The 268,463-nt window shown below is 39.0% G+C and overlaps 7 protein-coding genes across 8 annotated transcripts; 2 read left to right on the forward strand and 5 right to left on the reverse strand.

Annotated features, from left to right (window-relative positions):
• Positions 1-30,226: 30,226 nt before the first annotated feature.
• nol10 (nucleolar protein 10) lies at positions 30,227-83,939 on the reverse strand. The gene is made up of 21 exons (XM_079832915.1): positions 83,749-83,939; positions 83,026-83,071; positions 79,930-80,028; positions 79,754-79,831; positions 79,435-79,472; positions 77,331-77,467; positions 73,374-73,439; positions 72,988-73,048; positions 72,833-72,918; positions 64,950-65,028; positions 64,021-64,170; positions 63,852-63,918; positions 62,251-62,303; positions 59,380-59,506; positions 49,787-49,866; positions 49,589-49,687; positions 47,647-47,733; positions 47,344-47,508; positions 44,737-45,050; positions 39,102-39,204; positions 30,227-30,665 (listed from the first exon to the last, which is right to left on the reverse strand). The coding sequence occupies exons 1-21, from the start codon at positions 83,812-83,814 to the stop codon at positions 30,483-30,485; spliced, it is 2,184 nt and encodes a 727-aa protein (XP_079689041.1). The 5' UTR covers positions 83,815-83,939; the 3' UTR covers positions 30,227-30,482.
• Positions 83,940-103,605: 19,666 nt separating this feature from the next.
• Positions 103,606-109,083, reverse strand: LOC307136624 (uncharacterized protein). Its single transcript, XM_079833814.1, has 3 exons — positions 109,029-109,083; positions 107,349-107,494; positions 103,606-105,510 (listed from the first exon to the last, which is right to left on the reverse strand). The coding sequence occupies exons 2-3, from the start codon at positions 107,431-107,433 to the stop codon at positions 104,231-104,233; spliced, it is 1,365 nt and encodes a 454-aa protein (XP_079689940.1). The 5' UTR covers positions 107,434-107,494; positions 109,029-109,083; the 3' UTR covers positions 103,606-104,230.
• A 17,480-nt stretch (positions 109,084-126,563) lies between these two features.
• On the forward strand, positions 126,564-147,716 carry LOC307135817 (uncharacterized protein). The gene is made up of 5 exons (XM_079832495.1): positions 126,564-126,643; positions 134,849-135,068; positions 142,302-143,923; positions 144,038-144,190; positions 146,065-147,716. The coding sequence occupies exons 2-3, from the start codon at positions 134,912-134,914 to the stop codon at positions 143,573-143,575; spliced, it is 1,431 nt and encodes a 476-aa protein (XP_079688621.1). The 5' UTR covers positions 126,564-126,643; positions 134,849-134,911; the 3' UTR covers positions 143,576-143,923; positions 144,038-144,190; positions 146,065-147,716.
• A 13,494-nt stretch (positions 147,717-161,210) lies between these two features.
• On the forward strand, positions 161,211-162,755 carry LOC307136034 (E3 SUMO-protein ligase ZBED1-like; the record flags this gene model as incomplete). The annotated part of the gene is made up of 1 exon (XM_079832780.1): positions 161,211-162,755. The coding sequence occupies one exon, from the start codon at positions 161,211-161,213 to the stop codon at positions 162,753-162,755; it is 1,545 nt and encodes a 514-aa protein (XP_079688906.1).
• Positions 162,756-177,246: 14,491 nt separating this feature from the next.
• Positions 177,247-178,748, reverse strand: LOC307136035 (putative nuclease HARBI1; the record flags this gene model as incomplete). Its single annotated transcript, XM_079832781.1, has 3 exons — positions 177,247-177,416; positions 177,709-177,911; positions 178,015-178,748. The coding sequence occupies 3 exons, from the start codon at positions 178,746-178,748 to the stop codon at positions 177,247-177,249; spliced, it is 1,107 nt and encodes a 368-aa protein (XP_079688907.1).
• A 2,453-nt stretch (positions 178,749-181,201) lies between these two features.
• Positions 181,202-189,486, reverse strand: LOC307136152 (uncharacterized protein). Its single transcript, XM_079832935.1, has 3 exons — positions 189,421-189,486; positions 187,640-187,788; positions 181,202-182,834 (listed from the first exon to the last, which is right to left on the reverse strand). The coding sequence occupies exons 2-3, from the start codon at positions 187,722-187,724 to the stop codon at positions 181,945-181,947; spliced, it is 975 nt and encodes a 324-aa protein (XP_079689061.1). The 5' UTR covers positions 187,725-187,788; positions 189,421-189,486; the 3' UTR covers positions 181,202-181,944.
• Positions 189,487-238,653: 49,167 nt separating this feature from the next.
• Positions 238,654-252,249, reverse strand: LOC307136629 (uncharacterized protein). Of its 2 annotated transcripts, XM_079833823.1 has the most exons (4): positions 252,133-252,219; positions 245,326-245,359; positions 245,007-245,192; positions 238,708-240,062 (listed from the first exon to the last, which is right to left on the reverse strand). In XM_079833823.1, exons 3-4 carry the CDS (start codon positions 245,125-245,127, stop codon positions 238,810-238,812), a joined length of 1,374 nt encoding a protein of 457 aa, XP_079689949.1. In that variant the 5' UTR covers positions 245,128-245,192; positions 245,326-245,359; positions 252,133-252,219; the 3' UTR covers positions 238,708-238,809. The 2 variants fall into 2 exon arrangements, with proteins under 2 accessions (XP_079689948.1, XP_079689949.1); XM_079833822.1 differs by lacking the exon at positions 245,326-245,359 and having other exon boundaries at positions 238,654-240,062; positions 252,133-252,249.
• Positions 252,250-268,463: the final 16,214 nt, after the last annotated feature.

Genomic DNA, 268,463 nt, shown 5'->3' on the forward strand with positions numbered 1-268,463 from the left:
CGCGTGATGAGAGCAGGGGTGCCGTGTAAAAGTCCTTCAAATATATAATTTTTATTTTTTCAAATTTTTCAAATAATTATCTCTTTGTAAACTTTGTTCAATGCATGCGAGTGCTGCCGTATGTTCGAATATGACCAGTAATTTTCGCCGTCATCACCCGGGTTTAGTGCCAGAAGACGCGAATGAGAAGACTCGCGCGCTGTGAGAAAATGTGTCTCTATGCACTCATCCGAAAGCGCGCACACGTCTCACAGCGCAAAATATTGAGTTCTCTTTCAAGTCTTGTTCTTGAACGGACAAACTCACACAAAAAGTATGTCAACATGTCCATCTTGATGAGTATTCTAGCAGACATAGACAAATGCCTTAAGTAAACTTTATACAGTCGAGAAAAGATGACGCATATCCATGCTTTAGGTCTTAAAGGGGCCGTAGCCTTTACTGCTGTCTGTTTAATGTCAAACAACAAAAGACAAGGACATCACTCACTGCTCTTGATTGAATAGCTTTTGTAAGTTTAATAGGATTCATCTTTAATTTATTCACTCAAATATGCAATGCTGTTTTACATTCGATCAATTTCTGTATCTGAAAACTAATGTTAGACATACCTGAAAAACCTGAAAAGCATAGTTTATTTTATTAGTATCTTAGTATTTATTTGTGCTGCTGCTTGTATTTAAAGTATTTGTTCTTATTAGTTTTTTTATTTTTTATTTGACATTAGTCCCTTTTTTCCCTGAACATAGCAAATACTGAACCGTACCGAAACCGTGAACCTAAAACCGTGATACAAACCAAACCGTGAGCAATCTGTACCGTTACACCCCTAGCGTAACGTATGATAGGGGGTGCCACAAAATGGAGAACATTTTCAAAGGGTGCCATGACCGAAAAAAGGTTGAGAAACACTGGGCTAGACCGTCCCATTTGACAATGATTGCTTCGACCTTTGCGGAGTCCGAAGATGTGACCTTTGACATCCGCGTCCTTCGAAGAATGCAACCTTTTTATTTGGACGCAACTTATGAGCATGGAAATACAACCAGTGTCATGCTATTTTATTATTAATATGTTGAATTAACTTTTATTTTTATATTTTTAGTTTACATGTTCATTTTATGTTAATTTTTAGTAATTTCGTTATGTACTTTTTGTAATTTTATTACTCATTACTCATATTGCTATTTAGGTTTAATTTATTTTTATTTCAGTTAATTTTTTTTTTTTTCTCCAGTTAATAATTGTAGTGCTACAACTTAAACTGCCGTGGCAAAGCTCGATTTCAATTAACAGAGATGTTTTTAATAGTTTTAACAACAAACACAGAATATTTCTCATGAAATGACAAGAGGAAACTCTCTAGGCACCAGAATCACAAGGTTACCCAACAGGCGGATGTGTACAAACAGGTTGTATGACATAATATCGCCTATATGAGTCACTTCTCATTCAATGCTGAAATTACAGGTTAAGATCTCAGTGAATCCTCTTATTTGTACCCTTCCTAAAATCAATAAAAAACCCACATACCGTTCAAAAGCTTGGATGAAAAAAGTCTCTCATGCACACCAGTGCTGCATTTTTTTCAATCAAAAATACAGTAATATTGTGAGATATATGAATATATTACAAAATGTAATTTATTCCTGTGATCAAGAAAATCAGAAATCAGTCTATGCTCAAGAAACATTTATTATTATCAGTGGTGCTGTTTAATACTTTTTGTAGGAAGTTTGATACATTTTTTTAAAGGATTCTTTGTTGAATAGAAAGTCAAGAAAGTACTTATTTGAAACATAAATCTTTTTTAACGATGTAAAAAACAATTCATTAATAATAATAATAATTTCCTGCATTATCACATGCTGCCAGTAAAGTAGAGATGATATAATCAGATGGGAGTTTATTCATTGGAATGAATCGGGACAGTGTTGTTTAGGAAACAAGCACAAACTGCTTCTTACTGGCTGAAGGTTGTTCAGACCTCGGCTGATGACATCATCATCACACATCTTCCTCACAGACTGGGTTCTTTCTTTCTTTCCCTTTCTCTTTCTTTCTTTCTTTCTTTCTTTCTGTATTATTTGGTGCTTCTGTTGGCTGTGGGAATATGAATTTGTAAAATATTTCAAGGTCATGTTAGGACGTGTGAAAGAGGAAGTTGTTAAAAAGTTGCCCTAAAAAGATCAGGGCAAATCATTTTTTTTAATGTAATTAGTTTGTTATTACTCGTATATTAAAGGGGACCTATTATGCAAAATTCACATTTATAAGGTGTTATACTAATGTGTCACACTAATGTGTGTCCACAGTGTGTATGTAAACAACCAGCCTATAATGGTAAAAATCCACCCACTCCTTTTTTTTTTTAACAATAAATCATAAACAGTCTCTTTAAATGAGCGTTTCTAGATTTCCCCCTACTCTTACATTACTCCTCTCTCATGATCTGCCCTATTAGCAAAGATCCGCAGCGAGTGAGCCACAGCCGTCCACCATTACAGCTGTAGAAGCTGGAGATATTTAATGTCTGCATCAAAACATTACAAATGTTCTGTTGTTGGATGTACCGGCATCTGAGCCACTGGGAACACCATGGATGAATTACATTTATGAAGGAAATGCCGAAGAAAGACGTTAAAGTGTTATATATTTGTGCAAATCATTTTACACCGGACTGCTTCACAAACGAGTGTCAGTTCAACACTGGATCTGCACAAAAGTTATTTCTGAAAGATTTTTTGATTAATATGAAGTACATGCTAGTCAATAAGTTGAATCAACTTAACTCCATAACAAATATATAAATGTATCGGCTAACCATTCAGAAATGTCCAGTTGAATTCTAAAAGTTGTAACTTCTTCCCGAGTCTCTCCATCAGTGTTCAACTCTGGTTCGAACACGTAAGGCTGAACACCGCTACTAACAATTTCTGATATTTTATCTGCGTGAGATTGTCCAGTTTTGTTGTTGCCGGAGTATCTGAAGCATGAGCTGTAAAGGCTCTGTCCTCTTCTGGAAACGGGGCGGGGAGCAGCAGCTCATTTGCATTCAAAGGGACACACAAAAACGCATGTTTTTGCCCACACCCAAATAGGGACAAATTTGACAAGCTATAATAAATGAATAGTGGGGTAATTTGAGCTGAAACACACTCTAAGGACACCAGAGATTTATATAACATCTTGTGAAAAGGGGCATTATAGGTAGAAACTGGAATTTCTGACTTCAAAACCCACTCTTTTTAATTATCTATTTGGTGAGGATGAGTACTAAATAATGTACCTAATGTACATATTTGATTAAAAAAAGCTGTTGGACCCACTTTATATTATGTGGCCTTAACTACTATGTACTAACATTTAAATTAATAATTTGTTACAATGCACTTATTGTGTAAGAGATGTTTTTACATTGTACTTACATTTTTAAAATACCTGCATGCAATTACATCTCTAATTCATTTCTGTAGTTACATTTATAATTACACTGTTGACACTACCCTTACACCAAACCCTACCCTTAAACTGACCCATACCACCACACCTGTCCCTAACTTTACTCTTTAACTTACCCATACCACCACACCTGTCCCTAACCCTACCCTTAAACTGACCCATACCACCACACCTGTCCCTAACTTTACTCTTTAACTTACCCATACCACCACACCTGTCCCTAACTTTACCCTTAAACTTACCCATACCACCACACCTGTCCCTAACTTTACCCTTAAACTTACCCATACCACCACACCTGTCCCTAACTTTACCCTTAAACTTACCCATACCACCACACCTGTCCCTAACTTTACCCTTAAACTTACCCATACCACCACACCTGTCCCTAACTTTACCCTTAAGCTTACCCATACCACCCAGAGTTCACCCAAAAATGAAACTTATGTCATCATTTACTCACCCTCACGTTGTTCCAAACCTGTATGAGTTTCTTTGTTCTGCTGATATTTTGAAGAATGTTTGTAACCAAGCAGATAGAGCAACCATTGACTACCATAGTATGGAAAATACTATGGTAGTCAATGGTTGCTCTATTTGCTTTGTTACAAACATTCTTCAAAATATCTTCTTTTGTGTTCAGCAGAACAAAGAAACTCATACAGGTTTGGAACAATGTGAGGGTGAGTAAATGATGACATAAGTTTCATTTTTGGGTGAACTATCCCTTTAAACTTACCCATACCAGCACACCTGTCCCTAACTTTACCCTTAAACTTATCCATACCACCACACCTGTCCCTAACCCTACCCTTAAACTTACCCATACCAGCACACCTGTCCCTAACTTTACCCTTAAACTTATCCATACCACCACACCTCTCCCTAACTTTACCCTTAAACTTACTCATACCAGCACACCTGTACCTAACTTTACCCCCAAATGTACCCATCCCACCACACCTGTCCCTAACTTTACCCTTAGACTTACCCATACCACCACACCTGTCCCTAACTTTACCCTTAAACTTACTCATACCAGCACACCTGTACCTAACTTTACCCCCAAATGTACCCATCCCACCACACCTGTCCCTAACTTTACCCTTAAACTTACCCATACCACACCTGTCCCTAACTTTACCCTTAAACTTATCCATCCCTCCACACCTGTCCCTAACTTTCCCCTTAAACTTACCCATACCACCACACCTGTCCCTAACCATACCCTTAAACTTACCCATACCAGCACACCTGTCCCTAACTTTACCCTTAAACTTACCCATACCAGCACACCTGTCCCTAACTTTACCCTTAAACTTACCCATACCACCACACCTGTCCCTAACTTTACCCTTAAACTTATCCATACCACCACACCTGTCCCTAACTTTACCCTTAAACTTACCCATACCACCACCCCTGCCCTTAACCATACCCTTAAACTTACCCATACCATCACACCTGTCTCTAACTTTACCCCTAAACTTACCCATTATACCACACCTGTCCCTAACTTTACCCTTAAACTTACCCTTTATACCACACCTGTCCCTAACTTTACCCTTAAACTTACCCATTCCACCACACCTGTCCCTAACTTTACCCTTAAACTTACCCATACCACCACACCTGTCCCTAACCCTACTCTTAAACTTACCTATACCACCACACCTGTCCCTAATTTTACCCTTAAACTTACCCATACCACCACACCTGTCCCTAACTTTACCCTTAAACTTACCCATACCACCACACCTGCCCCTAACTTTACCCTTAAACTTACACATACCACCACACCTGTCCCTAACTTTACCCTTAAACGTACCCATACCACACCTGTCCCTAACTTTACCCTTAAACTTACCCATCCCACCACACCTGTCCCTAACTTTACCCTTAAACTTACCCATACCACCACACCTGTCCCTAACTTTACCCTTAAACTTACCCATACCACCACACCTGCCCCTAACTTTACCCTTAAACTTACACATACCACCACACCTGTCCCTAACTTTACCCTTAAACGTACCCATACCACACCTGTCCCTAACTTTACCCTTAAACTTACCCATCCCACCACACCTGTCCCTAACTTTACCCTTAAACTTACCCATACCACCACACCTGTCCCTAACCTTACCCTTAAACTTACACTTACCACCACACCTGTCCCTAACTTTACCCTTAAACTTACCCATACCACCACACCTGTCCCTAACTTTACCCTTAAACTTACACTTACCACCACACCTGTCCCTAACTTTACCCTTAAACTTACCCATACCACCACACCTGTCCCTAACTTTACCCTTAAACTTACCCATACCACCACACCTGTCCCTAACTTTACCCTTAAACTTACACTTACCACCACACCTGTCCCTAACTTTACCCTTAAACGTACCCATACCACACCTATCCCTAACTTTACCCTTAAACTTACCCTTTATACCACACCTGTCCCTAACTTTACCCTTAAACTTACCCATTCCACCACACCTGTCCCTAACTTTACCCTTAAACTTACCCATACCACCACACCTGTCCCTAACTTTACCCTTAAACGTACCCATACCACACCTGTCCCTAACCCTACCCTTAAACTTACCCATACAACCACACCTGTCCCTAATTTTACCCTTAAACTTACCCATACCACCACACCTGTCCCTAACTTTACCCTTAAACGTACCCATACCACACCTGTCCCTAACTTTACCCTTAAACGTACCCATACCACACCTGTCCCTAACCCTACCCTTAAACTTACCCATACCACCACACCTGTCCCTAACTTTACCCTTAAACTTACACATACCACCACACCTGTCCCTAACTTTACCCTTAAACTTACCCATACCATCACACCTGTCCCTAACTTTACCCTTAAACTTACCCATACCACCACACCTGCCCATAACTTTACCCTTAAACTTACACATAACACCACACCGGCCCCTAACTTTACCCTTAAACTTACACATACCACCACACCTGTCCCTAACTTTACCCTTAAACGTACCCATACCACACCTGTCCCTAACTTTACCCTTAAACTTACCCATCCCACCACACCTGTCCCTAACTTTACCCTTAAACTTACCCATACCACCACACCTGTCCCTAACTTTACCCTTAAACTTACACATACCACCACACCTGTCCCTAACTTTACCCTTAAACGTACCCATACCACACCTATCCCTAACTTTACCCTTAAACGTACCTATACCACACCTGTCCCTAACCCTACCCTTAAACTTACCCATACCACCACACCTGTCCCTAATTTTACCCTTAAACTTACCCATACCACCACACCTGTCCCTAACTTTACCCTTAAACGTACCCATACCACACCTGTCCCTAACTTTACCCTTAAACATACCCATACCACACCTGTCCCTAACTTTACCCTTAAACTTACCCATCCCACCACACCTGTCCCTAACTTTACCCTTAAACTTACCCATACCACCACACCTGTCCCTAACTTTACCCTTAAACTTACCCATACCACCACACCTGCCCCTAACGTTACCCTTAAACTTACCCATACCACCACACCTGTCCCTAACTTTACCCTTAAACTTACCCATACCACCACCCCTGCCCTTAACCATGCCCTTAAACTTACCCATACCATCACACCTGTCTCTAACTTTACCCCTAAACTTACCCATTATACCACACCTGTCCCTAACTTTACCCTTAAACTTACCCTTTATACCACACCTGTCCCTAACTTTACCCTTAAACTTACCCATTCCACCACACCTGTCCCTAACTTTACCCTTAAACTTACCCATACCACCACACCTGTCCCTAACCCTACTCTTAAACTTACCCATCCCACCACACCTGTCCCTAACTTTACCCTTAAACTTACCCATACCACCACACCTGTCCCTAACTTTACCCTTAAACTTAACCATACCACCACACCTGTCCCTAACTTTACCCTTAAACTTACCCATACCACCACACCTGTCCCTAACTTTACCCTTAAACTTACCCATACCACCACACCTGTCCCTAACTTTACCCTTAAACTTACACATACCACCACACCTGTCCCTAACTTTACCCTTAAACGTACCCATACCACACCTATCCCTAACTTTACCCTTAAACGTACCCATACCACACCTGTCCCTAACCCTACTCTTAAACTTACCCATACCACCACACCTGTCCCTAATTTTACCCTTAAACTTACCCATACCACCACACCTGTCCCTAACTTTACCCTTAAACGTACCCATACCACACCTGTCCCTAACTTTACCCTTAAACTTACCCATCCCACCACACCTGTCCCTAACTTTACCCTTAAACTTACCCATACCACCACACCTGTCCCTAACTTTACCCTTAAACTTACCCATACCACCACACCTGTCCCTAACTTTACCCTTAAACTTACCCATACCACCACACCTGTCCCTAACTTTACCCTTAAACGTACCCATACCACACCTGTCCCTAACCCTACCCTTAAACTTACCCATACCACCACACCTGTCCCTAACTTTACCCTTAAACTTACACATACCACCACACCTGTCCCTAACTTTACCCTTAAACTTACCCATACCATCACACCTGTCCCTAACTTTACCCTTAAACTTACCCATACCACCACACCTGCCCATAACTTTACCCTTAAACTTACACATAACACCACACCGGCCCCTAACTTTACCCTTAAACTTACACATACCACCACACCTGTCCCTAACTTTACCCTTAAACGTACCCATACCACACCTGTCCCTAACTTTACCCTTAAACTTACCCATCCCACCACACCTGTCCCTAACTTTACCCTTAAACTTACCCATACCACCACACCTGTCCCTAACTTTACCCTTAAACTTACACATACCACCACACCTGTCCCTAACTTTACCCTTAAACGTACCCATACCACACCTATCCCTAACTTTACCCTTAAACGTACCTATACCACACCTGTCCCTAACCCTACCCTTAAACTTACCCATACCACCACACCTGTCCCTAATTTTACCCTTAAACTTACCCATACCACCACACCTGTCCCTAACTTTACCCTTAAACGTACCCATACCACACCTGTCCCTAACTTTACCCTTAAACATACCCATACCACACCTGTCCCTAACTTTACCCTTAAACTTACCCATCCCACCACACCTGTCCCTAACTTTACCCTTAAACTTACCCATACCACCACACCTGTCCCTAACTTTACCCTTAAACTTACCCATACCACCACACCTGCCCCTAACGTTACCCTTAAACTTACCCATACCACCACACCTGTCCCTAACTTTACCCTTAAACTTACCCATACCACCACCCCTGCCCTTAACCATGCCCTTAAACTTACCCATACCATCACACCTGTCTCTAACTTTACCCCTAAACTTACCCATTATACCACACCTGTCCCTAACTTTACCCTTAAACTTACCCTTTATACCACACCTGTCCCTAACTTTACCCTTAAACTTACCCATTCCACCACACCTGTCCCTAACTTTACCCTTAAACTTACCCATACCACCACACCTGTCCCTAACCCTACTCTTAAACTTACCCATCCCACCACACCTGTCCCTAACTTTACCCTTAAACTTACCCATACCACCACACCTGTCCCTAACTTTACCCTTAAACTTAACCATACCACCACACCTGTCCCTAACTTTACCCTTAAACTTACCCATACCACCACACCTGTCCCTAACTTTACCCTTAAACTTACCCATACCACCACACCTGTCCCTAACTTTACCCTTAAACTTACACATACCACCACACCTGTCCCTAACTTTACCCTTAAACGTACCCATACCACACCTATCCCTAACTTTACCCTTAAACGTACCCATACCACACCTGTCCCTAACCCTACTCTTAAACTTACCCATACCACCACACCTGTCCCTAATTTTACCCTTAAACTTACCCATACCACCACACCTGTCCCTAACTTTACCCTTAAACGTACCCATACCACACCTGTCCCTAACTTTACCCTTAAACTTACCCATCCCACCACACCTGTCCCTAACTTTACCCTTAAACTTACCCATACCACCACACCTGTCCCTAACTTTACCCTTAAACTTACCCATACCACCACACCTGTCCCTAACTTTACCCTTAAACTTACCCATACCACCACACCTGTCCCTATCTTTACCCTTAAACTTACCCATACCAGCACATCTGTCCCTAACTTTACCCGTATCCCACCTCAATATCAGCAAAGGTGTTTTGCAATACAATTTGAACACAGTTAGTACATTGTACTTATTTTTTGATGTAAGTACATAGTAGTTAAGGCCACCTAATATAAAGCGGGGCCAAAATGTTTGATATGATTTAAAGCTCTTCTGGAGCTCTGGTGGTGTTTCATTGGGCAGCAGTGGCTCAGTATCTCAGTGGTTCATGTAGGTTGACGGTTCAATCCCCGGTTCCACATGACAAAGTGTTGAGGTGTCCATGAGCAAGACACCGAACCCGAGCTGGATGGCGCCTTGCATGGCTGACTCCGTCGGTGTATGAATGAGTGAGTGAATGGGTGAATGTTAGGCAATATGTAAAGCGCTTTGGATGGCCATGGGTCTGTTGAAAGCGTTATATAAATGCAGTCCATTTACCATTAAACTATTAATTAGTACAATGACGTCTACTGTTTAACTTCTCATTTAAGAAGTAGAAGCAAATCATTTAACACTATTGTAAATGATTCCATCTTTGATGACTAGCCTGCTCTGTTTTGGCAACTTGTTTAATGAGTTAAAAGCGTAATGACTTTAACAATCAGCGTTTTTAGGAGAACAGAAGTGGAAGGATTTGCGTGGCTTTTCTCTCTGTTACATCATGTCTCAAGAGGTTTGTGACCACACTCTTCTGCGGTCGTATTTAAGCCCCACTTCTAGACAAAATGCATTAGATTACATATTTCCCTGCTTTTGATCTATCTGGGCTATGGCTTTAGCAGGTAAGCGTTGACCCCAAAGCAGGCCATTTATTTCAAAAGCTCCCTGCATGCAACAAAGAGATGGCGATGACCTCAATAAATGTCATGTATGACTGTCAGATGCTCCTACACTAGACAGACAGACAGGGCCGATGCCAAGAGCGAGTGTGCTGAGGTCTCGCTCGAGTCAGCACATTTCTCTTTTCAGTTCCTCCCGCAGAAAACGAGGCAGACAAAAGAGGGAGATCAGAAGGAAAGCATAAATGACGGCAGGATGAGGATCAAAAGAGGATAAATGAGGGCAGACAGAGTGCAAAGAAAGAGACGTCAAAGGGAAGTTTGCCATGATTAAGAAAACTTTTTTTACACACATGGATGGACGTTTATAGAGAATGACAAAGTACCAGCAGAGACGGGCCCATGCCCTTGTGAAAAAGAAGTGCACAAAACTGGAATGAATGTGTACTTGAAGTGTACTTCAGATCTGAAAAGTATAATTGCAAAACAGATAATATAATATGAATTAAATAAAAGGCCACTTAAGTGTACTTAAAAAGCACATTCAACTTAAACATTTTACTTTAAAATACATTTGAAATCATTTAATAATCTTTTATTGTGCTTTAAAGAAGTGCACATTGTGTTGACTAACATTAAAGCACATGTAAAGTATTTGATTATAATTTTAACAGTAATGTTATTTGATACTTGAAGTATTTTAAATGTACTAAATTACAACTTTATTATTACAAATGTGTAATTATAAATAATATTTTTCAATAACACTTTTCAATAGTAAAGAGCTCCTAAAGGGACATGGTGAAGAAGAAGAAAATTAAGTGGGAGGAAAAATTATGTCAATGCTTTCGCGTTCCTCCAAGAAATTTTGCGTTTGTTTGTAAAGAACACAATAGTTTTGTGAGCGAACACAAAGTTTCTCGAGGGAACACAAAAGCATTGACATTTTATGTCAGTTCCCTTACAAGGTTATTCAAATGTGTGCTATTAGTATAGTATACTTCTTTTAAACTAAACATAAGAAAGTATACTTTCAGTCAAGTTTTTAAGTATACTGACAGAAAAGTCTAAGTATATTTGGCCTATACTTTTGATTGAGATATGCTTAAAAGTATATCTCAGTATCCTTGGCTTGTAGTTGTGTTTACTCATTTGATCGAGTATAGCCTTTTAAATACTTTTTTTCTAATAAACATACATGACATCAAATACAATAGATTCGATTGAAAATATTGATTTACAAAGAAAATGTTCCTATTTCTTAGTATGTGAATTTTTGTGTACACTAGTCCACTGGTATAGCTTCAAATCTACTTAAAGTACATTTACAAGTATTTCAAGTATAAAATGTAATACCCAAATAGGAACATAGTAGCATACATAAATGACACATATATATACATACATATATATATACTATAAATATTATGTTAAGTTCACTTGCAGTATAAAACAACTAAACTAGTAGTTTACTGAGAGTACTGCAAAGTGTACTTTCATAAACTAAACAAATTCTATTTAACTAAACTATCAGTTCACTTGTTGCAGTACAAACAAAAATGTAGTTGTATACTCAGAGTTTCCTACTGTAACACTTAAAGTATATTTAAAATTATACTTTTATATACTAAAAAGTTTGCCAAATTAGTCCCAAGTAGTATGGAAGTAGTACACTTAAAGTTTACTACTACTACAGTACACTGATATTAGTATACGTACTACATAAAGTATACTTAAAAATATACTTAAACTTTACTTAAGCATATTAACTTGAAGTGTAGTTCTTTTTTGTAAGGGTTTATTAAGAGTGGACGTAATATACCAGAATGGATTCGCCTGGTTGGAGGTGAGGGGATTAGATATAAAAGAGATTTGTAATATACTCTGAAAGAGATTTTGATGAAAGATTGCGAGGTAATGTTTTTTTTTTCCTTTGGAATAACGTGCACTGATGCCTTAGTAGAAGGTAAATGCTTTGAATGCATGTTGACTTTAATAAGTGCTATTGTTCTCTGGCATTGCTTGATCTGTCAGCACACAATCTATACAACAAATGTGAGATAAAAAAGTGTGATGAAGTGGAGAGAAGCGCACCTCCTTGAAATTCCTAACTTCCCTCTGGGCTCTCAGCATTCATGCTGTAAATCCCAGCGCGGCCCTCAGACTGTCCCGGGCTCAGACAGTGACGTGTAGAGGGGCGGCTTTTTGACCTGGTCCGCTGAGGTGGGATTACTCTGAATAAGCACACACTCTTTTATCTGGCTGTGTGAAACCCAACCAAAACTCCTCTCTTCTTCCATCTCATCCATCCGCTGGACACCAAAGATAATTACCTCAAAAATGAAAATTTGCAGATTTACTCACCCTCAGGCCATCCACGATGTAGGTGTCTTTTGTTATCAGTTGAACAGTAAAGATTTTTAGCTGAAATGATGGTCCTTGGTGAGTCATACAACGCAAGTCAACCGCTAATTTTAATTCAATGATATTGGTACAATTTTAAATGTACAACTGTGCATTTTGGATATGCTTTTTGCATGTGGGAAGCAGGCCCGGTTCCAGAATCAAATCACTGAGGGTGCTTCTGAAATCACTGAGGGGGCTCTAGTAAACTGCAGGCTAAACAACGGCTCCACCACAGCAGTGTTCAGTGAGAAATGTATGATTATTTATTTACAAGTCATCACTTTCTTTTACCAATAATTGGAATTTCAAAAATATTTAGCAAAAAATGTTTGTCTATGAATCTATTAATCTGCCTTTACATTGCTTTAATGTGTTATTTATAGGGATGTACCGAATCCAGGTTTCGGGTTCGGATTCGGCCGACTATTGGGCTTTGGTTTCTGCCGAACCTCAGAAATTTTTTCCACCGAACCCGAACCCTAGGCTTGCACTATGCGCGCCCCGCTGGTCGAACGTAATGATGCCGCCATTGAAAGTGAAAATGGAACTCATGAACAGAAAACGTGGCAGTAGCTACTTTAAGTCAAAAGAAGGCGATTCAAGTCGAGCTACATGTTCAGTTTGTAATGCCGTTTTGTCTCGTGATGACAAGGACCCTAAACAACAGCCGCTGTTAAAACATTTGCGTATGAAACATCCGAGAGAATACGAGTTGTGCATGAAGGAATCTACAGACAGCAACCAAAATGTATTTTATTTTACCGTGCAAACAGCCCCATATAGATCAGATCAAATATAAATAAAAATAATAAAATACATAGGCCTACACTAAATATTTTTCAATTAAATAATTACCAAATTAAGATGACAAAACGAAAATACACTGAATCCGTAAGCTTTGAAGAACCGGAATCGTGTTTTTTTTTTTTTTTTTTTTTTAAATAAAAATAGAAGGCCTAGGCTTCCTCAATCCACTGTGATCCATTGTTTACTGTGATAATGGACTGAGGATGGGAGAAGGATTCGGTATTCGGTTTCGGATTCGGCTGAATCTTTACCAGTGGATTCGGTATTCGGCCGAACCCCAAAAATCTGGATTTGGTGCATCCCTAGTTATTTTGGAGCATAAAAAACAAATGGTTTGTTATATGCTATATTCTCTGCTCTGTAGAGGACACCAGAACTATTTATTGAGAACATTAAAAGACATGAATAGACAAAAACAATGGGATTTTTTTTTTAAATTCACCAATCAATTTTTATGCTTCAAACATTTTTTTTTTTATCCAAACTTTGTATAAAGATGATTCTTAATGTTATGAAAGATACTTTATGCAATGTGTGCAAACATGGCTATAAATGCCATTCCCATTCTATGCAATGCATCTATACACTGCATCTAGTTTGCATATTAATGTTTTGGGACAATATGTAATGTAAAAAGACGTGTAATAATATTTTCATAAAAATATCTCATATTTCATAAGAATATCCAGACTTTAAACTGTGTATGTTGTCAGAGAAATTCGCTAAATAATGTCTTCTACAGAGGCAAAACCTCTATTCTGGGTCTCAGGAGGAACGTGCAGAGTGGCATTTATATTTTAGCCTCGCTCCGCCCTCCTACGTACTTCCGCTCAATTTTCATTTTCCTTCAATACTCCGTCTGGGACTGCGGTATATTATTAGGCTTTCTCCGATCAAATTTTAACCGGTCCAATCAGCGAATAGATGGAGTGGCTGAGAAAGATGACGTTGATGTCGTGCGCTAGTTTGAGTTGTAGTTCAGTAATGGCGGTGGAGAAAAATGCGAGCGAAGCCATTCATTCCCGTTGTGGCACCGCTGCCGAATATCCAGATGTTAAAGCCGGAGCAAGAACAATCTTTGCTGAGTTTTGTTGATGGCCATGATGTTGTGGTCCTCCTCCTCACGGGGTTCGGGAAAAGTTCGATTTTTCAGCTCGCTCCGTAAGAGTTGGCTGAAGCCCTATTCGGACAGTAATTGTTTCTCGTGCGGTCGTAAGGCATTGTCATCATTTACAGGGGCTAGTCAGTGATTTTATTGCCGTCCGTCTCCCACCACCCGCGTAAAAATCCCGGCCGAATTACCTACTGTTTAAGACAAATACCAATGTTGTGTGGTAATTTAATTGCTGTCCGAATCCACATCTCTGAGTTTTCAAGAATATATCACTTAAAAATTCACTGTTTATATCCTTTATGACCCCTGCAGAGCACCGTACGGTTGCGCTTCGCTGTAATTTGGATGCATTTCTAGACTTTATAAAAAGAAGAAAAGCACGTAAACATTTGAATTGGGCCGTTATTTACGCAGCATTTATTCTTATCATACCGAGCATATGACATTTTATTTACAGCATACAGCGTTCCCGATCACAAAACTCCCCCTCCACCGTGAATAAATCACAATCCGAATGCACAAGTTTTAGATTTTATCACTGAGGTGGCTGCACATTTATTTTTACGGACGTGTGAGAAACAAAAGGCGAATGGCGCATGACATTGGTTATGGCAGATCTAGAGTGGCTCTTCGCAGATCCAATAGTTTTAAACTTCAACAGAGAACATGCTTTCAAGGAAGTAGACGCTTGTCAATTGAGAGTGGCCAGACTCTCTGTACAAATGAAATGTACGAGAGTCTGGTAAGACCAGGCTATTTATATTTAGATGTCACTTCCGAAACTTTGGCTGTCGGTCCTCTTAACAACAATAGTTTTATTCAATGAATGTTATAGACTGTAGCCTCGAAAGTGAGCCAAGATTGCTATACGATCACTAAATTGCTGTTGCTTTGTCAGTTCATCGCGATCTAAAACGTTCTAAAAATGTCAACAATAAATCTCTTACTTACATCGTGTCTTGACTTTGTTGGATAATGAGAGGTTTCACGAGCCTGCATTAACACAGTACTGAATATAAGCTCACCGGTTTGAGCGGTGAGATTCTGACTAACTTAACAACCCTGATCGTGTTTAAGAGATCAACTGTGATTGGCTAAATTACTCCCCACCGCTGCAAAAACACGCTGTATATAGATGCATTTGACGCTCTCCAGAGCTCGTACACAAATTTGCAAATCTACCAAATCTGTTTCGCCAATATTCTTACAGTATCTACTGAGGGTGCTTTTGCTTGCGTTTGAGGGTGCTTAGCACCCCTGTAGAACCGGGCCTGGTGGGAAGAGTTCTTACTAGGGAGAAAATCCGAGCACATTAGCGTCATTATATCTTTATAAAGGCCATAAAGCTCTATTGATACCCTGGCAGCACAATACCTGAAATGATGGCTTAAGGCCTGCTGCCCTTTGTGTTTATCACTGGATATGAGCCTCTTATCAATTCACAATTACGGTAAAAGCATCTTCTCATGGAAGAGCTCCAGCTGTAAAGTGCTCTGTCTGCAGATAAACAGGAAATGTGTCATAACTTCAACATTAAAGGCCAGTATTTCAGCATTTGCACTTGGTGAGGTCAGTACAACGGATACTCAGCAACTACAGTGTGTGTAACTGCACAGCTCCCATTTACATAATACAAATTATTATGCAAGTGACATATCTTTAGGATTTTAGGTCTTTAGTTTTTCAAAGAAAATGTTTGTTTTATTTCTCATATCTTCTTAGATAATCTCAGACAGGTTTTTTGAGTTTACTAAATCTTATTAGGAAACCCTTTAAAGAGGTTGATCCGCATTATTAAGCAAGTCACAGTTCTCATGCAACATGTGGAGGAAGAAAGATCTTTCTAAAGATGAAAAGCATGAAATGGTGCAATGTCTTGCAAAAGGCAGGAAAACAACTAGTGTGAAAACTGAATAGAGATTATTGAGATTAATAGAGATTTTTACATATTTTGTGTGTATTTAGACGCAATCAGAAAACTACTGTCACTGTGTGAATACTGAATATGAGTTCTGTTTCGTGGCTTATTACACTTTTAATAACTCTTTTTAACATCAAGCATGTCCTGCTCTTTATTACTCTTTCATCCATGTTCTTTATCATTCTAACGTGTCAATAACTCCTGCCCACTAAAATCTGCATGGATATACACCGATCAGGGATAACATTATGACCACTGACAGGTGAAGTGAATAGCACTGATCATCTCTTCATCATGGCACCTGTTAGTGGGTGGGATATATTAGGCAGCAAGTGAACATTTTGTGTTAGAAGCAGGAAAAATGGGCAAGCGAAAGGATTTGAGTGAGTTTGACAAGGGCCAAATTGTCATGGCTAGAGGACTGGGTCAGAGCATCTCCAAAACTGCAGCTCTTGTGGGGTGTTCCTGGTCTGCAGTGGTCAGTCTCTATCAAAAGTGCTCCAAGGAAGGAACAGTGGTGAACCGGAGACAGGGTCATGGGCGGCCAAGGCTCATTGATGCACATGGGGAGCGAAGGCTGGCCTGTGTGGTCCGATCAAACAGACGAGCTACTGGAGCTCAAATTGTTCAAGAAGTTAATGCTGGTTCTGATAGAAAAGTGTCAGAATACACAGTGTATCTCAGTTTGTTGTGTGGACTGGTCTCGCATGCATAGCTGCAGACCAGTCAGGGTGCTCATGCTGACCCCTGTCCACCGCCGAAAGCGCCAACAGTGGGCACGTAAACAGTTACTTTTCATGAAATTACTAAAACTAAAATACAGAAATGAGAGAAGGCATTGGAGGAGATGCATTTCAGATATTTTCGGATGTCGGCAGGTAGATTCGACAATTTGGTTTGGCGCGTGCATACATACCCATACCACTACACCTGTCCCTAACTTTACCCTTAAACTTACCCATACCACCACACCTGTCCCTAACTTTACCCTTAAACTTACCCATACCACCACACCTGTCCCTAACCCAACCCTTTAACTTAGCCATACCACCACACCTGCCCCTAACTCAACCCTTAAACTTACCCATACCACCACACCTGTCCCTAACTCAACCCTTAAACTTAGCCATACCACCACACCTGCCCCTAACTCAACCCTTAAACTTACCAATACCACCACACCTGTCCCTAACCCAACCCTTAAACTTAGCCATACCACCACACCTGTCCCTAACCCAACCCTTAAACTTACCCATACCACCACACCTGTCCCTAACCCAACCCTTAAACTTACCCATACCACTACACCTGTCCCTAACCCAACCCTTAAACTTACCCATACCACTACACCTGTCCCTAACCCAACCCTTAAACTTAGCCATACCACCACACCTGTCCCTAACCCAACCCTTAAACTTACCCATACCACCACACCTGTCCCTAACCCTACCCTTAAACTTACCCATACCACTACACCTGTCCCTAACCCAACCCTTAAACTTACCCATACCACTACACCTGTCCCTAACCCAACCCTTAAACTTAGCCATACCACCACACCTGTCCCTAACCCAACCCTTAAACTTACCCATACCACCACACCTGTCCCTAACTTTACCCTTAAACTTAGCCATACCACCACACCTGTCCCTAACTTTACCCTTAAACTTACCCATACCACCACACCTGTCCCTAACCCAACCCTTAAACTTACCCATACCACTACACCTGTCCCTAACCCAACCCTTAAACTTACCCATACCACTTCACCTGTCCCTAACCCAACCCTTAAACTTAGCCATACCACCACACCTGTCCCTAACCCAACCCTTAAACTTACCCATACCACCACACCTGTCCCTAACCCAACCCTTAAACTTACCCATACCACTACACCTGTCCCTAACCCAACCCTTAAACTTACCCATACCACTACACCTGTCCCTAACCCAACCCTTAAACTTACCCATACCACTACACATGTCCCTAACCCAACCCTTAAACTTACCCATACCACTACACCTGTCCCTAACCCAACCCTTAAACTTAGCCATACCACCACACCTGTCCCTAACCCAACCCTTAAACTTACCCATACCACCACACCTGTCCCTAACTTTACCCTTAGACTTAGCCATACCACCTCACCTGTCCCTAACCCAACCCTTAAACTTAGCCATACCACCACACCTGTCCCTAACCCTACCCTTAAACTTACCCATACCACCACACCTGTCCCTAACCCAACCCTTAAACTTACCCATACCACCACACCTGTCCCTAACCCAACCCTTAAACTTACCCATACCACTACACATGTCCCTAACCCAACCCTTAAACTTACCCATACCACTACACCTGTCCCTAACCCAACCCTTAAACTTAGCCATACCACCACACCTGTCCCTAACCCAACCCTTAAACTTACCCATACCACCACACCTGTCCCTAACTTTACCCTTAAACTTAGCCATACCACCTCACCTGTCCCTAACTTTACCCTTAAACTTACCCATACCACTACACATGTCCCTAACCCAACCCTTAAACTTACCCATACCACCACACCTGTCCCTAACCCAACCCTTAAACTTACCCATACCACCACACCTGTCCCTAACTTTACCCTTAAACTTAGCCATACCACCTCACCTGTCCCTGACTTTACCCTTAAACTTACCCATACCACCACACCTGTCCCTAACCCAACCCTCAAACTTACCCATACCACTACACCTGTCCCTAACCCAACCCTTAAACTTAGCCATACCACCACACCTGTCCCTAACCCAACCCTTAAACTTACCCATACCACCACACCTGTCCCTAACCCTACCCTTAAACTTAGCCATACCAGCACACCTGTCCCTAACTTCGTATCTCACCTCAATATCAGCAAAAGTGTTTTGCAATACAATATGAACACAATAAGTACATTGTTTTTATTTTTTTTATGTAAGTACATAGTAGTTAAGGCCACCCTAATATAAAGTGGGGCCGCGCTATTTCTCTCCTTTGCCAGTGCTCTTTTATTCCTTCATGTTAACTGAAGGCAAACCTGAATGATGTTCCGTTTTAACCTGTCATGGTCATGTCTTAAAACAAGAATCGAACATGACATCCTCATATTATCTTATTCATTATTAATGCAGGAAATTTACAGTCGGACAGCTGCAGCTCACGTGCATGAAAATTGAGATTGGGGGCCTGAACTAGTTGATACTGGAAATCAGCAACCTAATAAAGAGCTTGAGTGGCACAAAGTATTTGGTGTATTTTGAAAATAAAAAAAATACTAAACTATATACCCTATATATATGTATTACTCTCTCACTCTCTCTCTCTCTCTCTCTCTCTCTCTCTCTCTCTCTCTCTCTCTCTCTCTCTCTCTCTCTCTCTCTCTCTATATATATATATATATATATTTTTTTTTTTATTTATTTATTTTTTATTTTTTTTTTTTTTTGGTCAAAGGCTTCAAGATACAAAATAGAATCTCCATTCAGTTTTCAAACAGTATTGCACCATTTCATGCTTATCAGATCTTTCTTCCTCCACATGTTGCATGAGAATTGTGACTTACTTAATTATGCGGATCAACCTCTTTAAAGGGTTTCCTAATAAGACTTAACAAACCTGTCTGACACTGATACCAGTTATCTTAGAAGATTTGGAGAAATAAAACAAGCAAACTGTTTCTTTGAATAGCTAAAGTCTGAATGAAAATAAAACTCGAACACGAATTCGAATTTGGAACACAGATTGTATAGAGGCCTACTATTAACCTTAGTTTGCATGTCACCACTAGATCTTCTACACTGTAAAAATGTAATTATTTTAAGTTGTACATTTTATTTCTGTCTTTCTACTTCAAAATTTCACGTTTGATTCAATGTGTTACTGGCCATTTCTTTGTAATTACTTGCAAGATTTACAATTGTAAATTTCCATTTCGCCCAGAGTAGTTTGATTAATAAGACAAAGAAAACTTTAAAGAACATTTAAAGAAACTTTGTGTCATTATAAGTTAACAGGCACTCAGAGATGGCTTTAACTATGACTACAGTCAGAATGGATATATAAAATGTATATATAGAATGATTTCATGCTAAAATAAGGATATTAAAACAAACTCAGTCAACACATTTGGGAGAGAGTGTTTTGGCTCCTGTAATCATGTGGTTTTTGCAGGGATGATGTCACGCGGCTCCTTAAACAGACATGCTGAAGCATTTTCCTAAGAGAAAGTCGAAGCAGAGCACATTTCTAAAGCTTTGAGGATTAAAGACCCAAAACCAGATAAAACCTCATGTGGCTTGTTTTTAAGGAACTGATGAGGAAAAGATGATCTGAATCTGTTATTTTATCATTGAGATTTTACATAGTTTTTTTTTAGTACATCAAGTTAAACTAAATGAAAATTAAATCTAAAAGTTTTTTTGAAAAAAATATTGCATTTCGCATAATGTTTATTTAATTTCAAGTAACAGTACCCAAAAATTAAAGTATTCCTGCGAGAGCGGCGAGATAGTTCAGGAGGAAGTGACTAACAGCAAATCTCTCATCAGAAGGCCAATCTGGTTCTTTCACTTCTCTATATTACTCTCAATATTCAAATATTAGCAACTGATAGTTTCATATTCCATAAAAGCAGCTGTTATTTGTTTAGAAAACCTTGTGAATTTGTGATCATTTTGAAGTTCTTAAAGGGTTCTTTTGACCAAAAATGAAAATGATCCCATAATTGAATCACCCTCAAGCCATCCTAGGTGTGCATGACTTTCTTCTTTCAGCCAAACACAATCAGAGTTATATTAATAAATATCCTGGCTGTGAATATCCGGAGTGACCTCTGACCCGACACCTGACGGAGGATGTAGGAGAAACGTAAGCTCAGGCGAGAGTTGACGCCTCTCGTGATTCAAACAACAAACTCAAGCTCCTCCCACATTTCTCATTTTAGACTTCTAATTTGTGAGCAGTGTTTTGTTTTGCTCTATCATCCCCGTTTGTCAATACGTCATGCATCGGGTCAGAGGTCACTCTTCCGCCAGAGCTAGACTCACGTACGGCCGTTACCGGAAGCCAGCGATGATAGTTGATAGTTATAAATACGGATATTTTTCTTACTAAAACTCATGACTTTGCATCAGAAGGCCTTTATTAACCCCTGGAGCTGTATGGATTACTTTTATGGTGGATGGATGCACTTTTTTGAGCTTCAAAATCTCAGGAACCATTCACTCCCATAATAAAGCTTGGGGAAGCCAAGATACTTTTGAATATAACTCTGATTGTGTTTGGTTGAAAGAAGAAATTCATACACCCAGGATGGCTTGAGGGTGAGTAAATCATGGGGTAATTTTCCCTTTTGAGTGAACTATCCCTTTAATTCACACAAACTAAAAAGGTTCAGTGAGGGAGAAATATAGTTTTTACTGAGGGTGCTAGTTTATTTAATGTGAGGTTAGTTAATGGAAACATCAGTGGATGGAGCGTCTCTGTTTGGACAGTTACATGTTTGTAAGTCTGTGATGCTCTGTCCCAGCAGGCACAGGATGTAGACTCCAATGTCAGTCAGACGTTGGATTTTGGTTGAAAATGAAAATTGGTTTGACGTGTAAATCCAACATTTGTTTGACGTCAAGCTCCCCCCCTATTACCAGCTTCACTTATTACTAACCAGATTTACTTTATTTCTGTCAGACGTCTACAGAAGTTCTTATTGAGAATTAACAGAGGTTTAGATGTTAATGTTTTGTTGAACATTTTTAGTTTGAAATCACCATTATGGTGATCAGTGTTTGCTTTAGTTGGGCAGTTTGACTTGACCTTTTAACATTAGTTTTTCTCTGGCTGCTAACTGTGTTTGTTTTGGCAAGAACTGCAAGAGAAATTGTGTTCAGATGTTGTCAGTTATTTGATGATGATAAAGATACGATCATCATGTAGTGTTTGACTCACTGATCATATACAGAGTCTATTATTTGTTTAGATATCATGTTATTAATTTCTCATTATTGATTGTAATAGTCCTGTGATTGTCCAGCAGTGTTCTAATCTTGGGCACCAAAAAGTTTTAATGATACACACAGACATTAAAGAATCAGCGTATGAATCTCAATAACGGTGACATGCTTCATGCCGCAATGCATTCTTGGTGCATCATACAAATCTAGTGTATGGCTCCCAGAATGCATTGTGGCATTAAGCACGTCACCATTGCTGAGATTCATATGCAGATTATTGATGTCTGAGTGAGTCTAATAGATGAGCATGTATCAAAAGATTAGATTCTGAATGACACCAGTGAAATATACCACTATATGATGATCATATCTTTATCATCACGTAAGACAATATCATCTGATCACATTTTCTCTTGCTTTTCTTGCCATAACAAACACAGTTACAGCAGCCAGAGAAAAACTTATGTTGAAAAGTCAAGTCAAACTACCCAACTAAAGTAAACACTAATAACCATAATAGTGACTTCAAACTAAACTATTATTTTCAATAAAACATCAACAACAAAAGCTTCTGTAGACGTCTGACAGAAATAAAGTCAATCTGGTTAGTAATGTGTGAAGCTGGTTATGCTGTTTGTGGAGTTGTTTAATCTTCTGCTGAGATCTTCAGAGATTAAATGTGTGTATACATTTAACCCTTTTTATGAATTTTTTTTTTTTTTTTTACAGTGTAATGCTTATTCCAACCAAAATTCAACGTCTGTCTGAGGCTGAGCTTGACTTGACTTGACTTAAAAGCAAACATTGGGTTTAGACATCAACTCGACTTTCATCTTCAACCAAAATATGACGTCTGACTGACGCTGGATTAGTTGGAGTCCAACGTCTTCCTGACGTCACATTGATGTACTGTGCCTGCTGGGGTGTCTTAAATGTTTGTCGCACCATTTCTGATGGATTTTCAAAGTATACATATGCATTTTGTTTGTGCTTATAATGTGCACGACCCCTTGCACACCACAAGAGAAGTTGGAGGTATATGAGTACTACATACTGCGGTATGTCATTCGATTTGAGGCAACAAAAAATAAAACTCAAACCCTCCACAAATGTACAATACTGAGGTATAGTAGCCAACCTAATGTCTAATGCACGTATAACCTAATACTTCCCTGAAAATAGGCTAACTTCCGTCAACATAACCAATGTGACAACCTGCTTGTACAGAGAGCTGCTGGGGACTATTTTCAGGCGCTGCGTAATATCATTGCGCCGCTGTGGGACGGCAGCAAAGTTCCTTGATTATTACGCAGGAATGAGTGTATAGTCCCTAGCCATATCGGTCTAGAAAATTACAACTTTTCATTTACCGTCGGTCTTAGTACAGAATGTACTAAGCCATCACAACATGTAAATAGGAAAATGTTGGCGTTATTTTGTCACGTATTGAGCAGTAGGCTAGCTGGAGCCATTTACCTCCAGTCTTTGTGCTAAGCTAGGCTAGCGATGAGTGCGTCAGACAGAGTTATGGCACGCACAGAGATGAGAATGGTATGCATGGACTTATCTAACTCTGGGGGATACGGTGAATAAGCTAAAGTCCCAAAAAGTCGGCCTGTTCCTTTAACGCTGGGTTATTTGTGAAGGTGAACAAGGTTATCTTTCCCTCACAACCAGAAACACAATTCTTTAGTGACATTGTTGATTTTCGTGGTCTTAAAACAAAATGCCAGCACTGACGACAGCTCAGCCTTATAGGCAATGAATTTGTAGGCAGCGTTTGTGCAAATAAATTTCTGACATACTTCTGAAGCAGCGTAACAGTTTAATAATCTACAACAAAATAGCGTCAGCTTTGATGAGAACTAAGTGAATATTTAATTACTACAGTAGTAATTTCTAATTTCATCTGAAGTGGAAAACATTGGTCAAAAACCGTACATCTACACACAAACTGATCAGCAAACACAACTTTCAGACGCCATCTTAATTTTTTTTTTCTAGCTCAACTATCACAGAAGGAACACACAGGATTGTGGGATATCAAATGATACATTTATGCTGCCTACAAGAATAGATCAGATGAAGGTCTCTCAGGAGACAGGAAGTGAAGCTAACATTGGATTCGGACGTGCCTTGGTGCCTTCCTCCAACATCCTCCACCACTGGCATAGAACTAGTTTGACGGTGGACGTTCGATAGTCGCAAATTTAGGGACCGTCTCTTACGTTACATACGACATTGGTATACACGTTTCAAACTTCAATAGTATTTTTAGAGAGTGTAGAGAACACAACCAACTCTAAAGTGTTCATCAAGGTGTGATGCACATCTTTTAGATTTTTTATATTTATAAAAATTTTTCCCATACATTGACCACCACAAATATATTTCAGTGGTTCCTATTCATTAACTAGACTGCGGTGGTTCGGAAATACACTCTAGTCAAGTCAACTTTATTTATATAGCGCTTTTTACAGATTGTTTCAAAGCAGCTTCACAGTGTTAAACAGGAAAATAATGCAACAGAATTTGATTCGGCTCTACAGCCGCTCTGGAGAATCACGGTGATGTCATCAGCTCATTTCAACTATCATACAGAGACAATGTGGGCAGATCAGTTATAGAGTTGAACATTTATTTGAATATTTAGTTGCAAATATTGTGTCCCCAACTGAGCAAGCCAAGCCAAAGGCAACAGTGGCAAGGAACCAAAACTCAATCAGGGGCATAATGGAGAAGAATAAACCTTGGGAGAAACCAGTCTCAGTCTGGAAAATTTGAAAGATCGGAGTCATCACGCCGGAGAAGGGTTTATTGAGGATGCCGTGTCGATTAAACAATTATTAAATATGAATATACGAACGATCGGAGTCATCACGCCGGAGACGGGTTTATTGAGGATTACATGTCGATTAAACAATTATTAAATATGAATATACGAATGATCGTAGTCATCACGCCGGAGACGGGTTTATTGAGGATTACATGTCGATTAAACAATTATTAAATATGAATATACGAACGATCGGAGTCATCAGGCCGGAGACGGGTTTATTGAGGATTACATGTCGATTAAACAATGATCAAATATGAATATACGAACGATCGGAGTCATCACGCCGGAGACGGGTTTATTGAGGATTACATGTCGATTAAACAATTATCAAATATGAATATTCGAAAGTTCGGAGTCATCACGCCGGAGACGGGTTTATTGAGGATTACATGTCGATTAAACAATTATTAAATATGAATATACGAACGATCGGAGTCATCACGCCAGAGACGGGTTTATTGAGGATGCCGTGTCGATGAGGCAATTTCAGGGGGAGTTTAATTGACAGGGTCTGCAGAAACTTCAGGGTCATGCGTTGGTCATGTCTGGGCGCAGGTCCACCATCTGATCTGGATACGGCCCGGATCCGGCTGACTACAATAAACCTTGGATTAAACAGAGAGACTAACATTAGCGTAGATGCCATTCTTCTGATGATGTAACGAGTACATCAGGTGTTATGGGAAGTGTTTCCGGTTCCGGCTGACCTAGCTAATGCCTAACAATCATTTAACTGATTTGAATTGAATATTTAAACCTCTCACAATAACATAAAAGGTCTTTAATGTCGTGTTTTGCGTCATTACTGTCAAACTAAAATCGAAAGCATGATAACCGACAAGGCTTTGTGTCCTTATCAAAAGACTGTCTCGGTTTGCGCGGAGCAAAGAGAAGTGTTGAATTTGCTCTCATGATCAGTACATGTGTGATTCTATAACTGGAAATACATTTTGCATTTCAAAAAGTTATGGAAAAAAATCTGTTCACTAACAGAAATTCTTCACAGCATTCATATTGAAAACATTCAATTTGTCATAACGCCGTCATTACATTTTTATAAGATATTATATATTTATATTTAAACAATTTAATGTTGTAGAATTAGGAAAATTACTATTTGGGTTTTTTATAAATAAAATAAATGAAATATTACCAAAAGTAAAATTAAATGTTTTTATTACACAATGATACATGATGGAAAAATACACTGACTAATTCGGACAACATTTTTTTTTTTTTTACTTTTTACAGAAAATATTATATTGTTATGGCCTGTAACAAATTGTGATCCATGAAAATGAGTAACAAGCCCACCGACAACTATAGTTTCCGCAGTGTATAGTTGTCATTTTCCTTCTGTAAGTATTTTTTCTAGATATTATCCATGTTTTATATCTACACGCAAGCAAATGACCAAATAAAGGATTGCAAGAAAAAAAAAAAAGGTATTAACCTCCTTCCTGTCACATGAGGCTGCCAACTTCCTACCCCTACTTCCAGGAAGCATAGCGAAGGCACACCCTCCCAAAGAAAGGTTATTTTCATGTCACTAATAAGTATTTTTGTTGACATATATATATATATATATATATCTACATAATCATGAATGTCTCTATAATCATCAAAACAAAACAAATCTTACAACAGATCTATAGTTTTTTGTACACTTAGTCAAAAGTCCAAGCAGCAACTATAGTTGCCGGTGGGCAAATGACTTGTAAGTACATATAATGGGGAAATGGGGTATACTGTGTTAACAGGTTAATAAATCAAGATTTTTGGTCTTGTTTAGTGCTTTTTGCTTTCATAATATCCCACCTAAAACATAACTTAACCCTTTAACTGACATCTCTACTGTACAGTAGACCTTAATTCGATAGGGAAAAATATCATATTTTATGATATTATGTCTTGTAAGGGCCAAAATATTGAGGACCCTTCATCCAGTTTGGAATGGATGCGTTTCATTCTAATCGGTCAAGGACCCTTATTATTTTTATGACTAGTAGCTTACGATTCCATTATAATGTGGAAATTCAGTAGTGAAATTCAAAGTAATGAGTTTACATTTACATTATTATATGAAATCACCTACTACAGTCAGCCATTGAATACTATGGGACTCAATTTTAGTTTTTTTTTGTTATATGTAATTTTTTCGTCAATCTATAATTTTTTTTCATTGAACTTTTTGATACACAATGCCCTGTTGGGGCAACTTAATGGCTGCACTTTATTCTGCACTGTTCCACCACTTTAAGACTTTTATTGTTTTTTTTAAGATATTTTGTTTGTTGTGTTTTTATATTCAAAGGATTATAAGATAGATGCAGCTTTTTTGAGTTTGCATCGAATGTTCTACGACTTTTATACATAATAAATTTGTTTATGAATAAAGATTGATCTGTTGAAAGCAGTTATTTTGAGTTAGATGCCAAATGTTCTCCTCCTATTCAAATTTGACATTGAAGGGGTGCATACAACATATCTGCCCATCGGCAACTATAGTTGCCGCACATTCAAATACGATTTTCAAGAAGAGAAAAAACCTGGGGAAAATAAATGCAGAACATGTTCACATAGGACACTATTAACATGACTATATGCATGAAACTATTCAGAAAAATCTAGGTTTCACAAATCCACAAATGGGTTAAAATTGTTAAAAAATATAACTATTTGAAAAAAGCTATGACTATGACTTTGGACACCAAATGTAAGATTTCAGCTTTCATTTTTATTTCTTTTAATTCCTATTATAACTCTTTTAATTACACTTTTAATTTTTTATTATTATTTTGTTAAGGCTGTCTGGGTGGAAGAGGTTGAGAGATGGGAGCGTGATAAATCGATAGCCCTGGTGGTTCAGACCAGGAAGATTTGTCTGTAAGGGTAATGTTTAAATGCACAGTTACCTGACAAATATTTTTAACGTAAAACTGACTCTCAATTTTCTTCTACTCCAGATACGGGTTATACTATATATATTATTTTATTCACTTACGGATATTTTAACTTCATTTCTGTGTAAAGCACTTTGAATTGCCACTGTGTATGAAATGTGCTATACAAATAAACTTGCCTTGCCTACCTACAATCACTCACATGATCATCTCTGCATCTCAGTTCACACTGAATGAATGCAGTGAACTCCATCTGTGCATGTGCTGAGTTTAGCGTGCACTTGGGAACGTAGCGGTTGTTACGCGTTGAATCCCCTTTAAAGTTAAGGGACAAGTCAATGTACTGACTTTTTCTTTGTTCACTTTGCACACTGAATATAGGGTTGGAGCTCTTAATTTTGAACTCTCAAAGGGCAGCAGATTGATGAATTTAACTTTAAAATGTACCAAATTTTCCTACGGTTGCATGCCCCCAGACCCTCCTAGAGGGACTAGTGGGTCCACCCACCACAGAAAATCCTGTGGGAACCACTGAACTGTCAAATCATATGTAAATATTGCTATGCATTTCACTACCGAATAGTCCGATACTAGCCTGACAAGCCAGAACCACATCAAGATTGAGGGTCTGTGAACTCACTCGCCTGACTAGAGTTTGGTTTTTCCAGCTCGCAAGCCAACGGAGAGTTGCTAGACTACCCTGCCTGCAAATTAGATTTGCTGCCGCTAGGGTGTGTCTAGATTTGTAGACTAGGCCCATAAACGTAAGAATGAAAATCAACAAAGACTCTTGCTCTGATTGGTTAGTTTGAATGTTTCAAATTTCATTCGGCGGCCATCTTTACAACACCTCTCGGGCATGCAAGTGCAGCTCCTATCAGTTTGAACTGGGAAACATCAAATTCGCCAAGCTCATGATTAAATTTCATATTTGAAATCACCAGTGAAACCTGACAACTTCTGTCTCGTCATTTTTTTTAATAAACGTTAGAATTGTGACAAAACCGTGCATTTTTCAGCCTAAACAAAACTAGTCAAAAGCGCTCGTCTCAGAACGCCGCCTGTTTCTATAGCAACTGGAGCTTCTAACGTCAGCTGCAGTGACGCCATGACTTTACTAATCAACGATTGGCTCTTTCATTTAGAAGGCGGGGCTTATTAGCCATATTGAGCGTTGCACTTTCTCCCATTCATAAGTAATCGGAGTGCACAGTCTTCCTATACATAAAGTCCGAAATACTTCTCTACTACAGTATGCGAAAAACAGTATGGTAGTATGTCCGAATTCATAGTATTCGAAAAACTGTAGGTGAAAAGTACCCAGTTGACCTACTAGTTCCGGCGAGATTCTGAAGTGGCAAATGGTGGACACTTTACTATCCCATGAGGCCACGGGAGAGGATTTGGGAATGGAGGTGAAGGGACGCAACTGACACTGGTAGCTCACATGATAAAGATAACATGGCGAATGCGGTACATCCGGATTACATTCAAACACATTGACCGAAGACACCGAAATCGCGTACTATGTGAGAAGGTACTACAATCGCCATGTCATTATCACATGACCTACCAGCGTCAGTTGTGTCCCTTCACCTCCATTTATAAATTCATACATGAAAAACAGCACATTCAGTTTTGGTCTGCCACCATTGGCTAACTAGTTTTGTAGAGTAAAACCATGACAAATATAAAACTAGTATAAAAATTTTAAAGCATTTCAGAAATGATCAGCAGTAAAAGTGAACTGATGCTGTATGGGAATTCATTTGTGTGTGTAAATGTAAGAGAACAGGACAGGCAGATGTTGATAAAAATGTTTTATGGTACTTCACAAAACACAAGGCTCTGTTTAGGCTGTACTGAGAGATGTTGTGGAAAAAGAGAGGTCTGACACAGACACACACACACACGGATATACAGTCTCTTAATGTGAATCAGTGACGGCATCTGTGATGGAACGGTCTCAAACGTGATTCCTGCAGATGTCTGATCAGACACATTATAAGGCAGTATTAAAAGTCCCGTGTCAACATCTAGTGACTACGATCAGTCCTGAGTTTAAAATGGTCTCCTTCCTCTTCCTCTGCCACCGCCTCGTCCTCTTCCACCGCCTCTTCCTCTCCCGCCGCCTCGTCCTCTTCCTCCCCTGTGAGAATGTAAGTGTCCAGCCGCCCGTCTGATCTTCCTCCTCTCCTCATGATGGTCACGTTCAGCCTGCTGTTGATATCTCTGCCTCTCCGTCTGTGTAAGTATAAGACAAGAGTTAGCGGCGAAGCCAAAATGAACCACAACTTGTCAAAAAATAACTGTTTCAAGGTGCAGTCGTGGCCTAATGTTTAGAGAGTCAAACTGGTATCCTGAAGGTCACGGGTTTGTATGCACCTAACCCCCAATCGCTCCCTAGACAAGACAGCAAAATGGCTGCCCACTGTGCTCCGGGTGTGTGTCCACGGCAGTGTTGCCAAGTGTACTTCAACACTGTTGCAGCGGGCTGTTTTTCATGTCCGCGGGTTGAAGCGACCCTAATTATGTGATATTTAGCCCCGGCAGAGCAAATTTAAGCAGGCAACCCTACCAAAAAAACATATTTTACCCCCCAAGTGCGATTTTTACCAGAGAACCCCCTCCCTGAAACGCGATTGGGCTTGTTTTGGGCTAGTTTTGAGTAGCAATTGGGCGGGTTTTGTTTTGAAAACCTGGCAACCCTGGTCCACGGTTTCCTGTGTGTTCACTACTCACTGCTCCTAGGGTGTGTGGACTAACTTGGATGGGTTAAATGCAAAGGACAAATATGGGTTACCATACTTGGCCTTCACGTCACTTCACTTTTTATTTGACTCTTTGCAGCATTGAGTTATGATGAACTAAAAGCAGTGACACAATACACTTCTCCACTGTTCGGTTACACAACAATACCTCAGCTTAAAAAAAAAAAAAAAAAAAAAAGCCTATTTTCCCCTAACAGGCAACCTTTTCAAAAAAGATCAACGCAGCGTGACAAAACTCACTCGGCTGTAATCAGAATGTTTTTTTTTTTTTTCACGCTCTCCCTCCCTCTCAAGAGGCACTGGGACACTTGGTTCATTTCAGTGATTCATCAGCTTTCTTTAGTCATTCTTTGGTTTGTTCAGACAGTTCATGGAAAGAAACGGTTCAAAGAAATGTCCCAGCGTGGCATTTATAGTGAAATACAGTCTTTAAATAAGTGCTGCTGTCCATCAGTATATGTTCACGCTTTTCTAGTTTTGTAAGTAGCATTTAGTTATCAGTTCACGTTTAATGTGGTGAACTGGATAGAAAAACAACTAGTGCTTAAACTTGTCATAGAGTCCTAACAAATCGACCATCACAACAGTCAAGTGTATTAACTCTCCTTTACTGTTGCTTGGTTGAGACGGTCAAGAACAGATTATTTTTATTGACTATTAGGGGTGTAACGGTTCTCACTAAAAATCGAACCATATGGTTCTCCACCCGCGGTTCGGCACACTCTTGCACCGCATTAGGGCTGGGCGATATGGCTGAAAACTATCACGATATAAGTGTTTCATATCGGTCGATATCGATAATTATTTATATGTTTTATGACCCATTTAAAATAAGGACCAGGAGAAAAATCTTTTCCATTTAATCATTTTTATTTTAAACTTAACCTTCCTCTGATTATAATCCCCTCAGTTATAAAGGCAGAAATGTCAACACAACCATGGAAAACACTCAAATAGTTAAAATATAAACGCAAAATCACAATGAACACTTAATTATCTCTTAACATTAAAGTGCAGTGCCTCCGTTATTTCTTTGTAACTGTTACCGTTTAGATGCTTTGTCATAAGGCACTGATGCAGAGTAACATTACCTCTCCATGTAGTTTCAAAGGCTGAATCCGAAATCGCCCCCTATAGGGCATTATTTGAGGGGACAGCCATTTGTAGTGGTGTCCAAGACCATAGTGGACGTTATTGAGTGCACTCATTCTATCCCACTTTGCACCGCAAAAACAAGTGTATGGCCGATGTACACACAGCGACTGTCCGAATTCACTCACTTGTTTTCATTCACTCCTTCAAGTGAACTGTATCAGTGGACTAAAGTAGGGAATAGTGATTGAGGGTTTAGGGAGCGATTTCAGATTCAGTGAAAGAGTAAAGAATAGCACAAACAAACGAGGCGTGCGCGCTGTCAGCGGAGGCACGCACTGACCAGTCTTGGTGGGGACGACGGTCAGACTTATAAAATCCAAAAAACTGCCATACAGGCGAGCTGACTTGTTTTCCCGTTTTATCAACAATTTCCTCACTCGCTGCGGCGCTCATTTTCCACTCCACGCCGGTTCTGTTTACTGAAGAATTAATCCAACACGAGACAACGATATGGCGCAACCAAACATGACAGTTACCTGATTGGCTTGTTAACCAGTCATTCCCTACGTTGCTTGGTTACCACAGAGTGAGTGCCTTTGTTCATGCAACCAAACTTGCTCCGCAACCTCTGGTTTCTTCTGACGAAGAAAAAAAAATTATCGAACGCATTTTTTATTGATATCGATTACATGTCTATCGCGATACATATCGTTATCGTTTTATCGCCCAGCCCTACACCGCACCATCTCAAATCTGATGACGCATACGCAACTACACAAGCATGTATATATTTAAGAAAAAAATATTATTTTATATATAAAACAATTATATTTATTTATATTATAGATTATATAAATGTATATACATTATATACATGCAAATATTTCTTAAATATATACATGAATGTGTGTGTATTTATATATAAATAATAATTAACAGAGTACACACACATATATTATGTAAACACAAACTTTTATTTTGGATGCGATTTATCGCGATTAATCTTTTGACAGCCCTAATATATACATATACATATATACATATACATATACATATACATATACATATACATATACATATACATATACATATACATATATATATATATATATATATATATATATATATATATATATATATATAGGGTTTTTCCTGCATTGAATTTTTTTTGTCCTGCCAAAGCCTAATTTGATGAGCTATTGTGATTTATGAATGATGTAGAATATGCTGCGCTTGTGACTGAGTGACAGAGAGAACGATCAGAAAACTCCTCCCCCGCGCACACTCTCTGGGTCTTCAAAATAATCACTGTGTTAGCCATCTCATATTTCACATATCCAAATCAAAAGGTCGGAAGACCGAATCCATGTTGTACGTGGCACATTCGGACAATTTTTTCCTAGAATTACCGCTGGGTGTGAATTGCGCTCAAAAAACGTTGACTCTTCTCTGACCAGCTGACATAAAGCATACTTTCAATAAACGGGAAACAAATTATATTCAGTTATGAAGTGTTTTCGGTGTTGACATCTTTCGCGATGTTCTAACAGACGGGATTCGCACACAACGCGTCTGCTAATGTCCGATTTGCGACCTATATGACTCCTTTGAACCGAATAATTTTAACGACTGGTTAGAACAGTGTTTACCAACCGCGGTGCCGTCTGACGAGAGCAGGGGTGCCGTGTAAAAGTCCTTCAAATAATTCTCTGTAAACTTTGTTCAATGCATACGAGTGCTACCATATGTTCGAATATGACCAGTAATTTTCGCCGTCATCACCCGGGTTTAGTGCCAGAAGACGCGAATGAGAAGTCGCGCGCGCTGTGAGAAGATTTCTGTGCACTCATCCGAAAGCGCGCACACGTCTCTCAGCGCGCAAATATTGATTTCTCTTTCAAATCTTGCTCTTGAACGGACAAACTCACACAAAACGTATGTCAACATGTCCATCTTGATGAGTATTCTAGCAGACATAGTCTGAATATGCCTTAAGTAAACTTTATACAGTCAGAAAGGCGACGCATATCCATGCATTAGGTCTTAAAGGGGCAGTTTAATGTCTAACAACAAAAGACAAGGACATCACTCACTGCTCTTGATTTAAATGCTTTTGTAAGTTTAATAGGATTAATCTTTAATTTATACACTCAAATATGCAGTGTTCTTATTTTACATTTGCTCAATTTCTGTACCTGGAAACTACAGGGAGTGCAGAATTATTAGGCACGTTGATTTTCTGATTATATTTTTTTTCCAGGCACATTTGACCAATTCCAAACCACAGTAATCCTAATAACTACTATTAATTTAGTATTTAATAATGTATAAGTGATATATAATTGTTCATGAAGGCTGGAAATGAAAATCACCTTATATTCAGGTGTGCAGAATTATTAGGCATGTTTTCTTTTACAGATAAATTGAGCCAAAAAAGAGATTTAACTCAGACTGAAAAGTCAAAAAGTATTAAATGCCCATGAGAAGGATGCAATACTAATGCAATACTAGACATTGCAGTTAAGGCATGACCATTGGACAGTGAAATGCTCGTTGGGTCAGCAGGATCTGACAAAAACAGGTGGTGAAGAAAAGACACCTGTTAACTGCAAAAGAATTAAGAATTAAGGTGAAGAATTAAGGGTGAAACCATCAGGAACCCTTTAGTCTCCAGCGCCACCATTTTCCAAAGCTGCAACCTACCAGGAGTCTCCAGAAGTGCAAGGTGTCAGGATCTCAGAGACTTCAGTTAGGTAAAGAATCCTAAAAAATGACCCCCACTAGATAAGAATCACAAGCTGAAGTGTTGTAAAATACATGAAGAAGGTTTTTTTATAGGCTTTATGGACAGATAGGTTGAGAATGACGCTTGAAGGACCAGCACCACATCCTCTAGTACCACTGTTTGAAGAATTCATCTTCCAGAATCTGGCAGTACGTTTTGGGAGTTCATTTTAGTCCATCCTGAAGTCCGTTTTGCAGAGATGGACTAAAAATGAACTCCCAAAACGTACTGCCAGATTCTGGAAGATGAATTCTTCAAACAGTGGTACTAGAGGATGTGGTGCTGGTCCTTCAAGAGTCACTCTCAACCTATCTGTCCATAAAGCCTATAAAAAAACCTTCTTCATGTATTTTACAACACTTCAGCTTATGATTCTTATCTAGTGGGGGTCATTTTTTAGGATTCTTTACCTAACTGAAGTCTCTGAGATCCTGACACCTTGCACTTCTGGAGACTCCTGGTAGGTTGCAGCTTTGGAAAATGGTGGCGCTGGAGACTAAAGGGTTCCTGATGGTTTCACCCTTAATTCTTCACCTTAATTCTTAATTCTTTTGCAGTTAACAGGTGTCTTTTCTTCACCACCTGTTTTTGTCAGATCCTGCTGACCCAACGAGCATTTCACTGTCCAATGGTCATGCCTTAACTGCAATGTCTAGTATTGCATTAGTATTGCATCCTTCTCATGGGCATTTAATACTTTTTGACTTTTCAGTCTGAGTTAAATCTCTTTTTTGGCTCAATTTATCTGTAAAAGAAAACATGCCTAATAATTCTGCACACCTGAATATAAGGTGATTTTCATTTCCAGCCTTCATGAACAATTATATATCACTTATACATTATTAAATACTAAATCAATAGTAGTTATTAGGATTACTGTGGTTTGGAATTGGTCAAATGTGCCTGGAAAAAAAAATATGATCAGAAAATCAATGTGCCTAATAATTCTGCACTCCCTGTAATGTTAGACCTGGCTGAAAAACCTGAAAAGCATAGTTTATTTTATTAGTATCTTTGCTCAATAGTATTTATTTTTGCTGCTGCTTGTATTTAAATTATTTGTTCTTATTATTTTCTTTATTTTTATTTGACAGTAGTCCTTTTTTCCCTGAACATAGCAAATACTGACCCGTACCGAAACCGTGATACAAACCGAACCATGAGCAATCTGTACCGTTACACCCCTAGCATAAAGTATGCAGACATTTTCAAAGGGTGCCATGACTGAAAAAAGGTTGGGAAACACTGGGATAGAACAACTGATCTGTCCAACACTGAACTAACAAATCAGTTTATTAATTTACTCAGAACGCATGCATCTGAAATGAGAACACAAGTGTGCTTACCCAATTTAACAAGAGTGGATAGTAAGAATTATTTTTAATTATCAATAGCATTTCAGCTTATTTCTGTTGACAATGTGTAGAAAAATAAATAGCCTACAATCATTTAGACTGGAGTGAGGTGAAACCAGAACAAAGTTGTTATTATTAGCTAGCTGATGATATGATTATATACCAAAACAATTATCTGTAAATAGTGTAAAAAATGAGGAACAAAAGAAACCAACATCGATGTATCATATATTATGTATGATCTGTATGTATGTGAGATATCAAAATAAGATGATCAAAAGTACTAGCATTTTTTAAATGTATTGTCAGTAATGCGCTCGCAGATCACGTGTGTGTGTGTGTGTCAACCACCACCGAAGACCATTTTTGACCCAGGAAAAACCCTATTTATATATATATATATATAGGTCTTCGGTGGTGGTTGACAAGTGTGTGTGTGTGTGTGTGTGTGTGTGTATGTATGTATGTGTATATATATGGTGGTTGACAAGTGTGTGTGTGTGTGTGTGTGTGTGTGTGTGTGTGTGTGTGTGTGTGTGTGTGTGTGTGTGTGTGTGTGTGTGTGTGTGTGTGTGTGTGTGTGTGTGTGTGTGTGTGTGTGTGTGTGTGTGTGTGTGTGTATATATATATATATATATATATATATATATATATATATATATATATATATATATATATGTGTGTGTGTGTGTGTGTGTGTGTATATATATATATATATATATATATATATATATATATATATATATATATATATATATATATATGTGTGTGTGTGTATATATATATATACTTTCCTGTAGCTCAAACAGTAGAGCATGGCGCTAGCAACGCCAAGGTCATGGGTTCAATTCCCAGGGAAAGCAAGAACTGACAAAATGTAAAATGTCTACCTTGAATGCAATGTAAGTCGCTTTGGGTAAAAGCGTCTGCCAAATGCATAAATGTAAATATATATATATATATGTGTGTGTGTGTGTGTGTGTGTGTGTGTGTGTGTGTGTGTGTGTGTGTGTGTGTGTGTGTGTGTGTGTATGTATGTATGTATGTATGTATGTATGTATGTATATATATGTATGTGTGTATGTGTATGTGTATGTGTATGTGTATGTGTATGTGTATGTGTATGTGTATGTGTATGTGTATGTGTATGTGTATGTGTATGTGTACACACACACACACACACACACACACACACACACACACACACACACACACACACACACACACACACACACACACACACACACACACACACACACACACACACACACACACACACACACACACACACACACACACACACACACACACACACACACACACACACACACACACACACACACACACACACACACACACACACACACACACACACACACACACACACACACACACACACACACACACACACACACACACACACACACACACACACACACACACACACACACACACACACACACACACACACACACACACACACACACACACACACACACACACACACACACACACACATATATATTCAGCATCATTACTACAGTCTTCAGTGTCACATGATCCGTCAGAAATCATTCTGATATGATGATTTGATGCTCAAGAAACATTTTTGCTGAAACCGTGATATACTTTTCTGAAGATTCTTTGAAGAATAGAAAGTTCAAAACAAATCTCACTGTCATTTTTTATCAATTTAATGCATCCTTGCTGAATAAAAGAATTCATTATTTAAAAAAAAAACAATTGTTCTGACCCCAAACTTTGAACAGTAATGTGTTTTAACTGTGTAATATCACATTGAGAGCTAGAGCAGGTGGTGTAGATAATCACTGAACAATTACAGAAAGCTATTACATGACTTCAGAAGAGCTGGATTATATAGTGCATGAGTCACATGGACTACTTTCTTTTAAATGGTGCTTCACAGTCTGTGCTCACCATCATTCTATGGAAAAGATCTGTGTGAAGATACTTTTTTGATGTTCAATTGGGAAATCTATTAGCATGCGAGCGAACAGTTAAGCATAACTCCTTTATTCATTCCTTTGATGCAAAGAACATTCATGTATACGTTTAGATTTAGGAAGGATAAGATGACCTCAAACTATCCAGTTACTAAAATATTTCCAGGAACGTCCAAAGCAGCAGCTAAGTGACTTGACTGAATGATGTGTACAAGAGGAGTATGGGAATTAAATGGGCGTGCGAGCGGTGAAAGGACAGAAAACAACGGTGAGAATTTCAGGTCATACTGAAGCCATTCTTCAGTCTTTGATGTGAGTCAGCGGAAATATGAGCAGGGAATGAGTCTGACCCAGTTTTAACACACTATCACCTTCATTTAAACAAAGAGGGAGAGGTGAAGATAGAGGAAGAGCGAGAAATAAACATATGACTAGGGCCGGGTTAAGCGAAAAGGTGTTTAGATGGCTTATGTAATAGTTTGAATACATCAGTCATGTGTTTTTACTCAGCTAGAAATTTCTAGGATTACAACATCACACCTGCGAGCTTATTATAGAACAGTCGTGTGTACGATGGCCAACATTAACACACATTCGATGTTCTGAAGCTCGGCTGATCTGGATGAAACATCAGCAGAGTTCGAACGAGTGGAATGAAGATTCAGTCTGCACAGGTGGCAGATGGGATAGGTTGCCATCATCATGCTTACCTTCTTGAGAGTGAAAGTGAGCTGTTTGCTTCCGACTGCTGCGTCGCTGAGGTTTAGCATCCCCGATCTCTCCTCCCGCTGCAGTCGCTCTTCCAGAGATGTCCTGTGGCAAACATAGTGTTCAAGTTTCATCTCACAGTGATTGAGCAAAAGACATAAAAATGACCAACAAATAATGAATAACTCAAGGGCACAACGGGGCTAAAAGCGCTCTGGGTAAGAGGCACATTTGATTTTGTTCTCTAAATCACTAGATGGCACAATATTTAAATGTAGGGCTGTCACTAACGTTTATTTTGGTAATCGTCCAATTAATTTGGCGATAAATCAGATATTTTTTGTGTTAATTAAAATAGACCCAAGCCTTTAAAATGACTTATTATATATGTATTTTAACAATGAGGCAATAATATTTGGTTCAAATAAAGCATCAAATGCAAGTAATCATATGGTTTTATAGAACAACACTATCAAAATGCATAATATACATAATATAAACAATCATCTTGTGTATATTATGTATAATAACAAATGCGTGCAGAGAGCGCCTGGTGATTGTTGTTACACATTAAAGCAGATCAAATCCTGGTTTAAAATTGGCCAAACGATATTTAAATAAAATGTTGACTTGATCTTTAATTATTTGTCAACTTCTTTACGATAAAAATGCCATTGTAATTTCTTGAACAAGAATACACGGACATTAGAGATTGAACGTTATGGGTTTTCTATAACCGATGCCGATATTTAGAGTTCAGGGTCATATGTGCTGCCGATTTTTAGGGCTGATATCTTGAAGTTTTCCCCTTCATTTGCATGCTAAAATGTCACAATAATAATAATGTGTATGCACAACATTTCTAAACTTGACTTCATTTATTGAACACTGACTTGAACCATCTCTCAAATCTTAATTTTGTGCACTTCACAGTATTAAAATAAAATATTTATCCAAAAGTTAACCAAACAAATTAATAAACTGACGAAGTATTAATTCCCATTCTATGAAATGCATCTATACACTTTATCTCATTTGCATAGCAATGTGTTTTTGGGACAATATGTAACGTAAAAAGATGTGTAAAATGGGAATAATAAAAAAATAAATATTTTCATAAGAATATCCAGACTTAAAACTGTGTATGTTGTCAGAGAAATTCACTAAAATAAATGCCCTCTACAGAGGTAACACCTCTATTCTGGGTCTCAGGAGGATATTTCTGTCTCGTGCAGAGTGAATCCAGCATTTATATTTAGATGTCACTTCCGAAGAAGCAGTTGGGCGTCGGTCTTCTTAGCAGCATGAAAATCAATAGTTTTATTCAATGGATTTTCTAGACTGTATAGCCTCGAGTGTCGCGAGCCTGCATTAACTCAGCACTGAATAAAAACTCTGATCGCGTTGAAGAGATCTGGCTACATTACTCACTGCCAGAGGTGTAAAAAGTACTCAAAAATGTTACTCAAGTGAAAGTACAAGTACTGAGTGAAAACTTTACTCAATTAAAAGTATCTGGCCAGAATCATACTTGAGTAAAAGTAAAAAGTACCATACTAAAATTGTACTTGAATACTAAAAAAGTAAAAGTAACAGCAAGAATGAAAACTACAGAGATTCTTGTTTAAGCTTTTAATCTCTAAAAACATGAAGTGAATGAACCACATACAAGGTTTTACCCTGCTTTAGAACCGTTTTTATTTAATTGTATTTAATTATCAAACTATAAGACTACTACCTATGCCAGTATGCAACATCCTACTCAAAGATGTAAAACCTCAGATTTAACTTAAAGGAACACTCCACTTTTTTTGAAAATAGGCTCATTCCTAGAGATAAACAGTTGAGTTTTACAGTTTTCAAATCCATTCAGCCGATCTCCGGGTCTGGCGTTAGCACTTTTAGCATAGCTTATATATATATTTTTCCTGTTTAAAACTTAACTCTTCTGTAGTTACATTGTGTACTAAGTGAAAAAAATTGAATTATGATTTTCGAGGCCGATATGGCTAGGAACTATAATCTGCGTAATAATCTGTACCATGGGTGCAGCGGCGCAACGAGAATACACAGTGCCTGATAATAGTCTAACTTCCGTCAACATAACCAATGTGACAACCTGCTTGCACAGAGAGCGTGCTGGTGACTATTTTCCCCACGCTGTGTAATATCATTGCGCTGCTGCACCCATAGTGCGGCACAAAGCTCCTTGATTATTACGCAGGAATGAGAGTATAGTTCTTAGCCATATCGGCCTAGAAAATCTCAACTTTTCATTTTCCGTCAGTGTAACTACAGAAGAGTCAAGTTTTAAATAGGAAAAATAATCGAAACTCTTTGATAAATTTTGAGCGAGATGCTAACGGTCTAATCAGATTCAATGATCTATGCTAAGCTATGCTAAAAGTGCCCCAGACCCGGAGATCGGCTGTTGGATTCAAAAACGGCAAAACTCAACTGTTTCACTTTAGGGGAGTTGGAAAATGAGCCTATTTACAAAAATAGTGGAGTGTTCCTTTAAGCAGAAGCTGATCTCATTGGCAGAATAAACAACATTTAAATTAAACTGCTCAATTCAATTGGTTTGGTAATAGCAAGGGAAAATAGAACGATGTGATCTCCAAAAAAGAAGTACTTTTTGACTGTAAATAAAATTGTAAGGAGTAAAAAGTACTTTTTTTTCTTAAAAAAAATGTAATTAAGTAAAAGTAAAAGTATTGATTTTTAATTGTACTCAAGTAAAGAAAAAATAATACTTAAGTACAGTAATCAAGTAAAATTACTCAAGTACTTTACACCTCTGCTCACCGCTGCAAAAACACGTTGTAAATAGATGGCGCTCACATTTGGTGCTCTCCAGAGCGCCAACACGAATGTGCAAATCTGCGCAATCTGTTTCGCCAGTATATTATTACAGTATCAAATGAGGGTGCTTTTGCTTGCGTTTGAGGGTGCTTAGCCTTGTTTATACTTTCGCCTGTCTCCGCAGCGCGAGCCTCCGCTGACTGCGCGCGCTCCTCCCCAAACGGACGAGGCGTTTATACTTGACGCGCTCGCCGTTGTGCTATTCTTTGAAACGACAGAGGGCGACTCGGTGTAATTGTTCTATAAACCATCAGGAAAAAGCGTCAAGAAGAAGTGAGCTAATGTACACAGGTGATGATATTTATTTTAGTACACTTCACCGAAAACCACACTACAAAAGAATTGTGTAAAACTCAGTAAACCTTGATATTACTTGTGACATGAGAACAAAATATATGCACACATGTACAACTAAATTAACGATCTCTTAAATATTTCTTAAATTTCACTAACATTTTAATTTAGTTTAGTGAATTTTTTTTTTTAAACATGGATCGTTATTTAAAAGGGCTTATTTCTGCTTTTGTAGGCTCATTTTGTAAATATAAGCACATAGTTCGTATGTGCAAACTGGGTGCCGGTGTGATGAGACGTCATGCTCGGCTGGATTCACCTAGAATTCGTTCATCTTCGGATGCGGAATCGCACGCGCTGTTACAAAAAATGCGCTGCACACCGCCAGGCGAAATGGGGTCTTGCGCAACCGCCAACTCCGCGTTGATGTCATTCCGGACGCTTCCACCGCACCAATAACACGGGGCTGCCCGCAGATGTGCCTGACTTTAAATCGGCGCTACTAAACATGGATATCGCCCGATGCCGATAAATTACAAATATCGGTCGACCTCTAGTGGACATCATAACATGCAAACTCAGAGCAAGGGTTTAGACTTATTTTGAAATTGGAATGAACAGTTTGCATATTTAGAAACATACTGATGTATTCTGCTGTGTTGGTGTAGGTTTATTAATGATTTCTAATGAAATGGCGCACATTGCGTTCCCAGATGAATGTAATAAGCAACTATTTTATTTAATGTTGACTTTAATGTCAAAACCCTGCTAGGATAAATGTAAATGGTTAACTATGTAAAACCAAGCCCGGGGAGCATTAGACGATTGTCTAACACTTTAAAAATCATTAGGAGTTTCAGAAGGACATGCTCTATGTGTGGCATGCTCATTTATATGTGGCCCTCAGTCAACATGTGTTACCTGTCAATAAACCACCCACTGAGTGTCAAACAAGGTTAGGACAGGCTGACATTACTGACGGAGTGCTAGTATAGTTGTTTTAATAGTTTCATTACAGCATGTACACATTTATCTTTGTTTGTCTTAGAAGTAGTAACTAAAAATGTACCATTTTAACTCTATTTAACTTTATTTTGGCTTTGTTTATTGTGAGAGTCTCGTTTTGCGAGATCAGTATTGTGAATCTAACTCAATCGTGACATTAGCGTATTGATACACCCCTTATAAATCAAAGTGTTTCCAATCGATATATATATATATATAAAAAAAAAGATATTTTTGACAACACTAGTCCCTTCTACTTGTGCAACCCATCTTTACAGATTAACTATTTTGCCCTTTTACAAAGTCTTGGTTTTGTTTTTGGGATCTACTAGAATAGGTTTTCATGCCTGAATGTTCAAAAACACATTATTTCCCCCATATTCTCCATTGTATTCTACCCATATTATCCAACAATAATAATTTTTTACATTTATATAGCGCTTTTTTAGACACTCAAAGAGCTTTACATATAGAAGGGGTGAATCTCCTCAACCAGGACCACCTGGATGATGCGACGGCAGCCATATTGCGCCAGAACGCCCACCACACACCAGCTGATTGGTGGAGAGGAGATGAAGCCAATCGTATATATACATGGGGATGATTAGGAGGCCATGATGGACAAGCCAATGGGCAAATTTGGCCATGATGCCGGGGTTACACCCCTACTCTTTATCGAAAGGACATCCCATGGGATTTTCAATGACCACAGAGAGTCAGGACCTCGGTTTAACGTCTCATCTGAAGGATGGTAACGCTCTGTTTAGTTCCTGTCTCTATGAAGCCCCTCCTTCTGAAAAGTACACTGTGCTCTGGTTGGTCGGCTGAAGCAGTGTGTTGAGATTGGTTAAGAGCTTTGAGCGTGTTTGGGAAATGTCCCGTCCCTTACCATAACCACCAGTTTCAACACACTACTAACTCACTTAACAGACCCCTTTATTCTGCATATGAATTATTTAAATGAGGAATATTGTGATGTGTTTGAAAACTCAAGCCTACAATGGAGGCGTTTCAGGAGTTCAGAAACACTGACACTGATATAGAGAAGAACTCCCGCTGGAGGGACTCAAACAGCATCATTACACAGTAAAGAAAGATGAACCTGTGAAAAAGCATGATAGGTGCTTTTTAAGTCCAAGGTTCACGTCATTTTCTAAAGTTTGGTGCTATAAATTTGGGGACACTAAATTTTTCAACTAAACATCGAAATACATCTAAATAATAAACTAAATTAACCATTTAAACTAAATTACTGATCAAATTATTGATCTAAAGCCCACACTGTCACTGTATGATACTTGAAATTTTTCCAGAATGGCTATACAGCTGAATAAAATTATGCTGCATTATTTTCCTGTTTAACACTGTAAAGCTGCTTTGAAACAATCTACATTGTTAAAAGCGCTATATAAATAAAGTTGACTTGACTTGATAAATGGCTTTAAAATGCATCTATGAGAACAGGAAACTTACTTCAGCATCTTCTGCTTGTGGGAAACGTCACTGAAGCTGCGAAACTCCTCTCCTGCTTTGATCTGGTAGAATCGGGGCCGGCTCTGAGGCTCCTGCTGGAGCTTCCCGACTGGATCAGAGCTCTGTAAGCTGGTCTCGCGGTCCTGTTGCCTCCTCTCTTTCCTCTGGATGAAGCTGCGCTCTCGCTCCTCCGCCCGCATAAGACGCCGCTGCTCCCTCACTTCCTCCACCCAACCCTTATCGTCATCATCAGAGCTCTCCTCTTCCTCTGAGCTGCCACGGCCTTCCACCTCCTTCTCCTCCTCGTCCCCATCCTAAAAAGTGAGACAGTGAGTTTGAGAGAATGTCAATGAGCAAACTAGATGTTGCACTACTTGTTATATTATTATTTTCCACAAATCAGAAGACTAAAGCTCTGTTCCTCAACTACACCAGTGTTGTTTTACGATCCCTGAGAAACTACTGCAGTTTTATTAATATTTTGTATTTGCCTTTTCATTTTAGTCGACTTTTTATTTTGAACAACACAACTTTAGAAATGCTGTTGTGTGTTTCAGGGTTATTATCACTTAATAAACCAAAACTCAAAATATAAAAGGGTGTGGTACGGGGGCTGGGGTTGGGGGGGTATAATGCCATTTCATGCACTCTGACTTATTTACACTGTTAAAGAGTCGATTCTCATAATAAACTAGGGCTGGTCCGAATACCATTTTTTGAGCTTTGAAGCTTTGGTAGAAATCAACACAGAATATTCGAAGCTTTGGAGGGAGGAGGCTGAACATATTCTTCTCTCTAATAAAGGCAGGAATCTCGAGAAGTGGCGCGCGTAGTGATACAAAACACACAGGTCTAGTGTTCATTTTGTCACCTATTTTTAATTTAGTCTTAGCCAAATGTCCTTGTTAGTTTTAATCATATTTAGTCATTCAGATATCTTTTTTTGTTAGTCAAGTTTTAGTCGACTAAAAGTCACGTAATTTTAGTCTAGTTTTAGTCAAAGGAAAACTCAATATATTTTGTGGCAAAATAAGTTACATAAAATACATATAACCTGCATAATGTATGTGCCACAACACCACAGCTAACTGGATGATTTACAGCGTAGATGCCTAAAATCAGCATTAGCTTATGAGACGATGGGCACAAATATTGATTTCGATCTTGATTCAGAATGAATTCATATGTATATAGCCTACTGTACATAAGGAAAAATAAGTTTGCCTTTTAGCACTATTTTAAACTTTTTTGGGGTTATATTATATTTGCTTGCATTCTTTACGATTCACTATTATTAACATTTTAAAATTTCACAAATAAGTAAGCAGTTATGATCTGCAATACTTTTTTGAGCATCTAGACTACATGTATATTTATTAAAGAGCCATACAGGCACCAGTAATGGCATTACAAGAGAAACTTTTTATTGTTTCTGCCACAAAATGGCTCTAATTTGCCTCTTTGCATTGGAATTCTCTATTTTAACCTTGATTAATACACTAATTGTAATAAAATATTTTTCTTAATATTTGTATTATTTATAAGTGGTCATTAATGGACCATAAGTATTACACAAATAGTAGTATTTAGTACCAAAAGACCTCCTCCAAATATTCAATAAATATTATTGAACTAAAATATAGGCTATTTATTTAAAAAAATTGTTAAGATGTATGGTCACATTTGACCACCAATGAGTATAAGTGTGATTTCATTAGTGAGGAATACCTGAGGGCTAAATACAAGAAAAACATTAACATTAATGTTAACAATGTTGCATCTCCACCACCACTCTCCATAATAAAATGATACTGTAAATGTGGCTGACGTAATTAATGCACACTATGCTGTAGGCTACTCTGTTTACAAAAAAAAACAAAAATTGATGCAAACACCTGTGTAGTGAAGCTGTTGTGTAACTTACGCGGCTTAAGCCATTCAAATGTATTGACACAGCGCTAGAAGTATTGAGAGCTCCGTGAACCACGTGACCAACCGCACCGCCGCGAGATGACAGGAGGAGAATGAGAGAGACCTGTAGCCTACTCGAGCAGCAGCGCAAACTCTTTCAGAATATTTTGAACAGCTGAATATTCATCTCATGATGAAAAAGTAGAGACGGTTGTAGACAAGGAAGAAGAGAGATTTTATCTTAGTTTTTATTTTATGCAAAACATTTTAGTCTCGTCCTTTTTCGTCAACAATAATGCATGTTAATTTAGTCTTAGTCAGTGTTTTTGGACATTGGTGCAGTCTCGTCATCGTCTCGTCTTCGTCATGGAAAAAATGGTCGTTGACGAACATATTTAGTCTTGTCTCGTCTGACGAAATTAACACTACACAGGTCTGAATGTCATTGACACCTAGGATGACTTGAGGGTGAGTAAATCATGGGCTAATTTTAATTTTTTGGGTGAACTAACCCTTTAAAATACTATTCATGTATTTTTTTTTCCCACTGTGATTGTCTTCTCTACGCTGGATAATGATCTTATATCTTATAAGGCAGCATTATGACGCCTACCTTTTAAAACACATTATTTGGGAGTCATTATGTTTTGGAAAAGAGCTGTTGAAAGTGCTGAATAAAGTCATGATGTTGTGTACCTGTTCCTCTTGAACAAGCTGGCTGAGTTTCTTCCTCCTCTTTTCTCCCACTTGAGACACGATGGGGTTCAGCAGCCGGAACTCCTCGCTCTGCTCATCCACCTGATAATCAGGATTCTCGAACATCACCTTGAAACGGTCGTCCATCAGGAGACTTTCTACAGCCTTGGAAAGACAAAAAGATGATAGGAAATTTAGAAACAGAGTGTGTGCGTGTGTGAGAGAGACAAAAGATTTAAAAGACTTGACTAAAATGTCTGGAATATTTCTAAAGTCCATCAGTGTGAAAGAAACGTTGCTCACATTGCTCTTTTTCTTCTTCTTCTTGGCTGGAAGCTCACTTTCCTCCATGAGTTTCATGGCCAGGTTCTTATTGACCTTTGGCAGCTTCTGTTTAGAGATAAGACAAAGAATGACAGTCAAAGCATTGCCGATAACAGACTCGGAGGAATTAGAAACGTTACATTCACTCAAACTAGGGCTCTATGATTTCAAGGATGAGGATTCCAATCATAAAAAAATTGAATTTACAGTATAGCACGGAATGTCACGTAATTTGGCTCATTTTGGATGAATAAATCAAAAGTAGGGCTGTACAACTTAATGAAATTGTAATATGAAAGTGTCTGTTAATATTAAAACGCAAAAAGACTATTGCTGTTGAAAAATGAAATCTGCACGTCTGTGTGCGAGCGAGCGGCACAGTCTCGTCTACTTCATATACATACATATAACTTACAAGGAATTGTTACATTTTGATTACATAAAATAATTAAATTGTTAATATTTTATGCCTAAATTTGATTACAACCATTTTAGCTAATATATTTTTATTCATTCATAAATCCAAAACAACAGATAACACATAACTCCTGAAAATGTAAACATTACATAGAGCCCTATTATTTAAAAAAAGAAAAAGAAAAGATTTTCTTTTTTGTGAAATCTTAAATTGTAAAAGTTCTATGAATTGATTAGATGTTCTTCATGATTATTATCGGTTTTGGATTCGGCCGAATATGGGGCTTTTTGACGGGGGTTCGGTTTCTGCCGAACCTTCACATTTTTTTCCACCGAACCGTAGGCTTGCACTACGTGCTGGTCGACGTAATGACGCCGCCGTGGATTATGGGAAGGTGCCTACTATGGACCGTTCGAATGTGAAAATGGAACTCGTGAACAGAGAACGTGTTGTTTGGCATCACTTTCAGTCAAAAGAAGGCAATTCAAGTCGAGCTACATGTTCAATTTGCAATAACGATTTGTTTTGTGGTGGCAAGGACCCTAAACAATAGCCGCTGTTAAAACATTTGCATATGAAACATCCGAAATACGAGTTGTGCATGAGAGAATCTACAGACAGCAGCCAAAATGCAGCAACTTCAGGTACAACAAAGGACGGACAGTCATCCTGGCATAATGTTGCCTATTCTTATTTCTTTTTTTACAGTTAAAATAAAATAAAATAAAAAATACACTGCTGTGGACGTTGTTTACTTCATTAATGGGTTTACTGTGATAATGGAAAGAGGATGGAGTAGGATTCGGTATTCGGATAAACCCCAAAAATATGTATTCAGTGCATCCCTAGTTAAAACACAGAATTTAGAAAAAAAAATACAACATATTTCATAGAGTCCTAAATGCTAAATAAGTTGATACATTTTTGTTAAATTGTACAAGTTTTATGATTTCAATTAATTAGACAAGCTTTTTGATTACTAAAATAATTTTAACCATTCAAATGTAATCCAGAAAACTTAAAAATGTTAAAAGAAATACAGAAAAAATACAGAAATTGAAAAAAATGTAATACATTTCATAACCCCAGCTAACTATTTCTGAAAATTTGTATTTTTTTCTAAAGAAAAAAAGTGTTTAGTGAGTTTCTGGATTACACTTTATTTTAAGGTGTCCTTTTTCATAGTTCCTAGAACTAATGGCGGAAGTACTCGGTTTTTGGCGTGTTCGCACCGCAGGATCTAGGAACGATTTTAGTTACATTTAAGAACTGAGTAATATTAATAAACATGTATTTACTATAGGGTCAGGAATAGGTTTGTTTTAGGGTTAGATGCATGTAGTTATGCATAATTTATTAACTACGTGTTACAAGGACACTGTAAATTAAAGTCTTCCCTTTTCTGTAACAAGCTTTCTTTCAGCCAATCCTTTCATCTGCCACGTTCACTCATAGCTCAGAAAAGCACACAGTCAAACATGCAGACAGGGCAACAAGCGTTACCTTGAGCTGGACTCTCTGAGTTCTCGACTCCTCGATCTTCTGTCGGATTTTGTCCTTACGGTACTCTTCATAGGCAAACGGGTTCGCCATGGTCTTTACCTACAGAAGTGCACAGCAATCAAACACGTATCATCATTTAACCATTTTAAAGACGTCTTTTAAAGAACCTGCAAAAAACAATCTGACAAAAATCTGCACCTTGTGGTAGAGCCTGATGTCCATGAAGAAGCCGTGCATGTAGGCCCGGAGAAGAGCCGAACCAATCAGATGCGTCAGACCTTCGAGGGGGGGAAAACAAGCACAGTGTCAAGAACTCATCCAATTACAAAGAACACTTTACACATATATCATAAGCTGCTCAGTTGGTCCCAATCAACTATTTTTCTTGGCTTGGATACTTAAGCCAGATGTAATGCACAAATATCAAAGTAATATAAACTACCAGAAGTGGACAAAAGATATTGATCAAAATGAAGACGTATTAAGCCACTTTGCGTTGGTTTGTGGTTAGTGGAACATTAGTTAATGTGATGATCTACAGTTGTGGTTCCTCTGCTTTCTGTGTAAAGTTCAGTTGTGGTCAGAATTATTGCCCCCCTGGTAAATATGATCAAAGATGGCTGTAAAAATAAATCTGCATTGTTTATCCTTTTGATCTTTCATTCAAAACATTCGGGGGGGAAAAAAACATTATGAAAAATGTTTTTCTCCAAATCACGTTGGCCATAATTATTGGCACCCTTTTATTAAATACTTTTTTCAACCTCTATTTCCTAAGATAACAGCTCTGAGTCTTCTCCTATCATGCCAGATGAGTTTAGAGACCAGAGATCATTCCTACATACAGAATCTCTCCAGATCCTTCAAATTCCCAGCTCTTCTCTTCAGGTCATCACTCATTCTCTATAGGGTTCAGGTCAGGGGACTGGGATGGCCGTGGCAGAAGCTTTTTGTGCTCAGGGACAGATTTTTGTGTTGATTTTGATGTTTGTTTTGGATCATTGTCCTGATGGAAGATCCAACCACATCCCATTATAAGATTTCTAGCAGAGGCCGTCAGATTTTGATTTTTTTTTCTGTTGGTATTTGCTAGAATCCATGATGCCATGAATCTGAACAAGATGTCCAGGACCTCCAGCAACAATAAAGAGCCAGCCGTATATTTAACCGTGACTTTTTATCCCTGTTTGCATCAAACCCATCTGGTGTCTTTTTATAGTTTCATCTGACCACAGAACCAGGTCCCATCTGAAGGTCCAGTCATGTCTGACAGCTGAATATACTGGAGTTTTTTTCTGGATGAACGAGGACGATTTTTGGGAACCCCTCCTAAACAAAATGTGGTGATGTAGGGGTTGTTTGATCATTTTTTTGTGTCTTTCTGACCCCCGATACTCAACCAATCTCTGCGATTCTCCATCTGTGATCTTGGAGAGTCTTTGTCCACTCAAAATCTCCTCCTTTCATGCATTAGGATGATATAGACACGTCCTCTTCCAGGCAGATTCATAACATCTTTAGTTGATTGGAACTTCTTAGTTATTGCCCTGATGGTGGGAATGGGGATTTTCAATGCTTTAACTGTTTTCCTACAGCCACTTTCCATTTTGTGAATCTCACCAATCTTTTGCTGAACATCAGAACTATATTCTGTGGTTTTACTCATTGATGAGGGAATTTGGCCTTTGTGTTTCCTCATATTTATACTGCTGTGGAACAGGAGGTCATGACTGGACTGGAATTTTCATGTTCTTCAGAGATACTTTACTCATAAAAGATTCTAGGGGTGCCAATAATTGTGGCCATGTTTTGGAGAAAACCTTTATTTCATTTGATTTACCCCCCACTTTCAACTATTTTGCTTCAATGAAAGGTTCGATTTTTGCCAATTTTTTCAATGAAAGAAAGATCAAAAGGATAAACAATGCAGATTTATTTTTTACAGCCATGTTTGATTTAATTGATAATATTACTGAATGTTAAGTATCTTTTAAACGCTGATTGAGCAAAGCAAGAGGCGACAATGGCAAGGAACCCAAACTCATCAGGTAACAGAAGGAGAGGAAAAAAGGTATACTTATACAGAGTGCAAAAACATTTTGGAGCTGTAAGCATGCACAAGTTTATGTGCAGTATAATCTCCTACACCACGATCACCCCCTAAACCCCTCAGAGACGCTCGTGAGCTTTGAGCACCCTGAAACCACTGCCATATACAACAGCTTGTTTCTCCTGCTTATACTGCATTTTCATTGTTTTCATTGATTTAAAATGGCAAGGTTCAAAGAAGACATTCTAAAACATTTCAAGAATTCAGCTGAGCTTTATCTGTATTGAGCAGGGTCGAGCTATTCTATAGATTATGATATCAGCAAAGAGGCTGATGCTCAACAATTACACTACTACTGATAAAACACATCAGTGAAAACTAAAAACATGCAGTGTCTGACCAGATTCCTGACCCACAGCACCTCTGCAGCAAACATGTCTCTCTGACGCAGTGCAAAATTTCCATGATGGTCTATTTTTATTTCCATTTCATGTCAAAACATGAAACCTCTTGATTTTACTTCTATGCAGCTCAAAGGTAAACCTTTAGCAGATCAGCTGAGCTATTTTTCCCTATTCAAAATAGATTGGCTAACCTCGGCGTTAAGGACAAAAAGTACCAATAATAATAATAATAATATGCTTTCCAAACATTAACGGAAGTCTTAAGTGTTTGGAACGACATGAGGGTGAGAAAATGATGACAGAATTTAGTAACACTTTAAAAAGCTCCATTAAGCCACCTTGGAATTATAAGGTTCTATCTGCATTCTGAGCGGGTTTGAGAAATTGAGCCTCAAAATGTTTGCATTCCATATAGCAAAAATTATATGGGGAACAAAGACCCTAAATGACAGAGACCCTAAATGTATTCGTAATTGCATAATATCAAAATCCTCTCAAATTTGAAAATGGGGATTTTTGGAACAGGTCAAAAGCAGAACCTTCTAGTTAAAAAAATAAAAAATTCCACATGGAATCTATCTTGCAAAACACAAACAGTTTACTTATAATTTGCTGTATAACATAAAATACGTTTTAACAATGTTAATTTTATGCTTTCTTGACATCTATATTACATTTTAGGACGAATAATTATTTTCAATTATTGTTCAAGATAAGCATAAAAGGCAGTGCTAAATATTTTGTCTCCTGTAATACATCTGACCAGGACTTTATTCCACAGAAAGTGGAATCGTATGGATCTAAAAGTTTGTAGACAAACTTTGATGTTGGCTTGAGAAAGCCTAGAAAGAAAGTTAAGTATTTGATAGATTAGATGATGATAGATAGATAGATAGATAGATAGATAGATAGATAGATAGATAGATAGATAGATAGATAGATAGATAGATAGATAGATAGATAGATAGATAGATAGATAGATAGATAGATAGATAGATAGATAGATAGATAGATAGATAGATAGATAGATAGATAGATAGATAGATAGATAGATAGATAGATAGATAGATAGATAGATAGATAGATAGATAGATAGATAGATAGATAGATAGATAGATAGATAGATAGATAGATAGATAGATAGATAGATAGATAGATAGATAGATAGATAGATAGATAGATAGATAGATAGATAGATAGATAGATAGATAGATAGATAGATAGATAGATAGATAGATAGATAGATAGATAGATAGATAGATAGATAGATAGATAGATAGATAGATAGATAGATAGATAGATAGATAGATAGATAGATAGATAGATAGATAGATAGATAGATAGATAGATAGATAGATAGATAGATAGATAGATAGATAGATAGATAGATAGATAGATAGATAGATAGATAGATAGATAGATAGATAGATAGATAGATAGATAGATAGATAGATAGATAGATAGATAGATAGATAGATAGATAGATAGATAGATAGATAGATAGATAGATAGATAGATAGATAGATAGACTAGATCATAATAGAAGGACAGATAGATAGATAGATAGATAGATAGATAGATAGATAGATAGATAGATAGATAGATAGATAGATAGATAGATAGATAGATAGATAGATAGATAGATAGATAGATAGATAGATAGATAGATAGAAAGCAAGGCTGGACATTAACACTTGTCCGCTTGTCTGGGACAAGTAGTTTTATTTATAGTTTATTCTGTTAAAATTTTTCTGAACTGTTTTAATGGTTAAGTTCAATTTGACTGATTTTCATTCATCTTCAGAACACAAATGAAGATATTTTTAATGAAATGGAAAGGAATTTCTGTCCCTCCATTGACAGTCTAAGCAACACCGACTTTGACGCTTCAGAAAGTTCATAAAGAGATCGCCAAACGAATCCATACGAATCAAGCGGTTTATGCCAAATCGTCAGAAGAGACCCGATCGCTTTATATGATGAAGGAAAATCTTACGGGCATTAGGGTGAGAATTTTCATTTTTGTGTGAATGATACCTCTAAGTGTTCTGACCTAATTTCGATTTATTCATTCAAAATTTGACAAATTCCATGACATTCCGCATTATACAGAAAATTAAATTTTTATGAATGGATTCGGCAATTCCGTCCATGTTTTCAGCATTGCAGAAATCATAGGGCCCTGATTTAATTCCATGATACTGAATTTAAGACTTTCTGATCAAATTTAAGACATTTTTAAGGCCTTAAAGGAACACGCCAACTTTCAGACACTTAATCTTATTCACCGTATCCCCCAGGGTTAGAAAAGTCCATACTAGGAATGCCACAATTCTCAATATAACATTGAACCATTCGGTACGGCATTCATGGTTCAATACGCGCTTGTGAATTGCGTTTTTTTCGGTTTTGCATTTAATTAACTATTTTTTTTACAAATTCTATAATTTGCCTCCATCCCAATATACTGAACAACGCGACATACATTCACATCATCACAGGTCAGTGGTAGAGTTATACTCACCGAACACTATAGTTATTCACAATCACGAAAGTTCATTATTTGCATGTTTTTTAGCCTTCATTCGAGTGCATATGCACTGTTTTAACATGCGCTTCTCCGAGCGCGCACACTAAACGCAGGTCAAACACGTGATTACTGGACTAAGTAGTCGTCTTACTGCGCTAATACCGTCAAATACACACAAGGTTAACAAACACTGTCGGTTATGTCTAAAGTGAAAGTAAAATTGGCGTGTCTCTGTATATTAGACGCTTGCAAGTCTTAAAATGACAGCAGCACCGCCTATAGTGAACACGCTGTCCTTAAAGGGACAGTTCACCTCTAAAATGATGTCCTTATTTACTCACTCTAATGTTGTTCCAAACCTGTATTCATTTCTCGATGACAGAATTTTCATTTTTGAGTGAAATATCCCTTTAATGTTAATACAACAACAAAAAGACAAAGAGAAAATCACTCACTGCTCTTGACTAAAGAACTTTAATACAGTAGTTTTAATAAGAATCAATGTATATTTTATAGTGAAGTTGATTTTGATTTTATAATGTAGTGTTTTACTTTTACATTTATTCATTAAATTTCATACTTAAATGCTGCTGTACAGCTCTGAGCTGCCAGTATAAATCTTTATATATATTTATTTTATATTATACAATACACTAGGAATGTGTACAAGGGTTTTTTTTTAAAGTAAAGTTTTAAGTTTAAGTATGGTTTTTCAATTCTTTTAAGTAAAATAAAGAAAGAGTATTGTAATAAAAAATAGTGTTTTCTCCTTAACCTCTTGCTGTTCCTGTCGCCTAAGAATAGAATAGCAAAAAACTGATGTGACAAGCCATCAGAACCAAACCGAACTGAAAACCGTGGTTAAAAACCGAGGTATGTATTGAACCGTGGACTAACTGTATTGTTGCATTCCTAGTCCATACATAACATTCTCATCTCCGTGCCTGCCATAACTCTGTCTGACGCACCCACCGCTAGCCTAGCTTAGCACAAAGACTTGAGGTAAACGGCTCCAGCTAGCCTACTGCTCAATACGTGACAAAATAACGCCAACATTTTCCTATTTACATGTGATATGTATGGATTATCTAACTCTGGGGGATACGGTGAATAAGCTAAAGTCCCAAAAAGTCAGCATGTTCCTTTAAATTGTGGAAGGTCAATTTAAGACCAGCAGAAACCCTGCACTCTCAGAAAAAAAGGTACAAAAGTTGTCACTGGGACAGCACCATTTCAAAAGGTACACTTTTATTCCTTAATATGTGCACTTTAGGTACTAATATGTACCTTTAATGGCTTAGTTCATCCAAATTGTTTTTTAAATTTGGTCATCTTTTACTCACTTTCAAGTTGTTCCAAACCTGTATGAGTTTCTTTCTTCCGGTGAACACAAAATATGATATTTTGAAGAATATGGATAACCAAATAGTCGACAAGGCCCCATTAACTTCCATAATATGGAAGAAAAAAAAAATACTACGGAAGTCAGTGAGGACAGAATTTTCAGGTGAACTATCTATATTATCTTAAAGGTACCAATATCCACCCTTTAGGTACAAAAGTGTACCTTTTGAAAAGGGTCAGCCCCAGTGACAGCTTTTGTACCTGTTTTCTGAGAGTGTGAATGTTAACTAACATATTTTATTGTGAACTAAACCTTTAACATGATTAATAAATGCAGCTCATACTTTACTTTAACTAATGCTAATGTATGCAAACTTATTGAGTAACATCTTATTTGTTCAGGAGGAGGAGGCGTAACGCAACTATCGGATCTCATGTGCATCGAGATGTGTTAGATTCTTGCATTTTATCTGTCAAAATGATAAACAGCATTTGAACTGCTTTATCAATGTTTTCAAAATTTGGCAAATGAGGGGAAAGTTTCAGTTCATACAACTTTTTCCTGTGACGCTGCACAAGATAGTGGTGTCACGGCCAAAAAAAACGCTAACTAGACTTTCTCCCCTGTTATATAATCCTGACATTCTGCAAGCCTGCTGAAGCGCCTGGCCCTCCACATCACAACCCCCGACCACATCATATGATCCGCTTTCTGCTGACGGCAGCATTCCTGAGCTGTTTCCCATCATCGACCCACTGAACTGGCTCTTATAACCGCGGTAGGCCTGACTCCATCCAGTGAAGCAACTAACGTATCTGACATTTGTCTGAGACGGACTTTCGCAACTTCTGGAATGTTCTCATAGTAAATACTTTTGCAGACGCACCCCACGCTTTGCTCTATTCAAATGTATTATGACACGCTATATCGTGTCATAACTTGCTCTTCAGTGATAAAACTATAACTAGGTCTGGACTGAATCTGAAGCTGCATAATTCCAGATTTCCTCTTCATCTGAACACACACAGCCAGTGTAGCTTCAGATGAAGAGGAAATCTGGAATTATGGAAATCTGGAAACCACTCACTTGCATGAAATGGTGTACTGCGATTACAATTGAATAAATAATGCTATGAGATTAATATTTTAAAAATAATACTTTGAATTTTTAAATATGAAATTATTTTAAGAAAATAAATTATACTCTAAATATGAAACTAAAACCACCAGTAAGTGGTGGCAAGTCGCTGTCTTAAGTCGTTGAATCATTCACTAGAAATCTAGGCGCACCCTAGCGGCAGCAACTGTAATTTCCAGCCAGGGCGTCTAGCAACTCTCCGTTGGCTTGCGAGCTGGAAAAACCAAACTCTGGTGAGGCCAATCACATCGTGTATAGAGTCGGTGGGCGGGCTTAACATAATGACGGCAGAGTTGCAGCGGTTCCGTGTGCTACTTGAAAACAAAGAAGCTGGCGAACAGCTGTCTTTCAAATCGGCTTTGACCGCGACTCTGGAAGACTTGGAGTTAAGCTTTTCTTTGAGAAAAGAACAAAGAACGGCACTGAAGTCATTCTTATGGCACACTAATCTGGAAACACTTCAGGAGTTTCGCAGTCATCATCTGATTGGTTGAATTCTACAGGATGTCCGCGAGACGTGTGTGTGGCACGCGCAACGTTCTTAAATGCATAATTTAAAGATGCATGCCTGTCTGTTATTGCAGGGACATCGACTTTAAATTAACTTGCCAAAAGTTGTTATGAATAAAAATCTGCAACTGGGATTATTAATCTGCACTAAAGTAGTTTTTTTATTATTCAAGTGGTTTATATTATTATAGATTATTTTATATTTAGATTATTAGATGTTAGAATAGTTTTTGCATGCAAAATTTGTTACCCGTTTGTTTACCTGATCAAAGAATTCATTTTAAAAAGGCTTGTGACTGTGCACTATGTATTTTTTTCAGACTTTATTGATGTAGAAGTGTGTTTTGTATTGTATGCAAGGAGGGAGTTTCAGAAATTACAGTATTTAAAAAGTGTTAAATAACCGTTAACAAAACAGTTTGTTCACTTCAGTGCCGTTATAATGGTCAAAAACAAAAATAAAACTAATAAATATCGGTTCTGTACATCGATTATTAGGCACATAAACATGCAGACAATTGGTGTCGGTAATAAAAAAAAAATCAATACCGGTCAATCTCTATTAAAATATTAAGAGAGAAAAAAAACTGAATTGGGGAATAAAGAATGAAGGCATAGTTACTTTTTGGCCCATTCTTTTTTGAATTTTTGGTCTACATTATCGTCTTCTGTGTGTCAGAATAATCCAGTGATTGGATCAAATGAGTTTTTTTTGTTATAGTTTCAGCCCGACGCAGTTATAATTTTTACATCCAGCGCCACGTTGTTTAAATAGCAATTGCACTCGCGCCCATCTGTTCACCCATGGGCGTGCTGGTCTGAAAACCAGGTGTGTTCAGGCACATTGTTATAGGCAATTAGTTCATATTTTGAGGAACTGAAAACGACAAAACCAAAACCTGGTCTATAGTCAACACTGCGGTATCCTGTGTGTTATTTAAAGGGTGTGTTAGTACTATGCGCCAATAGGCGGGTGCACAATGTGCGTACACTGATTATTACACAGCAGACCACAAATATTTTTAAATATTAAAATAAAATGATTCCTCTCTGGAGAATAATTGCCTCATCGGCACGGCATCCTCAATAAACCCGTCTCCGACTGAGACTGGTTTCTCCCAAGGTTTATTTTTCTCCTCTATGTCCCTGATGGAGTTTTGGTTCCTTGTCACTGTCGCCTTTGGCTTGGCTTGCTCAGTTGGGGACGCAACATTTTCAACTAAATATCCAAATAAATGATCAACTAAATAACTGATCTGCCACATTGTCACTATATAATTATTGAAATGAACTGAATGACATCACTGTTTTCTCCAGAGCAACTGTTGAGCCGAATCAAATTCTGTTGCATTATTTTCCTGTTTAACACTGTGAAGCTGCTTTGAAACAATCTGCCAAACGCTATATAAATAAAGGTGACTTTACTAGTCTTTTCACTCGCAAATTCCTCCATGTAAATAGCGACTCCGCCATGGTGCAAGCACAACTGACTTTTAAAGGGAATGGGAGATGATTGGTTTATTGCACATTATGCACAAAACACACCTATGGCTCATTAAGAGACTAGGGACAACCATTTTGGACCATGCGTTGGTGCGTCAACCAATTTTTTTCTGTCCTTAAACTAGCAAAAGTGGATTCGGACATGCCCTAAGAGCACATGCGCTTCAGATGGATTAAATAGGGCCTATTGAGTGTTATTGTTTTCATTGATGTGCAACCTGTACATATCTGTTAACATTTCAAAAAATGTGTTTTAGGGTGTCACGGTGATCTTAGGACAGATTCTCCAGGTTCCAGTTTCTCCAACTTACCCAGGCTCTCCAGGTCTTTGCGGGTGACAAACTTGTAGTCGTCATAGATGGTGCTCTCCGGGTTCTCCTCGAGCTCCTCGGTGAGGTTATCCATGAAGGAGCACCAGCGTGGAGCCGGACCGAGAGCCTGAAAGACAGAACCACACAACAGAGAAAATGTCAGTAAATGGCAAACAAGGATCCTTTTCAGGTAGATCATGAATAGCTTCCCAAAAACATGGCAGTTTACAGACTTTATGAAGATGATCTTTAACAGTTAAGGATCATTCTAACAAAAACAGTTATAACTGATAATTGGTCAGATTTCACAGCAAAAAAAAAAAAAAAAAAGAAATTCAAAAGAAGTTGCCAGAATGAAGGCTATTTTATGTGACTGTTTGCATTGCGCTTAATTGTCATGAAGTCACATTTCCTTTAAAAAATTCCCAGTGAAAAAAAGGGTACATAATGACAATATTTGTTTTAACTGCCAATAATTTAAGCTGGATAATAATAATAATAATAATAATAATAATAAATACACAATCCTCTGCTCTTCACTACCAACCACCAGATTAAACAGTGTTTTCTTTTACTATTGTACAGTAAAAATGTAATTCTCAAAGTAATAACAACAATGTATAAAAACATTAGATTGATTTATTACACTGTAATTATAAGTAAGTTATGAACAACATGTTTTTACATTGCTTTAACTCCAAATAAGTTAAGAAATGTTTAACTTGTATTACAAGTTATACAATTATTATAAGTAACTTAAGTTGAAATGACTTAAACATTCAAGTTGATTATATTTAAAAAATAAGGCATAAACATTTTTTTACAGTGTATTCTTATGAATATTATTCAACTAAAATGCTAAAGAATAAAGATGTTTTAACTTATACAGTATATGTTGTGCAGCACCTTATTTGACTAATTGTATTATTGATATTGATTATTAAATGCAGTTATTTAATTTAGGGTTGAAACGATTCATCGAGTTAACTGATTAACTCGATTACAAAAATTCCTTGAGGCAAAAATTCTGCCTCGAAGCCTCGAATCCCTGCACTATACGCGCAGGGATCTGATTCACATGGACTGCTGTTCAATGTTCAGGAAGCGCGTGATACATTTTGAATTTAGTTGGCGCGCTGGCGGAGAGTAAAGATGTCCATAAACGGCAAAGAATGTCTAAAGTTTGGGATCATTACATTCAAAAAGAAGAGAACAAGGTGCAATGTGTCTACTGCAAAGTAGACCTGGCATTCCACAGCAGTACGACTGCAATGGTAACGTAGCCTAAGCCTATACATTGATGTTCGCTGATTTTAATCCCATACTGTATTTGCAGCGATGTCTCGATGCGGGTTGACTAGATATGATGTTTTAGCTTTGACGTTTTTAAGAAGTAAACGTATTCACGTTCAATTGCAAGAGAGTATAGCCTAAAAAAAAGAACCCCTTCACACACACACACACACACACACACACACACACACACACACGTCTCTCTCACGCGTCAGTCAGACCAATCGTGGCAATGCATCACATATGCTTAAACTTTTATGTCGCCACGCAACAATAATTTCAGCATGCGTTCACTGTATACACCGGGACGTGATGTTGAGACGCAATTTTTCGAATGGATGCTTCACCTAAAATGCACCGCAATGCAAGTGATGCAAGCCAAATGCAGCGTTCTATTGAAAATTAATGTTATGTATTTCTGCCGTACCAAACTGCAATGAAGCAACTGGTCTGACTGGGGCGTCACTCTTCCTCACGCACGCACGCATTTTCCTCTTCATTTTCGTTATGCATTATATGTTTTGGTTGTTTAAAAACACACCCACATTTTTTTATCCGATTAATCGATTACAAAAAGAACCGATAGCTGCAGCCCTAATTTAATTTATGTTTTATGAATTTATTTTATTCGACACGTTATTTTTATTTCATTACATTTTAAAATTATTAGTTAAATAAAATAAAAAAAGTTAAAACAAATTTTATTAGATACCATTTTTTTAAATAAAATTTGTATTAAATAATGAAACCGAACCAGGGGAAAAAAAACAATAAAATAAAAAGGTCTAACAAACGTGTATTAAATATCAATATTGCATGATATGGCCAAAAATGTTATCACATAGCCCAACCCTGATTGTGTGTTTGGGGGGAAATGTGATGAAAACAGGCTTCATGTTCTTTATGCAAAATATTATTTAATTGGATCGTTTTCTTTTGAGTTTAGTGTGAAATGTGACCCAGACATTTCGTTACAAGATACACTGTTGGAAGTTCTGAGCCATGTTTTGCTTGACAGGAAAGTCATTGCTTTCATGAAGGGCTTATCAACTGATCTGATTTTATTGAGATTTCCAGTGTGTTTGTAGTTTCTATTTCTGTAATTGTGTTTGTGTTTGTGTTTGTGTTTGTTTGTGTTTGTTTGTGTGTGTTTGTGTGTGTGTGTGTGTGTGTGTGTGTGTGTGTGTGTGTGTGTGTGTGTGTGTGTGTGTGTGTGTGTGTGTGTGTGTGTGTGTGTGTGTGTGTGTGTGTGTGTGTGTGTGTGTGTGCTCAATTCAAGCACAGACAGAATAAACGCTGTCTTATTGCCAAACACAAAGCTATATAATGCGCAGGAACAGAGCGCAGTTTCTCAGAAATGTTTCGGTTGCCCTTAACTACCACTGCTCTGTTAACTATAAACACATAAAAGCACTGGGAGGGCTTGCTTTTACTTAGAAATACAGGACAAGGTGTAATTGGTAGAACAAGGCGTTCACGGACATGCCATGATGACTAATCAATGTACGAGGGAAAAATGTGCTCGAAGCATCAGCTCAGTTTCACGTCATACTTCATGTCACGCCATCTGGTACTTACAGGAATGTAGAAGGTGTTCATTTTGGGATCTTCATTTGCAGTGAAGAGCATACCTGTAAATGGAGTCATATAGAAGCAATTAGAAAACATAAAAAAAACACTCATGAGACACAACCCCTATACACACACGAGAAAACTTCAACAGCACGTGACAATGTCGACCATCTCCCGATGTGTGTGTATGCAGGCCTAATCACTCTGGCTGTGTAAATATAATTCACTCCCAATACAGCAAGCACAATGAACCGGTCAAAAGTTTGGGATCAGTTCTGGGATCAGTTCGATTTTGGTCAGCGAGTCTCTAATGAGCACCATATTTTTGATCAAATGCATTGAGAAAAAAAAAGGGGGAAAAAGAGTCACATTGTGAAATATTATAATGAAAGATTTTATCTAGGAGTTACTGTAATGTTTTGAGATGATTATTTGTATATTGTGTTGTATTTTATATGCATTTAAAAAATCTATATTTTAGTTATTTAGCCATGCACTGTCGTTCAAATTGTTTTGATAGGTACGATTTTTTGTTTTCAGAAGTCGTCTCTTTTGCTCACCAAGGCTGCATAAAATGTAAAATTGCTGTTCAGCATCATTACTCAGTAGCCGTCAGTGTCACATGATCCTACACAAATCATTCTAATATGATGATTTGATGGCATTTCCTTTTTTCCGGTCATGAATATGAGGTAACGCAGCTTTGTTTATCATTGTAGATACATCTGAGTGTGTTGAAAATGATGTTATGACGTTACTCTGTGCGTTCACTCGGAGGCTGCTATTGCACACTGCATTAAGAGTAAAGCGTTTCTGAAAAATAAAACAGGAAACCGAGGGGAACGCAGATATGACGCCATTGACAGGCAACTCCCTCACACGTCCCAGTTCCTTGGTTAAAATAGCAATTTTCTCACGATTTACAAATAGTTGAAAACATTTGGGATATTGTAAGGACTCAACTGAACAAAATATATAACACTGGCCTAGTGGTTTTTGGATATTTTACTGACAAAATGTTACATAGTACACCTTTAAGTGTAGGTGTGCTAGTTTTATGCATCACCGTCTCTCTTCTAACATTTTAAAATATTTAATAAAAAAAAAAACGAATTAATACTTCACATATATTTATTCATTTGTCTGCTAAATAAATCCTTCAGGATGACACAAGACCCCCTTTAGGACCAGATCACCCTGCAGTGATGATGACTGGCTGGCTATTATATTTCCTTTTAAAACAGGACACTGGGGTGGGATACATTCAAAGTGTTTATCTAATAGTCTTTCATTTAAGACTAACAGAGACATTCTCATTCTAGAGAGCATCTGATTGGACAAAAACTAAACGTTTGCACACACCCCTGTGAGCAAGTTGAGATCAATCATTTTGCTCTACTTTCCAGTAAGAGAGAAACTATAACTTTTAAATATATATTTCTCCTACAAAGTTTATGTTGGCAGCCTCCAGCAGTGTACAAATGACCTTAGATCTAACACACAAGGACGAAATACCACAAAACTCCAACTTAGGTTTCATGAGGTCAGTTAAAAATGAACTAGTATCTTATTGTGGTTAAACTTCAGTTCTATTTGTGTTAACTAACCAGAGCCGGGGTAGAGACACACATCATTGATGTTGGCCTGCGGTTCGATGGAGGAAAATACTCTTCCCTGAAATCAAGACGAAAAAAAAGTTACACATTTGATGTTTTCCAATAAAAGATCCATGCTGAATGTCTGGATAAAGAAATACACCAGCAAAGCCGGCCTTACCGTGTCCCTGTGCCACATCTTGATGATGTTGGAGTCGGCGGACAGCACCAGGTCCAGCGGGTCATGGAAGTGAAGGGATTTGATGGGCAGACCATAGTAATGATCTTTAACTAGCAGAGGACGTGAAGAACGGAGGTCATAGACGAGAATCTGAAAGCGCATCACAACTCAGAGTCAAAATGAGCAGTGCTAGACATTCAGCAATAGAATATGAGACTTTACTTTTGCTCTATTTTGATTTTCATTTCACAGGACACATTTTGAGGCCCTGTTTACAGCTGGTATTAAGACGCGTTTTGGTTGATTGGATCACAGGTAGACGAGAGAAACACATTCCCGTTTACACATGGTGTTTTAATCCGCCTCTTGTCCACGTTCTACCACTTCTGTCCTGGGAGGGTCTATGGGCAGGTAAACGTTTGTTTTTCTCCCCCAATCTTTTTTCCGATCTTATGGATAAAAATAAGCTCACACAATTTACATATGAATGCAAACTAAGATGACAGTAAAATATACGGAGAGCATCAGCTTTAGTTTCTGCTCCGACAGCCACCAGACCAAACGCTGTGAGTGTGTGTTAGAAATCAGGAATGGAGAGAGAACATTGTGCTTGGTACATTTTTCATTTTCAAACCAAACTTGGGTCTTCAGCCGACAAAGTTTAAATCCCATCCGGCTAGCGCACTTCCCATAATGTTTGGGCCATTAGGTCAGTAGGCGGAGAGTAGACGTTGTTTGAAAGCAATCCGGTCTAATGTGTTTTCCACTACCTCTGGAAGTGGTAGAAAGTGGACAAGCCCAAACCGTTATAGACCTCATTTACACCTGCATTTAGCGTCGTCCACTTGTGATCTGATCGACCAAAACACTACTCATCTTAATACCAGGTGTAAACAGAGCCAATATGTGAGGGTTAAAAGAGTAATGACCTGTCCAGTGCTGGTGCCCACCGCCATGCCCAGAGAGCCATTGAATTTCAGAGCGCTGACGGACGGCAGACCTTCCACCCTTTAAACACAGGAAATAAGAGAATGATTCGGTTATTACTCAGGAATGCAAACGGGTGAGGGGTAAAAAAGGTGAGAACATGGCATGGATAGAGAAAACATTCTGCGAGGTCAGGTGTTATTAAAAATATATTTACTTTTCATGCTCATTTCTAGTCACTATTAAGCATCTTTGCATCAGGTAAGAGGTAAAAAGGTTTTGGACTGAATGAAAGATGCCCGAGCCCAACGTCGATTCTGTTCAGTGTTGTTCGTAATAAATGGCACAATATATAGACTATTTTTAAATAGGCTAGGCCAGGGCCGGCGTTTGCTATAGGCGAGCTAGGCGGTTGCCTAGGGCGACAAATGTGTTGGGGGCGCAGCCAGGCGCCCTCTAGTGGCGCCCTTAAACTTACTTCCCATTAAGCATAGAATTAAAACAAGCGAAATAAAACATACTGTTTATTAAACATGATCATCCTTGGGCGCCCCCTCAGCCGCACGTTTAATTACTTAACCTGATTATTAGATTGAATTGAAAGTGAATATTGTCTAGCACAGGCGTTATGTCAGGCAAGTGCTCAGCACTGGCGCGTTCTTCAAAAATGAAGCGGTCTAAACCCTCGAGTGCACAGGGACGGAAAAAGAGAAAGGCAGACGATCACAAGAAAGCCCTGTATAGAGGTAAGTCTTCTCATCTCAGCCATAAAGGTGTCAAACGAAATAAATTTACTTCGTATTATCGATATTATCAACTAATATTGGACGGCATTGGACGTTTTATTGCTGTCACTAAGCTATCACTAGCTAGCTAGTTATCTACATATTTCTACGCATTTCACTGACAATAAGGAAATCCAGACGAGACAAATTTTAATGCTGCGTCAATTTTGAAGGTGAATAGAAATGCCAGAAACAACTGTTCATCTTTTATTATTTAAGATAGGCATAGAGCTACAAGAACTTATATATTTTAATTTTGTAGTGGTAAGTACAGTGTATCCATAATAGCACTTTTGTTTGTAGAGGGTATAGTTAATCCAGTTTATGGGTCATAATTTGCTTAAGTGTCTTTACAGGTGCTTAAGAGAGTTTTTGCACAGTTTATGGAGTTAATATTTGGTAAATATCCTTGAACATTCTTTCTAGCATTTGTGTATGACCAATTTATTGCAGTTGATCCTTCAAGTCTTAACTTTCTTGATTAAGTGTTGGAGTGACTATAAAAGCATTTTTGTTTGTTCATCCATAGTTTGAGTCATAATTTGTTAAATATCCTCCAACTTTCTTTGTAGCATTTTTGTATGTGCAATTTATTAGAGTGTATCATTTAAGTCATAATTAGCTTTTTAAGTCTTGGAGTAACAATAGGAGCATTTTTGTTTATATAGTTTTTATAAATACTTAACCCATTTGTGCCCAATTTTTTCTGAATGGCATGTTCTGCATTTATTTTCCCCAGGTTTTTGTATTTTTTCTTGAAAATCGTATTTGAATCTGTGGCAACTATAGTTGCCGGCCCGGTGGGCAAATATGTTGTATGCACCCCTTCAATGTCAAATATGAATAAGAGGAGAACATTTAGCATCTAACTCAAAATAACTGCTTTCAACAGATCAATCTTTATTCATAATCAAATTTATTATGTTTGACTAAGTATACTAAAAACTATAGATCTGTTGTAAGATGTGTTTTGTTTGGATGATTCTAGAGACCTTCATGATTATGTTGATATATATATGTCAACAAAAAATACTTATTAGTAACATGAAAATGACCTTTCTTTGGGAGGGTTTGCCTTCGTTGTGCTCCCTGGAAGTAGGGGTAGGAAGTTGGCAGTCTCATGTGACAGGAAGGGGGGGGGGGGGGGGGGGGGGGCAAAACTCAATCTCGCCTAGGGCAACCAAAGAGCTAGAGCCGGCCCTGGGCTAGGCTTATGTATATTTTTATTATATGGCTACTTATATTTTTTCATTCTTGTTGTTTTCTGAATAACATTCATTTAAGGATTTGTCATACAGTGATGGGAAGTAAAATACGCATAGTCTACATATTAATAGTGTTTATAATGTTAATGTTGTATTTTATTTACTGGTGTTTTACACTACTTCTGAATCTAGGCTAATAATAAAATGCAGTTTTTACAACAATGCAACATTCGCATGTTTCTCTCTCAACATGACCCAGTGTCGTGTGAATTACACTCCGTGCGACTTTTCTGGCAAATACGGTCCATAATAAAATGTGCTGTATTATTACAAAATGCATAGAGTAGGCTATAGGCTATATACTGTGTTCATTACCCCCACCCACATTAACTTTGGGGTTAATCACTGTTATAGGCTAGCCTAATTAATGGGGGTCAAGCCATTCGTTAGTCTTGTTGTTTGATGAGAAATATATGAAATGTAGTTGCAATAAACACGTTAAGAATCCGTAGCAGGACTTTTATTCTGCTGTGCGGAAATGAGGAAGAACTGATGGAACAGTTTGATCTTCGGGTGACCAATCAGCAGAAAGGGGCTTATAATTCCCGCCGTCGTGTAGAAATCGAATATTCAAACTGTTTATTCATTTTTATACCTCAAGCCGAAATCTTGTTTTTATGGGAAAAAAAACACCATTTTCTAATTTTTCTACTTTCAATATTAAATTAAAAAACGAATGAACAAATGATACACGGATTCTGAATGAACCCCTCCCCCGAAACACTAGGATCTACGCGAATCTAGTAGGTGACTTATTTTGATCTCAAAAAGGTGAATTCTCACCGAAAGGTGAGGAGTTTCCATCTATGATTACTAAAGTCACTTGACTGATAGTTAGACTGCTGAAAATCTGCTTCGCATTACAGGAATAAATTGCATCTTAATCTATTTCAGTAGAAAACAGTTATTTTAAATTGCAAAAATATTCCATAATATCACTGTTTTTCTGTATTTTTTAACAAATAAATGCAGCCTCAAAAAAAATATATATATAAAAAAAAAAATGCAACGAGAGGGCTCCAGACTGCAACTTTTTTTCCTGCTGGTGCGATTACATTTTGTTAGAGGTTGCACTGGTGCCTCACCACATTGCCCAACTGGCTGCCATTTCTGTTACATATGAGAAACATCAAACCATAGTAAACTTCAAGCACTTTTCAAGGGCTTTCAAGAGCTTCACACTTTTTCCAGAACTTCAAAGCTCTAAATTTGATCCAATTTTAATGTTATTTGTAATGTGATGATTTGTTAAACTAAAAGTTTAAAAGGTTTAGGCCACTTTGTGGCAAAACAAGCACTTTTATTTAAAAAAGACATGAAATTACCACTATAAATAGTAGATGGCGGCAGAGGAGCACTTATTTGACATAGCCATTTCCACTCCTTAAAGGGATAATTCTCCCAAAAATGACAATTCTGTCATCATTTACTCACCCTCAGGTTGTTCAAAACCTGTATAAATGTATTTGTTCTGTTGAACATGAAGATATTTTGAAGAATGTGGAAAATTTAACAGTTCTTGGGGCACCATTGACTTCCATAGTATTTTTGTTCCCCCTTTATGGAAGTCAATGTTGCCCCAAAGTGGCCCGGTTACAAACTTTCTTACAAAATATCTTCTTTTGTGTTCAACAGAAGAAAGAACTTCATAAAGGTTTGGAACAACTTGAGGGTGAGTAAATGATGACAGAATTTCCATTTTTGGGTGAACTATCCGTTTAAAGGAGAAGCGTGTACATTTTAGCGGCATCTAGTGGTGAGGTTGTGACCACTCTGTCCTCCCTTTCGAAGCAGATAGAGAAGCTACGGTGGCCGACAACGGGACAAAGATGTCTTCGTCTGAGTTTGTCCATTTAGGGCAGGGATGTCCAAATTTTTTAAAAGGGGGCCAGATTCGATGTTGTGGAAATACCCGGGGGCCGGTCCCTTTTCTATTATATATATGACATGTTTTGTTTCTTGGAAACATGACAGATTTGACAAAAGCTTGAACTGCTTGAGATAAGACACAGGAAATGTATAGATATTTAACAATATCTGTAAAACTTTCATCAACCAAAAAGTTTTAATGGGTGAAATTTAAATAATAATATTGAGTTAGAACTCCATTCTTAATTAAATTTTATAAGTGCTCTATTTAGATCACCACAGGTAAAACCACACTACAAAAAATACTTTTCTAACTTGGTATTTCTGTCTTTTTTCCAGTCCAAATATCTAAAAATTCTTATATAAAGGAAAATTATATATTTTTTCTTGATTCCTGGGGAAAAAAAAATCTAAATTAATTGCGTTTTTGCTTGAAACAAACTAAATTATTTGCCAATGAATTAGAAAAATAATCTTGTTTCTGTTTGGGACAGAAACAAGATTCCAAACAGAAACATTATTTTTCTTACCCCATTGGCAGATATTAACCAAAAACTCACTTCAATTTCATTTTATTTTCCAGAAAATATATCTAATGTCATTTAACTTAGTAAATGCATCTTGATTTAAGAATTTTTAGATACATGTATACTAGAAACAAGACAAAAATACTAAATGTAGTTTTTTATTTTTACAAGTTTATGACACAAATAGTCTGCAATTTGGCCTGTGTTACTAATTTAATACATGTCTACATTACAAATTAAATAAAATGAGATATTAACCAACATTTCTGACAAATTACCACGTTACAGTTAGTTTTACCACAGTAAATCCATGATAAATGTTGGTGAATTGTTGTTTCAAAAGTATTTTCACTGAATCGGCTCAGCTGATTTGCACGTTAGTGTTGTTGATTAAGTCAGCGCTGTTTAACTGGATTTAAATTCAATCAAATCACAGAGAGATTCAGTACCGGAGACCTCAGCGCTGAACTCGAACACTTCTCACGGGCTTTGGAAGGCTGTTTAGTGGGCGCGTGATTGAGACACTCAGCAGGTAAACACATTTGTTCAGAGTCAAAGCTCGCGAGTTGCGCAGAGAACAAGTAGCGCTGTTTCGTTCCGCTTTTGGCGCGGTTTCCCTGGCTTAAAATCTAGTACTGCCACCTTGCGTTGACATCGTGAAACTGCACGATTTGGAAAGTATACGTGGCGGGCCACATATAATATATTTTAATAGACAAGCTGCGGGCCGTTTGAAATTCATCCGGACTTTGGACACCCCTGGTTTAGGGCTACTGTAGAAACATGACGGCGCAAAATGGTGACTTCACTGTAAGGGGACCCACGGTGTAAGGAGATAGAAATGGCTAATGGTAATAAAAACATAACGGTTCATTATGTAACACATCACTGAAAACATAGCTTCTTCAAATTGTGACTAAATTACACAAGTAAAGAGCGCTCCTTTTTATAATCACTGAAGCTGTTGGGCAGTTCAGTGTGATACTAAAAGAACAATGGTACATTTACAGTAGAACAATAGTAATATATTGACATTTTCCCTATAAAAATTAGGGTTTTGCACATTTCTGTTGTTAATAAAAGTTAATCTTATCTGCATTCAAATTCAAGCTCAGTGCTTCACTGTTAATTCTCCAATAAACAAACATGTAATATTATTAGTAACTGCACTTATTAACAAAACAATGCAAAACAATAGAAATTGTATGATTAAATTAACTTTATTTTTTCCTCCAGCGCCATCAAATCAGGTGCTGGCGCCACCATTTGTAAAACTGAGTGGAACCAGTGCCACAGCTCTCAAATGTTAGTCTGGAGCCCTGAATGATTTACATGTTTAAAATACAGATTCACAAGCCTGGATATTTAATAATACATTATTCTTACAACACTGGTCAAAAGATTGGAACATGGAAGATTTTTTAATGATTTTGAAAGTAGCCTTCTTAAGAAAAATTATTTATTAGTTAACATTAACTACATTAGTTAAAGGTGCTGTAAGCGATGTCAACCGTTTTTTAAGCCAAAACATTTTTTGTCACATACAGCAAACATCAGGCAGCTAGCGGATAGCGAGATGTTTGCTGTATGAGACAAAAAAAATGTTGGCCTAAAAAACACGTGACATCGCTTAGAGCACCTTTAGCGAACTAACAATGCACAATACTTCTACAGCATTTATTAATATTAGTTAATCTCAAAATGTACTAATACATTATTAAAATCAAAAGTTGTATCTGTTAACACTAGTTAATGCACTGTGAACTAACATGAACAACAAAGGTTAATAAATGCTGTGAGAATATTGCACATAGTTCATGTTAGTTAATGCATTAATGTTAACAAATGACACCTTATTGAAAAGAATTACCTATATATTTTATCAAAATTACAATAAAAAAAAGTAATATTGTGAAATACTATTACATATTTAAAATAACTATTGTGAATATATAGTCAAATGTAATTTATTCCTGTGATCAATATATAGAAATCAGTTCATATTATTATAATAATGTTACAGATTTTCTGGTATTATTGATCAAATAAATCCAGCCTAGGTGACCAGATGAGATTTCTTCTTTCAAAAACATAAAAAAAAATAGGTCTTCTGAAGCCGTATGATATACAGACTGAACCTTATTTACAGAAAATATTGTTTAACAGCTTGTTCAACTCATTTTCATTGCACAACACAGGGTTCCTACACAATTTTAATTTCAAAATTCCATACTTTTCCAGACTCAAATTTCCAGACTTCCCTACAGATGTTTCCGACCATATTTAACTTGTTCTGATAAATTGTTTTAAAATTCAACTGCTAACAAGTATGCTACATTCTAAAGATTTCGTATTGGCGTTTTTGCCTTTTATTAGGATAGGAAAGTAGCTAGACAGGAAGTAAGGTGGGAGAGAGAGGGGGGCGGGATTGGGAAAAGTCCATGAGGCAGGACTCGAACTCGGGTCTCCCGAAGAACAACAGCACTACATGGCGACGCACTTACCCACAATGCCATCGGCGCCGACAACTATGTTACACTCGGAGTCAAAACCTCTATGTAGGCTATCATGTTAAATTTGTAAATTTGAAAATTGTAGCTACTGTTGCTTGTAGAAGTCAATTTAACACCAAAATTTAAGTTAATTAAAGGATAACGTTAGACTGACTAGTTAAAATGCTCACCTTTGATCAATCGGTACATTATGGGCTTCGTGACTTGATGTGGTTGGTCTTGGTCCCACCTTGGTCTGGGCCATTAACGTTGTGAGACTGTGTGGTGGATGCTATGATGGGACGACTATGCTTTTGGCCTAGCATATGGCTTACAATTGGCACCTCCCCCATGTTGGAGATGTCAAATGATTTGACACAAAGTTTGCAAATAGCTTTCTTTGTAAATTTTAAATCTTTGGCTAACCAGGCTTTAAATTTAGGATTGGCAAGCCAGCCCTCGGAAAACTTGCATTTTCCCAAATCAAGGACAACGTTCCAGGTGTTTTTAGTCAAGCAGTTTGAGGTAGGGGCGCTGTGATAGCAACTGCCGCCTGTCAACGTAACAACCAATCACTGCAGACCTAAACTCCACCAGATCAAGTGTAAAAACGATTGTATATATTATATATTTATTATATGCATTTAGAAATTCTTAATTTTATATTTAGAAAACAAAATAGGGACAATAGTCTGGAAATATAAATATTTTTCCATACTCTGATTAATTTTTTCCATACTTTTCCAGACCTGGAAATTACTCAAATCAAATTCCATACTTTTCCAAACCCCGTAGGAACCCTGACAACACTTCTTATGAGCCACCAGAAAAACAATCATTCGAGTATTGAAAGACAAGTAAACAATAACAAATGATTAGTTCTTGGGTGAACATTGAACTATTTCTGTTAGACCTTTGTGAGAATAACAGAGATGAATGAAACTTACTCAGTGCCATCAGTGATGCTGCTGAGAGCGCAGTCCAAAACACCCACTCGACCCCTGACCCGAGGATCCCAGCAGTCCACTCTGCCCTTCACAAACACACACGTTCATTGATACACAGCAACACAAACACCAGGCCTACGGATATAAACACATACCTCTAATGTTCCCGCGGCAAATAAATGATGAACGGGGTTGATGTCGCACACATTGATTTCTCTGTGAAGACATGAAATATTCACAATTCATACACAACTAGTGTTTGGCAGTGTATCATTCCCTGTAGTGAAACATCTCAACCTATTATGAACAGCATTTCTATTCCTTTCTTATATCATATTGTAGCAGTCGCTTATTATTTGAGAGACTACATGCGTCATTTTAAATATGTATGTCATACAGCTAGACTATGCATTAAAACTGCAAAGAAATAGTGATCATATACTACAAATATATTATAGAATTGATTCATTCATAACGCAAGTGAAGTTTTGATGTTTACATTCAAAAGTAGAAGAGCGCCCTCTGGTGGTCAGATACTTACGCAGCATCTGTCTGTAAGGAGTTCAGGAATCTGCCCTGTTCAAGATTCAGTCTGAAGATCTCCGAGCTACACGTGCATTTCATTCAGAAAACAAAACAAAAGAGAGGGCACAAAGTTAGGAGTTAAAAGGAATTTGCACAGAGCCCTATGTATGTATATCATTTGGATATTTTTGTAATAGCTCTAAAGGTCGTTTGATAACAAAAATTGCAATGAAAAGTCAAAGTGAATCGCAGATAAAAGGTCCATTCATGCCAAGAGTGAACTGAAAAAGCACTCCGGCCGTTCATGTCAGATGGACAGATTTGTATCTTTAAACAACAGACGTCAATTGTTCTAAAGCAAATCAGCCTACAACTCACCATGCAACAGATAGTTCAACCATTTCATGCAAGTCACCTGATTATAAATATTTCACTTGCTTTAATGCATTTATGTACTATTATTATACAAAAGCATCATAGCTTGAGCATTTATTACACAACTATGTAAATTAATGGATATTAAATATTACACTACTGGTCAAAAGTTTAAAAGTCTCTCTCACCAAGGCTGCATTTATTTGTTAAAGAATACTGTAAAAACTAGGGCTGAACGATATATCGTTATCGTATCTATATCTAGATATGAACTTTCAAGATATTACTACCGAAAAAAGCAACGATATAGACGATATTGATTTCCCCTCTCCGCGCTCGCCCTGCATACAACTCTGGCAGTCACAACAAACATCAGTTTTACGAGTGCCCTTGAATGCACCGCTAAAGCCAGCGCGCACACACTACCAGGGACGTGGGAACTATATTGTGAGAGGGGGGGCGGCATTTCCATGGTGACACGTCATTGCTTGTCACGTGACACACCGCAGCAACAGCGCTGAATGAATGATGATCTGCTTTTATGTCATTTTTTCCTTTTTTATTCAGAATATTCACAAATGTGTTAGCTATGGCATGAAATATCTGATATTCCGATTGTCAAATACATGCAAGTGGAAGTATATTGTTGTTTAAACACCTTTATAACGATGGCGTTAGTTGAGCTGTATGCGCGATGGGCGCCGCTGTGTTAGTTTGTGCCGCAGACGCAGTTCAGAGAATCGGATCTGTTGGATTTACAACCTCTATGTTTACAACACGTGAATGTCATCCACTTCTCCCGAAATACTTAAAAGTGGCTGGTGAATTGGGAATAGAATAGAGTAAACATTGAAGTTACTTACACAATGTGTATCTGATATGAATAAAACGTGTCGAATTATAATGGAAAGGATTATTATTACCTCTTCCATAGACATAAGTGTGTATTTTACAAACTCTAAATGTATTGTTTTTTTAGTACTTATGTGAATTTATATGTTTGAAACCTAAAATAAACAGTATGTGGTTGAAAACACTGAGAAGTTGTGATATATGACAGCTAACTTAACTTATTACATTATATAACATTATTGTGAGCAGCATCAAAATAACAGCTTTTTTTATTATTATTATTATTATAAATGTCTTTACTGTCACTTTTGATCAATTTAATGCCTTGCTCAATAAAAGTGGTCCTAAAAATAAATAAATAATCTTCTAATCCCTTACTATTGAACAGCAGTACATGTTGAAATTATTTTATGTGAAAAAAGAAAAAGTGTGCAGAATGAGAAGTAAAGAAATTAACTTTACAAACTAGCACAGCCATGCAGGAGCAAGTTTAAGAATCATCACACAAATCTCAAGCCTGCAGAATGCCACGTTTGACCAATCATAATTTCCAGGCAACCATATAAGAAAAATAAATATACTCAGCATAATGACAACATTACAGTTGTGGTCAGAATGATTGGCAGCACTGGTAAATATGATCAAATATGGCTATAAAAATAAATCTGCATTGTTTATCCTTTTGATCTTTAAAGCTACACTATGTAACTTTTCCGTCCACTAGAGGTCGCCTGTTCATAACAAAGGCGTAGTTTGATGACGCCACGTTTGAGCGCAGAATCTCGAGACATGTGGTCTTCACCTCACAGCCGGTGGGAAACAGTCAGGATAGGACTCGGGCAGAAATCATGTTCATGGATGTGATTATTAACATTACTGTAGTGAAGCAGAGCAGGACCGAGTGTTGTGGAGCTGAGCAAGGCCGCAGGAGCGATTGAAGAGCGGGACTGTTATTATGGCATAGTCGCCGGCGGGACTTTTATTATGACACAGTTGCCGGCGGCACTTCCTCTTCTCCAGTGCTGAGTGTGAGGTAAGGCAGCTCTGTTTATCGTATTAGATATATCTGAGTGTGTTGAAAAGGAAGTTATGACGTTCGCTCGGCGGCTGCTATGACACTTGTTCACACTGCAGTGAGAGTAAAGTGTTTCACTGAATAAACCCGGAGACCGAGGGTGACGCAGATATGACGCAATCGACAGGCGACTCCCTCACACGCATAGCTCACACGTCCCGGTTCCTTGGTTAAAATAGCAAATTTCTCACGATTTACAAATAGTTGAAAACATTTGGGATATTCTAAGTACTCAACTGAACAAAATATATAACACTGGCCTAGTGATTTCTGGATGTTTTACTGCAAAAATCCTACATAGTTCACCTTTAAGTCAAAAAAAATGTTGCAATATAACCTTTCATTGAAGTAAAAGATTTGAAAATGTGGATTTTTCTCTAAATCACGTTGGCCATAATTATTGGCACCCTTTTATTAAATACTTTTTTCAACCCTCTTTTTCCTAAGATAACAGCTCTGAGTCTTTTCCTATAATGCCTGATGAGTTTAGAGATCAGAGATCATTCCTCCATACAGAATCTCTCCAGATCCTTCAGATTCCCAGCTCTTCTCTTCAGGTCATCACTCATTCTCTATAGGGTTCAGGTCAGGGGACTGGGATGGCCGTGGCAGAAGCTTTTTGTGCTCAGGGACAGATTTTTGTGTTGATTTTGATGTTTGTTTTGGATCATTGTCCTGATGGAAGATCCAACCATGGCCCATTATCAGATTTCTAGCAGAGGCCGTCAGGGATGTTTTATCTGTTGGTATTTGCAAGAATCCATGATGCCATGAATCTGAACAAAATGTCCAGGACCTCCAGCAAAAATAAAGATCCAGCCGTATATTTAACCGTGGATGTGGGGGACTTTTTACCCCTGTTTGCATCAAACCCATCTGGTGGCTTTTTATAGTTTAATTTGACCACAGAACCAGGTCCCATCTGAAGGTGAGGACGAGGACGATTTTTCTTGAACCCCTCCCAAACAAAATGTGGTGATGTAGGGGTTGTTTGATTTTTTGTTGTTGTCTTTCTGACCCTGAGACTCAACTAATCTCTGCGATTCTCCATCTGTGATCTTGGAGAGTCTTTGTCCACTCAAACTCTCCTCCTCTCGTGCATCTGGATGATATAGACACGTCCTCTTCCAGGGAGATTCATAACATCTTTACATGATTGGAACTTCTTAATTATTGCCCTGATGGTGGGAATGGGGATTTTCAATGCTTTAGCTGTTTTCTTTTGGTTTTACTCATTGTGATGAATGATTATGGGAATTTGGGCTTTGCGTTTCCTCATATCTATGACAAAAAGTCATAGCTGGACAATTTCATGCTCCTTGTCACCTTGCTGTGCTAAAAAAATAGGCCTAAATATTAATGGGTATATACTTGAGATAGTTTACTCATAAAAATAAATTGAGGACTGCCAATAATTGTGTCTGTTTTTTGGAGAAAAACATTTATTTCATAATGAGATTCCCCCCCCCCCACACACTTTCAATGCTTTTACTTCAATGAAAGTTTCGATTTTGGCTAATTTTTTTTAACAAAAGATCAAAAGGATAAACAATGCAGATTTATTTTTACTGCCATCTTTGATCATATTTACCAGGGGTGCCCATAATTCTGACCGCAACTGTATATTTGCTCTTGGTGTGAATAGGCTCAGTTTTCATTGGGTCCTCTTACCTGGCACCAACAAAGTAGAGATCACAGGAAGGGTAGTGGTAGGAGAAATCTCGGCCAAACTTCGGGATGCGGGTCTTATAGTAATGACCGTGCTGAGAGTGGAATGCCACATGGCGGTCCATATGCAGAAACACCAGCTATGAGACAAAAAAAATAGACTAAATGGATCCATCTGAAATCACATTACATTTGTTTTTCTATTTAATAAGTCAAAATTTGTCACAACAAACTCTTACACCTCCCGATGACAGTCTCTGCAAGGTTTTTAAAATCCAATTTAAAGTTGGGAAGACGTTGCGCTCGTCTTTTCTTCCCTAATTGTAGATCCAAGTGAAACGCTTTTGGAACAAGAACAAATGTAGGGCGGGGCTTGATTTTTTCTGTGGGGAATTGATTGGATGGTTGTGGTTTGCTATTGGTGGATCTCATGTGAGTGACAGGTTGCCCCGCCCTCGCCATGAGAGATGAGCTGCAAGAGGCACATGAATTTAAAATAAATTATCTGCATAAACCATTTATAAAAAATACTGAAACATTCCATAAAATATAAGAATAGTCAAACTTGATTTCATGGTGACTTTAAGATAATATTTTAAGAAAGAAAGATTTTATGCATAATGTGGGACTTTTAATAAGAAACAAGCATGAAATGCAACAGGACTCTTATTTTGAAAAGTATATGCTTTACTTCCATCTCATTCAAAAAGATGGAGCTCAAATATGCACTTTACAACATAATACAATATAAACACCAAACACTGTCATAACTCAACGGCAGTAAACGTGTGGTATTCATTGATTACATTTACATAATATTTATAATTCAATTATTGCCATTTTAAATTCTTAAAGGTCCCGTTTTTCGTGTTTTTTTGAAGCTTTGATTGTGTTTACAGTGTGCAATATAACATGTGTTCAGGTTTCATGTGTAAAAAAAAACAGTATTTTTCCACACAATTTACTTATCTGTATACCACTGTTTTCACTGTCCTCAAAACGGCTTGAAAGATTTCCCTGTTCTATGAAGTCCCTCCTTCAGAAATACGTAACGAGTTCTGATTGTGCCAGCGGTTCCCGTGTTGTGATTCGACAGCAGCTTAGGGCTCGTTGCCCGGAAAGGTCACGCCTCTCACCATAACGGGGAGATGAACGCGCTCAAACTACAGCCCCTGAAGGCCAAACAAAGGTTATTTGACTCCGGGATGAAAATAACAGCATCTGAACGACATGGCGACAAACGCAACCGAACCGAACGCAACACTTCCTCTTCTCCACGAGGGAGCAACAAGACCACGCCCCCTTTTTCACGTATTCTTGTGGGCGGAGGTTAGTTGACAAACTGTTCTACTGACGTAATTAAAGCAGGATGTACAGGGATGTAGTCCAAACCGGCTGTTCGCTGTAGGCTTTGAAAGGGAACTTCTGTTAAATAAAATATCTCGCTTGGCATTGAACTGAGCTTTATAATTTTACAGGTATTATTTATGCTCTAACAGCAACATTACACACTAACTAAAGTTTGAAAAATGGGATCACGAAGAACGGGACCTTTAAGCTTAGCACATTAAGCCGTAACGCTATATTCCGTCTCTAAATGATAATTAAGACTGGTGTTTTACCATTTTAGATATTTAAGACTTTTCTAAAGTTCAAAGTCACCATGAACATCAAAATTGACAATTCTTATTTATGGAATATTGCAGTTTTTATTACAGATGATTCATCTGTGCACATCACTATTATTTTAATTCATGTTCCTTGTAATCTATCATCAGAATAACTTGCCCTCATCTCTTCTCTGATGACGAGGGCGGGGCAACCTGTCACTCACATGAGATCCACCAATAGCAAACCACAATCATCCAAACAATTCCCCAGAGACAAAATCAAGCCCCGCCCTACATTTGTTCTTGTTCCAGAAGCTGTTTCACTCATAAATTTGGCACAATAGGGATGAAAAGACCAGCGCAACGTCAGTTTCATGCCAACGTTTAAGACAATTTAAAACTTTTAAAGGACATGCTGGTCGCTGGACGAGTGACGTACAACAATCACAAACAGCAGACAAACAGAAACAGACACACAGGCATATCCCAGGTTTTACCTTAGAGTAGTCGTCTGATAGGATGTCAAACGCCACCACTGTGAGGGGAATAAAACCAATGTCAACATCAAGCAGCAGCTTTACCGATCATCTGTTGTGTTATGTAATCAGCGGCACATTAATGAGAGCTCAGGTTGTTTGTGTGTGGACAGTCTTATTAAATATTAATCAGTGTCACTGTGCTTTTATGAAAGAGATCATCACCCAAAACCTTAGACCACTGCAACTAGCAGATAGAAAATAGAGCATTCTGATCCTGGATGCTGATTGGCCAGTGACATCAGATTTGCATGCATTAAACAGTTATTATAGCACTTACCATCGGAGTCCAGGCACCTCTCGAACTTCAGAGACAACTGGTAAGTGTCATAGCATCGGATTCTAGGTTTGTAAGTGCCTGAAAGCATCCAAAAAGATTGCAATGTTCACCGTTTATCAGTTCCCACCATATATACACGTCACATAAAAGCACATATAGGCTGTAAAGATACAGACCTGCAGCTAGAATGAACTGGCCATCTCGTGACACTTTGATGGAGGTGCAGACAGTGGGCATCTCAAAATCCTGGATGAGCTCGATCCTCCTCTGGATGTCTATCAAAGACAAAAATAAAGCCATGTGTCATTTTTTTTATGAGTATAAGAGTGAGGAAAGCTGTGTGAATTTTTAGTAAGAGAAATTAAGGGGACAGAGCTATAGCTAATACATCAACTTATGATTCAGGATGTGTCTTTTCTCCACCTGTTTTTGTCTGACCCTGCTGACCCAATGAGCATTTTACTGTCCAGTGGTCATGCCTTAACTGCAATGTCTAGTACTGCATAAGTACTGTGTCCTTCTCATGGGCATTTAATCATTTAATCAATCATTTAAATCTCTTTTTGCCTCATTTTATCTGTAAAAGAAAACGTGCCTAATAATCCTGCACACCTGAATATAAGGCGTTTTTCATTTCCAGCCTTTATGAACAACTATATATCACTTATAAATTATTAAATACAAAATGAATAGTAGTTATTAAGATTAATGTGGTTTGGAATTGGTAAAATGTGCCTGGAAAAAAAATATGATCAGAATATCAACGCGCCTAATAATTCTGCACGCAATGTATAAACACTTCCACTGCTGCAGAGATGACAAGTAAGCATTGCCGACTGTGGCAAGCTTTACGCGTTTAAAGGTCCCATGGCATGGCATTTTTCTATTATTTTATAATGTTTCCTGAGGTGTACTTATTTTGTTAGTATGACTTTTACATCATAAAATGTCATAATTTAGAAATAAAAGGCATTTTTTCTGTACTGCTGTTTGCCCTGTGGCTGACTGCCCTGTTTCAAGAGGCGTGTCTGCTGTGAGACTTCAGTAAAAACGCCCACTGTTGTGATTGGCTGACATCTTTGCATTTTAAATGAGCGGAGGGGGCGTGGTTTAACGAGGTCTACGAGGCACGAGCTGCTGCCAGAGAGACGGATGGACCTGAGTTCACTTCACATCAGTTCTCAGCATGTCTGAACTGTTGTAGTTACAGCATATACTTCAGGTTATTAGTCTATTTCTAGTCGGAGGGACTGTCACTCATGTCAGAAAGTTAGAAACTTTAGTAAATTATGGATCAGCGCTGACTGGAGACGCGAACCGTTTAGAACGATTCACTCCGATTTGGTGAACTGGTTCGGTTCACTAAAAAGAACTGGTTCAAAAGAAAGATTGTTCGCGAACCGGACATCACTAATGTACCAGAGATGGAGCTCAGCGATTGCTAACAAAGTTATTTATAGTAACTACTGAGTTATGAGAGCACTGTCAGTCAGCGCGAGTTTATTGTGTTTGCATCTGAGAGTTCTGAATAAACACGAGTCCCAGTCACACCGAGTCCGTCTTCATCATTATTACAAACTTTGTAACACATGCAATGTACCATTACAGCTGTCGAGATGAACGAGTTACGAGTAAGTGTTGATAATAGCATTATTTTAAAAATAAAATAAAAGCGTCAGTGACGCGCGTTGAGTACACAGCGCAAACAAAGACACAACAGCAGTAATCGAATGTAATCCAGTTTATTGTGGGGCTAGGCTGGCTAGCCCGGATACCCTCACGCTTACCCCCCTTCTGCTTAATCTCACGCCGCGTTTGGTGCCTCCGCTGTGGGCCAGATGCAGTACTGGGGGTCGGGGATGTTGAAGGCCGAGCTTCGGCGTGTGTGAGCTTTATCTCTAAAGATGTTACTCTGCCGATGTTGAGCAGAAACTCACGACTGTATGCACATTTTAGAACCGATAGACGCGACGAGGACATACAAAAACACTGACTCACAAGATAGAAACCACGAAAACACCATTCTGTCTGGAGAGAGAGAAGCCGCATTGTGTGCACGAATAATAAATAATTAGCTACACATCAGAAATCACTGATCACAGATCAGAAGGAAATGAAAAAGGACTTCTGTTTTCATCTGTACATCCAAACACTGAGAAACTGCCAGCGTTCACTCGTTCACAAGCAATGATCTCTCGAGCGTTTGCATGGGTGTGCCAGATTCTCTGGGCGGAGGAAAGGGAGGTAACCGTTCCTGCTTGGACGTCAAACCAGGAGACTTCAGGATTGGCTCGTCTGGCCTGTCATTTTCTCAAAGGCAGAGAAAGACAGCCAGAACTCGGTTTTACACCGATCAACATTTCCATCCACTTGGGGACAATATTAAGGCTAGGGGAACTCATATTAATGTTGGAAAACCTCATAAAATGAAAATTTCATGCCATGGGACCTTTAAACACTGGTTAGGCCATGTATCATATTTAGGCAATTAATCTCATTATTATGATTTATGGCTTATTAATATAAACATGTGATTAGTCAACTAATGGCTTAAGTGAACGACTACTAGCCGACTAGAAAATATTTAGTCGAGGGCAGCCCTAAACTGTCATATGAAATCAGTGTCACATTTGTAACCATGGTATTCAGGAAAACAGCATGTGAAGTTGCGTAACTGTATGTTTTAAATAAAAAACATATTTTTAATTTTAAACGCAGTATGTTAACTGAGTTTCTTTGTGTGTTGCGCTCATTTGTTTCGATTTCTCCTTGAGAGGCTGAGAGAGTGTCAACAGCACAACCTTGTTACCATCAGTATATTAAACTTACACTGTAATCCACTGTCAATCGACACTTGAATGCAGAATCATTCTTGCATTTTGTGATTCCCTAATTATTTTTTGTTATTGACTTTAATCAGGCTACTTGTCCGGTCGGGCAAGTAAAAATCTCTTTCACTTGCCCTTTCAAACAAATCGATCTGTCCCGGACAAGAGTTAATGTTGAGCCCTGCTACAGAGGCCACAGAAATATGTAAATAATAATAATAATAATAATAAAGGTTATATTGTCAAGGTACAAAACAAGTCACCAGGGAAAACACACACATTACAAATAAAATGTACTAATGCACATCATTCATATATATGCACAAAAAAAATTGCATTTCACTAAATTAAAGGGTGCCATACCTTTTAAATCACATTCAAACCCATTTTAACACATATTACAAAAATGATTATTATTTAACATTAAATGTTAAAGTAGCTCACCAACATCCTTCTTCTGTAAAACTCGCTTCTTTTGATCAGACAGCCACTGAAATAAACATATATAAATTACATACATATATATATATATATATATATACACACACACACAAACAAATATATAAATATATTGATAGATTGAAATTTAAAATGATAAAACAAAACAAAAGCACAGATGTTTAGATGTTTTCTAAATGTTCTACACGTAAACATTACATGAGGTGCGTTCATAATTGTTTGACATTAGAACATTTAACATTAACAATATAACATGAAACATGTATATTAGCACCATCACCACATCATAACAAAACCTGTTAGAGACACCATTGACACACAATAATGTAATATATAACATTCCTGTATTACATAAATCCAAAGCATTGGTATCTCTACACCCATTATTAAGAGTCTGGAATGTAAACTCAGACTAGCTGTGTATATATAAATAACGTGGGGATCAATATAATTATTTTACATGCATTAAAACAGGCGTATTTTGTAGATCATAATTACTAAACACATTTGTTGTATTATTGTTTGATGAGAGGTCATACAACTAACTGAAATTGACTGGTAAAAATGAGTAAAACTACAAAGCTATGCAGGTTAGACGTTTGTTGTCTGAAGTACTGGTAAATGATGAGGTTTTACACTACAATGTTTACTGTCTCTACTGAATTATTACCATGCTAACTAATAACACAAACAGAAGAAGAGTTTTACCTCCGGAAGAGATTTCCCGTGACTCAGGTTATAGATCTTCACGTTATTCACACTAGACACCTGCATCTCTAAAGCGCTCAGACAGAGCTGTCAAACATATCACATAAAAACATGTAAAAGTTAAGGTACTAATGCTAGCCGGCATGAACATCAGCACAAAACCCACGTGGATCCAAAACAGGAAGTGAAGTGAGGAGAAAGTGGATGAAGTCCGTGTGGAAACACATCCCGCAACAATAGTTCCTAGCGTTTGCCGATCGCAGAGTACAGAGGCATTTTATTGTTAATATTAACATTTAATAATAATACAAATACAGCCAAAATTAGCCCCTACGTATTATTCAGTACTCTAATTTGAAATAAATTGACCTGTTATGGCAAAGCCACATTTTTTTTAGATATAGGGATCCAGCAAATAAAGTCCCCATGAAATCAGAATGGACGTTTTTATGTCATTTTAGATATTTTATGTGATATGTAAATTTAAAGGGGGGGAGGGTGAAATTCTGTTTCATGCATACTGAGCTTTTTACACTGTTAAAGACTTGGATTCCCATGCTAAACATGGACAAAGTTTTACAAAAAAAAAGTTGGACGTTTGATGGAGTATTTCTGTGCCAAAAATACTCCTTCCGGTTTCTCATAAGTTTCGGAAAGTTTTTTTCGAGTATGGGCCTATGTGACGTCAGATGGGGCGGAATGTCCTTGTACGGGCCGTACGGGCTCTTCTCCCGGAAGGATGCGCGCGACTAGAGCGAGAGAGCAAGCCGGCTGCGCTGCAGTCACAGGACTTCACGGAATCAACAATGTCACCAAAGCAAGACAACCCTGCACAGCTTCCCAAAGAACCCAGTGTTAATGGGACAGTAGATGGAGTTTGTTTTTCCGGAGCAGGAGTTGTGCAATTGTTTGTTTGTTCCCTGAATTTTGGCGACAATGGTTTATAAACAAGGTACAGTTCAACTCCGGATTTGTAGCTTGTCTAATGCTGAAAGATGGAGCGGTCACAGCGATTAAGGTTCACGGTCGTGTGTTGGAGTAAAACTGCTTCAAATGTTTCAATTGTTTTTCTATGTAAACATGCATAGCTCAACGCAATAGCTGCGCGCACTTGTCATTCTTTAGCTCCGCCCGAACGATACGCCCCCAGCCGCTCGGCTTTTTTCGGAAAGACTTGGAACAGCGCATATTTCTTTTATAAATATAATAAAACTAAAGACTCTTCGAAGATATGAAAGAAGCAATACTACTCTATAGGTACTCAAGATTGACATGAGATTGACTGAAAATGAGTGTTTCACCCCCCCTTTAAATGTAGACTAGTCAAGCTGCGATACCGAACAGAACCACTCTGAGACGCCAAAAAAACTCCTAAATCAAGTAACTGGAGTAACTGGGATGTTGGTATATTTCGAGTCAGAGGAAGAGTCAGACACGTCAAAAAGTGAATAACTCTAGAAATTTGTGGATTAGTTCTTACTAGAGATGCGAACTGTTTGAAACTGTTCAGTCCGATTTGGTGAACTGGTTCGATTGGTTCACTAAAAAGAATTCGGATTTGTTCGCAAACCGGACATCACTAACGTCCACATGACAAATCAAACATGATCCTTCCCGAGTGTGAGTGGAAACAACGCGAATGTACTGAAATGTGTCTACATGAATGCAGTGTGCGATCAGTGATCGAGAATGCGTACATACACGGTTTGTTTATGCATCAATATAACAGACTCTCACACGCTTACTGTGGACACCAACATTGCTCTCTTCAGAAACAATCGCAGAATACAACAGAGCACGTGTTTTAAAGCAGAACCACGCAATGGAATGAACAATTCACTAAAAACGCGATGTGAGTCTCTATTCTCTCTGATATGTCTGATGTAATCAGCCTGGCCTTCTTTTCATTAGCGCTGTTTTGGACAGTTTGAATGAATTCGATTACTGGATGACTGAACACTTTCCCAGAGTTTAACGGCTTAAAATGGCCTGATCACAAACATAGGCCCTGTCCCAAATGGCACACCACGTGTACTTTCGGTCTTGTGGACTTACAATGGCCGCTGCGTGCGCGTGTCCGTTAAGTCCACGAGACCGCAGGGTGTCCCATTTGTCATTTTAGGTCTCAAAAGGGTGCACGCGAGTGCACCCTTGGAGGTCGATATGCGTCTTCGATGCGCACTGGTGTGAGCTACGCAGCGGACTTCTTCCCGGCAGTCAAAGCGGCATTACGTTGTGAAAGTGCGGACTCAGAGGAAGAACGTGAAGGTTTAGGGTGCCATTTGGGACAGGGCTTATGAAGCAGAATCAGGTTAAATAATTAGAATGGAAATGTCCTCCTGGGTCACAGGTTCTGTAGATGCTCAGTGTGCTTGTGATAAACTCCCAGCTTCTAACATCAACTGCGTGACTAAATTACGTTAATGACGCAGCTTCACGTACTTCTGTAATTTATTTTAACGCATTAAGAAATTTGAATTAATTGCATGCGTTAACACGTTAACGTTGACAGCCCTCATAAAAATATAAACAAGTATTAAATATGAAGAGTGGCATGTCAGACATTTCATGCACTTAATGGTCGCAGCTTCAATTATGTAGAGGAAGGAGAGCAGCGACTCTGATGATGGCTGTGGCAATAGACAACGTATTGTGTATCAATGATAGTAAGAGATATCACCAATAGCTGATGCCTTTGACAATAATCACAAATTGTCAAGAGAGCTTAAATACAAGAGACAAACTAGTTGTTCGAGATGAAAATGATATCATTACTCACATTACTCGTTTTGTCACATTAACAAAACATTTTTAATGACACTACTATAACAAATCATTATTAACAATATGACTATTAATTATATAATAAGTCTTTAATAGACCCAAAAGAGCACAATAATCAGTCATTGATGAAAATCAAAAGCAGCTTTATATCAAAAACTGTCTTTAAAAACGTGATTCTTTTACATTTTGCACTATTGTTAAAGGGGTGGTAAAACACATTCTTTTGAAGGCTTGATTGTGTTTGTGGGGTGCACTGTAACATGTGTTCATGCTTCGTTTAAAAAAAAAATTGCATTATTTTTCATATATTTGACCTTTATTCTACACTGCTCTGTCCCTCCTTGTAAAAACGGTCTGATGGTTTCCGGGTTCTTTGAAGCCGGTCCCTCAAAAATACGCAATGGGCTCAGATTGGTTAGCTGGCCCAGTGTGTTGTGATTCGCTAACCGCCTAGTGCACATTTGTCGGAAATGTCACGCCCCCTTACCTTTACCGGTAGACTGTGCTTTGGTAGTATTAGAAACAATGGCGTCAATAAAACCATACCAATTTGAGCCCGAATCGGACCCAGACAATTTTTGTGAAGATGATCGAGCAGAACCTGTTTAGTCCTCTATTTTTTGAGTAAAGACTGCGGATCTATAGTGATCGCTACTGAATGGCACTGTTACTTTTGTATTTTTAGAACGATTATAGCCAAATATCTGTCGCAAGAACTATTAACCCAAAATGAACACTAAACATTGGCTTTACTAGTAGCCAAATCAAACACAGAACCATGTTTAGCATGCCTGTAGATAAACAATACATAAAAGCTCTAATCAAAGAATAATTTACACTAATTCCAAGTTCGCTGTTAAGATTTTAAAAAAGTTTGTAACGTCATGTGTTTGTCGGATAACGTTAAGTATGAATGAGCATTTAACAAACTGATTTGCAGAGTCAAACAGCATTGTCATTTGTTTACTTCCTTGCTACAATGTACAATTAACAATACGAACTATTACAGGAAAACACATAGACGTAAAATAAATCATACTTACAGGTTGTGGCCCGTAAACAGCTTCTGTTTTTAAATCCAGCTTTCAGGACAAGCCGTTGTGTGAATCCTGCATTGACTTCTCGAAGATTATGGAAGCTTTCCTCCGTGAAATGTGCAGCACAGAGAGCGAGATTTGGGTAATAATTATGAGGGACCGAGTTAAAAATAAATTTTAACCATTGATCCCTAACTCCCCCGTTCCTAGGAAGGATGAACAAATTGGACCTGCAATCCAGATGAAAATAACAGCGTTTCGTCGGCATTGCGGCAACAACATTCCAGCCTACTAAACAACTCTTCCCCACAGCAATAAAAAAAATATTTATATATACTTATTTAATATTCTCGGAGGAGGGGTTTATGTAAATATTGGGGCTGGTGATGTCAGCAACCCTGGAGAAATGTCTGTAGTCGCCTACTGGCCCTTTGCTGTAGTCCATAGAAATTGATTTCTTTAAAAGCAAATATCTCCCTTTGCTTAAAACTTTGAACTTTGTAACTTTGCAGATGTTGTTTATGCTTAAACAGCAACATTACTCACTAGCTAAAGTTAGAAAAGTGAAATCGTGTTTTACCACCCCTTTAATGTATGGGACACAAGAGAAATATTAAGGCAATGAATTAAGACAGTTGATAAACCGCTATCATCATATGATGAGGTAGATTCAGAATTTAATACCTTGAATTTACTACCTTTTACTACCTTTTTTAATACCTTCAAAATATTTTTTAATACCAGCGCGACTTCAAGCTGCAACTATAGTAGCGTAAACGAAATATCTTTCCAAATGGAATAACATATTGCATCACAATGTAACGAGGTCATTATAAATTAACATCAACTACCCACAGAGATGAGAATAGAAATAAAGAAAGAAGAGGAAGGAGACATCTTCATAGTTCGTGCAGTGTACAGAGGGAAATGAGAGCAATTTTCACGGCGCAATATAGATTTTTTTTCTTTTTCGTTTTAAATCATGAAGGCGAGTCAGTGGATATCACACGAAAACGCAATGTGCGCGAGAGTTGGTGAAGTCTCAAACCTGGTCAATTATTCACTACAGAAAGTGAACGTAAAATCTGACAAGCTTTCGGCGCATATTCTCACAGAGACAAGAGATATCTCGTTATTTATATAAATCTGCTTTAACATATGCTGATAACGTATAGCCTATAACTGTCTGAATTTATATTCTTAATATTTCTCTTGTGGCCCATAGTGTGAAACAAATTAGAAGAGAAGTATAGGCCCATTTCGTGTTAAACAAGTTATTTTTTAAATAAAGCTGCTCTTACTTTCTGATAATACTGATATTATTGTAGTGTTCTGACATATTATAGACTGATAATCATTTTAATTATTGGCCTATAATTCCTTGTTTAATTGGGCAAAATGTATTTAAATAATGAGGAGTAAGCTAATCTATCTATTATTTTATTATGCAGCATGTCGGTTGTGCATTGATACATTATGAAATTATCACGGGGGCAAATTAAATGTATTATCAATTTAATAATAAAAGTAGGCCAACCCTAATAATAATAATAATAATTTATATACATAAATTGTAAATGCTAAATCTTCACTCATACAGTGAGCAGACAAGTCGCGCTCGACGATCCGAGCCATGGTGTGAGCACATAAACCGTGAGCTTTGGCTTTACATCGCATGCGATCTACGAGTTATCTACGAGTAGATAACCTTGCTGAAATTGCACAGTGTATGCCCAGTTAGCAACTTGCATATTTCGAAACAGCTCTTCAATGCCATCGTTCAAATTGAAAGAGTGGAAGAGTGTTTAGTTGCAAGGTCTAAACACCACAGCACCTCAGCTCGCAATGTAACGTTAGCGTTGGTGATAAGGCATAGCGTCTGCTGTCTGACGTCTGTCACGCACCTGTTGATGATGCTGCTAGGACTAACGTTAGGCTACTGCTAGTGGTTTGAATCGGGAGAGCAGTCGGGGTTGAGGGCAAAGCAGTGGAGGTTGAGGTCGTTGATGCATTCGTAGCGCATTCGTAACATTGATATGGGAAGCTGCTCGCTACGTCCGCGCATCCTAGCTTGGTGGCTATTTGATTACATATGCGATTTGACACCATTCACCCCTACCCAGGTTATATTAATTGTCTTCTTGCAGACGTGGCAATAAGCCTCGCGGCTGTTGCAAACTACTGGCCTAAGCCAGTCTTTAAATCGTGAGTCCTCCAGCCAGAGGTCCGAAAACTTGCATTTCCCCATGCTTTAATTACCGAATTCAAGCGAGCACGCGTACATGTTTGTCAGCAAGCCAGCCGGGTAACGTTACCCAGTTTGTTTCAGCGCGTGCGAACGAACACCACCTCACATGATATCGTGCAGGTCCTACTCTCAACATATAAATAAATCCACGCGAATTTTAGAAAAAAAAAAGGCCTGTACTTAACACAAATCGAAAATGTATCTAAAAGAAATTGGGCTCGAAAATGTAATACCTCGTCAGATGACATTTACTACTTTTTACTACTTTTTAATGCCCTTAATTTTGGCTAATTTAATTTACTACCTTTTACTACCTTTTACAACCCCGCGGTGTTGAGAATTTACTGTTAGATGACTATTTAAAGGAATAGTTAAAAGTTAAAATTAATAAGTTAACATTAATACTGATAGTTAATACAACACTAAGTTTAACAGCTCATGTGTCAGATACATATGTAGATAAAAAACAGACTGTGTTATGATGATTAGTGAGTTGCATTGAAATGCACTTAATTTCCCAAGATGCATTGAGCTATGGTGAAAGTCACGTGTAGTTTGTTGATGTTCGGGGTTTTTTTGGGGCAAGGGGCCATCTTGTGACGATTTGCTGAACAAGCATCCGCTGTATTACTCTTGTATTTCTTTTCTTTCATTAAAACGTCTAAAACGAAGCAACATCTCGCTTCGTTATTCTTAGTTGCTAAGACGATAAATGTACAACATTTTTGGTGCCGGAAACCCGGGAAGCAGAAAGCTATGGGTGACGAAGATAACGAAGAGCGAACGGCCGGTGTGGAACAACTTGAAAGGTCCAAAAGAAAGCGTCGACGATACGGAGTTCCACAACGAGACTGCTGAACCAGATTGACGTCGAATTATTAAAGGAAGACAAGGATATCGATCGTGTGCGGGACATGTTAGCCGTGTTGTCAGCAAAGGAGGATAGTTTGCACGAGCTGGACAGCATAGTGGAGGAACACACTTCGCTGGAGGACGTGGGGGCGGAGATTGAACTCGCAGAGGAATACAGAGACCGTGTCATTGAGATGAAAGCGCGTGCTCACCAAGTGATCCGAGAACATGAAACTGTGAGTAACCCACGGCCTGCTCAGTCAAGTGATGGTAGCGCAAATAAACCGACAGTGAGACTGCCCAAGCTACAAATTGAGAAGTTCAGCGGAGATGTTAGTGTATGGCAGGAATTTTGGAGCCAGTATGAGACTGCTATTCCTAGCAACAATGCACTTTGCAAAAAAGAAAAGTTTACCTACCTGAAAACTTACCTTACTGGAACGGCTGCAAAGGCAGTAGCAGGACTCAGACTGACAGACAGTAATTATGATGCTGCAGTTGATATTCTAAAAAGCAGATTTGGAAGGAAAGATCTCATTGTGCTCACATGTCAAAGCTTCTGAATCTCACTCCTGTAAAGAAATCATCTGATGTCAGTGCATTAAGGCAGCTATATGATGACTGTGAAATTCAAATTAGAAGCTTAGAGTCATTGGGAGTGGTATCAGACACCTATTGTAAATAACCATAAGTATATTTTGTTACAGAAAAAAATGTGAGTCTTTTATTTTGAAATGTTTTCCACTGAAACGGTTGACTTCCGGGTTTAGGCTACACGCTTTTGGTTTGTTTTGAGGCGCGCGCGCTGGCTAGCGCAGTTTATAGCATGTCGCTTATCCTAAATACGGCAATAACTTCGACACGGAGCCGTGGTAAACGTTGAATTCATACTTACAGCCCCTCTGAAGAGGCAAAAGGTATGTTAAACAAGTTAGATATGAGCATTTTGTCTGTTAATATGTTCGTCTTGTACAAATGTAAGACAGCACTATGTGAACAATGTAAACTGATTAGTTGCATGTTTTGTATACATTCCAGCTCTTACGTTGGTGATATGGTGAATGGATAAAGGTTCATAAAGGATTAAACATCATAAAACCATCAGTAAAAGTCTCATCCTTGTTCGGGGGGCATGTAACACCTATGGTGGTATGTTGTGCCCAATATTACTCCAGATGATGCCAGACGACATGGCTCTTGAATACAGCCGTCACAGAGGCGATGATGATGAGTGGAATGTGCCTAATGTGTTGAAGATCCTGCAGAAAGAGGTTCAGAGCCGAGAGAGAACTTTACAAATGATGAAATCATACAACCAGAGAGAAAACCAGCCTGCTAACAAAACATGCAGCAAATCATATTGAGCCAGTGATGTGAAATTAAAGAAACAAAGAAACAAGCATGACGTCTGCAGCTGCACTACACATTGCTGACCAGAAAATGCAAAACTGCCTGTTCTGTGATAGCGCTGAACACAAATCTGAAAAATGTCCAGACCACTCAGTGTTGGCACGCAAGGAAAAACTGAAGAAGCTTGGCCGGTGCTTTGTGTGTCTAGGGTCCAAACACATCGCCAGGTTTTGCAGGTCAAAGGGCAGGTCATGTGCCACATGTGGAGGCAGGCATCATGCAGCCATTTGTGCGAAAAATGAAGCATCTCCACCTGCTGTGGTTGCCAACATTGACACTGTTATTTCCTCAGTAATTCCCCAAGCAGAGAAAGGCAAACCTGACATTGAGAACACTGTGTTGCTACAGACCGCCAAGGCATGGGTCATTGGACCCACAAGCAGGAAGATGGTCCGCTGATTGATAGATGGAGGCAGTCAGGGGAGTTTTGTGCATAAGAATGTGGTGAAGGAGCTGCAGCTACCTGTTACTAGACAAGGGACACTTACTCTTCACACATTTGGCTCCTCTGCTCCAACAACGGTGAGTCGCAACATAGTGAAGCTCAGCTTGAAGAATGTATGGGATAAACAGCAGGGAATTGAAATAGAGGCAGTTGTCACCCCCAAAGTGTGCACAGCGCTGATGAAAGTGCCTGGTGAACATATACAAAAGGAAATGAAAAGCAGAGGTCTTCAACTAGCAGACGGTGCTGGAGATGATAACCCTGAACTTTCTGTGCTAATTGGCTCTGAATATTACTGGCAGATAGTATCAGGCAGAGTAGAAAGACTGACAAAAAGCCTAGTGGCACTGGAGAGCACCTTCGGATGGGCAGTGCAAGGCCCAGTAGCAGTGTCCAGCATGACAGAGACAACCTGCATGCATATTCAGCTTAGCGAGGATGCACAGATTGATAAACAGCTGCATGCATTCTGGGAGCTTGAGTCCCTGGGCATCACAAGTGAGAAGTCTGAGAGCCCAGAGGATGTAAAGGCGTTGCAACGGTTCGAGGAAACCTTCATCTTCAAGGATGGGCGTTACCAAGTGGAGTTGCCATGGCGATAACATCATCCTCCACTTCAAGACAATTACCGTATCGCAAAAAAAGAGACTTGAGAGTTTAAAAAGGAAACTAACCAAGGATGTCACACTCTACAGCAGATACAATGAAGTTGTGGAGGACTACTTAAAACAAGGAATGGCTGAGGATGTGCCAAGAGAACATGCATCACCACAAGGCAGTCAGACATATTACTTACCTCATCATGCTGTACTGAGAGAGGATAAGGCGACAACGAAACTGCGGGTTGTGTTTGATGCGTCATCCCACGAAGATAGAAGTCCCTCACTAAATGACTGTCTCTTAACAGGTCCCAATCTGAATCCAGATCTGATGAGTATTTTGATCAAATTTAGTAGGGGTGTGCATTGGCACTGCCCTCACAATTCGATTCGATTACGATTCACCAGGTAACGATTCGATTCAATTCGATTCTACGATGCATTGCGATGCATCAAAATTCTACTGCACACAACAAGGCAAATTTTTAATCAGTCATGAGGCAATACAAGCAGTCAGATATTGAACAACAGATTGTATTGGCTGCTATGTGTGTATTATCACTCTCCTGTATCTTTGACATAAATGTCATTAAATAAAATAAAATTGAATGGTACAGTAAAAAGCTTTGAGACAGGGCACTTCATGAACTCCTGTGCAAATATTAATCCGTAATTACAGTCACACTATTGTAACAACAACCACCACCCAGGCACCCAGCAATAAAAATATTCAGTGCAACACACACAGTAACGTTGACACTAGGGACTCGTCAATTCTCGTGCTTGATTTTAGTGTGGCAGGCGCGTTAGCAGGGCGTAAGCAGCGCATATTTTTTTCGGCGCCCATGTTAACAGATTAGAGCATTCACATCGCACGCAGAGGCGGCGCGGCAGCGCATCGCAGGAGGAGAAGCAGCAGTGCCGCGATCGTTTCGGCGCCGAGTCTATTTTGCCGCGCTGCTCACGCTGATTTAAAGCCACAGTGGATTGTTCTTGATCAAAACTGACCAGATTAACATGGAAAATAACAAATTCCACCATGAAATCATGTAGTGAAGTGCCCCGTGTGTTTCACAATCACCATATGACATCCAGAGCTGTTAAAAAAATGAAAAACACAACACTGCCAGAAGTTTTTGCCCAAACTTCAAAAGCCTGTTTAAATTATTAAAACTAGAAGCATATATTCACTTTAATGTTAATGTCACGGGGTGACAAAACAAACCGAACGGGACTAAGATCCTGGTGAATACTGTTGCAGGATTTTCCAGTGAACCTCCGGTCTATGCCCTGTGAATCTGTTGCCATGGCAGCGGGGCTGATTGCCTGAGTGACAGCAGGTGTGGGGCAATTATAGAGAACGCTGTGAGAGGGACACCTATTGAGATGAGGCTTTAAAAACAGAGAGAAAACAGACTGTTGGGTGGTTCTCCTCCCGTATGATGCTGTGTTTGTCAGCGGGTTGCTCTTTTTATTGAGGCTGGGCTGTGGAGTGGGGAAGATTGGAGTTGGGGAAGAGGAAGGAAGGAGTGAAGTATTTGGCAGCGAAGACTTGAGGAATATCGTCCGTAGTGAGAAAGACGCAAGTGATGAGTATTTGATCCGTTGTTTATATGCACTAACACTGAAGTGGTGTGGAGAGTTTGGAAAACGTTTGGCACGAGTGAACTATTACACCGAGTGAATTAATGATCTGTCTCCAACTTCTGTCCTCTCCTTGCCGAATGTGGTGATCGCTGCATCATTCTTCTGCTTTCCCGGAGCAAAGTCAAGCCCTGATCGAGGACGAGATCCGATCTGGTGGGAGAAAAGACCGGTGGGTGAGTGCTGGCCCGAATGCACGGTGTGCGAGTGGAATTGCAGTGCCTGAAGTGAAGATTTACACGGTTTGTGCTGTGAAGTGAAATTTGTGTGTGGAGAAGTAATAGAAGTCTGCCGTGCACTCCTCTCCTACAGTCTTCCACCCGCTGTCTCTAACGAAGGGTCTTGATAAAGCAACTGCCCAACTTCCGGCTTGAAAAGACCCGGCCCCGCTAGTGCTGAGTGCTTCATATATCATGTACTGTTGAAACTGTGCTGTGTCTGTTCTAGCGCTCAGCCGAAGTGAGCGTCCCGCTCAAAGTGCCCTCCCCGCCTGGTGGTCTCCACACGCCCCTACTGGAAGCCCTGACCCTGTTCAGAAGAAGAAAAGGTATATCAGTTGCAAGCTTCATGTACTGTTGAGCCGTTGAAACTGTGCTGTGTCTATCCCAGTGTTCAGCCGACGCGAGCGCCCCGCTCTAAGTGTCCTCCCCGCCTGGTGGTCTCCACACGCCCTATTGGAAGCCTTTACCCTGTTCAGAAGAAGAAAAGGTATATCAGTTGCAAGCTTCGTGTACTGTTGAACCGTTGAAACTGTGCTGTGCCTATCCCAGTGTTCAGCCGACGTGAGCGCCCCGCTCTAAGTGTCCTCCCCGCCTGGTGGTCTCCACACGCCCTTATTGGAAGCCTTGATCCTGTTCAAAGGAGGGAAGGTATATCAGTTGCAAAGCTTCACACACTGTTGAACCGTTGAGACCTTGCTGAACTGTTCCAGTGCTCAGCGGAAGCGGAGTGTTCCGTCCAAAGTGTCCTCCCCGCCTGGTGGTCGAGTGTTCCGTCCAAAGTGTCCTTCCCGCCTGGTGGTCTCCACATGCCCCTATTGGAAGCCTTGACCCTGTTCGAAAGGAGAGAAGGTATATCAGTTGAAAAGCTTCACATACTGTTGAACCGTTGAGACCTTGCTGTATTGTTCCAGTGCTCAGCTGAAGTGAAGCGTTCTGCCCAAAGTGTCTTCCCCGCCTGGTGGTCTCCACACGCCCCTATTGGAAGTCTTGACCCCGTTTGAAAGGAGAGAAGGTATATCAGTTGAAAAGCTTCACATATTGTTGAACCGTCGAAACTGTGCTGTGTCTGTCCCAGTGTTCAGCTGACGTGAGCGCCCCGCTCAAAGTGTCCCCCCCCGCCTGGTGGTCCCCACACGCCCTATTTGGAAGCCTTTACCCTGCTCAGAAGAAGAAGAGAGTGGCTCGCTTGCCCCCACCTCTGAGTACCTCCCTCCGGAGTAACCCCAGTGACTCGCTTCGCCCTCGCATCGGCATACTTACCTGGTTCCAGTCTGAATGGGGTGCGTATGACCACGGCCTCCCCTCTTGAGTCCCGTAGAGGAATACTCACCCTGTGACCTACCTGGACGGCGCGGGGATTCCCCCCTGATTCCCCTCCGACGAGCCTCCGGTCCGCCACGAACGTCCCTCCCCTCCCGTCCCGGGAGGTTGGTAGACTCTTGAACTGTCCTGGTGGCAAGAAGAAGATTTTAATTAGGACTTATCCAATTCATCGACCTTTTAACAATAATAAATAAACTGTATTATTTTATTCCCTTGTCTGTCTGGTCCTTGACACGTTCCTCGGGGTGGTTCCCGGGTTTCCAGGGGTGGGTGCAGTCTGGTTTGGCCCGCCCCGACCTGTGACATTAACTTACATTTATCATGTGAACTACTTATATACAACAAGTTATAGGCTATGCATATGTGTTTGGGACAGAGGGGAACACGGTCGCTTTTGCAGCATGCTGCCCATCATAAATCAAAGCACGAGACAGACGGGGCTCGGAGGAGAAGACCGTAAATGTGACATAATGTACAATATTTGTCTGCATTTGCAATATCCGCGCGAGACAAACGCTGCCAGTGTGAATCCACAATGGGGGCGCGGGCTCCGGCTCTCCATACCCACCGCTCCGCGTGCGGTGTGAAGCCGGCGTCAGAATCCGAAATGTGCCCAGATGTCCGCTTTCCAATCTTTGGGTGCGTTTTTAATACCCGTCTATCGCGGTCATCTCCCTCCGCCTCAGCCATCTTGGTTGTTGTTATGACCCTGGAAATAATTGAAACTTCACAACTTTATTGTCCAACTCAAGTCCAGAAAATAAACGGTGACATAATCGATTATGGCACTTTGCCGCATCGATGCTGAATCGTGCATGCCCCGCATTGCGATGAATCGATTATTGTTGACACCACTAAAATTTAGACTGCATGAAATTGTATATATGGCAGATATCAAGAAAGCATTTCTGCAGATTTCACTCTCAGAAAGAGATAGGGACGCTGTAAGATTTCTGTGGTTCATAGGACCACCAAAAGAGGAGAAGGACGTGACGCTGCGCATGCTCAGAATGACGAGAGTGGTGTTTGGAGCTTCATCAAGCCCATTCTTACTCGCAGCCACCATTAGGAAGCATTTGAGACAGTATGAGCTAGAACACCCACAAGTCTGTTGGATAAGGGTCTGCTGTTGGGTCTGCTGTAATCTGTTGACTTGCTGAACAAAAGTGAAAATATGGAGAATGAAAGTGAATTGAGAAGGTCAGATGCATTTTCAGATAGAATAACTAGCTGAAATAGTACATTTGTGTTTATGACTGATTTGCCATATAGTTAATATGCATTTATGACTAAAAAGAGAAAGATTTAAAAGAGTTGATCCTCAGGTTATTATAAAATGCATTAAAGATGTTTTATTGTATTTTTGTATACTTTTATATAGTGTTATGGTTTTTAAATAGTCTATTATAAAGAAGTGTACTCATTTAATTAATATGTATACAGTACAAATTGTTGAATGTATGTTAAGAAAGATGTCAATGAGATTAATGTCAATGATTACAAAATAATTCTACATAAAGCTTGCAATGGAGAAACAGCACAAGTTTTCTGTGATTCTAATATTCTCCCCTTTTCAGGGGTACAACATTATCTTGTCTTTTATGAGAAAACGCTTCCCTGCCATTGATGATTTCTGTGTTGTCACTGTAATACAGTAGGGGCGCTATTAAACATCTGCTGGACAAGTACAGAATCACTTGATCAAAACACAAACGAAGAAGCAGAAATGCGCGATTTCATAAGAAGATGCATATGTAAAATAATGCGATCATCAACATTAAACAGCATATAAATCAAAATGGCCATGTTATTGAATAAAATGTCGACCCAGGACTTGAGGTGTTGATGGACTCGATCTGTTACACCATCTGTTTTGATCACAAATCTGAATCCCATCTGTATGTTTGTCTTTGTTAACAATGCAATTTTCTCAGCTTTTCCCTCAAAATGTTGCTTTATTTCATGAAAGGTACCCACATTCAAGTGTTGATAAAAAAGAATGCATGAAGCTAGAATAAAACAGACACGCCACTTCGCTTCAGAAGGCCTTTATTAACCCCCTGGAGCCGTGTGGAGCAGTTATATGCCCTTTTATGGACTAAATGAGGCAACAATTCACTGCCATTATAAAGCTTGGAAGAGCCGGGACATTTTTTAATATAACTCTGATTGTGTTCATCTGAAAAAAGAATGTCATATACACCTAGGATGACTTGAGGGTGAGTAAATTATGGGCTAATTTTCTTTTTGGGGTGTACAAACCTTTTAAGATAAATGTGTTTCTTTTCAACAATTAAGAATACGGACAATCTTTTTATATACAGGGACATTATACACATTTGGCAATATTATCAACGCGCTCATTTGGCAATATTATTATCAAAATTATTATTAACAATAGTTAATTTTTACTCATACTAAATATTGGCTCAACGAATTCACTAGTCCTCAACACTTGAGACATACCAGTGAAAATAAGAAACAACTGATTTGTAAGATGAGAAATCATGTTTATTTTCTAAAATCAAAATAAAACTGAACACCTCATTTACATTTACATTACATTTAGTCATTAAGCAGACGCTTTTATCCAAAGCGACTTACAAATGAGAGCAATAGAAGCATCTAGAACAGTCAAGGGCAACAATATGCAAGTGCTGTAACAAGTGTCAGTTAATCTAGCACAGAACAGAATTTTTATTTATATATATATATATATAAATATATATATATAAATATATATATATAAATATATATATATAAATATATATATAAATATATATATATATATATATATATATATATATATATATATATATATATATATATATATATATATATATATATATATATAAATTAGACAGACAGAAAATGAATAGAATGATAAGTGCTATTCTTGATTGGTCAGGTGCTCCTGGAAGAGATGTGTTTTTAGATGTTTTTTGAAAATGGCTACAGACTCGGCCACACGAATTGAGAGGCAGGTCATTCCACCAAGTGGGGGCGGTCCAGGAAAAGGTCCGTGAGATCGATTTCATGCCTCTCTGGTATGGCATCACAAGGCGTCGTTCACTGGCAGAACGTAAGTTCCTGGAGGCGCTGGTGAGCCTTCTTGACCAGGGTGGAGGTGTTGGTCGTCCACGACATGTCCGCCGAGATGTAGATCCCCAGGAACTTGAAAATGGAGACACGTTCAACAGCCATTCCATTGATGTGGATGGTGTCGTGTGTGCCTCTTGACTCTTTCCTGAAGTCCACGATGAGCTCCTTCGTTTTGGTGGTGTTGAGGAGCAGGTTATTTTCAGTGCACCATGTGGCCAGGTGCTGGATCTCCTCCCTATAGGCAGTCTCATCGTTGTTGCTGATGAGACCAATCACCGTAGTGTCGTCCGCAAAATTGACGATGGAATTAGATCCATACACAGGCTTGCAGTCGGAGGTGAAGAGGGAGTAGAGAAAAACGGGCTTAGAACACAGCCCTGTGGTACACCAGTGTTGAGTGTGATGGATGTGGAGCAGGTCCTGATCGAACATTCTGGGGTCTGTCAGTTAGGAAGTCCAAAATCCAGTTACACATTGAAGTGTTGATGCCCAGGTCTCCAAGTTTGGCTATTAACTTGGTTGGGATGACAGTGTTGAATGCTGAGCTGAAGTCAACAAACAGCATGCGTGCGCAAGTGTTCTTATTGTCCAGGTGAGTGAGCACAGAGTGCAGTGCCATGGAAACTGCATCCTCTGTGCTCCTATTGCTGCGGTAGGCAAACTGGTGTGAGTCTAATGTGGATGGTAGAGAGTCTTTTAGGTGTTCCAGGACCAGCCGCTCAAAGCACTTCATAACGATGGGTGTGAGTGCTACAGGGCGGTAGTCATTAGGGCACCTCGGGCTAGAGTGTTTTGGCACTGGCACAATGGAAGTGCGTTTAAAGTATGATGGTACAGCTGCTTGGGCAAGAGACAGGTTGAAAATGTCTGTAAAAACCCCAGCGAGCTGCTCCGCACATGCCCTGAGAACACGACCAGGGATGTTGTCTGGTCCAGCGGCCTTGTGCGCGCTGATCCGGCTCAGTGCCTTGCAGACATCTGTGGAGGAGAGTGTGATTGGTGGGTCAGCTGAGGGTTTGAGCTTGGTGTCAGTTTCTCTGTTGTCTCTTTCAAAGCGAGCATAAAAGTAATTTAGCTCGTTCAGGAAGTTGACATCAGTGGCTGCAGGGGTGGAGTGGGTGGGTTTGTAGTCACTGATGGCCTGAATGCCCTGCCACATGCGTCGAGGGTCAGAGTTGGAAAAGTGTCCCTCTATCTTTAGCTTGTAGCAGTGCTTGGCCTTTTTGATCCCCCTCTTCAGGTTTGCTCTGGATGTACTGTAGGCTTGTGCATCTCCTGATCTGAAGGCAGTATTGCGTGACTTCAGCAGGAGTCGCACTTCCCTGTTCATCCATGGCTTCTGATTTGGGTATGTGGTTATCTGTTTCTGGGTTGTAACACTGTCAATGGTGGTATTGATATGATCCAATACAGAGGAGGTGTAGGAGTCAATGTCTGTGTGAGCGCCACTGGTGGCTTGAGAAGCAAACAGTAGAAACCTTTCCTGGAGTGTGGAATCTGCTCCGGCAGGCCACACCTTGATGTTCTTCACTGATGGCTTCACACGGTTGATGAGGGGTGCATATTTGGGGGTGAGGAACAAAGACAGGTGATCTGACTGTCCCAGGTGGGGGAGGGGTATCGCAACGTAAGCACAATTCTCAATATAATATTGAACCGTTCGGTACGTTTGTATAAACATGGTCTAAGGTTTTGTTTCCTCTGGTGTTGCAGGAAACATGCTGGTGAAACTTGGATAGCACTGACTTTAAGTTTGAATGATTAAAGTCACCTGCAACAATAAAAGCAGCTTCCAGGTGATCAGTCTGTTGTTTACTGATGGCTGCGTGAAGTTCTTTCATAGCAAGCTTAGCATTGCTATGAAGCTTGACATGTAGATGGAGAAGAGAAGTAGTCCAAGCACTGAGCCCTGGGGAACGCCAGTGGCTAGATGATGTGACTTAGACACCTCACCACTCCATGACACCCTGAAGGACCTACCTGAGAGGTAAGACTTGAACCACTGGAGAGCAGTTCCTGAGATGCCCATCTACATGAGAGTTGACAGGAGGATCTGGTGATTAACTGTGTCAAAAGCAGCAGACAAATCCATTAAGATAAGTACTGTGGATTTGAAAGCTGCTCTTGCCTGTCTCAGTGCCTCCATAACCGAGAGCAGGGCAGTCTCAGTTGAGTGGCCGCTTTTGATTGGTTGATGTGCAGGAGGTTGTTCTGTTCAAGAAACGTAGAGAGCTGGTTAAACACAACTCACTCAAGTGTCTTTGCAATGAAAGGCAGAAGGGATACCGGTCTGTAGTTTTCTAAAAGTGCTGGGTTTAGAGAGGGTTTCTTAAGCAGTGGGGTTACCCGAGCCTGCTTAAATGCTGTGGGGAAGGTCCAAGTGTGTAGAGAGGTGTTGACAATGTGAGTGAGTGCAGGAGTAACAGAAGAAGAAATGGCCTGAAGGAGGTGGGTGGGGATAGGATCAAACGGACAGGTAGTGGGATGATTGGAAAGAATGAGTTTGGAGACATCTGCTTGGGAGAGCAGAGAGAAGGAGGGGAGCGTGTGTGTGATGGCTGTTGAGATGTGTGTGTCGGTTTGTGGTGTGGAGAATTGGCGGCTGATGGAGGAGGTTTTGTTTGTGAAAAATTATGCAAAGTCATCAGCTGTAATGCTGCGTTCACACCAAACGCGAATTGAGCGTCTGGCGCGAGTGATTTCAATGTTAAGTCAATGGAAAGGCGCGTTAACGCGCGTCTGGAGGTCCCGCGGCGCGAAGGATGCGAATCCGCCTCATTCGCGCGTCCAGTTCGCGCGAATTGAGCGTCTTGCGCGATACGCGCGTTACACGTGAATGGTGATTTTGTGCATTCACGGGTTTGAAGCGAATTTGCGTCTGACGCCCGAGTTTAAAAATTTGAACTTTGGCGTCAATTCGCGCCGCGTTAACCAATCAGGAGCCTGCTTGCTGCGGTCACATGGTAAAGTGACGTGTATGAGAAACCCTGCATAAATTAAAAATAGTTCTATTGTGTCACAAAAATGTAGTTTTAAGACTTTTTCAGGTGGGAATGTAGTTGTTTAATTTAAAAATAATAAACTTGTGTTTTTGGAGTTGTGAGATCCAGGCGATCACCGGGCAATCACTGCTCATAACCCCGGCGAAGGCAGCCTTTCCTCGGCCAGTCCTTCTGCCGTCTGCCGCTCGCTCTGATGTCCTGTAGTGGTTCGTTTTGTGTAGATCTAACGGCCGAGCTTTGCTCTCATGAATCTATAATTTGTTGTCTGCCAAATCGTTTTGACTGAGGGCAAAGAGAAGTTTCATAACTTTATATTTTAAGGATATTTAAACATACATGCAGTGAAGATAATGTAGGAGTTGCCTGGACCACATTTGTGTGGCTATTAATGTTTAATATATTTTTAATGAAAATGAAAAGAGGCAGAGTGGTGTTTTATGACATATTTCTCCTGGAGTGCCTTGAACGCGCGTCAATTTCGCTTCCAGCGCTCGATTTCTACGCGCGTCCAATTCTCTGCGGACTCGCGAATGCATTCAAAATGTTCGCGCATGAAACTAGACGCGGTAGACGCGTTTTTGACGCTCAATTCGCGTTTGGTGTGGACGCAGCATAAGAGTTGATGAAGATGGGGGGGGGGGGCAAAGGAGCGAAGAGAATGTTCTGAAAAGTGCACGAGTCAGAGCAGTTGTTGACCTCAATATTGCAATAAATCAAGGTAGATACAAATGCCTCTTAAACGTCTACAAACTCTCAAGTCTCAGTGAAGCTCAAGTGCACAAAAAGGCCGTAAACCAATATCGTTCAATAAGGTCTTGTCAATATAGCGGATGGATAAAATAATGTTAAGCAAAATAGGCAAAGCCTTCTTGCACTGGATGTCCTGGTTTCAGCCTCATCACCAGCTGCAGTCATGACCTCATCTCATAAATGAAACACTTGCGATTCATCAACTACCAGCTAATGCACTCGCATTCATGTAAAGTAGCATCGTTGACATGTTTGGGTGAGTAAAGGCAAAAAGCACAAGATAAAGTACCTTTAATCCCCTTAGATGGCAATATCGCTTCTTTATAGCAGAAACAAACTGCTGCAGAAATGTGTAATGTAAGAGAGTAAAAGTTGCTAATACTTTGATACTCAGTACAACTACAAAGTAGCCAAAAAGATGTGCAATTCTGACACAAACTAAGTATTACCACTGTATCGCTTTTTATTGTAAACCTGTGGTAAAACATCAATGCTTGTGTATTAAATCGTTTGCAAACATTTATCAAATATTTTTCCTTTTGCAATCTCACTAGTTTCCAGTCTGATAAAAATTCCCTTTGTTGGGGAAACTTCTTTCGAACTTCATTTGACTAATCAATACATTGAATCTGATTCTTAACTCTGGCTTCTTTACTCCCCTCATAGTCACTGGACATTCATAGGGAATTCAGGCCTCTAGGGTGATTTAAAGGGGTAATGAATAGAGAAATCAACTTTCCTTTGATATATTAAAGTTAAAGGTGCCCTAGAATGATTTGAATCAACATTTTATATTGTTCTCTGGTACGCCCATCAAAACCGATCGTTTTTCAGAGAGCCTCAAAACCAAGGCAGAAAGTAGCCTATTACTTATTCATTATGATGTTTTTGAATGTAAAAACCACGCAAACGTCATACATTGACCTAAAAAAGCCAGTTTTAAAAAGCCAGTTCATGTCACCTTTAATACTGTAACAATAATCAGCACATTATACAGTCTCTCAAACATGAGGTGTTTCCTGTCTGTGAAATTCATACCATACTGATGACATAAAACCAGTTCTCTCATACATGAATACTCATGTGGTACTCAAGGGCTTTTTTATACCCAAACCTTTTCCCACAGTGTCCACATGTGAACGGCTTCTCTCCAGTGTGAGCTCTCATGTGCCTGTTAAGGTTTCCTTTTCGGTTGAAACTTTTTCCACATTGTTTCATGTGCCTGTTAAGGTTTCCTTTTCGGTTGAAACTTTTTCCACATTGTTGGCAGATGAACAGATTCTCTCCAGTGTGAATCCTTATGTGGTCTTCAAAATGTTGTTTTAGAGTGTAACTCTTTCCACACTGAGGGCATGTGTAGAGTTGCTCGCCAGAGTGACGGCTCATGTGACTATTAAGTTTTATTTTTTGAGTGAAACTCTTTCCACAATGAATACATGTGTAAGGCTTCTCTCCAGTGTGAACTCTCATGTGCCTGTGAAGGTTTCCTTTGTCAGCTAAACTCTTTCCACACTGAGGGCATATATAAGGTTTCTCTCCAGTATGAACTCTCATGTGGGATGTAAGGTGGGTTTTTTGAGAGAAACTTTTTCCACACTGTTGGCAGGTGAAAGGCTTCTCTTCAGTGTGAACATTCATGTGGGCTGTAAGGTGGGTTTTTTGAGAGAAACTCTTTCCACACTGTTGGCAGGTGTAAGGCTTCTCTCCAGTGTGAGTTCTCATGTGCCGGTCAAGGCTTCCTTTTCGGATGAAACTTTTCCCACACTGTTGGCAGGTGAACGGCTTCTCTCCAGTGTGAATCCTTATGTGGTCTTCAAACTGTCGTTTTAGAGTGAAACTCTTTCCACACTGAGGGCATGTGTAGAGTTGCTCCCCAGAGTGAAGTATCATGTGTATTTTCAGGTTTACTTTTTGATTGAAACTCCTTCCACACTGAGGGCAGGTGTAAGGCTTCTCTCCTGTGTGAATTCTCATGTGTCTTTTAAGGCTTATTCCTGGAGCAAATCTCTTTCCACACTGAGTGCACGTGTAAGGCTTCTCTCCAGTGTGAACTCTCATGTGTCTTTTAAGGCTTACTCCTGGAGCAAAACTCTTTCCACAGTGTTGGCAGGTACAACACTTCTCTCCATTGTGAATTCTCATGTGTCTGTTAAGGCTTTTTTTTAGAGTGAAACTGTTTCCACACTGTTGGCAGGTGAAATTACTTCTAGTCTCCTTGTTTTCACCCCTTTCAGCCTGTGAGCAACTAAAAGTTTTTTCTCCTGTTATGAAATAATTATTCTTATATTGATCTTTCTCTTCCATTTGATTCAGTACTTCACTCTCCTCTTTCAGCACCATCAGGTCTAAGGCGAAAAGAGACAGATGCAAATTAACACCAGTTTAATGGCACAAAGCAACAGACAACAAAACATTTAGACATTTAAAGTATCAAAACAACATACAACTAGATCCTATTCCCAAGGGCGACACTGGGGGGAAAAGGTGGACAGAGTGCCCAGAAGTTTATGGGGGGACATTGGGATTATGCGCCCTGCCATAAAGCAAAAATGGTTCAGGAATGGTTTGAGGAGCACAACAACTAGTTGAGGTGTTGACTTGGCCTCCAAATCCCCCAGATCTCAATCCAATCGAGCATCTGTGGGATGGGCTCAACAAACTAGGGATGATCTTAGTAACTGTTAACTGAAGTATGAATTTTGACCGATTAATACCATCAGTTAAATTGTTTAAAAAAAAATTGTTTAAGTTTTGTTTTGTTTTTGCTGCATGGTTAAAGAAAAATATGCTATACTGTGTGTGTGTGTGTGTGTGTGTGTGTGTGTGTGTGTGTGTGTGTGTGTGTGTGTGTGTGTGTGTGTTAACTACCCTTGTAATAATAAATCTTTATTTTCTTTATAGCACCTTTAAATGTACATCTCAAAACGCTTTACATAAACAGATAAAACAAAGTACACAAACATGTCCCACAAAACGTAGCAGAAGCAGGTCTGGGGGGAAAAAAGTTCCTTTAAAAAAAGTTCCTGGTACAAATTGTTCCGGGTAATTTCGGTGGACAAGGGGCTATTGTTAGTTTTGTTTTACATAAACACTGAATGACCAACAATGTCTCAAGCACCACCACCAGTCCTAAGTTCAGTCAAAATGCATTCATGTTTTCATTCATGGTTACAAAGTTTTAGTTTCAAATTAGAGTTCTATCATTAAATAATAATTATTTGCACAGTCTTTTTGTAAGCTATCTGAAAACATGGTTGGGTTTTGCTGTTTGCACTATTTTTTTGCCACTGTTTGCATCATGAGAGTATGAATAAATACTAGGGCTGTCAATCGATAAAAATAAAAAAAAAGTGATTAATCGCATGATTGAGTTAACTCACGATTAATCACAGCTTAAATTGCACATTTTTATCAGTTCTAAATGTACCTTAAATTAATATTTGTCAAGTTTTTAATACTCTAATCACATGGGTATGGACAAAAACGCAAGCTTTATGCAAATGTATGTTTATTATTAGTGAAACCATACTCAACAGAGCATGAAGACTAGACATGTATCAAAGGTCATAGATGTTTTTCAAAGAACTTGTTCATGTCTCTTAAGCCTAAGCTTAAATTCAGAATAAGCAGTGATTACCACTAAGTGGTAGGCCACGTAAAAATTACAGAGCGGGGTCAGCGCATGCTGAGGGTCACAGTGCGCAGAAGTCGCCAACTTTCTGCAGATTCAATAGCTCCAGACCTCCAAACTTCTGAGGCCTTCAGATTAGCTCAAGAACAGTGCGTAGAGCTTCATGGAATGGGTTTCCATGGCCGAGCGGCTCATCCAAGCCTTACATCACCAAGTGCAATGCAAAACGTGGGATGCAGTGGGGTAAAGCATGCCACCACTGGACTATAGAGCAAAGGAGACGTGTTCTCTGGAGTGACCAATCACGCTTCTCTGTCTGGCAATCCTATGGATGAGTCTGGGTTTGGCGGTTGCCAAGAGAACGGGACTTGCCTGACTGCATTGTGCCAAATGTATTGTTTGGTGGAGGGGGGATTATGGGTTGGGGTTGTTTTTCAGGGAACTCTTAAAGCTTCACCATACCAAGACATTTTGGACAATTTCATGCTCCCAACTTTGTGGAAACAGTTTGGGGATCAAATGACTGAGTTCAGCTTTGAGATTGAAACCAACCTGTTTGTTCCTCAGTTTCTTCATCTTTCACTCTCAATGTTTCTTCAATTTTCCCGTCTTCACTCTCCGCTTTAATAAACGCCATCTTTATAATAGTGTCACATGGATCTCAGTCGCTTCACCAGGAGTTTTTCAGTGTGTTTGTCCTGTTTAAGATGAGAATAATTAAAAGAAAGAAAAAAAAAATTCCAAACTAAATCTCTCCTAGTTCAGTGCACTGGCAATAGAGTTAGAGCGGGAAAAAAATAAAACATTTTATTGAACTTACAAACTGTGAAAATGTGTCAAGAAACTTGCTGTTGAATTCTGTAATTTTGAAAGTATAAATTTAAACATAACAATTGAAATAAAAAGAAACAAAAAGTTAAACTTAAAATTAAAGGGCATCACAAAAATGTTAAGTTCATTTCAGACTTTTTAAAAAATGAGCAAAATTGGGTTTTGAGTTGCTCCATTTAATTTGATGAATATAACATTTTCCTAATAACAAAAACATATATATAATATATATTTTTACTTTTGGAAAAGTTATATTAATTTGAATTAAGTAAAACAGAAGTAAGAGTTAATTTTAACACTTATAAATTGAGACATCTCGTATTTAATGTGTCTTTCTCAGGATATATTGTCAACAATTGTAAATGACACTTCTTTGGTTTTATTTGTTACACAATACCCACTAAGAAATCCCCAAAAATCTTCCCACTCAAATGAGGGAAACATATGAACCCAAACTAATTTAGATGGAGGAGAAGAGATAGAAACAAAAATAGATCTAATCGATTGGTTACTACATTTATCATTAATTAAATCAAGCTTATCTAAACACAAATGTTTGTAGGCTTTTAATTATTCAAAATAATTGCTCTGTTTAATTTTTTTATTAACCATTTATTTAAACAACTTGGTGGTATAATTTTTTTTTCTTAGATGCAGTTTTAACAAAACACCTCTTCGATTATCTAATTTTCAGAATCAAAAGTCCTTTTGACGCAGTGTTTGGTTTTTAAACATAACTTCTCTCCTCACTCCTTTTTTATTTGAAATAATACTCATATCACACGCCAAAGAAAAGTATTTTTTAGACATTGGTTTGAGTCTAATATATTATTAGTTGGTCAGTTTTCAATTCTGATGATCAGCTGTTGAGATTTACTGAACTATGTCTTAAATTGAAGTCATATTTCTGTGAAAGAATATTGTATTTTCATGAATTCTATTTCTGCCAAAATTATATCTCTATTCATCAGTCAGAGAGAGTTAATGGACCTAAATTACCTGATTAGACAAAAAACACTAAAAACTAACGCTATAAATGAATAAAATAATGCAAAGTATACAGTCCTTTAATATATTAGTTTAGCTATTTAATGATTTGTAGAAATCTTGCGCTTTGAATCACTGAATCATTTGTTGTGAATCAATCGGTTCAATTGACTCGGTGAGCCTAAAGCTCCGGTTCTCTCGTCACTCGGCAGAGACTGAACTCATGTTTGAACTGATTCACGATAAAGCACGAAATGAGACGCACCTTCTGTAACTCATGAGTTTCATTATGTTACTTTACTCACACAACGCTGATAAATGGTAGATAAATCAATGCAATTTTACACTTAATAGATCGTTCATTCTGCTTCGCTTTAAACGGGTTATGTCGTTTTAAACGCTTAAAACACAAACCTTTCTCCAGCCGAATCACAACCGAATCACAACAGATGCAGGAGCGCGGCGCGTCTTTGTGACGTCATTCACCAAACCCAAAATATAAGTCCCGTTCACACTCAGCTGCGTCTAAAAAAAACAAAAGTACTGATATTTACATATAAATTATATAAATCATATATTAATTCAAGAAAAGATGACAAAATTCAGAGTTGAATGTATCATTGAAGTACATTTAATAACACAATGGTAAGTTAGTAATACAGTACACTTTCATTTTTAAAGGTTTCTCTGGGTCCTTAAACATTTTGTTCAAATTTAAGGCCATAATATAACAAACTTAAAAAATATTGTTTTAACAGGCCTTGAATTTGTGACTGAGAGTGAGAGACTGAGCAGTTTAACGTCAACCCTCAAACAATAGCTTTTTTTTTCTTCTGATGGCTTAAATGTACTGAAATTGATTGTTTTGGTCGGTTTGACATTGATTTTGATCATTCAGTCATCCTGCTTACAATTAAATCAAAGAGGCACGTGTAGGTCAGACAAATATAACATAACATTTATAATGAAATAACCACAAATGTCTTTTCTGAGCTCACATCATTATCAGTTTTATTCAACCCCCAAGTGACATTCAATCTTAGTACTTAGTACAACATCCTTTTACAGTTATAACAGCGTTTAAACGTGAAGCATAGCTTGACACAAGTGTCTTGCAGCGATCTACGGGTATCTTCGCCCATTCATCATGGGCAAAAGCCTCCAGTTCAGTCACATTCTTAGGCTTGCGCACTGCAACTGCTTTCTTTAAGTCCCACCAGAGGTTCTCAATCGGATTTAAGTCTGGTGACTGCGATGGCCACTTCAAAATGTTCCAGCCTTTAATCTGCAACCATGCTCTAGTGGACTTGGAGGTATGCTTGGGATCATTGTCCTGTTGAAAGGTCCAACGTCTCCCAAGCCTCAGGTTTGTGACGGACTGCATCACATTGTCATCCAATATCTCCTGGTACTGAAGAGAATTCATGGTACCTTGCACACGCTGAAGCTTCCCAGTACCTGCAGAAGCAAAACAGCCCCAAAGCATGATTGACCCCCCGCCATGCTTCACAGTAGGCAAGGTGTTCTTTTCTTCATAGGCCTTGTTCTTCCTCCTCCAAACATAGCGTTGATCCATGGGCCCAAACAGTTCTAATTTTGTTTCATCACTCCACAGAACACTATCCCAAAACTTCTGTGGTTTGTCCACATGACTTTTGGCATACTGCAGGCGACTCTTCTTATTCTTTGGAGACAGCAAGGGAGTTCTGGCATGGAGGCCTTCATTACGCAGGGTGCGCCGTATTGTCTGAGCAGAAACTTCAGTACCCACATCTGACAAATCTTTTCTCAGTTCCTCAGCAGTCACACGGGGGCTTTTCTCCACTCCGCGCACAGCAGTCGAAGTCAGCATCTTCTTTCTGCCACGACTAGTGATGTTACGTCTGACACCGACGCTCCGAAGCTTGCTTCAAACTCGAAAGGTCCTCGCAATGAACCACTGCTTCGAAGCTTGTATCATTACGTCATTAGTCACGTGAAAATGACGTCTGAAGCAAACACACTGGTTCACTCCTGTAGTGAACCACCAGACTTCTTTGACAGCCCAATCCAGTGTTGACAGGTTTGAAACCTGGCGGACTGAATTTCTTATAAAAGTGAAGCTGAACCATGGCAACACCGTGGGTTGTAGTAGTCGGCGTTATTGTTGAGGAGAGTGGATTGAGTTTATTTCAGTGTCACCCTCTGCCACATTTTTTATTTTTTATTTTATTATTATTAATTAGAGAACATATGAACATTGTTACATAAAAACATGCATCAAATACAGAAACTTCAAAAACCCTCTGCTACATAATACAAGTACAAAGCTAAACAAGATAAAGCTTTCACACATGCTACTGCCCTGCAAAAAAAAATACTATAGAAACCATTACAGGAATTCTATTGGATTTAATGGTTTTCATTAGCCTGGATGCCAGCCGAACTTAGCCCCGCCCATAACATTTTTACTCGGGCAGTTCGGTCTGGACTTGATCCATAGAGAAGTAATTATGCCCGAACAGAAGCTGTTCGGACCAATGAAATTGTCAGGGCGGGCTTTAGACGATGATGGACAGATGATAAACAGTAACGTAAGCATCCACGTCATCAAAGAGCGCTTGGGTTGAATTTGTTCTAATCCTAAACGGAGAACTTGTTCATATATGCATTCACCTTTACTATTTCTATCAGAAATGATGATCGTGTTTGTAAGTACTCTATGTCTCCTTAAATTCTTTTTTTACAACACCGGCAAAGTTCGTTTACACTCATCTTTTTCTTCTAACGCTAGGCTACTTATTCCAGCGTGCGTGCAGACAGGGTTGCCAAGTTTTACAACAAAACCCGCCCAATTGCTAACGTTCCTCAAAACAAGCCCAAAAGTTTTCCAGGGGGGGTTCTCCGGGAAAAAAAGTCATTTGGGGGGTAAAATATGTATTATTTTGGAAGGACTGCCTGCTAAAATTCGCATTCCTGGGTCTGTATATCACATAATTGGGGTCGCTTCAACCCGTGGACTTGGCAACACTATGCAGTTGAGTTCTGTTGACATTTGACTACTAACGTTATGCGTCGCTCGGTCGCTCCGTTGCTCTGATTGGTTGTAGGTCTATCGAATTGAGGTCTTTCCTGGTTCGGTTGAAACACGCCCCATAATCACAGCCCAACGGAGCAGTATCAGACTCATATTCTGACTAGAATTGAGTATGACGACGTCAGGCTAGGTTTTCATGGGATTTGTATAGGTTGTAATGGTAATTATAGTGGTCTCTGTGGGTCTCTACTGATATGTGTTGAGTTCTATTGGTGGGGGCATTAAATCCTAATGGAATATGTCCCAAACACACTACAAAAAATAATTCTGTAGTGGTTTAAATAGTAAAAGCCAATGGTTCCTATTGGTATTTTAATAGAAACCATTAGAATTTCTGTGATGGTTTCCAACTTTTTTTAAGCTGGTCTGATCTTCTGTCCTTGTCTAAATAAATAATTACACACACACACACACACACACACACACACACACACACACACACACACACACACACACACACACACACACACACACACACACACACACACACACACACACACACACACACACACACACACACACACACACACACACTTAATGTTTTATTATCAAGGTGAACACATTAAATTCATCAGTATCTGTAAAATGCACCTACATAAAAGAGTTTCACAGCACTAACACTGCTTCAGCTTTGATCGCCTCGGTAAACACGTAATAAACGGGGCGTTAACATATAACTTGCATTTTATGGTTGTCAGCTTTGTTGCATTACATTTACTTCACCAGGAAATGGTGCTACAATTTCTATCTGAATGAAGCTTCGAGTAATGAACCATTTTCGACACAATTGAATCAGAAAGCAATAATGCTTCGAAACGCTTCATTTGGCCATCACTAGCCACGACCAGGTAGCGTTTCAACAGTGCCCTTTGCCTTGAATTTGCGAATGATGCTTCCTATGGTGTCTCTTGGTATGTTTAACATCTTTGCAATCTTCTTATAGCCATTGCCCTTCCTGTGAAGAGTAATCACCTGTTCTCTTGTCTTCCTGGACCATTCTCTTGACTTCACCATGTTTGTAACCACACCAGTAAATGTCTAGAAGGAGCTGAGTATCACAGTCATTTTAAAGCTGCCTAATTGGTGGTTATTAGGCTTTATTGCTGCTCCCTGACATCCACAGGTGTTTTCAATACCTGATTGAAAACACTTCAGAGTGGTAGTCTTTAAGGGGTTGAATAATTGTGTCAATGAAGAATTCACAAAAGAAACATTTACTACTGTATTACAAAACTAATTGATGTCATTTTAGTTGCATATGGTTCTTTAAGACGTCCTTGTAGGATTTCATTCTGAATACAATTACAAATGTACACTAAATTCCCTAAAACCATTTACAGCATTGGGGGTTGAATAATTTTGAACACAACTGTATGTCTACGTTATCGTGTTTATCATTATTTATTAGTTTATGGCTTTAAAATTGGAAAAGTGATACAAATAAAGACAATAACTGTTGAAAGATTATGATGAGTCTACTGATAAACCTACTGATTCAAGGACAATTATATTTTTAAACATTTTAAGTTTTTAGACTTAGATTAACTTTATATGTCCACATTAATATCAGAAAAAAGCATTTAGATGCATTTCAATACCGACACACATTACCAGCCAAAAGTTTGGAATCATTACGATTTTTTTTATGTTTTTAAAGAAACTCACCACAGCTGCATTTAAAAAAATAAATAAATAAAAAATACAGCAAAAATGCAGTTTTATTGTGAAATATTTTTTTCTATTTCAATATATGTTCAAATGTGATTTATTCCTGTGATCAAAGCTGAATTTATCATCATTACTCCAGTCTTCAGTGTCACATGATCCTTCAGAAATCATTGTAATATGCTGATTTGCTGCTCAAGAAAAATGTATTATTATCAATGTTGGAAACAATTGTGTGCAATTTATTTTCAGGATTATTGAATGAATAGACAGTTCAAAAGAACAGCCTTTATCTGAAATATAAAGCTTTTGCAACATTTATTATATTAAAAGTTTTACAGTTTTACTAAATTAAGCAGATGTATTTATTTACTTATTTATTTGTGCCTGTTTTATATGTTAATTAACATTAAATCAATCTTTTTTTCATTTAATCTTATTTATAAAAAAAATTTCATGGTCTTTCTCTAGACTTTTCTTTTTTTCCCCTCACTTTATTTATAGTTTTCTTCACATATTACAACATTCCAAATGTTCCAGAACACAGTTGTACAATTTAACATACGTAGGAAAAAAGAATAGTTGAGATCCGAAGATAGGCAGGGAGCCAGGACACATGACATTGTCTCAAATATATCAGTCCAATATCCATATAGGGTTGGGCAGAACCAAAACATGTGTGCCAGGGTTGCAGGAGCCAGACGACAACGGTCACAAATAGCATCAATGTCAGAATAAATTTGAGAGTTTGACCTTATGTAACAGGGGCGAGCTAGTAGTTGCATGCTGTGTGAGTAAACCTCACTCCTCTGATCTCAAGAGACGCTCTAGTGACTGACGCTAGGGGTTGTAGCCTTTAGCCTCCTTGTTAGACTCTCATGCCAGCGGACACAGGTTCGAATCCTGCTTGGAGCGGGCGGTTCGAACAGAAGGGGTTACACTTAGTCCAATCAGTACGATGAAGTATTTTGCGTTGGATCCAACCATGTTTTCCACATACAGATTAGGAATACACCCTATTTTAAATACTCTCCCATAGTTCATCTGAAATATCCTCTAATAGGTCTTCCTCCCACTGAGTTTTTGTAGATGCCAATGAGCTTCTATGTAGGGAACCTATTTTGTCATAAAGTTCAAGGAATGAATCTATGGGAGTGGGAGTGGGGAGACTGAGGTTGTATATTACGGATAAAACTGCGAGCCTGCAAGTATCGGAAAAAATTGTTTCTGGGCAGTAAAAACTTATCCACGAGCTGTAGAAAGAATGCAAAAACATCATCTACCTGTATATGAAATGATTTCCCCCCTAAGATATTCCTTCAGAGCTTCCCAAAAAAGAGATGCAGATATCTCCGGACTGCTATTTGTGGATATGAAAAAAATCTATTCGGTTAGAGACAAATTCCACAAATCTGTGTTCTGATAGCATGCGGGTGTTGAATGGTGAGCGTGTACCATTGAGCCCCTCAACGTAAATATTCATGGTAACTGGTGCATGGTCCGATATTACAATAGCATTATAATTGCACGATTCCACTGATTGGATAAGTCTATTATCTATTAACCCTCTGGGGTACTTCGGGTGAAAAATGACCCTAAGCGTTTTATAATTAAAAAAAAAAAAAAATCGTAGCTTCATCGGAATGGTCCGGAACTTGGTGACTTTATTGGTACTTGGTATATGAATACCCAAAAAAAATTGGGGACAGGATTTGATAAGTCTAAGTGGTCATAAAAAACCCCACAAAAACACAATTAGCTTTGGAATGGCACGCGTTAATTTGTGTGTGCGTGTGTTTTTGTGTGTAAAAGTGGGTGAGTTTTTTTTGCACTCTTGATGTTTTAGAGATTCACCCCTTCACTGTTGAGTCCTTTTTTTCTGCATCCTGGCTGATTTGTAGATTGTATGCACAAAAAAACTCTGTATTTTCATATTTTTGCCAATTTCCCATTCATTTCCTACGTGGGTCATTTTTGACCAGAAGGTCCTGAGTGTGACTATTTTTTTTTACAACCACTTAGACTTTTCAAATCCTGTCCCCAATTTTTTTGGGTGTTCATATACCAAGTACCAATAAAGTCAGTTTCCGACCATTATATATATTATATTCAATGGGAATAAATTATTGCATAAATATTAATTATAAATCATAAAATTATCTCAAAACACCAAAAAAGAAAAGAAAAAATTTTATTGAACAAAAATATATTTAATTGATTTTACTCAAATCTTTTTTTATCTTAATCCCGCCCTCCGGGTCATTTTTGACCCGAAGGTCCTGAGTGTGACCCATAAATGAAGAACCCCAGAGGGTTAAAAAATAATCAATGCGTGTAAATGTTTGGTGAACATGGGAAAAGAAAGAAAATGCTATACCACGTGGATTAAAGAAACGCCATGGGTAAGAAACGGCAAATTCTTCCATAAAAGACTGAATTACCCGAGCAGATTTTGAAGGTGAATTACGATTGAGAGAAGAACGATCAAGATCAGGATTAAGCCAACAGTTAAAGTCCCCTCCCAAAATAATAGAATATGAAGAAGTGTCTGGCAATGAGGAAAATAAACGTCTAAAGAACTTGTCGTCATCCCGATTAGGGGCGTAAATGTTAACTAAAAGAAGTGCAGTGCTACCAATTCTCCCCGAGACGATGGCAAATCTGCCATTTGGATCCGTTTTAACATTTAAACATACAAAGGGCACTGATGTATGTATGGGGATTGCTGTCCCTCTGGATTTACCCTGGAATGTGAAATGATAAACTTGGCCTACCCATCTTCTTTTTAATAGCTGATGATCTTTAATTCTGAGATGAGTCTCTTGGAGATAAACAATATGTGCCCCCAAATGATGAAGATTATGTAGCACCTTATTACGTTTCACTGGTTCGTTAAAGGGGTGGTAAACCGATTTCACTATTCTAACTTTAGCTAGCGTGTAATGTTGCTGCTTGAGCATAAACAACATCTGCAAAGTTACAACGTTCAAAGTTGAAAGCAAAGGGAGATATTTGCTTTTAAAGAAATCAGTTTCTAAGGACTACAGCAAACGGCCGGTAGGCGACTACACACATTCCTCCAGGGTTGGTGACATCACCAGCCCCAATATTTACATAAACCCCTCCTCCGTGAATATTGAATAAGGGGAGGGGGGGCATTTTGTATCGCTGCGTTGTTGTGGTATAGTTAGGCTGGAGTGGTGTTGCTGCAATGCCGTCGAAACGCTGTAATTTTCATCCGGATTGCAGATCTGGAGTACTTGCTTTGTTCAGCGTTCCTACACTCTAAAAACTCAGTCAGTAAGAACTGAAGTCAGTATATACATTAACGACGATTTGAGACGAATAAGTGTACATTTAATATAAAACTATGTACATGACGCTCTGTGGCGCTGCAGGATTTTGAAGGTCCCGAGTCATTGCTTGGCGCCGTGTACAGACGCCGAATTTTAAATACGCTTCTTGTCCGGTGTGCAACCCCGCGACGAGGCAACACAATAGCTGAGTTATGTTTACCAGCTGCGCCGTGCTTATCATATTATACAGTGCTCTACTGGCTGAAGAGAGTTAAATAAGTGTTACAAATTGTTGTTAACCTCTTATGTTTTTTTCCAGGTCATTTTAAATGGACAGCTTTGCTGAAAGGCTAACTGAGTGGCGGCTGTCTGAGCTGATAGAGAATTTTAGAGGTGAGCTTTTTACTCTTACTGCCCTCATATCATCCTTCTATACCTAAACATTATTTTAATAGGGCTTATAGTTAAAATATATTTGTGCCTTGTCTATAAGCTGTTATGCATAATTATGTGCCAGATATTCACCTTTGCATTAATGTCATTTGTTAATGAAAGAAAAGATGGACAGTATAGACTGTTATTCACACAAAATGGGTAATGCTGCAAAATAACCACATTAGTTAACTAGCAAATTGGGCCACGTTTTAAAAAAACAAAACAGCATTCCCCTAAAAGTGATTATAAGGAGCGAATATCACATTTTTCCTTTTTCTCCTGTGGTGTTTTTAGATTGTGCAGGACTTCCAGGTGTTGCATGGTGAGGCTGCACCTAAATTATTTGAGACCAGGATCTCTGAATATACTGAAAAGGTCCTGTACTTGGCCAAGCAGGACAATAAACTCACTTCACTTAATGTTGAGGACATGACACTGGGTAAGTTAAAACTGACCTTTTGTGTTTTCTATGGCAAGGGTCCTGTTATCCCTTTCCTTTTGGTCACATTTGTTGTTTTTGTACATTTACATATTTCTATACAGTCATATTATTTTCCACACACATACTGATACCTAGAATATTGTTAACCTACAGATGCTAAAGGGGAACTAGCTCTAACACTGCTACCCACCATGGTGCCACAGGCCGTCTACAGGGTTGGGAAGAAGACTATCCGGCACTCCACTGAAGAGTCCTGGACAGCGTTCATACACCAAATGCCTGTACGTACAATGGACTGGTTTCTTAGCACTACTCTGAGATAGAATATTCTTAATTCTAACTATACTGTACAGGTGAAAGAAGGCAATCGAAGTGACATGTTTTATGTGAAAGCAAAAGGGTGAATCCTGATTTTAAAAAACAACAACTCCAAGGTTCCTCGCAGTTGTATTTCAGTTTTGGGCGATGCCATCTAATGCCAAGTTCAGACTGCACGATTTTCAAAGTAGTCAGATCACTGCTCTTTTCACACTGCATGACTATCTGGGCCAGCATTCAGTCACTGCTGTGTTCACACTGACCGGTGGATCGGCGACAAGGTTTCACACTGCATGACTATACAAGAGAAAGAATCAGCGACAGCTCTGTCCCATCCACAAATTACGTTTCACAACAAAACACACGCGAGAAGTGAGAAGGAAACACTGTAAGATCACACGTGTGTCAGACTGGAATTCTCGCGCAGGACTGGAATTGTTATTAAAAATATGCAGTGTAGAAACTTGCGGTCCAAGCTGATTTGTAGCAAAAGGGAGAAAAAGAAAAAAGATTATGTAGAAGGAAATGGTTGGGGAGACACAGGGAGCAATGATTGTGTACTGCAAAGAGAGTTTGAGGTAAATAAATAATTTTGCAGTGTGCTGCTGTTGCTGCTGGTCAAGCAAATGTTTGTGCTTTGTTTCTGTTTGATAGAATTATAAAAATATCTATTCAAATACTGATATTCTGGTCTATAACTCCTCCCCGAACCTCCCGCTGCCCTGTATCTCGCTTTCTCATTGGCTGTTGGTCATCACAATGTCATTTTCAGTCAGAACACATTTCACACAGCAGGAGTTTGAATCGCGGACAGGTCCAGATATTGGGCATGCCAAATATCTCACGGGCGTCGGCGACTCATCGTGTCTTTGATAATTCACACTGCGTGATTGTCACTCAAGTGCATGAGCACTGATTTGCCTATGATCTCGGGCATTTTGTCTGTGATTTCGCAAAACCTGTCGGCGAGTCAAAATCAGGGCTTAAATCGGGCAGTCTGAACTAGACATAAGGTAGCAATCTGACTAGAAAGTTAAAGATGCTAAGTTTTATTACTCAGTGGTTCTCAACCCACATTTTCTAGTACACATTCATGACCCACTCAAAATGAACACACCAATTAAGAACCACAGCTCATTTGGCTTCCTTGTATCAGTTAGTATCAGCATTACAACACAAACTGGGTCTATTATCTTGCTTACAATTCACCTTCTACACAATATTCATTTTCTTTTGTCTATCTTTCTGTCTCTGTCTGTTTTAGGTTGGAACAAGTATGGTGGAATACCTCCAGCAATTAAAGCCATTCCCCTCTGTCCTGGCGCTGGGAAATCCCCAGCAATGTGCTTCTCAGGCATTAGTGATATTAGCTCCCTCAGAGAAACACTGCTTGGGGCAGTTGACGTGTGCTTCAAGGCATTTTATGTTCTTGATATCAACTACCCCAAGCAGTGTGCTCCCGCATGGGAGTTTCTGCAGCAAGTTGTGTATTAGATTGAGGGACCTGAATCAAATCCTGTCAAATTTCTTAAGACTGCCTTACTTAATTGCAGAACTGTTTAATTGTGTGCAGTAAATGACAGAAACAATGTTTGAAGACTTTAAGCCTCAAGTTCAATCCAGTTATTCAATGTTGTCAAATGTTTGAGAGTTGTTTATTTTTCTATTTTTTTATTTCTAATGCTATTACAATGTGACCTAAAATAAATAGGTCCAGTTGTGTGTTTTTATATAGAAATGAATTGAATGCAATAAAAATGTAAAAGAATTTGAAGTGTGTAAGTGCCTGAAGTTTTATTTTCTGAAATAAGGCATAGTAACCTAAGTTTCATATCAACCCAGATATTGGGGTTGTTCTTTTGACCCAGAAGTTGGGTTATATTAACTACAATGTTGGGTTATTTTAACCCAAAATTTGGGTCAGGTATTTAACCCAGAAATTGGGTCAAAAAGAATAACCCATTTTTCTGGGTTGAAATAACCCAGAAATTAGTTGGTCCCTTTTTAACCCAGGATTTGGGTCAAAAATAACCCATTATGGGTTATTTTTGACCCAGGAGTTTTTAGTGTGTAGGGACGGGTGTGCATTGCAGAGCGTTTAACATACAGCATGTTATATGCATGTGTGTTTGAGACAGAGGGGAACAAGTCGCAGATTTATGCTGCCCATCATAATGTAACAGTAATGATTCAATCAGTCATCTGACAGGAAGGCCAAATTCTGAACTCCTCACAGCCCTCGTGACTTTTCTAATCAAATCATACTTAAACAAAGGGCCTGTGTGTTGATGTAATCATCTACGCTGATTAGATCCGAGGCGTCATCGTGTAGCTGCAAGAGATTGGAGCATTGAACTCTTTGGGCGTCGGCCATCCCCTCTATAAGAACAGGAGCGACCATCAACTCTTTGCATTCTGGCCACCACAAGGAAAGGACCTCTTGGCATTTCGCCATGGAGGGGAAGACCAACCCTGGTCTTCCCAACCCTGAGAGAAGGCCTCCCCGCACGGAGAGAGAAACCGGCAGACTTCTGGAGCGACTTTCCTAAACTTCAAAGAAGTTCTCCTGGGACCCGCAAATCCTTAGCGAACTTACACGACGATTCGAACTCAGACACTTACACGAGAAGCCGTAGTAATGCAAGTATTCTATTTCACAATCAAACTGCTTGGAAAAGGTTGTCTGAATTATTCCCGTTCACGGGACTATGAATTTCTTGAGGGCTCTTGTGAAATTGCTGTGAAGCTGTCTCTCTCCATCTCTCTCTCTGTCTTTCTCTCTCTATATATATCTCTCTCTCTCTCTCCCTTGTTAATTCTCTTTCCATCATTCTTTTTCCCTTATTCGTTAAGTTTCATTTTTCCTTGTTTGTACCACATTGTTTGTTTTCTCCTACATATATATGCATATTTCCCCCGTGTAAATTGTAGCTTTGTAAACAGCAGTTGTTTTATTAAAACCCAATGATTGCATTGAAGTGAATTCGTACTGTTTTGCTCACAAATATCGAAGTCAATGAGACGTAAGATTTTAGCTACCCATTTAAGCTTGATTTTCTTGTATTACTACTTCAGTAATAAAAATTGTACAAACATAAGAGATATTATTTGTCCTGATCAAGCAGATTAATGTTTCTTCACATCAGTCCTGATGTTTATGAAGATTTTAGTGATGGAAGTTACTGCAAAGGCCACCCGTTGTTTTCAAAACTCAATTCCTTGCAAATCTAGCTTTATAATGACGATTTTGAGACGAGTAATCCACTAGGGTCAAAACATGGAATTCACAAGATTGGCTGTCTTTACTTTATCCTGAGAAATCTTCCAACAAAATTAAACTCTGCTGTACAAAACATACACTTAGTTTCTCTCTTCCACTCCCAAGATGTTAAAAAGAATGGATTTGATGGCATTTTAGCACCTCTGATAAACAATGTTAAAATTCTTGAAAGGGAGGGGATTTATTTGCCCATTTCTTCTGAAAAGGTTTATGGTTCAATATGTCAGGTTTCTGGAGATAACTTGGGAGTGTTTTATGGAGTGTATGTATGTATGTTTGAAGTATGTGAATAATTACTGGTAAATAAGAATTAATGTTTAACTCTTGAGTCATATACATACACATCTTATTAGGTGATATGTTATATGCAAATGTCATGTTGATCAACATGCACACGTGAAATTTTCTATGTACTAATGAACAATTATTTAAAAAAATAGTACATTACTATTTACAAACAGTATTTTATAATATATCATGTTAACAAGAATACTTGAATTAATAACTTTAAGCTTTGGAAACACACTTTGGTACATTTTTTGTACCTTATGCATCTTATCAAACGCTGCGGACACAAATGGCACCCGTTTCGTAGAATGACTCTACTCTACATTTATTTTGTCACATCAAGTAGATATAGATTTATTGAAAAGTTTATTACAAACCTAAGTTTTTACAGTTTAGTAAGTCTTCATTCACTTTTTGACTGATTGCAAAGTTTACTGATAGTATTCAGAAATAACTTTTCAGAGTATTACTAATATTTTTATTGCTAACTTTTTAGAGACCGTTCGAGATTTTTATATTGATAACATTTTAGAGACAGTTTCTGATTTTTGAGGGCATTGTTGGTATTTTTTCATTGATAACTTTTTAAAGTCAGCTACTGATATTTTTTATTGATAACATTTTAGAGACAGTGACTGATTTTTTTGTATTGATACCTTTTTACAGGGTATTACTGATATTTTTTTATTGATAACTTTTTAGAGAGTCCTCTGATGAAGAGCAGCCTCGGTGTGTCAGAAAACAAATAAAGACCCAAGCCCCCTGGCCTGCACTTCAAAGGCATCAGCAGGATCAACATCAAAATCTCATCTGCCCCAAAAGAGCCTATCCTCAGGTGCCGTGTTGGTTTGAAATCCTCCAGTGCCACCATACAACATGCCTTCAAAGTCACACAAAAAAGGTCAAGATCTGCTGTCCATTCAGAAGAAAAAATGGACATGAGGCACAATCTTTCTGACGAAGATGAGGCACCACCAATGCCCAGCTTTGCACCTAATTGGCCTTCGGGACCACAGCTCATTACTGATGAGCTGTATTCTCCAATCCAGCTATTTCAGTTGTTTCTCAGCAACCGTGTGGTCTTGGAGATCATAGCCAATACAAATGCACACTGAGAAAAATTGTCCAACAGAGGGAAAAAATACAAATGGGAAACTCACCTTGGATGAGTTTAACTGTTACTTGTCTCTGATCATTTACATGGGCCTTGTGAAAGTCAAAGAACTGAGTGATTTCTGGTAATGATTTTAGTTTCCCATCTTCTGTGATGTCACAGGATCGATTTTGGTCCATTTCATGGACCCTGCATTTGTGCAATTTAAAGGGGGATGAAGAGAACCAGCTGAAGAAGGGAACTGAAGAATACGACCCCCTATACAAAATAAAGACTTCATCACTGCCTGCAAGACCTTTTACCAGTCGAATGAGCATGTTTCGATTGATGAGAGGATGGTTGCAACCAAATCCGACATTGGGCTCAAGCAATTCATGAAGGCCAAGCCTACTAGGTGGGGCTTTAAGCTTTTTGCTCTGGCTGACTCACTCTCCGGATACACATGGAATTTCTCTGTGTATGAGGGGAAAAGGGCCACACACAGCGACAAAGGGCTCAGTTATGACATGTCCCTATTAGATTTCCCCCTGCTAGGCACTGGATACAAACTGTATGCTGACAATTTTTATACTAGTCCAGATCTTTTCAAAGACCTACCAAGGCTACAGACGGGCGCATGTGGCGTGATCCGAAAAACCAGGAAGGGCTTTCCAAAGATGAGGGAAAATGACATGCCCAAAACAGCTGAAAGGGGAACCATCAGATGGCTAAGGAAAGATGGCCTTCTTTTTGTTAAATGGATGGACACAAGGGAGGTGGTCATGTGTTCCTCAATGAACATGGCATATGAAGGAGACACTGTCAACAGGAGAGTGAAGGAGGAAGACCACACCCATTCCTAGGTCTGTGCTTGAGCAGGGCTCCAGACAAAAATATCAATTAAGGAGCCATTGGCTCCTATAAGGGAAAAACTTAGGAGCCAAATAACTTTTTCAAGTGCCACAAAAGAATAAACGCATTTTAATTTTTCATGTGCACTTATATGGGCGGTGCTGAATGTCATTTTTGGCTTCTTCCATTCTTTCTCATTAAGACAACAGGTTAAGTAAAAAAAAATTTTTTTGTCTTTTTTGCCTGTGTAGAACTGAAACAACTTAAATCTATGCCCCTCTTAACATTTTAACAACACCACACACACACACACAGAGCGATTTTCGCAGTTTTCTCCACTATAGGCTTTATTAATTTATTGTCATATACATGGAGCGCTTCACAGCTGTTACACATCACATAGGCTACCCAACACTTGATTTGTCTTGTTAAACTACTTCACTAAAACGCTCCCACATTTTACTTTACTTTATTTCCTTCCTTTTGTTAATTTAGTAAATTTGGCAAATTAGAACCTGAAGAAAAAAGTTTTAAACATGTTGATATTTCCAATCACTATGTTGGACAATTCTTATCAGAATCATTTCTATTAAGTTAGTGTATATTTTTTAGGTAAAAGTGTTACATTTTTAAGCAATAGCTCATGTAGGATTTTTCCTTTGCGTTATATATACTGTCCACTAGGAGGTGCTCTAAGCATATCTTATCCTTGATTTGTTTTCCCTGAATAGACGCTGGTTTTGAAAGTGAAAAAGTGACGCACGTTCGTTGCGTTTTACAGTGAAATGAGAGTTCCGTGTCCTTAATAATATCAACACATTAAATATGTATCTCTCATCCACCCGTAATTATTTACAATGTTATGATCCGCTCATCACAAACACACTCAAAAATATCCACGCATACACATACATCCGCTAAACTTCACTGCGGACAAATAAGCATGATCAAAAACATCCGTGATCTTATTTTTCCTTCAGATAACAAGTTAAGAGAGTCAACAATGCAAAGCAAGAAAGGAATTTTATTCACTATTTAAAATAGCCCGTCGGGCAGGGCGGTGATACGTTTTGCGTATTCCTGTGAAGTTAAGGCAGTAACAGAAAAGTTTAATAAGAGTAAAATATATTGAGAATAAGTATCAGTATCAATTAAAAACGAGAATTGTTACTGATTAGTTGGCGTCCACACAGCCTTCCTGCACTTTTACAAGTAGAGTAGGGTACTTGGATATTCATTCATTGACACGTCTCTGTCGCTTTCTATCTCTCTCCGGCTGGCACAGCCGTCAGTGTTGTTGCTTGATAGAGATGAGGGCTTTGAAAAAGCATGATATTTTCCGTTTTGACATCCGTTTCTGACGCGTATTTTGGCGCTCCGCCTCAGCAAGGTTTTTTCATCTGTAACTTTGCTGCGCGTCGTCTCATTTTATTACGTCAACACACAACAAGACTGGTCGCCAATGGCGATCTCAGCAAAAATATCACTCGCAAATTAATATTTTTGGTCGCAAATGCGACCGTTTTAGTCGCAGTCTGGAGCCCTGTTGAGTACAACAAGTAGGCCAACATGGGAGGTGTTGATCAGTCTGATGCACTTATCGGGTATTATAATGTGCTACATGAGACCCAGAAGTGGTACAATATACTTGAACAGCTTCAAGAAAGCTTTGCAGGACAGTTGCTGCACGATTGTTGGTGGCTGCACTCAGGTACACGATGAGACGACTAAATCCATCAATCCCACCATGCACAACGATACACCATCTGATATAGATATGCATGGGCATGGATTAAGGGCATGGATTATTATTTTTAGGCAACTCTTTGTGTAGGCTTAGGCAAGTAAGACACAGAGTCTATCTACTATAAGTATTGTTTCTGCTGCCTTTCATTAAAGCAATAAGCCCCAAGAAGCCCTGGTTTACAATGACTTTATAACAGCTAATATTTAATTCATTTAATGAATTGTGCTGTTAGGCACAACACAAGTGGAGTAAAATCTCATTAGCTGTTATAAAATCACTGTAAATCACAGCTTCACTGGGCTTATTGCTTTTATAAAAAATTCCATATACGCAGCAAGTTTTCATCAAAGTAAATCACAGTAAATAAAATATACTCATTTCACATACTATGATAATTTTGAATACTATTAAAAAGTTAATGATTAATATAAGTATGAACTGGCAAGCTTGCCAAGATTGTTGTGGTTCTACAGATACCTTATCAATTTGTGATTGCCGTCAATATGCCATAAACTGTTTGGCGCTGGTACAAACAAAAAAACTTGAGGTTAGCTTTGCTGCAATTTAAAAAAAAAAAAATGTGTTGTCTGAAACCAAATCGCAATACATTAATGTTAAAGGTTGTCCTATAAGAAGTTTTTAAAAAGCCTTAAAAACCTAAAGCAAATGAGGTCTAGAGGATTTTTAAGTCAAATCAAATTAATTTGATAGCACAACACTGCAAATCATTATCTTAATGGGCATGTACACTACAGTAATACAACAGCCTCTATTTTTAACTCTAAGAAACAGCAATAAAAGAGGAACTCTTTGGTTTATGCAGGGTGAAACGTGCATTTGGTGTTATGATTAAAATAGATTACGAGTAGGGAACTATGGAGAAGGTTAGGGTTAATAATATGGTTAAAAACAATAATTCACAACATATGGGTTTAAGTTCTCTTAACAAACACAAATGTCAAATCGGTCATCAAAACGTACAGCTGACAGATCTGATTATTTGTGTATCATTTATAAACAGGACATTTATTGAACTGGCAGATTTTAATATATATATATATATATATATAATAGAAACTGGAGCAGGTGTGAATTGAGTCTGTGTTCACTCATTAGTGAGCGATTTCAATCACTACATAGGCAGTAATTCACACAAATGACCCTTGACATTGAAGACTTACTTTTGATTTCATTAAAATTCTGTGAAATATTACATTTTGTATTTGGACTGAACCTTTTAGCAATAATAGTTGGTATTTAAGAAATTACATTTACATGTATAACATTTTATTGCTTCTTTTACTTATATTGATTCTTAAAAAAATAAAAAAAAATTATATATATATATTTGCTGTATGTTTACATTCGCGAGGCCATCAACATGGCCGCCACGTCCCAGAATGCAACGCAGCGCCCGAGCCCTATTATATATATATATTATACAGCTGAGTGTGAACGGGACTTTTATTTTGGTGCGGTGACATGACGTCATAAGGCTGCGCAGCTCGTGCATCTGTTGTGATTCGGCTGAAGAAAGGTTTGTTTTAAGAATTTGATCTGTTTAAATCAATAGAAACACACTGAAACCCATCCAGCTAAAAGGATATTGATGGAGAGTTGGGAACATAAGTCAAATAATACATGTTTTGGATGGAATGTACAAAAAGAGGCTGAGGATATACGTTAAAAGTGACAAGAATAGATGTCCTACAGTGGCAATTCCTACAATATGTCCGTGGTTATTTCCTTACCCTATAGTAGACCTGCACATTTTGGAAGAAATTAATTTAACAAAAAAGGATATGTTCACAAGAAAGATATTGCACAAATATACATAGAGCAAAATTATTTACAGATGGATCAAAAGACCCTGATTCAGGAAGTACAGCAGTTTCAGTATACATTCCTCATGTTGGGAAAGAGGAAAATGAGGAAGTTGATCAATTGGTAAAGAAGGCTTTAAAACACACCACCATAGATCTAAACATATCACTAAGTAAAGCAGAAATTAAAGGGATAATTTAGGGGTGCTCCGATCGATCGGCAACCGATCTCGATCGGCAACCGATCTCGATCTCGATCGGCAACCGATCTCGATCTCGATCGGCAACCGATCTCGATCTCGATCGGCAACCGATCTCGATCTCGATCGGCAACCGATCTCGATCGGTCAATAATCGCTTTGGGATGATTGATCGGTGGTCTCCAAAAAGGCCGATCTCATGAACCGATCGCATGCTGACGACACATAAACCCGCACCTGCCGTGAGAGCTGGGGCATTAATGCAGCGACACCGTCTCATTCTCTTTCCAGCGCGGGTAAAATAATTATAATGCTGAGGGTGAGGTACAATTCATATTTCTATATTAAATAATGCCGCGTTCCAGGCAACCCGTAACCCGTGTTTTTCCAACCTTCTACCCGTGAAAGTGGACTGGAACGGCAGTCAAACCCGTGACTTCCCACCCGTGAACTCGTACTGGATAGATGTACTCCCAGTTACGAGTTTTGACGTCACATAGCCCGCGAAGCAACAATGGCAGCCCCCTACGGATAAATTTATGAAACAAATATACAAATAACGTAAAATAACAGCTTTTCTTGCCGTCTGCGCTGTTTTTCTCCTCCGTTTGCCTCAAATAAGCAAGGAGTAAATCACCTTTGGCGATAGAAATGATTGTAAATGAGCATACACCCCGTACGGTCCGCCACGCTTTGTTTACATCTAACTAACGTTACCACAATTCCTTGCGCTCAGGCAGTTTGGCGTGACTTTGCCTGGAACACTACTACAGAGTCGTGAGTCGTGGTTTGAAGTTGTAATTTACGGGCTCAAAACCCTGCCTGGAACGCAGCATAATTTACGCTGTCATTTGAAAACGTTCTGTGGGACGTAACTTATGTTCACAAACAGCGCGCGTGAATCACCGCGTGCGCGCGCTCTCTCTCTCTCCCTTTCAAAATGCTCAAAAGGCTTCACATCAGCGGATCACTAAAATCGAGCTGCACAGTTGACACAGGATTTGCCACTTTGCACAATCGAGGCAGTGTCGCATCGTCACTAAAGTTTATCATGTGCATTTATTTTTAAGTCTTGCCAGTGTTCAAACAGCACTCGCGCGCACGGTCTGGAGGCACACGCGCACACACACACAGGCCATCTCACAAAAAGCTTGCGAGTACAAATTGCGCTGAAATGGTCAGATACACACAAATGTATGTACTAAATGACCGTCTTGACGAGTATGCACGTAAACACCGTCGTGACTCGCGAGTGAACGTTTGTGCAACTGTAACCGTATCCGTGTTCGCTCTTAAAGTGACAGCTGTCGAATAAACTGCTGCGGTCTCTGAGTTTCTCTTTGTCTTGTTGTTTGATGAACCTTTATGACACTCACTGCTCTTGAATGACTAACTTTTGCAACCTTAAGTGTAAGGATTAATCTAATTTATTCAGGGAAGACCAATATTAATTTACATTTGATTTCTTATTAAATGTCTTTAGTATTTCTTACCTCAATACTAATGTTAGACCTACCTGAAAAATAGTTTTTAAAAACAAAAATGCACTGCATGATCAAATATTTAGGTGAGATAATTATATACATTTATTATATACATTTATTTGGGAAAGATGGCCTACAGTAGCCTTAAGTTATCTCATTTTCTAAAATAAACACTTGGTGGTTCTTCAAGATCTTGACTCAGTTAATTTAGAGTTAGTTTCATTTCTACAAATGGTGCAAACTCTGCAAGATTGTAGATAAAAGATTGCCATTCCCCTACCATTCTGTGATCGGCAATCGGCAGATCATGATCGTGGTAATCGGTGATCGGCCCCAAAAAGGCTGATCGGAGCATCTCTAGGATAATTAGAGGGGCTTTGATTAGGAAATGGGAAATGATGTGGGATGGGGAGGTACAAGGTCGTCAGCTATACAACATTCAAAACCAAGTTGGAAATGGAAGGAAAAACTTTGGAAGTAGGAAGGAGGACACTGTAATATATCTAGACTCCGTATTGGTCACACAGCTCTAAATCATTCACTGTTTATTATTGGAAAACATGAATCAGGCAATTGCTATAAATGTGGTTTACCAGAGACTGTGGAGCATGTGTTATTAAATTGTGTAGCATATGAAAGAGAACAAATTCAATTAATAGAAGAATTAAGGTTATTGAATATTGAAAATGTGACACTTGAGACAATAGTAAAGAATGCCTCAGCACAGTATAAAGTATATCATGCAGTTATTCATTATTTGAAAATTATAGGTTTAATAAATAGGATTTAAGGTTACATTGTTAAGAATATTATTATTAATATATATTTTTTTATCCATTTTATTTATTTATTTATTGTTTAGTTGGTTGCCACTAATATCTGTCGTGCTTCATACTCTAGTCCAGTAGGTGGCGGAAATGCACCATTTGCCAACCGCCATTAAAAGTAAAAAGAAGAAGAAATCAATAAAAACCGTTCAATGATTCACAGTTTTTACAAGCAACGTGAAATTAGTTTATTCACTATTGAATATTACATTGTAGAAGCTTTATCTAACTTTAACTAGGTATAATTTGTGTAACTAAATCACATCCGCACCAGTAACAGCAAAGCTGCGTCTCATTTCTCTCCCTCTATCATGAATCACTTCATCAAACACGAGTTCAGTTACTGGCGTTATTCATATGTGAAAAATAGTTATTTTTCAGAGCGATTTCTGTCTTCCAATTTGAAAAGCTAAGTCGGAGCAATGTCACAGAAGCTGACGTCAGCGTGTACCGTAGGCCTAAGTATGAGGCTGCTCGAACATGCTGATGTTGGCCATTCTCCACATATATTCATGACATAAAGCTCATTCAATCCAAACACTGCGCTGTAGTATGCATAAAATATAATTTCGTTTTTATGCATGAGACAGCCACTTCTGTCAGGTTCTTCCATCATTATTGTTGAGACATGGTGGGGAAGTTTTGGAAGTAGCGTGCGGAACAGTCAAGGAGGAAAGTGAGGTGTTGTTTTCAGCGTGTCGTGAAGGTGCTCCCTGGATTACTTTTGTGTGGGTAAAGACGATCATCTATGGTAGAGGTCTGCGCGGGACTGTTTTTCAAGTCCCGCTCCCGCTGGGGTTATATTCCGCACCCACCCGTTCCCGCTATATATACACTCTTTGTTCACCCGCTATCCGCTTAGAATCATTTTTTCCCCAACCCAACCATCCCGCTAAACTAGATCTCGTTTCCAGAATTTCACATTTAAATTTCCATGGAGAAAATAAAAATGTAGTCTGCACAAAAATGTTATTTATTATTTTATTCGCCTTGTCAAGATACAAAATGTAACATTTTGCTGCCAACACAGTAGGGGGAAAAAATGTTGCAGAGAAAAAATGTACAAAAATGTAAGCCTATTTGTTATTTTTATTCGTATTGTCAAAATGCAAAATTCGTAACATTTTGCTGTCAACACAGGCAATATATAAAATGAACGAAAACCGTTAGTTGGCAAAATCAGCTTTTTCCAAACTATTTTAAATATCCATGCAAGAAAATAATGTCACTGACTGATGACGGTTTTAGTACCGAACGTCTTTCCTTCAAAATCCGACCGCACAGGCTGAATGCTCTCCCGGAAGGCGCACTCGTGGCCGGGATGCAGAGAACATATCTTGCAAGGGCTCTTCAACGAGCCCTAAAGGATCCACGTCAGTCCTCTCTTCATCTCTCTGTACTGGCTACCACTCGCTGCTCGCATCAAGTTTAAGGCGCTGACGCTTACCTACATAGCCACCACGCGCTCAGCTCCAAAGCTCATACTTTGACTCGATTCCACAAATCCACACCCCCACCAGAAGCCTTCGCTCAGCTAAGGAGTGACGGCTTGTGGTACCATCCCGGAGAGGCAAAAAATCCCTTTCCAGAACATTTTCATTCAATGTTCCCAGCTGGTGGAACTATCTTCCCAACGCCATCCGAAACGCTGATTCATTGACAACATTCAAAAGTCAACTCAGCTCTTCCGTGAGCTCTTAACCTCATAAAAAATAAAAAATAAACCCTTTCCTTTCCTCTTTTTTCCGCTTCAGTCAGATGCTGTCGAGAGTATGAAACCTCGCTTATACCCCGATCTAGTTTCTTTTCTGGTGCACCAGAAAAGGGGTTACTTTGGCTGATAAGCCTGGGTGACCTGAGGATTACAGTGAGGCTGCCGGGTACATCTCCGTGGGCCGAGACTGTGTTCATGGGGGGTTCATGTTCTCTCATGAGAGCATAACCACGTCGGCGCGTTGTTCCTCTTGCCAAACAGTGTGCATATTTGGACGAATATAGATTTATCACGTTTGCTAAATATTTAGTCATACAGAATAACATTTCTTTTCATTTCTCACTGAATTATGCTGATCTGAAGAGCTGAATGACATTCAGAGCGATCTCTGTCCTGCTGCTCTTCATTTATGATCTCAGAGCTCTCTCATTCGCTGTACTCATCCCTCATCTCATCTCTCTGTTGTAAACATTGCCAACGTGTGAACCAAGAACATGTCTCAGAACCGATGTAACTGCTGCTGTCGGTATCGCTATCCATGTCACCTGTGTCTGTGCATTGCCGATTTGCAAATTAGCTCATTTTAATGCACCTAATGACTAGGGTTGGGAATCGTGAGAAATGTTCTGCTTCCTATTCCGGTTACATTAAAATTTTTAAATAAATAGTGGTAAAGGAAAAAGGCACAATACGCAACTCAAACAATCCTTTTTGTGTATATTACTTGCTCTCAAATTCATTTACAGGTTGGCAATGTCAAAAAAAGTCCTGTATTGAACATATATTACAGTATTAATTAAGCCATTCTTGCAAAAAAAATTGAATTTATGGACATTAAAATTAAATGTTCAAATGAACACCTCTGAAATTGTCTTATTACATTTTCTTTCTCTGTCTCTGATTAAAACCAAGTTATAAAATATATTTATTAGTTACATATATATATATATATATATATATATATATATATATATATATATATATATATATATATATATATATGTCTATAGTTTATTACTACTGAAATAACATTTACCCGTGTATGAATTCCTACCTGGCAAGACATGCAAGGTGCAGCAGTCTTCCTTAAACAGTTGAAAACATTACATGTATTGAGGTTGATTCCGTGCTGTTGCAAATGTTTTGTCAAATTGCTTGTGCAGCCTCCTTTGCATGTTATTAACTTTTCACGTGATGCATTTTGCTTCATCGTCATTCATTCTTTGGAAATGAATCCTGTGACTTTCTCTTCACCATGCGAAAATATCTGACGCAAAACCGTGAATGTGTAGCGCGAGGGCTTTCAGTGCTGAACTGCGTTAATTGGTTGCACTCCTGGAAGCAGCAGGCAACGTAATTAACATTCATGATGAGGTGAGCTGTCGCTCGCTAAAGGATACGCTCTCAGCGCTTCGCACACACATTGCACCGTTTTCGGAACCGAAACTTAGGAATTTTGTGCGGTTCTGGTATTTTTCAAAAATCAGTATCGGTTCTGCATAAGAACCGGTTCTCGGTTCCCAACCCTACTAATGACACGCCACTATTTATGCAAACCATTCCCTTTTTCCACACAATACCCATCCCACCTTTTCGCAGTCGACCACGCTCCTTTTTGGAAGCCTTTTCAAATCGAAGGTGTGAAAAAACACTGCTGCAGCAGGGGGGTTTCATGACTCTTTAAGTCTACGAGACTGCAGGGTGTCCCATTTGTCATTTTAGGTCTCAGAAGGGTGCTCGCGAGCGCCCCCCTTTGAGGTCGATATGCTCCCTCGATGCGCACATCAGCCGAGCCCGCACTGGTGTGAGCTACGCAGCGGACTTATTCCCAGCAGTCAAAGCGACATTACGTCATGAAAGTACTGACTCAGAGGAAGACCGTGAGGGTTTAGGGTGCGATTTGGGACAGGGCCTTACTGAACTTTTTGACACTCAGAGTCAATTGAATTAAATACTTATTAATACTTAATACTTAATACTTATTTAGTGATTTGATTCACGACTCGTGCTGCTCAAACTGTAAATGAACGAGAACAACAAACACTAACATGTGTCCTGACAACTTTTACAAACTAACTGCTAATGTTTTCATGAAAGTGTAATTATTTAAAGAGCACCTATCATGGAATTTTGAAATTTACCTTTCATGTAGTGTGTAACATAGATCTAAATGAACAAAAAAATCCTGCAAAGTTTGAAATATGAAAGTGCACCGTATATATAGTTATTTTCTTTCAAAAGTAAGAGTCGACTCTGAGTCATTTTTAAGAATCGTTAGAAGACCGAAGCTTTTTCTCTGACTAGATGACGTCAACTTGTCAAGTTATTTGAATACGATACGCCCACTTATTGCGCTCCAAGACGCCAGTGAAAACTAGAAAACATCATGGCGACGAGACGCTGTGTTCTGAAGTGCGACTCAAAAGCAAACTCTTTTCATCTGCCCAAGGATGAGCATTTGAAGACTAAGTGGCTTGAAGACAAACCATACATCATCTCGATTGTGTGTTTATTAGTCTTCAAATGTCTCAATTTGCATGTTTCGCGATCTCAGGAAGCTTTTATTATGGACTTCTATTATGGCACATGGTATCTTCTTCGTCTGTCTGTACCATATATGGACTACATGTGCACAGAGCGCCCTCCGGCTGCCAGGATGAATTGAAAACAACACATAAGAGACTCCATCGCTCATGATTAGGCTACATCTGCGCATTTTGAGGAAGTATTGAATAAAAAATACTCCTCTGTTTAGAAATTTGACACAGACATTTGAGAATCTATCAATATTTCTCCTCATCTGCACACTTTTGAACTAAAAGCCCTGAGGGATGTTGATTTGTCGCGAGTCTTCGTGAGGAGAATAGAGGAGTTTTTTTATGAATGAGATCAGCTGAGCCTCATATTACAATCAAACGGTACCGACGCGGTTTTCATATTCATAACTCCTGACACATATTAACAAATTACTGTCACTATAAGACTTTGATGGGCGTTCCGTTTCCGAAAATATCTGCATAGACTATACAATTCACAACTGACTCAGCGATCACCGCAGATTAGCGTCACGTAAAGGCGGGGTTTTGAAAAGTGAATCACTAAAGGAATCATTTGAGAATCGCTGTCAAAACAGGTAAAAATAAATGCATATTATAAGAAAACTAAAGACTTTTTTTTCATTGCATGCATTCAAAACTGTTGTTGGGGATTTCTAAAACAATATTTGGAACATTTTAAATGCCATAATAGGTGCTCTTTAAATACAATCTGTAATTCATTAAATATCAAATGTAGATCGTAAATGCCACAATGTGTCTATATAGTAATCTGTATCTGTAATCCATTAAAGAGATAGTTCACCCAAAAATTTAAATTAGCCCATGATTTACTCACTCTCAAGCTATCCTAGGTCTTTTATATGATGGATAGATGCACTTTTGTGGACTTAAAAAATGACCCAACAGTCACTACCATGATAAAGCTGGGAAGAGACATGACTTTTTAAATATAACTCTGATTGTATTCGTCTGAAAGAATACTGTCATAAACACCTAGGATGACTTGAGGGTGAGTAAATCATGGGCTAATTTTCATTTTTGGGTGAACTATCCCTTTAACTCTCTCTGACTCTCTTACCAGTGACTGAACTATTGAACTAGAGCTGATTGAGATTTATTTTTCTCATCTTAAACAGGACAAAAACACAGAAAAACTCCTGGTGAAGCAACTGAGATCCACGTGACACACTATTATAAAGATGGCGTTTATTAAAGAGGAGAGTGAAGACGTGAAGATTGCGTTTATTAAAGAGGAGATTGAAGACATGAAGATTGCGTTTATTAAAGAGGAGATTGAAGACATAAAGATTGAAGAAACATTCAGAGTGAAACATGAAGAAACTGAGGAACACACAGGTTGGTTTCATTCTCAAAGCTGAACTCTGTCATTTGATCATTATTAAAATGTCCAGCTCTACAGATGTCAGGGTTGGTGAAGGGAAAGGAGCGAGGACTCAATGATGCAGAGGATAATGGGCTTTTTAATGATAATAACAAAATAAACAAGATGAAACAAAACTACCCCGAGGGGAAAAAACTGACTTGACGGGAAACATGAGGTACATTTGACGACGATTCCGCACTGGACTGCAAACACATGGAGATTAAATAGGGAACAAACAAAAGGGGGTAACGAGGGAAGACAGGTGGGGCAAATGAACCAATAATCAGGAAACAAGGTGGGCGGGGTTAGACAATAGACATGAGCACATGGCACAAAGAAACACTTGACAAGACATGTGCTCACACCAAACATGACATGAACACATACCTGTCAAGTATCCCGTTTTGGCCGGGAAAGTCCCGTATTTTACCCTTCTTTCCCGCCGTCCTCCCGTATTAGTATTTTCCTGTAAATCTCCCGTATTTTAACCTGCGTTATTAAAAAACAATAATACCGGAGTAAAAAAACAAAAACATTTCCGATCTGAGCTCTGTAACTAGCCTCGCGATAACTGTCATCTGCAGTAGCCTACAGTATAGGTGTCAGTTGTCGCGAGGTTAGTGTGTGAGGTCAGATGACGAGTGACGCGGGAAAAAAACAAAACAGAGACGGATGATGGACGTAACGATAGAGACGCCGAGTACGAGGCACTCCTGCCAAAAAAAAAAAAAAAACTCATGTAAACACCGTGATCAATGGGACAGCGAATTTAATTATAAAATGTAAGTGACTTAATGTTAATTAATTGTTTATGGAACTGGCGGATGAAATCAGTGTCATTTCCAGTCGTGATGGTATTCAGGAAAACAACACTCTTGTTAGTGTAATGTTGCTTAACTGTATCATATGTTATAAATATAATAACTACACCATTTTAACCATGTATGTTAACTGAGTTTCTGTCGGCGCTCATTTGTTTTCGATTTTCTCCTCGAGAGGCTGCGCAAGCCTCAACAGCAGAACATTGTTAACATCAGTTCGTTTTATATTATTATCCACTATCGATCGCCACTTACACTAACTGAATGCAGAATCATTATTGCACTTTGGTGATTCCCTAGTTATTTTTTGTTTTGACATTTTACTCAGGATACTTGTCCATTGGGCAAGTAAAATTATTTTTCACTTGCCCCTTCAAAAAATCCACTTGTCCCGGACAAGCGTTCATGTCGAGCCCTGTCCATAGCAATGCAAGTTCAGAGAGGGTATTTAGCATGGTACAAAAGATTGTTACAGAGAATAGGATGACATTAGACAACAGAACTGTTTGTGCTCTACTCTCATGTAAAATGAACCACTCTGGCCCAGCCCACAAATACACTCCTTCCAAAACAGTCTTAAAGAATGCAAAGTCTGCAACAGATTTGTACAATAGCTCACTAAAAGAGTAAAGAAAAGTTATGTGAAATTAAAAGAAAAACTGTAAAAGAAAAGCAATATGAAATGAAAAGAATGTGTGGAATGAAAATAAAATGTAAAGACAAGCAATGTTAAATGAACAGAAAATATGCAAATAAGCCTTTTAAATAAATGCTCATCATATATACCCTTTTGTGTTTTCATTTGGGCTATAACACCTGTCTTAAAATGTAAGGGATATGGAGCTTGGTTGGGGTGGTGGGACTGCTTGCGGTGGGCGCCGAAAAATTTCCCTTATTTTCAAATGCAAAACTTGACAGGTATGCATGAACATGCAGCTAATGAAAACTCATCAGCTGCATGTTCACATGAAAGCACGCAGCCAGTGAAAAACACCAACCACGTGCTACACAACATAAGACAAAACATAACATGAAAGCACACGGCCGATGTAAACATGAACCGTGTGCTACACAGAACACAACACACAGACAGAAGAGCACACGCTCACATGACAAGACAGAGCGCACGAGAACGAGCGAATGCTCATTCTGTGCGCTCGAGACAAAACAAACACGCGGAGCATGAATGTCCGAATCCCAACACAAAACTGAAACCCAAACTAGACCGAAGTACCGGGATCCGAACACCACGCCCGCACACAAAACACAAGGACAGAAGAGCACGCAGCTCGAGCATGCTCAAAGCTGCGCGCTCACACAAGACAAACAATACAGGAGTGTCAGGGCTCTGTCACAAAACCCTGACAACAGAAATAGAGAATATACAGAAGTATAATCATACAGCCATTTAATCCTGTAGTAGCCTAAACAAAACAATTATTTTGTGTAACATTAAACCCAATATCTACTTGCTCTAAACATTTTAACATCCCTGAACATAAATAGCAGTAAATAAACATTAAATCAAGCAATAAATAATCCAGGGCTCCAGACTAACATTTGAGAGCAGTAGCACTGGTGCCACTAACCTCTACAGAAGCACTGAGGGGCGAGGGGGATTTTTATCATAAAGGCCATTTAATCATAAAATTGCTATTATTTTGCATTGATAAATGCATTTACTAATGATATTATGGCCTGGTATCACAGACAGGGCTTAGACTAAAGCAGGATTAGGCCTTAGTTCAATCAAGGGTCCGTTCTTCGTACCTCGCTTAATACATCTGAGATGATTTGACGGAACCCAGATCTTTTAATCATGATAACTGATGTCTGGCTAATTTGGTTCTTAAAAAAAAAATGGCGGATTGAATTAAAATATCTGGATTAAATGACTGGATATAAAGATTAATGCGATTGGCTGGTGTCAAGACAACGTAATGATATCATATAATCAAAAAAGCCACCTGGCAAAAAACTTGACAAATTACAAACCCCCACGAATTTCTGGACCTTTATTAGGAAACAGCCAAACGACCAAACTAGGGGTCGACCGATATGCGTTTTTCAGGACCGATGCCGATACCGATTACTACAGATCAAGTAGACCGATAACCGATATTTTGAACCGATGTATGTGTCTAGTGTAAAAATAATGAAAATTGATGTCAAAATTAAGAATAAAAAGGCCTCTGACAAAGACTCCCTTTAAATTCTTTTACCATATCTTTAATTGGAAGAACTGTTAATATTAACAACATAAATATTAAGAATAATAACATAAAAAGTGCATGGATCATCCAGCCGGAGCCATATCGCATTAATTATCGCAGGCGATACGAGATTGACAGCTCTTCAGAATGAGAGAGGGCGGAGATCACTGCCGCAAATCAGGAGACAGTTTGATCTAAACGCTCTTAGCTCATCAGATCGCATAATTCAGTGAGAAATAATAGAAATGGTATTCTGTATTATTAAATATTTTGCAATCATGTGAGAACAAAGCACATTTTCTCCAAATATGAACAATTTTTGAGTAACGTACAATAGGGGTGTGCATTGGGACTGCCCTCACAATTCGATTCGATTACGATTCACCAGGTAACGATTCGATTCAATTCGATTCTATGATGCATTGCGATGCATCAAAATTCTACTGCACACAACAAGGCAAATTTTTAATCAGTCATGAGGCAATACAAGCAGTCAGATATTGAACAACAGATTTTATTAGCTGCTATTTGTGTATTATCACTCTCCTGTATCTTTGACATAAATGTCATTAAATAAAATAAAATTGAAGGGTACAGGGTATTGGATATGGCATTTTAAAACCTGAAAAAGAAAACTTAAATCACTGCTTTCAGTGCTTTGAATGAGAAATGTTTCTCTTCTCTGCTTTAGAACCATTTAAAATTAAATAGAGCAATAATAACAGCCAACTTTTTCCAGAAGTGTACATAAGTGTTTTAATTAATCAGTAATCTCCCTCCGCCTCAGCCATCTTGATTGTTGTTGTTGTTATGACCCCGGAAGTAATTGAAACTTCACAACTTTATTGTCCAACTCAAGGCCAGAAAATAAACAATGACAAAATCGATTAGGGCACTTAGCCGCATCGATGCTGAATCGTGCATGCCCCGCATTGCGATGCATTGCCGAATCGATTATTGTTGACACCACTAACGTACAAGCCCTAATGGACGCTGTTCAGTGAAGCTATGTGAACACAAATAACCCACAGCGGCAGCAGACGTGAGTGAATTCTATATGTGTTGATAATCTATTCACAATACAACGTTAAGATGGCCGAATGGCGAGCAGCTAAAATAGGTTTTAGTTACACTAGCACCGATGTGAGGCTATTTTCAACTCTCATGCTGTTGTTCAAAGTAGCTAAACTCCGTTAAAGCTATCACTGCAATGACGGACATTGACTGGAAATTCACAGTATAACTGGAAACGGGGTTGCTTGTCATTAAATAGATTATATTGAGCTGTTTTGCAACTTCAGTGTAGTGATCTCCATGCATATGGAATTCTTGCCGTTTGTTGTGGTAACGGAGAGGAGTGATGGTATCGTTAACGGAGTCCCAGTTTTCATCAAGAGAGACTAACGTTACAAGGATACAGCCATCTTTTCAAAAGGTATTTGAAGTATCTGATTGAAGATGGAGACGATCATTAACTCATGTATCACTACAAGTTGATAGTGATCACTGCTGCCTTACCTTTGCGTGATCACTGCGCGGCAGCTCCTGTTAGCAAGTGCTTTCGGTGTGAGAGCGCAACATTTTCAGTGCCTTCAGCCTTCCACGTTGATTGGCCGGACTCTTGACTCCCAACAAATCAGATGGGTGATGGGTGGTCATTAGTCTAGGTCACAGAGCGGTGCGCTCTGACAGAGGTGGCTGGATCAGAGCCACATCGCACGCATTTCAAAATTAAATTATTTTATCGGCAAACCGGTTTTGAAAATTACCGATACCGATAACCATAAAAATGCTTAATATCGGCGGCGATAAATGGCCACGCCGATAATTGGTCGACCCCTAGACCAAACCAAAATAAAAGTTATAATAGATAAATGATTAATGTTTTTATTTTTTGAACATGACTCAATTATTTACATTCATGATTTTATAGTATTTGTACACACTTAACATTTTTATTTCAATGTTGTAATTAGCAATTCTTGTCATTTTTAAGTCAATATGAAGCAGATTTCTTATGTGACAGCATTAATTAAAGTTTCTTATCAAGTTCTCTGCGTCTCCTACGGCGCATCAAGCCATTCCCCAATAATATCCATCATCACTCAAATGAATGCACGGCTCAGAGTAACTGTACAACGTGTATGTAAGACTATAATAAAATTATAAAGTAATTATTCCATCACAAATAAATCTCTCAATCAAGTGGCTGTGTCTATAGTATTATACACATTTTACACAACATGATAATATTATTTTCAAATACATTTTTATATTATTATTATTATTATTATTACTTATTTAAAATTATTATTGTCCCTGGTTCAGTAAGGAACTCTTATAATAAAGTCGCAGTGGCTGGGACAGATTTTAAGTATCACTTGCTTGATGAACCAAGCCGAATGGAGAAGTTGTGAGGAAGTGCTGGATTGGTTGAGACCAGAAACAGTTCTGTCTTTGCAAGGTTGAGTTGATTCAGAAAGAATTGTCTGTCAGGCAGGCTGAGATGTGAGCAGTTACCATTGGATCATCTGGTTGGAATGAGAGGTAGAGTTGTGTGTCATCAGCATAGCAGTGATAGGAAAAAACATTTCTGAAAGATGACGTGATGACATAGATGGAGAAGAGAAGTGGTCCAAGCACTGAGCCCTGAGGAACCCCAGTATCTAGATGTTGTGACTTAAGGCCAATTTATAGTTCTGCGTCGAGTGTATGCCGTAGGCTGTGTGATGCGCGCGTATTAAAACCAAAGATGTTAATCAGTGATTGTATATCAAGAACAGGGACACATCACAATGGGTGCATTTCGTTTTGTGATTTCAACGGAATGAATAGTCTCCGCAACAGCAATCGCTTGAAGTGCTCATCTGCACGAGCTACCGATACTGAAAACAGCGGCACAAGCTCTGCATGATTTCACAAACGCACTCCAGCGCCAGATCGCCTCTTATGTAACTCTACTAATCAACTAACGTTAGAGATGCTTAATTTGTATTATATACAACAACTCAAGACACAAGAAAAGCCGCTATCTGCCGCCATCACAGCTGCTGATACTTCGAGTGCGTCTCAATCAGCTCCCTGGTTCAGTAGTCAGGGCACTGATCAGGGAGTCAGCCCATTGACTTATGTCCTGATCAGTGCCCTGACTACTGAACCAGGGAGCTGATTGAGACGCATACAATGACAGTGTAAACAAGCCGCTTCTTCTTCAGCTTTTGTATTGATACTGTGGGTTACCATCAACATGCCCGTGGACACTGCCTCCTAGCGGTCTGCATGTGTAATTGCACATTGACGCGGACAAAAACGTAAGTATAAATCAAAACCAACGCGTAACTAACGGCGTAGAGGATACGGCGTAGGTCCGACGCAGAAGCATAAATCAGCCTTTAGACACCTCACCCCTTCACGACACCCTGAACGACCTACCTGAGAGGTAACCACTGGAGTGGTTAACAAGTAATGTTTTGGTCAACACATTAAAACATTTAACTACTTATGCTCTGGGACCATTTTTGGGATTTCCGCCTAGATTTGGCCTACCCAAATTGAAAAGCTTCCCCTACCCACATACAGTGGTCTAAATGCACAATTGTGGTGTCATTTTAAAGAAAATCCTTTGAAGTTACATAAACCACTGAAACCACTAAAAGTGATAAACATGTACGTATGTGTTGTCTGAGCTGTAATAGTGTTCAAAGCCGGCAAAATATAAGCTCTGTCTACCTTGAAATTGTTACATAAATTGCACAGCAAATATTTGTAATAATCATTTATAATGATAATTATATTTATTATAATTAATAAAACATTTCATTTCTAAATTGTTAGGTTATATAAAAACATATGATACACCGTGAAAACACCAAAATCTTGCAAAAAAAATGCAATTTTTGGTCTAACCGCCCAGCACTACTCCATCCTTGGTCAAACACACCTGCAAAAATTCAACCCAACCCCCAAATTTAACTCTAAGTCTTCAGGACTGCTTGAAAATTACAGGCAGGCGTCTTTTATGAAACCTTAACTCTGCAAGACAGTGGCCCTCCAGGACCAAAGCTGCCCACCCCTGATCCCTAGAATAGCATAGGTTATATAACATACTACCCTATACCCTGGTATTGATGCTTTAAATGTCTAAATTATTTTATGTATGCTTTTGCTCTAGATCTCATTGCATTGAAAGAGGCAAGTCATGAACTTTATGAAAGGGAAGAAGAGAAAGACCATTATGATAAACATAATGATATCATGACTGGAGAAAGATCGACACGGGCTAAAAAGACTCCCTCACAAAAAAGAGCTCAAAAGACAGGAACTAAAAGTAATTTAACCTGCCAACAGTGTGGAAAGAGTTTCACTGAAAAAGGAAACCTTGAAGTCCACATGGGAATTCACACTGGAGAGACCCCATTCGCTTGCCAACAGTGTGGAAAGAGTTTCAGACGTAAAGGAAACCTTGACAGGCACATGAGAGTTCACACTGGAGAGAAGCCTTACACCTGCCAACAGTGTGGAAAGAGTTTCAACCGAAAAGAAAACCTTAAAATCCACATGAGAATTCACACTGGTGAGAAGCCTTACAGCTGCCAACAGTGTGGAAAGAGCTTCACTGAAAAAGGAAACCTTATAGCCCACATGAGAATACACTCTGGAGAGAGCCTTTTCCCCTGCCATCAGTGTGGAAAGAGTTTCAGACATAAAGGAAAGCTTGTAGCCCACATGAGAATTCACACTGGAGAGAAGCCTTACACCTGCCAACAGTGTGGAAAGAGTTTCACTCAAAAAAGAAGCCTTGTAATCCACATGAGAATTCACACTGGAGAGAAACCTTACATCTGCAAACAATGTGGAAAAAGTTTCACTGAAAAAGGAAGCTTTATAATCCACATGCGAGTTCACAATGGAGAGAAGCCATACACCTGCCAAAAGTGTGGAAAGAGTTTCAACCGAAAAGCAAACCTTAAAACCCACATGAGAACTCACACTGGAGAGAAGCCTTACAGCTGCCAACAGTGTGGAAAGAGTTTCACTGAAAAAGGAAACCTTACAGCCCACATGCGAGTTCACAATGGAGAGAAGCCTTACATCTGCCATCAGTGTGGAAAGAGTTTCAACCGAAAAACAAACCTTAAAGTCCACATGAGAATTCACACTGGAGAGAAGCCTTACACCTGCTCTCAGTGTGAAACTAGTTTCACTGAAAAAGGAAGCCTTATAGCCCATATGAGAATACACACTGGAGCGAAGCCTTACACCTGCCAACAGTGTGGAAAGAGTTTCAGACGTAAAGAAAGCCTTGACAGTCACATGACAGTTCACACCAGAAAGAAGCCTTACACCTGCACTCTGTGTGGGAATGGCTTCAAACGGAAAGTAGGCCTTAGGAAACACCTGGATATGCACACTGGAGAAAAGCCATTTACGTGTGATCAATTTTGAAAGAGTTGTAAATGAACCCTTAATTACCACATGAGAATTCATACTGGAGAGAAGTCATTCATATGTGGTCTGAATCAGTGGACTCACTCATCAGTATTCTTCAAGAGAAGCTGCAACTACAAGGACAGGTGTTTCTTTCCTGCAATTTGAGGACCCTGATTTTGGGGATGCACTTTGCAACCTGTCTGAGATCTCAAGACTGCCCAATGAAAGAGCAGTCTTACATATTCAGTGGTCCAACTCTTCACTTGATGAAACCAACAGCCTACCGTCCATCTCATCTCTTGATACTGCTAGTCTCAACACCTCTGAAGGGTCTTCCCACAGCCCCACAGTCTATGTACAAAGGTATTTACGCACTGCCTTAGAATGGCCTTTGCCATTCCCCATACCAACTCTCTCATTTGATTTGAATTGTATTATTCATTGCATTAATACAATTGAATTGTTTGTTATGAACAGATTTGTGAGTTCAGGATCACCATCAAAGACCTTCTGGGAGTCTTCATGGCAGCCATTGACATGTACACACCGAAGCTCCTGAAACTTTACAGAGACAGAAAAGGAGCTTTTGGACAGGACATGTATGCGTTCCTAGAAAGACTTGGTGACAGGGTAAGTTCAATTTCAATGTTTTGATAGTTTGATCTATGTTAATTTGGCTGATGATAAATACAGTTTTTATACTTTAGCTATTTGTTTCTTTTGTATGTTTTCCTAGACCAGTGGTTCTCAAACCTGTCCTGGGGACCCCTCACCAGTGCACATTTTGTATGTCTCCCTCATCTAACACACCCAATTCAAGTCTTGCAGTCTCTACTAATGAGCTGATGATTTGAATCGGGTGTGTTAGATGAGGGAGACATGCGAAATGTGCACTGGTGAGGGGTCCCCAGGACAGGTTTGAGAACCACTGTTCTAGACAACAGCCATAGTTAAACATAGGAGGTATTCTGGTCTAGGGATCGACCGATATGGTTTTTTTAGTGCCGATACCGATTTTTTTTCATCAGCCTTAGCCGATGACTGATACGGGCCGCCAATTTTCTTGAGCCGATATTTATCAATTTATATCGGCTTTATATCAGTAATTCAGGAAAAATATCTCCCAATGCTCCACGTGAAACTTCGATCTTCCGACCTTTTACCATCGTGTCAATTCTCAATTAATTTTGATTAATATGCGGGAGGGAGGGAGAGCAAGACAGTTTGAAGACGGTGAGAGGGCGCGCTCTCTGCTCGTTCTCTCATTTAGAAGCGCAACAGTCAGTCTCATCACTCACCGATCAAATAAGGCTTTAGCGGGATAAAAATTTGCTTTAGCAGCCGCCAAAGAACGCAGTATGTGACGGCCGGTGTTGATTCTGTGGTGCACCACCGCAACTTAGTCTATGTGTGGGAAACACTGGAGAGACACACACACACACCACACAAGTCTAAATCTCAGCCAGGTGGACGCTTGGACGTCTCGTATTACTTAATCCTATGACCAGTGTTCGTAACAGCTACCGTATGCATACGAATAGCCTACAACTTTGCTATTTGCAGCTCCCTAAATACAATGGCAAGCAGTTTTATAGACGAGGCATTCAGCATTTGCATTTTCCATTTGGACGCACAAACTTGCTTAGCTATAGTTGCAAGCACATATAGAGCAACGTGTTTCCACTTTCAAAGTGTATGGCAATATTTCAACTAAGTCAAACAGTTAAAAGATGCTTTGAAAGTTTAAAACTTATCGTTTTCTTGAAGAGAAGATTCCAGCTCTGCTGGTGGAGGAGGGGCAGTGCATGAACTGCAGGGTCTCCTGCAGCTCAGAGCTGCCTGTGGACGCCTGTCTGTAAATAATGCCGGGGAAAAAATATCGGCGAACGCAGCAGCCTTGTATCGGCCGATGCCGATACACGTAAAAAAAAACTATATATCGGCCGGCCGATATATCGGTCTAACACTATTCTGGTCTAGAAGGCCTGCCTGTATTTCTTCGTGAGAACCCAACCAAGCTATTCAAGAAGTGTAAAGTAAGTATCAAATACTTCAAAAAAAAAATTGTGTGAATTAACCATTTAAAGCAGGGATGTCAAAACCTGCTCTTCTAGGGCCAATGTTCGGCGGAGTGTAGCTCCAACCTACCTGGAAGTTTCTAGTAATCCTGTGGACCTTGATTATCTGGTTAAGATATGTTTAAGCTAAAATCAGCAGCACATTTTAAAGTCTTTCCAGATTTCTGCTTATTATTTACTTGTTCTAGACCTGGTCATGCCATTCTTTATTTTATGTTTTATTTTAATGTTTAACATTTTAATGTTAATTAAGGATTTCACATTATAAAACTATTTACCACTAGAAATTTGAAAATTAGTCTAATGCATAGTCAGTTCATAGTCTTAAAACATTAAAATAGCACTTGCTTTTTATTTTTCCCCCTTTTTGACACTAACAAATTTAATTCTAAACTAAAACATATTCTTATTGTGTTTGTGTCATAGGAAACTGAAGATGGGACAAAAGGGGTCTATGGTGACATTTCCTATGTGTTGGAAGATAACACCCAAACAACAGAACATTGCTGTTGTACTGGAGGAGGTTGTTGTTCTGGAAGATCCTAAAAACCTCAAGTACTCTTTTGAGACGATTCAGATGGTGTTCATGGAGCTAGGGTCTGGATGCAAACAAACTGTTATAAGTAAAAACGGAACAGTGTGGTGGTATACCTTGTCACCAACAGTGTGTTTTTTTTACTGATTAAAAAAATGGTTGTTGACGCAGAGAATAATCTACGGGAACTTCAGTCTTCCATCAACATGATCAAGATTGCCTTGCTACTACTCATCATGGACATCGCACAAAGTGTAGACTCCAGAAACAACATATTCTTAGAGCTGATGAATATGTCAAGAAACACCTTGTTTGCTGGAAAGAACATTTGCATGCCACACCTGCCTTCAGTAGGAGCAGGAATCCCATGGGTGGCACATGATGGGAGGAACGTCTGTATATAACATCCTGCTCAGCCAATTCAATGGCAGGTGCACCCTGGTTGCTCTCCTACCACCAACACAGAAGATGGCTGCATTCAAGAACTCACTTATGCACAAACATGGTGGTCAAGGACTCTTGAACAAAATCCAACAAGACATTCTTGATCTTTCAACAAAATTACACCAGATGACTGAAGATAATTCTTCATGGTTCAGAAACCTGTAAGGTCAACAAAGGACTCACAAGGACTATTCCAACCACAAAAGAATATTACCCGTAATGAACTACACGGACCCTAGTGGCATGTTTGTTTTCTGTGGCAGCATGTCATTCGTCTCTACAGACAATCAACACAGAGCAAGTGAAATGTGCCTGTAACTTTTTCCAAGTTACATGACTAGACAATCAAAACCATTCGAAAGGACGGATTCCCTCAGGAGAGGATGAGCTGCAAGAAGACAACAACTAATTAGACTAATAAGGCAAATGGAGAAAATAAACAAACGGATGATAGATGACATTAAACATCTCATGTTGGATAGTGATTTTGAATGCCCTCATTGTGAAATGTATAAGTCACGGGAGAAGTTCGGATCTCTAGAAACCCAAGACTACCCAAACTTGCCTCGTAACTAGTATAATATGTGTTACTATGTTGTTTTACTCTTGAAGGAGAAACTATTATATTCTCTCACTATTTAGAAGTGTTTTACTTGTGAAGGAGAAACTATTATATTTCTCTCGTTCTTATTAGAAGTGGTTTTGTATTCAGCTACTAGAGGTTAACAAATGATATTCTGCCTGACAGCAAGATTATTTACAGGCTGAGGGGGCCAGTCAAGTTTAAAGGTAAGATAAAGATAAGACGGGAAGACAAAGAATGTGGTTTCATCAAGCGGCCCTGAACTTTAGAAAACCCCACATGCTTATAATGTATGTGTGATAAATCTAGTTGTACTCCTGGCCAAAAATATATAGAGTGTGTGCTTAACAGAAGACGGACACATGCAACTTTGGAACAACCTGTGGGTGAGTAAATGACAAATATTTCAGTTTTGGGCAAACTATCCCTTTAGGAATTCTGTAACATTTCAATACATTCTGTTACATTGTATGTGCTTGCATTTGCTTACAACTGAAATAAACTGATAAAGGAATAACTCCCTTTCTGTCATTTGTAAATCGATGTAAAATCACTCAAATAATTGTAGAAAGGATGGTATGGTGACACTTTCTTTTGCTAATATTTTTTTTCCATCCAGGAGAGAGAAAAAAACAACAGTAAATGTTGTTTCAGTTGCTGTGACAAGAATATTTTTATTAGCAAAATACGACTATCAATATTGTATGAAAAAACTAATTTATGTTGGCTAAACAAATTATCTTTACTGGGGAGAATTAAAAAAATAATTGTTGAGACAACTCAAAAGTCTCAACTTTAAGATTAACACTTTTAACATTAAGTTGCCTTAAATTTTTACATTTTCTCAACTATTTATTTTTTACAGTGGTGTTTTCATCCTCATTTGTGAAAGGACGAGGTTTTTGCTGTTTGTCTTCATTCACTTCCACCGGGTCTAAAATCAACATATTCAATTCCCATAATTCAATAAAAGGACATATGAGAAACAAAAAGAAATATGGTTCAATCTCAATTTAGCACAAATCCCGTCTAATAAACTCTGTAAAAAAAAAATAAACGTCCCTTTTTCAGGATATTGTACTTTAAAGATAATTTAGTTGGTTTGTTTATAACGTTTTAGTATCAGGGCTATTTACATGGAAAACAAAAGGTCAATATCATTCTGAAATATTCCATGTAGACGCCACAGGTCACCACATTTTTATAAGAAACAATATCGAGTTTATAAAACACGAAAGCACAACAAATATATCGAAGAGTACTCGTTTAAACCACATACACACCGGGACGTTAGACTGCCCATCACATTTTTCACAATGTTGATTCTTCTTGCAATCGTAATGCAATGGACTGTGGCTTACATTAAACCTGTAAATAAAAGGTTTACTGAGCTGTTTACACAGTCATATACAATAAAAGAGCTTGCACAGCAACAGGAAATAAAAATTAACCAAAAACATGCCTACCTTACCAGAGAATGTTAGCAAAGCAAAGCGGAGCTTCACTCATGAACTGCTCACGGGTAAAATGACGTGCGCTCAAATCCCGCTCCGAAATTACATTTCTCTCTACTGTAGCCTACTATACTTGTGGCCATTAAAACACGTATTTAGTTTCAGTTTAAATATTATTTTTTAATTTAATTTACGTTGAAAAGTGAACATGACACATAAGATGCATAATATGTAAGAAGACATGGGGGTCTTCAATAAGTTCAATAACACTTCATTAAGTTTTGTCACCTTTCTTTAAAGTGAATTTCGTTTTGTATAAATTATATCTTAATTTTAATCAATGTTTTATCAACCAAATTGCCCAGATTTAATAAATAATAAGCAAATAGCCTATGACACGGAGAGGCCCCCTACAGGCCCCCACTAATTATTCTAGAAATAAGTTAATTCAACAAAGGTAACCTCTTTTACTACATATTTTCGATGGTTCAAATGCTCATACTCTACATGTTTTACCATCTATGAACTATCATTTATGCGCCCTATATCATCATCATCCATATCTATGCAACCAATAAATAAATTACTACTAGAGTACAAAATTCTTTACAAAAAAAATTCATCATGGATCTAGTCACTTAATTTTGCTCTCAAAATGCACCAGATTTATGCATTTAAATTTAAAATGAACACAATTTTCTTCCAGTGAGCACGCCCCAGCACAGAGGGACCACCCAGCACAGTCTCACAAAATCCTGTGGGAAACACTGAATAATATTGAAGGGTCAAGGGTCAAGCCAAACATCACTTGTCTCTTCATCAGACACATATCCTTCAAGAATGATTTTATGATCAATATTAAAATAAGAATGAATGATAATCAAGTTATAACAGTGTCCTACATTTGATAAATCAGTTCTCTATATTCAAGGAGTGATTTAGGATATTGTAGTGTTTTAGTTGCTCTGTGCTTTTGAATCCAGACTTTGATATACTTTTCTTTCTTACTAAATAGAATAAATTCACTTCTGAACTAGAGTTAGTATCAGCATGTTTTGGAGAAGTGCTTTGTTGATAGTTAGTTAAGATGCTCCCGACCTTGATGGAAACTGTTATTCTGTGAAGCTTTGTGTGTGCGGCTGATTCTGTGCAGATCCAGTATTGGAGATGGTCCTTTCGGCAGACGATTCTAGACTTGGAGGCGTCTTTTCCATGACCTCCGAGGTCGCTAGGGTCTAATCTGGGCCTTGGCGACATCAAGTCTACGCATTTTTAGTGACATATGCTCCTATCTGTCTACGTGTGGAAAGTTGCTTACATTGCATGTTGTTAGAACGAATCAGAATCATTCCACATGGCAGTAATGACGTGTCTAGACCTTGAAAACCGTATAACTGTTCAGAAAATTGTATGTACGTTAGACGGAGGCGGGGAGACTGTTAGAGGGAGCACGGCCTACAAACTCCTCTTGAGCTGGCTTCTGCTGATGAAACTGCAAACTATTCTTCAGTAAAATTTTTCTTTAATTAATCTGACTCCTGGTCTTCATTTTTCACTACTGGTCCTGGGTCCTAAGCTGTTACCCCAACAGTTTATGGTGGAGATTTGGCGAGCAATCATTCCTTGGTACACCTCTGGCAAACAAGTAGATAAGGTAGTATATTTTATTATTAGACTTGTCTGACTGGAAGAGACTGGGTTAGGGGAACGGGAGAGCTTTATTTCAATGGGAAATAGGGAATAATTATACTAAGGATTGTGTTTCGGCTACTCTGAGTAAGTCGAGAGCTTTTTGAGAAACACACAAGGGGTATAAGAAGTCGCTCCAGTAGGCCAATAATTTGGAAACGGGGTGCAACGTAGGCATGCTTAAAGGGGAGAGAGCTGATTAAGGGCTAAGGTAAGGATACCACTCCTAAAAGGGGCATGCGGCACTGGACAAAGGGGGCCAGTGCATCACCGCAAACCTTCTCCGTCTCTTCCAACTCAGATAGGGGATCCCCGAATTTAGGACAATAGACAGTTAGGGATTAAGTTATTAGTTAAACAAAATAAAAATAGATTCAGGGTTGTTTGCCAGGGATGCATCAGGAACGATCCCGAGTAAAATGTAAGGTATGACCCAAATTGGAATGGACCAGTAAGTGACTTTTTCGTATAAGTGTACTTTGCAGTTTCATCACGCAGAAGCCACAGCTGTGTTGGTTAAAGATCTTCGCCTCCATCTCTGCTGGTATAATTTCAGGTGAGTATGAACTTTGACTAAAAGGATGGCTAAAACTTAGAGTGACATAATCAGTCCAGATAAAGATTTTGAGACGAAAGACAGCAAACGCTGTAAGCAGCGCTGCTCTGAAGCCCTGACGTCAAAGAAATTTGAAAGAATTATTAAGTAAATGGGCAGCAAAAGTTTTAATTCTAATTGGAAAAGTTAATCAGAAACTTGACTGGCTAAAAGCTAAAAGACTGGAAAAATTTTAATTCCTAACTGTTTGTGAGATAAATTGGCAGAAATCACTGAAAATTATGTAGGATTTGGTCTGTGTAGTCTGAGTAAAAGGACTTGTTTTTAAAAGTTGTTTTTGAAAAGAAAAAGGAAAAAAGCAGATATAGTCACGGACACGGAGGAATTTTAAACAGAGGTACACAGATTGAAAATAAGGAAATAAGTAATAAGTTCAATAAATTGAAGTCTTAAGGAATTCCTTTTAAAAGGAAAGATCTATGATCATTTTAAAATAAATTATGGTTAAAAGAATAACGACGTAACTATATAATTAGAGACATAGAGGGTTTAAATGATAAAAATGTTAAAATGATTCGTGAAAAATTCTGATAAAGTTTATTTGACTGGATGTTGGTAAAAACACCGTAGGAGAATGGGTGTTAAAGGCTAAAAACCCTAGAAGCTGATGTTTTGTTTTCAAAAGATAAGCTCATGCAGAGCTGTAATAAAACAATTCGCTTATCTGAATCTGGCCCACTATGTCATTTCTGGTGCTGTGGCTAAAATTGGAAGTAACTCAGACTCAATTTAGATGTTTGAAGTTTAAATTTATTGTATGGGCAAAAGACAAATATAAAATTATGATCATTTGAAAACGTAATTTCTGGCAAAAGATAGAGTTAAAAGGATAATGTCTGATGTTTATTGGAAGATAAATGCAATCTCTAGCCAAGTCTTATGCTGTGTTAGAGTGACAAGTTAAAAGTTTATGAAAATGCAGTACCAGTACTGAATGCATAGAAGTCTCTCTCTATTTCAAAACCAGCTCAAGGCTGATACCTGAGCCTGTGCCACAGATGATAGAAGATATTGATGAGTAAAAGCACATGGCATCACTTGAAAATAATAAGACATGTTTTAGGGAAAACAGTGTTTAAAAAGGTATGAGATGAATTTCACATTGAAGTTAAAGTCTTAGAAGACTGTTAAAAAGGTTAGAGAGAGAGAGAGAGAGAGAGAGAGAGAGAGAGAGAGAGAGAGAGAGAGAGAGAGAGAGAGAGAGAGAGAGAGACTGCTTGTGGAAGCAGGGATGGTGCAATTTGTTATCGCCCTGCTAAAGCTGAAACAAAACAAAGAAAATTATATCAGAACCAAAACAATCCAGCTGACTTTTGTAGAGACAAATTAATAATGAGCAGATGCAAAAACTGAGTTTAAATAATAATTTGAGTAAACACTAAAAGTAAAATTTGCGAATGAGCAATTAATGTTTAATGTGTGTGTGTGGGTGTGACTGCACTTTATGTTGTATGTGTTCCTAGAACTGTTCTGTCCTGATGGGGTGTCATTAACCTCTGGAATGAGTATTTGACCATTACAGATGGGTTAAGGTAAACGACAACCTTTAGAGAGACTGATAATTTTGAAGGATTCTGGTGAAAAGATGATCCAGAACACGGGACGAGCTTTAAATGGATTGTTATCCAGCTCTGTCTCTTATGACGACTTTCGTCATTTATGATGTTGATTTGAATTACTCTCTGGATTAGTTAAAGTGGAATTGTAAAGTTAAAGATTGCCGTCCATCATGGGTTAAAACCCTTGTCTAAATTCAAATGAGGGCTTAAATTTAATAATGTCAATTGATTAAAAATGGTAGGCGTAAATGTTATAGACTTGACGGCAGAGACAAAGTGACAAATTGGCTGAAGTCACTATCTAAATTATCCAGAGACCCCCTCAAAATTCTGAAAGGCCGGAGGGCGACCAAAGAGATAACTTCTAAAAATGAAAAGTTTTATTTTTACTGTATTTTAATTTTTTATGATATTTTGATTTATATAGAGAACCACAATTAATGTTAAAGAAGAAGTGACTTTAAGTCTTTCTGTGTGACTGTGATTGAGATAAGAGGAAAATAATATTTTGGTTTCTGCAGAGCAGGAGAGATAAGAAACAATAATGATCATATTGTGTGGCATCTTCAGATTGATAGAGGAATAATGAATTTAGGAACACCCGTAAAGAGTTAATATAGTTATAAATGAGTGATATTGATGAACAAATCATTCTAAAACAGCTTTAAAGAAATTGATGATGACTTATAGTCCAAATTTAAAGTAATATGGGAGATTATGAAATCTGTAAGTTCTTTGTAAAGTTATGACACGTTTGGGTGTAAGTGGCAAGATAAGGCTAGTGAGGATTTGATGAAGTATCACTACCAAGTGACATGAATTGAGAGGTTTAATATTTTGGTCATTTGGAGCTTACACCTGAAGAGTTTTAATGAACAAGACATTGAGAATAAAAGAAAATTAAAAAAGGGTACTTTAAGGAAAACCCTGATGAATGATTTATAATGTTTTACTAATAACATGGTGATTAATAATTTGGTATTTGGTATGATAAAGATGAGTGAAGAAACTTATTGAATGGAATAAGAATTGATAATTAAGTCATTTTGAAGAAAAGGTTTTAACATTAACTATTTTCTTTTTATGGATAAGTTCATCAACAGTTATGTGGGCTATGAGGGGAGAAAATGAGTCTGTTGGAAAAAGTAAATTTAGCAAAAGGGGTCTTGAGTAAAAATTAGGAACAAGTTTATGTTTTAAGTGGAAATAATGAGATGGATGATATGAATGTTTTCTTTTCTTTTCTATTCTTTTGATGTGGCGCATGCTATATAAGACTGAATGCAATTGGATGGACTATTCTGTTGTTTATTTTTATTTATTTACTTTTTATTTTTATTTTTTATTTCAGGCCACTATTGAGTTTTTACAATCCTATTTTTGCATTGGAAATTAGGAACCAGCCTAAATGGGTAAACCATTAATACCCCAACATTAGCCTCAGTAGAAACTTAAAGGGTGGGTTCTAGAATCCACTGCCTCTCCAATATAATTGTATATATATATCTTAATTAAATTTATAATCAAAGACTCAGTCAATATTTATCTTTCTATATTTTTATCCTGAATTGAATGATCCTCCCTAGGTATGATGTTGTTTCTTCCTTTATATTTTCTAAAGTTTGTATTTGCTCTCTGAGTGGTGATTGAGGGTCTGTCCTAGTCTCTATCTATATTCAGTGGCACTTCTGCAGAATGCCACATCACTAGATGAGATCCAAGCTTTGTTAACTGACATGTGTGCAGTTTTTACTGAGGAAGCAACTGCACACTGCCAGGAGAGTTTGAAAAACCTGCAGACTGCTATTCAAAACCAGGCAGTTATTGCAGATGTGGAAACTGCAAGAACAGACAAAGCAGAAGAAGTCTCAGAAGAAACAACACCAAAGACAGTCAGGCATGACTCCCCATTTGTTGAAGTCTTTGAGGGTACATTCACAGATACCAAGAGGAAGAATGTGGAAAAGAAGGGGTTGAGCACTTCCTCAAATCCGTACTACTGTCCAGGTTTGATTGATGTAGTCCGCACATACATTGCAACCAGTGATGCCAGTAACGCGTTACTTAGTAACGTTACTTAGTAACTCTAATATGACTACTTTTTTCCAGTAATGAGTAATCTAACGTGTTACTATTTCCAAACCAGTAATCAGATTAAAGTAATTTATCCAAGTCACTGTGAGTTACTATTTTTGTCATTTTCCTTAGTAAAAATATATATTTTTGCTTTCTTGTTGAGTCTCACAGGGTTTTTCCTGCATAGAGAATTACGAGGCGGCCGCCTTCGTCAAATTTCTTGCCGCCTCCGTCTGTCGACAAAACTCAAGACAGTCACTTGCCCAGATTAGGCATGTCGTGATAATTAAAAAATCATCAGAAATATATATTGTCACATTATCCTTCAGCAATCATTATTAGCATATTATTATTTGCTAGTAGCCTACAAAGTCATCTAAAGCCATTCCATAGCTGAATGTCTTTCCTCCGCTGTAGCTGTCAATCATTCTCCGTTCAGAATTCAAACTGCGCGTCGTGTTCGGTTACAGTCAGCATCTGTCAGAATTTATCTTCAGTGATGGGAATAACGGCGTTATAGATAAACGGCGTTACTAACGTAATTATTTTTTTCAGTAACGAGTAATCAAACGAATTACTGTTTCTCCCGTTACAATGCCGTTAGCGTTACTGAGGAAAAAAAATGCGGCCTTAAGCCCCGTTCACACTGCCAGCGACACGCAGCGACAAAGCGACACGATCCCATTCATTTCAATGGAGCGCTGGCGACTTCCGGCGACACGAGCGACAGTGACCGTTGGCGACAGAATGTGGGCGTGTCAAGCGACGCGAGACAAGAGTTCAGAAATTTCAACTTTATGCAAATGAGAAGCGATTTTCGCGAGCGACAACCACGTATCCGTCTGCTCACGCGCTCACTGCGGTATCGTGTCAAGATGGAGGAGAAGTTGATTTTAGCTGTTAGCAATTTCCCAGTTATTTACGATATGTCTCTGTGTACATACAGAGACACATTTAAAAAAAATTATGCATGGAAAAACGTGTCTGGGATTGTGGTGGTATCAAGTAAGTTTTGACTAAACTGCATGCAATAATGGTCTACCTATTACAGTACAGTGTGTATGTATTCTAATAATTTGCAGTGTTCTGCAAAACACTAGTAATAAAAACGGTACTATTTAATTACAAATTATGATTTAATTACTATTACAAATAATGAGTGTGTACAGTTACATGCATATGTAAAAATAGAGTGAACCCACACGTGTGTGCAGTGCAGTGTATTGCCTATATATATATATATATATATATATATATATATATATATATATATATATATATATATATATATATATAAACAGGTGAGTCAGCTATCATTATACATAATCATAATGTGTGTATGTTTCTGTTTTCGATTTTTAGTGGAGGAATGTAGAAAAAAGTGGAAGAACCTCCGTGACGCATATAGGAGGGAGGTTAATAAGACAAAAGACCAAAAGAGAAGTGGGTCAGCAGCAGAGGGTCACAAACCATGGAAGTACAGTGCCATCATGGGCTTTCTCAACCCTTTCATGGAGGCTAGACCCAGCAGTGGGAACATGCTGGAAAGGGTTAGGGAGCCCATGATGGCAACTGAACAGAGAGAAACATCAATGAAGGCAAAGCAAGTCAGCCAGTCAGTACAGAGCATCCAGGAAGGTCCAGCGTTCAGCCAGGCAGACCAAGAGCAGGCAGCCCCAGCATTTAGTCAGGCACACGTATCAGGCAGCCAAGCAGACAGCGTATTGAGGCAAGGAGAGCGCTCGAAAAGACAGAAAGGTGCAATGACGGTATTTGAGAAACAACTCATGGCTGCATTACATAGGGCAGAGGCATCATCTAGGCCACAATGTGTACCGTCAGAGGACCCAGATGAACTATTCATTCGAAGCTTGTTGCCCCAAATTAAACAGCTAAAACCAGGAAGAAAAGAGAGGCTGAAATTTGAAATACATAAATTAGTTTATGAGGCCCAGTTTAGTCAGGAAGAGGAGGAGAGCGGGGTACAGCTGACAAGGCCATGAGGGGTGTTAGTAAGCTTATTTACCCTCATGGTCCTGTCAGCTGTACCTTGTGCAGTGTGTTCATAGTGTTTACACTTTTTGTTGTCCCTGTTAAATGAACATAACTGTGAAGTGTTAATCAAAATAATTAATGTATATATGTTTGAGGAGAGCAGAGCCTATAGCTCTTGCCTCAAGAAAAAAAAATCTGTTTGATTTTGAGTATCATCTAAGGTCAGTTTTGATAAATAAACACATGCATTTGCTTCTGTTTTCAATCTGTTCCTTTTTGTGATTAAGTGGATAATTTGCTGAAAAAAATATAATTATTTTAATTTAAAATGAGAATAATTGACTACATTTACCCTTGAGATGTGTTTGCATAGGAAATGACACATGAAAAAAAATACTCTTTTATTCAAATGTGGGTGGCTCTTAAAAGAGCCTTTGGTTTGGTTCTGTGAATACTTTATGCCTGTGGCTGCCAAGGAACTGCACCCTCAGCACTGAAGTAGTTCACCAGTGTCTCCCTCACACGCATTGCTTCCCGTGCAGCATTGTTGCTCCCTACTTGGCTGATGTCGTGCAGTCCAGAGGCTTCTCCGTCACCAACATAGGAAACCGTCCGCGTTGTCCTCCGCAGGAAGTTGTGTAGAACACAGGTGGCCTTTACACAGGTTTCTGCATTGGAAGGACTAATGCCAATAACACGCCGGTACATTCGCCACTGCGCTGCGAGCAGGGGCGTAGGAACGACTTTGACTTTGGGGGGGACATTTTGAATCACTATGAATCAACGTCCATCCCACCATAATAGTAACATACAGTATGGTGACATGGTACAACATGTATGTTTTGCTCATGTGATAATGTAACGGGAAAACAACATTCTGCATATTGAAATGTGCAGTAAGTACTCATTTATTTCACCCCATTTCATTTAAAAAAATCAATTTTGCACTAGGTACACAAAATACTTCCTCTCAGCGTCTTTTGGACAAAAATGTCCTCATTGGAACCCATTAAAACTGCAATTTTTGATCCCATTGCCATTTAACTATAAAATGATGCAATCTTTTTTAATAGGCTTTTATTCTGTTGGCAGAAAATAGGCTAAAACAAACTTGCCCTCAAATAGAATAGATATAGACAAAACAGCATATTAATAGCCTAATAGAGATTGAACAGGCTACTCCAAACTGCGATTATTCTGGTTAAAATGGTAATTTTTTTTTTTTTTTTTTTTACAAATGAAAAATGTATGCATATAACATTTTATATATTAATGTTTATATATTAATGAGACTAATAATTATTATTATATTAGATAAATACAACTATTTAACAAAATTTGAAATATTACTATTACAATAACATTTTCATTATTTAAAAAAATTAAATAGAGTATTTAAGAATAAATAAACAATATAATAATATTAATAATAATAACATTTATATTTTACAGAAAACTGCTGGGTTACCTGTTAATATGCAGACAACATATGACTAAAAATCATTAGAAAGGTCTAAGGATTTAATGTAAAAAATAAATTAAATTCTGTGCTTTTTATCTGTGATATCAATTTCTTAAAGTATATGTATTTAATATGCAATATGAGCCTCTTATGCATCCACTGTGGGGGAAAAAACTGTACATTGGAGAAAAACATGAACATTGGGTAACAAATCCAAACGTTTAATTCATACTGGAAGCCAGAGGGCGCCCTTGAACAGAAATTCCACATTAGCCTCAGAGAAGTAATCGTTAGCCCTAATGTGAAGCTAGCGATGTAGTATAAACAGAAGAGAGAAACGCTTTGACTGATGAAATAAACAAGACAATAAACACGACTGCATCAAGATATGGTGTATTTGAGTTCTTCGAGCCTTCACTATTTTCATGATAATAAGATATGCAGTGGTGATTGAGTGCAGACTTTATCACTGTATAGAATATTATAAAACAATGCTTGTCTGCCTCATTCTGGCCAACAAAACCCCTTAAACGTAGACGTATTTTGCGGGCAGGTAATTGCCTTTATCACGGGATTTGTGGTTTTATCACCGCATACGTGTACCAACACCAACACTAATATCCCCCAGAAAGAACTACAACACACCGATCGAAAGCTCTGAGGGCGGCAGTAGCAAACACTCTAGAGCTCCGCTTTGTAGTCTATGATTCGATACCATTTTGCTACTGTGTAACGTTAATAACTTTCTGCGGCCAGCGTTTTTGGAAATGAACAAGGATAAAACCTTTTTTTGTTAGACCTAACTGAATGAAATTTAAGACCTCGGATGAAAATCTGGCCGTTTTTAAGACATTTTAAAGCCTTAAATTAAAAAAATAATAATTTTAGACATTTTTGAGACCCCGCAGGAACCCTGTAATTTCAACCGCTTGACTGAGACTAATTTACCTCATACAAAGTCGAGTCGTATTCCATTTCAAAGCTGGTGCGCACCGGTAACGTGTATGTTCCTAGTGTTATTTTTTCTAGAGACTCCGAGCCCGAATGGTTCTGTGTACTCAGACAGACCGGCGTTTGCGTTTTCGCAGATATGCAGCCGCGATGGCAAAAAGCAGGCATTGTTCCTCGTTCATTGTTAACAATTAAATTCCCTCCAAAATTTTTGTTTTTAGCGGCTACAGGAGGAGGGTGGTCTGCTAATGACGTTTATAGGCAACCCGTAGTGGGAACGCCCACTAGCGACATGAATCTCTGGCGCTGGCGACATAGTCCAGCGGCAAAATCGCGTTACTATAATTGAGCTCACTGAAGCGCTTTTCATCCGAAGGGTGCTGATCCACTTGTCCGTGCAACACTTCTGTCACGCCGCACTCCACTTTATTCCTATGGGTGACGTCAAGCGACTTTAACGCGCACGCAAAGCATTCCGGGAAGGCGGCGCTGCATTTGAAACAAATGCCGCGTGTCAAAAAAGCTGGCCAAAGCTCAACTTTATGCAAATGAATCCGTTGAACGCAACGTGACTATCCAATAGAAGTAGAGCACATGGAGACAGAGGGAAGTCTCTCGCCGGTCCTTTGTTTTTCATTCCCCGCTGGCTCAAACACACACCCATAGCGGTAAACTTGAGGAACGCCCATCAACATACACATGAGGGGAAGCGTCACAACACCACGCTTCGTGCCGCAAAAGTGGATCTGTATCGTCTAGGGCTGTAATCTCCCAGTCGATTAGTCGATACGTTCTGGCTCGACCAAAATTCTGATTGGTCGATTTTTTGCCGCGTTCATTTAATCAGTTTTGCCGCGCCGCGTTCATTTCATCAGGTGGAAAGCACTAATTGCTAATGGGGGTGTTTTGAGAGCACCCCTGTTTCACAGGTAACAGTCTGCCTTCAGAACACCCCCATTGTTTTCACTTGTTTTGGATTAGCCCAGCCAGCTGGCAGAGAAGTCTCTCGCGGGTCCTTTGATTTTCATTCCCCGCTGGCTCAAACGCACGCCCATAGCGGTAAACTTGAGGAACGCCCATCAACATACACATGAGGGGAAGCGTCACCACACCGCACTAAGTGGATCTGTACTGTCAGTTTTGCCGCGTTCATTTCATCAGTTTTGCCGAGCCACGTTCATTTCATTAGTTTTGCTGCGTTCATTTCATCAGTAGGGATGGGCGGATCGATCCTAGAGTATCGATACTTTCGATATTAGCATTGTATTGAAAGGATTGATTCTCACATTGAAATATCGATCCTACCTGGGATTTTTTTTTTTTTTAAACAAGTGATTTTTAATATATGTTTATAATAGTAGTAGGCCATATAGTATATTCATTTACTTAAATATGAAATGGGAGTTCCCGTTAATGGGAACTATTTCTTCTTCCGCGGTGTCTGTGCATGTGTTCATGTCAGCGGCAGAGCGGTGAGCGCCGCAATCTCTCACTCAGTCAAAGGCTCAAAGCACACTCAGCGCAGAATCGAATGAATGCATTGCTGCGGTCATGACTGAAAGAAAAAGAAGCATAATCTGGAGTTATTTCACTCCAGTTAACAATGATGAATCTTCATGTGACATTTGCAAACAAAAAATTTGCCATTGTGGCAATACCACTAACATGATAAAACATCTAAAAGTCAAGCACACTAAAGAGCACGAAGAAGTACAGCTGAGGCGAACAGAGGAGACACGACCCCCATCTTCTGGCTCGTCGAGGCAGAGTTCTTTAGCAGAATCATTTCAGAGAGGCAGGCATTATCCAGGTACCATGTGATGATTACATACATTGAATTATTTGAATAAAATAGTCTAGTCACATTATATTTATATAATCCAGGCCTATAAAATACAGATCGTTTCAAATATGAAGATTACATACAGTATTTCATTAGGAATATACTGATTATACTGGACATGTTAATTTAAACAGTATTTTACATTTTTCATTAGCCTATATCTTTTTATATTAGGGTACTTGGTATCCTATGGTGGACATTCATATTTTTTTTTTATTTTTTAAAAATTGTTTGTTAAATAAATTATAGTTCAAGTGTCAAGTAAACCTAATAAATATTTACTAAAATGTCTGTAACATAGCTTTATGCATTATATTTTAGATGACTCCCAGAGAGCATCAGTAATTACAAGAAGCATAGGAGAGATGATTGTGAGGGACCTGCAGCCAATCTCAATTGTAGAAGACAGAGGATTTATTGCAGTTGTCAAGACACTTGATTCACGTTACCAAATGCCAAGTCGGAAAAAGATGATGGAGGGTACAATAAACAAAATGTACTGTGACTGCAAAGCCAAAGTAATGGCAACATTACAACAAGATGACCATGTGATTCTCACAACGGACATGTGGACTTCAAGGTCCACAGAAGCATATTTAACTGTGACCTGTCATTTTATTGACAACTGGCAAATGCAGGAATGTGTGTTAGAAACCTGCCATTTCAGTGCACAGCACACATCTGACAATATTAGTGAAGAGCTGAAAAGAATAGCTGAAGAATGGGGTATAACTCAAAAGGTACTTGCAGTTGTCACAGACAATGGTGCTAATATGGTTTCGGCAGTGCATAAGGCTGGGTGGAAGCACTACCCATGTTTCGCCCACACGTTAAACTTGGTGGTCAAAGATGCCATAAAAGCATCTCCTGAGATCTCTCACCTCCTGGAAAAATGCAGAAACATTGTATCCTTTTTCCACCACAGCACAAAAGCCACAGAAAAGCTTAAACAGATACAAAAGCAACTGAAGGTGGCAGAACATAAACTGATTATTTCAGTTGAAACCAGGTGGAATTCAGCTTTCTACATGTTGGAGAGGCTACATGAACAAATGGATCCAGTTACCACAGCCCTCTGTCTACTTAAGAAGAGTGACCTGTGCTTTACAAATGAAGAGCAGTCTGTTGTCCACCTGACCATTGAGGCCTTGAAACCTTTTGAAGAGGCAACACGTGAAGTATCAGCAGAAAAACACATTTCTGTCTCAAAGATCATTCCCCTAGTTACACTGCTCCTTAAAGCAACTGCTGCCAGTGAGCGTCAAGGTAGCTCTTTTGCCACAGAACTGGCACAGCAATGTCAGCGCAGATTCCGTGGGGTTGAAACAATACACAGTCTCGCTGCCAGCACCTTCCTTGACATTAGGTTTAAGCACCTTGCATTTCGTGACAAAGATCATGTAGAAGTTATGAAAAAGCGACTACTGTCTGAAATGCAGGATGTCCACTTGGCCACATCAGACTTAGCTGCTGCACCACCAGAAGCTACCTCAACATCTTTCCCTGGGTCTGTCTCAGTACCTACAGCAAGTTGTGCCTCATCAGTGACTCCTCCAATGACCCCGTGTACTGCATCAGCTACAGCTGGAGGCATATGGGAGGATTTTGACTCTCAAGTTCTGTCGGCACAACAACAACAATCAGGAAGCAGTGGTTCTATAATTGAAATGTGCCGCTATGCTGAGGAAAAGGTGATCCCCCGAAACCAAGACCCGTTAGTTTGGTGGAAAAATCATGAGCAAACCTTCCCATCTCTCAGCAAACTAGCAAAAAAATATCTTGGGATCACTGCATCATCTGTCCCTTCTGAGAAAATTTTTTCTAAAGCAGGGGAGTTGATCAGTCAAAGAAGAAAGAGGCTAAAGGGGAAAAATGTCAACATTCTCTTGTTCCTTAACAAAAACCTATAAAGCAGTTACAAATCGTCAGTTTCATGGATTACACAAGATGGCTGTGTATCAGTACATGAAGAAATGTAGATTCCAACTAAAATGTATGATTCAAACTTAAGTTCAGTTCATTTGACATTTAAATAATTTGAAGTGGTACGCCTCACATTTATCCCTGGTTTGGATTTCAGTGCAAATTCCTTTTCACAGAAGGATTTTCTTTTTTCAAAAGCAAGAGAGCTGAACAGTTCTAGGTTCTAGTGGAAAATTCACGGTTCTAATGGAAAATTGTCATCATGCTCTTGTTCCTTTATAGTGGATGTAGAAACCTTATTTAACCGTCATTGAAAATGGTTCGTGACATAATATTTTTGTTATATAAATTGTTAAATGTTTATTTGATTAATAATGTTGTCATTTTAAATAAATGTAACAAAAAAGGAGTAATGTCTATTGCTGTTTATTTAATATTATTAACAATAGCTTTCAAAATGTATTAAAAAATCACTCAAATAAAAATATTTAATAAAAGTATTGGTATCGGTATCGGTATCGATATCGACGATACTGGTCTTGAAAGTACTTGGTATCGGATCGAAAAAAAAAAAGATTGGTATCGCCCATCCCTATTCATCAGTTTTGCCGCGCCGCGTTTATTTTCATGAGGTGGAAAGCACTAATTGCTAATGGGGGTGTTTTCAGAGCACCCTGTTTCACAGGTAACAGTCTGTCTTCAGAACACCCCCATTGTTTCCACTTCTTTTGGATTAGCCCAACCCACTGGAGAAGAGAGACAGATTGAAGAAGGCTAGTTTTCTTGTATATTATTTATCTAATTTTGAGAGCGTTTTTTCTGCTCTTGATCTGGCTTGTTTAATAAATATTCCCTTTTTATTAAAGTGGACGTGCCTTTTGTGTTTAAGAGTAAAAGCTTTAAGTTAATAGTCTATTCGTGTCTCAGCCGCGAAGCTGAGCTCAGCTCCTGTTCGAGCTGCACAGAGCGGCTGAAATGATAGTGTCTGTCAGTTATTATAATACATATGACAAAAACAATTGTCTAAATTATGTTGCATATTCCTCAAAAGTTCTTGTGATGATATCTAGTTGACAACATAGCCTATGACTTCCGAAAATATAGTATGATATTGCGCAGGTGCACGTGATGCAACGCTGTCAGAGCTGACAGACTCATGTGTCAAAAGACTAATTTCAGTGCAAAATAATCAGGTCAAAAACGATTTAATATTCTGCAAATAGCCTACTAGTTTTTATGTTTATTTATAATTAATTTAGGCTGACAACAAGGCCACCAAGTACTGCGCACAGTGTGCAGCTTATTAATTTAACGTTTTTTTTCCTAACGTCATTTTAGTAAATTTTTAGTCGAAAATTTCAGGACTTCAGTCGACCAAGATTTTCTTTGGTTGATTACAGCCCTAGTATCGTCACAACACCACGCTTCAGTCGTGCCGCGAAAGTGGATCTGTATCGTCAGTCGGACGTGCAACTTGTGTGCGCGCGCACCAGCCATGCGTGTTGGGGGTGGGTGCGGTGGTACACATAACTGATGATGATTGGTGGGTGGGAGACAAGGTTGAAGTTGATAGGTTGAGTTTCACACCTATTTTTTTCACGGTCTATGGTTCACACACACACACACACACACCTATGACGCACACGCATATGCACATTCAGCGATGGTTCAACGAATTCAAAGGTAGCTTTCGCAAACTGGAAGTATAAGCGCTACTTTTCCCTCGTTGAGGTGAAAGGTAAGAATATTTATGTAACGTGCAACTTATGCTCAGGAAAGAGTTTCTCCACGCCGGTGGCAAGTGATTCTGAAGCGCCTCATCATCATATGCCACAAAATTAGTGGCTAAAAACCCAGGTGATAACGTGAGCTCCACTACCAAAGGAAAGTATAGTACTGATAATATTTACACAATATTTGCACTATAGTAGGCCTACTGATAATATTTACACAATATTTGCACTATAGTAGGCCTACTGATAATATTTACAATAATGCATTGAATTTGATAGGTGTCTCTCACATTGTCCCACAGCAACATTACAATAGTGTACATCAATGTACAATGTTTTATACTAATGATTTATTCTATTTAGTGTCCAATTCATTCATTTAACATATCTAATATTGGGGGCATCCAAGTTATTTGACATATTTGAACATTTGGGGAAAAAAAGAAGAAGTAGTAATTACTTTCCCTGGTAATTAGTTACTTTTATAATGATGTAACTCAGTTACTATTTGTAAGAAGTAACTATAACTAATTACTTTTTTAAAGTAACGTGCCCAACACTGGTCACCAGTGATGGTCACCCAGAAATACAGCCACCAATGCTTCCTTCATCAGTTCTGCTTTGTGATGAAAGGCAAGAATCTCCTTTTTGAAAATGATGTAGAGTTATAAACATGAGTCTACATGTAATAAACATAGTTAGAGTTATATGTTGTCATAGGGATGATGATATGAAGTTGACATAATAAACAAATAATGAATGAAATATACTTGTAGTTAAATATACCGGTATGTATGTATTTGACTGTTTAATTGGAATTATTCATTTACTCCGTGTAATTACATGTCTTGTTCACAATCAGATACCAACCTGTTGCAGTGACATATCATCTTACGTCATTGAATCACTGGTAGTCACTGGAATTTTTATGATGGGATCAAGGAACTAAAACAGCCAGGCTTTAGGGACCAACAGGCAACAGTCAAAGATTTTAGAAGTGTATTCTCAAAAGACTGTACTGTGGGTCACATTGTGCATGTAAGGGTAAGTAACCACTTTAATGCGGCAAATGTAGTATTTATTCTAAATTAGCTATACACTTATTATTAGGGCCCGAGCACAGATGGTGTACAGATTCCCTATTGGAATTGCTCAGTCTATTATTATTCTTCTCCCAAATGAATTACATTTTTGAGGGCCTAAACATGCTCGAAAACACGCGTCAGAAGTGGCAAAAAGTCTCCTGGTATGAAATCTGAAAACCAACATGAAGTGAGATATTTTCAAAATTGTTGCAAATTTTGCCATTTCCAGACGTTGTACTTTAATCAACTCGAGATTTAATAAGATCATCATCATATTTGGTCAGTCTAATCTAAAGGCCTTTTCAACGTTTAATTGCGAAGATCTTGAGTTTTCCCTGAAGGGCGTGTCCGTGGCGGCCTCACAAAGTTCAATGTTTCGCCCTGAAACAGGAAGTTGTTGTAACTCAGGCATACAATGTCCGATCTGCCCCGAACTTCACATGTTTTATTAAAGTCCTGACCTGAAGACATCCACATGCCAATATTCAGTAACAGTCATAGCGCCACCTGTAGGCAACAGGAAATGGCATGCTTTACACTATGGTTCACTCCCAGAAACTCATTTAAATATGCCATCAAGTCTAAAATATACTAGAAACATTAAATCAAGCAACACGTGGCTAAGTGCTAGTGTATGTGATTTACGCCATGAAACAGGAAGTTGTTAGACTGGGTAAACCCAGCCTGATCTGCCGGCGATTTGATTTCGCCCTGCAACTCAGTCTGAAAACCTGTACATTCATTTCTACTGCTTCCGTTACACTTTTGCGGAACCAATCACAGACTGGCTTATCCACCTGGCACGCTATTTGTGGATTCAACACGATGACGGATAGAGAAGCCATGGGTCGTTCACGCCTCTTGTGATCTGATTGGTTGAAGGACTATCCAATTGTGTACAGTCATTTAATTTATGTTCGTTTATCACACATCTTGTGCAGTAAAAAATACATAGCAGACTCCCCAGACCAATGTTCAATCTTAAATTGAGCTTGGTCAGGCGATAGCCAGACAAGGAAGTTGTTGTAACTCAGGCATACAATGTCCGATCTGCCCCAAACTTCACATGTTTGATGTTAAGAGCCCATGCCAATTGTTGGGCCAACTTAAAAAATGCTCTCTAATTTGTTACAGCCAAATGTTTTGGTTTTTCTAAAATTAAATTCACGATTTTGCTGTAACAATTTTTTAAAGTTTGTCCAAAGTATCACTTTTCAGTGTATAGGCACAGAATACCAGTGCTCGCCAATGTCTGTTCAATGTAATATTAAATATAATGTCTACATGTACTATTTCAAAAGGTGTTAATGTTTAGTATTTTTCTGTTTTTCATTTAATGTCTTCTCAAATGGTAGCAATGGGCAACTTTTTCCAAGATGCCTTGTCGCCTTATACAACTAATACTTGCATCCTATTTTATTAATCTGGTGGTAGACTCTTACAGAAGGACAGCTTGCTGACAAGCCTGTAATGGAAGAAGTCTCACATGCAATGACCATCAATGATGAAAAACCTGCAGAGGTATGCATCTTAAAAAATTATAAATATTTAATAAATCTATTAAATCTATTTATTTAATAAATATTTTAATAATTGTTCTAGTGTTGACCAATATAAGACGTTTGGAGAGAGTAAGTTTAATGGTTGTAAAGTTTTGTCAAGTGTAGTTGTTGAATAACACTGATTTAACCATTTTATATTGTTTTTAAAGTAACACTGGATTTATATTACTCAACCGAAATTAGAACCTTATAAAGAATTACAGGAACGTGAATGCTTATCACAGGAACTGGGGGCTTGCTGCTATCAAAGAGTCAGAAATCAGTAAGTCAAATAGGGGAAGAAATAACAAAAATTAAGACAAATTGGAACACAGGTGGACACAGTGCAATACCTGTCATGGTTGGCTTCACACAGAATGTGCAGGAATAGATCTAGGCACTGACACATCATTTAATTGTGGGTGCCACATGAAACTGCCCTATTGTTTAAAAAGGTTGGTCAGTTGATACCTAATGTTCATATATTGTAAAACCACAACTGCTGTTTTATTTTAGAACGAGGGTTGCTGCGGAAAAGGGCATGCTGGAATGTATCTTGACAGATGAAGAGATTCAAGTAAATGTTAAAAATGTTATGATTAAGCAAAAAATACAGAATGAAAATGATAGATTCATTAGCTAAACAGTTGTTGTTAATTTTATGTCAACATTTACAATTTGTGCTTTCTGGATTCACAGAAATGACCTTAGAACTGGGGTGTTGCGATCAAATCGAATGTATCTAAACCGTCACCCCAATTTCAATCTCAAATTCAAACAAAACAGAGAAGCACTGATCAGTATCTTCAATGAAAAACAGGTATAATAATAATAATAATAAATAATTTAATGTTAATTAATTTTATTAATGCATTATAACAAAACATTGTGCTAGTACTGAGACATTATTTTCTTTCAAACAATCATAATTTTTGTTCTGTATATTCAGACGACAGCCATAATAGATAGAGTGGACACTGTATTGGGCCGTGACAAGACAAACTTGGAACAGCTTTCATTTCATTCGAATGTGATGACACCTGAGGTAATTATTTAGTTATTTTTTGCTTATCTTATTGGATTTAGCTGTGAACAGCAGTTTATGTTATGACAATTCCTTTATATTGTAAAGGTAACCCTGTGCATCCTGAGAAAAATGGAGGGATTTAGCCGCTATGAAGCGGAAAAGGCTTTTGTTAGTCATGTTTTCTTTGAAGGTAAGAATACTTTATATTTAAATGGTGTAAAAATACCCTAACATTCATGAATATATTTAATAGTTATTTGATAGATTTACTTAGACTCAAGTACTTAATGCATTTTTATAACAACTAAAAGTTGTTGTTTTTAACTGCTACCTTTTTCCATTAGTCACTTGTCATGAGTTTGGATTTCTCTGTCTTATTACAGTGAATCATTATTAGCACATCACTACAACTTGTATACTAAAGCATAGCATTTGAGCAAAAAAACATTGTATTCCATTTTTTATTTTATACAATTAATTGTATTACAATTATATTAATTGTATTTCATTTCACAGAAGTAACACTAATTACTTTCATGTCTTTATTAGGTGAAGATTAAAGACATACGGCAGAGACTGGAATGTTTTCCTGTTCCTACAACACAAGAATTACAAATATAAAGGAATGTACAGCCATCATTATGATTATAAAATACATTGATAATGCACCTTTACAAATACTTTGTGTTTTTACAAAGTGAAGTTGAATATCCACTAATAATACCTGTTAATACCCGTTTTAAACATTTTACAGAAACCAGTCTCAAATGAGACAACTAAGTGTTTGACATTGACATGACAAAAAAATATGTAGATGAACAAATGAGTGAATAAATAAATAAATGTAACTCTGACATTGAGTGACTTCCAATGTTTTATGATGTGTGCATGTTCTTAGTTGATTATTCCATTCATATAAAAAGTTACCAACGTTTTACATTTGGGATTTCATAGTGATAGCATGTAACAACTCTAGTTAATGCTAGATGAAAATGGTTTTGCAGCTCTTAGTAATCCAATTGTTACAGATTTTTCAGCACCATTGAACAGCGACAAAACAACTTTAAAGGCAGCAGAGATATAGTGCCTCCATCTGGGCCAACAATGCAATTTCTCATGTAACTGTATGTAATATCTCTCAGAATCATGGGACAATAACTTAATGCTACAGTAAAATTATTCATAATGTTGCATGGTGACAGTCAAGTTCATTGGGTATAAGGCTCCAGTTCAAATTTGAACAGCCTTAAAGGCAGCTGATATATAGTGCCTCCAATTGGGCCAATAGTGCAATTTTTCATTTAACTGTATGTCATATCTTTCAGAATAATGTGATAATAACGTCCTAATGCTACAGTAAAATTGTTTATAATGTTGTGTGATGACAGTCAAGTTCATTGGGAATAAGGTTGCTGGCCAATAGTGCAATTTCTCATGTAACTGCATGTCATATCTCTCGGAATCATGGGACAATAACTCAATAATGCTGCAGTACAATTATTCATAATGTTGCATGGTGACAGTCAAGTTAATTGGGAATAAGGTTCCAGTTCAAATTTGAACGCACCCTTAAAGGCAGCTGATATATAGCGCCTCCAAATGGGCCAATAATGCAAGTTATTCTAAATGTACTGTAATATGTCAAATTCATGGATCTATAACTTCAAAATGCTACAGTAAAATTCCAGACATTTTTGCATGGTGACAGTCAGGCACACTGTGTATAATGCCCCAGTGGAACTGTGAACGCACCCATAAAGGCCGCCGAGATATAGCGCCTCCAAATGGGCCAACAATGCAATAGCTATTCTAACTGTGTTGTCATATATGTCAAATTCATGGATCCATAACTTCAAAATGCTTCAGTAAAAATGTCTGGAATTTTGCCTCCCGCCCCGCCCTGGTCTGTCCCTCCTGTATTGTCCTGGTCTGTCCCTCCGGTCCCTAGTGGAGCATCTGGAAGCTGCTCCTTAAGGAGGGGGTAATGTCACATGCCTGTCCTGTCTTGTGTGCACTTGGGGTGTTTTGTTATTTTGGGCATGTGCTCTGTCTTTGTGTTGATCCTACCCGCCTTATCTCGTTATTGGTTTCATTTGTCCCACCTGTGTTCCCTCATTCCCTGCTTGATTTGTCCCCTTTAAATAGTTCCTTTGTGTGTTCAGTCTTTGTCGTATCGCTGTCATGTCTACGTCTCCCGTTTCCCTGTGTTCGGTATGTTTTGAGTTTGTTTCTGTTTTATGAGTTTGATTATGTTTCGCCCCATTGTGGGTTTTTGTTTTATTCCTTTGTAAATAAACATCACTTTCTCCCGCTATTGAGTCCTCACCGCAGTTTCTCCGCATCACGTGACATATGGCGGACACGTCGACGTATTGTAGAAACGTTCTAAAACGGCCGAGCTGACGAGCGTGTCCTAAAACATGGCCGCGACTACCCAGAATGCAACGCGCAGTGACGTAGTTTCCCAGACTCTATAAAAATGAACTGGAATGCAGCAATAGTAGCAGAGGCAAGCGGTTACTCCTGTACTCCTGAGTTGATTTCCATGGCTTTGTTTATGTTTACTACGCCTACTGAATGTTCATTCAGTCTATATTGTCTGTATACATTTATTCAAAGGCTCATTCTGCTTATATAGCTTTACAACTTTGTTTACTCCACATGTTATTTATAGAACGAGCTGCCAGAGATCTCAAACAGGCCTCTGAAATTTCAGGTGCACAAGACAATTTAAAGGCAGCGATCAGGAAAATAGATTGTGGCTGCACCATAAAGCTGGATGCCAACCGCCGTAAAACACGAACAAGAAGAAGTAGATTGTGGCTCAGAGGGAGGTATGAGGGAGAAACATGAGCTGGGCAGGAATAAGTTGGTAGATTTGAAGGCATCCAATAAGATTGCATTTCTCCTTATTTACCTCCACTAGATTTCACTGAGAAGAATTGTGTCTTCTGATTTGTTTTTGATTGAACACCGTGTTTTAGATGCTTTAGACATGAACCAACCTATGTTTGACATACTCCTATGAATATTATTTAGTCCGTGTTGGTTTGATGTGGCTTAAATGCACCATTAGTGCATGGTACTTTGGCACATATGTGCTGTATTGACCAGATATGGTGTTCAGAAACAGGGCACCAGCTCAAAGGGCACGAGCTTTGAATTCCACAGCAGGTTAAAGTGCAGGTGCTCTTCAGGACTTCATACTGTAGGTGCAGAATTATCAGATTATTTAAACTTTGCTTAGAAATGCTTAGAAATATATTGCATCTCAAGCAGAATGGTGCATCTGGAAAATAGAAGTTTTAATAATGTATTTGCTTAGCAACCTTTCACTAAATGAATGTGAATCAGCAGATGTGTCTTGAACAGTGATGCCAGTTACTCTAATGTGACTACTTTTTTCCAGTAATGAGTAATCTAACGCGTTACTATTTCCAAACCAGTAATCAGATTAAAGTAATTTATCCAACTCCAAGTCACTGAGTTACTATTTTAGTCATTTTCCTTAGTAAAAATACATATTTTTGCTTTCTTCTTGCGTCTCGGGGAGAGTATTTATATTAAGTGAAGTAAAAAAAGACTGTCTTTATCAAATTTTTTATTAAAACATGTTTGTTTTTTTTCAGGAAATATTTTTTAATTTCAATTTAAAATGTCAGGATATACATTGTTGACGTTACTGTTAAAAATGCACTTCCAATAAAGTGAGTGTTGGCAAAAACAGTTGTCATTTCTATGTTGAGGCGGCAGGGGTGTTGTCGGCAACTGCTGAATGTAACTTGTAATCTAACTTGGTTACTTTTAAAATCAGGTAATCTGTAAAGTAATGAAGTTACTTTTTAAAGGAGTAATTATTAAGTAACTGTGGCAACACTGTGAAGAAAAAAAAAATATATTGATTGAAGGACTTTTTTTTTAATGATTATGATTATGCAATATTGGACCCATGAGTGCAGAGCTGAAGCGAGTATCTACTACAGCTACTCACAAATCAGGTAACCATTTGGATCTTATCTACACACGCTACTGCTTCACAGACAACACTTTAGTTACTCCATTGCACATTCTGTGCTAGATTAACTGAGACTGTTACAGAACTTGCATATTGTTGCCCTTGACTGTTTTTAGTTGCTTCTATTGAGAATGAGATGTCGTCACGACACAGCGCCCCGCCCCCAAATATCACGGCATCCTCCCCCTTCCGCCATTTTGGGAGGATACCCACCAGGTAATGGATTCGGACAGAGACTGGAGAAGAGATATTCTGACAATTATTATGTACATAGTTTTCCAAACTCAACTGAACATGAAGTTTTTATCCACCCAAGCCGATCCGAGAAAGCAGCGGCTGGTAAACGTACGCCATTATTTCTTCCATCTCAGGGTGTCAGTCATGGTCTAAACTAATGATCGCGATGCTGAAGTTTGAGACACTTGATCAATACGAACCTTTATTTATTTGTATTAAACATGTTGATCACTATTCTGTCATTTTTCATTGTCAGTCATTTTACTGTATGTTATAAACATGTTTATGCCCAAAACGCTTAATTAATATTCAAGGTAGGCCTAGTTGACTGTCATTTTCCTCTACTGTGTGCATCACTGTTTAAGATTAATTCAACATTTAACATTGTTAACATTACATTCATTTAAGGCACGTACCGAGCATTCATTCTACTTAAGAAGGCTGGAATAAAAGCACCAGCGCACACAAACGATCATTTTATTTTTTAGTCAAATTCATTTAAAGATGTAAACTCAACAGGTATAAAATATGATCAGTAAGAGAAAAACACTGCTAATGAGGACGAGCACTGGACTGCTGCAGGATAGTGGGGAGATATATTTATTTATTATTCAAAATGCACAGGAAATATATTTATAGAAACATTTCAGTGCAAGGTGGTAAAGAGTTCTGGGTTCTGCCGTGGCAGCTCGTATGGGTCAACGTTTTTGATATCAGCCAGCTTCTCTAAATACCTCAGCTTGGCGCTGGTAGTAAGTTTCTCCCTGTAAGAGACCTCTTCTTCTCCATTTATTCTAAGTTTTCACGTAATTTCTCCGCTTAAACGCCGCGATGATAATTCCTCGAGCCGTCTTTCCTGCTCTGATCTCTGTATCGCTCTTACAATGTTGCCCCTGGCAACCGATAGCGTGGGATCCCAAAAGGGTGGACGGGCTCAGACTCGGCCCAATTTGTCACGTGACAGCAAGCGACCATGACGTATCTCCTCATTCTCAATTGCTCTCATTTGTAAGTCGCTTTGGATAAAAGCATCTGCTAAATGTAAATGTAAGCACCGGGTGCGCTTTGGGATCACGCGGGAAATGTGTGGTTCTGGTGGGACGGATCCGTCTCCTGCTGGTCAGCCAAATCCATTCACAAGCCCCACGATTGCATTGCGGGTGCGGACTGAAAGTAGCCGAAAACGAGCGTGCAGCTTTTTAACTGTGAACAGCTCACAATGCAGCCAGCAACCTCGTGCTCTTCCCCCAAACACACAAAACTGCAATCGTGTGTGTGTCCACGTCTGCCATCGGACGAGAGCATGGAGGCACACAATGTTTACAATGCTCACTCATTTCAAACTGATTGTGGATTTCTTTTAACTTGAACTCTATCACTGATGTTTGTAACAGAGGATGAAAAGAGAGAAATCTGCACACTGCCTGTTGAAAACTAACTCCTAACCAAGATCTCGAGTTGAGTTTGAAAGGTTTGAAGAGTTTTTAGAGAGAGAGAGAAATGTTCTTGACGCACACCAACACAGAGTAGTCTTAAAACAAAAAGACCTGGGCCCGTCTGTATAAAACTTCTAAGAAATGCTCTTAAGAATAGTCTTAAGCTTTGACTTAAGTGTCAAAAAATACTTAGTAAAGAGTAGGACTTTTCTAAGAGTAGGAGACTTTTATAAAGCAGCTAAAAGCAACTTTCAGTAAAGTATAAGACTGATTCTTAAGTGCTGACTGAAGTGGGACTTAAGTGCTGTGAACTAAGGACTACAATGATGTGAACCCAAAATGGCCGCCCTGAACCTCTGAATCAGCCAATAGTGAGCCTGCAAGGGTGAGGTCACAGCAGCATGACACAATTAACTCATTATTTAATCAAGACATAACAATTATTTCAATATTTAAATTTATTTAGAATAATTAGTTTTTGCTTTGTGCAAAAAAATTACAAATAAGTACATGCATGTATTCAACACATTAATGAAATGGACAAATGTGATGCTGATCACATTTGATGAAGAGCACACACAATAATGATGCTATTTAAGTAATTAAGCTGATGATGAATCACATAATTCAAAAAATTTCACTCACAGCTGTATATAAATGTCACAGACACGTCAGGTTCCAACCTCCACCAATCACAGCGCACTCCATCCCCAGAGTACTGATCACCATCACCTGCACCTCATCACGGCACTCATCACCAGCACTATAAGATACACACTCACACAGCACTCCATGTCCGGTCTCGTTCGCATATACGTCATGCTATGCTTACCTCAAGTACTTCTCTACACATACTTACCTGTCTCCAGCGTGTCTCCTTCCGTCTAGTGATGGGCAGACCGAGGCTTCGTGAAGCACTGAAGCAGTTGAAGCAAATGTGTCATATTCAGTGTTGCCAACTCTCGCGAGACAAATAAGCAACCGCAGCTTCAAAAACAAGCCCAAAACAAGCCCAATATTATTATATTATTTAATTAATTATTTTTTTTTATCAATAAATGAGCAACATATGAAACTGAAACCTCTCAGAGTGTGAAAAGCAAAAACAGATGTGATTTTACAAAAATCATCAAATTGCAAATTGCATTGAATTTTTCTTCAATGAAGGGGAGAAGGAAGCGGGATATTTGAGGACGGATTATTACAGCACTTGTATCGTTGCACTGAATGCCTATTAGCTGTGAGAAGACAGTGTCAGTCAATGTATTGGACAAAACAGCGACCATAAATGTAAAGAAACGAAGTTGCTTATTATATTTTCCTAACAAGCAACCACATTTTTTAAATAAGCCCAAAAAACCGCAACCCGCGACTCGTGATTTCTTAACGCGACTTGCCAAAAAAAGAAGCCCAAAGTCGCGTGTTATACGCGGACTTGGCAACTATGGTCATATTGTTTCGAGGCTTCGAATCAATCTGACACCCGTCTCTACGGCGCCATCTAGTGGTCATTTCCATGTGTTGATCTGAAATACCTTGACAATTATCGACAAAAAAATGTTTTAACATCTGTATGACAACTACATGATCTTGGTTTTGTAACCTGTAGCCTCGTCATTGTAAAGAACTATATATATATATTGTTTGTTATACAAAATGAACATTAATAAAATAAATAAAGCCACAATGTGTCACATTTGTCACAAAACATTTTTATTCAAAAATATGAATTGCTCTGCTGTTGAAGGACTCAGCTGACTTCTTTTTTTACATCTAATTTCTCCAGCCTTTGAAAAAATCCTCTCACAAGGGACACTTGTTGCTGGCATGCACAAATATTTTTGGATGATGTAAATACATGGATGATGTATTGTTGCAGAAGGCTAGCTGCCTATCACAATACACACATATCACTTTATTTGGTGCTTCCAAATGGAAATGCTCCCACACCACAGATGTACGGCATCTCTTGCGTGCAGCCTCCATTTTTATATATTCTATTAATATATCTATCTATATATCACCTATGTATCTATATCTATATAATTCTATATATCTAACTTATGCTGTGCTATCTATCTGTCACTATCTAACTTAGCCTATATGAATGTGTCACTATATCTATCCTAACTATATGTCACTGTCTATACCTATCAGTCAATATATCTAATTTAAATCTAGCCTAAATATAACTAACCAAAGCGCACTATAAATCTCACTGCTATCACAAAATCACTGCTATCACAAAATCACTCTCCTCTCACAAAAACCCACGAAGTGAAGATGGATTTACTTCACTTTTAAACTGTGGTGAATTAGGTTTATGTGTGGCTTGTTCCCGTCCCCTTTAATCAACGCAGTTTCGGAAGGCGCCACCTGATGAAACACTTTGAAGCTTCATTTAGCCATAGTCACGTGACATGGGTGTTTCGAATCACAGTTCGGAGCAGTGTTTCGAAACATCTGCGCTTCGGGATCTCGGCAAAGCCCCGAAACGTCTGTTTCGCGTCAGCCATCCCTACTTCCGTCTGTGTTCTTCGTCTGCTGTGTGGGTGTTCCAGTCAGTTCCTCAGTTCTCCAGCGATCTCCAGGCTCCAACGTTCATCTATCTACAAAACAAAAGACAGTAACTATCTCTATCATATCACATCTAAGTCTACCAACAACCAGTTAGCTCACCTGTGTCACAACATCTGCTCTACTGTGGTCTAATAAACTACCATTACCTGTCACGTCTGTGTCCGCCTCCTGTGTACTGTAACAATAAAGGAAAGACAAAAGTTGCAAATTGTTAAAAAATGGATGCAAAAAGAAAACCAAACTGTTCCAAGGAAGAAAATCTTCTTCTAGTGCAGTCAGTCCTTAAATGGAAGGACGTGATAAGAGGAAAATTCAGTCCAACTTTAACAAGCAAGGACAAAAAAACCCGCATGGCAACAGATTGAACTGACAGTAAATGCAGCATTTCCTCGGACAAGACGTTCAGCAGAGGACTGTGAGAAAAGGTGGTACAATGTGTTGGCAACAACACACAAGGAAATTGTAGCATATAAAGAAAACATGCGAGCCACTGGTACATTTTCTTTTAGCTTAATAAACCATTTTACATGAAATGATTGTCTCCATGTGGTCAGCAGCTGAGTTCTTGTCAAACAGGCGTTGGTCCTCCGTGTAAACCTCTGTCTGAGATTGGCGAAATAGTAGAGGAGATGCTTGGAACGGCCAATCCCTCTATTTGTGGCATTACAGATGCCCCAGACCCTGCACTTCTCAAATTGAAGGAGTTACAAAGATGGTAAGAAGAAAATTATGCATGTAATAATGTATGTATGTAATGTGCCTTTTTAATAAATTGATAGTATTTCAATCACCACATCGAATTGAATAAACATGTTTGCACTGTTTCATTTTTTCTGCATGTGAATGTAGTGTGGATTATTCTGGAGCCGGTACATCAGATGCATCTTCTCCTGTATCATCTCAAGACATCTCCCTGTGTCCTCCAGATGAGCCTTATATCTCACAACACACTGGATTTGCACAGGGCGCAGCCACTGAGGATGACATTGAGTCGCTAAAAAGAAAAAACTCAAATTGCAAATTAAGTTGCTGGAAATTCAAAATGAATATTACGCACTAAAACTGAAAAAAATTAAGAATACTCAATGATTGTACATATGCTTTGTGTAATAAAATTGTGTAAGGAAAAATTTGTTTGTTGTTACTTATTGTCTACAAGTTTGCTTACCCAAAATGTGAGTTAGCAAAGCAGTCCCTTAGTGATGCTCTCCCCGAAATGCTTTGTAATGTGTGTTCGGTGGTATTGTCATCATTGTCATCATAATCATGATCACTGTTGTCATCACCATGATCGTCATTTTCATCGTCATCATCATCATCAAGCAATGGGAGGTTACGAGCTTTGCAAATATTGTGCAAAATGCCACAAGCCATAATAATGCGACAAGCACGCTCAGGTGAATGTCGAATCTCTCCATGAAGGACATGGAATCTTCTTTTCAGCTGTCCAATTCCTCTCTCCACCACGGCTTTTGTTACTTTGTGTGCTCTTCATGACGCAAAAACAATAAAAGAACATAGGTCAGATAAGTCAAGAATGCACTCATTGAACAAAATTGGTATCTTGTCTACAGTTCAGTCCAGTACAGTACCTGTTATAATTGAGCTGCTGTTCTCCTTGAGGTCTTCTGTAAGGGGTAAGAAGCCAGTGTTTTAAAGGGTAACCCGAGTCTCCCAGCAGATGACATCCAGGGTGAACATAATTTTGTCCGAATAACCCAGTGAGGCCACTCTGGGAAAGAACCCGAGCATCATGTGTTGAACCTGGCCATTTTGGCACAACATCGAGGATCTTGTAATTGGCATCAAATACGACTTGAACATTGATGCTGTGGAATCCTTTTCGATTGATGTATGTCTCCTTATTTACAGTTGGAGCAATGATGTGTACATGGGTGCCATCCATAGTTCCAACAACTCCAGGGAAACCTGCAATCCTCATAAAATCTGCTTGCTTTTGCCGTATAGTTTGAAGGTCAGTTGGGAAGTCAATGAACTGCCTTACTATGTCTGGTGTGGTTAGTGCAGCAACAGTGGTATTTAAGACCCTGCTAACTGTGGACTGTGATGGCCGTAAGTCATCACTGGTGCATTGCTGCATTTTTCCAGTCGTCAAGAAACGCAGAGTCATTATAACTTTAATTTCTGCAGTTAAAGCATTTTTTCTTAGAGTGGGAGAAGTTACTGAATTTCTGACTAGGTCAGTAACAAAAAGAATACCCTGACGATCAAGCCTGTATCGTTTGATCAACTCTCTGTCATCATATAATTCCAACACATTCTTACGTTGTTGGAAACTGAGCGGCCTCCTCCACTCTGCTGCCATCTTGTTACTCCTAACTGGTTAGGAGACCTCTCCAGCTCTCTTAAATAATTTAGGAGCTGAGACCCAGTCTTAACACTTAGGAACCTTTATGAATCACACTTATTCTTAAGAATAAGAATAAGAGTAAAATTACGTCATTTTTAGAATTTACAGACTTAAGACAAAACATTTACTCTGAGCGGCTTTATAAATACGGCCCCTGAAGTGTAACAGCTGGGCTCATCTATTTATAGCCTCGTGCAGCAGGTGCGCTGATGATGTTACCAGCCGAGGCTATAATTACCTCCGGGCTGGGGCGTAGCCATCTTTTCAGAAGTGAGGGGGACAGAAATGTCAGGTGTAATACCAGTTTTTTTTCTGACCTTTGTCTAATTGACAGATTTAATTGATCTCATCTCTTGCTTTTAATTCAATAAGATATCAAATACACTGCTGCACAATAACAACTAATATTTATAATGTTTTCCCTATATGTTATGCCAATTTTATGATTGGTTTATGTACTACAAACACTTGTGCAGAATGCTGCCTTCACGTGCTATCGGAAATTTGATAATTCCGACTTCTGAAGTCGTGATTACGAGCTCATTGCATTCAAGTTTCAGAATGCGGGGGCGTTCATGTGCAATTTTTACCTCGGAAACTCGTATTTACGATAATTCCGATAGCACGTGAAGGCAGCATAGGTCCCCATGGATTTTATGCTTTGAAAAAAATATATATATAACTGAATAAGGCAGAAAATATAAAGTACCTATCAAAAGTTTGGAAACATTACAATTGTTAAATGTTTTTGAAAGAAGTCTTCTGTTAACCAAGGCTGCATTTATTTAATAAAATATGCAGTAAAAAAGTAATACAGTGAAATATTATCCCAATGTAAAGCAGCTGTGTGAATATATAGTAAAAAAGAAAAAAAACTTTGTTATTTATTCCTGTGATCAAAGCTGAATTTATCATCATTACTCCAGTCTTCAGCATCACATGATCTTTCAGAAATCATTCTAATATGTTCATTTGATGCTCAAGAAACATTTATGATTATTATCAATGTTGAAAACAGTTGTGCTGCTTCATTTTTGTGAAAATCATGAAACTATTCAAACATTTGTGGTAAGATAAAAAAAGAGAAAAATTAATACTTTTATTCATCAAACATGCATTCAATTGATCAAGTGGCATTTATAATATAACAAAAGCATGTATACATCTTTATTCAATGCAAATAAATGCTGTTCATTTAACTTTCTATTCATTAAAAAAATCCTGAAAAATAAAATGCATCATGGTTTCCACAGCTGTTTTCAACAATGATTATAATCGTAAATGTTTCCTTTTCATCAAATGATCATATATTAGAATGATTTCAGAAGGATCATGTGATACTGAAGACTGGAGTAATGATGCTGAAAATTCAACTTTGATCGCAGGAATAAATTATTACACAGGAAATACACGCAAAAGTTATGCACTTGGAGAGAAACAACACTCACGCAATAGCATTCTGAAACGCACAGATGTGATGATCATTTGATAAACTGGTAACACGTTACAATAAGGTTGTATTAGTTAACATTAGTTAATGCATTAGTTAACATGACCTAACCATGAACAACACCCTTTGTTCAGCATTTGTTCATCTTTGTTAACATTAGTTAATAAAAATTCAGCTGTTCATGGTTTGTTCATGTTAGTTCAGTGTAGTTAACTAATGAACCTTATTGTAAAATGTTACTGATAAACTTGCCAGACACTGCTGCTGTGACAACTGCTGCTGTTGCAAATACTCCATATTCCCACCAACAATGGTCTTTATCTTAGTCACCAACACTATATAATTCAAATCATTATCCCATCATTGAGTTCGTCAGCTTTCTAGACTTCCAGTCATTTGAAAGCTAGACTGACTAGCTCAAATTCTCACCGTTGATCAGTCAAAGAGTTGGTGGTTTCGTGAATTAATGTGGTTGGTCTTGGTCTGGGCCATAAACGTTGTGAGACTGAGTGTAGATGATGCTGTAGCCAGATGAAAGTGCTTTTGCCCCAGCATATGGCTTACAATTGCCGCCTCCCCCATGTTGGAAATGTCAAAAGATTTACACGAAGTTTGCATATAGCCTTCTTTGTCCATTTTAAATCCTTAGCCAACCAGGCTTTATATTTGGGATTGTCAAGCCAGCCCTCAGAAAACTTGCATTTGCCCATTTAGTCGGTCGTTAAATCCCCACTTCAACGCAGAAAGTCAAGACGACGTTCCAGGTGTTTAGTCGCGCCTAACCAATCACAGCAGACCAGATCCACTGTGTAAACAGATCTTTTGGCAGCTCTGGCACGCCATGAAAAAACTGATTGTATGATATATACTGTATTTTTATTTTATTTTTATAGAAATTCTTAATTTTATATTTTAGAAAACTAAATAAGGACACAATTCTGGACATACAAATATTTTTCCCATACTCTGATTTATTTTTCTCCATACTTTTTCAGACCTGGAATATACTCAAATAAAATTCCATACTTTTCAAAGCTACAAGCTATAGGGACCCTGGTCCAAATGGCCCTTGTGGTAAGAAAGATGGGGGTTGAAACATTAAAGCAAATGTCTTTGTTCATTTTCAAATATATTTGATTATTTTCAATTCTACAGGACTAAAGCCTCAGAGTTTTGTGCTGTCCTGTGACTACAAATAAACACAAGCAGACATGACTGAATAAGTAAGCGTGTCCTCCCTCTTTTGTGAAATAGCGGTAAAATCCACTTCTGTACGATTACTGAGCAATTCTGACACAAACTAATTATTACCACTGTATTGCTTTTTATTGTAAAACTGTGGTAAAACATTAATGCTTATGTTTTAAATCGTTAAATAAAAAACAAAAAGGCAAACATTTGTCATTTTTTTCGTTTTGCAATCTTCACTAGTTTCCAGTCTGATAAAAATTCCATTTGTTGAGGAAACTTCTTTCGACCTTCATTTGACTAATCAATACATTGAATCTGATTCTTGACTCTGGCTTCTTTACTCCTCTCACAGTCACTGGACATTCATAGGGAATTCATTAATTTACGGTGATTTAGTACCGTAACAATAATCAGCACATTATGCAGTCTCTCAAACATGAGGCGTTTCCTGTCTGTGAAATTAATTCCACAATGATTACATATAAAACCAGTTCTCTCATACATGAATACTCATGTGGTACTCCAGGGCTTTTTTATACCCAAAACTTGTGCCACAGTGCCCACATGTGAACGGCTTGTGAGTATGTGAGTTGTCATGTGCCGTTCAAGGCTTCCTTTACGGTTGAAACTTTTTCCACATTCTTGGCAGGTAAATGGCTTCTCTCCAGCGTGAACGCTCATGTGGACTTTAAAGTTTCCAATTTGAGTGAAACTCTTCCCGCAGTGTTGGCAGGTGTAAGGCTTCTCTCCAGTGTGAACTCTCACGTGCCTGTTAAGGCTTTCTTTTTCAGCAAAACTCTTTCCACACTGCGGACATGTGTAAGGTTTCTCTCCAGTGTGAATACTCATGTGTCTGTCAAGGCTTCTTTTTAGAGCGAATCTCTTTCCACACTGCTGGCAGATAAAAGGACACTCTCCTGTGTGAAAACTCATGTGGACTTTAAGGTTTCCTTTACGGTTGAAACTCTTTCCACACTGAGGACAGGTGTAAGGCTTCTCCCCTGTGTGAAGTCTCATGTGTCTTTTAAGGCTTACTCCTGGAGAGAAACTCTTTCCACACTCAGGGCAGGTGTAAGGCTTCTCTCCATTGTGAATTCTCATGTGCCGGTCAAGGCTTCCTTTTCGGTTGAAACTTTTTCCACATTGTTGGCAGGTGAACAGCTTCTCTATAGTGTGAACTTTTATGTGGTCTTCAAAGTGTTGTTTTAGAGTGAAACTCTTTCCACACTGTTGGCGAGTGAAATTACTTCTAGTTCCCTTCTTTTCACCCCTTTTTTGTGTCTTTACAGCCTGTGAGCAACTAAAAGTTTTTTCTCTTGTTTTGAAATCATGATTCTTAAATTGATCTTTCTCTTCCATTTGATTCAGTACTTCACTCTCCTCTTTCAGGGCCATCAAGTCTAAGGCGAAAAGAGACAAATGCAAATTAACACCAGTTTAATGGCAGAAAGCAACAGACAACAAAACATTTAGACATGTAAAGTATCAAAACCAACATACAACTAGGTCATACTCCCATGGGCATCACACCGGGGGGGAGAGAGTGCGAGGGCCCAGAAGTTTACGGGGGGACATTGATATTCTATCCACAATATTGTCCTTTGAAATACCTGAGAGCACCTTCTTTTTACCCCTAAATGAAGACTGAAAAAGCAATTAGCTCTGATTGGAGTACATCAGACTTTGATGACTACAGCACCACACAGCATCTTCTCAATATAGAATCAGCTGAAGATACACCAGAGTCTCCAGGGCCCAGTTGCCGCAGACCAGTCAGGGTGCCCATGCTGACCCCTGTCCACCGCCGAAAGTGCCAACAGTGGGCACATGAGCATCAGAACTGGACCACGGAGCAATGGAAGAAGGTGGCCTGGTCTGATGAAAAACTAAATTATATTTCGTCATGGCAAATATTTTACTAGTAGGTTTCGTAGAGTAATAGAAAACCAACAGACCCAGCAGTCATGACATGCATGCTGCTGATTTTGTGTAATTTAATCATTAATTGAAAAGGTTGTGTTAAAAAAAATAGCAGTGTAGAGTTCAATGAGTGATCAATTAGAGGTTATTCTGGGAAGAAACTGGTGTCAAGCAAGTGGCCCTTATTTAAGGACAAAGGCAGCAAATGTCCTGTACATTTCTCTCTGAAAATCCTGAGTAAAATGAGTCGTTCCAGACATTGTTCAGAAGAACAGCGTACTTTGATTAAAGAGTTGATTAGAGAGGGGAAAACGTATAAAGAAATGCAGAAAATGATAGGCTGCTCAGCTAAAATTATATCAAACGCTTTAAAATGGCATCCAAAACCAGAAAGACGTGGAAGAAAACGGAAAACAACCATTAGAATGGATCGAAGAATAGCCAAAATGGCAAAGATCAGCTCCAGAGAGATCAAAGAAAATCTAAAGTTACCTGTGAGTACTGTAACAATTAGAAGACACCTACGTGAAACCAAGCTCTCGGCAAGAAGCCCCCGCAAAGTCTCATTGTTGAAAAAACGACACGTGCTGAAGAGGTTACAATTTGCCAAAGAACGCATTGACTGGCCTAAAGAGAAATGGCGCAATTTTTTGGACTGATGTAAGCAAGTTCTTTTTAGGTCTAGGGGCTGCAGACAGTTTGTCAGAACACTCCCAAATACTGAATTCAAGTCACAGTACACTGTGAAGACAGTGAAGCATGGTGGTGCAAGCATCATGATATGGGGATGTTTCTCATACTTTGGTGTTGGGCCTATTTATCGCATTCCAGAGATCATGGATCAGTTTGAGCACATCAAAATACTTGAAGAGGTCATGTTGCCTTATGCCGAAGAGGAAATGCCCTTGAAATGGGTGTTTCAACAAGACAACGACCCTCAAACACACCTATACGCGAGCAGCATCTTGGTTCCAGACCAACAAGATTAACGTTATGGAGTGGCCAGCCCATTAGAAAACTTGGTGACATCAAAAATGCTGTTTCTGCAGCAAAACCAAGAAATGCAGAAGAATTGTGATATGTAGTGCAATCATCCTAGGAATACCTGTTCACAGATGCCAGAAGTTGGATGACTCCATGCAACACAGATGTGAAGCAGTTCTCAGAAACCGTGGTTATACGACTAAATATTAGTTCAGTGACTGACAAGAAAGCTAATCCTTAAGCATTCTTCAGTTTATGTAGACTTTGTAAAGAAAAATGCAGACACAGCTATTTTTTTTGAACAGCCTAATATAACTTTTTCTTCACTTTCTGTAAAGTAATAACAAATGTGATAAATGTTTCTTCATGTTTTGATTTAGAATAGAATGTGCAGTGTTCCCAATGCATTTGCGTGTATCGAAATAAGTTATTATAAGGATTTTGATCTTTACTCACTTTTTTAAACGCAATGCTATTATTTTGAACAACTATATATATATATATATATATATATATATATATATATATATATATATATATATATATATATATTAGGGATGCCACAATTCTCAATATAATATTGAACCATTCGGTACGGCCTTCACGGTTGAATACGCGCTTGTGAATTGCGGTTTTTCGGTTTTGCATTGAATTCATTATTTTTCTGCAAAGTCTATAATTTGGCTCCATCCCAATACTGAACAACGCGACATACATTCACATCACACGTTAGTGGTAGAGTTATACTCACGGAACACTAGTTATTCACAATCAAGAAAGTTCATTATTTGCATGCGTTTTAAAGCCTTGCCGGTTCATTCGCGTGCGCGGTTTTAACATGCACTTTTCCGAGCGCGTGCACTAAACGCCTGTCAAACACGTGAATACTGAACTAAGTAGTCGTCTTACTGCGCTAATACTGTCAAATACACACAAGGTTAACATAAACACAGTCGGTTATGTCTAAAGTGAAAGTAAAATCGCGTGTCTGTCATAGATTCTCGGAGGTCTTACATTGACAGCAGCAACCTAGTGAACACGCTGTCCTTAAAGGGACAGTTCACCTCTAAAATTGTCATTATTTACTCACTGTAAAATTGTTCCAAACCTGTATTCATTTCTCGATGACAGAATTTTCATTTTTGAACGAACTATCCCTTTAATGTTAATACAACAACAAAAGACAAAGAGAAAATCACTCACTGCTCTTGACTGAAAAACTTTAATACAGTAGCTTTAATAAGAATCAGTGTATATTTTATAGTGAAGTCTATGTAGTGTTTTATTTTTACATTTATTCATTCAATACTTAAATGCTGCTGTACAGCTCTGAGCTGCCAGTGTAAATCTTTATATATATTTATTTTATATTATACAATACACTATGAATGTGTACAAGGTTTTTTTTTTTAAAGTAAAGTTTAAGTAAGGTTTTCAATTCTTGTAAGTAAAATAAAGAAAGAGTATTGCAATAAAAAAGTCTTTTTTCTCCTTAACCTCTTGCTGTTCCTGTCGCCTAAGAATAGAATAGCAAAAAACCGAACCGAACCGAAAACCGTGGTTAAAAACCGAGGTATGTATTGAACCGTGGACTAACTGTATTGTTGCATCCCTAATATATATATATATATATATATATATATATATATATATATATATATATATATATATATATATATATATATATATATATATATATATATATATACACACACACATTTTTTTTTTAATATAATCTCTTATTTACATCGTGCATACGCTTTGCTTGTAATTAGAGGAGCTATGAGTGAGCAGAACTCAGTATTTTAAGTTCAAAATGGCAAATTTACTGAAAAGCGAACAACAAGTTTACTCCAACCTGCAGATACACACAGTTGGGAAAAGGTTGTGCCTTTCTGTCATCTCATACATTTTGAAAGCAAGGTGTGCTTTTATAGATTTTTTTTATTTAAGCGGAGACTGTAAATTTTAGTCTTCACATAGCTTGCTGGGTACAATGCCGCAGCGAGATGAAAAAGCTTAGCAACGGAAGAACACCACAGGAGCATTGTTCGTCAGTTTAATTTGTTCTTCAAACTAGGTGTGTGCGAGTAAAATGCTCTGAAACGTGGCAGGAACATCTGTTTGAGTATGCATTTGTAGATTATATTGCAAACAAATCATTAAGATATTCACAGTGATACTGTAAAGGGAGATCCATGTTGAAAACAGTTTTTCAGGATTCTTTGATGAATAAAAAGTTCAAAAGAACAGTAGCTCGTTTTCACACCTGAAAGTCCGCACCAAGGTCAGAACCAAAGTTCACGTTTTGATACATTTTACACATTCCGTTAGTTTTGGTTTGGTTTCACGTTGCAATTATGCGAGCGCACTAAAGAACTTCACATGACATACTCGCGTCCTGTCGTCATCATCTATGTGGGCTGCATCTTGACATTGATTGGTTTGTAAACGGACGTGCGTCTGACGTCAGTGTCTTGAAATGAATGAATGAACTGATGCATATCGTTGCCACTAGGCTGCTATTACTATTGCATTTCTATCTGCAGCACCAACTATACTCAAGGCTAGTTTTAATTCGCCAAATTAACCTCCTTGTTGTGGGAACATTTTATCGTCACCGGCAGGAAAGGAGGAGAATACTCCAAGCAATCCTGCTATTGACGGGTTTAACACGATGACAACAGAGAATCGACGTGGTTGAAGGACTATCCAATTGCGTACAGAGTCATTTGAACTATGCTCGTTTATCACATGCAGTAGAAAATACAGAGCAGACTCCCCAGACCAATGTTCAATCTTGACAGATTTAGCTTGGTCTGGTGATAGCAGACAGTCTTTACTGTCACTTTTGACTAATTGAATGCATTCTTGCAGAATAAAACTATTAATTTCTTTCAAACAAATTCTTACTGATCCCAAACGGTAGTGTATAATGCTACAAAAGCTTTAGATGGTTTGTGTGTAACAACTGACATTTATTTCTATGACGATACCATTTTTTTTCAGGATTAAATTGCATTAATAGGTTAAGCAAATCAAATGCGTTTATGTCTGATAAACTTTTATACATGCCCTTAACATCAGACACTGAAATTACATACACTATGTGGTACAGTGCAAATATTTTGAGTGTCCCACATTTTCCTTTTCTGAAGTTGGCAACCCTATGAAAGGGGGTATTTTCTTTGCCACTGAGGACATTCATTAGACATTCTTCAAAAACATCATTAATTTCTGCAGAGCTGGAGATTTTAATTTGGATCAAATGACAGAGTTCAGCTTTGAGAATGAAACCAACCTGTTTGTTCCTCAGTTTCTTCATGTTTCACACTCAATGTTTCTTCAATCTTTACATCTTCACTCTCCTCTTTAATAAACGGCATCTTTATAATAGTGTGTCACGTCACGTGGATCTCAGTCACTTCACCAGGAGTTTTTCTGTGTGTCCTGTTTAATATAGGAATAATTAACAGAAAGAAACCTAAATATCAAAGTGGGTCTCAATCATCTCTGGTTAGTAAGAGAGCCAGAGTTAATGGACTTCAATTATCTGATTAGACTAAAAACACTCACAACTAGCACTACAAATTAATACAAGAAGAACACATACTATATATCTCAGGGCTCGACATTAACGCTTATCCGGGACAAGTGAATTTTTTTGAAGGGGACAAGTATCCTGATTAAAACGTCAAACACAAAAAACAACTAGGGAATCACCAAAGTGCAATAATGATTCTGCATTCAGTTAGTTTAAGTGGAGCTCGATAGTGGATAATAATATAAAACAAACTGACGTTAACAAGGTTGTGCTGTTGAGAAAATCGAAAACAAATGAGCGCCTCTCACACAAAGAAACTCAAACAAAAAATTGTGGAGTTTTTATATTTATAACACAATACAGTTAAGCAACAAACAAGAGTGCTGTCTTCCTGAATACCATTACGACGGAAAATGACACTGATTTCATACACCAGTTCCATAAACAATTTATTAACATCAAGTCACTTACATTTTAAATGCAATATGGACTGTTTTTGTTCTATTTCAGCAGCAAAAATAGTTCAAAACAAAGATCACAACAGAAACGTAAAGCATCTCACAGCAACAGCGTGTTACTGAATGATTCAGTGTTTTGAATGAATCGGTTGAATCAAAGATTCAATGACCTATTCTTGAATGAATCAGCCGTTTGGACAGATCGACTCATGTTTAAACATTCTTTCCGATTTTTCTTATTTATATATTCAAAGATATTTAAAATAATCTCATAATATTATTTAATGCAGTTGTAATTTTTCAGTGGAAATAATTGAATTTGATTGGTAACAGCCCTATAGTGTCTTATTATTCTAATTTAATTTATAGATCAAATTTAAAAACATAAAATGAAAGCTGAAGCATAGCCTATATTTAATAAGATTATGGAAAAAATGCCCTTTACAAAAGGTAAAAATATCACAAATATGCAGATTTAAATATGTCAAAGCTGATTAAACGCCGGTGAGAATATTGCTTCAGAATAGATTATATTTATAACAAAAAAAAAATTTTTTTAATTCCGGACAAGCTCATTTTTTACTCTGACAAGTGAATGACAGATTCACATGGACAAGCATGTGAACAGGCTTAATATTGTCAAGCCCTGTAGACACATCATACTTCTGCATTTATGATCTACAATTGATATTGAATTAATTACATTTTCATAAAAACATTAAACGTTGGTTTGTTAAAGTTGTCATGACACATGTTATGGTTTGTTGTTATGGTTCATTTGCACTGTTTGAGCAGTACGAGTCGCGATTCGAATCAATGAATCATTTTGTAAAGTATTTGATTCATTTGACTGAAAGTTCCGTTTCTCCGTCTCTACTCGCCAGTGACTGAAGTCGTGTTTATGATGAACTGATACACGATAGAGGGAGATAAATGAGACGCAGCTTTTCTGTTACTGGTGTGGATGCGATTAACTCATTCATTGACTCATATCATTAATTGAAGATACAGGATTACAATGTTATATTCAATAGTTGATTGTAGTCTCTATCGCTGAAACAGACTAAATTCTCAACAAACCTTTCTTCAGTCGAACAAACAGATGCAGGAGTGCGGCGCAGCCTTATGACGTCACATCACCACACCAAAATAAAAGTCCCGTTCACACTCTACCGTCGACAATCAGAGAAGCGCAGAATGTAATCTGTCTACTATTTTTTTTTACCAGATAATCCCTTTTATAAAATTAAAACAGTGACAAATGTGATAAAAACAAACTTAAAAGAGTGTATGAGTTCATAAAGCAGAGTTCATACATGTTTTCTCCGAATTGAAACACATATAGTCAGTGTGTTTTACCAAAATAAAAAATGTGTACAATTAAAGTTTATTTCAAACGTAAGCCCTGAAGAAAAAAATAAATTAAAAATACATTTAAAAAAAACTAGATTTTCTAGAATAAAGTCGAAATATTTAGTGAATTAGGTCAAAATATTTTGAGATAAAAGTCAAAATTACAAATGCAGCCTTAATGACGTAGCACACACACTACAGCCCTACAGCCACCAGTGTATTTGAACAGGGGGCCGAAAACTTTCATCATCTATCAGTTAATTGCCCTTAAGTACAGTAAATATCACTAAACAAGAGATCAGATTAAAAAATAAAACGTAGTGTTCCGGTTATCTTAACATTCATGAACCTGTACCTGGGTGATTCTCCAACTATGGTACTTTTTCTGTCCTTGACAGATATTAAAAAAACGAAAAAACATTTCAACTTTTTTTTTTTCCCCACAATTGCTACATGTCTAGGGGAACCTATATATATATATATATATATATATATATATATATATATATATATATATATATATATATATATATATATATATATATATATATATATATATATATATATATATATATATATATAAACATTGTTCAATTCTGTTGTTTTATATAAAATAGGAGGCATTTTATATGCGTTTTGTACCATTTTGCCTCTGTCCCTAGGCCAGACTTTGGGTCTTCAACCTTATCTCACTTCAAATCTAATACTGATATCATTTTAAATTCTAACAGAAACTATGCATTATAACCCAATTCATTCAAATCTAATATATTTTTGTATATTTCTTTTCAATTTGATATTGACGTCAACACGTCCTCTCCAGCAGCTTGAATGACCCCCGTTGCAATGGCAACTCTCAACGGCCACCAGGACTTATACAGTTTTATAAAAGCTATTCATTATTTGTTGTAAAGTGTAAGAATCACCTCAGAAAAATTAATTCTTCTGTCAGGCGCAGTTGAAGCCTAGGACAAACGCTGTCAAGATGAGATGCTGTAGCCAGGCTATGTCTTTGTCATTATTCCATCGTCATGTTCATAACATGTTACGAAATAAAAAGTTTTATTACCTCAGAAAAATTTACTTTCCTCTCTTGTCAACATTAGCCTGGTGTGAGCGTGGTGCGCGCTCTTCAGTTGTGGAGGCGCGCCCGCTATATATCTAAAAATAATCGGATCAGGTCGTTTACATGGTGGAATTTTTCGTTTGATCGGTTCATGAAAAGGTTTATCCCACCCCTCTCAAACCGATTACAATTTCATTCGGATTGGCCATTTTTATTCCGATTGAGGTGTTTATATGGAGCATTTTCATTCGGATTGGACTTTTAAACCGATTACAGTGCTCCATGTAAACGCACCTATTGATTACTTTGGTCCGAACCAGTTGCAATGAACCAAAATGCAGTCACATGACAACATCCACATCACTCATTGGCTATGGCGTATTTCCTAAACTGCTTTTCGACTGGTCAGAATTTACGCGCGGGAAAAGTCCAACAGAAGAGGAAAAGCCAGCAAACCACACGAAGACACAGAGTTCGTTTGAAAGCGTACAGAGACCACCTCTTCAAGGATACGGCCTGTGAACGGGACTGCGTCCCGAAATCAAATACTTCTCTACTATATAGTATGCGAAAAACAGTACGCAAACAAAGTAGTATGTCCGAATTCATGGTATGTGAAAAACAGTAGGCGAACAGTTGACCTATTACATGACCTATTACTTTCGGCGAGATTCTGAAGTGCGCATACGATGGACACTTTACTATCGCATGAGGCCACAGGAGAGGATTTGTCGTTATATTTGAAAATGGCGGAAAATGGGATGTGGCTGTTTTCAAGTGTAAATACTTGTTCCTTGTGGTTATTGTATTTTTTTAACATCATATAAGTAAACGATTGACTTGTTAAAAATTAAAACAATGTAAATTGAGGGTACAATTTTGTGAATTAGCTGTAAAAAAAAGATATTTTATCATTATTATTATGTCAATCAGCTTGCTAACACTAGAAGACACCCATGGGTAAGATATTAGGGTGGTTGTCAAGCTGAATTATTTAAAACATTTTGTGTGACTTGTACAAGCAATTTCTGGCCAATTTTTTGGTTTCCTGCTCAACACGACATGTCAACAATAAATGTTGAATATCTCCACAACCGCAAGGGCCATATACATAAAAATTAAAATGAATCAGAATCAGAAAGAGCTTTATTGCCAAGTATGCTTGCACACACAAGGAATTTTTCTTGGTGCTGAAGCTTCCAGTGCACATATACAATACAAACACAACAAGAACATAGTAATACAATTCTAAGAATAAAAATATGAAATGGTATCAAATGAAAGCCAACACTCATGGGATGTCTGCTGAAGTGTCAGAATTAACATTTATTGTACAATGTAAGAGACAACAAAACTAGAACATGAAAAAAACAATCTCCGCCTAAAGAGAACCATTTTTCAAAGTGAATATCAGCTTGGAAACATAACACAGTATCCCAAAACCTCTATCAATCAGTACCCCTATCTATATGAGAATGAGTCAAGCCAAGTTTAGAGCTTGTAGGGAAAGACAGTGCAATGCTGCACAAGTTATACTTTAATGTCAAGGCGGAAATGTCGAACTGTAGATGGTGGTCTATGGTGCTATTTGACTTCATTAATGTACCAGGTTGTAACACAAATGATATTTAATTGACATATCACTATAGTTATTAATTCTATCCTAACATAACTGCTGTCTCACTTCTTTGGGGTTAGTAACTAGTTATTAGTAATAACTATGTAATAGTCGTATTGCAAAGGTATGTTTTTCTCCATCAAAGCAGTGGCACTCAGGTAGGCAGCCAACAGAAGGCACCCTGGGACCATATCCATGTGCTCAGTCTAAGTCCTGGTCAGGGACACAAAAGAAGAATTTACTGCTTTGATAATGAATACCTTCCCAATAAAAAAACATGCATGCAAGCATCCAAGGGCATAATATAAATCTAATCTACAAAACAGGAAAAACAATATCATGCCAAATAATCTGAAACAATATAGTTGCATATGTGGTGAGTGGCATCAGGTACTGGAGGTTACTACGTATATGAAGCACCAACAATTTATACTAACGTTCGACTACGCCACCCGGTCTATACCGGGAACTACCAGCCCCAGAACAGGGGGCGCACAGGTTCGTTACCAAAAAAGAATGGGTAAGCAAAGAGACATGGGTAAGGGAGTACCAAAAATGAGGCAGCTTTATTCAATTACAAAAGTTTAAAACCATCAAGACATTAACATCTCACAGGGCACATTATTCATATGTCAAAAAGAAAGAAAGAGAAACACTTTACAGACTTCAATATATATAAAAAAATAAATACAACAAAGAACAAATACAAAAGAAAGCTTACGGGAGAGAAAGGGTCTGCTGTAATCCTCAATTCACACACACCCACTCTGGTGAGGTAAATTCAAAAAGAAGAGCACGGCACTCAACGTGAACACCTCTAAGGCCCGGGTATACTTCACTTACCGCGCCCGGATGCGTCACGCGCGCAGCCCTGTCCGCGCATCTTTCAAAGTATCCACAAGTTTCCTACGCCCCATGAAGCCTTGCGTCAAAAGTGGGAGCGTCTTCCGGTTCGAAGTAAACAAGCGGGACTTTATGCATTTCCATCGTAGTTTATGCGCACGTTTTCGAATCGGATATAACATTTATCCGACTCAAACGACTGCATACATTTTTTATGTGCATTTATAGAATTCATTTGCATCTTGGCGTTTCCATTCAGCATTTTTTTGATGCAATAACGTTATCCCAAAATGCACATAAAAATAGGTGGATGGAAACAAAGCTTATTGACATTCAACAGTTGACAGTCATTCAAGCTCTCCAAATTTGCTAACGATGTGGGAACACAACCTCAACGAACTTTCAAAAGGGTGAAACAGCAGTAACATTACCTTTATCCTCCGCGGTAGTTGGGAGGATGACGTGAAGAAGTGGCCTCGTTTCGCATACGGTAGCATTTTAAGCTGTTTTCTAGATTCAGTAGCCTGTGATGGTAAGGCGATGAGTAATTTGAAAAGCTCAGAGGTGTATCAGTATCTGTCGAAATATCGGAAACGATCTAAAAGCGGACATTGAGCTGAGTCTGAGCTACACGTATCCCATCACAAGCCATGTGTGCTAGCATCAGTGACAGGTGAAGTACAGACCGTGGTTGTTAATGAATTAGGGCCAGGACGCTGTTGTAGTCATGCAGCAGCACTTTGGTGGAAGGTCAGTAAAGTAGGAAGGAGAATTAAGGACACGAAAATTGTATTGTTTATTGTATTGTGATATTATTAATTAACTAATAAATGTACTAAATGAAGTGTTAAGAGTGTGTCATTCTGCAAATGTTGCTTCACAGTAACCTTCACTTAACCCTTGTGGCACCATCTGATAAAAAAAAAAAAAAATTATCATTTTGAAACCTTGCCAATGATCCGAAAAACACTAGCCTCTCCACTAACTAGCACATAAAATACCATTGGAATACTACTTCCGCCGCCTCACCGGAAGTTGTACCCACGTTCTTATTTACAGTAGCGCCCCCCCGGAAACAGGTGGATACTACACAACGGATGCGCGCGGATGATCGCATTCGACGCATGCGCAGTAAATTTTTTCCCTATGCTCTACCAGACATCGGGGGGCAGCACTGAGTCCTGTTATCAACGGGACATTCGCTGGGCATGATCGGAGAAGAACTGTAGTGCATCCACCATTGCAAGAAGTTTGGAAGAAACACTGAAGAATCATAAATGATGGAGAAGGATATGCTTCTAAGTTTACTCGTCTTGGAAGAAGAAGAAATTAAGAAGAAGAAGAGAAGACGATGGTGTGTGCGGCCGCTGAACCAGAAGAGACTTGTGGATGGGGAATTTAGCACTTTGGTGCAAGAGATGTGGAGGATGGACACCAAAAAGCATTTTCAATATTTTCGAATGTCGGCTTTCATGTTTGACGATTTGTTACATCGAATCGCTCCTAATCTTCAACACAAGTCAACACATCGAGCTCCAGTTGGTGCAGCGGAAAGGTTAGCAGGGACGTTGCGTGTCTTGGCTACAGGGTCCTCGCTTCATAGCATAGCAGCAAGCTACAGACTGGGCAGCCGGACTGTGTCCAAAATAATTCCTGAGGTGTGCCAGGCTATTTGGAAGTTTCTTTAGCCAGAGTATGTTGCTGTGCCATCGTAGGAACAGTGGGTGGACATCGCACAGGACTTCTGCCGCATTTGGAACTTTCCTTTGTGTGTTGGTGCAGTGGATGGCAAGCATGTTCAAATCAGGGCCCCTCCAAACGCCGGTAGTGACTTTTTCAACTACAAAGGCACACATTCCGTTGTATTAATGGCGGCATGCGATGCACACTACCGTTTTACAATGGTAATAAATCTGAGACAAAAACAGTTCGTTGTGGAAGTGTGGTTTTATTATTGTATAAAGAGAAAATCAGCAAAATATCGTACACATATAAAGTATGCATATATTTATACAGTAGTCAACAACATATTCAAAGCTCCTTACAACATGAGACCAGTAGTAAATTTGCTAGATGTTGACTGCTCAGTGCCTAAAATATTGTCTTTGCTATCTTTGTTACTGTAGCGACTATGAGTCAGATAACTCAACGGGGAACTGAATTAAAATTAAAGAGACTCAAATGACACTATAATTTATAAATAATTCAGAATTAATGTTTACACCTTAACTTATTCGTCCGCCGATATGTAAGAACTTAAAGGGGCTCTGTTAAAGGGAAACATGTATATTTAGCTCAAATGAATGAATTAATGAATTCATAGGGAATTTTGAGAGTCTATTTTACAGCCGAGCAAATGACTCTTCCAGCGTTCATTTGAACGGGCCGTAAATATCAACTCTACAGCGGATATTAATATCCGAACAATAGTGAAACACTATTTAACAGCCAGGTAACTTAGATCGGCAGTTCAAGACATTAAATTGAGAAGCACATAACACCAGAACAGTTATCTTTGAATACAAACGGAACTTTATTGATTACTCTAACACATCAAACTAATATCTAACATAAACACACGCACTCGCACATTCACACGTTGTAGAAAGAAAGAGGGTGAGGAAAGAATAAGTTCTAAGAGAGAGAAATTATGAAATCCTAAGCAATCTATGCATTTATGAAACATGACCTGAAGAAACCATTGATCAGTAATTTAACCTCCTATCGTTTCTTAGGCAGGGTTATTACATTTGATCTAATGCACCAGTTCAGCTTGGAATCAAGAGGCATTACTTGCGTTGTGTCTCGTGTGTCATCTGACAAAGGGGGATTCCCTTCTCCTGGCTGGACAGGGGTTTTCCCGGATCTTTGATTCGCTGAAGGTCTGGTCGACGTCTGGGGAAGCCAATCACGTGGCGTGTTGGCGGCTGGATGAAAGTCTTGTGGGCGTTGTTTGAAGTTGGACCGCGCTGTTAGAAACTCGTTGTTGAGAGACTTTTGCGGCTAAACTTAACAGAACCCGAGACTTAACGGAAATAAAATAAACTTTAAGTAAAAGAAAGGAAAGTGAGAGAAATGCAGATGGCCTGAATGAAATCGTTGTTAACCCATTTTCTCTGATGTCGGTCTGTCACGATCGTCAGATCGTCTCCTGGGAGCTCTCCGTTCAGAACTCACTCTGGTCAAACTGCTAGGACTTAGCTCATCTCTGAACTGCGAACAGGCCGCGAACCAGCTCGAACCGAACTGGTTGTGACGTGAAAACTGAACTCTGCACTGAACTGTGAACTGTACAGAACTGAACTTTTCGTTCGTGTTCTGAGATTAAACTCAAACATTTGCCCATCCCCTGGATGGGTTCTGGCCAATTAGGCTTCAGGGGTGACTGTGTCTCCACCCCTCCCACAAAATTGGGTTAACTATAGAATTTAGTTTCCTGCTCTTAAGCAGAGAGTACATTTAGACCTAATTTCTTACTATAAGGACATGATCAATTCTATAAAGATTTCATTCAGCTCATCTGTTGGATTATACCCATACGAACACACCAGTATCAAACATGATACATTTTCATCCACTCATTCAATAGTTACATAATTGCATGAATTGGGAGTAATGTACATGCATAATAGTCACGTGTATCAGTTGTAAACACACTAACAAGTTATGTCGAAGGCTATTTGAATGAAAGTCCAATAATCAGCGATTTGGTGCACTCATATGTAACAGTTTCTGTGAGCTTGCTTGGAGTTTTATCTGTCACGTGGAGTTCTTTTACCGCTCATTGAAAAGACAGAGATCTTGTTTGTTTCTTTGTCTTGTGTTAACACAAAAAGTCCTCTGTCCTCTTTGTGTAAGTTTGGTCATGAGTTCATAGGAAATTGAGTAATTATTAACTAAACTAGTAGCTCCGGGCAGAATCGAGCCTCCATCTCTCTCGTGATCGATGGTCGATTTCCTGAGGTCTAGAGCTGAATTGGGCTTTTGTGAAAAGGATGTTAATTTGATCGAATCATTTGGAAGATTAATTCATCTATATGTCTGCGGCCATAATTGCTACATATTCCCCCCTTCGTTAGGCGATGTGTTGGGATGAAGACATCGGCGAACGCTGTAGAAACACAGGGAGAAGAAGCAGACACAATACACAACAAACAACAAGCCAACACCTCCATGATTGGCCACTGTACTGGTGCAGGGCCTTAGATTATTCGAGTACTAACAGTTTTAAACTTTAAGCTTAAGGTTAACTTGAAGTTTACGTTTTAACTTTCCTCGGTTTATCGTGTCGACGCAATGTAGTTTAACTTTGGTGTTGTTATTCTAATTTGGTTCGGTACGGTGACTCTTTGACCAAATTCTGTGATTAACTTTTGTTTTGTTTGTTTTCTTCACTTCTAAATCATACTAGGTTGAGACCGTTGTACCTTTCTTCATGACGTGGTGACATCATTTGTGGTACAAATGAGGTGACCTCTTAATCATGGAGCTCTCTAGCTCACATTGGTTCAAAGGTGGCCTGCCGATATTAGGCGTGGTGCATCAATCCCTATATCGTGACCTTGACCCTTATGGGGTAGACAGGCATTTTACCTAATAAAAGAAGAAGGAGAGGGAAGGAAGAGGTGAAACAAAACAAAAAAGTTGAGTGTCTCTAGGTCTTGCCTACAACTACTCGTGCAGCTAAGGTGTCGTGTACCCTAACTTAATGAGAGGTGTTCTACTTGTTGGGTAGATTGTGCAATGTTTCCTATGATGAGTGTAGCCGGGTCCATGCCAAGCTAGTTTCTGAAGCTAGTTTCTACCTGTGAGAAGAACATGTTTGTTGAATGTTTTCCCTGGCAGATGTGGTTAACTTCTGTATGTTAGCGAGTATGTAAGTTATGTAGTGTATGTAACATTAGTGGATGTATGGTCAGATCCGTTCTAGTCTGTTTTTGGTCCCCCCTTTCCTGGAAGGCGTGTCAATCAGAATCTGACTCATCCCATTTCCTGTCCTCTTCATTGCATTTGAGGGATTCTCTCAATAGCTGCATGACTTCTTGTGAGTCGCTGCTTTGCTTGTGCCCACAGCCGTCTGGTTGTTTGGATCTGGCATTGGCATGAGAGTCTTGTTCTTGGGCGTACTCAGTGCTGTGCTTGACTGAGTGGTGCCGAGGTGGGTTTTGTCGTCACTTACCCACGTTAGATGCTCTGGAATGTGTGGGATGACGATGGTCTTTGGCATCTTTAGGGTTTCTTGAGAAGCGAGGCTGGTCCCATGGCTTTTCCCAGCTGTTGGTGTGGTAGCTATCATGGGAGTCACGTTCTCTGTACTCTTTATGATGGACCGTAGTGTAGTCATGCCACTGGGTGTCGTCCAGTGCAAGGCTTGGGTCTTGGCTGACGGAGTTTGACACTGTGGATGTTTTCAAACCTTTCTTTGAGGCCATCTTTTGTTTGATGTAGGCCTTGTGTGTCAGGTCACGCAGCTGTTGGATTGTCATCGTGTCTGGGCAGGCCATGATGCCTAGACTCTGGGCCTGTGAATTCTTGGGTCAGTGTCTCAAGTAGTAGCTGGTAGTTGTACTTTACGTGAACAGATTGCCGATCCAGAAAGCTTCGTACCTCGTGACTGGATGTGGCTCTGAGGAGGTATAACCTGTCTCGGTCGGTCACCTGAGGTCTTGCCTCTAGGTAGAAGTCAATATCTCGGAGGTAGGCCTGGATGTCGCGACCCTCCGTGGAGTTTGGGTTGAACTGGGTGATGTTCTTAGTGAGGTTGTCGAGGTTTTCAAAGGTCATCTTTTGTGCAGGTTCGGAGTCTGCTTGGATGAGCTCTCTTTTGTTGGCCGGGACAAGTTCTGTGGTGAAGGCCGGTGACGTTTTGGGTTGTGGCCATTCACTTCTTCCGTTGTGTGGCAGTTCTTGGAAGGAAGACTGTGTTCTACTCAGCAGTAGTGATGCTGAGGGAGTTCTATCCCTTCTTGGCTCTGGTCTCTGTTTGACAGCATGATTGAGTTAATATCTGACCGCGTAGAGCTCGTCGTTGGCGTCGTCTCGCTGTCGGATCAGATGGTCCATCTCAGTGCTGTACCTTTCAAGGTGGTCTTCCAGAGCATTGATTTTAGAGTTCTGGTCTTTAATATCAGCGTTGGCTTTCTCTAGCTGATGTTCAGCAGACTAGAGTTGGTTTAACAGGTGTTTATGTGCAGTCTTTGACTCTTGTTTGTCGCGTTCAGCGACTGCAAGGGCTTCTTGGAGCTTGTGAACTGGTTTCTTTGTTTCTTGCTCCGCTTCGTCAGGCACTTTGAGTTTGTCTTGAGCTTTAGCCTTGAGCTGGTCTGTGCAGCGTTGAGTGTGCATCAGCTCTCTCAGGAACTCAGTGGTCTGACGCTTGAAGTCATCCTGGACTTTCACTTCCAGCTTGTCTATGCGGTTTTGGGCACGTGTCAGCTCCTCTTGAAGGTGGATGATGTGCTTGTCGCTTAGTTTCAGCTGGGCTGTGAAGGCGTTGCTTAGGGAACAGGTGATCTTGGCTAGTTCCATGTGGTTGTTGTTCTGGCTTGAATCATGTGTCAGGAACCTTCTCAGAATTATGATTATTATTCAAAATAATAACAGTTCAATTGTCTTTGGTGTGAGGCAGTCTGTATTGCCTCTGAGACAGGCGTCCACATCTTCCCCTTGGGCAGTGGGGTTTGTCGTCTGCGACATGTTGGTACGCTGGGAGAAGAGACTGACACAGATCTGTGTGGGGTATAAGCCTATGTGTGGTGGAACAGCTAAGTGTCATTTCAGTGATTGTACAACAATAGTGGCGTGTGGTGACGACTATGTGTTGGTCTCAGTGTAGACAGGTAGGCTAGTGATGTGAAGGCTTTGTCACTCAACTAGGTAAGGGAAAGAGAGAGAAAAGGGTTAAAACAAATCTCAATAGATTGAAACAATTTTCTTTCCACTTGGAGAATATCTTTTTTTTTTCTAAAAAGAAAATTCTATCAATGAAAAGCTGTTTCCAAATCGTGATGCGAGGACTATGTCACTCAGCTTAGTAAGGGAGGAAGAGAGAAAAGGTTAAAAACCTATTTCAATTGAAAGAAACAAAAATAACTTTCACTGGGAGAAAAAGTTATTTTGTTTCTATAACTACTTCCTATCAATGAAAATCTTTTTTCAAAACAGAAACAATATTATTGTTTATGTTACAGAGTAAAATAATACAATAATAATGCTGATACCTCTTTCCTTAGTCTGACAGGATTGACGCCACACACCTTACAGGCGGACCGCTTACGCAGGAATGCGTTGAAGGCGACGGTGGCTCAACACTTGTCTCTGTTAAATGAACTTAGATATGTCAAAATTTTAAATTGCGTTTACAAATGCAGGGAAAGCATGGAGAACAAAGGAGGGTTTGATTACCAATCAAATGCCTACTGGTTTGTTTCTCTGGGAAGGATTATCTTTCTCTTTCTTTTAGAAATGATCAATGATTCTTCCAGGCTTGTTCCCTATAAATATGAAGAATAAGATTGAATAGAGCAGGACAGAACAGGGAAGACGTGAGGAGAAGGGAGGAAAGCAAGGAGATCCGGCCCCGCAAATGGCTCTGAAGCCTTTGTCTGACTACGAGTACAAAATTGATAGTTGATGGTCAACTAATCACACAAAATAAATATTTAGTCAATGAGGATTGTCTCTGATTTATTTTGAAACTCGTAGGAATCCGGCACTGTCTCCTATTGAGGCTCAGGTGCGTTGCTCCCAAGCTAGGTTACAAAAAGGGAAGTTAAATAAAGAGATAAATGAGTAAATAAAATAGAGTGGCTAAGTGAATAGCTACAATAGGAAGAGGGAATAAAGAAGGGTATAACGCAATAAAAATAATGAATAAGTGTGAGTCCAAAAGGTTTTGGTAATAGATATCAATTTAGTGGTTCACTTGAACTTCTAAAGTTCCAGACAAATACCTAAAGTAATTGGGTCTCAATGAGAAATTCTGAAAATGAGTAAATTCCAGAATAGTTAGGATAACTTTAAAATCATTTTACATAACTTTGAGGAATGAATCTTGCATTTTTTTCTTTCATTAAATTCAAACTTACAATTAATAATTGCAAACCAGTATCTTTCCTCTTCAAGTAAAATGTAGGTAAAGTAACTAACAATTGTGAACCAATATTTCCCTTAAAGTAGAGTATAACGTAATGTATTAGAAAGATAAGAGAAAAGTAAGAAAGACCAACAGTGTACATAAAGTTGAGGTGTTTAAATGGTTAAATCACTTTAAAGTGACTCAAACAGACACTGCATTTACACGCAAAACTAATGCCAAAGCTTTAACATTTAGTCTCGTGTGTCGTCTGACAAGGGGGTTCCCTTCCCCAGACGTCGACCAGACCTTCAGCGAATCAAAGATCCGGGAAAACCCCTGTCCAGCCAGGAGAAGGGAACCCCCTTGTCAGACGACACACGAGACACAACGCAAGTAATGCCTCTTGATTCCAAGCTGAACTGGTGCATTAGATCAAATGTAATAACCCTGCCTAAGAAACGATAGGAGGTTAAATTACTGATCAATGGTTTCTTCAGGTCATGTTTCATAAATGCATAGATTGCTTAGGATTTCATAATTTCTCTCTCTTAGAACTTATTCTTTCCTCACCTTCTTCCTTTCTGCAACGTGTGAATGTGCGAGTGCGTGTGTTTATGTTAGATATTAGTTTGATGTGTTAGAGTAATCAATAAAGTTCCGTTTGTATTCAAAGATAACTGTTCTGGTGTTATGTGCTTATCAATTTAATGTCTTGAACTGCCGATCTAAGTTACCTGGCTGTTAAATAGTGTTTCACTATTGTTCGGATATTAATATCCGCTGCAGAGTTGATATTTACGGCCCGTTCAAATGAACGCTGAAAGAGTCATTTGCTCGGCTGTAAAATAGACTCTCAAAATTCCCTATGAATTCATTAATTCATTCATTTGAGCTAAATATACATGTTTCCCTTTAACAGAGCCCCTTTAAGTTCTTACATATCGGCGGACGAATAAGTTAAGGTGTAAACATTAATTCTGAATTATTTATAAATTATAGTGTCATTTGAGTCTCTTTAATTTTAATTCAGTTCCCCGTTGAGTTATTATTTTATCTGACTCATAGTCGCTACATTACTTTTGCTTAAATATTTTATTTTATATACATTAGGGATGAAACGATTACCGGTTTCACGATAAACCACGATAAAATTTAGTGACGGTTAGTAATATCGTATAAAATTTTATTATCATTAAAACCGCGTGTGATTATCACGGTTGTGAAAACTCGCGGTAAATCTTGTCCAGTCAGCATCAGTCTGGCAGCGCAGCGCTGTTTCTGAATGAGGAGAAATGGCAGAAAGCAGTGACAGCACTCGGGGGATTGTTCTGCCTTCTAAAAGGACCAAATCTGAGGCGTGGTCATATTTTGGCTTTTACAAAAGTCCTGAGGGAAACTTAATCTAAGATGGTCACCCTGTCTGCAAACATGCCAGAAGAAAGTCGCTGTAATAGGGGGAACACTTCAAAACTACGAACGCAAGGCAAGTGGACTTTGACCTCAATACCAAACCTACGTCTGGGAAATAATAACGTGAAGCGAACGAACAAATTCAGACAAGACTAGGGTGACATTTAACCTCTTAACTGTCACCCCCCTTTTTGAGAATACACATGAAAATGCACTATCCAAACTTAAAGGGGTGTAATTCAAGAATGCTGTGGAATATAGACCAAAGTTTGGTCTCGTTTTAAAGACGACGTTCTGCAGATTATTGCTGAAGTGAAAGCAATTCAAAATATGAAAGTATGAAATAGTTATGGAAGTTTAAATTTACTGTAAATGAAAAATACTGTACTAAATATTTTTTATTTCATATAAAATATATATTTTACAAAAAAGCATTTACTCTAAAATTACTATAAAATCAAAGCCATATGTCTAACCAATTTGTGTTCCAAATTTGAAGTTGATATCACAAAAATTGAAGTCCCCATGAGATTTTGTTTAGGGTGCTGTACCAAAAATAGCCACCGGGTGTCATTCAAATTCCATTTATTGTTGTTTTGATGCATTTTCCTGTAAATTTCTGTCCAAATATTACTTCCATCACAAAACAGTCACCAAATATGGACCCTTGAGACTCAGACCTTTCCGACAATATGCGTTTTGTCAAGATTGGAAAAGATTTTGAATATAAAGTAGTTAAAATAATTGTTGTAATATGAAACATGACAGCGCCCACTAGGGGAGGAGCCCACTAGAATAATTTAGAGTAACGTTTCCATGGCAACACAATGTCCGATTTCAAAACGGTTTTCACAGGATGAATTTTGAGTTTGTAAGCTTTCAAATGAAACCTAATTTGTGATAATTACTTAAATATATGATATGAAAAAAAGGCGATCAAAAAAAGAGCACCAGGCGTCCCACCTGTGGGACGGTGACAGTTAAAGGGTTAAGGGATAATAATCAGGGTTTGACATTAACAACCGCCATTTGCGAGTGTAAATTAACGTTATTTCGGCTGCACACTAGCCACTCTGGCTGTTGAACTTATAATAGTCTTCTCAAAAGCCATCTGTTATAATCGCGTTGCGCATTATAAGCACTTACACGTGCTTCTATTGAGTTTATGAATGCAATATCTCATAATCAGAGGGGTTCAGATTAGCGGAGTTTTGTTCAGAGCGCGCGCCGCTCTCACACGCTGAAATCTGCACTCAAAGCAGAGATAAACGTGTGTTGTACGCAGGAGATTCACTCATCATACAGTGGATGACTGCTTTTGTTCTATTTCAGCAGCGAAAATGGTTTAAAAAAAAAACACAGCAGAACCACAGCGCATCTGATATGACTGGCATAACGCTGGCGAATTTAGGGACCGTCTGTAAAGTTACATACAACATTGGTAACGTTATACACGTTTCAAACTTCAATAGCATTTGAAGAGAATGACAGTCATAAAAAGACTGTAAAGTGTTCATCTAGGTGTCAGGTATGATGCACACATTTTGATATTTAATAAAATAAACTGTCAAATCATATGGAAATATGGATATGCATTATTTCACTAGGATACTGTTTGGGCTCTAACACAAAATATGCTAGATTTAAATGTGTCTGATAGAACACTGATGAGAATATTGCTTGGGAATATATTTACAGTGATAATATTAGAGATTATATTTACGACAAATTATTATTATTTATGTGTTATGCGTTGCTATTGATGACGGCCATTAAGGAAGGAAATCCCACAGAATCTAGCTTAAAAAAGTGCTTAGAGCTGTTTTAGTTATTTGTTGAATTTCAAATATAAAACTTGTTGAAATGTTTTAAGTGTGTGCATCTGTTCTTTTTGAACACTTTCATTTCGTTTGAACAAAACCGTGATAATATTGATAACCGTGATAATTTGGGTCACTATAATCGTGATGTTAAATTTCCATACCGTTTCATCCCTAATAGACATATACAATTGCCATCATTCTATACATATGAACACCCTTTCATTTGTAACAAATGAGAAAAAAAACAGTTCTTTGTGCAAGTGTGCTTGTATGATTGTATAAATATTAAATCTGCAAAATATTTTACAAATAATTTAAAGTATGCAAATAATTATACACTAAATAAAAAGTTTTTATAAAACCACGTACATAAACCAGAGCTTTCTGTAGTGCAAATGTTACGTGCAAACATGGCGATTCAGAACAGATATACTTGTGTATCCATGTAAACAGTCATGTCACCTTTAAGCAAATTGGTTACATAAAACTATGTAAACATACAGGCTTTGCTTGAGGTGGGATATGTGCATATGTTGTGCATAGTAGAAACGTTAGTGCACAAGTAAAAAAACAAACAGGTACAGTGTATTTTTATCAAGAGTCACAGTCCTCCATCTGCCACTTGAACAAGACTTGCAAAATTTCCAAACATGAGTGGGCCTTGCTTCTCGTGGACAGTTTGCTCAGCCTCTTCTCCACCATCTTGCCAAAACACATATCCTTCATCCTCAAGTTCCTTGCCCTCGTCGTACTTCGGCAATCTCGCCATTATGGCTTCTTGGACTGGAGTTAACTGCTCTCTTTTCCTCTTCTTCGAGCCAAGAGGGGACGGCGATGACACAAATGTGCATGCCGATGAAGACATGCACAGTGAAGAGTCTGACGAGGAAGATGATGGTGAGGACGGAAGGGCAACTGGTTCAATGGGGTCATCGGGGTCTGGGTTGATGCATTCCAGGTTGGTTGACGACAAAGATCCAGGTTCACTGGAGAACTCGATCTGAAACAATATAAAAATAAAAAGTCAGAAAAGCTATGTATGCTAGCAAGTTAGCCGAAGAGATAACAAACATAGCATCGAACGCCAATGTAACGTTTGCCTTACCTCTTTGGTGAAGTTCGTGTCTGTTTCTCTGTGTTTAACAAAAGAAGACAGCCAGCCAAGCATAACAACAATCTGCAGGACGGGCTTGATTCCACCTGGATCACCGCTCCTTCCTTTCAGTTTTCTTGCTGCTTTAACGTATCTGTCCCGAAGATTCTTCCATCGCTGTCTGCAAAACGCTTCATTTCCAATATTTTTGCTTATCTCCCTCAATGAATTTGCCGCCCTAAACACGTCTTTGTACTCCTTCCAACATGAATTGTACAAATGTGGATACTTTCTAATCTCTTCGCTCAAACGCTCGTTGAGTTCGCCGTCCATTGTCGTGTTTTTCTCTCTTTTTTAAAGCATGTTGTTTTTAAACCGGTCTTTGCACACTCTTCTTCGACGGCTGAACACTGTGCTCAATACTGTGCGTATTGCCACCTAGTGGACTCTTGTGTACTGCTGGCGCATGCGCTGTTGCACGCGGACCATCCGCGCAGTCTCGAAATTTGGGCTGCGCGCGGACAGGGTGTGGGTGCCCGGGCCTTTAAACAGCAGCTCAACCCCTCCGATATACCTTCCCCGTCACTTCAATTACAAAAGAAAGGAACAAACAGTAATGATAATGAGCTGGTAGGCTACTAACCAGCTCCAAATAAAGAAAAAAAGTCAACAATCCACAATGGAAAGAAAATACACAAAAACGATATTCAAATCAATCTCACCGTGAAACTCAAAATAGATTTAGACCTAAAAATAAATAAATTACATTAGGTACAATACAATACACCAAAAAATAAACAGAACAGAAAAACACAAATCAAAAGAAGGACACAAACCGGTCCACAATCACCACAATGCGAAGGGTGGGCCAGTCAGGAAACAGCCACGCTTCCACTTTCACTCACACTTCGGTGAGCAATCGTCCGGGCCCATTGTTATCAAACACAAAGTTCACTCCTCAAATCGACAACCGGAATAAACCCAGGCAAGGCAGCAGTGCGCTAAATCAACAGACATTCATCTCGTCCCATAATATCCATAATATACTTTCAAAACCCTTGATCCTGTCATTCAACCTGTCAAACATGAAAATAGAAAAATTACTAAAAAACAATAAAATAAAAGACAAACAAATCCCGCGAATGACTCTAGTACATACCGGAAGATGTTCACAACGCGATACTATGCACGGTCGCGGACCGTAACCTGCAATGGGTTGTTCGCTGACGAGCTACACAAACTCAAGATAGTAAACAAACATTCCATTGACAAAAAGATCCTTCTTAAAGCAAACGCACCAACCTCAAAGCCAGGGGCAGCCTATGTACAGCAGCACAACAACGAGACGGCACTCCAGACACTCTCCCATTCATAAATGGCAACTTCCGTAAAGGGCCGGTACAGGTGACAACGCATCCCATGTGACAACAACCTCCCCATTTTATACCATGACATCAGACTACTGATAGGTTCAATGTTTTCACATGACATGGCCAATAATCAACACGGGTACACTTCACCCTGCTACACATATAATGTGGCAAAACTCAGTAATAATGATATGAGTTCCTGAGTATTCTTGCACCAAGCTGCACAGGCACACCCACATGCCCCACTGCAAAATATTCCACTTTTCCGACATTGACACTGCCTGATACTGCACCGACTCTACTTTGCCTTGCATCCACATATCGTCAGCTCCAAGCACCTGGCCAGTACTGTTTTTTTAGGTTAAAAGCTGGGGGACAAGCATTCCATCCTTCATGTGCCAACCACAACTAGTTGGTGAGGGCAACTGTGGATGGGTCACTAGTGACTGTTTCCAAACCTTTGTTTGATAGTGGGCCCTCATGAGGTGCAGAGACAAGGCATCCTGATGGTAAAGTATCCACATTGGCTTTCACTTTCCGAAACAGGGCACAGCGAAGATCATGGATTGAAGTGCTGGTCGTTTTTGGGTCATACAGTTTGCAGACAAACTGTTCTGCTGAGGATAGAATAGCTGGACTTGGTACTTCATCCCCACCAAAGTCGTGGAGAAGATGAGGGCACTGCAGGAATACTTTCCACGTCGTCCTTTTTCCTATTCCAGTGAACTGACTGGTAGTGTCACATCCAGTGATGACATGAAATGCCAACAGACCATCCAGAATCTCATTTGACATTTTAATATCATGCACTTTAATGTAGCGTGGTTTCTTGGCAGTTCCTGCTTTCATCCAAATTTCTGGGCTCAGCAGGTGTGCAAACACAAGAAGCAACAACAGTACACCTGTACCTCTGCACTGAATGATGAGCCTCTCATACCCTTTGGTACTGACTCTGTTGTGGCAAGTGAAAGGGGGACTGCACACAGTTCTTCTTGGAGAAGCCCATCTATGTTAACTTCTGCCACTGTCCATTGAGACAATGATGCTATGGAAAATATCCCTGTCAGGCTTCACACACTTGGATTGGAGTTTTCCAAGTTTGCTGTCTGTTCTGTCAAGATTTGAGAATGTTTTGAGTTTTCTCTTAGTGAGGCTGTTATTGAAGTTTGTGTTCATTGTGCTCATTCTTTTTTTCACCAGCTCAGTTACCATTTGTTTCCCAGACTCAGCGGCATGTGTTAGGTCATTCAGTATATCTTCTGAAGCAACATCACCGGTTGTCAAAAACACCAACTCGTACATATTCTCCAGTAATGTAACATTAGTGATGAACCATGGTCAATCTAATATTAAATTCTGTTTTGATTTTACGGGGGCTGATGAACACAGCCGTGTTTTTATCCAGTGGAGAATGGCTAATGAAGCCCTCTTCACTGGAAAACACTGCCCTCAAAGTTTTTGAGTATACAAGACATATGAAATAAAATGTAATTTTATTCAAGTGCTGTAGACAATGCACTCTTTTTATGTTTGATTCCGAGCAGAGGCTAGAGGGCAAAATGTCTGAAAGAGAAGAAAGAAGAGACCAAGAAGTGAGAGAGAGAGAGAGAGAGAGAGAGAGAGAGAGAGAGAGAGAAAGAGAGAGAGAGACAAAGGAGAGAGTAAAGATTTTTCAACTTCTAGAAGTAATTGCAAAGAATAATATAAATAAAGAAAACAAATGTTACACACTCTTTCCATTAATTTTTGATAGTAAGTTCATTGTCATGCTGATTTAGCAAGTTTTCAAAGTTTTCAGCTCCATCTTCGAGTGCCGCACTGTAGAGAAATGCCCACATACACCAGACACCTTTAAAAAAGTTGGTGCTTTATTTTTGTGTATTTAAAGGGATAGTTCACCCAAAAACGAAAATGTGATGTTTTTCTGCTTACCCCCGGGGCATCCAAGATGTAGGTGTGTTTGTTTCTTCAGTATGTAGCAGGGTGAGTACGTTTCCTCCCCTGTATTTAGTGTGACGGCCTATCAGCTTTCGAGGCCTGACTATTTAAAACCGTGAGTCCGCTACCTGAAGGTGCGTCATTGTAAGCTCCGCCCCCTGGCGAGGGCGCACCGTCATTCAGTGCGGGATTGTTTGGTCTGCAGCCCGTGCGGTTATGTGCAGGCTGTTGTTATTTGCAGGTAAGATAAATCCGATTGTTTGTCAGTGTTAATATTGTGTTTGTGGAAACTCGCGTTATTCAATTGTTGTTTTTTTACTGTAAATACAGTTTATAGTAACTGTTGCTGTGATTTTTTTGCCTCACGCCTCTTTTGAGGTTTGAGAGGCTTTGTTGGCCTATCCGTTTTTGTCGACCACCACCTGTTTGAGTCCAGTGGCTTTACATTAGCTGTGTGTATTTAAGTTGAGGTATGTTTTATTTATAATTTACTCTGGCATTGTAACTGGAATGCCGGAAGCCTGAGTGAATGTTAGGTTTTTGCTAAGTGTGTTGAATTTGTCTTTAATTTAATTTGGGACATTTTGACAATTTGTTTTTGGTTTCTGTTGATTGTCTTTTTAGTTGTGTTGATGGGTTTTTTGTTTTCCTTGAGTTTTGTTACAGGAGCTGGTAGGGGTGGCCCGGTACATGGAAAAAAAACGAACCGTTCGGTTCGCTTGTCTCGGTTCGGAGTGTGTGCGTCGCACGGTTCGACGCATGCGCAATGTATCCTCGTGCCCGTATGTTACCTCAGACAGTGGGTGTCCTTTTCGCGCAAAATTAGAGGTGTGTGTGTGTGGACATACAGTAAAGTAAAAGTGGAGTGCTGCAAGTCACGTCACGTGTAGAAATCCAAGTAGGAGAGATAAGGAAGACTGCCCAGAGTTGTTGGAGGATGCGCCAGCAGGGCAGATGTAGTGCGGAGAGCGGGAGCCGCGCGCGCCCATTGGGCATACACACACTGGCAGTGTTTGTCTCATGCAGCTGAACCGCGGCTCGTGTATTGCAGATACAGACAAATATTGTCCATTCTGTCACATTTTCCGGTGTTCTCCTCAACCCCTGTCTGTCTCATGCTTTGATTTATGATGGGCAGCATATATCTGCTGCAAATGCGACCGTGTTCCCCTCTGTCTCATACACACATGCATATATAACATGTTGTATATAAGTAGTTCACATGATAAATGTAACATTTAAAAGTTAAGATATGCTTCTAGTTTTAATAATTTAAACATGCCTTTGAAGTTTGGGCAAAAACTTCTGGCAGTGTTGTGTTTTCGTGTATTTATTATTTTTTCACAGCTCTGGATGTCATATGGTGATTGTGAAACACACGGAACACTTCATGGTGAAATTTGTTAATCAGGTCAGCTGAATTAAAGCCACAGTGCATTGTTCTGATCAAAATTAACATGAAAAATGTTACGCCAATGTGTCGGACTCGGTAGACAGCCAGTTAGGAAACAACTTGATATAACAATTTTTTAATACTGTATTCTAAATTGTGGATGATTAAGCTATATATTATATGCTGAAGTAAATTTCTGGAGTGTTAACAATTATTAAAAACAACAACAAGAATCATACAGAACTGAAAACCGTGACCCTAAAACCATGATACGAACCGAACCGTGGGTTTTGTGAACCGTGCCACCCCTAGGAGCTGGGGGTTTCTGGAGAGTGAGGTCCAGCTGCCATAGTGTGGTGTTTACACCTAGTGCTGTGTGTTTTCTTGTATCCAATCTTCACGTGTGGCATGTATTGTATCACGGGGCACTTTCTAACTGGAGAGCTGGCCCACCCCTCCAGATTCCTCCGCTGCTGGTCACTTTGGGTCATTTTGTTTGTGTGCGCCGGATGTAGATTGGTGCACGTGACTGTATAGCCAATTTAGGAATCCTGCTCTGAAGTTGATTTATTATTCAACATTGATACAATAAAGTTGTTACTCTTTTTCTAGATATGACTCGCGTCTCTTCCCCCATTCTTTTAGATAACGAACCAGTGTGCCCTTAGGGCTATTATTTCCCCGGTTTTCCAGGGTGGCGTAGTCGACCAGTGAAGGTGCTAATCATTAGTATAAGACAAACGAATATATGAAATTGGCCCTGTGTTCAGCTCCTCTTCTCTCCTCCAACATCCTCTTAGATCTCCCCACTCGGTTATGCCACAAGTAGAACACAAATGAAGATTTTTAACTCCAACCATTGCAGTGTGTCAATTGTATAATGCATGTCAATAGACATACGAATCCATATTAAACCCTGCGGCTCGTGGTGATACATTGATGTCTTAAGACACGAAACGATCGGATTCTGCGAGAAACCCAACTGTATTTATGTTATTTTTTACCTCTCATCAGACGAATGTCATCAGGTCTCCAGACCGCCATTACTTCCGGCGAATAAGGTTAAAATACCGGTGCGATCAGCCGTTTGTCTGCTGTCTGTTAGTCATCACATCAGCTCAGCTCCACCCACATCCAGCCTCTTTGCCCATTTTCAGTTATCCAGGAGTGACGCACTGCCAAGATGGCAACGTTCAGCTCGACCCTACTTTACGCTTCAAAAACTTTACGAATCCTATGGGTGACGTCTATGGACACTACGTCCATATATTTTCTTACAGTCTATGTTGATGACGCACTGGAGCCACCGAGCCTGGCTCCACCCCTAACACCATCATAACTAGACCACAGTCGCATCAGTTCACCCGCTCGATCGCAAGTTACTGTCAGTACTGTTACAGACCTGCCAACCTTGAAGAAACTTTATGAGTTTATGAGAATTTAACACAACTACACAAAACTACACAACTGTAAAGTAAAAACATTAATACAAAACTGCTATTCCATGCGTTTAAAGGGGTGGTAAACCACGATTTCACTATTCTAACTTTAGCTAGCGTGTAATGTTGCTGCTTGAGCATAAACAACATCTGCAAAGTTACAACGTTCAAAGTTTAAAGCAAAGGGAGAGTCTAAGGACTACAGCAAATGGCCAGTAGGCGACTACAGACATTCCTCCAGGGTTGGTGACATCACCAGGCTCAATATTTACATAAACCCCTCCTCCGAGAATATTAAATAAGGGGGGGGGGGGGGGGGTGAGGCCATTTTGTATCGCGGCGCTGTTGTGGTATAGTTAGGCTGGAGTGTTGTTGCCGCGATGCCAAGGAAACGCTGTTATTTTCATCCGGATTGCAGGTCTGGGGTACTTGCTTTGTTCAGCCTTCCTTGTGGGACGGGGGTGCGTTGCAGAGCGTTTAACATACAGCATGTTATATGCACGTGTGTATGAGACAGCGGGGAACAGGCGCGCGCGGGGCTCCCGCAGCACATTTCACGGAGGAAAACTTCCACAAACTTCGCGAGTTCAATGCCGGATTTGAACAACGTCAGCTGCGTGAGACAAACACTGCCAGTGCGTGGATGCACGACGCGCGCGCTGCACATTTCAAGGAGGAAAACTTCCACCATCTTCGCGAGTTCAATGCAGGATATGCACAACGGCTTGTCCTGAAAGCTGGATTTACAAACAGAAGCTGTTTACGGGCCACAACCTGTAAGTCTGATTTATATTTCATCGATGTGTTTTCCTGTAATAGCACTGCATGAAAAGTGGGATTTTCGACCCCATAAACGCCTGTATACTCCTGGAAATCTCCCTAATTTTCGGCAGTTTTCGACAATTTAGAGGCAGCGAACGTCGCGTTCGTCTGTGCCACAAATTGTCGTAAACGAACCATGACGTAGGTGGAGAGCCCCCCGCTGAGAGACCGCGCGGAGGTGCGACGCCTCTAATTTGCATATGAATAGCAGCGAAACCAGAGAGTCAACGGCCAGACTTGAATTTACTCACTCACTATTGGCTGAAGCCACTACATTTAAAAAAGAAAAATCCCTCGTGATTGGTTGGCAGATCACTGCAAACCAATCATTATTGGTCCCCCTGGCTCATTATAAATGTAAACCCCAATAATAATAATAATAAATATATAATTTATGTTGTAATAATTTGTTTCATATTAATGTTATTGTGCTATGAAGTATTCATACCATCAAGGAATATATGGGCAAATTATACGGACCGTGCCGTTTATTCAAACAATGGGCTTCATTTATAAGCATACAGCTGTTCATTCAAAGAAAGGGCTTAATTTATAAAACACAGCGGTTTACTCAAAGAAAGAGCTTTATTGTTAAACACACAACTATGTACAGTGCAGCAGTAATGTCTCGTTATGTAAAGTTCGGCGAACTCCAGGCTGCGAGAGGGCGGTGGCCGCACAATCCATCCAGACACCCCGTCAACAAAGCCGTCTTCCTCGTCAGACATGAGTTCAATGGTCGCGGACTTCCAAACGTCCACCTCACCCAGCACACTCTCGCTTCCAGCAACTGTAATACAATCCATAAAGACAATAAGCAACCTGAAAAATACTCACATTGACAAAAAACGGATCTAATATAATAAATCTTAACCTTTTTCTTCTTGATCGACTCCGAGCTAAACTTCGCAGTTTCAGGTTGTTTGTATCTGAAGCTCCGGCGTGTCGATTCATAATACGTCTTACAGGCAGCTGGAAAACAATTACATGAGACTGGTATTAATAAAAACAGTCACGGTAAAATTAAACAAGGAATGAGAAACACATTAGAAGTTACTTACACACAATTTCGTCATGATCAGCGGTTAAATCTGGACTCGCGGAAATCGCTCCAAGCAGATAAGAGCTCACGGCTTCGTTATGAGGCGAGGATAGTCTGTGTAAACAAAATGTGCAGTTTTAAGCTCGGATCTATTAACGCATCCATTTCCTTATACAGCTGAATAAAAGCATATTCTTTAAATCGTAACGTTACATTACCCATGCTGTGGTTCATAGCGACTGCAGTTTGCCTCAGAGTTATGAAGACGAAGACAGCCTCCTGAAAATGAGTCCAAAAAGTTCGTCGCGTCCATGCAGAGATTGAGTTGAAGACGGCGTCCTATCATAGTTGATCACGAAAAAGGAAAGCAGCAAAAAACATAAAAAAATAGTTTAAAGCTCGTCTTCTACGCGTCATGGCCATGACCTCGACCTCGCACCTCATTGGACTAGGGCTCTGATATGGAACGCGCCCGGGGCCAAATCTCTTTATACGAAACGCGTGACTTATGATCGTTTCAACCTTCAACACGCCCTGTTTTCCGCTTCACGCACAGTTTTAACATGTTAAGAAGACACATTTGAACGTGTTTCTTAACGCGCACATTCTGTACATGTCGAAGTGTAATATTTTTTTTTTTTAAAGCAGACTTACCTTTAGATGTAGCCTAGGCTACATACATATTAATATAAGATATTAATTAATTGCTTAACTGACTACTGTGCTAGAGTAAAGTAGCCTAATGTTACAATGTATATTAAGTAAATGCTTAATATTATACAATTATTATAATTTATCTATATGGGTTATTGTTTGTTTTTTAAAGTTAGGCTATATATAATTTCTAAATGTATAGGCTAATTTACACAGCACATATTTATAACTGAAAACACACACCACTTTATTCACTTTCACATAATAATGTTTTTGTAATTTGGTGTTTAGTTTGTTGTATAGTTTGTTTATACTGTTCTGTCTCTGTTTTGTTTCCAGGAACATCTGATGAGTGCTATAATAAAATGACTTCATTATATTTAAAATATGTTTTGATATTCATTTTATTTATATTATTAATATTTTATTTACCCATAAACGTGTCTTTAGGAAGCCATAAGTTATAGAGACAAGAATAACTTTTGCCATTTAAATGCCACATTCATTTACTGAGGACCCATACAGCCAATGATCATGTGTGAAAACACTTACATAAATTGATCACTTAGAAATCAAAACTAAGGTTTGAGAAAGAAAGAATATGCATACAACAAAATATATTGTTTCATAGCAGCTTCAGTAACAAGTTCAAAACAAATTCTGCTGTAAACCGGCTCTAACAAGCCAATATATTGTCAATATTCAGCTCAAGTGACTTCAGTGTTGATTCAGTTCAGTTGATTTCAGTTCAACTGTAAATTCCTCAGTTGTGCATTGTGTAGTTAGATATATGCAAACACAACATTTTTGGAAATAGTTAAAATAGTTTTGCACAAAGTGTTGCTTTTGCAAGAGATGTCTGATGTTTTGTGTGTAGAGTTACAAGAAATGGAGCCATATTTTCAGAAATTGTGTGTAAGCAATTAGATAAAACTGTAAATGAATCCAGTTTATTTTAGTTCAGGACTCATAGTCCTGGTGTTAGTAATCTGTGCTTAATCTTTGTTCCAGGCAACAATTTTTTAACTCACGATTAACTAGATTAAGGCCTACTCTTGGCATAATTTAAACCCTGTCCAGGAAACCACCTCTTGAAAATCTGCATTGATAATTCATAAAATGTTGTGTGAGCTCAATTTAAATGACAATTACAGAAAAACACAATCTGACTTTACTATAAACACACAAACTTGTACTTTTCACATTTATGATTAATAGCCATTTAAAAAAATCATTCACAGTGCAGGGTGGAAAAATTAATGTTGGTATGTAAACTGTATGCTTTACTTGATTTATTTGTGTGCTTTGGTTCATTGTCTTGTTGCATCACATAACCTCTCTAAAGGTTGAAGACATGAACTGCTGTCCTGTATTTTTTTATTTTTTTTACATAACATTGGTTATTGCTAATGACATACAGAGTAATTAATCTACACTGTGAGCCCGGACAAGTTGAATCTACTTAAAAAATTGGAGCAAACTGGTTGCCCTAAAAATTTAGTAATGTGTACTAAAACGAACTTAAATTTAAGTTAACATTTTAACTTAAACTTTAAACTTGTTTTAGTCAAAAAAATTCAGAACCTAGATAAAACTCCCCCTGCTGCTACTCTGATTTGCATTTGTGTAGCTCACAGCATGTTCATTTACATGATAAAGCCTCCCCTAGAATTAAGGGGAGGGGGGGTCATGGGGGGAAAACTGCCAAGCAAGGCCCACGTCAATTTCTGACAATTTACGGCAGTTTTCGGTGTTGCCTGCAAATTGCCGTGCACAGTCGTAAACCTGAAGTTTCACGGCAATCTACAGTGTCACATACTGACGAAAATCCCACTTTTCATGCAGTGTAGGTTGTAGCAAGGAAGTAAACAGATGACAACGCTGTTCTGCAAACCAGTCTGTTAAATGCTCATTCATACTTAACGTTATCCGACGAACACCTAACGTTACAAACACTAACGTTAAAATCTCAACAGCGAACTTGGCATTAGTGTAAATGATTCTTTGATTAGAGCTTTTATGTATTGTTTATCTACAGGCTTGCTAAACATGGTTCTGTGTGTGATTTGGCTAACTTACTAGTAAAGCCAGTGCTTAGTGTTCGTTTTGGGTTAGTTCTTGCGACAGATATTTGGCTATAATCGTTCTAAAAATACAAAAGTAAAAGTGCCATTCAGTAGCGATCACTATAGATCCGCAGTCTTTACTCTTGAGGACTGGACAGGTTCTGCTCGATCATCTTCACTAAAATGTTCTGGGTCTGATTCGGGCTCAGATTGGTATGGTTTTATTGACGCCTTTGTTTCTAATACTGCCAAAGCACAGTCTACCGGTAAAGGTAAGGGGTGTATCGCTTCCGACAAACGTGCACTAAGCGGTTAGCGAATCACAACACACTGGGCCAGCTAACCAATCTGAGCCCATTGCGTATTTTTGAGGGACTGGCTTCATACAACCCGGAAAGCATCAGACCGTTTTACAAGGAGGGACAGAGCAGTGTAGAATAAAGGTCAAATATACGAAAAATAATGATTTTTTTTTTAAACGAAGCATGAACACATGTTACAGTGCACCCCACAAACACAATCAAGCCTTCAAAAGAATGTGTTTTACCAAACCTTTAAAAAAATCTGACAAGATTAAGGCAAAGTCACACTGTCTGGTGCCTCTCTAGACAACCCAGCACAATTGTTAGCATAAAGTTCAAGGTAAAAATAACTGGCATTCATTTACTAGTATCTTAATAGTATGCAATTTGATAAACTGTTCATTCATTAAATCACTTTACCTCTGTCTTTATCCCCATTGTTCATCTTCCCTGCATCAGAGGGCTTTGGTCTTTTTGATACTATAGGGAAGGCTATGGCAGACTATAATGCTAATTTATAATGGGTCATGTGAATTCGACCATCTGTCACAATCAGGTAACTTTTTGTCTACACCTGGTGCGAGTTAAGCACCCTGAAATGAAAGCAATGCTTTCTACATTGAATGTGGCAAGATGCGACGCAACACAACACAACAGTTACGTTAATTCATTTTATACCAGCAGGCCAAACAAAATCATACAAGAAACTAATTATGGAGCTTTGATATTACAGAAACGCCAACTCTATTCATTCACTAAAATTTGCTGAAAGTCAACAGCACAACTGTGCAACGTGCATGTTCACATTTTAATTATCCATAACAACCCCAAAACTTGCCCGCTTGCCTTGCACATCTGCTAATAAACGATGGGCAACTTTTTTCGACTATTTTTCTTACCTTATTTTTTTTTTTGTTGCTGTGGATGTTATTGAGCTTAGAAGTTTAGCTCTTGCGTTCTTCTGAACATCTCGCGCTGCCATTGCCCGATGCCATTTTTATATCACTCCATAATCTGTCTATGTTTTAAATGCCTATTCCCCAAGTGGTAGACTACAATGACTGGCTGTTTTAAAATATCTACGAGAAGAAGCCTAGGCCTCCATACTGACAGCTGGGCTCATAGCTTGCAGGTTTGCTTAGTGCACTGTAACAATATTTAAGAATGTATATATTTTTTTCCATTTGATTGGTTCAACCGCCACGCGCCCAATTTTTTTTTAAATATAATTTTTCGTCAAGTCAACCGCGGCTGTAACCGCCAACAGCGTACCTCTGTGACGCGGTTCAGCCATGGCATGCAAGCCTGCAGTTATCCGGCCTGCCTAGCTTGCTTGAGGCACTGAAATTAACGAACGCGCGCGGCGCGGGCTTGAAGCATTGTCTAGGAGGGGCGGGCATGTAAGCGGAGGGTTAAAATGAAGCGCTCTGATTGGCCGAAAGCTTTTCACTCCACTTTTAACGCTGTGGCTCAGCAGCAGAATCAACGTCATAGACTGCACTGAAACCGCCGAAATGCGAGATGCAACAAAATGCATACATAGAGAGCAGCGAATCGTACAAGCGTACCAAAGGGTCAAAATGCGTGCCGAGTACGAAAAATGCGTACATGTTGGCAGGTCTGCTGTTAGTTACTATAGCCTACAACTTACAAAACAAAAACGATGATATCAAGAAGAGGTGGATTAATTTTGTGAACAGCTACCTAGAATTGAATTGTACGCGAGTTAGTGTTGTCTTGTGTTACGGCAGCTTTCCCGTGAGTGGGCGTGGTTTCGACACAGACAGCGGACACGCCCCCAGCGCTTGAAAGCAGAGAATGCTGCTTATTTTGTCAAGATTTTGATAAGCTATTTTATGTACTTGGCTGATTTTTTTTATTTTTTTTTTAAATTTGTCTGGGTGGTTAATAACACATTTATCTGTGGTGTGAGAAACTCACAACACATGTTTAAATGTTTAATTTTGACTTTACGGGGACTTTAAACTTCTGTCCACAAAATGTTGAAAACTATGTGAATGTAACTTAGCACATATTGCATTACCAAACGTCAAACTCGCAGCATTTGCAGAGATGGAGTTGGTGAGAAGCAGCATTTATTGTGAACTGAGATGCTCTAAAATCGCAGTATTATAAGCTGCACATGTGTACATGATCACAGTACAGCGCTTCACTCTGAAACATGCAGCGCAACTGACTGCAGAACCTGATTTCACCCGGTGCAGCATGTTCCTGGATCAACATCTTTGTTGAAAAATAAAAATAAAACTACAGCGTATTTCTTCACCCGGGACGCGGCCCTGATCTTTTCCCCACACACTCCTTTCTCCCCAGGACTCTGCGGGGTGGTTCCTATCATCATAAAACAATTCCTAATATGGCAAGCACAGACCCTGGACGTTAAGCACACTTTATATTTGTCCAAGGTTATAACTAGTTTTTAACACACATACATTATAAGCGTGAGGTTTTTTAGAGTTCAGGGGGCCTCTTGTTGAAACCACATTCTTGTGTAATACAGTTGACCGTTGAATTGAACTTCCCATTTCTTATTTCTTCAACACCTTCAAACCAGACTGGCCCCCTCAGCCCGTAAATACATTTTACATATAGTGCTCAATGCAATCACAGTCTATTTTTAATGTATAGACATGTACAGTTACCTAATTGTTTTAAATGAAAATTGTACTCCATATTTTTTCAATTGTTTCAAAATATAGCATTTTCCCCTTTTTTTTGCAAATAGAAATAAAACTGGTAACACTTTAGAATAATGGTCATTAGTTAACTACATTAGTTAACATGAACTAATAATGAACTGCACTAATAAAGCATTTATTTATCTTTGTTAATGTTAATTTCAACATTTACTAATGCTTTATTAAAATCTTGTTAACATTAGTTAATGCAGTGTGAACTAACATGAACAAACCATGAACAGCTGGATTTATATTAAATAACGTTAACAAAGATGAACAAATACAGTAACAAATGTATTGCTCATGGTTAGTTCATGTTAGTTAATACATTAACTAATGACCATTATTCTAAAAAAAACATAAAAAAAAAAAACTATGTACATCCAGGGAGAAAACATCTTAGTTAAATTCCATCCAGAATAACATCAAATGACTTATTATAACCCTATAAATATAACTGACTGTTAATACACGTACGTCCATATCAATCTTCTGTTTATGCAGCAAAATCAGACCTTCTTTCTGATACATATTCAACCCATTTCCTCCATTTTTCCAGAAACACATCCTTCTTTAAATTAACAACAAAAGTGATCTTTTCCATCATATAAATCTCTATAGTCACATCTATCCAGTTATCTAATGTTGGTCTCTCTTGTTTTAACCATTTGCATGTGATTGCCTTCTTACTGGCTGCCAAAAGCACACCCATCAGGTATTAATTATCTGTTGATAATATATATAGACATATACAACCAAAATACAATAATTTTCTTTCTATGGGTGTGTCTCTTCTAAAAATATGTTCAAGAGCCTCTTGTACTTCTTTCCAATATTCTTGAATATGTAGACATTCCCAAAATATGATAATGGTTTGCTTTATTACATCCACAGTTTCGCCAACATTTTGGAGTGTTATTACAGTATTTGGCTGTCTGTATTGGTGTTATAAAATGTCTGATAATATTTTTCCAACAGTAGGGGAGACCGGGGGCAATTGTAACAGGGGGCAATTGTAACATCTCAAATTACACCAATCAGAAACGTGAAACTCGTTTTGCGCATGCTCTGTGGAGTTCCCTCTCTGCCTTTTAAAGGACCAGCTGCTGAGTCATACTTGGTGACAGTTTTTTGCAAAGACTGATTTTTGAGATATGAAAGTTATTTTTTTCATCTACAGTATTTTCCTCATTCTGGCTTAACCATTAATGTCTATGAAGTTATATCTGTCTTTTTTTGAAGACCATTTTGTTGTCTAACATTTGATATCTTTGTCAAACATTAGCATCACAGTTTCTAGCTGGTTAGCTTGTCATGGGTTGGTCCAGTTGGGGGCAATTGTAGTGTTACCATCAAAATAGTGTCCAACTTAGTAAGGACATCAAAATGATTTTTTCCTCAATAATTTAAGAAACGTGTTTTGTGTTCAATTGAAATACCTATTCATACACCAGAAAAATCTATTATGACAGGATATTCCAGTGGTTAATTCATTCGCCTCTCAATCTGTTGATCGGGTTCAAGTCCCACCAAGAGCAGATTTTTCACGCTTACAAAATTTTCAATGTCTATGAATCAGAAGTTATCTTAACTTTAAATACTGCCATATTGGAGTAAGATCAACATATTTATTAACATATTTGCTATTATTTTTGGCTTGTAATAATAGCCTAGCATATAAACTCAATATAGAAAATAATAGATGATACTGAGTAGGCCCTGTACACTCTCTGTTCACAGCATGCCTAGGTTCAGACCAAGGAAAACGGCAAGGGAAGTGCCACTGACCATATTGGAGTTTGCTTCCAATGATGTGTCAAGGGGCAACTCAGTGAGGGCTGTAGGGGCAAGAGGGCTGCAGTGAGGGCATTTGTCATGTGACCTTATATCGTTACATAAAAAAGAAGAAGTTTCAGGCAGGAGAAAGACAGGGAACGTCAGCTCCAAATGCAGGCTACAACCCAGCCAGCAGGGCTTTCTCAGTAGAGCAGGAGATCAAGTTGGTGGACAACTTGATCCCCCACACACCCACCACCTCCCAGAATCTGCTCCTCTGCCTCAGACACGTCCATCTCACGCTCCTCTGCCTCAGGCAGCTCCATCTCTGGCTCCTCTGCCTTAGGCAGCTCCATCTCTGGCTCCTCTGCCTCAGGCAGCTCCATCTCTGGCTCCTCTGCCTCAGGCAGCTCCATCTCTGGCTCCTCTGCCTCAGGCAGCTCCATCTCTGGCTCCTCTGTCTTAGGCAGCTCCATCTCTGGCTCCTCTGCCTCAGACAGCTCCATCTCTGGCTCATCTGCCTCAGACACGTCCATCTCACATTCCTCTGCCTCAGGCAGCTCCATCTCTGGCTCCTCTGCCTCAGGCAGCTCCATCTCAGGCTCCTCTGCCTCAGGCAGCTCCATCTCAGGCACCTCTGCCTCAGGCAGCTCAATCTCTGGCTCAGCTGCCTCAGACATGTCCATCTCACGTTCCTCTGCCTCAGGCAGCTCCATCTCTGGCTCCTCTGCCTCAGGCAGCTCCATTTCAGGTAGCTCCATCTCTGGCTCCTCTGCCTCAGGCAGCACCATCTCTGGCTCCTCTGCCTCAGGCAGCTCCATCTCTGGCTCATCTGCCTCAGGCAGCTCCATCTCTGGCTCCTCTGCCTCAGGCAGCTCCATCTCAGGCTCCTCTGCCTCAGGCAGCTCTATCTCAGGCTCCTCTGCCTCAGGCAGCTCCATCTCAGGCTCATCTGCCTCAGACACGTCCATCTCACGTTCCTCTGCCTCAGGCAGCTCCATCTCAGGCTCCTCTGCCTCAGGCAGCTCCATCTCTGGCTCCTCTGCCTCAGGCAGCTCCATCTCTGGCTCCTCTGCCTCAGGCAGCTCCATCTCAGGCTCATCTGCCTCAGGCAGCTCCATCTCAGGCTCCTCTGCCTCAGGCAGCTCCATCTCAGGCTCCTCTGCCTCAGGCAGCTCCATCTCTGGCTCCTCTGCCTCAGGCAGCTCCATCTCTGGCTCCTCTGCCTCAGGCAGCTCCATCTCTGGCTCCTCTGCCTCAGGCAGCTCCATCTCACATTCCTCTGCCTCAGGCAGCTCCATCTCTGGCTCCTCTGCCTCAGGCAGCTCCATCTCACATTCCTCTGCCTCAGGCAGATCCATCTCTGGCTCCTCTGCCTCAGGCAGCTCCATCTCTGGCATCTCTGCCTCAGACAGCTCCATCTCTGGCTCATCTGCCTCAGACATGTCCATCTCACGTTCCTCTGCCTCAGGCAGCTCCATCTCTGGCTCCTCTGCCTCAGGCAGCTCCATCTCTGGCTCCTCTGCCTCAGGCAGCACCATCTCTTGCTCCTCTGCCTCAGGCAGCTCCATCTCTGGCTCATCTGCCTCAGACACGTCCATCTCACATTCCTCTGCCTCAGGCAGCTCCATCTCTGGCTCCTCTGCCTCAGGCAGCTCCATCTCTGGCTCCTTTGCTTCAGGCAGCTCCATCTCAAGCTCCTCTGCCTCAGGCAGCTCCATTTCAGGCAGCTCCATCTCTGGCTCATCTGGCTCAGGCAGCTCCATCTCTGGCTCATCTGCCTCAGACACGTACATCTCACGTTCCTCTGCCTCAGGCAGCTCCATCTCTGGCTCCTCTACCTCAGGCAGCACCATCTCTGGCTCCTCTGCCTCAGGCAGCTCCATCTCTGGCTCATCTGCCTCAGACACGTCCATCTCACATTCTTCTGCCTCAGGCAGCTCCATCTCAGGCTCCTCTGCCTCAGGCAGCTCTATCTCAGGCTCCTCTGCCTCAGGCAGCTCCATCTCTGGCTCCTCTGCCTCAGGCAGCTCCATCTCTGGCTCATCTGCCTCAGACACATCCATCTCATGTTCCTCTGCCTCAGGCTCCTCTGCCTCAGGCAGCTCCATCTCTGGCATCTCTGCCTCAGACAGCTCCATCGCTGACTCACCTGCCTCAGACATGTCCATCTCACGTTCCTCTGCCTCAGGCAGCTCCATCTCTGGCTCCTCTGCCTCAGGCAGCTCCATTTCAGGCAGCTCCATCTCTGGCTCCTCTGCCTCAGACACGTACATCTCACGTTCCTCTGTCTCAGGCAGCTCCATCTCTGGCTCCTCTGCCTCAGGCAGCACCATCTCTGGCTCCTCTGCCTCAGGCAGCTCCATCTCTGGCTCATCTGCCTCAGACACGTCCATCTCACATTCCTCTGCCACAGGCAGCTCCATCTCTGGCTCATCTGCCTCAGGCAGCTCCATCTCTGGCTCCTTTGCCTCAGGCAGCTCCATCTCTGGCTCCTCTGCCTCAGGCAGCTCCATCTCAGGCTCCTCTGCCTCAGGCAGCTCTATCTCAGACTCCTCTGCCTCAGGCAGCTCCATCTCAGGCTCATCTGCCTCAGACACGTCCATCTCACTTTCCTCTGCCTCAGGCAGCTCCATCTCTGGATCCTCTGCCTTAGACAGCTCCATCTCTGGCTCATCTGCCTCAGACACGTCCATCTCTGGCTCCTCTGCCTCAGGCAGCTCCATCTCAGGCTCATCTGCCTCAGACACGTCCATCTCACTTTCCTCTGCCTCAGGCAGCTCCATCTCTGGCTCCTCTGCCTCAGACAGCTCCATCTCTGGCTCATCTGCCTCAGACACGTCCATCTCACATTCCTCTGCCTCAGGCAGCTTCATCTCTGGCTCCTCTGCCTCGGGCAGCTCTATCTCAGGCTCCTCTGCCTCAGGCAGCTCCATCTCAGGCTCCTCTGCCTCAGGCAGCTCCATCTCTGGCTCATCTGCCTCAGGCAGCTCCATCTCTGACTCATCTGCCTCAGGCAGCTCCATCTCAGGCTCATATACCTCAGGCAGCTCCACCTCTGGATCCTCTGCCTCAGACAGCTCCTTTTCTGCCTATAGAACTTTTACTCTTCCTCTCAAAGCCTCTGTGCTCCTTCCACTTCAGCCCCAGGGCAATTATCTGAGGTTGTCTTCTCACCTGCTACAATCAGACCTCATCCAAAAGCTTCTCCGTGCAAAGTGAGTTTCAAGAGAAGGAGAAGAACCACTGCAGTCTTAACAGATACACCTGAAATGCTTTGCAGCTGGAGAGGGACAGAGCCATAGGATCAACGTGCAAGAGGAAGATTAATTTCACTGAATCCAAACCCAAAGAAAAGAAGAATAAAGTAAATAACAGAAGAGAAGATGATGAGGAAAGTAATGAGGAGGTGTTCTGCATTGTCTGCCTGGAGATCTACTCCAGATCAAAGGAGGTTTGGATATCCTGTGTATCATGCCACGCCTGGGCCCATGATGAATGCACAGATGGGAGCAAATACTATTTGTGCCACAACTGTGAAAGCGACTGAGACATGCCAATGAAAACAATGAAAACCACAACAATAATAATAAGATAGGATATTAAGATTTCCTCCATTTGTTTTAACTCCCATGTGATTGTGTTCCCAAAGTTTTCAATTTTCAATTTACTGTTGGTTACAGTTTTTATATGAAAAACGTATAGCTTTTGTAAAAATAAATTGAGCAGTTTGCAGTTGAGATGTTTTTAGTCAAATGGTTTGTGACTCAGTTTTGTTTTCAGCAAAGGAAAATATGTGGTAGAAAAAAGTGTACAAGCAATAGGGATAACCGCACCCTGGAGAGGATTGGGAAACAAAACCCATTCAAAAATGTGGGGGAGATTCACAAAGAGTGGACTGCAGCTGGAGTCAGTGCTTCAAGAACCACTACACACAGACGTCAAGCCACTCTTGAACAACAGACAGCGTCAGAAGCGTCTCACCTGGGCTAAAGACAAAAAGGACTGGACTGCTGCTGAGTGGTCCAAAGTTATGTTCTCTGATGAAAGTAAATTTTGTATTTCCTTTGGAAATCAGCGTCCCAGAGTCTGGAGGAAGAGACGAGAGGCACACAATCCACATTGCTTGAGGTCCAGTGTAAAGTTTCCACAGTCAGTGATGGTTTGGGGTGCCATGTCATCTGCTGGTGTTGGTCCACTGTGTTTTCTAAGGTCCAAGGTCAATGCAGCCGTATACCAGAAAGTTTTAGAGCACTTCATGCTTCCTGCTGCTGACCAACTTTATGGAGATATAGATTTAATTTTCCAACAGGACTTGGTACCTGCACACAGTGCCAAAGCAACCAGTATCTGGTTTAAGGACCATGGTATCCCTGTTCTTAATTGGCCAGCAAACTCGCCTGACCTTAACCCCATAGAAAATCTATGGGGTATTGTGAAGAGGAAGATACGATATGCCAGACCCAACAATGCAGAAGAGCTGAAGGCCACTATCAGAGCAACCTGGGCTCTCATAACACCTGAGCAGTGCCACAGACAGATCAACTCCATGCCACGCCGCATTGCTGCAGTAATTCAGGCAAAAGGAGCCCCAACTAAGTATTGAGTGCTGTACATGCTCATACTTTTCATGTTCATACTTTTCAGTTGGCCAAGATTTCTAAAACTCCTTTCTTTGTATTGGTCTTAAGTAATATTCTAATTTTCTGAGATATTGAATTTGGGATTTTCCTTAGTTGTCAGTTATAATCAAAATGAAAGGAAATAAACATTTGGAATATATCAGTCTGTGTGTAATGAATGAATATAATATACAAATTTCACTTTTTGAATGGAATTAGTGAAATAAATAAACTTTTTGTTGATATTCTAATTATATGACCAGCACCTGTATATCTATATTATCTGGAGTTTATTGTGATCCTTGGCATTTATATGAAGGTAATAAATGTGTTGTTACAATTGCCCCTATATGCTGTTATAATCGCCCACGCATGTGGGGGCAGATGTAACATTTGACTTCTAATGTTTCAATCAATATTGTCTCTCTAACTTTGCTTGTAAAAACATGTGGTGACTGTTAACAAGTAGAACACGGATACAAGTTACTGACATAAAAATTGTGTCCAAATATTTCAAAAGGTTTTTGAGTAATGACAACATGACCAAAATTTGTTACAATTGCCCCCAGTCTCCCCTACTCCTTCCACTTTAGTGACCTAGATGATTTCCACTGAAATTTCCTTACAGTTGACCACTCTTCATCAGTAAAGACCGTTTCACTTTCTGTCATCCATTTCCCTTGTATATAAATTGTAGAGTGTTTTCATATTTATTAAACTCTTGTATGTCTGAGAGACTATCTTATATCTAATACCTGATGTGTACCGTATTTTCCGGACTATAAGTCGCTCCGGAGTATAAGTCACATCAGTCAGAAAATGCGTCATGAAGAGGAAAAAAACATATAAGTCGCACTTAGGGTGACCACCATCAAACAAACCAAATGTGGGATGATTACTAAGTTTGTGTGGGACAATGTGGGACATGTTACCAACACTAAAACATAACCTGAAACTGTTGTATAATCTTAAATTCAACATCACTGAGCCCAAAGGCAGCAGGCATCATGCAGATAACTACTTTTGAAACAGTTCTGACCAAGTGCAACTAAAATCCAACTAAATAAATAATGAAACAAATAAAACAACATTAAATTAGTTAATCTTATATATTCATATATATATATATATATATATATATATATATATATATATATATATATATATATATATATATATATATATATATATATATATATATATATATTCATTTATATACAGAACTATCCATTCGTTTTCTGACAGGGAACACATGGAACGAATCACCGCTCCACATTTTGATTGACAGCCGTCACAACCTACCAGTGACCGTGTTTACTCCTTTCTTTTCAACCATTGGATATGGTTTAAAAAACGGCTTTTGTATTTGTGTAAGGCGGGATGTTACTTCTGACGAGGCGCTGTTAAATATAGGTGAAAAACGATGCCGCAAAAATAATAAATAAAATGCTTTCTTAAAAAGGCAAAAGAACGCATGCATGTTTTCTCAATATGATCATTAAAAATCAACAGACTGGTGAAAATGCGGGACAAGGGGTGAAAATGCTGTGCGGTACAACGCAAAGCGGGACAGGTGGTCACCCTAGTCGCACTGGACTATAAGTCACATTATACTGGACTATAACGCCAGCTTCACACCGCACCTGCAAGCGTTGGCAGGGCAGAAGCAGGGTGGAGAGCGGGAGCCGCGCACCCACTCGCTGTGCATTCACACTGGCAGCATTTGTCTCGCGCAGCTGAGCCTCTCCAGACAGAGTGTTGAAGCACCCATCTGTGGACTCGTTCCTCCAGCTCTGGCCATCTTGCTTTCAGTCTGCGATTAGCTTTCAGTCTGCGATTAGCTTTCTTTGTTTTCTTCATTACAGTTAAAGTAACCTCTGCTTTTCGCCAGTCCCTCACAAGTTTCTCACTCACTCCAAACTTTCTTTCTGCTGCTCGATTACCATTTTCGGCTGCATATTTTACTACCAAACATTTAAAGCTTTGTCCATGGGTCTTCTAACTTATATTGTCGTAACTTGTTATCTGTTAATATTGCTTGTACAGGGATATTCTTTGTAATACAACTTTCCATATCCTTCCAATGATCATGATAATGTGGATCACACCAATTTACCATTGTCCTAATTTGTGTTGCAATATAATAATCTTTTAATGAAGGAAGAGCCCACCCTCCTTTATCCTTTGGTAGCTGTAGTGTTTTAAAGCGTACTCTGGGCTTTTTCCCTTGCCAAATGAATTGTGAAAGCATGTTATCCCATTCTATGAATTGTTGTCTGGTTATTTCTACAGGTAGACATAGGAATAAGTATAGACATTTTGGTAATACGTTCATTTTAATTGATTCAATCCTCAAACTATTAAGTTCCATCTTGTTAGGTCCTCTCTATTTCTTACAGTTAGTGGTTCAAAATAATTTTTCTGTATTTTTTCTGTCTTTTGTCAAATGGATACCTAAATATTTAAATGATTTTGTATGCCATTTTAACGAGTATTTTTATTTTATTTTAGTAGGGGGATTATATTTGTATAAAATTATTTCTGTTTATTTAATTTATATCCAGAAAGAGGGCCAGAATTCTGAAATTGTTTCATGAGTTTAGGTTAAGACTTGGTTGGGTCTCCAAGATAAATCAGTATATCATAGGCTATTTTGCGTTCCACTCCTTTTATACTAATACCTTGAATTGTTTTATCCTGTCTGATGCTTTGTACTAAAGGTTCCAAATAGAGTGCAAATAGCTGAAGTGACCATGGGCATCCTTGCCTGGTGACTCTTTCCAATATAAACGACTTTGATAAATAACCATTAATCTTTATTTTGCAGTCGGTGTATCATAAAGAGCTTGTATACTTCTAATTATAATTTGTGTAGAACCTTATAGAGATAGTTCCAGCTAGCTGAATCAAAGGCCTTTTCAGCATCTAAACTTAAAACCATTGCTTTTAATTTGTTTCTCTTGATATGATTCATAACTTGCAATGTGCCTAATATTGTCCTGTGTCTGACGCTGACGGATAAAACCTGACTGATCTTGATTTATTAGGTTAGGCAGAAATTATTCCATTCTTCTGGCCATAATTGATGTAAACAGTCTGTAATCAACATTTAATATCGATAAAGGTTTATACGATCCACATTCTAACTTATCTTTGCCTTCTTTTGGTATAATAGATATAACGGCATCCTTCCAAGATGGGGGAACTGCTGCATTCTTTAAAACCCAATTAAAAGTACGGACCAAGATAGGTATTAGTTCTTTTTTAAATGCTTCATACCACTTCCCAGTAAATTTTAGTTTCCCAGATTTTAATTTAGTAATGGCCCCTTTCACTTCATCTGCTGTTATTTCTGCTATCAGTGTTTTATTTTGCTCATCAGTAAGGGTAGGTAACTCCAGTGTATCTAAAAAACAGTCAATCTCCTGGCTTCTATCTTCAGGCATTTTAGAATATATTTTTATATAAAACCTTTCAAATACGTCTTGAATGTTCTCTTGTTAGGTTTGTATTGTATTGGTCATAGGGTCCCTGGTTCTGAATATTGTTTGATCTGTTTGTTGTTTTCTTAATTTCCATGCCAACACTTTCATAAATTTAGATCCATTTTCATAATATTTTTACCTGGAAAACATCGTTTTTTTTTCTCTATTTTTTGAGTACACATATTAATTTTGTTTTTATTTTTTTTATTTGTTGTAATATTTTGGGTCCAGCCTATCCTTATGTTCTCTTTCTAACAATTGTAATTGATTCTGTAATTTGATTAACTTCTGCTGTCGAATTTTCTTTCTTAGTGAAGCCAATGCTATAATTTTACCTCTTAATACTGCTTTTGCAGCATCCCACAATATGGAGGGTGTGACCTCTTTATTACCATTATTTTCTAAATAGCAGTGAATCTCATTCTTAAATTTTATTTTAAAAGAGGTATTATTAAAGGATTAGTTCACTTTCAAATAAACTTTTGCTAATAATTTACTCACCCCCTTGTCATCCAAGATATCCATGTCTTTCTGTCTTCAGTCGAAAAGAAATGAAGATTTTTGATGAAAAGATTTCAGGATATTTGTCCATAAAATGGAAGACAATAGACATATAGTTCAAGGTCCAAATGAGAGGTTCAGTACAGCTTCAAAAGGGCTTTAAACCACATCAAACAGTACCAGACAATCAATAAGGGTCTTATCTAGCGAAACGATCGGTCTTTTTTTTTTTAAATAAATAAAGTTTAAGTTTTATAAGCTCAAATGCTTGCTGTGCTCTGTTCAGTGATGCGCGCCCGTGACATCACGTAATACACAATTACGTTGAAAAGGTCACGCTAGACGCAGGCGGAAGTATCGAGTCAGTGTTTACAAATGAGCGGAAGGAGGACCAAAAGTTTATTTGAAAGTGAACTAATCCTTTAAGAAGGTTCAGGTTAAATTTCCACAGGGTATCCTTAGGTTTATAATCTAGTTTTATTATTAAATAGATTGGGGCATGATCACCAATATCTATTATTCCAATATCACAGCTTTTTACTCTGGTCCTTTCTCTATTAAACATGAGGTAATAATCTATCCTGGTGTAGACATTATGTGGGGAGAAAAATGTGTATATTCCTTAGTATTCGGATATATGTCTCTCCATACATCAATTATGCCAATATCATTAAACGTTGTGTTAATCTTACGATGGATGAGTTTAGAAGTTTTTTTGTTTGAGGAGTCAAGTTCAGGCTGTAGATGTACATTTAAATCACCTCCACAAATCAATATACCCTTTGATTCGGAGGCCATAATTTGAAATCTTTTGAAAAAAGTAGCATTACTACCAGATGGGGCATAAATGTTAAACAAAGTAACATAATGTTCCATTCATCATTCCATGGACGAAAATAAACGACCCTCTTTATCAGCATATTAAGATTTCTTTTCAAAATTAACCTTATGGGAGCTCAAAATAATAACTCCTCTCCTATGCCCTGTGTGAAATTATGAGAAATAGATCTGAGTAAATCCCATTCTTTTCAATTTTTCATGCTCCATGTTACTCAGATGTGTTTCTTGTAGATATACTATATGAGCGTTTTCTTTTTTCATTTTGCTTAAGTTTTTTTCCTTTTAATCTGGTTAAGTAAACCATTCACATTGAAGGAAATTACTTTTACTTCGCTATTTGTTATGTCTGTTCAATATATCATCGACATCTAAACGATAGTAGAGGCACAGTCCCTGGAAAAACAATATATAAACAAAAAAAGAAAATCTTAAGAACCTGACAATCATATTGTGCTTCCAAGATAGGGGTCTCGAACACACGACCCTTTAACAAGTTGGTGGTGGCGTCTAGCATAGAGGGGAAGCCTTCTCTTCCGCAATGATGATCGGGGCCCTCCAGTTCACAGTCTTTACACGAGATACACTCACCTAAAGGATTATTAGGAACACCTGTTCAATTCTCATTAATGCAATTATCTAATCAACCAATTACATGAAAGTTGCTTCAATGCATTTAGGGGTGTGGCCCTGGTCAAGACAATCTCCTGAACTCCAAACTGAATGTCAGAATGGGAAAGAAAGGTGATTTAAGCAATTTTGAGTGTGGCATGGTTGTTGGTGCCAGACGGGCCGGTCTGAGTATTTCACAATCTGCTCAGTTACTGGGATTTTCACGCACAACCATTTCTAGGGTTTACAAAGAATGGTGTGAAAAGGGAAAAACATCCAGTATGCGGCAGTCCTGTGGGTGAAAATGCCTTGTTGATGCTAGAGGTCAGAAGAGAATGGGCCGACTGATTCAAGCTGATAGAAGAGCAACTTTGACTGAAATAACCACTCGTTACAACCGAGGTATGCAGCAAAGCATTTGTGAAGCCACAACACGCACAACCTTGAGGCGGATGGGCTACAACAGCAGAAGACCCCACCGGGTACCACTCATCTCCACTAAAAATAGAAAAAAGAGGCTACAATTTGCATGAGCTCACCAAAATTGGACAGTTGAAGACTGGAAAAATGTTGCCTGGTCTGATGAGTCTCGATTTCTGTTGAGACATTCAGATGGTAGAGTCAGAATTTGGCGTAAACAGAATGAGAGCATGGCTCCATCATGCCTTGTTACCACTGTGCAGGCTGGTGGTGGTGGTGTAATGGTGTGGGGGATGTTTTCTTGGCACACTTTAGGCCCCTTAGTGCCAATTGGGCATCGTTTAAATGCAACGGCCTACCTAAGCATTGTTTCTGACCATGTCCATCCCTTTATGACCACCATGTACTCATCCTCTGATGGCTACTTCCAGCAGGATAATGCACCATGTCACAAAGCTCGGATCATTTCAAATTGGTTTCTTGAACATGACAATGAGTTCACTGGACTAAAATGGCCCCCACAGTCACCAGATCTCAACCCAATAGAGCATCTTTGGGATGTGGTGGAACGGGAGCTTCGTGCTCTGGATGTGAATCCCACAAATCTCCATCAACTGCAAGATGCTATCCTATCAATATGGGCCAACATTTCTAAAGAATGCTTTCAGCACCTTGTTGAATCAATGCCACGTAGAATTAAGGCAGTTCTGAAGGCGAAAGGGGGTCAAACACCGTATTAGTATGTGTTCCCAATAATCCTTTAGGTGAGTGTATAAGAGAACATACCTCATGTGGCCGACGTAATGTGCTGTCATTCAGTAATACCAAGAGAGAAGTCAAGTCCGAGTCGATCTAATGGTTTGCTGTCCAAACATGTAAGTAACACCCTGCGTTTTCTTTTCTTCTTTTTTAATTGTAGAGGGCACATGCAGTCTCAAATTATCTTCTATATGCCTGTAGATGTTCCCTGATGTCTGTCGATCTCGGAGCCTTTTTACCTCGTCTTTTGTTGTGAAACGGTCTCCCAAGACGTGCGTTTGAGTTGTTCCATTAGTGATTCCATCGGCAATGTTTTTTCCACACGGAACCCTCTTTTCACCATATCCAGATATGCCTGGATATGCCTCTTCAGCTGTGTGGTAGATGTGGGTCCCATCCTCATGGAACACACGTAGTCTTGCTGGATAAGGGGTTTGGAATCGAATCTTCTTCTCTTTTATTTCTATTCCTTATTCCTTCCTTTTCTGAAGAACCGCAGGAGGATAATCATGATCGAAGTAGATTTTTAGTTGGCCGACAAAAATATCCTTTTTTCGCCCGGGCCTTCCGGATCACTTCTTCTTTCATTTTGTACCTGAGGAACTTCACTACAATCGACCTGGGTCTTGCGTTCACCCTTAGGTTTCGGTACAAGTGCTCAGTGTGCTCTCTCCACATACAGTTCTGTATCCGCTGGGCACAGCGCACACACATACACACATATATAACACACCACACACACTTACCACGCTGTTCTCCCCTCCCTCTGTTTGGTTGTCAGCAGAGCGGGTGCACACGCAGCTGATAGGGGGGGGGGGGGATTGACAAATTAAGAAGAGGTCAGTAATGTGTTATTTTGTTATGATTTTGTTTTGTTTTGTGTTTTATTATGTGTTATATGAGGATTTGTATTTAAAAATGTCTATTGTATGTGGGGGAAGTTTTTTGGACTAGAGATTATTTTAATGACCAAATTAATGGTATGTCCATCGAAGGGGCGGAGTCTGGTCTACAAAAAGGAAGACCAGACTCAACACAATCACTTGTTAACCAAGTCAAACAGGAGCAACTGTGGTGCTGAGAAGCAAACTAACAAAGCAAATATATTGTAGTTACCCTTTGTGTATATTTTATATATTTTTCTTCTTTATTTTTCCAGTTTGTTGTTTCTTTGACAATTTATAATTTAGGAGTTTGAATTTTACACTGTATATATCTTTGCACCCTCACTCGTGGACTTTTGTATATATTCGGTGCTACAAATAAATGACACCTTGCACAACAGTGCTGATGTGGGTAAAGCCATCACTTTTTTATTCTCTACACATGAACCCTCACGTTACCCAAAGCAGATCCCTAGGGGTCGCTCTGTGACACGGAGTAAAATCCAAAGCGTCTCGCAGGAGTTGTTCAACGTAGTCAGTCATGAAATTTCTCTCAGTGTCCTCTGGCACGTTGTATCTCCTTATATTATCTCTTCTTGATCAATCTGTTTGCTTTCCAGCTGCGCCTGCATTTTTATAATTTTTTGCATGGTCTCTTCCATGCCTTGCATTCTTGTGTCAATTTCTTCAATGCGATCTTCTGCGTGACCAATTCTCTGATTTGTCTTGTTTAATTCAATCTTGATTTCATCCAGTTGATGATTGTTCTCTTTGCGGAAGTTTTGAATTTCCTCCAAAATTCGTTCCAGACTGATTTGCGTGTTAGTCGATTAGCCTCTTGCTTTTGTGCTAACGCATGTGTTGCGCCGGCGACTCCTTGCTGTCTACCTTCAGTTTCCAGAGCCTCTGAGTAGGTTTTCCTGCTCTTCTCTCGTTTCCATTGTTGTCCCACTATTATAGATTGTTTTAAAGAAAGTTTTTTTTTTTTCTCAAGATTTAGTGGAACTATTAGATAAATTTCGGAGGAGACGATGAACTATGCTGCCATTCCCTCAGTCGCTGGAACCGGAAGCCCCCAACATAAGAGGTTTAATGTCCTCTATCATCCGTTTGTTCATTTTCTCCATTTGCCTGATTAGCCTAATTAGTTGTTGTCTTCTTGCGGCTCGTTCTCTCCTGAACGAACCCGTCCTTTCGAATGGTTTTGAAGGTCCGTTTATCTTTCTTTTTTTCTTTCCGGCGCTGTCTGTCGTGTTCTCTGTTGCATCGTTCTGCTAGAGGATCATCCATAAATAATTACTTTGTGTTTAGCGCCTTTATCATACACCTATAATTTCTGAGAAAACGTGTGACCGGAGATTCCAGGGAATTCGTAAATTGTAATTGCCCATTTAGGGCCAATTTAACAGTAGGGTTAGGTTTAGGGGTAGGGATTGGGTTATGATTACATTTTCAGACAGGAATGTTGTTCCAGGATCAACAAAATATATTGACCCAGGAACGCGCCTAACTCTAACTCAGGATGTGTGCAACTGACTACATGACAGATTCCTATCGTAGTTGGATTTTATGTACTGCATAAAATGTTAATGAACTTTAATGTCACATGGTTTTACATGCATAGCTGTACCCCATTTACACAAATTTATAAGGATTTGTCTCCAATGTCCCAATGTTTGCTAGCATGTTGTTCTTTCCTAGCTAGTAATCAGAGTTATTAGCTTAAAATGTCCACCGTTAAACACTGTATTGCACAAATGTTGTTTAAAAGCATGAACACATTTCCTAGACCACATGTGAAATATTCAATCAGGATTATTTGGTTATACTTGAACTTGAGGCCTGAGCTTGATAATTAAATTATTTATAGAAATCCAGATGAAGGCATAACTTTCCACACCAGGACATTTCAGAAGGATTTCTGTCTTTTGCTTTTGAAGTACATTAAGGTCTGTAAACCTGTAAATACTGAAACTGTCATCGCATATATGGTTGTTTCACAGTAAGAAGGCATAAAAAAATTCTACATGTGCATTTTTCTAAAGGTGCCGTTTGTTCCACAAGTTGTAACTGCGCAACCGGGTGATTTTAGGCCAAATCATTTCCATGATCTTCACAACTCAGTGGTAAGAGAAGCTTTTAACCACAGTTTAATCGGACTCAGGTACTCAAAAAAATCCACAAAACATTGTATTATTTGGATTTAGTGTTGAGTGTCCACGTACAGGAAATGTGTAAGGCACTCAGAAATGACTGCTAATAAAGAAAATATGATGTTTTACTGCTTACCCCTAAGGCATCCAAGATGTAGGTGTCTTCGTTTCTTCAGTAGAACACAAATGAAGATTTTTAACTCCAACCATTGCTGTGTGTCACTCATATAATGCTTGTCAATGGAGACTAACTCTATTAGAGTAAAAAAAACATGGACAGACAACTTCAAATTAAACCCCGCGGCTCGTGACGACACATTGATGTCTTAAGACACGAAACGATCGGTTTCTGAGAGAAACCGAACGGTATTTATGCATTTAATTTCACCTCAATTTTCGTTTTTGGGTGAACTATCCCTTTAATGTTTAATATTATCAATAAGTAAGTAATCTATAGGCAAGGAAACTGGACATAGCTTTTTTTTTCTTGCAGATACCTGCGGTCAGCAACCTGTCCATGTATCAGCCTCCTGCAGAAATTCCTCCACAATACAGTGAATGTAAATAAATATGAATATTAAAACCGACAGAGTTGCGGTTGTGCAGTTGTGCGCAGAGCTTTTGTGGGACACATGCGTTTTCCCGTTGATTTTCTGTCCATATATCATTTTATTACAAATAGACCATGAAAGCAAATAAATAAATTATTAGATTTGATCATAATTACAGATTATGTCACAATGTAAGACTGTAAGATGCCAGGACGTCTGGGCTAAGGAATGACTACACCCGAGAAAACAAAGGATGTGCGCTGGGGGCGGTGTAGGGAGTGGCCTCATGGGGCAGCGAAGCAAGTGCATTCTGGGAGTTGTTGTCTTTCATCCACATGAGACAAAAATACATTTTCTGTCTTTTCTCAGTCTAGAAGGCACCTATATGTTTAAATAAACCATGAAAATGACAGACACTGTGTATAAATGATTATATTTCAACAACGAATTGGAGAAAAAAATATTTTAAAATTAGATTTAGAAGTTATTGCAAAAACTGCCTTATATGAAGTTTGCATACTGTTATTTGAGTGTTGAATAATATATCTAAAAAATAAATAGCAACTGAATTTAGGCTAATAGTTTGGGCTCTGGGCACAGCTAAGGGGGGGGGAAGTTAGGACGATTCTAAGGGCCCACACACTTTTGGGGCCCCCTGAGATGATCTTGGATAGCTAGGTTGGTGTGGTAGAGGGCCCAACATCAAATTTTTTCATAGGGCCCAAAATTGCTAGCGGCGCCCCTGTGTTAACCTTTAATATTAATGTGCAAGTAAGGGGTCCCTATACAGTTTACAGCAATATCTTCAATAAACTTTTAGTTATAATTGAATTAATTTAAGGACAGACATTTTATTTTTTATTAAACAGTGGTTTACTTAAGAAAAAAGCAGCAATTTTGAAAAACTGCTGTACCGAACCGTGACTTCAAAACCGAGGTACGTACCGAACAGTCACCATTACACCCCTAGTGACGCCACATGAAATGATTTTCTCTGGTTATTACATGAACCCTAAAGGCCAAAGTATACTTCACTTTTTATGTGTACATGAGGGTCACAGTAAGTGTGACACAAATTCAGTCATCAGAAGAGTATGCGCAATGTACTGTTTTTGTAACATGCATTTTCTCTCTCAGTAATTAGTTCATCCACAAGGTGGCAACCGTGATCTGGGGTCATCGATTCACAAGGTAGTCAAAATAAAACTAGAAACAGAACAGACTAGAATGCATGCAAGCTACAATGGAGGGCTACACAGATAAGAGATTGTGTGAACTATAGTGAAAATGGCAGAGGCAGCATTCCAGTGTCCATGCTTGTGGTTGCCATTGAAGGATATTTCTGTTAGGTTTATGTCGTTGCTCATTATGATTCAAAATATTAACGATGTTGTTTAAAATTGCTACGGATGTTGTTTGCTATGACTTGACTTTACTTATGATATATAAAAGATTGCGGTTGATATGTGTTGATGATTTTACATGACTGTATATGGTACGGGGTGAAACTGCTGGGGTGGGGGATTTCCAAGAAACTGCATAGCCACTTCTAGAGAAGCGGAGAATGAAAAAACAAAAACCATAAAAGGGTATGTCTTATGATATGGAAGTATGATTATGTTTAATCCTTTATTAGAGAATGCTGCCTGGAGACTGATGATGCTGTAAAACCCCAATTGGAGGAGACAATGCATGAGGAGGGGACGGAAGAACAAGAATATAAATATGCATGAAAGAGAGTTGTGAAGGGTTCTGGACTGCGATATGCTTATCGTTGATGTTCTGAATCCTGAGCTCAGATAACCTTTTTTACTCGTTGTTGTTATTCATAATAAATTAATACTTTTGATTGATAATCCGACTCCTGGCCGATCATTGAAATTGGGGTGGACTTTGGGGAGAGAAAAAAGTCCAACACTATATTTCAGTCATTTAAATCCCCCAATCAGAGCTTTTCTGTTAAAACAACACATTATTTTTCAGTATTTTACTTAAAAAGTGCACGCTCTTGTAAGATTACAAATTTATACATTGTTATATCTAGGTTCCAATGTAATATAATATAACTGAAAACATCTATATTTGTGTTTTACATTTTGAAGTAAACTTGAGGAAATTCAAAGGAGATGACGTCAGGCTGTGTAAGTGTTTGAGACATTAAGTATTTTGTCTTTATGCACTTCCTGACTATTTACCATGACAAGTTTAGAGCAATACTGCCTGAGTGATTGGATTAGCATCTATGCATTTGAATGACACTGTTATGCTGATTGAATTACGGCTGATGAGACAGGAATGTTTGGGGTGTGTCTCTATTTTCCTATGTCTCCTCCCCTGCTGTATAATCCCTCCCCTTGAAATGTATATAAAATACAATGTTCAACTGGCTTTAGTCAGACTTGGAACCTCAGCGGATAGACAGTACGTTTTTCTCAATAAAGAATTGTGCTGAAAAACCTATCCAAGTTCTTCTGGTCTCTACTTCAAGAAACAACAGAAGTTCACAACACTCTCTCTCTTACACGCATGATAATCTGAAAACACCAATAAACAAGTAAGCTTAATTTCTCCATTTGAGATTTTCTGCTTAAAGTGTCATTCAGTCACGAGCCGAGTCGCTTGTGCTGTTTGCGATTGTGTTTGCTGAATAATTGCACTTGTGTGAGCTACTGAAGCCAATCAGAGCAGAGCTCAACATTATTATTCATGGCCCTTACAAATAAGGCAAAAACAGACCATTTTTATTTGTTTTTATTATTATGTGGATATCAGAGAACAATTTTAAATATTGTATCAATGCATTCTGTGGCCTCTTTAAGGTTTATCTGTCCGAAACTCACTGATGATGTAAAACCGTTCTCTCATAAGTGAATCCTCATGTGGTGCTTAAAGGTGACTCTATATCTGAAACTCTCCCCACAGTGTCCACATGTAAACGGCTTCTCTCCAGTGTGAATTCTCATGTGGGAATCAAGACTTACTTTATGGCCGAAATCTTTTCCACACTGTTGGCAGGTGAACGGCTTCTCTCCAGTGTGAACTCTTAAGTGGCTTTTATATTGTCCTTTATTATCGAAACCCTTTCCACACTGAGGGCACGTGTAGAGTTTCTCTCCAGTGTGATCGTTCATGTGGACTTTAAGGTTTTCATGTTGATCAAAACTCTTTCCACACCGTCTGCAGGTGTAGGAGCTCTCGCCAGTGTGAATTTTCATGTGCTGATTAAGACTTCCTTTTTGGCTGAAACTCTTTCCACACTGAAGGCATGTGTAAGGCTTCTCTCCACTGTGAATTCTCATGTGCCTGGTAAGAATTATATTTTGATTGAAATGCTTTCCACACTGAGGGCACGTGTAGAGTTTCTTTTCAGAGTGAATTTTCATGTGGACTCTAAGGTTTTCATTATGAGCAAAACTTAATCCACACTGTTGGCAAATGTAAAGTTCCTCTACAGTGTGAGTTCTCATGTGCCCGGTAAGGATTCCTTTTTTGCTGAAACTTTTTCCACACTGTTGACAAGTGAACGGCTTCTCTCCAGTGTGAATTCTTAAGTGGTCTTTAAGGCTTCCTTTTTGGTTGAAATCTTTTCCACACTGTTGGCAAATGTAAGGTTTTTCTCCAGAGTGAACTCTCATGTGGACTTTAAGGCTTCCTTTTTGGTTGTAACTTTTTCCACACTGTGGACAAGTGAACGGCTTCTCTCCAGAGTGAACTCTCATGTGGACTTCAAGGCTTCGTTTTTGGTTGAAACTTTTTCCACACTGTTGACAAGTGAACGGCTTCTCTCCAGTGTGAATTCTTAAGTGGTCTTTAAAGTGTCCTTTATTATTGAAACCCTTTCCACACTGAGGGCACGTGTAGGGTTTCTCTTCAGTGTGAACTCTCATGCCGACTTCAAGGTTTTCATGTTGATTCAAACTATTTCTACCATGAAAGCAGGTGACATAACTTGTTTCTTTATCTTCAGCCTTTTCTCTGCTTTTTTTTGGAGTCTTTTCAGTCTGTGAGCAACTAGAATATATTTCTTCAGTTATGAAATCATGATCATTCTTATATTGATCTTTTTCTTCCATTTCCTTTAGTACTTCACACTCCTCTTTCAACAGCATCAGGTCTAAGACAAAAAAAAAGACAAAAGTTAATAGCATAACACAACAGACATAAAAAAAAAAACATTTGTAAAGCATTAACCCCTACAGGTCCTACATGCAGGGCCTGAAATTAACTTTGACCATCTGTCACAGGGACTTTTTACCAGGCCTTTTTTTTTCTTTCTTTTTTTTTTGCCTCACAGGGCTCGACATTAAGCCTGTTCTAGGCCTGTCGCGATTGGTCGATACAATCGACTGCGTCGGCGCTGTTAATTAGTCGACGTCAATATTTTTAGTCGATTGGGTACGATGTGAAATTGTATTAGTACCGGTACTTTAAAAATGACAGAAATCTAATAAGAGCAGTATTTCTTAATTTGCGTCGATGTGTGACAGCAGGAGTGAGGACGTGTGTGTGAGCTCTGCTTCCAACGTTCACTAAACAATGGAAGCAGAACAGTCAAATATATACGCGCAGCTCAGGAAAAAGAACGCAACAGTAAAGTGCGGCGTGGCCGGGACGTGCTCGAGCTGCCGGACTCTGACCTGAAGCGCGCGCAGCCATCTTTCACTCAAACAGATCGCAACGCCAGTTTTGCGGATAATTCGGTTTGAATTGTAAAAATTATGTAAAAATGCACGTCCTGGTGAGTATTCGGGTAAGCGCAGTCGGATATGTCTTTAGTGAACGTATACAGAGTTGAATGAGAAATCAGGTGTTACAATGAATTTGGTCCGTGCAGCTCTTAAAGGGCCGGACCTAATGTTCTGTGTGAAGCAGGGCAGGGCAGGAACATGCTCTAAAACAATGATAAAAACTCTTTACATTCGATTTTCATGACAACGCATCCCAGAGAACGATCTACTCGGTAACCATGTGTTAATTACCCCTAGGTTTATTTTTCACCGGAGTTGTCCTTTAAGAATGTTTAAATATTTAGAATAGAAACAAAACAAATTACTAAGAGCATTTTTTGTAATATTTTTTATGCTTTTGAAAGTAGTCTCATGCTAAAAAATTAAATAATAAATAAGTAAAATTAAGATACAATTTATACAAAACGAAATTCACTTTAAAGAAATCAATTCACTTTCTACAAAACAATTTTTTTTTTTACTTTTGTACAAAACAAAACTCGATATTAACTTGATAAAACAAACTTTGATATTAAATTAAAAAAAATAACATTAGGTGATAATATTTAAACATCAATATGAAGAAAATGTTTGACTAGTACTATATTTATAGTAGCCTGGTCCTACCAGACTCTCGTACATTTAATTTGTAATGTACAGAGAGTCTGGCCACTCTCCATTGACAAGCATTTACTTCCTTGAGGGTGGGTACTCTGTTGAAGTTTAAAACTATTGGATCTGCCCAGTTCCACTCTGGATCTGCCATAACCAATCGCTAACGTTTGGTCGTGACGTATGTCATGCGCCGTTCGTCTTTTTTTCTCACATGGAAATCCGTAAAAATAACTGCAGATTGTGCAGCCACCTCAGTGATAAAAACCTTGTGCATTCGGATTGTGATTTATTCACGGTGGAGGGGAGAGTTTTGTGTTCGGGAACACGCTGCTCAGGTGGTCCATAACATACTGTAAATAAAATATCATATGCTTGGTATAATAAGAATAAATGCTGCTGTAAATACAAATGGCCCAATTCAAATGTTTATGTGCTTTTCTTCCTTTTATTTTTTGAGCGTGATGAAATGTATTGCTCTTGAAAATACTTGCCAGCATTTAAAGAAATACAAGTCTAGAAATGCATCCAAATGACAGCGAAGCGCAACCGTACGGTGCTCTGCAGGGGTCAAAAAGGATATAAACAGTGCATTTTGAAGTGATATATTCTTGAAAACTCAGAGATGTGGATTCGGACAGCAATTAAATGACCACACGACCTTGGTGTAAATTTAAAACAGTAGGTAATTCGGCCGGGGAATTTTATGCTGGTGGTGGAAGACGGACGGCAATAAAATCACTGACTAGCCCCTGTAAATGATGACAATGCCTTACGACTGCACGCAAAACAATTAACTTATCGAGGCTTCAGCCAACTCCTTCACCACTAACAGAGCAAGCTGGAAAATCAAACTTTTCCCGGGACACATCATCATGGCCTCCAAAAAAACTAGTTCTTGCTCCGGCTTTAACTTCTGGATATTCGGCAGCAGTGCCACAACGGAATAAATGGCTTCGCTCGCATCTTTTCTCCACCGCCATTACTGAACTACAACTCAAACTAGCGCACAACATCAACATAATCGTTCTCAGCCACTCCCTCTGTTCCCTGATTGGACCGGAAGACTATACAGCAGTCCCAGACGGAGCACTGAAGGAAAATGAAAATTGATACGTAGCAGGGCGGAGCCAGGCTATATTTATAGCATCTGAGCAGACATTTGTGAATAAAAGCTTCATTGCTGTGACACTAGGCTCTTTTACAATAAACACATTATAATCTGTCCAAAACAGGCCAAATAAATCTTGTCTAAACAGTCTTGCGTGTATGACATGCAGCAGGATTCATATTTAAACGGTCTATGTGCGTTTAATATTCACAGATGCTAACAGAATAAACTTAATAGAATAAAGCCTACCTTACAATCAGCCCTGAATCCGTTGCTTTAAGAAATCAACAGCTTTTCATGAGGAAAATAAATCCAGGATTATTGCTCAACGCGTGTCAAAACGATGTAGCTGAAGTAACGTCACAGCGCTTCACTAGATGTTTATATGAGTTGATGTGTGGGCGTCGACTCTGGATCGTCAGTATTTGAATCTCAATAGAACACGCGATCCGTGGGCGCATTAGCGGATAATGAAGTTGCTCGCGAAAGACTGACAAATATCACTTTTCAACCAGATTACATAAACACAGCATATTTGTTTACATTGTTTAAAACCTGACATTTCAGCGTTTCTTTAGACATATGTCTCATGTTTGTGAGACAAGTATTCACTAAGCTACAGTTCCTTTTCTGAAGACTATCTGAATTAATTTCTTTGAGAGAGAGGCTGCAGATCGCGCATCATGTTTGTTTTCTTTATTTTGCAAAAAAGCAAAACATTGTTTTTATTGTGACACAAAGAAATAGAAACTTAACTCATTATAATGATGTATAACACTTGCCTGAATGATAAAAAACAACAGAGTTATTTGAGTCTCTTTGGCACTGATAAAAAAAGAGCCGGCGTGACCGCCGACTCGAGGGGGTTTAAGATAATAATAATACTACTAATTCTACTACTAATAACAATATACAACGCACTAAGGATTGATGAGCTGCTGGGTTCATGAATATTAACACGTATTACACGTTGACAGCATTCGCTCAAACTGATTTGCTGAAATCAAAACAGGGACAGGAAAAGATGAGCGCCAGCCAATGAGATTGTCGTTTGCACATTAGTTCCGCCCACTACCGGAAAAAAATTGCATATATTCTATTTTGAAATGCTAATAATGAACCATCGCCATGCACACTAATCATCCACCCGCTCCTATGATTTTCTCTGATTTGGGTATCCACAGCCGATTGTCACACAATTATTCAAATCTGTGATGATATAGTAATATATAACTCTGAAGTAGGCAGCTTTTAATGAACATTTATTTAAAGTAAAAGTTCCTTTTCTTCAAAAGTTGCTTCGTTGGCGAAAGGACATTTATTTAATAGCATATTCCTATTACATTTTTCTTTTTCAAAACACTGATGATCCATTAATAATTATAAAATGACTTCATTATCTTCATGATGGGCATACAACTTCCCACCTCTTCCCTCAAATGACAGAAATGCCCATTGCTAAAATGGTTGTAATGTTCTTACATTACATTAAACATTGACTAAACGTTTACCTTATCTTTATTGTTAATGTGATTTTTTCAATGTTTGCTAATGATTGCATTTGTTAGTTTAAAATAAAACTTGGTGAAATTATATCAGTTTGCCTCAGTACTTTTTGAACATTTAAAGCCAATTGTAACAAAAACACGAGTGATAACCAGGAAAATTTCGTGGACCAATTATTTGGCGGCCATTACATAATTGGGAAGTGGGACGTCTTTGCGTTTCCAGCTCCCATTCGGAGCAGAAGGCGGCAAGTCACTTGAAAGTTAGATGAATGTGTTCAGTTAAATGTGCCCAGTACAGCAGAGGTGTTTTTATCCATGAAAATTGATATTAAATGTGATATGGCATCTATAAACATTAGTAGTATTCACGGATCCACAATCCGCTCGTGCCCATTGATTCCTGACCTGCAGCCGTGCCACAAATGACAATACCAATATTTCCCTCTCATTTTATTAAATACTAGCAGTTCGCTCTCCCACGTGCAGGACTCAGTGTTTAACTTGAACTGTTTAAACACTTCCCTCGCTAACTTTTCTCCAGATTACACACATAATCCCCATATCAATGACCATTTGAATCACCAGTGACATTGTGGAATATTAACAAAATCTTCTACAGTACAACATATTTGCTAAACAGAGAGCACTTTTGAGGACGAGAAAAAAAATCCCTTATATACAACAAATGTAAAGCTGAGTCAATGCTTTGCTTTATGCAAAATACTGATTTTGTTAAATACTGTTATCTAGTATAATTAAGTGACATAAATTAATGGTTTTCAAATCAGATTCAGAAGTAGATTTTGGGTTTAATGTCACAAGTATTTATAAAAGGCTATTACGGAATTATTTTTCCTAATTTAGTGTGTTGTAATAACAAATGGACATCAGATATTCACAGGTTCACTTAAAGCAGCATTAGTTTTTGTCTGGTCATGTGATCTCAACATGTCTGTCCACTTGAGGGACCCACTCCATGTCAAATAATAGCACTTTAATTATGGCATTTAACATTCTTCAAAAATATAATTTGTTTCTGTAGAGCTGGAGATTTTAATAATGATCAAATGACTGAGTTCAGCTTTGAGAATGAAACCAACCTGTTTGTTCCTCAGTTTCTTCATGTTTTACTCTCAATGTTTCTTCAATCTTCATGTCTTCACTCTCCTCTTTAATAACCACCATCTTCATGTCTTCACTCTCTTCTTTAATAAACGCCATCTTTATGTAGACGTGGATCTCAGTTGCTTCACCAGGAGTTTATCTTTGTGTTTAAAAACTCAGTCCTGTTTAAGATGAAAATAATCAGAAACAAATCCACACTGAATCTCTGAATGTGTCTCAATCATCTCTAGTTCAGTTAATGGACTTAAAGGATTAGTTCACTTTTAAATAAACTTTTGCTGATAATTTACTCACCCCCATGTCATCCAAGATGTCCATGTCTTTCTTTCTGCAGTCGAAAAGAAATGGATGAAAACAGTCCAGGGGTTTTCTCCATATAGTGAACTTCAATGAGCCCCAAACGGTTCAAGGTCCAAATTACAGTTTCAGTGCAGCTTCAAAGGGCTTTAAACGATACCAGATGATGAATAAGGGTCTTATCTAGCGAAACAATCAGTTTCTGTGACCACGCTCTATTTTGACCTCACTTAGCAGACGTAATGGCTGAGCTCAGAGATGATCACATTTGTCTGATAAGAAGTAAAATAATAGCATAAATACGGCTCGGTTTCTTGCAGAAACTGATCGTTTTTCTAGATAAGACCCTTATTCATCGTCTGGTATCGTTTAAAGCCCTTTGAAGCTGTACTGAAACTGTCATTTGGACCTTGAACCGTTTGGGGTAGGGATGTCCTGATCAGGTTTTTTTGCCCTTGAGTCCGAGACATTTGATTTTGAGTATCTACTGATACCAAGTCCCGATCCGATACTTCTATAATATAAGTATATACTTCTATATGTTAGTGGGCAGTAGATTATCTGTCATACCTCCTCTCTCCTTTTTTCATCATTCTCTCATTTCTATAAGCCTCCTCATTTACATCGCCCTTTCTTTTTGTCTCCTTCTCTTGCCCGGTCTCTTCCCCTCCTAAAGCTGAGCTCTGGTTGATAGTCTTTTCATTGTTTAACATTTTACATATTAAAACAGCTGTCAAATATGAAATGTTTAGTTTGGCTACTTGCATCTCGCACCGTTTACTGAAGCGTTGTGTTACTCGCACAGAAGCTTCTGCATATAAAACCCACATACTTTAATTTGATTGGTCATCTCAAATATTTTGATATTGATGAGCGGTGGCGGTGACAGACCGCAGGCAGGGCAGCTCAGACAAGAAGATATCCTTGCAGCACTAAAGTAGTGTTAATACTCTATTAGACATTTATTACATTTAGGGATGCACCGGTTGACCGGCCAAAAACCGGAAACGGACGGTTTTCTTTGTATTTTTCTGCCGAATTTATCCGGAATTGCGCCCGCGTGCACATTCGCGAACATGTCACTTGTGTGTTACAAACGGAAACTGGAGAACTGAGGGAAGAGACGAGATACGCTGAAGGGAATGAACAGCCGCTTTCCTGAGCGAGCTGAAGTTGAGCGAGCTGAAGTTGAGCGAGCTGAAGTTGCGCGAGCGGACCTCTCCGCGTCCTGCAAGAGCAGATAGTGAGCGTTTGTTCAGCTCAGCTTCTCACGTGATCGAATGAGAACGAAACAAACAAACTTGTGAAAATGCCGAAATACTTATTTTTGTAGCCTAAAGAAGAACATGCATGCACTTTTGAAATGAAATACTATCAGTTCTGTAGCCTATAGGATGATAATTTTTATTTGGTAACACTTTAGAATAATGGTCATTAGTTAATATTAGTTAACTACATTAGTTAACATTAACTAATAATGAACTGCACATATAAAGCGTTTATTAATCTTTGTTAATGTTAATTTCAACATTTACTAATGCATTATTAAAATCTTGTTAACATTAGTTAATGCACTGTGAACTAACATGAACAAACCATGAACAGCTGGATTTATATTAACTAACCTTAACAAAGATGAACAAATACAGTAACAAATGTACTGCTCATGGTTAGTTCATGTTAGTTAATACATTAACTAATGACCATTATTCTAAAGTGTTACCTTTTATTTTACCTTAAAATTACATTGACTTAATTTGATTTAAAAAGCACCTGCTGTAGCATCATAGTTTTTTTCGTTGCACTAAACATTATTTGATTTAACATTTTGGAACAATTATATACTTTGGTTTTATTTAATTTCACTGGTAAAGACTTTTTTTCTGTACACTGAATTTAAAAACAAATGCTGATTTAAGTAACATTTTTGTTTGGATTGCAGAATATGCAGTTGTTGCCTTTAATTTCACCTTTCAGCCTTTTAATTTCCAATTCAATTTCCTGTTAATTTCAGATTGCGGACTTGTTTTCATTAGCCAAAAGCCAATTTAGCCTGTTAAATACCAAATAAACATCTTGTTCATGTATACTTTTATTCTTTTATTGTGTAAAAAAAAAATCGGAAATCGGTATCGGCCAGTTTTCTTGAAAAAAATCGGTATCGGAATCGGCCATGTAAAATCATGATCGGTGCATCACTAATTACATTTAACACATATTTACACTTTGTTGCCCTTGACTGTTCTAGTTGCTTCTATTGCTCTCATTTGTAAGTCACTTTGAATAAAAATGTCTACTAAATGACTAATGTATTATGTACACCTCGTTAAAATACAGAGGTCCAGACCTCATATCTTTCTACGGCCATCGTGTAGGCAGCCTAGTTTACCTCAATATTTCAGTTTACATGGTCGGAGCTATTCAGTCTTGTTCAGCTAGTTTCTCCACAGAGCCTTTACTGTACACAATATGTTGCGCTTGTATCAAATTCAAATGGATAAAGCGACTGCCTGGTGCTCGTAACTCGTTATCACTTCAATAGAGCGGCAAAATCGTTGGTCAGCGCTGTGCGTGAGACTATCCAGCCGCTCTCGCGCTTCGAGTCTGTTGGATGCACTCACGGTTTAATCATGTAATGCCGTTTATTCACCTGGCTTTTGATGCTTGTTCCCAATCCCATGCATTTGCAGCACTCGAGTAAATAACAGCGCTTAATATGTGGGGGCGTGGTGGGGTTTGGCGAGCGGCGCTCCAGGAAAAGTTTAGGTTCTCCCGATCAACTGTCAATCATTTCCTCGGCCAATCACGGGCCCACTCTGTGCTCGGGCCCTGGGGATTCAGCCCCAGCTAGCCTTTATATTAATCCAACCCTGTACATCCGAGTCCTGATCGGGAGGTAACGTCCGATTCCGATCGAGTCTCAAACCACGTGATCGGGCCCGATTTCCGATCACATGATCGGATCGGGACATCCCTAGTTTGGGGCCCATTGAAGTCCATTATATGGCGAAAAACCCTGGACCGTTTTCATCCAAAACCTTAATTTCTTTTCGACTGCAGAAAGAAAGACATGGACATCTTGGATGACATGGGGGTGAGTAAATTATCAGCAAAAGTTTATTTTAAAGTGAACTAATCCTTTAAATTACCTGATGAGACAAAAACTCTCAAAACTAACACAACACATTAATAAAAGAATGTCAATTATAAAATTAGACAGACCATTAATATATCCCTTAATATATTATTTAGCTATTTAATGATTTGTAGAAATCGAGATAGAAATAGAAAGGCTGTGTGATGCATGCGTACCCTACGACGTACCCTGACGCACACCTCTCCAAAAATGTAACAACGTGTCAATTCTACGCGGACCGCAAGCCCTGTGATTGGTCTGCCAGAACCCCTCCCTCAGGTCAATAAATAAATACATAAAATCTGCGATAGGAGTGTGTGTCGAGAAATGGGATGATAATTTCATCCTTATATCTGCTATAACACAATATTTTGTAGTGCAGAGATTCTTTATGTTAGTGAATAAAAACATAGATCCGCTGTGGTTCATTCATTTTCTCATTAAAACCAAAGATGTTAATCAGTGATTGTATATCAAGAACAGCGACACATCAGGGTGCATTTCGTTTTGTGATTTCAATGGAACGAATAGTCTCCGCAACAGCAATCGATTGAAGCGCTAGTCTGTGCATGAGCCAACGATACTGAAAACAGCGCCACGAGCACTGCATGATTTCAAAAACGCATTCCAGCGCCAGATCGCCTCTTATTTAACTCTACTAATCAACTAGAGATGCTTCATTTGTATTACAAACAACAACTCAAGCTGCAAGAAAAGCCGCTATCTGTCCCCATGACGGCTACTGATACTCCGACAATGTAAACAAGCTGCTTCTTCTTCAGCTTTTGCCTTAATACTGTAGACACTGCCACCTGGTAGTGTTGTCAAAAATATTGGTATTTTGATATGTATCGATACTGAAATATCTGAAACGATACGATACTCCTTTTCAACAGTATCGATACCAGCTGCGCTCTCCTCTCCGACAGACAGCGAGTTGACACGCACACGCCTCCTCTCATTCAGTCCGGTTAACCCTCTGAACAAGGACAGCGTCTTACGCCTGTTTCACACATTCTCCGTCTGCAGTGCAGGATAGGCACGCGCTGTTGTGCTTTCATATATGCTGCGTTTGCAGCATACTCTGTTTGAAAAAACTTTGTTTAAATGTATTACGTTAAAACGTGACTTCTATGAAAGTGTAAACAAAGAGAATTGCAATTCTGACAAGCCATGTTCAGTATAGGGGTGCACGATATATCGATTCAATATCGTTATCGCGATATCACGTTGCCCGATATTATATCGTAAGTCTCGCAATAATTATGCGATATTTTGTTTATGACAAAATGAGACGCGTTTCACTTTATCGGATCTATTTTTTTCAAAACCGGGTCCCTCCTACTCGCTCCAAAGCTAACCGTCACTCTCTCACTTCTCCCTCGCTCTACGCACACACACACACCCTTGTCGGGCCGGCTCGACGCACACACCAGCGCACATCAAAACGAAGTGAAAGAAAAGAAAGGACCTAAAGAGGGAGCGAAGGGAGCAAAATAAAGAATACAAAAGTAAGAAAATAAGTGTTACTCAGGGAGAAGACGAAATAGTTAAGAACCACCACAAGCCACTTTACAATGGGTGGTTTTGCATTTAATTAATTTTTTTTTTATTCCTCTCCGTTTTAAATATTTCTCTCTTTAAATATATCTTCTCTTATTAATGGTCAAATACACTTAAAAAAATGTCTCAATGCCCATCTTGGTGAGTATTAACATAAACACAGTCATAACCAGTTCAGGAAGAATGTGTAACAGGAACAGTGTTTGGGATCCATGCGTGCGTCGGGACTTAAAGGGACAGTTATTTGTTATTCACACTACAAAAAGACAAACGATCACTTGCTGCTCTTGACTGATTAACTTGTGTAACTCTAAAGGATTCATCTGTATTACATTTTTTAAAATAAAGTTTATCCAATGTTATTTTAAATTTGATTAATTTGTTTTGTTTTTCAATTCAGTTTCTTACCTGAATACTGTTAGACCAACAGTCTAATTTATTTGTGCTATTGTTTGTAATTTGTTTATTTGTTCTTATTTTATTACTGTTTACTCGTCTTTTTCAATTCAATTTGAAATCAAGCTTCCTTGTGTTTTATGTAAGCTATTTCAACAAAATAAGTTAGCAAATATTTGTGAGATAATTGTAATGGTAATTGATCAACGTTTATAGCCTATATGAGAAAAAGCTTAAAAGCATATAAAGTGATCTCTACTGAAGAAATTTTTAATGGCCTAAACTTTCAATAGACGGACAAAAAACTAAATTATATTAAAAATATCTATTTGACAGTATATAAGTGTTTTCCCCTCGTGGTATCGATTTCAATACTTTTTTAGGTATTGTATCGAAGTTAGAAATTCCAGTATCATGACAACACTACCACCTAGTGGTCTGCATGTGGAATTACACAATGATGCAGACAACAACGCAGAAGTATAAATGAAAACCAATGCGTAACTTGCGCCGTAGAGGATAGGCGTAGCTCCGACGCAGAAATACAAATCAGCCTTCAGTCCGTTCCAGGTGCGGTGCGTCTGCAGCAGTCCAGCCGTACCGAGTCTATTTTTTGCTGTGCTGAACTGCTGAATTAACAATGTGACAGCACATTGTTTGCATTAAAATAAACATACTGACCATAGATGGCACCATTGGCTATCCACCTGTCACTCGAAGTGGCCACGCCCTTAATTATGCAGAACTTTAAAGCTTTATATAATGTAAACGAATGAGTTATAAAAAAAATCACCCCCCTCACAGTTGTCATGAAGGGCAAAATGAGCCGTATAGACCAAAAGCACAATTTGTACCAGGCTGTAAACATGTTTTATTCTGCTCTAAAACTGGCCATTTTAACATGGGGCTCAATGAGATTCTACTCCCTTCTGGAGCCACTCGATGAACAGCAGTTTGAGGCACTTCCGTATTGGCTTCAAGAGAAAATGCAAGAGGTTGCCGCTTGGTACTGACGCGAAAATCTAGTCATTATACCACAGATGCATTTAATATAAAATATACTCTGTTTAAAAGTCAACCCATGGCTTTTTTTTTCTGGTAAAGCAAGGAAACGACACCTTTCCTGGCATTTAGGTAAAAAATGTGAAATAATGGATAGCACTCGTACGTTCTTGGAGAAGGAAATGCAAAGGTCTTTATGACCTGCTTTTAAAAGGGCTTAAAAACGAAAGAAAAGACGAGAGTCGGCTGTTTTTGTATAGCCTATTGAAAGTTTCTAAAATATTTATAGGCTATAACATATGTTTAAATGTTTTGCCACTTGTGTGAGCTAAATCTAAAGTACTATATAAATATAAAGTAAAAAAAAACGTTGTTTAAATGTACTAACGTACGTTAAAACGTGACATCTATGAAAGTGTAAACAAGAGAATTGCAATTCTGACAAGCCATGTTCAGTAACAACTTTTGGATTTGAAATAAATAAATAAATAAATAAATAAATAAATAAATAAATGCTGTGTTTGTGGTATACAACCGCGGATCATTTGCGCACTGCAGACGGAGTGTGTGTGAAACGGACGTCACTCATGAATTTATTTTGTTACTTTACTCACACAACGCCGATAAATGTTAGATAAAGCAATGCAGTGGTACATTTATTAATACATAATTCATTCTCTTTCGCTTTAAACGTTTAAAACACAAACCTTTCTTCAGCCGAATGACAACAGATGCAGGAGCGGCGGCACAGCCATAGATATCCACAGCCCTTATGATGTGTCTTCTTCTTTGGTGTTTTAATGGCGGTTGGCAAAACTAGTGATGTCCGGTTCGCGAACGAATCGTTCTTTTGAACCGGTTCTTTTTAGTGAACCGGTCGAACCAGTTCATCAAATCGGACTGAATCGTTCTAAACAGTTCGCATCTCTAGTAAGCACTAATCCACAAATTTATAAAGTTAATCACTTTTTGATGTGTCTGACTGTCCCTCTGACTCGAAATAAACCAACATCCTGGAGTTATTCAGTTACACAACAATACACTTAACCTACTGTTAGAGAGAACTGTTTATTTCGGACATGTCCGATTTGAGAACCGATGAACTGATACTGACTGAGCATGCGTGTAATTTTTCAAGAGAACGAAAAGCAAGTTTTGTTGAACACCGAGACGTGTTATAATATAAAACATAGTAGAAATATGTTTTCATCATTTTCAAGTTCATTACTGTCTTATCACTGTATGAGCATGTGATTGCCTATTTGTGATTGAAGTATTTATTTATTTAAAAGATTAATGTTTATGTGTAACTATAGTTAATGAGGACACATTCACAAATTGGGTTTGTATGAAATAAACAATATTTTAATAAAAAAATATTAAAGTGTTCAAATAATACACACATTTTAAAAAGAACAATTGCTGGAAAAGTGCACTTACACACTGTAATTGTCTTACACACTATATTTAACAGGTATTGCCTGTTAAATGAAAAAAGTTATTGTGCTTTATATCAAATAATAATAATAATAATAATAATAATAATAATAATAATAGCAAAAACAAAGTACAAAGGCAGTTTTAAACAGAGGTTAAAGGTCCCATGGCATGAAATTTTCATTTTATGAGGTATTTCAACATTAATATGAGTTCCCCTAGCCTGAATATTGTCCCCAAGTGGATAGAAATGTTGATCGGTGTAAAACCGAGTTCTGGCTGTCTCTCTCTGCCTTTGAGAAAATGACAGGCCAGACGAGCCAATCCTGAAGTCTCCTGGTTTGACGTCCAAGCAGGAACGGTTACCTCCCTTTCCTCCACCCAGAGAATCTGGCACGCCCATGCAAACGCTAGAGAGATCATTGATCATTGCTTGTGAACGAGTGAACGCTGGCAGTTTCTCAGTGTTTGGATGTACAAATGAAAACAGAAGTCTTTTTTCAGTTCCTTCTGATCTGTGATCAGTGATTTCTTATGTGTAGCTAATTATTTATTATTCGTGCACACACTGCCGCTTTTCTCTCTCCAGACAGAATGGTGTTTTTGTGTTTTCTATCTTGTGAGTCAGTGTTTTTGTACGTCCTCGTCGCGTCTATCTGTTCTTAAATGTGCATACAGTCAGGAGTTTCTGCTCAACATCGGCAGAGTAACATCTTTAGAGATAAACCTCACACACGCCGAAGCTCGGCCTTCAACATCCCCGACCCCCAGTACTGCATCTGGCCCACAGCGGAGGCACCAAACGCGCCGTGAGAAGCAGAAGGGGCCCAGATAGCAATTACGTTTGGGCCACATGTGGGTATTATCTGGCACATATGGCCTAGATGTGGCATGGCTGAACAGATATGGGCCAAATTGTGACCATATTTGTTTTGCCATAACTTTAAAATCTGCGGGAAATGCTCTCTTGGTTCACAAATCATTTTGAGGTATATGGCCCAGATAACAACAAACACGTGAGAACCATATGTGGTTGAGCTATGGCACACAGTTAGAAACACCGACTTGTGGTAAACATTTGGCTTATACATGGAAAAACACCGGAATCCTGAAATCAAGTGCGGCAGACATCCGCCGTTCCACACATCAGGTTGCTATCTGGTTGCTATGCATCCTCCCTCCTATTGGTGGAGTGAAACTACGGCGCGAATTTGACTGCGAACCGGGCAGCGGGCAGCACCATTTACTCAGCTTTCCTCCTCACGACTGTGTACATTCAGGTAAGTGATGTTTTGGCACTTTAAAGTCATATAATTGAAATATGCAGCATTATGTGTTAATATTGCATGTTATTAAGTATTTAGTTATTCGTTTCATTGAGGAGTGGGTCGAATTACGTTAGTTTTCTCCTCAGTTTAATTTACCAATACAATGAAGTGTAACGTTAGTGTATAACGTTAGCGGTCCGCTGGTTTGCCGTTTTAAATTCAGATGTGTTTGCTAAATCAACAGTACACTGTCGTACACTTAAAATGGTATCATGGCATGTGTAACGTTAATATCATATGTGAATTCAGGCGACGCGGTCCGACGTCGGTGTTACTGTTCGTCAAAAAACCTAAATCCTAATTTGTGTTCACAATAATTTAACTAATATTAATAAAAAATGGCAACAAGAATAAACAAATGAATACGTGTGCATTATTGTATCTTTTTATTTAACTCTGAAATGATATTTGACCAAGACTTCCATGGCTTTTCCCTCTTTAAAATGAAGTTATGTGTTGTTTTGTCACAATACCAAAATTCTGACTTTAGATACAATACCTGATTATAATACCTTGTTAACATGAACTAACAATGAACTGCACTTCTACAGCATGTATTAATATGTGTTAGTGTTAATTTGAACATTTACTTATACATTCAAATCAGAAATTGTACTTGTTAACGTTATAGTACTGTATGCACGGTGAACTATGAACAAACAATGAACTGCAGTATTTCTATTAACTAATGTTATCAAAGATTACCAAATACAGTAAGAAATGTAGGCTATCACTGATGGTTAGTTCATGTTAGTTAATACAGTATCTAATGTTTGTTAACAAATAAAACCTTATTGAAAAGTGTTATCAATTTTAAATTAATAATAAAAAAAAAACCCTAAACCTTCAATTGACTGCTTGTGCATGCATTTGAACCATTCTCTCCCCTTTATTTAAGATAAATAAATAATTACTTGCCACAGTGTGATTGTGCAGAGATTTTTGCAACAATCACATATCAATTATGTTGCAATTACATTCTCTAACCTTTCACAAATATGAACCCCAAACTGTCATAACCTATTGGTGCTATGACCGAATTCTTATTTGAGTAATTTAATATAAAAATATATATATGATCACAATATAGTTTATCTTTGTTATTAAAATAAGCAAATATGCAAATTATAAGCAATATGACAAATACTATATAAAAAAGATACAAATCAAACAAACAACACATTTTTCATACTTTCATGTTCCCACGTGTTGTAGCCATGACAAAACCAAGTGAACTAAACCTGTCCCTTCACTATGTTATATGTTATGCTTATAAATTATAGTATTTTAACTAAAATTCTGCACTTAGCCTATTTGAAATTATGCCTGATATCACTATGTAGCATACTTGTAACCCTGCTTCCTCTTTTACAACATATTTTGTTTTTGTTTTTCTTACAGATTTATTCGGTGAGACTTTTCCCTTCAAATTATCATCATGGACATTGGAAGTAAATGTAAACCAAATAACCTTAGAAGGAGGGCTGTTAAAAGAGTAAATTACTTATTTGACTCCCTTGGTTGCGTTCAAGATAGTGAGGAGGAATTACACTCAGATCATTTATCTACCACACATGTGTCTGATTCTGAGGAGCCATGTGCTGAGTCATCATCAGAGGTAGTTTCTGATGATGACCAATCTGATGAGGGGAATTCAGTGAGTGGTGATTTGGTTGCTTCGCTGGCAGGCTGGGCTGTAAATTTTGGAATCTCTCTGGTTGCTTTGTCTGCCCTTTTGACCATACTCAGGGTGCATCTCCCTTTCCTTCCTAAAGATGGTAGAACTCTGCTTAGAACAAAAACCTCTTACAAGACTCAAATGATAGCTGGTGGAGATTTTCATTACTTCGGTATACTAAATTCACTAAATACAGCCTTCGAAAACATGTGGTCCAAAGTTCCTGACCGACACATTTTTAGACTGCAGTTAAACTTTGATGGCATTCCACTGTTTAACAGCAACTCTGTACAGTTTTGGCCAATACTTGGTATTCTTCAGCCACAATACTTAGTTGCCCTGGCTGAATCAGACTGTCAACATTTTATGTTAATACAAATACTGTAACTAACTATGTTGCACATATGCAGTCAGCACATATAGCAGGCACACATCTGACAGTAAGTATCTGATAAGAACACCTAGAGCTATTCTATACGTTGGGTCTTGAGGTGCAAGTGAGAAGAGGTATGCACATAGATGTTTCTACCTAAAGCATCTTATAATGCAGATTGTTTCAGAACCACTTTGTTTTATTTTTCACAAAGTGTCCATTGCAATAGACAACACAATTATTTTAGTGTGCAAAATGGTCTCACTTAAAGGGATAGTTCACCAAAAAATGTAAATAAGCCCATGATTTACTCACCCTCAAGTCATCCTAGGTGTATATTACGTTCTTCTTTCAGAAGAATACAATCAGAGTTATGTTAAAAAATCCTGGCTAATCCAAGCTTTATAATGGCAGTGGATTTTTGTCTCGTTTATGAAGTCCATAAAAGTGCATCCCTCCATCATAAAAGTGCATCTATCCATCATATAACTGCTCCACACGGCTCCGGGGGGTTAATAAAGGCCTTATAAAGCAAGTGGCGCATTTGTGTAAGAATAATATCCATATTTATAAACTAAAATAACTAGCTTCCGGCGGATTGCAAAAGCGTAACCCCTGACCCTTGACACATGCGTATTGATGAACGTAGAAGTGCAGAGGATCGAGCAAAACAAAACACCAGTCATGAATTAGAGATTAGATTAGATTAGATTCAAACGAGAATTTTTAAAGAGAAATTGTGGAGGATTTTGATATAAGAGAAAGAGGGGCTTTAGTTTGTTGCCCAGCACTATCCGCTGGAGACGTCAAAGCTTGCGATGCTCCTGTACATCACATCAGGTATTACTCTTTTGCCGTAAGTCGAATTGCATATGGCTTTCCACCGGAAATTAGTTATTTTAGTCTATAAAGTTTTAAATATGGATATTTTTCTTACAAAAACGCACCACTTCACTTCACTTCAGAAGGCCTTTATTAACCCCCCAGAGCCGTGTGGAGCAGTTATATGATGGATAGATGTACTTTTATGAAGGATATAAGCACTTTTATAATGGATAGATGCACTTTTATGATGGATATATGCACTTTTATAATGGATAGATGCACTTTTATAATGGATAGATGCAATTTTATGATGGATAGATGCACTTTTATGATGGATAGATGCACTTTTATGATGGATAGATGCACTTTTAGGGACTTCCAAAACGACTCAACAATTCAAGATTCAAGATTCAAGATTCAAGAGTTTTATTTGTCACATACACAGTTATATACACAATATACAACTGGCAGTGAAATGTAAACAGGTCCGCTCCATGGACAGTGCAAATAACAGTTACAAGAAATGAAAATAGAAATAGAATAAAATTAGAATAAAAAGTATTAACATAAGTAGAATTATAAATAAATCAAGTAAAAGATAAAAATAGGAAATAAGATAAAAATAAAAATATAAAAATTAAAATATAAAAATATAAAAAAATAAGTGGATATGATAAGTGAGATAAACTGTAGACTTAGAAATAAGTGGTTAACATAAATATATATATATGTATATATAAAGAAGTATAATGTGCAAGGTTTATTACAGGTTGTTACGCAGTAACAATAGGAAAGTAAAGTGCAGTGCAATGGCAGTATGTGGATGTTAATGTTTAAACTGGATGTTTATGTGTGTGCGGGGGTGAAGTGAAGTCACGTGACTGAGTTCAGGAGTCTGATGGCCTGGGGGAAGAAACTCCTCCTGAGTCTTTCAGTCTTTGCCATCAGGCTACGGAAGCGCTTACCAGATGGCAGCAGGGTGAAGTGAGAGTTTGCAGGGTGATTAATGTCTCTGATGATTTTAGTAGCTCTACCTCTGCAGCGTTTGGTGTAGATGTCCTGCAGAGACGGGAGAGCTGAGCCTGAGATGCGCTCGGATAAGCGCACCACTCTTTGCAGGGCTTTGGAATCGTGACTGGTGCTGTTCCCGTACCACGCTGTGATGCACTGAGTCAGGACACTTTCTATCGCCCCTCGATAGAAAGTTTTCAGGATGGCTGGTGAAACCCTGAATTTCCTCAGCTGGCGCAGGTGGTACAGTCTTTGCCAGGCTTTTTTCACCTGTGTCTGGATGTGTGTAGTCCAGGTCAGATCCTCGGAGATGTTCACACCCAGGTATTTGAAGCTGCTCACTCTCTCTACCGGTGTCCCGCTGATCATGAGAGGGGAGTATGACCGATGCTGTCTCTTCCTGAAGTCCACAATCAGTTCTTTGGTCTTGTTAACATTCAGAGAGAGACAGTTGTCCTGGCACCATGATGTCAGTTGCTCCACTTCGTCCAAGTATGCCGTCTCATTGTTGTTGGAGATGAGACCCAGGACAACAATATCATCAGCAAACTTGATGATCGAGGTGGAGCTGTGTGTGGACAAACAGTCATGGGTGTAGAGAGAGTAGAGCAGGGGACTCAGCACACAGGCCTGTGGAGCTCCAACACTCAGGGTGATGGAGGTGGAGGTGAACTGGCCTACTCTCACCGCCTGGGGTCTGCCAGTGAGGAAATCTTCAATCCAGAGGCAGAGAGAAGAATTCAGGCCTAGATCCAGGAGTTTGTGTGTTAGCTTAATGGGAACTATGGTGTTAAAGGCTGAGCTATAGTCAATAAATAGCAGCCTGACATAGTTCCCACTTTTGCTGTCGATGTGAGTGAGGCAGGAGTGAAGGACGTGAGAGATGGCATCTTCAGTCGATCTATTGGGACGATAGGCAAACTGAAGAGGGTCCAAAGTGTCAGGAATGGAGGAGCAAATGTTGTTTTTAATGAGTCTCTCAAAGACCTTCATGACTAAAGATGTGAGAGCCACTGGACGATAGTCATTTAGGCAAGAGGGTTTACTGATCTTAGGTACAGGGATGATGGAGGATCGTTTGAAGGAGGTGGGGACAACAGATGTAGCAAGGGACTCGTTAAATATGGATGTAAAGAGCCCTGCGAGCTGATCAGCACAGGACCGCAGAACACGACCTGAAATACCATCCGGCCCAGCAGCTTTCCTGACATCCACACGTTTGAGTGCCCTCCGAACCTCGTCCTCCGAGACAGAGATCACGTGACCGTTGCTGCTCTGAGGGACTCTCTCTGACGCGTCACTCGCCGGAGTCGCGCTGCCGCGATTACCATCAAAGCGAGCGTAGAAAGAGTTTAGCTCGTTCACCAGCAACGGATCAGCTCTCACCTCTGCAGAGGATTTAGTTCCAAAAGCACAGATGGTCCTCAGTCCCTGCCACATCCGCCGGGAGTCGTTGAGTTGGAAATGAGATTCCACTCGGTCTTTATAGCGGAGTTTTGCGGCTTTAACGGCGCGCCGGAGGGCGTAACATGAAGCTTTGTACTCCCTCATATCCCCCGTTTGGAGACCGGCATTGTACGCGATAGTGCGCGTGTTAACTGCAGTGCGGATTGAACTGTCCACCCACGGTTTCTGATTAGGGAAGGACGTTATAGTTATTGTTTGTGTGGCTTGCTCTGTCAGTGTGTTAATAAAGCAGAGCGCCACTTCTGTGAACTCGCTGACGTCTTCAGAACTCGCGCGGAACATGTCCCAGTCGACGTCATCAAGAGCTGCCTGTAGCGTGATCTCTGAATGGGATGACCAGCGTTTGACTTCCCTCCTCACCGGGGGCTCTTGAACGAGCCTTTGTTTATATTCCGGTGTGAGGAAAATGGCGGCATGGTCCGATTTGCCAAAAGCTGGCTGTGAACGAGCTTTGTAGGCGTTCTTAAACGGAGAGTAGCAATGATCCAGTGTGTTTGCTCCTCGTGTGGGACAGGAGACATGCTGGTGAAAGTTTGGCAATACTTTCTTTAGGTTAGCTTTGTTAAAATCACCCGCGACGATGAAAGCAGCGTCGGGGTGTTTGTTTATGGAGCCGCTGGTCACATCATGGAGGGCAGATAGAGCCAGCCCCGTGTCTGCCTGTGGTGGAATATAAACGGCAGTGGCGATGACCGAGGAAAACTCCCTCGGTAGGTAGAAAGGCCGGCACATGAGAGTTAAATGTTCCAAGTGAGGCGAGCAGGATCGCGAAAGAATGGAGATGTTCCTAGGATCGCACCATTTCTTGTTTATCATGAAACACACTCCACCGCCTTTAGATTTCCCGGCCTCGGCTGTTCTGTCCATCCGAAAAACAGAGAAGTTTTCGGACGGCATCACGGCTGTATCCGGGACCGCTGGCGTGAGCCATGTTTCGGACAGACAATAGATGTTGCAGTCTCTCATGTCCCGTTGAAAACTTATCCTGGCTCTAAGATCGTCCATCTTATTCTCCAAGGATTGGACATTTGCGAGCAAAATGCTCGGGAGAGGAGGACTGAATGCTCTTTTTCTCAGTCTGTTGCGGATCCCAGCGCGTTTCCCGCGGTGTTTTTTGAATCTTCGCCGTCGACTCGAGTGGCCATTGTTCAACTCGGCGTCCCGGCGAATCTCAGATGGAAGATTGGAGAAAGTGTCCTGAAACAGGTCAGTGTAGCGGTAACCAATTTCCAGAAGTGTTTTGCTGTCGTAACAGATCAAAGCAGATGATCCGTTGGAAAAAATAGAGAGTAAAAGAGAGTAGAATAATAAATAAAAGCAAAGTCTTAGCGGAGCGACCTGAACGGCGACCGAGCACGGCGGCGCCATCTTAATATTCACTGCCATTATAAAGCTTGGATTAGGAGTGAGTGAGTGAGTGAGTGAGTGAGTGAGTGCTTGCTTGCTTCCCTGAACCTTTGTTTGTAGTCTCTCTGCTGTAGTTTTTCTATTTTTTAGGCATGTTGGTGTTTTATGTCATTCTCCCTGTCAAGTTTATCATAGAAGTTACTGACAACAACCTAACAACCCTTCATTAGTATCATGGACTGCACCTTTAAGTAATTGTACTGTGATGAGGTCACAGAATTTTTACTTGCATACTAAAACACTATTAAAACAGTACAATACTAATGATTTGCATAACTGTACTAAAATGTAGTTTATTCCTCCAAATAAAGGATTATTTGTTCCCATTTGTCACTACCAAAACAATGATGTCGAAACCGAAACTTCAAGACATGTTTCGGTCGTGACTGTTTTGGTAGTGACAATTTTAGATAATTTTGAGCCTAGCTCAAAGATGCTAATCAGCACATGGTTAGCAATCACTGGTCAGAACAGTTGTACACATACAAAAACTAAATTTGATGGAATAACATCCCAAAAAGTTTTCTTAATCGCAGAAAAAATTTGTTTGGTAGTGACATTCCTTAAAGTTACACACAGATTTTCAGACTTTAGAACACATTTACCTCAAAATGATGGGATCGATCTACTCATCAAGTAGCACATGTAAGAGAGGGACACAGGAATATTTCCTGATCAAAAATGTAGGGGTGTGGGTAAAATCAGTCTCAGCCAGTGGACTAAAACATTCACTGTTTCGGTAGTGACATGAAAATGCGGGACACATTTTATTACATAAAGTTTCATGATTTAAAAATAAAATAAAAAATAAATATTTTTTTAACTTAATTTTCTCTTAAAGGGTTAGTTCACCCAAAAATGAAAATTCTGTCATTAATTACTCACCCTCATGTCGTTGGACACCCGTAAGACTTCGCGGGTGATTTCGCGCTTGCATCTTAAGCGCACACACACATACCGTAATAAAGCCGCCTCTGACATACAAGTACAAAAATGAGCTCCTTTTTCCAATTTATTAATGGTCAAATACACACAAAAATGTCTCAATGCCCATCTTGGTGAGTTTTAACGTAAACACAGTCATGACCAGCTCACAGGAACAGTGTTTGGGATCCATGCGTGCGTCAGATCTTAAAGGGACAGAAGTTATTTATTATTCAAACTACAAAAAGACAAACGATCACTTACGAGCACACATATTCTGAATGCCTTCGGCAGAATTCAAATGAGCCATTTTAATCTAGATTAATACCAAGATTACAGTGAGATTAATCTAGATTAAAAAAATGAATCTATGCCCACCACTAATATAAAGCTTACTAATATTTTAAATATTATTGTGGGTTTCAATAGATAATTGAAGGATCTTAGTAAACATCTAAAATTTGAATAATTAAATGCTTTTCAGATGTGTTTTTTGTCTCCTGAATCCTTGCCAAGTCCAACGATACCAGATTTGCCAGGTTTCGGCATATGGTTTGTGCAGCGTTGTAATTTAGAGCTTTAAAAACATTAGCTGATATCTTCGAAACCGCTAGTCCAATCGAGACGAAGTCATCCTAGCGTCAGAAGTTCAGAAACATAGGTTGATATCTAAGCGCTAATGCCCAAATGTCAAAATATTGATAGTAAGGGGGAGTAAAATCCAATCAAAGTCAGGTGTCAGTCGTTTTTCCATGTGTTTTTTATATAAATGTCTCCAAAAAACTCCAAAAAGATATTTTCACCAAAATTGACAAAGACATGTATGGGCTCACTCCGAGGACACATAAAAAAAATGGTAGGATTGTGCCACTTGGTGGCGCTATAATGAAATTCCCATTGACTACAATGCAGTATTATGAAATAAGATGCTATACTTTACAAATTAATTGGTGTATCATTACGAAACTTGGTATGTGCCATCAGCACCATGCCTTTAAGGTACTTAAAAGGTTTCAAAACAGCACCGCCATGTGGTCGATACTTATAATGAAAAGGCCTCTTGAAGCTATCTCTGCAATGACATATTGACACTATATTGACACCCTGCTTTGATATATTGACACCAATCTTTGCATGTGTCATTGTTCCCTTATTCTGACCACACCACATCAATTTCGTAACTGTGCCACCTATTGGTTGAAAGTGATAAATCATTAAATCATTATTATTGACTGTATTTATCATTTTACTGCTATTTTGCCTAAAATCACCTTAAAAGGTCTTTAATTGCTCATTGCTGCAGTTGATCTGACATTGCCAGCCATTTTGGCATGTCTTGTCTTCTTCTTTGCGCTTGGCCCCGATAATTTATTATTAATAATTGTACTAGTATTTATTATTATGAGTACTACAGCAATGTTTAATTAATAAATGATAAAATATTAAATTCAAGTTCTTACTGTGACTATGGCATCAGGAAAGTCCCTCAGTATTAGCAGGCCACTTTTAAGGGCTTCTGTCTTCAGCATTAATGTCTCCATTGTTGGTAGGAGTGTACCGTGAAAACAGTTGTCTTTTCCCTGAAGTATATCTAATGCAACTGTAAGGGGCTTCATCACAGTACAGTACTCCTTTAAAAACTGGTGTTCCCTTTCTGTTATTGCTGTCAGTCCTAATTTGGAGGAGATGGTGTTAAGGTCTATCATGTATATTTCACAGATTCGAGCCAGGGCATCATAGAAGGAATTCCATCGTGTTGTACAAGGAACAAGTAGCTTTTTTGACACCAATTCAGCAACTGTTTCAGTAGCCAAAGTTGATCGACTAGTCTTGTTCCATAGGGCAGTACATTTGGCAGTAGCACTTCTGTAAACAGCCTTTGTTGCAGGTTTTGACAGCAGCCACTTGTCAACATTTGAGCATGAAATCAGGTTTAGTGTGTGTGATGCACATCTCTTGTGGGGGGGCAAAGTGATCACAACGTCACCATCATTATCATCAGTTGCATGTAGAGCATTATTAATGTCTGTAAATGTAACCTCATCTTCATCGTCTTCAGAATCACTCTCCTCAAGTGGCTGGTACCTCTTAAATGCTTTAACAAAATTAGAGCCGTTATCAGTCACTGTTGTGTTATCCCATATGTTGAGTGTATATTGTTAATCTCAACTGCAATGGTGTCATGAGTATGATGCCCCTTAAACCGTCTGCAGGCAAGAGCTGCTTCCTCTCTTTCCATGTTATTTGGATTGATCCAATGTGCTGTCACACTCATGTAACTTTTATTGTGGGCAGTCCAGATGTCTGCTGTAGTTGAAATGTACTCCAATTCCTCAAATGACTTTTTGAGCTCAATATTAATTTTTTCGTATTCACTGTCTATGAATTTAGAAAAAGTGTTTCGGCATGGGGCAACCCCCTTCCTCCTCCTTGTATTGGTATTTTAGCAAGGATATCTCTGAATGATTCAGACTCCACAGTGGACAGGGGTAGCATGTTTTCAACAACATACCTTGCAATCAGTGTGTTCAGCTCGGTCCATCCTGGTGAATGAGGCTCCTGTCAGTATATCTGCCTTGCCCAGAACCTGCTAATTGTATCTAGACTTTTAAAAAATAAAAATTAATAAATTTATAGATTTATAAATTTTAAAAATCTCTTGCAATATGGAAGATGGTGCTTTACTGTGGGGTCAAAGTTATGAAGTCAGCATAGCTTGCATGACAGGTAAACATCTGCATCTGCACCTGTAAAACATGTTTGTTTTAGTTACAGTGTGTTAAGTACTCCTTTGCCACAGCATGTGCATGAAACATACCCATCACAAGACACACCAATGTATGGCCTCTCTTTAGAAATTCTAAAGCCAGCTATAGCCACTTTTAGGTTGCTGTGGGTCTTGAAAATATCCTCGGTCACCATTACGCAAGGCAAGGTGTTGGATGTGGCACTGCACAGCCAGAGAGCATATTTATAGGTGTCTATGGCATCCACCTCGTGGTCCTTTCCCCACTGCAAAGACGGCACCGATGTGTGACCGATGCGTGACTACAGATGTCATTAATTAATGTTTGTGATAGTGTTTTCAGAGATGTGTGCAGGACTGTGTATGTTGATGCCAAGCCTTGCAGGCAGCTTGGTCTTTTGTTTCCTCTTCCACTTGGGAGCTCTGCTCTTCTGTAAAGCCTTCTAAGTTGTTGTACCAGGGTTTGGGGGTGAAAACATTAGCATGGCTCTTTTAAAGTGCTGAGCCCAATAGGAAGCTACTTAGTGTTAGAGAGCATTTGCAGTAGCTGATTTTGCTGTGAGGCCGAAGCTTTTGGATTATGCTGATTTCACGCAGCCGCTATTTTGAAATCGAATGCGATGCTCCGGTGGGAGGAAACCCAGAAGTAAAGGTAAACAATTATGCCTTGGACTACCAACCTGGAGCAGCTGCCTTGTTTTACACTCTTAGATGTGGAAAAATGGGCAGAGGATGGATGTCGAATCCCACAAGCTGTTTTATTGAAAGGTTACAGCAACTGGATTGAGGGTTACCTCACTTATATTGAAGGTAAGGTTAAACCATCTATACTGAACTGCAGCTTAATTGTGGTCAAATTAGCAGGCAGCTTCAAAGATTTAAGTTTTGACATCAACCCTGAGGCTAGGCCAAAGTGATAATATTCCCCACCCTCCATTTTCTTAGTTCTTATTTCACCTTGCGTCTTGAGAACTATCCAAGCATCTCTTGGCAATTCTGGATGAAACACTCGCAAAATGCTCAAGAGTGTAGTCATTGCTGCTAATGAGACAGAAAAGGAAGAGGCCCAAAATCTTAGACTCGTCACTAACTCTGATGTTGAAGCTTCAGCTTCAGCATCAGAATCATCTGATTCTGAATCAACAGGCCTAGCTGATGGACAGTCATGAAGAGCGTCCAATGACAAATGGGTCTCACTGCTGACCTCTGCTCATGTTCCTCTATACCTGGTGGGTCCACAACTGAGCTATTGACTGAAACACCTGACTCCAATGCTACACTTGGGCATTCAACATGTTCCAGTTCTGTGACAGGGTTGCCTTAAATGTTGGGATCAGTATAGGTTTTCTCAAACTACTGCAGGATTTCTGACTCTGTGGCCCTAAGCATTGATTTAATTTTCCGCCTCTTTGACCAGCGTAATGTCATTGTGCAAGTGCAAGTGGTGCAAGTTGTTTGCAGAAATTAAATTAAAACATTTTGTTTTGCTTACTTGGTATGCAATAGTGATCTGTAGGAGAACAGAGAAGACAAAAGTCAGTGTTAACTAGGGTTGGGAACCGAGAACCGGTTCTTATGCAGAACCGAAACTGATTTTTGAAAAATACCAGAACCGCGCGAAATTCCTAAGTTTCGGTTCCGAAAACGGTTCTGGTGCAATGTGTGTGCGAAACGCTGGAAGCGTATCCTTTAATAGCGAGTGACAGCCAGTGTTGCCAAGTCCGTGGTTTTCCCGCGGAATTGGGCTAATTAAACACTGTTGCCGCGGGCTGTGTTTCATGTCTGCGGGTTGAAGCGACCCCAATTATGTGATATTTAGCCCCGGAAATGCGAATTTTACCGGAGAAGCCCCCCTGAAACGCGATTGGGCTTGTTTTGGGCTAGTTTTGAGTAGCAATTGTGCGGGTTTTGTTGTGAAAATCTGGCAACCCTCACCTCATCATGAATATTATTTACGTTGCCTGCCGCTTCCAGGAGTGCAACGCAGTTCAGCACTGAAAGCCCTCGCGCTACACATTCACGGTTTTGCGTCAGACATTTTCTGGTTGACCACCAGCATGGCGAAGAGAAAGTCACAAGTATGGATTCATTTCCAAAGAATGAATGATAATGATAATAAAAATATATTTAATTGATTTTACTCAAATCTTTTTTATCTTAATCCCGCCCTCCGGGTCATCCGGCCCATCCAGTCATAAAAATGGAATTTACTGTTTTACATGGAATTTGTCAAATTTTGGATGAATAAATCCAATGCAAGTCAGCCCACTTCAAAGAAATGGATTCATCGATTCATTCCATGACATTCCGTTTGTTTTTATGAATGGATTCCGTGATCCTGTAGCGTTTTCGGAATCGAGGAAATCATAAGGCCCTACACTTTCTACAAGATGCACGTTCAACGCGGACGCAAAGGGGGTTGCCGTGGTAATGAACACCACAGCAACCGCTTGTGCATCCGCGCTGAACGCGTATCGTACAACCCCAAATCAGAAAAAGTTAGGACAGTATGGAAAACGCAAATAAAATAAAAAAGAAGTGATTTCTAAATTTACTTTGACTTGTATTTCATTGCAGACAATATGAACACAAAATATTTCATGTTTTGTCTGGTCAACTTCATGTCATTTGTAAATATGCATCCTTTCCTGTCATTCAGACCTGCAACACATTTCAAAAAAAGTTGGGACAGTAAAGCATTTACCACTTTGTAATGTTGCCATTCCTTTTCACAACACTTAAAAGACGTTTAGGGACTGAAGACACCAAGTGATGAAGTGTTTCAGGTGTAATTTTGTCCCATTCTTCCCGCAAACAAGTCTTAAGGTGGGCAACAGTACGGGGTCTTCGTTGTCGCATTTTGCGCTTCAAAATGCGCCACACATTCTCTATTGGAGACAGGTCGGGACTGCAGGCAGGCCAGTCAAGTACCCGTAGCCTCTTCCTCCGCAGCCAGGACTTTGTAATGTGTGCAGAATGTGGTTTTGCATTGTCTTGTTGAAATATGCATGGACGTCCCTGGAAAAGATGTCTTCTTGAAGGCAGCATATTATGCTCCAAAATCTCTATGTACTTTTCAGCATTAATGGTGCCTTCACAGAAGTGCAAGTTACCTTTGCCAAGGGCACTGACACAACCCATACCATGACAGACCCTGGCTTTTGGACTTGTTGCTGGTAACAGTCTGGATGATCCTTTTCTTCTTTGGTCCGGAGCACAGGGCGTCCATTCCTCCCAAAAAATACCTGAAATACTGTTTCATCTGACCACAGTACACGTTTCCACTGTGTGATGGTACATCCTAGATGCCTCAGAGCCCAGAGAAGTCGACGGCGCTTCTGGACACTGTTAACATAGGGCTTCCTTTTGGCACAGTACAGTTTTAACTGGCATTTGTGGATGTAACTATGTATTGTGGTACTTGACAAAGGTTTGCCAAAGTAGTCCTGAGCCCATGTGGTGATATCGCTTATAGATGAATGACGATTCTTGATGCAGTGCCGCCTGAGGGATCGGAGATCACGGTTGTTAAGCTTAGGCTTGCGCCCTTGTCCTTTACGCACTAAAATTCCTCCAGATTCCTTGAATCTTTTAATTATGTTATGCACTGTTGAATGTGAAATATCCAAATCTCTTCCTATCTTTCTTTGAGGAACATTGTTTTTAAACATTTCAATAATTTTGTCACGTATTTGTTGGTAAACTGGCGATCCTCGGCCCATCTTTGCTCCAAAAGGATTAGACCTTTCTTGGATGCTGCTTTTGTACCAAATCATAATTACAATCACCTGTTGACATCACCTGTTTCAAATCACATCATTATTTAACCATTTTACCTCATT

Source organism: Gobio gobio (genome assembly GCF_949357685.1).
Source record: "Gobio gobio genome assembly, chromosome: 13".
Lineage (NCBI taxonomy): Eukaryota > Metazoa > Chordata > Actinopteri > Cypriniformes > Gobionidae > Gobio > Gobio gobio.

What these genes read in the sequence shown, in the direction of transcription:
- nol10 (XM_079832915.1), bottom strand. Translation starts at nt 83,814, where the DNA reads ATGCAGGTGTCTAGTGTGAATAACGTGAAGATCTATAACCTGAGTCAC. An exon ending in AGATGTGGCACAGGGACACG is followed by an intron (nt 63,919 to 64,020) that starts GTAAGGCCGGCT and finishes TCTTGATTTCAG; the next exon opens with GGAAGAGTATTTTCCTCCAT. An exon ending in ACATCAGGCTCTACCACAAG is followed by an intron (nt 49,688 to 49,786) that starts GTGCAGATTTTT and finishes GCACTTCTGTAG; the next exon opens with GTAAAGACCATGGCGAACCC.
- LOC307136624 (XM_079833814.1), bottom strand. Translation starts at nt 107,433, where the DNA reads ATGGCGTTTATTAAAGCGGAGAGTGAAGACGGGAAAATTGAAGAAACA. An exon ending in AGAAACTGAGGAACAAACAG is followed by an intron (nt 105,511 to 107,348) that starts GTTGGTTTCAAT and finishes TTTTCGCCTTAG; the next exon opens with ACCTGATGGTGCTGAAAGAG.
- LOC307135817 (XM_079832495.1), top strand. Translation starts at nt 134,912, where the DNA reads ATGGCGTTTATTAAAGAGGAGAGTGAAGACGTGAAGATTGCGTTTATT. An exon ending in AGAAACTGAGGAACACACAG is followed by an intron (nt 135,069 to 142,301) that starts GTTGGTTTCATT and finishes CTTTTGCTCTAG; the next exon opens with ATCTCATTGCATTGAAAGAG.
- LOC307136152 (XM_079832935.1), bottom strand. Translation starts at nt 187,724, where the DNA reads ATGCCGTTTATTAAAGAGGAGAGTGAAGATGTAAAGATTGAAGAAACA. An exon ending in AGAAACTGAGGAACAAACAG is followed by an intron (nt 182,835 to 187,639) that starts GTTGGTTTCATT and finishes TTTTCGCCTTAG; the next exon opens with ACTTGATGGCCCTGAAAGAG.
- LOC307136629 (XM_079833822.1), bottom strand. Translation starts at nt 245,127, where the DNA reads ATGGCGTTTATTAAAGAAGAGAGTGAAGACATGAAGATGGTGGTTATT. An exon ending in AGAAACTGAGGAACAAACAG is followed by an intron (nt 240,063 to 245,006) that starts GTTGGTTTCATT and finishes TTTTTGTCTTAG; the next exon opens with ACCTGATGCTGTTGAAAGAG.